Below are 288,358 nucleotides of genomic sequence, written 5' to 3'. Positions count from 1 at the left end.
AGCCCAACGTTAAATGCTGTATGTGTGTTATTTCATTCGAACCTCACAACAACCCTGAGACTGAGACAATCCAGCACAAGTTTACCCTCCAGTGAAATTATGGCCAAATGATGATCAAGTTCGGACAAATAAAAGCCTCTCTGTTGTGAAGAGGAGTTGGACACTGTCATGAAAACAAATGCTATCCCTCAAATCTAAGCTCACCAGGCTCCGAAGAATATGGCTTTGTTCTCATGAGAAGGGGGAGTCAGAGTTCAGAATTCAAAGAGAATTAACTGCCCATAAGTTGGTAATGTGAGAAGGTAAACGAATTATGGAAACAGCCCAAGCACCCATCGACTGATGAATGGATAAAGAAGTTGTGATATATATATATATACAGTGAAGTATTATTCAACCAAAAGAATTAAATCTTGCCATTTGTAATGACATGGATGGAACTAGAAAGTATTATGCTAAGCGAAAGAGGTCAACCAGAGAAAAACAAATACCATATGATTTCACTCAAGTAGAATTTAAGAAACAAAACAAATGAGCAAAGGGAGAGGCAAAACAAGAAACAGACTCTTAACTTTAGAGAACAATCTGATGGTTACCAGAGAGGAGGGGGTGGGGGATGGGTGAAATAAGTGACGGGGATTAAGGAATGTACTTGTGATGAGCTCCAGGTGATACATTAAAGTGTTGATTCACTCTATTGTACACCTGAAACTAGTATAACACCGTATGTTAACTGGAATTCGAATAAAAACTTTAAAAAATGATTAAATAAATAGATAAATAGCAGCATAGGAAGGAGACTTTGGTTCTAGATGCAGATTTGCTGTATATTAAGTTCCTTGTGTGACCCTCAAACAAGTCACTTGACCTCTCCGGACCTGAGATTCTTCCCTTGTAACAGATAATGAGTTTTGTCATACATAAGGAATGGGTCTTAAATCAGTGGTTCTAACTCCTCATTATACATTAGAATCACCTGGGGAGAATTGTTTGGGGTTGTTGTTGTTGTTGTTGTTGTTTAATAGGATGTCCAGGCCCCTACCCAGGCCACTTAAATCAGAGTCTCTGGAGAATGGGTCCCAGGCATAGATGTTTTTAAAAATTCCCCCATGTGATTTTAATGTGCAGCCAAGTTAAAAACCCAACAAATTAGATGATTTTTAAAAGTTCTTCCAGATTTAAGATTCAAAGTACCAGACACTTGAAACAACAAGATGAAGAAGAAGTGGATATCCCATTGTGTGAACTGAAAGGGGTCAGTGAATATAGTGTGGTACAAATAAAAGTTATGGCTGCCTGGTGATTGGCGGCAACTATTTGGAAGGCTGAGCCCAATGTGGTGAAAAGATATATGAATCTGGACAAAGACAATGGGGTTGCCAATAAACCTAGACATCAGCCTCCCGGGAAATTTGCTGAATTTATTAATAAATATTTATTGAGCACTATAGGCCAATCACTGTTAGACTCTGTAGTTGAAACACAGGTAAACTGGACATGGATAGCTAGATATGAGCATAACAGAGACCCCAGCAGTGGAGACACGAATCACTTCTCTGTAGGCATCAGGAATTGCTCGTGGAGGAGGTGGTATTTGAATCGAACCTGAAGAATGGGTGGAAGCACATGCAACTCAGGGTGGGGGTGGGAAGCTCTTTGGAGGTGGGAGGACAAGGGTAAACAATGCTTCACCCCTCACACTCAGCAAAACTGAACTCCATGCTTCTCCACACACAGCTCTTTCACCTCTCCATACTTTTAACCAAGGTATTCTGCCTGCCACTGCTACCGCTCCTCTTTTCACCTGGATAAGTCCTGTCCATTCTAAACAGCCAGCCGAGGGTAACTTCCTCTAGGACACCATCCCTGAGGCGCTAGTTCTGGCTCCCAATACTTCCCGGCGCTTGCCTCCACCATGACGCTCACACACAACAGCCCTGGTCACTCTGCGAGCTCTTCAAAGGAAGGAGTGTCCTATATATTCACTCATGGTCTGGTTTCCATTGTCTATCACATGTCCCGGCTCATATAGTCTCCAGTAAGTGTTTCTTTAGTGGAACAGAGAAAACAGTCTTTTTAAAAAGATAGATTGTATCATTCTTTAGCCAAAAATTTTGTAATGGTTTCTTGTTTACTTTAAATAAAATCCAGACTCCTCACTGGGATCTATCAAGTTCTAGATGATTTGGCCCCTAAATATTTTTCTAACCTTTAATCATTTTCCACCCTTTTTCACTACGTACCTTACACGAGACTTGACAGTCTTGAGCCACATGTAAATTAACTGCCTGCCAGGACCAAACTTACCTCTTCTCAAAAGGAAAAGGATAAAATACAGATAATCATACTGTGGCATCCAGCATACAATCAAGACTTTCTAGTTACGTGAAAAAGCATGAAAATGTGACCCAAATCCAAGAGAGAAATCGGCCAATGGGAACAGATACAGAAATGAAAGGAATGGTGGGATTAGCTGAAAGGGTTTAAAATAGCCATTAGAGGAGATCAAATAACATACTAAAAAAAAGTCTCAGTTAATCTTAGAGAATGCAGGAAAGGAGGGACAAGGGAACAAAGAACATATAGCCCAAATAGAAAACAAAAAGCAAGATGGTAGACTCAAACCCAGTTAAAGGTAAATAAATTAAACACTCCAAATAAAGGGCAGAGATTGTCTGACTGGATAAAAATAAAATTGAAAAATCATCACGTGACAAATGAGAAATGTTCAGTTTGACAAATTCATCAGGTGTAAAAAGTTAAGTAATGGGTGATATGACTGGGAAGTCTGACTGAAGCCAAATTATGTTGGGTCACAGATGTCAAATCTTATACTTTAAGCACTTACGACTTCTGTGTGCAAATAAATAGTCCACCCTGTAAAGTGGAATGACCTTCTGGAAGAACAAGCATAAAGGTGACTTATTTTCCAGAATGTTCTACTTCATAAGAGAACCAAAGCTTTCTCCCATCTGAATCTTCTTACCTTCCTCATGAGGAAACAGGGTGGCCATGGTTATGCATTTCAGCTGCTCAAGCCACCAATGCATAAAGAAGCCAGGCGATAAACAAAACGTCAACCTTTAAGCTACATACTATGATCTTTCTTTTAAAAATGTAAATGCACTTGGACACTGAAGAAAGTAATAAGTCTAATCTTCTCTTGTCATTAAATCAATAAAGAAATTAAAGAAAACATTACTCAGAACTGTGGTTCTTAGAAGATACCTTTTTTTTTTTATTATTGTCATTATTGTTATTTCATTTTTCAGTGGCCACCGAGTATAAAAGTTCCTGGAGTTAAAGGCATAGCAAGATATAGAAAAGATATTGCTTTTGCCTGAGTTTCAGGAAGCTGATATCAATCTTTTATTTCATAAACGTCAGGCTGGTTATTGCTTTAAACGCAGGCTTTGGTGCATTAAAAGTGGCCGTGACAGGAATACAAATAAGAGAATTCCCAAGGATACTAAGCAGGGGCCAGGGGAAGGACTGGCTTCCCTCCCACGCCTGGAGAATGAAATTCAGGAAAGGTCAGACCAACAGCCAGACTTTGGAGATAAATCTGAGCTCAATGGACTCAGTGAATAACTCAGAGGTACTGTGTTTGCTCTTGTTTTTTCTCAACCAGAGGAGAAAGGACAAAGGATTTGACTGAGACTCAGAAGGAGGTCTGGCTGTGGGGAGGTGGAAAAGGCCCAGACCTGCATCAGAAGATCTGGAATTTACCCCCCCGCCCCAACTTGACCCCCCAAGTAGCGCCCCCTGAGGGCCCTCAGATCTGTACGATAACAGCATTTCCAAGCAGGCTTGCTCTAAAAGTCCTTTCTGGCTTGAAATTTTAAGGACCTAGTACATACCTACATGGAGGAATCGTTGACATTTGGAAAATACTCTTCAAAACACCAGTTGTCTCGATGCTAATCACAACTTCAAGAGGAATGAAGAGTATAGTTGAGTAAATGGAGCTTTAGCGAAACTGAAGGCCGAGCAATTTTAGCTCAACAACTGATAGCTCTGGTCCTAGGTTGCAGGTCGGCTGGCTTCAGACCACGTGTTCTCAATCTTATCCCACACTGCCTTTCAACAAAGAGAATAGAATGCTTATTTAAAGGGAACATTCAGAGGTGCCTGGGTGGCTCAGGTCATGATCCCAGGGTCCTGGGATCAGCCCACTTCGGGGTCCCTGCTCAGTGCGGAGTCTGCTTCTTCCTCTTTCTCCTCCCCCCATTCGTGCTCTCTCTTTCTCTCCCAAATAAATAATGTTAATAAATAAAGGGAACATTCAAGCAAAATGGGGAAATGGTGCTTTTGAGTTCTGTAGGAAGTATTTGGATCTGGGATCAAACTGTAAAATGGGTTGGGGCCAGCCATCAGGTCAGGATTAAGAATGGAGTTTGCCTGCGTTGGGGTACATACTCTGAAGGATTGAAAACAGGTCCTCAAACAAACCGTTGTACACAGATGCCATTAATGTCCGGGGATAATAAGTCTTTAGGCAGGACATCTGGTTCATTTCGCCATTGGCAAAACACTTAACTTCCAAAGTCCCAAGTCATCTGCCTGCTCCCTTCAGGTACCTCATGCGCCGGTCAACCGAAGGGCAATGGCACCTGCCCTGCATTCTCCCGACACCGTACCCTTGCTCACACTATTTCCTTGGTCCGTAGTTGGATTCTCTGCCTTCATCTAAACATATCTCCACAACTCTGAGAAGCATCCCGATTCTTCCAGATGCAAGGGCTTCTCTCTCTTTCTCCTCTGCATACTTTACCTCTTCCCTATATTATAATTATTCCTGACCTGTCTTAGCTCCCCTTTTAAACGGTACATCCCTTTAGGCTAGAGGAATTGTCGCAGGACATACATTTAAGGATTCAAACCAATCTTATCTTGATCTTTAAGGTGCCAAGAGCCACTAATTGTCATCTCAATTTGGATATTAAACAGCCCAAACATAGTTAGTGTTCAATAATATCTGTTGAATGTTATTTCTTTACTTATTCATTTTATTTTCAAGCCACTTCCACATTAAAGCTCTCTTTAAAATTTATTTACTAGTTTATTTTAAAACTGGCATTTGGAGTAATGTCATCTAATACCAAAACAAACTTACAAAACAGCTATGGGCTTCTGTGAGTATGTTTTTTAAGATTTTATTTGTTTATTTGTCAGAGAGAGAGAGCACAAGCAGGGGGAGCAGTAGGCAGAGGGAGGAACAGGCTCCCCACTGACCAGGACCCTGGGATCAGGACCTCAGCCGAAGGCAGACGCTTAACCCACGGAGCCACCCAGGCGTCCCTTCTATGAACATTTTTAGGGAATTTTCTTCTAGAACAAATGGAGGTGCTAAAGACCAAGACTCAAGATCTCTTTCCCATCGCTGATATCATCAGGAGAAACTTAGCCTTGCAGAATTCTCCTTGTGACCTGCTTCTAAAGCTCCCAGATGAGAACATATTGAACTGAAAGGAAATACTTTCATTTCGTTGCTTTAAACCGTTCTTCGCTTGACTACTAAAACACATACCTAATCATGGCACATATTTAAAGCCATGAAATATTTACAGTGCCCTGCCTCAGGCAAATGATACAGTGTATACTCATTCCACAGTTCAGTAAATTCTGGATACAAAGACGCAAGCTGGTGCTCTCAAGTGATCGTGTCAGCGCAAACAAACTTCCCTTAAAAAACAGTTCTTCATCTCCAGAATTTGATTTTCATTCTGAAAGATGGTATTCTCTAGATATGTCTCCGATGACATAAATAAATCCAGGCTATAGCTCTTTCCTACAGCCATCAAAGTACATTCTGCCTTGCGACTGAATCATTTCTGAACAGGTGAGGCTCTTCCTGCTGCTCCTAACAGGGTAGAGCTACCCCATAAAAGGCTACGTCTAAGTACGGATTTGCTAAATGAAATAGAAATTCTCCGTTGACTTTCCCACAGTTTGGAACAACTCCCCACCAGTGTTTTGATGTCTCTCGGGAAGTGCTGGCTACCTCAGGGAGTTGGTCATCCTGGAAAACCACACACCAGGCGATAGACATGAATCGAAGCGTGGCGCACCAGGAGCCTTTCTTTGTCAGAGCCTGAGAAACTGTTTTACTAACCTCTATACTTTACCCATCTGCCTCTTTAAATCATATCGTCTCTGCAACTTTCCCTTCTCCGGTGATCCACCACCATTATGTTTTGGGCTTTTTTTTCCCCTCTCTCACTTTGTACAAATAGTCACTAACATCAGTCCATGGGTGTTCAGTAGTTATTTGTTGACTGAATGGAAAATTATTTGTGAAACTGTTACCACGTGTGAGGTACTGTGCTAGGGGCCTAGAGACTAAACTGTGAGAACAAACAGGGCCTCTTACACTGGGGACCTCACAGTCTGGTGGGGAAGACAGACCATCAGTCAAATCATGACAAAATAAATGTTGGTTTACAGGTGCAATAAGTGCTCCTTGAGGCAGCAGGTGCAGTGGTAAGAGGGTGTGTGGGTCGGGGGTGCTCTGAGCTGGTCAGGAAGGTCAGGGAGCACTTCCCTGAGACAACGAAGCCCTAACTGAGATCTGACTTGTGAGTGGGAGCTGACCGGTGGAGACAGAGGAGGTGAGCATTCCAGGCAGAGCTAGTGGCATGTGCAAAGGCCTGTGGGAAGGAGTCTGGAAGTTATCAGGGGCTGAAAGTCAGGTTGTAGGGCTGGAGCAAAGGGAGTCAGAAAGAGAGCGGAGACAGAAGCCTAGGGAGGGAGGACTAGGTCGAGTCACGCAGGCCCTTAGCTCCACATTCCGGGGTCCTTATTCTAAGAGCCTCAGAAGTCATTGGAAGATTTTGAGCAGAAGCTTGACATAATTGGATTCGGGTTTCAAAACCAGTGTGAAGAGCACAGATAAAAAAGGAGGAGGGGGCAGCAGAACTGCCCAGTGAGGGGAGAGATACAGTAACCAGAAGGCTAGAATTAACAATATGTTTTCATGATTGAGCTTTTACTGTATCCCACTCTCAGTGCTAAATTAACCATCTATCCCTAGAGGAATAATCTATTTGAAATCATCTCCAAGTAGATCCTTGCCAACCCAACCTCCTGCACTAACTTCCCGGCCTTCAGAGGCACTAATGGAAATGACGAGAGAAAGAGCATCCCTCTGGAGCCAGATCTTTGAAAGTCTGGTGCACCTGCTGGTGGTCATGAACCCACTGGGTTTCCGCATGAGAAGAGCTCAGAGGCCACCTGGTGTGCAGTTTCCTGGGCCACTGGGAGGCATAATGTCATTGTGCAGCCAGCTCCAAACTGCACTCCTGGCCCGATGACCATTACTGAGCAAGGACTGCAGTCACATGCCACCTCACTCTTGCAGGAACTCTGAGCATGTGACTTTAAGTCATAGGTCCATCACATTAGTTTTGTATATGAACCAATGGCCCTACTTGCTTTCCCTCTAGGGTGTTTTAGTGACAGTGATTCCTCACTAAGCCTTGAATTTTAGTACATAATAGGGGACTGTCTGATAAGCGAGGAAGCTTTTTAAATGAGAACCCTATCAACTTGTGTGCTTAATCATCTTTGGGTGTATTACAGGACTAACTTTGGGACTACTATTTATTTAGGAAGATTCCCTAAATATCAAAGACATTCTACCTAACAATCTGAACCTTCATCCTCAATTCTATCTTCCTAATGAAACTGAATAGGCTGGTCCTGGGGAGGGGGTCTCACTGTCAAATCTGCTATGTTCACAAATCCAAGCACAACTCTGCAGGGGTCCCCTTTTGGTTGAAATTCCACAAATTCCACCAATCATCAGGGTCCATATTTCTAACAATACCCCTTCTTTTGAGCTTTTCCTGATTACTGCCCCTCCAGGGGCCATGATAGCTTTCTTCTCTAAATCTTCCAAAGCTTTTAGAACACAGTTTGTCTTTTAGACCCATGCCCCCGCATACGCGCTCCCTAGGTGGTAAGTTGTTTGAAGGCAGGAGCTTCAACAATGAGCGTCTACTGCAAGCTGAAGTTTTCAGGGGGTGGTCTATGTGTTGAGCTGAACTTGAACTGACACGTAGATGGTCCCTGAGAGCCCCAAACTTAATCCCAGTCCTCCCAAGGCTGTCTCAACAACATAGGAAAATACATTTCTTGTGTTTGAGCTGCTAGTTCCATCAGCGAGGCTAGGTTTTCTTATTGCCAAGATAATAATAAAGATGAATCCAAGGCTACAAAATGAGAGAATTGCAATCCCAAGTGTGTAAATGTGTGAACATCACTGAAGAGAGCAACGGGTGCATGTATGCTACTGTATACAGGGGACTTATTTATGTAAGCAGCTCTTTGCTTTCCTTACAGAACCGTATACGCCGAGGAATTGGGGCCACTCTCATCTTCGTACTCACAGAACCCAGAAGTATGCCTGGTTGCTAGTAGAAGCCCCACACATAATCGTGGAACATGATTCTGATATGCCCTGCCATCATGATCAAACTATGTTATAACAATGTTATCCTTCCCAGATGTATTTCCACGTTAAAAAGGTACCAGCAGAAAATACAGCTTAACCTGCATCTTTAATAAAGTTGGCTGTTGCTTTTTTGAACCCCAGCTATAGGACAGCCCACCCACCTCTCAGAAGGTATTCTGTTTTCCCAGCTCTATTTTGAGTTTGCCAAGACCAGGACTGGGTCTTGTGTGCATTCCTCAGTCACCTGGCACAGAAGGGAGCACACAGAAGGAATATAGTAAAGATCTGGTATTTCTGACCAATATTATGGGCACAATCTCAAAAGCTGATACGAGAGAGCAACAGTGTCTTGCCTCCGCCAATCCCAGCCATGGGAGACAATTAAAATGATCAATGAAGCAAAAGCGGAGATGAAGTGAAATCTTTGACATATGCTCATTTTATATGTGTATGAAAGTCGTGGCTTTATTTTTTTTTAATGTATCCCTTAACACTTTCTAGAAGTATAGGAGGATACTTACTTAAATAAGGTGGGTCAAGTGTTTTTAATTAACCCCAGACACATCTTGCTTTGGGAGGTGACTAAGTTCACTGACTGCGGTGTGCCCGGCCCCTGCAGAAGCCAGCTGGGGACAGACATTCCTCCAAGAAGGTGAAGAGCCTGACGCTCTGGAATTGCGTCCTGAGCTGGACTGAGCGCGTGTGAACTTCCGGGCACTTGGGCTCGCTGGGTCATTAGCCCCTGCTGTCCCATCAGCATGAGAAAACTGAAGCTCAGATGACTCCCAAGGTCACTCAGTCTCCCATTAGGAGATCCAGGATTTAAACCCCAGTAAGTCACTCAGCTACCACAGCCTGGGGTCTCGGTCACCGACCATGCAGTAGCCAGAAGAGGAAACAGAGACTCAGAGCTCCCGCAACTGGGACAGGAATTGTCCCTCAACCAACGACACAATAGACACCGCTGCCCCCTGCCCCAGGCCCCCATCCACCGCTAGTCAATCCTCATGCCTCCCTGCCTTCAGGTCTCTGTGCAAACTCCTCGCTCCTCCTCAGAGCCTCCCCCGTCACACACGAGGCCAAGTCCTTCCTGCCCTGCAGCCTTGGAGAACTTGCCAGCTCTCTGGGGCACTGCCTTCACCTTCTCCATTGTGCGTGAAGTGCTGCTCTGAGAATGATCCTAGGTCATCTCACACGTGTGCGAACACACACACACACACACACACACACACTCCTTCCCCCAGCTCGGCTTCATGATCCCTCACAGCAGAGACGGAGACTCGGCTGGTTTTCTTTGCGCCCCCCTCGGAGCCCACACACAGGCCCCGCACAGAGCGACATTCAGTAGCTCCCATCCTGGACATGCTGAGGGGGACCGCGTGGCTACGGGCAGCTGGCAGGAGACAAGCAGACACAGGAACGGTGGCGGGGAACCAGTTGTGAACACATGATGTCCCGACAAAATGCAGAGTAGAAAATGGAGCAGCGACTGGAGAGGTTCAGACAAAGTTCTAGAGAATCCTTCCAATTTGGGATATCGGAAAAATCAGGACAGGCTAGGAGAAGGTGAAGTTTCTCCTGGGCTTTGAAGAATGGTAGAATGGGTATGTGGGAGGGGATGCATGTTCTAAATGGAAGAAAGCCCTGAGTGAGTAACCACGGGGTGGAAACAAGGGAGAAAGGACAAATCCATTCGGTGCATCATCTGAAGGATGGAGCAGGGGAATGAGGGTGGTTAGGTGGGTGGGGTCCAGAAGGGGGGAGTCTGAACCCCAGGACTGGGATCTGAGATCTAGTCTGTGGACAACGGGGAGTCATAGGAGCTTTTAGAGCAGAGGAGTGGTGCAATCAGAAATGCGCTTTGGAAAACATTCAGCAACTATTTCCACGGGAAATGTACTGGAAAGGGAAGAGACTTGTAGCAGGGATGCTGGTCCGAATAGGCCAGAACAAGATGAACCAAGTGAACAAAATGAAACACCGGGGGGTGGGGGTCAGCAGAGGGGAAAGAGAGGGTCATGAGGGCCCCACGAGGCAGAACAAACGAGATGCCACACAGAGGGTGTCAGAGAGGACAGACGCCTGGGAAGCTGGGAACAGTGACATTTACGGGATGTTCATTAGCTACCGAGAACCGTGCTGAACACTGATGCAGACCTTAGCCCTCGGGACCCTCACACCCACCTGTGGAGTGGGCATCCCCACTTGACAGGCGTGGTCCCCTGAGCAAGCGCCAGAGGAAGTGCCTAGAAAGTGCTGGAGAGCAAGGCGGAGACTATGGGGAGTCCGGGGTGACGGGGAGGAGGTTCCCAGAAGGGAGCACTACTCACTGAGCACGCGCTCTGCACCTGGAGCCACGCCAAGCTCTTTTTTAAACTACGTGTTTTATTTTAATTCCAGTATAGTTAACGTACAGTGGCCTGTTAGGTTCGGGTGTACAGCATAGCGATTCAACAGTTCTACACGTTACTCAGTGCTCGTCCCGCGAACTGTCCTCTTAATCCCCATCACCTCCTTCTCCCATCCCCCCACTGTCCTCCCCTCTCGTAACCTTCCCTGTGTTCTCTCTGGGCAAGAGTCTGCTTCTTGGTTTGTCTTTCTCTTTGTCTCCCCTTTGTGAATTTGTCGTCTCTTATATTGCACAAATGAGTGAGGTCGTACGGTATCTGTCCTTCTCTGACTGATTTCACTTCGCGCTGTACTCTTTAGCCCCAGCCATGTCATTGCAAATGGCAAGATCTCATTTCTTTCTTGGCTGAATAATACGCCATTGCGTGTGTGTATTATACACACACCACATCTTCCTTATCCATTTATCAACTGCTGGACACTTGGGCTACTTCCATAATTTGGCTGGTTTTGTTCTTTTGTTGATACATTTTGTCCCTGTTTAGCAAATTCAGCCTCTAAATTCTATTGTCTTGAAATCTGGCTGGGGCCGGAAATCTCCAAATGTGGGCCCTGCTGCTGTGAGTGAGCCAGGCTCCTGGGCCGTGTGATTCACCGGGCAGAGCTTCTTCAAGACTCTGAGCTTCCTGGTTAGAGCCCCTCCGGCGGCTGAGTGTGGAGAAGTCCACAGATGCCCACTGGTGCCTGAGAAGCCGCAGAACTGAGATTCCTGACTTTTCTCGAGAGGAGAATGGAGAGAGAGGCGAGGTGTGTAGCCCACACGAGCTGTGTCTACGCAAGGATAATCAACAACAGTGACAACTTCTCTCTAAGACCATAGGTTAGAGGTTTAGTCAGGCAGCACACAAGTCTGGGCCCGAGGAGACGGTGTGTAACCCACGTACAGGACAGGAGCAGAGAACAGAGCAGGACCACATGAAGTCACGGCTGAGTGTCCCCGCCTTGGGGCCCCGTGGAGTTCAGGAAAGAGGAGGCTGGGCCATGGGCTGTGTCCTTGGAGGCCCTCAGAGCTGAAGCAGGACCTCGAAGAGCCTGCAGGGCCTCATGGCAGGCACCCAGTTAATTACAACAACAACAACAAAACTTGCCACACTAGCTGGCAGAGGGGTAAGAAAATGCTGCGCTGCAGCAAACACCACCAGCTGTGATGGAGTTCGAGTGCAACACCTTCCATCCAGCAAGAGCACGCAATGAAGAAACCCTTAAAGAAATTCAGGCTCACTCACTGCCCTGAAGGGAGCCATGAAGGCAACAGGATAACCATGGAAGAAAGAAAAAACGGGAATCCCCGTGTGCCCAGTTCCTAAGGAGATTATGGAGCCTGTGATGGGATCTTCCATCAAGATCTACTCAAGGGGAGGGGCCTTCATGGGAAAACAGCTCTGCCGTCCCCACCGGTGCCCAGTTACACACACAGCTGAATCTCCTTCAGAACAATCCATTACAAGGCAATCCACCTCAGACCAAACCCATGTGAGGCTATGCTTCACATCACTAGCCTGCAAAAGGATGCACGAGAGCTCCTTTTTATAGGTAGCATCCTGGTCCATCTGACATAGGATTCCTTACAAACGTAACTTTTTTAAAAACCTTACATACTGCGGGAAGTACAATATGTATCTGTGGCTCTTTATCGTTGGTGCTTTTGCCACTGGGTCAACAGGGGGCAGTTTTATTTTGTTGTTGGCTATCCAGCCTTCAACACCCACCATTCCATTCCTGGTAGCCCCTCCACCTCCTGTTTGGGAGAATTCCCCAACTTTCAAGGCCTTAGCAGAAGCTAAGTCCAGCCCCTGTCACCTCACACCATCTCCCCTACTAGCGGAAGTCAAGGGGCCGCGTTGTTTCTCCACTGCCCCCTGAGGCAGGCCAGCAACCCAGGCTTCACAGGGCAGGTTCCTGGGACCCTGAGCCTTGGCCACGGGGTGCTAAGTCAGAGAGAATGTTTGAAGGGCAGATTCAGCACAGGGCTGCACCCTTTTGACACCAACTATTCCTAACGCCCAACACCAGTGCCACCAACCACCCTCCATAAATCTCTTCACTTTCCACTTTTTCCCCTCAATATGGAGAGTCCATTTCTGATTCTTACAAATGAGAATGCAGCTGGTACAGTTTCTACCACATGTATAGCGTGGCCATATGTCCGCGCGATAAGCTCGACCTCCAAAACATCACAGATTCTTCGATAGTGGAGACACGTTCTATTCTCTCTTCCCATAGATGCTCAGTGAGAGGGTTGGGCGACACTAGCTGATACTAACGAAAGAGAAAGGGATTCGATGACCTCACAAGTCAAGGCACCAAAACTTAGTACGAAGTTCTCTGAAAAGAGGCCAAATATCCACCTTAAGTCTCCCGGAGTGGATTTGGTTTTAAATAATACAATAAGTGAGCAAGTGCAAGAATATAAGTAACCCCACTTCCCAGCTGCCTCAGGAGACATTATGTCTTAGGTATTTAATTTTAAAGTCACACTGAACATTATGTTTTAGTTAATGAACCTTGCTTCATAAGGCAATGAAAGCATTTCTGCCAATTAGCGTCAGGTCTACCTTCTACTCACGTCCTCCAACTCTGCACTTGCATACGGGGGTGGGGGCACAGAAGGCAAGGACTCCCTTTCACTTCATGCTCATGGGTGTTTTCACCCACTGGTACCTCACGTTTGGTCACCTCTCTGCCGAAGGACAGCTGGGACATCTACATCTGCATCTGTCGATGCTACCCCTTGGCCCATGATCATGGCACATATAATTCCCTTCATAGCAGAATCAGCAAGAGTGCTCCCCCAGGTCCCCACGACCTCCCATCACATCCAGCATGTGCAAGGAGTGCGTCCAGCTCTGCAAACATTGGCTGCCTATGTGGGATCAGTATGAGGGTTGGGGTGAGGGCAATATAGCGTCTCAGAGGGCAGCAGTGTCCAGAGTCAGACGGCCAGGTGAGGTTCCTGGCTCCATCACGCACTAGTGGTGCAATCTCGAACAAGTCACTATTTCATTTCCCCTTCAGCTTCTTTACAGACAAAATTGGACTCTTAGTAGTACCCACCCTATAGGGTTTGGGGGAGGATTATAGGAAGGAAGAAATGTGTGGTACTTAGAAGAGGACCCACACTTAGGAAGTACTCAGAAAAATAAGTTTTTTCTATGGCTCTACCTCCAACATATGTACTTTGTAGAGATTTTTCTGCCAGTCTTTACAGCAAACTGACAGACCCAAATGTTCCCAATCATTTTGTCAGGGTTTGGTTTGGTTTGGTTTTGCAAGCAATGTACCTTCGTAAGGTACATTGTTCTTTGAACCATGTTCTTCGAACCAGGAACCCAGGATGGTGATGGGCTGCATTGTCATCCAGGCGCCCTCACCTCACTGCAACCAAGTCCAGTGCTATAGAAGTTAGTAAGCAATGCGGCTCCTGATGCCCTTGAGAGAGAAGGATCACCCACAGCAGGGAGTGGCCTGGCAGGATCAGGGATCAGAGCCTACACATCTCTGGGGCAGGCAGCAATGCCAAAACGGCAGCAGAGCAGTGGTGCTAGAGACAGATGAGAGGCAGTGTTCCAAGCTCTGCATTCTGCAGAGTCCAGCAAAAGGGGAGTGTCCCCAGGTATGAAGGAACATGGGGTTCCACCAATCAAGCTGGAACATTCCAGGTCCCAGGAATGCAAAGACAGAGAAGGGGAAGAATGGTAACTAGCACTGATTGAACATATTTTGTGGAAGATTGTACAGGCAGTGTTACTAGCCACTCCCATCCCTGTAGGAAAGGAAGAAACTGGTTCAGAGAAGCCAGGGAACCAAGCCAAGGTCATACAGTGGGTGAGTGGTAGATATACTCTATCCACCAGGTTAGTACTTCTGCCCTTGTGAAGTCAAGGAGCCACCAGAAAGCTGAGCCGGAAAAAGCTGGACCTCCAGCAGGGAGGATCATTCAGAAGCCCAGGCCCTGTTCTAGAAGTGGGCACAGGGGAGAAACCCAACTGGCAGAAGAAAGCACTCCAAATCAACTCAGCATTCAGCTGGGCAGACGACGGGTGTGGTCCTGAGTCTGAGAGGGGCCGGGCCTGAAGGTGGGAGCTAAAGGACCTCATTTTTAGACTGAAGAGATGGGGATAAGAGAGGAGAAGCCGGACACCATGACACTGGTGGCAAGTTTCAAGGTATTGGCTATGATCATGGAATAAAAGAAATCTACTGGCTCACCTGCGGTCGCAACAAAGGATTCTGATCTTGTTGGTGCTGAGCTCCAAACCACTAAACTAACCAGACTTCCTGAGTCCTGTGGTTACAAAGTATAGAACACAACACGTGGAGAGGGCAGAAAAAGTTTCTAGGGTCCGAGTGAACATAACCCCAATGCCTTTGCTTAGATAGGAAACAGCACTGTAGACAGGAACCCATAGCTGTATATTTCCTGCTGCAGATAATGAAATCCACATGGAGTTTCCTTGTTCAAGACAAAACAGGATAAAGTTAGGGGAAAGCCACAAAGGGTGGCAAAGTAAGAGTCCCAGAGGGGGAGGGAAAGGAGGTGAGATTGTTGATGGTGATGATAAAAAGGCTGCAGCCACTGGGGAAGACAGTTTGGCAGTTTCCTACAAAACCAAACATACTCTCACTATACAAACCAGCAACTGTGCTCCTTAATATTTACCCAAAGGAGTTGAAAACATGTCCACACAAAAACCTGCACATGAATGTTTAATTCATAATCGCAGCCTTATTCATGTTTGTCAAAACGTGGAAGCATCCAAGGTGTCCTTCAGAAGGTGAATGCATACACGGTGGGAGCTCCCGACAATGGAATATTATTCAGCACTAAAAAGAAATGAAAAGACAAGGACTAACCTTAAATGCATATGGCTAAGTGAAAAAGCCAATCTGAAAAGGCTACATACTGTGTGATTCCGACTCTAGGACATTCTAGGGAAGGCAAAACCATGGAGACAGTGAAAGATCCGTGCTGGCCGGGGATCCGGGAGCACAAAGGCTTCTTGGGCAGTGAAAAATTCCGGATGACACCATAATGATGAATACATGTTCTTACACATTGACCCAAACCCACAGAACGCACAATGCCAAGAGCAAAACAGAATATAAACCATGGATTTTAGCAATTGTAATGCATCAATGTAGGTTCATCAATTATAACAAATGCACCACTCCGGGGGGTTGGGGGGGTTAAGAATGGGGGAGGTTGCTTCTCTTAAAAACACTATGTCTTTTTTAAAAGGCCGGAGAGCAAAGCTGTGGTGACTTCTAGCGCGCAGCATGGAAAGCCGGCTTGGCACAGGCCGGCAGAGCTCCGCTACTTTAGCTGGATGGACGCAAACAAGCCGGAGTCTGAGGCAGCACTGGGGGGGCGGGGGGTGTAGAAACCTCCTGCCTGCCCCACCTACACTATAAACCCCCCTGTGCTGTAGTCACACTTGGACATGTGTCTCCGTTAAAGCGCACGCTCCGTGAGGGGCCCCACAGGACGCATCTTTCTGCGCCCATCGCACCCAGCGGAGGGTTCCATCAGAGCTGGCATTTCGGTCCATCTCTGTTAAGTGAACTCTACCGACATTCCTGCCTACAGATGTGGGCTGGGTACAATGGTTTCTGAGAGGACACTGAGTGGCAGCCGCGTGAGCCCATGACGATCCTTCTGGGGTCTTTCCTAGTATCTAGAATTCCATGCACTTCCTCGGCGGCTGGCCACGTCTGCTCTCGCTGAAGCACCACACTGCCATCTGCTGGCAGGACGCACGGAAGCGCCTCGGATGCCCCTGTGCCCACGCGGCAGAGGCTAGCTCCGGGCTTGCTCCGAAGTCCTGGGGCTTGACTCCCGGGGTAATGCCCTCCTAACCCCTGGGATGCGACCCTCTCAACTGTGGAAGCTCCAGGATCTCTCCCTTCTGGCTTTCCAAGCATCTCCTTGGGCGATTCATCCTTTTCTTCAAAAACATTTCTCTTGGGGCACCTGGGTGGCTCAGTTAAGCATCTGACTCTTGATTTCAGCTCAGGTCATGATCTCAGGGTCATGGGATCGAGCCCCACACCGGTTCCCTGCAGAGCACAGAGTCTGCTTGAGAGTCTCTCTCTCCCTTCTCCTACCCCTCTCTCTAAAATAAATAGATAAATAAAATCTTTAAAGAAAGAAATTAAAAACCAAAACACTTCTCTTGTTCAGAAATGTGTCCTCCTCCATCCCCCTGAGCTTATTGCAGACTCTTCTGACCCGGGGAGGAAGGAAAGAGAGGATGAGGAGCCTCTTCCAAGAGGCTTGACCACAGCCGCAGATCCCCAAGCAGGCTTGGTCAGGGTTTCCGTAATGAGGTTTGTTTCACATTCTTAACAACTCAGACCTGGGGATGCATCTTCAAGTCATAACGTCTCTGTGTGGTAACCTTCTCTGATACCTTCTGGGGAGATCGAGAGAAAGCACCAGCATCAACATCTCCCTTTAAATAGAGAACTGCACATTGTGTGAATTATATCTCAATAAGCTGCAATTTCAAAAAAAAGTCCCTCAGGCGGGGTTGGAAGCCATGGGCGTCCAGGCTGAGCTTACATTCGGGGACATGCTCTATAGCAGCTTCCTCATTCAGTCCTCACAACCAAAGGACAGGGAGAGGCCACCACTAATCTCCCTTTGCAGAAAGGGACACTGGGGCTCAGAGAAGTCATGCTCTTGCCCAAGGACTCACAGCAAGCACAGGGAACCATCTGCTTTGGAACCAGGTTCCTAGTCACTACAACACTCTGCCTTTCACATGTTACTCCTATAATGAAAAAATAAAATACAAATTCCCTGAGAAAGAAAAAAACTTTCCCTCTTATTAAAAAAATTATGATAGATGGGCACCTGGGTGGCTCAGTCAGTTAAGCATCTGCCTTTGGCTCAAGTCATGATCCTGGGGTCCTGGGATCGAGTCCCGCATCCAGCTCCCTGCTCAGCGGGGAGACTGCTTCTCCCTCTCCCTTGCCCCACGCCCCACTCATGCTCTCTCTCTCAAATAAATAAATAAATAAATAAATAAATAAATAAATAAATAATCTTTTAAAAAATTTAAGATAGAAAAAAACAAGACATCTTCCAATAGATGAACATATAAACAAACTGGCATATCTACATGATGGAATATTATTCAGTGATAAAAAGAAATAAGCTATCAGGCCATGAAAAGACACGGATAAATCTATATATTGCTAAGTTAGAGAAGTCATTCTGAAAGAATCTACATACTGTATGATTCCAAATGTATGACCTTCTAGAAAAGGCAACACTATAGGGAGAGTGAACAGATCAGTGGGTGCCAGCAGCATGGGGAAGAGGTGGGAAGTTCGAATAGGGGAAGCCCAGGGGACGTTTTGAGGGTGGTGAAACTATTCTGTATGACACTGTCGGCGTGGATGCATAACGCTGTGCTTGCACCAAGACTCAATGAACCGGACAGCACGAAGAGTGGATCTTAATGCATGCACATTGGAAAAATCATTTAAGAGGTTGCGAGAATCCCAGGATGGAACGCAGACTGTGACAAGATACTCTAACTGTATGCAAATGTGTGAAACAAGCTCCCCGAAGGGAGAGGAAGGAGGGAGCTGACTCGTCACTTTGGAAATGAGTGCTGTCTGCAAAACCAAAGCACAAGGAGCTGCACATAAACACTGTACTCGAGTTGAATTTTTCCCACAGTGGCACAGGCTCCCAACCCTAATACTGCCACACACGGACATCAGAATTCAACAATTCGGCAAATGGACGGGGATGGTGGGAGCCCGGGTTCTCACTGGTGGAGTGGGAGGTTCCAGATTGGCAGGGGGAGGTGATCGTGATCAGAGCTGGAAACATCAGTAAAACTCCATCTAGCTGAATACAGACACAGATGGTTACACGTAGAAATTGGCAGGTCGATAGATAAATAGATAGATAGATAGATAGATAGATAGATAGATAGATAGATAGATAGATGAGATGGGTTAGTGTACATACATACATTTCCTTGCACTCGGCTGAGACAGCCTACAAACAATGACAGTCCAGTAGCAAAGAACCCATCTACAGCCCAGATGGTAATTTTAAATCCCTTTCTCCAATAAAAGTCTCCTTGGAGAAACGGCTGATTCTAGAACCGAGGCGAGAAATATACAAGATGAGCCTGGGTCTTCTTGGAGTGCGAAAAAATAAGAACATGCTTATAACACACACACACACACACACACACACGTGCACACACACACGCACACGCACAATTATGGAAGTGTATCAAAAACACAAAGGAACCAACTGAAAGAGTTCCCTGCGGCCAAAGCTGGAACAATTTGAGCAACAAAATAAGTGGTATTAATTAGAAGCCAAAGCACAAGTCAATTTGGATATGAAATGATTGAAAAAATAAATGAATGTGAGAAAAGGGACAAATCTTCTATGCAGAATTCCGAATAACCGATGCAGAGAGTCCACCCTCAAGGAAAGTGAGCACAGCTTCGTGGGCTACACGTAGTGACTTCCCTCCAAAGAGCAGTGTATGGACATGGGAGGTTACGAGAGTAACTACAGTGGAGAAACCTGACAAACACGACCTCAGCCAGACGACCGAGATCAACAACGTTCTAAGTCTGTGCCCTTGACATGATGCAATAAAAATGACCCTTCATCTCTGTGGTTTTCCTCCCCAAAACCCACAACCACAGGCTAGTCATGAGAAAAATCCCAACAGAGGGACATTCTACAGTACTGTTCAAAACTGTCAAGGTCACCCAAAACAAAGAAAGTCCAAGAAACACAGCTAAGAAGAGCCTCAGGAGACATGATAACAAAATGGAAGGTGATACCCTGAATGGGATTCTGGAAGAGAAAAAGGACGTTAGGTTAAAACTAAGGAAATCTGAGGAAACTATCGTCATAGTTACTAATAATACATCAACATCAGTCCATTAATTGTGACAAATGTACCATAATACATAAGATGTTAATAACAGGGGAGCCAGGGGCAGGATGTAAAACTCCCTATACTATCATCACCGTAAATCTAAAATAATTCTCAACAATAAAGTTTATTTTGTTATATAATGATATGAGAAAATTAGAGAAGGAAGAAATGGGAAAGAAGCAGAGAATTCAAAACCAGCACCTCACCTTCTGCTTAAAAATATAGGTGTCCCAGCTAATTGAGTACTTACTACTTCACCTGTCTAGCAGCAGCGTGTTTTGTGCACAATTTTTCACGTAACCCCCACACATGTGCTAACATTAAATATCATATCATCCCCATTTACAGACGGTGATGAGATCAGAGAAGATACGTCATCTGCCCCCCACCAGTGATTAAGAGGTGGGACCGAGTTCAATTCACTCCTGTGGTTCACTCTGCTGCAAACATGTCTGGCATGTCTTCACCACTCTATCAATCAGCATTCATCGAGTACCTAGTGTGTGCCCAGTCCTGGCCACAGCTGCTGTTGGACCCCAGTGAGCCGCAAGTCTAGCTGGGGAGATGGGAAAAGCTTGGTTTTATGAGGAAATATCTACTACGGTCTGTGAAGAAAGTGCAACAGAAACTTAGAGCAGATACTCTGAGGAAGGGAAGGACTTAGGACAGGAGGGGGGTCCCCTGCAGGGGGGCTCCGTACCTGCTGGCAGGTCAGGCGTTGGGGCAGCGCTCGCCTTGGTGGAGAAAGCCCCGACTGGAGAGCCAGGAGCCCCGGAATCGGTGCCACACCGGTGGAGGCCTTCAATCTGACCTGGTTCCTCCTACGGTCCCTTCCACCTCTTTAAAAATAATACTAAAATAATAAAAATGAAAAGATGTTTAGAGTCCACACGAACAATTAGAAAGAGACCCTCAGCCATGCGACCCGGTGTGTCTTTTGCAGCATGTTTCAGAGACAGTGGCTGGGTGCACGTGAGCCACGGGTGTCTGAGGGCTGCTGGGCGCGGTCGCAGGGCCTCAGTGCCCCTCCTGGAGCTGACAGTCCAAGGAGGAGACACAACTGCTGCCCAAGAACCAAAGTCAGGTCCCATGTGTTTGGTTCAACCCGCACATGTTTTTGTTTTTTGTTTTATGGGGAACTGGTTGTGGATGTTTAAAAACTGGGACATGGGGCACCTGGGTGGATCAGTCGGTTAGGTGTTGGCCTTCAACTCAGGTCATGACCCCAGGGTCCTGGGATCGAGCCCCCTCTCGGGCTCCCTGCTCAGCGGGGAGCCTGCTTCTCCCTCTGCCTGCTGCTCCCCCTGCTCGTGCTCTCCATCTGTCTGTCAAATAAATAAATAAAATCTTTAAAAATAAATAAAATTAAAAAAATTAAAACTGGGACATGTCTCTCTCTCACACACACACACAGAGTTTTAGCTCCTCTTTAAAATCACATTAAAAATTAATAAAATAAACATAAAAATAAAACCACATTTTAACATGTCTCCTGTGAGCCCTCCTCATTGCAGGGCATGTGAGCTGCAGGCACCTCCTGCCTCCTTCACACCAGACACAAAAAACACACAAGATAAAAATGTGGGGCTCAATGAATTATAACGAACACCCTGGCAACCATAAGCCCATGTTCCTTCTGACCAAAAATGTTGCTGTGAACAATCCTGGATGGCAATCCCACATTTTTCCTACTGTTGTTACTGGATCATCTGATAGAATACTGAAGGATTTATTCTTTTTCTTTAAAGTAGGATAATTTTATTACAATATGTCCTGTTGGTCATTCTGAATCTACTTATTCAGTTTTGGGGTGTTCTCCTGCAATGTGTAATTTCAAACTTCTGGGGTTTTTTTTAATCTTGGGAATGTTTTCTAAAGTGATAGTTTCTAATTTTTGTCCTATTTCCTTGCTTTACTTTTCTTCTTTGGGGAAATCTACTGCATAAATGTTAAAATTTTTTGCTTATCTTTTACAATTGTCATTTTCTCTTAAATCCTTCTTATTCATTTTGGTTTTATTTTTTATTGTCCTCTTATTCATCTTCTATTAATCTTCATTGTTGCATTTATTCACTCCTGTGTTCCTTCTGGTTTTTCCTTCATATTTGAAATGATTGCTTTTTCTAATTCTTTCCTGAGTTCTCAATTTCCCGTCTTTTCTGGCTTACGTGGTTCTTGCGTGTTATTTTTAATCTATAGATACGTTGTGGAAACATTATCGTTTTCATTGTTTTATGGGCATGTCTGGACGATGGGATTTCACTGTGGGCAGGTCATTCTACACAATTTTTAAGTCTGCAATAGCACTTTACCTCAATCTTTTTTTCTGTTGCCCATTTTTAGGTGCAATTAATTCTTCTGAACTTCTGGAAGAGAGACCTGAACTAGTGTCGTTTTATTCGGGGCTCTAGAGCCCCCTTTGCTGTTGACTTTGTGATGTGTTAAAAATTACAGTTCTTACTTTCTGCAAAGTCCTGGCTCTGTTCCCTCCGACTGGAGGGAAAGAGGAGTCTTTCCTTTGTCTCTCCTGCACCAGCCCTGCTTCCTTTGGGATCCTATCCCCAGCAGTTTCTCCTCACTGTGGAACTTTGTCCTAGGCATTCCTGGGACATTAACGGCTCCAGCCCCAGGGGGCTTACCGCAAATCCCTCCTGCTCACCTACCGGAGTGTGCAAACCACCCCCCAGTTCCAGTGGCTGCTCTCAAATTGGCTCATTGAGATTTCAACTTCCTGATGGTTATTTGGGGGTTCTTGGGTCCACCAGACCTTCTTCGGCTTCCTCCTGCACAGACGCTGACGACATGCCCGTATTAAGGGTTTGTGGGGATACTTGTCACCTATAGCCGGTGTAGATCTCCTCCATGAGCTTTGGTTTGGCTATCCCAGCAAAACTCCATTTTTATGGCGTGATTTGGGGAGATCCAAAAACGATAACACAACTGCCATCACCTTGCCAAAATCTGCATTTTTGTTTTTTTTTTTTTTTTTGTTTTTTTTTTTTTAAAGATTTTTATTTTTATTTATTTGACAGAGATAGAGACAGCCAGCGAGAGAGGGAACACAAGCAGGGGGAGTGGGAGAGGAAGAAGCAGGCTCCTAGCAGAGGAGCCTGATGTGGGGCTCGATCCCATAACGCCGGGATCACGCCCTGAGCCGAAGGCAGACGCTTAACCGCTGTGCCACCCAGGCGCCCCTGCATTTTTGTTTTTTTTTTTTTTTTTGTTTTTTTTTTTTTAAAGATTTTTATTTTTATTTATTTGACAGAGATAGAGACAGCCAGCGAGAGAGGGAACACAAGCAGGGGGAGTGGGAGAGGAAGAAGCAGGCTCCTAGCAGAGGAGCCTGATGTGGGGCTCGATCCCATAACGCCGGGATCACGCCCTGAGCCGAAGGCAGACGCTTAACCGCTGTGCCACCCAGGCGCCCCTGCATTTTTGTTTCTAAACATGGACGCTGTGTATTTAATCCTGACTCCGTACTCCAAACACTTTCACACCTAGCAACCACAGTATGGGCTCCAACTGCCAAGCCCCCACCTCCCCTCTCCCAGCCTTCCCCCTGCCCCCCTGCATCTCCCCTCGGAGCCAAAAGCACTCAAGCTATTGCATGAAACATGTCACAAAGTGCTTGTTGAGTCTTCACGTCCTTGCGGGCACAAATCCCCCAGCTGTAGGGAAACAAGAGGGCAAAACCTCCGCCACGGCTCCCAGGTACAACCTCGCCTCCTTACACAATTGCCCACTCCTATCTCAGTGCTGGCAGCCGATGTCAGGACGGGCCCTCAGGCGGGACCAGCAGTGAGGGCTGGGTGGCGGGCAGGCCCCTCGCACTGTACAGGACACAGATGATTTATTTTACCAGAGGGAAGTCAGCCCCCGATGGGGTGTCCACAGCCTAGGCCCCACATCTGTACCCTCTTGTACATTAAACTTCACCAGGGGATAAACTGAGCAAGAAAAAGAAAATCAGCTTCCCTGGAGTTATTCCATAAATCTAGCATACTGCCTGTTTTTATATCCAACCTTTTTTTTTTAATCATTTATTTAAAAGTAGAGTCTTTTGATTCTCGTGTATGTCATTCCCTCCCTCCGAGCACTTGTACACTGCAGTTTTATTCCGGTTCTCCATCTTTCTGGGATCAGCTTGCCTAGTTTTGATTCTTGGACTTCATGCCAAGACATGCAGACCCAGGCAGGAAGCTGCAGGCCCCCGGCACCGGGAACCTTTGCTTCTTGGCCTTGAGCCCATTAAATCAGACTTTGCTCTAAGGCTGCCTTGGGAAGTGACAGGCTTAACAGCCTGATGAACAAACAGTGGGGTTGCTGTCACACTTGACTTACGGTCTGCTTGCACTCCAAATCAACTGTAATCCACAGCTCCCGTTTCCTGAGAGAGGAAAACCTTCGGGGGTGCAGAGATGATGGTCTGAGTCCTAAAGGGGAGGTCTTCTGACATTTAGAGGGATGATGGAGGAGAAACACGATTAATACATCCTATCATTTAAGGAGAAACTTCTTTTTAAGAACAATCCTATGGGACATAGAATAGGAGCAAGTGTGAAACAAACACATTAAAAAACCGATCTTTGGTGGATCAAAATACATCCTGTTATTCAGTCCACATCACAAATACAACCTGAGAACTAGCCGTGCATCTCGCTTCCTCCCACGCAGCAAGTTGGAACCAACGATCCTTGAGAGAAAAGAAGAGAGAAGGGACAACGGAAATGTTGGCAAGTGTTTGAAGGCACTCTGTCAATTTAAGCTCATCCTATCAGTGAAACTTTCCCTGCTGACACCCTGGTTCTGAATGGTAAAAATAGATTCGCTCACTTCATTTTCTGCTTCCCCAGCCGCACAGTAATGGGCATAGCCAGCCATGCTTTGGTGGACGGCCGAAGTATGCTTATATTTATTCATCTTTCAAAGCCATCCAAATCCAAGATATGGTTTAAGATTTAATGAGACTAGTTTAAAAAAGAACTAGCCATACAACGAAATATCAAAAATAGTCAAATCTATGTGCACCAATATAGAAAAATAATTTGGACATACTGCCAAGTTAGAAAGCATACTGGGTAATATGTATAGCATGACCCAATGTGTATGCATATGACATACGCGTGTGTGTGCACACATACTCCTTCTCTTTTATGATTAAGGAGGTTGCTTAATTACAACATTTTTCAGATATTAAAACCATAAATCCAAAAATGGAAAATACTCACATATTTAAAAAATTTCCCTCAGTTTCAGAGAACTTAGATTTTCTGAGTTTTGAATTGATAAGCTCAGCTTGGCAGTAGAGAAGAGGAAGACATACTTATGGAAGTTACTGGTTAATCCATCAAACCAAACACAACGTGAATTTTCTAACAGATTAAAACTAGATTTAGGCTGTATGTACACACCACTCTCAATTCAGTCAAACAGGTTTCCATGTCTAATGTTCAGTGTTAAATTCAGACCGGAAACAGTTAGCTCTAATTTTTTTTCACCTTTTTTAATTGAAATGTAATTGACATACAATGTTATATTGGTTTCCGCATACATGTTCACTTATACACATATACTCATTCTACGTGTTACTGAACACTTAACACAAAGAAAGAAATTGGAGAAAATACATAGCAGATTAGTGGCCGTATCTCCAGGTTATGTCTTAGGGTGGGTTCCTTAAAAAGCAGGCCCTAAGACAAGGATTTATATGTAATTGGTTGTTGGGGGGATGGCCCCAGGAAATACCAGTGGGAAAAAGCTTAAAGTGAAACACAGAAGGAAAGGAAGAAAGTAAAGGGTGTGTTCTTGAACAAGTTACCATGGTAGGCAGAAGGGCTCCATCCCTCTAGGCAACCGCATGAGACAGCGTAGACCACACCTCAGACATCCCAGCCAAGGGTTGAAGAAGTCTGTTCACCCATGCCCAACCACAATGGTCTGAGGTCACAGGGACATCAGCTCTGCAGCCCTTTGGGCTCGCCCCACGTGTACAAGTCGCAGGTACTTGCCACAGAACGCTGTGTACGAGTGAGGAGACATAAGGGCTGTGATGCTATTGGGAAGGGGGTGGGGGGGGACCCCACAACGTGTAACACAGGGTGGACCATGGAAGACTCACTTTCAACATTATACTCACCAAATATTAGGTTTTCCAGAGAAAAGAAAAAAGCTTTTCAGTTAAGCCAGACAATACATGGGGAAGCCAGGGATCTCCCCTCAAAGGGGAACTTCTATCTAGAAAATGTCTCCCCCAAAGGCCACCAGCCCAGGAGATGAACTCGCCTAACACGCAGGGTGGACAGTGCTGAGAGGAAAGACACAGCTGAGACAAAGCACATTCTGACATTTTATTCACTGATCATAAATACAGTCTCATGAATCAAGGTGATCAAAATAATGTACTAGCACCTGGAACTTGACCATCAGAGAGCAAACACTCAGTGTTCCACCATTACTGGCCAGAGAGCTCACTGCGGCTGCTCAGGGCGTCTCCCCTGATCGAGTGTTCAGCTTTGCAGGGACCCTCCTTCTGGTGCAGCGATTTTATTCTTGGCTCGTTCTCAACAATTAAAAAAATCATAAAAGATTGAGTGTTTGCAAGAAAATATCAAAGAGGATAAGAAGATTTTCAGCTCTTCTTAGAATCTCAAAGTAAAAAGGGAAAGTAAGGAAGGAGAGGAGAGGAGACAGATGTCAGGGATCTGCCAGGTTTCTTCCCTTCCCCAGAGCATTTTACAAAAACAAAAACCAGGGAGGCATTAATGCTGCTTGGAGATGGGTTGCGTCTCCCTGATGAGCCACTCGAGAGCTTCCTGGCGGCCCTGCTTCTGCAATTCCTTCCCGATCACTTCCCTGCAGGTCAGGTGGTAATTGTTGAGCCAGTCACACTAGAAGATGGAGAAAGACAAAGGCAGTATTCACACCTCTCCCAAAGGCCCCTGTGTGTGGAGATCACAAGTTGAGGGCAGACATACACAAAACCTTTTCCCCTGCTCAGGGACGAGTGACTTCCTTACGCTTTATTTCCCTAGAAATTGATGGGACAAGGCCATACTGCTTAGGGTAAAATGCTTCCAGAACAGTCTACCGCATGTGGACTGGCAATGACTATGAAGGAGCTGTAAATACCTGAACAACAAGTCATGGCTTCGGGCTTCCCTGAGGGCAGAGTAAACTGTAACCACGTATTCTTCCCAACAGGACCCCAAAGCCATACCCACACGACACTGTGAGAGGGATGGGGCAGGGGGTCTGGCAGGTCCTACACCCACCTATGTGGCCTCCTTCCCTTGCACCTCAACCATCTTGGGGCTGCAGTGGAGGAGAGGGGGGCTGAAAACTAGATGGCTGGTAAGACTCCTGCTAAGAGACACACCTGAAGGTGTCCCACCAATACACCGAGTTTCCTACCCATATCCACTGACAACGCTGAATAAACTAGATCAGCCGAGCCCCCGTGGGTCTTGTGAGTGTGGCTGTCTAGACTTCTGGTAACCAAGGACTGTGGGTGCTGTAGAGTGGGGAGGGAGCTTAACTTTCACTCAATGGGATGTGCCCACCGCCCCAAGAGATTTCTTAAAAAAGGTAAGAAGGAAGGAGATCTGACAGGACTTCTGCCTGGGTCGGGGCAGATCCACAGGGCCTGACGGTGAAAGTTCTGCAGCCATTAAAGGGGAACTCTTCCCCTTGGGGCGGGGTGGGTGTGAAGGCCAGAGTGAAGTTCTACCCAGAGGACGACCACCCATTCTCTTCACTGGCCATGAAGTGGGCCCAACCCAACTCTCAGCTGCAGCAAAGCTGGCAAGATGGACACCGCCATTCGGGCTGCTGTTGCAATAAGCCACACGCCATCTGGGAAGGCAGTGGTGTTACAAAAGCATGGGCATCGGGGACTACAGTCTAGATCAAGTACCAAGGACGAGCTCAGGGGTTGAGATGGGCAGACAGATGCAGTGGTGTTGCCAACGGGCTTTGACCCAGCAGGGCTCCACTCCCCACCGGTAAGAGACTACTAGCCCCTGCTGGCAGCTGGGGAACGGGATGGGGAATCAAAAGCAAGCAAACTGCTGTGGTTCAGGCAGGGCTATGAGACAGCCTGCAGTCCAAAGCAGTCAAGCCTGGAGCCAAAGTGAAACTCCCAAGACCCTTTCAGTTGTACACACGGCCTCAGTGGGGCCTGACCAACATCCTTAAGGCCCTGAAAGTCTGCAGCTGCCCATGTTCGTGACCAAAGTCCTCAGCTGCCATCTGGTGATAAATGATGGGAATGCAAACCCAACCCAAAAAGTCCCTAAAGTAACGGAAAACACTCTCTTCAGGAGACGGTAAAGGGCATGACCAAGGATTTTAAAAGCCAAGTGGACAGAATCTGGTTGTGGGGTATTACTGTGCCTTCAGACAGAATGAAGCCCCAGACTGATTAAGTGGTATACGGAGAGAGATTTTTTTTTTTTGCTAAAAGAGACAACAAATGTACTCTGCTTGGTATGTTAAATACTTCCACTGTTATTTGTAGGAACTTGTTTATGACCTAAGGGTAAGAAGATATTACGTGCCCTATAAAAACTAATTGGCAGAAAGAACAGTTCAGTGATTTGGCTATGCAAGGTATAGTAATGAACCACTGAGTACAACAGAGCCCACTGGTCTATGTTCAATGTTAACCTAAGTCAAGTTAACAAAATTTCTCCCTCAAGGAAGAATGGCCTCACTCAACCTTCCTCATGCGCGACTTCTGTGGATAAAGTAGAATGTCACTGGGAGGAATGCTTCCTGATGAGTACACTTTATGTGGACAGCAAGGACTGCGTGACCTAGAGTTACATGGTAGCAAGCCACGGCCTTGGGCTTCCGAGACCAAAGTGACTTCATACTGGAGAGTCCCTTGCTAAGACCCTGGAAGCTGTACCCAAGGCCATAAGAGACACTGGCTCCTACGGTGCACGAAGGATTCAAGCAGGTGGCTTCCATGCCCACTCATGTGTTCTTGTCCCCCTTTCCTAAGCCATGGACCACTGGAGGGACTCTTCCTGCCAGACACACACCTGACACTGTGCTAACAGGTTGTTTCCTGTCCTGCACCATCGACAAACTGAATAAACCCGCATCAGCTGACCTCATTCGGGTGCTGTGAGTGGGGATATCTGGCTGGTCAAGGACACCAATGGTTAAGCAGAGGTGCCCACACTCAGCAGGAAGCAGATGAGCGTGTTCTGTCACCCCTCTGTGAGCGGCGTCAGGCAGAAGAGGATTCTGGCTGGGAGAATCCCATTCCACAGCCCCACAGAAGGAGCCTCCTCGAGCCTCAGGGCACTTTTCTCTAGTGCCAAGCATGAGGCCCAGGTGCACACCACGGAGGATGCCTAACGAGGCACTTCACCGTCCCCGGGGTGAGGCCAGTGGCTGCTCTGGGTAACAAAAACTTACTCCTACAGTAACCTGCCATGCTTGTCCTGCCTTTGGCTCCCATCAATCATTTGCTGTTTGCAGGGACTTCTGACCACCTGCCTTGCTCTGAAACTTGTGTCCTTCTGGCTGTGTCTTCGTGGCTGGGGAAATGTTTGGCCCGTCCAGGGCTGGCTGTTCCCGCCCTGTTTCTGACCCTGTCTCTGCTCTGATTTTGATCACTGCCTGATCCCTCAAGCCTTACTCCAGGTCCCAGGGCCTGCCACCTCACCTAGCCTTGTGGGCCTGGGGACCACAGGACTTGAAGGGGTTGCAAGACCTGTATCCCTCTGAGCTGCAGCATGAGCACCTTGTGCTCCTAGCTTTGTGAAGAGCTTCACAGCCCGGAGTGACCAGAAGTGTAGGCACCACCTCTCTCCTTGTCTGTCTGAAAACTGGGCTTATGATAATACAGTTTGCTTTTCATTCCCTTAATGTTTCATTCAACATGAGAAAACAATCTGGTACATGCAATGGCCAACAGGCCCTACCACCCATCTGGCTTTTCAAAGGGAAGACACATGGCCCATGGTTTGCGAAACATTCCTCAGCGCAGCTATGGCTCGCGCCCTCAAGGAAAGCAACAGCGAACTAGTCCCACTCATGAAACCTTACAGCCCCACAATGGTGCAGGAACGACTATCTCTATGTGGAGAGCCAACAAATACAGGAAAAGCAACTACAGTCCTCAGGAGACCTAGGATTTTCAGACTCAGGTGGCACAGATCTCTAAATTAGAAAGTGAGAACAGATGAGAGAACGTAAGGTCGCCCTCCACCCCCATTCCCACTCTGTCTCCTCCAAGCCACCCTCATTACCTCTTTGTCTGTAAGAGAGTCCACATCTATCATTTTGGTCTGTATCGGAACCAAAGTTAAAGGTTCAAAGGTCAGGCTTCCCCGGTTATTGAAGTTATACTGTTGGAAAAGGAAGAAAACAGAAGCTTTTACTCCTCTCTACCAGAGTGAACCACCATGAGATCATTCCCACCAGACATGACCACCCCCCAGGGCCAGGTGTGACTGGGAACCGAGAAGGGGTTTGCTGGTCGGTATCTTCAGGAGGCCCAGGAGGCACGATGAACCCAGTTGATGCCATCGTCCTAGAGCTGCTCCGCTGTGCCAACAGCCGCCATCGGGAAAAGCCAAGGGGCTCTCGGCAGCAGATCCCCAGGCTAACATCCCCCGTGATGGAGAAGGAGGAGGGACATAGCATGACAGGGTGTGGATGAGGGGCATCACGCGTTTTGGTTCTCAAGACTCTACCGGAGTGGAAGTTCCCAACATCACTTTTATTTAACAGTTAACCATGTGTCCTGCCTCGACCAGCCAGTCCCATCCGGTGACAGACATTAGGTCTGTCCATTCCACATAGTACGGAATGGCCAGGCACCTGAGGGCATGCTGGGTCTCTGTTCCTGGCAAGGCCTCTGGAGACGAGGTGAGAGGCCACTCTCAAGGATGGTGACTTCGATGTGGAAGCAGACAGCAGATCCCTACAGCCTTAGGAAGCCACTTCCCTCCAAATGTTCGATTTCCACCATCACCCACAGAAGAGGAGCAAACGGGTCTTGAAAAGCCGAGCACCTACAGCCCTGCTACCTCTTGATAACAGCGATGGGGAGAAGGTGAAGCGCCTGTCTTCTGGATGGCAACAGACCTCTCTAACCGCCAGCCTGTGGGGCCTGACCCAGGGTGTAACTGAGGGCTCCTCAGCTTTACCCGATAAAAATCATCTGACGTATTTGTTGAAAATACAGTTTTCAGACCCTGCCCCGGGTCTGGGAGGGGCCTTTAAACAAGCACCTCCCCCACCCCAGCACCTGCCCCCAGTAGAGGAAGCATCAAGACAAGGAGCTGCCTCTAGTAAACTCAGAGCTCCAAATCCCATCAGGCAGGGGCCTGCCTGGGGCCCAGGAATTCCAGTTCCGGGTCCCAGTTCATTAAGGATTTTCTTTCTGGGGCGTCTGGGTGGTTCAGTCGTTAAGCGTCTGCCTCCAGCTCAGGGCGTGATCCCAGAGTCCTGGGATCGAGCCCCACATCAGGCTCCTCCACTATGAGCCTGCTTCTTCCTCTCCCACTTCCCCCGCCTGTGTTCCCTCTCTCGCTGGCTGTCTCTCTCTCTGTTAAATAAATAAATAAAATCTTTAACAAAAAAAAGGATTTTCTTTCTGGCTTCTGCAGAGAAGAGTGATTTCTAGGAGACTCCCTGATATCAGGGGAAGGAAGCTCCATTTTGGCTCCAGAACGGCACACTCTTGGCTCCAAAGACAAACATCTTCATCTTCCTTCATTAAGAAATAAGGAAAATTTAAAAATAAATAAATACACAATTACTTACCTTGGTCTTCACAGGAACCACCAGGACAACATTTTCAATGCGAATTCCAAAAGCCCCATCTTCATAATACCCTGGCTCTGAAAGAAATCAAACCCAGAAATAAGAAGCAGCCTGTGATGAACACGGACACACAGGGAAGTGCTCCCTCCTGGGATGACAGACGAGAAGCAGGTCAACAGCCCACTCAGTCCAAGGGGAAAGAGCCCAGAGATGCCCCCTCCTCCCACACCGCCACTTCCAACAGGTACTCAAGGAACAGACAGAAAGGTTCTAAAGTCCCTGAAAACTGCGCCAGGGTCAGGGGTACAATAACAGAGGGTCCACCAAGTCAGTCACAGGGCATATTCCTAAGACATAACGATGCAGGCATTAAAATATATGCACACAGATCTGGTAACAACATGGGAAAAGGAAGTACATTAAGTAAGAAAGCTGAATACAAACAATACATCCAGTATAATCTGAATGATTAGGGAAAAAGATATAAACGTAGATAAAAGACCAAAAGCTAATACATCAAAATATGAAGCAATGTTTCCCCTGGGTGGTTGGACGCTGTCCCACAGCCTCACCTTTTCTAAATTGAACACGTATCACTTTTATAATCATAAAAAGTTGTTGTTCTTATTTAATTCAAGGTGACAAGAGGGGGGAATTATATCCAATTTACTTTAAGATAATCAGAAGATAAGAAACAACAGAGAGCCCCCCAACAGGCCCGAAGACCCACGCACCCCGAATGTGAGGGACACTCACCATCAGTGACAATCATGCCTGCCTCCAAGGGCTCATCAGAGAAGGTTTTATAACTGATGCCACAAGGACCCTCGTGAACATTCAGGAAAGACCCAACACCGTGTCCTGTTCCGTGCAGGTAATCCAGGCCAGAATCCCATAAAGCTGAGCGGGCGAACGAGTCAAGAAGGTGTCCTGAAAGACACATAAAGAACCACTTGATGATATTTGTCCAGTGCTTTTCAATTTGCAAGCACTTTAGAGATTAGATTTATTATGTTTCGCTCCAGAAAGTGAAACAGCAACCAGCATGTAAAAGTTACTGGAGGGTTCTGATTTCAACCCAGCACAAGAAAGAACGAACAATCAGAGATCCCAAGACAGCCAGTCCCCAGCCGGCCAGAGCTCAGTCTGAAGCTGGAGGATTGTCTGTCCTGGAGGCCAGTAAAGGGGCCGGACGCCTGCAGCAGCGAAGGGTGTGCACGATGCGGATGTTGCCTTCCCAGCTCTGGGACCCTGCGGTTTCAGAATTTCAAAGATGAGACTCTAACCAGACTGCGAGGAAACAGATGCCCAGGGAGATGATCTCAGACCCCATCTAAGCAGATTCAAGGCCCAGGTCTTGTCAACGCCTCGTCCAATGCCCCATCCATCAGTTCTCAAGCAGACTGGTATATATCCGAAGTCAGGTTCCCAGTAAAAAAAATCCCGACACGGATCCCAAAAGGAGGCACTGGCCCAACACAGCAGGACAGACAGGAGGCTGCATCAACCAACTTCCACTTGGGCCCGGAGGCCTTCGTGTCCTGGCCGCCCTCTCCTGGAAGCCACCTGCCTGCATCATCTGACACCTTCGGTGGTCAGCAGAGAGGTACACGGCTGACGTCAAGCCCAAACCAAAGCTTGGCTCCCTGGGAGGCCCGCTGAGCTCAGTGAGTGGGTCTAAGAGATTCACTCCATGCAGCACTTGCCCTGGCTGGGCCTGAAGGGGCCAGGGCGGACATGAAACAAAAGACATGTTCTTCCACTCAAATTGAGACACATTTGGCGCCTGAACAAGAAGAAGCCTGCCATATGACAGAAGGAACCACCTACCTTTGGTTCCAGTCGGGAAAACGGCTGCACTCACAGCTATGTGGCCCTTGAGGACATATGTGAAGCATTCCTGCCAAAGAAAACCCAGGGGCACGTTGCAGAATGAGGACAGATGCTTCAGTCCCGGAGTTTTACGGCAGCTCAGAAAACCTCGCTTCTGAAGGTTTTTAGCAATACCACAGAAAAAATCAGAATAAAAAGAAAAAACTCTGGTGGAAAAAAAAAGGTTGGCCACAGGACCAATTTTCTAGAAAATCTTAAAATTAAATTTAGTTAAAAGAGAACTGTCAGAGAGATGACCCCACCATTCCTTCCCTTGTAATGAACATTCTGACACACTCTTATCTGAACCTGAGAAAGACGAGCAAACGTCATAAAACTACTGATGACGCTAGCTAACATCTACCGAGCTACTCCTCTGTGCCGGGCATGGAACTAAGCACTGAACACTTAATCCCACACTTGATGCTGGAGATGCTGCTGTCGTCCTCACTTGACAGAGAGATAAACTAGCCTGCTCGGTGGTGTCGTTCATAAGTGGCAGCATCTGGCCTTGAAGTCAGGCAGTCATGCATCAACATCTGCGCCCCTTTCCAATGTTAACTCGGGGGCGACCCCTACTGCCGTGATAAGAAAAGTGTTGCTTGGAAGGTTAGTGGCTTGCTGATGCGGTGCAGAGCCAAGACTAAACCCACGCTCTTCGATCTGGTCTGGAGCTCTCTATCCAGCACAAGAAGAGACACGCCAAAGGTATATGGAGCCGAGGTCAGATTCTTCTAAGGTGCTCGTGCCTTCGAACAGATGAGGCACAGGCCTAAAACTACGAAATCTGCTCTGCTGCACTGTGTAAAACTCTCTTCCTTGGACAAACTTCCTGCAGGAGCTTGCAGAAAAAGAGATTCACTCAGAGACTCAACCAATAGTTGAGTCACTACACAGTCACTATGCTGGGTAATGACTGATCCAGGAACTTGCAAGGGTTGTGGAACCTTTAGAACCAGCCTTGGAGGCAGGTACTCTTATCCCCATTTTTATGGTTGTGTCTAAGTGCTTTACTCCAGGTCACAGAGCGAGCAAACAGCAGAGAAGACCTGAAGTCCAGCCTCTAGGCTCCCACCTCACCATCTCCTCCTCTCCGTGCCAGACAGACCAGAAACTGAGCAGTGTATACCATTTTAGAGGCTTCCTGAGCTAAGCCTATAAATGGAAATGCTGAACTTGAAAAAAGAAGGGGGGATGGCTTTCAGAATCAAATCTAGACACCGTTTGTAAAAGGTATATATTTCACTACCCCACTCCCATCCCCAAAGAGATTTCCTGATTCAAGAGAATACTGACACTGTTTAAACTTGAATCTGAGTTGCTGTGACCTTAGCAGACAGAATGCTTTTAAAATTCCTCCAGTTATTAATTAAATGGACTTCATAAAGCAGATAAGCCTGACTCCACAGTAATGAGCTGTTGTACTATCCCACATATAAATTTTCCTTCATTATACAATTCCTTTCATAAGAGCAATGCTGTTCTTAAGAAAGCAGAGAGGGCTTTCCAGTTTTCTGCCCCACCTTACCTTCTCATAGGCCGTAGGGGTCCCAAAATGCATGGTCCGTGTCACATCTGTCGTCCCATCCCTTTCCAAAAGAAAGGACTAATTAGTTTTCACTCAAAATAAGCTTTGGCTCAGGGGCACCTAGGTGGCACAGTCAGTTAGGCATCTGACTCTTGGTTTTGAATTAGGTCATGATCTCAGGGTCGTGAGAACAAGCCCCATGTCGGGCTCAGTGCTCAGCACGGAATCTGCTTGAGATTCTCTCTCCCTCTCCCTCTGGCCCTCCTGCTCGTGCTCGAAAATAAATAAATAAATCTTTTTCTAAATAAATAAATAAATACATACATACATGAGACAAAGTATGAAAGAACAATGGCCTGAGGTAGTTAAGAGTGGACAGGCCCTGACATACACTCTCTTGGTCTACAATGTGAGGACTGTTTCATGGGCAACACTATCATAGGGTTATAAATGAGAGAGGGGAGGACAAAGGAAATAGGAGCAAGTAGGAGCCTGCTTCTATCAAAAAAGGACCAACCTCCAATTCCTCCCATCAGAACAGCAAAGGACTGGACCCTACAATTACCCAAAGACATCTCTTAGAATGCACTAATCCATACCCCTGACATAAAAAGGGCAGCTTCTGGAATCCTGCTAAAATTTAGACGTGAAACAAAACTGGCACCAATACCCAACTCAACACCCTGAACTCTAAGCTGTTATTATGAACACCAACCCACATGTCCCAAGGCTAGGCTGTGGTTTCCACCTATGTGGCGGAACCCACTTAATAACCAGGCTCTCCACGGGCGCCTGGGTGGCTCAGTCAGTGAGGCATCCAACTCTTAGCTTTGGCTCAGGTCATGATCTCAGGGTCATCGGGTAGAGCCCTGCGTCAGGCTCTCAAGCGTGGAGTCTGCTTGAGATTCTTTCCCCCTCCCTCTCCCTCTGTCCTTCCCCCTGCTCTCTATCTCTCCCTAAAATAAAATAAAGTCTTTAAATAATAAAAAAAATAAGCAGTCTCTCCATCAGCCACAGTCCTAACTGTAGTGGGAATGGAACATTAAAACTGCTCGTGCTCTTAATGCAGACCACACCTCTTCCAGCTCCTTCTCATGGGTTCCACATCGAGACCCAGCCAAATCTTGGGTTCTCCTCTGAGAAACTTTCTAGAGGATGAATATGAAAGCAGCGAGACATGAAGATGGAAATTCAGAAATTCAAGGGCAACCCTAGTTTCTCGTTTACTCATTTAAAATTACTCCCCCACTTCCCAAAGCCATGAGGCCGCTGCAGGCCCAGAGAGCTAGCAGGCAGTTTATGAGCTAGGGCAGAAGTCTTTCCAGTGGTTTTGAAAGCTTGCTTTCAGTTATTTATTTAGTATTTAACAACTTCCGGCCAAGAACTAAACATTTCTATCAAACAGTCTTTTGTGGGAAGAGTCACCACCAGACAACTTCAAGCAGGGGTGAAAAAAAGGACAAGACATGAGAACGATTCCATTAGGGACTGGCGCAGAGTGAAATTCCCAGAGTGAGATTCAGCTGGAGCCTGGCTTGCCCCCTATTCAACTTTTTTGACCCAACACCATCCAGTTCTACGGCGGCCCTAGTTCACTTACTTGTACTGGGCTCCCGAGTCAATCAGGTACACCTCATCTAGCGACAACGTCCTATTCGTCTCAGGGACCGGCCTAAGAAAGTTAATGAAAAATTAATTATTCCACAAATGTACTTGCCGAATCTGCGAGGAGACATCTAAGAGTTCTTCATACTATTCTTGCAACTTATATAGGTCTGAAATTATGTCAAATTTAAAAGTTACCCACTAAATTAATTATTCCAAATAATTAATCTTCTAGAACTACTCAAAGACCCAAGTCAACCTATCTCTCCAACTGGATAAAGGGCTCAAGAGAAGGAAGAATAACATATTTCTTCACATCTATATCCCATCTGTGTCTGAAACAAAACAGGTTCATGAAAGAGTTGTAAAATTTACAAAAATAATAATCATTAGATGCAAGAGGACAAAGCTAGAGTCCTGAGAACTGGGAATACAAGCAGCCAGGAGTCACTTGTCTCTGGTTGTGGGGGTCCCAGGACCCGGCCTCAGCGACCATGTCAGGGGCCTCCCCATGTGCTTCCCAGACCACCAGACAGACAGGAGGTAAATGTCTCAATTTGGGAGAAAAATTAAAGGGATTTTTATTAGGAAAAGGAGTGAATCACAATGTTCTTATGCCATAGCACTTTTTTTAAATGAACATGAAGTATTTTTAAAAAGTGATCTGATTTCCCCATGCCATTTCCAGACAGTACAAATGCACTGGGAAATGCTAGAAAGAGTAAAGGCATTCCAAGTCTCTACCCTACAGCTCAGAGAGGGACTCCTTCATTTCCAGGCACCACCCCCTCTCTTTGGCACTAAGGGCATCAGTGGTCACTCCAGCCAAATGACTGGAACCAGCTCCAGGCCCTCTTCTCAACAGGCTTCCAACAGCCCACAGCAAAAAAAATGCCAAAGTAGAAGCAGACTTCTCCCTCCTTGATCTGAAATTTTTTAATGTATTAATTACATGCAAAATTCTAGGATAGTATCCAGCCAAAAAAGTCACCACCTGAATTAAACATAAGACAAAAACTGAAGTCCTTTTTATATTTTAATTTTGGAACAGAAGCATTAATAGGAGAGAACTGCACAATCACATCTGTGACTGTCTCCCACACACGGCTTCAAAATGTGCCCCAAGACTAAACGCTCTAAAAGCAATTATTAAAATTGGGGGGGAGGGAGGATATCTGCCTCGGTACAGCACAGTGAGAGACACCAAGTATTCCTCCACTAATTGTGTACATCATAGACACGGAGCAAAGAACTCAAAATGCCCAACACAAGGCAAAACCATTCGACTGCGCAAATCTGAAGCTGGAGCCCAATGACCAAGTCAAGTTCCGTTTCCCACCGAGTCCACAGGCAGATCAGTCCTAAACTTATCAGTGCCCCTTCTACCTCACAGCACAGGGAATGCTCCGCTCTGTGAGTCCGCAGGCGCTTGGAGGTCATCTGCTGAAACTCCTCACAGGTTAGGCGCCCAGCTTCAAGCCCGCAAGGAGGGAAGAAAGGGTGCTAATTACCTCCCTCACCACAACGGGATGCTCGTCGAGTGCTAAGCTTCTCAGTATGGAGGCGATGGCGCTCACAAGATGTTTTGGACTCATGCATCAAGAAGGCTGCCATTATCAGGAAAGACAAACACTAAAGTAATCTGACCACCATGATCAAGAGCTATGAATACAGCTTCTGTTGCCTCAGAAAAGAAAGAGGGGGACAACCCATCTGACTACCTCACAGAGAAGGTCAACGCCATACACCTGAGCCTAAGAGGAGGCTCCCAAAAGGCAGAGACTTGGAGATGCAGAGGAAATGAGAGAAAACAAGTCCTCATTTCCCATCTAAGAACAGTCTCAAAAGACACATGGAGGTGGGCACTGGGGCCTCTGGTAAAATAATGGCTCTCCCCTGCTCAGGCTCCTGTGCAGAAGCAGCAGCAAAGCCAGGCAGCGTGCTCCTCCGCATGCCTTACGCGTAGTGAATGATGGCGCCATTGGGTCCCGTACTGGAAATCGTTGGGAAGCTCAGGTCCACAAAGTCAGCCTGTTGCCTAGAACAGAAAGACACAGAAAGCAGGGCGGCTTAAAGGATTTGATTGTGCCAAGAATCAGGGCCCTCTCAGCCTCATCTAACTCGCCAAAGAAACGACCACAAGCTTCAGGGCCCCCCCCACACATGGATCCTCACCTGCGAAATTCCTCGGCTTTGTCAGCAGCTGAGATCTCTGACACACCACCTTTGGGCACCTGCAAAGGAGTTGCTTCTAAATCATCTAGGGTCAAAAATTCCTGGGCTTCATACAAGTTAAAGGGGATGCATTAAATGCTGATTTTTTCCTCACTTCCCACGTCCCAACTGTCCCACCTACAGGACACAGCTGATGTCTCATCTTTAACACGGAGGGACTATACAAAGACTCTCATCAAAGCTATCTAAGGTAGAAGGACTTCTATCCTTTCAATTTTTCACTCAACTATTTCTCTCAGTGTTATATCCTAAAACCTCCCCCAAACTTAATCCATCTAAGTTTAAAAATTCAAAAGCATCGCCTGCTAGGATATCATCCTAAGAAAGTCATCCTAAATAAATAAAAAAGACAAATGCAAAGATATTATTACAAGGTGATTGATAATAGCAAAAAAAAAATTAAAAAATGATCTAAACACTTGAAAATAAGAGGAATGGAAAATCGGTGTAGCCACTAAATGCAACCTCTCTACTTGGATCCATTTTTTCTGTTTTTGGGGTTTTTTTAATGCGAGTAGAGCTGACACGACACAGTGAGTCAGCATCTCTCTGTTACGCTGTGCTCACCCCAAGTGTAGCTACCATCTGTCACCACACAACGCTTTTACAATTTGGATCCTTTTTTAAAGGCCTCAAAGCACGTGGAGAAGGCTCACACTATGGTACTAAGTGAATAAAATAAAATACAAAATCACTTCTATACATTAAGAGACATGTAAAAATGATTTACACAGAAGAACAACAGCCAGAGGGAATAAACTAGTTACATAGGTGGGAGTAAGGGTGATATCCTTTTTCCAATTTAAGCTATTTTTAAAGAGTTGTTTATATAATATTTAAGGGAACATGAGATTGTTTAATAACAGCACAAAGAAATCCCCTGCTGTCAACCATTAAGGAATGAAAAGGCAAGAAACTAATGGCCAGAGTCAATTTACTGTCAAAAGTGTTACATCTTAAACTGAAGTCCAAAATGTACACAAAGATCTTTTTCTCTTAATACAATCAGTTTGCTGATAATTATTGTTATGAGCCATTTTTCCTTATAATGAAATTCCACTTAATTACAAGACAAGACCTTGATCCAAAAAGGATCCTCTCACTTAAGGAAATTCTTCATCTGTGTTACTATTTTCTATAATCAAAAAATTTTAAATACACACCAGATTTCCCGAAAGAACTACCAAGAGAGAGTCCTAAAATTAGATCAAGACCTTGGACCTCATGGTCACCAGAGCACGGAGGGGGCCACAGTTAGAATCACATGTTGAGTTTCTGAATAATCGACATCCACGTGTTAAACAAAGACTAAGAACCAACCTCTTTCTCCAGCCAGTTAAAGAGTTCACAGAGGGCAACAGCATCTTTAATCTGTGCAAACAACAGAGACATTTTTTAAAAGTTATTACTGAAAATCAGCTGGGTGGATTCAGAGCCCAGCCCCAACGCGGGACTGAGAAGGCTGGACCCACAGGGCATAACCACCAGCAATCGGGGCTTTCCACGCAGGCGCGTCCTGTAAACACGTCTGCGGCAATACCCACCAGCAGGGAGAGGGCTCCTCAGCTGCTCCGCAGCTCTGGCACAACCGGGAAAGGGCCCCCGGAGAGCAGGGGCTAATCCCTCACCAGGTTCACTCCCGCCCTCCAGAGGCAGGAAAGGCAAGCCACTGGCAAAAGCCATCTGTGGGCCTTGTATCTTTCTAGACCCACCGCTGCCCTTGGAACATACTCTGGGCCATTTAAGAAGCATCACCATCATCATCATCACTTCCTTTTGTGCTATACGCTATACCTTGTAAAGATCGAGCCCACTGAGTATTTTATTTCATTCTCTCCTTAACGCCAGAAGCTCAAAGAATTTCTGACCTTGTGCCAGGCTCAAAGCCACCCAGCAGGTGAGGGACTGGGCCTTCAGACCACCACACACCCCCTCCTCTGCACAGGCTGCTTTACTCACGTGAGCTCGCCTCATGCCTTCTGATTCGGCAGAATTCTTCACAGCTTTGGCGATGCAGATGGGGGTGTAAGGCATACAGCATCGATGATCCTAAGGGCAAAAGCAGCAGTATGGGAAGTCGAGCCTGGCTCCACGCACCCAAGACCAAGGCAATCACCTCTTCAGCCGGCACATCACACTTCAGACAAATCACCTGAAGAGCTCCCCCTCAGGACCCACCTAGCTGTGCCTGGGGATCGAAGGCCTGCCCCTTGTGGCTGATGACTCTGAGCATGATGAAAGGGGCTTGAGCTCTTCCAAAACGATAAAGTACATCAAACAGGGTATTTCTCTTCTATCCCCTGCATCCTCAGCTCTTTGACACTGCTGGCTGCTGGCCATCAGGAAGATACTGCTTTTCAAGCCTCCATGGTCATGGTCAGAGTTCCCTAATGATCAAAGCTTGACCGAATAACTCCTTTCTTGCTGCACAAAGGAGGCCTTTCCCATTGTCTGAGGACACACATGACTGATGAGAGAGGGCTCCCACTCCTTCCTCTGTCTTACTCAGGAATCACACATCACCTGCTCTTCATGGTCTGATCATAAAGGGCTAGGGAAGACCCTTTCTGATTTAAGAACAAGTTAGAACCCAGCCCTGAGTTACAGGAGGGGGATTCAGGACCACCATGTACTTGCACAGAGCCTGCTGAAAGATGTTTGTTCTCTCCATTCTCCTAGTCCCTCGTTCTCACATGCATATCCCTCATGAAACAGAGAACGCAGGCATGACCCCCTAACTTAGCTCAAGGAAGCAAATCTCAGAGTAACTGAGGGTCACACAGTGTGAGAGTGGCAGGGTGCACTGGCAAGGCAGGTCTAGTGGACCAGGCCTAGGCTCTTCCCAAGATGGAGAAGAGAGAATACCCCTGGGCTTGGATATCCCCTTGGCAGCCAGAGGCCCAGGGCAGGACAGTCGAAAAGGCTATATCCACGGTGGCTTGGATTCCAGTCCTGCCCTGAGCCCTAGTTAAAATGAGGAGACAGCTGTGCACTGCTTAGCACCATCCAGCAGGGGCTCAGTAAAGGGCAAGGCTATCACTATCATTTGACCTCCGACAGGTCCCCAACTTCCCAAGCCCCTGTGGGCCTCCAGTCTCCTCAGCTGTAAAATTAGGTGGGAAGGGGGCGCACACCGTGCTTTCCAGACTTCAGGCCTCCTCATACCACCTACATAGCTCTTACCCTGGCTGCCTGCCCTCTAGACCTTTATTTACTTAATACTTTTCTTTAGACCATCTTTAAATCAATTTAGTTTGTTAAACCCTGTCTTAAGAAATAATTGTTATAACCTCGAGGTCTCAAATGCTAAAAATGTTTTTTCTAGTATATACTAAATTGCTTTTAAAACAGATTAACATTTAAATAAACCTAAGTTTTAACATACACTGCCTAAAATCATCTCTCATGCCACACTCCAGAAAACACAGAGGACTCCATGAATTCTAAGGGCCCTCAGACTCTCAATACAACTCCAGTTCAAAGGGCTCTTCCAGGGACAGGGCACCTAACAGCCAGTCCCAGAGATCTTCCAGAACAACCTCTGTTTCGAAGACAAAGCTGCAGGATGCCGGAACTGGGAAGGGGCTGGCAGCTGGAATGTGGTCGGCCTTGAATGGGCCTCAGTGGGGCTACCAACCTTGGGGATGGCCTCGCTCACGGCATAGCTGGCCTTGTCGCTGACCCACACCTTCTCCCTTGGGGAGAGATTGGCACACAGAGCCTTGAGCTCGCTCAGGATGGACTTGTAGGGAAGCACCTGGATTCTGTATTCAGCTTCCAGACCCAAGTCAAAAAGCAGGTGCTCCTTCACACTGGGGGCATCTATGCGGTCACCATCAATGAAGAGCCTGCAGGGGGGCGAGAGGTGAAGTGACAGAGAAAGGAGGGCATGTGAGCAAGGGGGGGAACACGGACCCACAAGTATACAACGGGCTCCATCTTCTAGCAATCAAAACCAAGCAGCTTCTCCTTCTTCCCCATTCCTTTCCCAAATCCTGCTCTCCAAGTTGTGACCCTTTCCCTGTGTATGTTATCACCATTCACCTCATTCCCCCAGCCAGGACCTGGGCACTGCCCCTGATGTCCTTCCTTCCCTCCACTGAGATCTCTGGACCTACAGTCTGTATCACCATCAAATCTGTCCAGCTTTGCCTCTAGCTCTGCCCAGTCACCAGCCAGGTTCAGGCTGCACCGTCTCTCCACTGGATTAGTGCCACAGCCTCCCAGCTGATCTCCCTGCATCCAGTCCTGCCCTAGCCATCCCAGTTTCACAGCCACAGTATTTTTTATGATTTGCAAACCTGATCATGTGGTTCCTTGCAAAAAATCCATTCAATAGCTCCCCCGTGTCCTCAGAATAAAGGTCTGAGCTCCTGGACTTGGCTCACAGGCCTTCCTTTATGTGGTCCCTGCTCACCTTCCGGCCTCACACTCCACGTTCCAACCACACTGAACCACTCCAGGTCCTCAGCAGGCATGGTGCTCTCTGCTGCCCAGAGCTACTGCCAATTCTCTTCCCTCTGCTTAGATCACCATTCCTTTGGCTCCCCATTCCCCTAGCCAACTCACATGTGCCCTTGATCTCTGCTTCAATATTACTCGTCAGTCTCCTCTGACCCTCCAGTGTAGGCCAGGCCCCTCTGATAACACCCGTACCCATCCCACTGACAAGTTAGAGCCCACTTACATGCCTGAATCCCCTGAAGAGACACTCATCTCCCCAACTCTAGCCCAGGACCCAGCCTGTCTCATTCGTCCTAGCACCCAACAGAGATCCTATCAACTTAATAAACGTTATCAGAATAAAGAGTGACAGCCAAATAGAAAAGCAACCACAGGAAGGCCACAAGCAATTCTTTAACAGCTAGGCAATTGGACAAAGCACAACTGAGGGGCTTTTCCTGTGTCATTTCTGACCTTCCAAATGCCTGGGTTTATTTGAATTGTAGACCCAGGACTGTGTAACAGAGCCTATAAATCCCTTTGCACTGGCTGCTACAAAACAGAATCAAATGTGCGGCCTGACCAAGACCTTGTGGCAGAAATTTTGTGAACTAACCTCATTCTGGTTTTGTTCTGATGTCCGTGCGTACTTATTTTTTTTTTATCTCCTAGTACGAGAGATATTCTCACAGATTTCAAGTCATTTGGGAGATTGAGAGAAAGGCAGGATGTAAAAAATACCTCGTGTTTAGGAAGACCAGAAGGGCAAGGCAGAGGAGGCAGGACAGGGGAAAAGCAGCACATCGGCAGGACCTCAGGCAGTGATGGGGTTGACCAGCAAGAGGGACGGGGCAGCTGAGGAGCTGTGAGGAAGGGAGGCCCTTCCGGTGTGGGGCAAACACTCACATGATCGTCTCCAATCCTATGATTGCATAGGAGAAAAACACCGGATTGTGCTCCACATCGGACCCTCGGAGATTGAACAGCCCTTAAAAAAAAAAAAAAAAGACCCTGTCACCTGCCTGACTTGAGATTTTAACAGATAGATTATAGGGGGAGGGAAGCACTTTGGCTTCCGTGGTAGGCTTCCGTGGAAAGATTTGGTGGCATCTCTCAGAAAAGCAGGAAACCTGACTTCCTGCTTCCACCTTTGAGCTGCAGTTGCTCATGTCCGCCAAATGATGGCACCAGAACTGTTTCTTATGCTGCCACATCACTGTCCCGGGAACAGAATGGAAGTTAGTAAAAAAACTTGAGAATCATCCTCCAAACAAAGAGTTGAAATGGTCCGCCTGGTGGTGACCTGCCAGGCCTGGCCCTGCTGCAGGGAAAACCTTTGGCACTCCCAAGTGAGGGAAAACAGCCAAGCGCTCTCTCCCTGCTGAAGCAAAGGACTAGGGTAGAAAAACTGAGACCCACCCACGATGAGGGAGCGCAAACAAGGCCCTCTGGCTGAGTCAAGGAGCCCCGTGGAGGCGGAGCTCCCCAACACAGGAACAAAAGCAATGAGTCAGCAGGGCTCAGGCCCATGAATGAAACCCAAATCCGAGCCCACCCAAGGGTAGGCTGTGGTACCAAATCGGAGTGGAGGAACTGCCTACAGCCAGTGTCAAGGGGGGTTTGGGGAGGTCTTTGTATGTTTAAGAAACTCCACAGGCCAGCAGAGAGCATAGCTACCTATGGTCCCATAGCTTCCAGCTGCCTGATGCTTGCTCTCCTGAAGAACACAGTATAAAGACGACCGTGGTGAGAAAAGCACTGCCTCTATTTTAGAATAATGGTTTCTCACAGTAAATCAATGAAGCAACATTTTTTACTTGTCGGACTAGCACTTTTTAAAAACGGCACTAGCTGGGGCTGGTGAGGGTGTAGCAGGACAGGCATATTCATATCCACCGTACACATTTCTGGCAGGTAAATGGCCAAGATGGGTCCAAAGCCCTACCATGCACATACCCTCTAACCCGTAATACCACCCCTAAAAGCCAACCACAAATAGAAGAAAATCATCGGAAACCAAAACACAGATTTTGATGCACTAAGATTTTGATGGTAGCATCATAATAAAATCATGATAAAAATCAAAAATAACCCAAAGGTCATCCTTAGGGGAATGGCTAAGTAAATTATGGTATAACCATATGATAGGATATTTGTTTTTACTTAAATTATGATTATATATGCTTAGAGTATACAGATACATTGGAAAAATCAAGCTATAATATTTATATATGCACAGAATATTAACTAACAGTGACTATCTCTGGGTAACAAAATTATGGGTGATTTTTTTTTCTTCTTTTTATTTCCTCTACATTTTCTAGGTTTTCCACAATAGGAATGTGTTTTCTTAAAAATCAAAGGGAGAAATTAACTTTATATACGTTATTTGCTCTAATGTCAAGGTTGTTAATTAATTAAGGATATCAATCACTGATACATGACACACATGTCAAGCATCACTGGTATCTGACAAAGTTTTGGGGCTGGGGTTGGAAAGATAGGACACTGTGTAGTAGGGTCTCTTTCTCTAGTGAGAAAATAAAAAGAGAAGGTAGTGCTTCTTCTCAGTTACCCTGGGTCAAATCCAATCAGAAAACAGAAGACAGAACAGGAAGGTTCAACCAGATTCCTTCGGGTTCTAGGGGATGACACGGTACTGAACAATTACATAAGGGTTACATAAAGATTCACAAACTGCTACTGTATCAAAAAGGTTGGTGAAGAATTTTCAGCTCCTGAATTTTCTGAGGTAGAAGTATTTCTAGAACATTCTCACTGTGAAGAACTTAGGGAACTAGAGGAAAAGTGTAGAGAAAAAAATAATCTCCTATGATGCCACTTCTTCAGCTAGAGAGACACGTGAATGTTGACAGACACAAAATGTTGAGAAGAAATGTCCTTCCTCAGAGGTCACAGTCCTGAAGAAACTGGCCAGAGGTGGACATTACCACTGATTCAACATCAGCCCCTGGCTATACTACTACTCTGGGCAAAACCACATTCCTCTCCGCATTCTCTATAATTCTTTCTCCATCCTATTTGGTCTATCATGTACCCATTTGGTGACATAGTCTTTTGTTTACTCCCTGGCCACTCAGAAAGCTGACTGGCCTGAACACACAGATTCCCAGAGGACCAAGGGAGAGACTGGGTGCCACGCCCACACAGTAAAGCCAGAGCTCTTACATGCAATCTCATCCAGGGCAGTGACCACAAACCACACGACGTTCCTCTCAGCCATTTTCAACCGAAGGTCTGCAACCTTGTCCTTCCAGGAGATGCCTGCAAGAAACAAACGTGCTTTCGATCTGGCTCCAGGGACCCACAGGAGCCAAGTGAAAGAACCCATCCCAAACATTGTTAGCCAGCACCACATCTTAGAGGGAGCATGTTAACTTGAGCAAACAGGAGCCCTGGATTCAAGCCTCTGTCCAAGCCTGTTGGCTTTCAAGAGCCCTGACTGCCTCACCCACAAAATTAATGCATCCGTTAGTCTAACAAATGTCTGTGAAGTCTCGAGACTTCCCAGGCACAGATATCTGCCAGGCACTGTGCTGGTCACTGCAGTTCCAGCTCTGAACGATACCCAGCCCCTGCCCGCACGGGGCTTACAATCTAGAAGGGAAGACAGACAATTAATCCAGCAACACTGGAACATACTGCCTGGCAGAGAAAACTCAGCCAGTCTAAGAGGCCAGGGGAATATCACCCACCACTTTACGTTCTTGGAGCCCAGAGACGCGTGTCTTGGTGCCAAGACCTAGGAACTCCCTGCCATCTGACTCACTGTGACTACTGCTTCCAAATCACACTTGCCCTGTCACAGCCAGGGTCTCCCTGCGGCTCTCCAGATGAAACTGTAGCCCGAGAGAAGTTCACCCCATCACCACCACAAACACCACCCTCACCTGCCATGAAAAGGCACTTACAACTCAGGTTACAACCCCCTGGGAATAGAGTAACCGTCTGCCATACTCACCCAGCACCTGGCACAGTGTCCTAGGCACTCATGTTTGCTAAACAAAAGTCTTAGCCCCAACATTTGCTCTCCCCTCTCCTATAAGCAATAGGTCCAAGCCTCTGATTCAGTTAAAAAAAAAATTCAAACCATGCTCATGGAAAATGTTTAGCTGACCCTGGGCCACTCACTGGACCTGTCCCCCTCAGTCTGCACCGCGCTCCGGTGAGGGCGTCACAGGGAAAGCAAGCTGGGCACTGCCCCCACAACCAACACCGCTTTGAAGATCAGCGCGGGAATGCTGTTTAAAACTTGGCAAGAGTCTGGGCTGTAATGCTTTCTTCCCAGGACCCCTCTGGGCAATTTGCCTACATTCCAGACATCCCCCATCCACCTCTCCTCTTCTGTTTCTACCACACAGCTCCCTCTCCTGGCCCCACCTCCCTGGCCTGTCTCTGCATCCCTCGCTGTTCCTTCCATAAATCCTCACTTTCAGCTCCCACTAACAGTTCACATTGCTCGCTCGTCACCGACCACTATCACACAGGCCAAAGAAACCCACCCACACCCAAAGCCTCTAAAGCAGAAGGTACCAGATACAGGGTTGGGCGGGGGAGAGGGTTTACGAAGGTAAACCTACAAATGCAGGCAGAAGAAAAGGAAATGGAACCTAGAAACCCCCGGGCCCTGTTTCCATATCAGACATGTTAGAGAAGCAGTTACCAACAGTGTGGTAAAAAAGCCATCCGAGCAGAGGCCAAAGGTCTGCCCAGAAGAGCGTGGCAAGAATAAATTATGCAAAATAAGTGGCGAGTAGGTGGCCACTGTGGAGACAAATAGAGCTGCTCCTTTCATCAAATGCCACACTGTGCCAGCCTGGGGCAAGATCCTGCCATCCACTCAAGCTCAACTCTGGTACAGAGGACTGGGACGGGGAGAAGGGTGACAGGTGGAGGGGACGATGGCTGGGGGCCCTGTTGGGCGCAGCAGGGTTCTGACCTGTGTAATCCAGGCCTAGTGTGAGGAGGGGCTTGCACGGGCGCTCAGGACGGTCTGTCCAGATTTTGTCCACAAGGTTCTCCTTGACAGAGATGAGGTGGTGGCCTGCACTTCTCAGAACCTTGGCCATCTTCTTCCAGTAATCTGGGGAGAAACACACGTGGCCCAGCCATGCATGAACCGAATGCCGCTTCAGCTGAGGCAGGCAGCAGTGCCTTCTGAGAGGCGATCCTCCCGTGGCCTAGCACTGGGGGTGTACGATAAGTAACTGTAAAAAAGTTATCTTCACCACCAACAGCCTTCCCCTGCCTCTCTGCCAGGCCTCTTTCCTTCACCTTGACCTTTATCGTGACATCAAGTCATGCTGAGCCCCCAAATGATCCAAGTCCCACAAGGAAACAAAGAGTATGGAGAATCATCGAGAATCCACTTCCTCACCCACGCTGGAAGGACTCCAGCTCACTCACCTGTGGGAATGATCAGTGGGTCCACACCAACCCTGGATCCTTCAGGAAGTACACTCACCAGCCAATCCTCCTGAGTTGGTGTGTCCTTCAGGCCTACAGAGGGAAGAACATGTAAGAAACAATTCCCAATGGACCCAAGCTCACAGTCCTACCCAGAAGGATGCAATTCACCAACATGATGATAACAGGGTCTTATGAAGCACCTTCTATAAGGTGGATTGGCAGCACTTGGAAAAATCTGAATTTTCCTTAATCCTGGAAGGCTGTAAGAAGGGTAAGATGGCGTATTTAAAAGCATATGATGGGGCACCTGGGTGGCACAGCTGGTTGTGTCTGACTCTTGGGTTCAGGTCAGGTCATGATCTCAGGGTTGTGGGCTCGAGCCCCACATGGGGCTCTGTGCTCAGCACAGAGTCTGCTTGAGATTCTCTCTCCCTCTCCAACTGCCCCTCCCACTCGTGCTCTCCCTCTCTCTTTCTAAAATAAATTAATTAAAAAAAAAAAAAACACATAGGGGTAAGAAGACAAAAAAAAAGAAAAGGCAAGATTTTCATTCGACTCCTGGTAAAAACGGCTTCCTGAGCATCACTGAAACCACAGCACAGGAGTCGTTGCGAAGAACATCTTCTCCACTTTGGTCACTTTACCACCACTGCACACGTGATGAGCACTTGGGTGGCGACTGGTGAAGGCGGGGAGCGGGGGACCTCGCTCAAACATCTCACACCAAGTAAGGGAAACATGCCACGGCGCTCTCCCCGCACTGGAAGGCAGGGTGGCAGACAGGAGGCTCCCACCCCTGAACCAGGCCTGACTGGAGGGCTGAACACCAGTCTCAGCAGCAAAGAAATCTTTCCAAAGATGACAAGAGGGCCACAAAGGTTCCGTCACCATCGTCTTTACGATGGCTCCCTGGCTTCCCAATTCCCAAGAGCAAAAAGCCCTTCCCATTTCCAAGCCACTAGTCACAGGGCACCAAATAAGCTTCAAGAAAGGAACTGAAGTTATTTCTGATATTCCAGTTTTTCTTCCATTTAAGCCAATACCTTCTACGTTTGGATGTATGTTTCTTAACTGATCCGATTTTTACTAAAAAGTTAATGTCTTGGTGAAATAGATCTATATTTGGAGTGAAAGTTCATATATTCTAAAACAGTACTTATCTTTACTGTTTTCCCTACTGACTGCTGATAACCACATAACCACAGACGGGAAGTTCAAAGGTTTATAAAGAAATGAGCTCATGAATCTCAATTCCAAAAAACTGCCTAAAAGCTGGCACTGAGTTGTTATTTTGCTATTTGATTCTTTGCTATTTTTTTCCTAACCGCTAAAGCCACTTACTAACGAAGTTTCTTTTAATGCTCCTAGTATGACTTTTATAGGATGAAGTCATGCTATTTCCTAGCAGACAGATATCTGGCAAAATCCTACGGATGAATCACTCCCCAACCAAACCCACCAGAACTTCCCTTCACCGGAGAAATGCCTGAGGAAAGGGGGGCTTAGGGAAGACACAGTGAAGTAGAGGGGGACTTGGAAGGAAGGAGGACTCATCCCCTGGGGCCACTACATACCTACGTGAAAGAACAGCCAGACAGAATTCGCTCCTCTGACACTCTGACCCCCAGTGTTGACAGCTGGAGATGTGGGCCCCAAAGAGAGATATCCATACCCCAGGGGTACACTGAATGATCCACTGGGGTGCAAGAAGAAAGTATTAAGATGTCTACTTGTATTTATTTTTTTCTAAAAAATAAAGAAATGTATCTTTGCTCACATTTGAAATGCAGATGGACACCAGTACATATGTATAAACATATAAACAAGTATACATATAAGTTGAGGGCACGTGCGCCATTAACAGAGGCACGCAATCAAAAAGTTTAAAGGCCACGAGCCTGTCCATTTATAACAAACGTCTGCCTCTGTGTGTGCGTGTGCATGTATAAGTGAGAGAAAGAGGGCTTTCTTGTGCCACGAACAGGATTGTGTCCCCCAAAAATTCATTTGTTGAAATTATAAGGGTAGAGTTCTAATCTGATAGGATTGGTGGCCCTTTAAGAAGAAAAAGAGAGATCTATCTCTCTGCCAGGTAAGGACACAGTGAGAAGGCGGCCGTCTGTAAATCAGGAGGAGGGCTGTCACCAGAACCTGACCAGGCTGGCACCCTGATCTCAGACTTCCAGCCTTCAGAACTGAGCAAATAAATTTCTGTTGTTTAAGTCTCCTAGTCCACGGTATTTTGTTATGGCAGTCCAAGCAGACCAACACACCCTTGACCTCATCAAAGGGTTAAGATCCAGAAACCCTGAGGAACTCTAGCGTCGCTTCCCAAAGCTGGCCAACTAAAGTTGGGCTGGCCATGCCTCTACACACCCATCTTCATGAGCGTCCAGTTGCTGTCCATCTGTTTGGCCGCCTGGAGAAAGTAGCGTCCATCAGTCCACATAGCCGCATGCTCCTCTGTAATGATGGCCGTGCCTGGAGCAGGGGAACGAAAGAAAGAGAAAGGTTTCTGAAACCACACAGAAGCTGCACGCAGCGGCAGCAGGCAGGCAAGCACCATGAGAAGCACCGGCTCCTGTGCAGCCCAGCCTCCCACCACCACTCACTCTAGTGGGACAGATAGGCCTTTGACTCCAGGAAAAACTCTAGGCAAGAGAAGACGATGCCATTGAGAACCAGCAGTGGGTCAAGCTCTGAAGGAAGCAGTCCTCAGGCAGCCCAGGCTGACCGGTCCCAGCACGGTACCCCATCTGCCCAGCACGAGTCAAGGCCAACAGCAGGGGGCTATGCACCTATGGTCAAAACGGCCTCATAGTCAACAAGACAGAGGTGGAAAGGATTCCAGCACAGTGATCACAGCGGTCTACTCCACCAAATACCCCAAGGGAACTGCTTCACCCTTCCTGAGAGAAACCAACTGGACTCTAAGTACAGTGACTCACTAGCCACCAGCAGGGAGTTGACGCCTCCCACCCCAACCTGCCCTCGGTTCCTACAGGCCTGGCAGACTGGGGCTTTCGGCAGAGGTGCCACCCAAAAGCAATCCTGAGGTGCGAACCAACACAAGCACTTATATGAAAGGAAGCAGTTCCTGCCGAGTCTAGCTAGCTTCACAGATGGGAGTCTGAAGGGGGGGGGGGTCACCCTAAAACTCAACAGCACAACAGTTTTGGAAACGTTCGGGCAGGGCACCAGTACAGCTCAACATTAACCTTTGTTATTCAAACTGAAAGTGAAATTACTGAACCCCAAAGCCACTTAGAGAACTACACAGGATCTGCAAGCTAAGGCAGAGGTTCTGGGGTGCTGTTAGTGCCCATTTCTTATTGAGAGTGCTAGTTACACAGGTATTTTCAGTTTCACTGATACAATTTTCTTTTTTCTTTTCTTTCTTTTCTTTTCTTTTTAAAGATTTTATTTATTTACTTGACAGAGACAGCAAAAGAGGGAACACAAACAGGGGGAGTGTGAGAGAGAGAAGCAGGCTTCCCGCCGAGCAGGGAGCCCAATGCAGGGCTCAATCCCGGACCCTGGGATCATGACCTGAGCCGAAGGCAGACGCTTAATGGCTGAGCCACCCAGGCACCCCAATCACTGATACAATTTTCTGTTATGTATGCTATATTCAATGAAAAGTTCAAAATATTTTTAAATAAAAATGTTTTAAAACTTTACTAGCAAAAAATAAAAATTGAAATAAAATAAGTGAAACTTTAATAGCCAAAGCATCGAGAAAAGGGCCACTAAAAGGTGAACTTGGAGAGCTGGGGGATGCTGGGAGTTCACACCTTTCTGCAGAGGCTCAAGGGGAAGCGTCTGGTATACATTTTCTTTCTGGTTCTATCATAGGCTGAAACTTGGCCTGGTTATTTTTGGGAAGCAAACAAAAGTACAGAAGGAACAGAGAGAAAATTTAGCAACTCACCCGCAGAGCCATCAAATCCAGAGACGAAGGCCCGCCGACAGTCACACGGAGCAATGTACTCACTCTGGAAAACAAAAAGGATGATGAAGTGGACCTCGACCGGTCACGTGCTGACCGCGCTCCACGTGCTCCGCTGTGTGCGAAGCCCAGCAGGGACACAGAAGCTGGTGAAGCCTTGGCACCTTCGAGGAACAGACAGCCTAGCAGAAAAGTCAAGCTGAACATAAAAAAAAATTAGTACACGCTGCAGAAGACCCTAATTAATTATGGGCTAAAGCAGCTATGCCTGCTAGCCTCTATTTCTTCTGCAGAACAAAGCAAATTAAGACAAAACATAATAAACTGCTCTTTCCTCACTGAGATCTTAGTCAAAAAAACAAACCAACAGCCATCCCCCTTCCTTGCCACTGACATTTAGGCATCTGTTATTTTTCTGAAAAGAAAGGCTGAATTTCTGTTTTAGGTGCCAATAATTCTGGGATCTCTTTAGGCATGAGCTTGTTTTCGAACTTCCTGTGTGTGTTCCCCTCCAAGGCAGCGTCATCAATCGCTCCCATGCAGACCCTGTCCCTTCCTATTAGGAAATAAATGGAAACACTCCCTCCAATCCAGGAGACTTCAGAAAAAGAAAACATCACGTCCCAAACCAGGTCTTTGCCATCTCCTTGCCTCTAAATGGAAGGGGTTGGAGACTGAAGAACACAGGAGGTCCTCATTCCCATGCAGAGGGTACACAGCCATGGGGTGCCACTTCCACGAACAGCCAGTGAAACACAGAGAGTGAAGTAACCTCCCCAAAGTCACACAAGTAGCAGGGGCAAGCTTTGAACTTGGGCTCTGAAGCACTCTGCCATGCTGCTCCCATATGACACATTATCTCTCATCCTCATAACGACCCTCCAGGATAAGACTACTGGCAAATGAGAAAACTGAAGGGTGAGACAGAGTCTTTAAGCAACCTGCCCACTCCCAGGTCAGCAGCAGGGCCAGGATGTGGTAGGCTGGAAACAAGACCTGCTGCTCCTTCTACTGTTGGCAGGTTTCTCCCGAACTAAAGGGCCCAGCAGGGTTAAGAATGCTGAGGATGGAGAATGGGGCTGCTGGATCAGGGCATTTTTAGGTCAACACGAAGTAAGGGTGAGAGGGCATCCACGTCTCACTCCTGTCCTTCCACCAAGGCAGCTGCAGCCACAGCCTTAAAGCAGCCACGGGACCACTACCCACAGAGATGCCAGAAGGGCCAGCGAGGGAACCACGACACAGCTCCAGGTCACACCTGCCCTCCAGCAGGCCCCGCTATGTGGTCTGCAACAAGTCACAGCGCATCTCACAGGCTCCGTTCCTCATTTCTAAAACAGGTCCCCTCAGACCGCTGACAGCAACAGCAGGCACATGTTTTATCCCCAACACATAGAGGAACACTTGATCTTAGCAGTAAGAACAAGAAGAGATGGCCGCCAGCGGCATTTATGAACTGTAGAATTCTTATTTGATTATAACCCAGTAATCACTGGGTGCAGGACTAAAGAAAAAGGCGGCAAAAATGGAGGGCAGAGGAGAGTTCCCACCCTTCTCCAGGAACTGTTGTGAGGAAGAGTAAGTTAATGTTTGAAACAACTCACCGGAAAGCTGAGAGTGCTGCATATATGCAATAGAACAGGTAGTATTCGTTTCCTCCTGAATGATGCAAAAGCAGCCGAGAGGCTGGGGAAACTAAGTCAACAAAAATAACTCTCATGCTAAAACTCACAGTACACAATGGGGAAGACACAGGGGACACTCCTGATGGACACGGAGGTTCCCCTGCTCGGGGTTCACCCACCTGTGATGCACAGTGAGGATGCCAGCAAAGGGCTGGCAGGGAAGGTATTGCTTATCTCGGCCCAGCTAGACTCTTCCATGCAGGGACACAGCTCTCCAGGAGAGGAGGCACAGGGCCTCTCAAAGGAGCTGCTATCAGCAAAGGCAAAAGGCAGGTTTCTCCAGAGGGAGGTGGAATTAACAGCAGGTGAACATGTTTGGTTTGGGATCAAGACAAGGTCTGGGCAAGAATGTCTAGACATGACCTAAGTAGTCAACATGCCAGGAAGCCGTCACTGACCGAAGCTGTCACCTCCACAGCAACGGGCTAGGCAGAGTCCAGACAAGCACTGGGCCTAGGCCTGCTACTCTTCCCCCAGCTGTGAAGCTAGCAAAACCCAAGAACATTTTCCCCAGAGAACAGAAAAAAGTCTCAAATAATCCAAAGCCTTAGCATGCTGGGAAAAAGAAACAAGGAAGCAGAGCTATTGGCTTTTTCTACAAAACCACCATTTCTCTCCATCTCTAAGACCAGCACTCAGTCCAGGCCTCCATCATCTCCACCCAGACCAGGGACCCAACAATCCACTGTTCGCACACACTCACAGTGAGCTTTCTCAAATGCCTATATACGCCATTTTAGCATCCTGTCAAAACCCACCAATAGCTTCCCATCAGACTTAGGATAAAATCCAAACCTCAGCCCAGTCCCAAAGGCACAGCCTGCCTAGGCCCTGCTGTCCTCTAAGAGCTTTCCTCCACTCTCCCAGCCACTCGAGACATTCAAGCCACACCACCTGCTTTCTGCTCTTTGTACTTCCTAAGCTGGTTCCTGCTTCAGGGCCTTTGCACATGCTCTTTCTTGTGCCTATCAAAGGCACTCTCTGATCGTGGTATGACTAGTTCCTTCTCGTAACTACATTTCAGATCAGACATCACCTCTGCAGAGGGGCTTGCCTGGACTACCCAAAGTGGCCACCTGGCCGTTACCTCTCTGTATAGCATTTTCTAGATGCTTCTCTTCTTTCTCACATTATAATCGTATTATCCTGCCCCAAAATATAAGTTCCACGAGACTGGGGTATTTGTTTTTTTGTCCCTGTCCCTGGTACTATCACAGCATAGGTAACACATATTGGTCCTCAACCAATATTATCTGCTGAATAAACAAACAAGTAGAAGGCAAGATGAACATTTTTCCCTCTACCTAATTAAAACCTGAGCCATCTCTGAAGATGCAGGAAGGGCTACAACCCAAGGAATGCAGGTGGCCTCTAGAAACTGGAAAAGGCAAGGAAATAGATTCTCCCCTGGAGCCTCAAGAAAAAAACATGGCCCTACTGACCCACTGTAGACTCCAGAGCTCCGGAGCTCTAAGAGAATAGATGTGTGTTACTGTAAGCCACTGAGTTTGCAGTAATTTGTTACAGCAGCAGTAGGAAACTAATACATTATTCATACCGGAAGGATTGTAACTGTGGTTTCAAACTCAAATGTCTTAGGGTACAGGCAAGTAAACTAAACAAGTAAAGCAGGATAAGGAAGTGACTTTTCCAGAGAACAGCTCTTCTCATAAAATGCCAGCCACATGTTCCCACCCCTCAGTATTTCAGAAGCTAAATATATATGCATTCATGAGAGATCACCTAACTTTTAAGCATTGGCATCTAATTCAATCAACATTAATAATACACAGCCAAATAAAGCACATCTACAAATAAGAAAAAAAAAAAACAAAAAAAAGCCTTAGCCACCTCTCAACACCCAGCTCTAACATGCCCTCTTCCACAAAGCTTTCTGACCCACTCCACTCCGAGAACTCCCACGCATCAGAATTTTTCAGGACCATGCCCTGCCTTAGGTGATGATAACAAAACCCCCTACTCTTGCCAACAACTATATTCCCATCTAGGACTTCATTTCCCAGGTCCCCATGCATCTAGGTGGGGTCACATGACTAGTTCTCACCAATGGAATGTGGGGCCGAGGTGATGTCTGGGTCAGGACAGTTAAAAAGCGTGTGGCCTCTCCATACTCCTCCCCCCTTCCACCAGCTGGAGTAATGGCATCAGAGGATGGAAAGAGCCTGGATATCTGAATCACTCTGCTCTTAGTATCACCCACTAACCAAAAACACCCACTCCAGACCACTACATAAACAAGAGACAAGTACCAGGCCACTGAAACCGTAAGATGTGTTACCACAGCTAGCAATACTCTAATTAATACAGTGGATAAAATCACTCTATGATAAAAATCACTACTCCACCCTACGAGAGAGTCTGTTTAAGAAATACAAAACAGGAAGCCGACTCCAGGAAGAATGGGAGTAGGACAGAGGTTAGGAAAATCTGATTCAAGTCTTCCAGAAGAAGGAACCATAAAAATAGCCAAAAACTCAAGTTGGCAGTCGCCTCTGACAGAACATGACCCTTTGGTTAAACTACGCCCAAGAGCAGAATATGAAGCCTTAAAGATGGGGAGGATAAAGAATCTGGATTTCTAAAAGGCAGTGCTGGCACAGCTCTGGCCCCAACCAATGATTCTCCTGGTTTAGAGCCAGTGGCACCAACAAATCTCAATGTTTGACTTAGATGGTACATGAAAGCATCCAGATTACCAGAAAGAATGGACAATTCCTCACTGTGAAAGTCCCCCTGGGCCCAAATTCATGATTACCACAAGCCTTGCTCTGGGTTTACAAAGAACGAACCCTTAGAGTTGCAGAGGACAGCGAGAAGCAGACTCCCGGAGTGCCTGGTCCTTGCGCAATTATGCATTTGGGGTGCATTTTCTCTCTAGCACGGAACAGTGTGTGGGTGTGTGTATTTGTGTTTTGGAAAGTACACAAAGGACAGAATTCAAGATTCCCCTTCATTCTCCAACACCCTCCCTTCCCCACCCGTAGGAGAAATTCCATCAACCCTGAATCTAGTCTGAAACGAAACAATTAGGAACAAGAGCCACAGAGAACAGCAGCCTCTCTATTACTGAGAAGGCTGCTGCGGCAGGTCACACACAAAGCCAACCCTTGCTCCTTGTCCTCACAGTCCTGGCAAGGGCCCAGAGTCCCACTTAGCCATCACCCCAACTACACCCCACCTCGCCAAAGGAACTGAAACAAGGAACTCAGGACTTCTCATTTGTTTCTCTGGATGGCATCACGAACCCTCCCAGGTTCCAACCTTCCCAAGCCCCTCTGCCATCTGCCTGTAAAGTCCACACTCAATCTGTGTTCTACCGCTTCTCCTCCAAATCCTTCCCCTCTTCTCTGCTCCTAAGGCCAGCATCAAGTCCAAGCCCTCCATACCCGGACTCCCAAGATGCTGCAATGGTCTCCCAATGCCTTCTCAGTTCCCAGTACGTCCCTTCTCCAATTCACACTAACCATTACTCCTTTGATTGATCACGTCACCCTCTTGTTCAAAAGTCCTCAGTGGGTCCCGTAACTATCTGAAAAAAAACTAAATTCCTGACTCTCAGCTTCCTCATCCAGGGAGAAGCCATCCAATTCTAATATGCTGGGATCATGAGCAGGGGATGAAGAGCTGGGGAGAGCCTGGAATATCCCCTGTGCTTCAGTCAGTCTCACTGCCGTGCCCCCAGTTTAACAAAGAACTGCTCTGGGCATATTCAGCCCAAATCAGGGTATCAGACTAGAAACAGCTTTATAATGACACACACAGACCAAAAAAAAACAAAAAAACACAACTCACAAACAGCACCCAGAATCACGAATATCAAAACAAACTTGGCTTATCTTGGCTACAAGGACATCCCCTACCAGTAAACATATAGATTGTATCCTAACTCCAGGCAGAAGAATACAAACTGAAATCCCAACCCACCCTTAACCAGAAACTTTGAACTTCAATTCAAATAACATTCACGGTCCAGCCTTTCCTACACCGAGGCCTCCCCTGGAGGTGAAGGCTCCCCCATGAAGTAGAACCATAAGGAGTCTTCGACTGGGACTCTGCAACAGGCTGTGTGACCCTCTCGGAGGAGAGACCCAATTTCACACGACACTGTGCTAGGGGACTGGGATGGTGAATTTTCTGTCACCTTGACTGGGTTAAGGCATCCCCAGATAGCTAGCTGGTAAAACAGTATTTCTGGCTATTTCTGTGAGGTGGTTTCTGGAAGAGACAACATCTGAATCAGCAGACTAAAGATGGCCCAATGTGTTCAGCATCCCATCCACTGAAGGTCTGAATGGAACAAAAGTAGAGAGGAAAGTCAAATCTGCTCTCTCATTTGAGCTGAGACATCTGTCTTCTTCTGCCCTCAGAAATCAGCATTCCTGGTTCTCAGGCCTTTAACTCAGACAGGGACACATGCCATTGGTGCTGTCTGCAGGCTGGAGAGCCAGGAACACTGGTGGTATAGTTCTAGTTCAAACCCGAAGGTCTGAGAACCAGGGGAGCTAATGTAGGAGCCCATCCCTCAGGATAAGTCTCTCTCTACGTAGATATCTCTATATATTCTATTGGTTCGGTCTCTCTGGAGAACCCGGACCGAGGCAGGGACTTAGAGAAGACCCCACACCAATTGCTATATAATGTGCTCCCACCACAGGATCCACCATCCTGCTCAATATTGAGATAAAACAGCTGCAATCAAATCAGTCCAGGACAACCATCTGGTGCTTGAAAGGCAGAAAATGAAAACCACTGGTACATCAGCACAGAATCCACATGACATGAAGCCCAAGCTCAAAGGCTAAAGCCTGGCCCTGGCAGGAGGCAGGGGGGAAAAGAAGGATTTCCTCAGGGACAAGGCTAGAGGCGGTCCTTCTAAAATGCTGGGGTGCCTGTTACCCAGACCTCCCATCGTGCCTCAGCCCAGGCTGTGCTGGCCAACCTACGTATTCATCTAGTCCTCAACCACGATGAGACTCCAGTGCCTGCGAAGGTGGGCAATCTTGTCCGTCTATCCCAGAGAACAGAGGTGAGTGGAAGAATTGTTACCACCCCCACCCTAAACCGTACCCACCTCCCCCCACCTCCCCACCGCCTACTCAAATCTAACAGTAATGTACCCCGCCACCATGGCTTCCTCACAGGCCACAACCCCCGCTCCAGCCAGATGTGCTACTTCTCCGATACTCCTATCTCACATTCTCTCGCCTCCCCTTCACCCACTTTTACATGCAGAACCCTCGTCTTCAGCGGCTTCTCCTCTCCACACAAGGATCTGCCTTTCCTCTCACCTCCTCGAGGATCAAGTTCTGACCCATTATAGCATGAAAAGTACTGTTGTGGATCAACAGACCATACTGCTGTGGATCAACAGACCAAGGAACTCCACGGAACACTGAGTCTCTGAGCCTACCCCTGAGATGACCGTGGGAATTCCATGGACATTTAAGTCTAGAAAATGCTAAATACTTCATTCTCTCCTTAGAGTTGCACAGTGCACATTTCCATATTAAAGGCCCTGAGAAGTCCTGCAGTTAAGAACTGTTCAAAAGGGCAAAGGACTTGAATAGACATTTCTCCGAAAGAGACATACAGACGGCCAAGAAGCATATAAAAAGATGCTCAATATCACTAATCATCGTGAAAATGGAAATCAAAACCACAATGAGGTATTACTTCATATCTGTTAGCATTCCACTATTGAAAAAAAAAAAAAGAAAAGAAGTGTTGGCAAGTATGTAGAGAAACTGGAACCCTTGTGCACGGCTGTGAGAATGTAAAATGGTACAGCCACCACAGAAAGCAGTATGGAGGTTCCTCAAAAAATTAAAAATAGAATTACTGGAGTGCCTGGTTGGCTCAGTCCATACAGCATGCAACTCTTGATCTTGGGATCCTGAGTTGAGCCCCACGGGGGTAGAGTTTACTTAAAAAAAAAAAAAAAATTACTGTATGATTCAGCAATTCCACTTCTGGGTATATATCTAAAAGAATTGAGAACAGGATCCTGACGAGACATTTATACACCCATATTCACTGCAGCATTATTTATAAGAGCCAAGAGCTGGAAGCAACCTAAGTATTCATCAATAGATGAACGGATTTTTTAAAATGTGGTGTATAAAAAAAAAATGTATACACATACAATGGATTATCATTCAGCCTTTAAAGAGGAAATTCTGTCATAAGCTACACCATGGACAAACCTTGAAGACATTATACTAAGTGAAATAAGCCAGTCACAAAAAGATAATGCTGTATGATTCCACTTATATGAGGTAGATAAAGCGGTCAAACAGAAAGTAGAGTGGTGATTAGTGGGAGGCAAGGGTGGGGGTTGTTCAGTGGGTACAGAGTTTCGGTTCTATAAGATGAAAGACTTCTAGGGGCGCCTGGGTGGCACAGGGGTTAGGCGTCTGCCTTCGGCTCAGGGCGTGATCCCGGTGTTATGGGATCGAGCCCCACATCGAGCCCCACATCGGGCTCCTCCACTATGAGCCTGCTTCTTCCTCTCCCACTCCCCCTGCTTGTGTTCCCTCTCTCGCTGGCTGTCTCTATCTCTGTCGAATAAATAAATAAAATCTTTAAAAAAAAATAAAAAATAAAAATAAAAAAAAAAAAAGATGAAAGACTTCTAGAGATCTATTATACAACAATGTGCACCCGTTAACACTACTGTACTGTATACTTAGAAACAGTTGAGATGTGGACGCCTGGGTGGCTCAGTCAGTTAAGCATCTACCTTCAGGTCAGGTCATGATCCCAGAGTCCTTGGACTGAGCCCCATGTTGGGTTTCCTGCTCAGTGGGGAGTCTGCTTCTCCCTCTCTCTCTGCCCTTCCCCCAGAAGCCCCCCCCCCCCGACCTGGGCTCACTCTCTCTCACTCGCTCTCTCAAATAAATAAATAAAATCTTTAAAAAAAATAGTTGAGATTATAAATTTAATGTTACACTTGTTTACCATAATAATAAAAAGAAGCTGCTCCGTTTATTTCACTCTTTTCTTGACCACTGAATACTCCTTTTGCAGAACACCTTATGAGACACAACAGGAATACTGTAGAATGCTGTTTGCAGAATACTGTTCTAAACATCCAAGTATACTGAACTTTATGCTGTTGCCTCAAATTATCTAACCCCTTTGGTTATTCATTTCAGCCCTTCATTTGCTCCTAAGGCCAGGAAATCTTGTTTCCAGGCAGGGGTCCAATCTTCCTGCTATCCCTGGTTAACACTATTGTCACAACCATGGGGTTTGACACCTTTGGGGAGGGGCAGAAAAGGGGCTAGTTAAAGTGGACACCTTTTGGCAACTTTGCTCAATTTACAGTAATTTCTTACATGCTGCCCCTCCATCACGGTAGACCCTCATCAGTCATGTCTGCACCACATGCCATCCCACATATGCACAGACAGACAGACACACACACGCACACACACACCAGGACCAAGGGTAAACCCCAAGCTACTACGCTATTCAAGTTCTCACCCAGGACTCTGGATTTGGGCTTACGGTTCTAGCTCAATCTGGTATCTTGAAAGTAAAAGATCAAGAGATATAAATGTGGGAACTGTTGGATGACCTCCTATTTACCGTCTACCTTGTTGCCTAAAAAAGGGAGAAACTGATCTATGGCGAGAGCTGAAACCCTTCCCATCCCAGTTGTTCTGGGCCAGCTGCATTCCTGCCCTCAGTTTCCATGAGATACCCCATCTGAGGCCCTGACATTCCACAAGTCCAGAGACCACCATTCACAAGCTGGAGTTCTGCCAAAGCAGTGGCCCTGCCCCTAAACCCTTAGAAAGCCTTTTTATTGTTCAAAGGATCTCAAGGCAGTTTCTATTACCTGCAACTAAAGGATCCTACCGCACCAGCTGTATTTCCCCCTATTGCTTATGCCCTCCTTGGGTTTCTGCCAGGGGAATTTGCCATAGTGTTTTTGAAAAGTACTCCAACCTTCCCTGCTTCTCTGCCTTTGCTCCTACTAACCTTCCCACCTAGAATTCTTTCCACTTCCTCCATTTATCCAACTCTACCCATTCTTTAACATCCAGTTCAAATGCCTCCCCTGCTCGTGAAGACTTCCGTCATCTTCTCTCTCACCTTCCCTCTCACCCTCAAACTTCCACAGTGCTTTGTCGGGATTTTCTTGATGGCACGTCCACACTCCACCTCGTTATACAGACATGTCTTTACGCCATTACTCAACTGTATGCTTCTTGAGAACAGGACCATTCTCATGTTCGTGTCCTACACCACACCTGGGGCAGTGCCTTGCACATAAGCAAAGGCTATAAAACATATATGTACAGACAACTCTATGGAAGAGCTCTATGGAAGTTGTCTCATCCCTCTATCAAACCATAAGCATAGTGAGGGCAGGAACTCAATCTTCAATTCGTCTTTGGAACCCTGCAGTCCCATGGCCATGGTATAGATATTCAAACACTTGCTGACTCAATGACCTGCAAGAGTAGATACTAGAATCCTTTCACCCTTCTGCCCCATCACATGCAGTCTCTACCTCTCCAAACCCGAGTCCCTCCATATTTAGGTCACTAGTGTTCTCACAGGTAAAAGGCACGTACCGAGTTGCTTCCATCAAAGGTAATGGTTGTGGGGGGGAGGGGAAGGAGAGGAAAGGTGGTATTCAGAATTACCCCTAAAATCTGCTGGTGTAGATCCATGACAACTTTCTGGCTGTTCCTCCAGCCACATCAAGAGGGATGGGACCATCTGGGTGGGGAGAAGGGAGGACAGACAATTCTTGTAAGGACAGGGTGTGGCAGAAGAGATGGGTAAAATGTGTCAGCAACACAAAGGCCCAGACCTCTGTTCCTTCATCTGTCCACTAATGCTTCCACAAGGTATTGAAAGCTGGCTATATTCACCGGAAATAAGGAAGCCAGGGCCAAATCAACAAGCATTCGGTGAGACCCTATTAGACACAGGTCCCTGTGCCAACCCCTGGAGGACATGCTTAGTTGTGGACTGACAACTAGAATCCTACAAACACACTGGGGATGGGAGAAAAGAATGAAAACAGAGGAGAGGCTGATGAGATCCATCACCAGCCCATCTCCACTCAGTACCTGGTGGGCATCTCCCGACGGGATGATGTAGGCCTGGATCGGTTCTGTCACATACTCCGTGTTCCTCATGGCTTGTCTCAGCTGCCGAAGCAGCTCTGAGGTGACCTTTGGAGCCATTCCGCCGTCTGCAACAACAGGAGAGTTAGTTCCAAAACCAGCCTGCCCCATGCGACTCAATGACTAGTTCAAAGGGAGCCCTAGAGACGCACGTGCCAGCTGACCTAACCCGGCCGCATCCTCAAACTGACCACCCCACCACCAGACCAAAACCAAGGGTCCCAGAAGCTTGACAGTTCACAGTTCTCATGTACAACTTCCAAATAGCCATTTGTGGCAAGAAAGGTTGCGCTACTAACGCTCACTTCCAAACTGGTCAGTTACTTCTTTCACTTCCAGAACTATATTCTAAAGAGATAAATAAATGCACAAAGATACCTGTTTATATTTGTTTATAGTAAAAAAAAAAAAATGGGGGAAAATACTATAATACATACAATAGTACACTACAAAATCATTAAAAGTTATACAAACCAAAAAAAAAAAATTACATAGACCTTTATTTAACTTGCAAAGACACCAATTACTGGTGGGTAATTAAAAACAGATAACAAGGGGCGCCCGGGTGGCTCAGTCGGTTAAGTGTCTGCCTTGGGCTCAGGTCATGATCCCAGGGTCAAGGGATCGAGCCCCACATCAGGCTCCCTGCTCAGTGGTGAATCTTATCTAGTCATATATCTATAGGTGTCATATAGTATGATTTATCAGAACTGCTCACTGATATCAATATTTTTTTGAGAAAAGGTTTTTTTGAAGAACTAACTAAAGTGATTTAAAAGTCAGCTTGCATCATCTGTGCCTTTATCACATAGAAATAGTCTGTACTCACTCAGAGACAATGCTCTTTTTGAGTACATAGAAATTAGTAAAAGTTTAAAATTTTCTAGTAAGACTACATTTAACATTTTTTTTTAATGATTTTTCTATTTCTGTTTCTATTTTGTATTTTCTTGAGCTGGTGACTCCCTCCCCCAAAAAATCCAGCTTTACTGGGATAGACTCCTAGGGACCCCTTTAGGGCTCAGTTTGAAAACCCTGGATCTACTCTGCTCCCACCATATTATATTATATTATTTTATTTTATTTTATTTTATTTTATTTTATTTTATTTTATTATTTTTTATTTTATTTTAAGATTTTATTTATTTGACAGAGAGACAGCCAGCAAGAGAGGGAACACAAGCAGGGGGAGTGGGAGAGGAAGAAGCAGGCTCCCAGCAGAGAAGCCTGATGTGGGGCTCGATCCCAGAACGCCAGGATCACTCCCTGAACCTAAGGCAGCCGCTTAACGACTGCGCCACCCAGGCGCGCCACTCCCGCCATATTTTAGAGCAGTGAACAGAGACCACTGAGGCTCCAATCTGCTTCTCCTTGAGGTCACACACCCAGCTGATAGTAGGTATTCACTAGAGCACATGACTATTTCTAGCTATAGTCCCGGGTATATAACAAAACAACTTCACAAAAAGCCAATTATAAAACAGTGACCATACATATTTTCCTATATCCCATTTAGTGGCACATAACTATACTGTTAGAATTCTGGTAGAATAGTGAGTTTTTCCAGCTCATTTTTTAAATAGATTTTATTTTTTTAAAAGAGTTATAGACTCACAGCAAAATTGAGCAGAAAATACAGAGTCCCCATATACGTCCCTTCTCCCACCATACACACAGCCTCTCCCACAATTAAGACCCCCCACCAATGGAGCTAGAGAGCATTATGCTAAGCGAAATAAGTCAGTCAGAGAAAGACAAATACCATATGATTTCATTCATATGGGGAATTTAAGAAACAAAACAAACGAACATGGGTGGGGTGGGGAAGGAGAGGAAAACCAAGAAACGACTCCTAACTATAGAGAACTAATGGTTACCAGAGGGGAAGTGGGCAGAGGGATGAGGGAGGGGGATTAAGGAGAGCACTTGTGATGAGCACCCGACACTGTAAGAAAGTGTTGAATCACTAAATTGTACACTTGCAACTAATACCACATTATATGTTAACTAACTGGAATTTAAATAAAAACTTGAAAAAAAATAAAATAAATTTTTTTTAAAAAGATCCCTTGCCAGGGCGCCCGGGTGGCTCAGTCGTTAAGCATCTGCCTTCGACTCAGGTCAAGATCCCAGGGTCCTGGGATCGAGCCCCACATCGGGCTCCCTGCTCAGCGGGAAGCCTGCTTCTCCGGCTCACACTCCCCCTGCTTGTGTTCCCTCTCTTGCTGTCTCTCTCTGTCAAATAAATAAATAAAATCTCTCTTAAAAAATTTTAAAAAAAGATCTCTTGCCAGAGTGGTATATTTGTTATTACTGATGAAGATACACTGACACGTTATTATCCCCCTAAACCCACAGTTCATATTAGGATTCGCTCCTGGTGTGGTACATTCCATAGGTTTTGACAAACGCATAACGTCACGTATCCAGTGTTACAGTATGACACAAATAGCTTAATAGTTTTCATTGCCCTAAAAATCCTCTCTGCTCAATCTCTTTATCCCTCCTCTCACTGCCCCCCAATCCCTGAAAATGACTACTCTTTTTACTGTCTTCATAGTTTTGCCTTTTCCAAAAAGTCAAACAACTGGAATCACATAATACATAGCCTTTTCAGACTGGCTTCTTTCACAAAGCAGTATGTATTTAAGGTTCTCCTGTGTCTTTTCATGGCTGGGTAGCTCATTTCTTTTTGGTGATGAATAACAGTCCGTTGTCTGGATGTACCACAGTCAATTCATATTCATTTCCTGAAGGTCACCTTGGTTACTTCCAAGTTTTGGCCATTATGTATGAAGCTGCCATAAACATCCATGTACAGGTTTTTGTGTGGACATAAGTTTTCAACGCCTTTGGGTAAATGCCAAGGGGCCTGCCCACTGGATCGTAAGGTAAGAATATATTTAGTTTTGTAAGAAACTGCCAACTGTCTTCCAAAGTGGCTGCACCATACTGCACTCCTGCCATTAATGAATGAAAGCTCCTATTGCTCCACTTCCTCACCAGCATCTGGTGTTGCCAGGGTTTCAGATTTTGCCAACTCATTTTTTAAACAAATAAAAAATATTTTACTTAACCAAAAACATCCTAACAAACAATGCTGTACATAATGAAGAGTTATACTAGGGCCATTAAACTACCAGTTACCTTCAAGGATTGACACCTTGACTCACTGTAGCTTGAACTCTGCTAGGTATGGGTCTTTTTAAGTTTCTTTTTCTTCAACATTTTCATCTGCTTCTTCTCCATCATCACCAGCAACTGGGGCTACAGAAGTCTCAGTCATGATGGTAACCTCCCATAGATTTCCCTATGAGGTACCATACTTATCTTGGGACTCACTGAAAAAGTGCCCCATTCTTAATTTGCAAGGGAAGCTTCAACCACCAGCCTCAGAACTCCATCTCAGAGTCTCCAAAGGCCAGAAGTACTTAAAGACAGAGTCACTGGAAATGGTCCTAGTCACAATGCAAACATGCCCATGTTCCCTGCATTATAGCTGCTTCTGAATACTTTACAGGGGAGCATCCTTTCCTTTTGTCTAATCTACTGAACCTGTAATTTCTCATCTACCTAAGAAAGGGAGATCACGATTCCCTGATCCAACCTAAGTTTATATGTCAACACCTCCAACTGGGTTTAAAATAAAGCCCACTGTGACCTTGCAAGCCTGCCAGCATCTGAAACTTTATTATGACATTTTTCAGGGGTTTCGAACCATATTTCTAAGCAAGTTAACATTAAAAAGAGTCAAGCCAAAATGCAGACATCTTTTGGAGCGGTATTTCAACCTTGGCTGCAAAACAGACCTACCTGGGGGACTTCTAATTTAATTAGTCTGGAGTACAGCCTGGGCATCTGGAATCTTAAAAAGCAAATACACGATAGAAGCCAATGTATTTTCTGTCAAGATCATTAATTTTCTTATAGAATTCGGCTTCTACATGGGCACATTCTGACTTAAGGATTTCGATGGCACTGACCGGGTGTTCATAGCAATGACTATAGTATGTATCAACATTATCAGTCACGGACTTCATCAATAAAGTCAACAGAACCAATGGCAAGCACAAAATCCTCAATTACAAACTGAAAACCATCAAAGGCGAAATGGAACTGGTCAAAGGCATCCTCTGGCTCCTGGGCACCAGAACCTGCCTCGTCACCGCCACATTCTGGCCTTCATCACCAACTCCTGCCTCATCGTCACTTTCTTCCTCTTGACTGGACTTACTCCACTACAGTGGCATTTCACACTTCCCTAAACAATGCCACCTGCCATCACCACTGCCCCTGCTCCCTTCTCCTCCTCCTCCACGCCCTTCGCATTTGGTTGGCGTCCTGGGTCAGATGCAGCCACTTCTTTGTCACCATATCAGACCCAAAGAAAGAACTCCCAATAACACAACCCACAGTTAGGACATGGTAAGCGGCAGCCACAGCAAAGGTGAGGAAGACAGTGATGGGCAGCAGCCAAAGCGATGGGCTGTGGCCATGGAAGTAGCTTCCACTGAGGTGGTGACAATGCACAAAGGTGACTGGGGCAGCTGTAGCCACAGGCACAAGAGGCCGTGAAAGTGACTGAAGGGGTGAGCAGCTAGCTGAGGAGGGGACAAAGCTGGTACAAGTACAAGAAGCAGCCAAGACAGAGATGAGAGTCTTACGCAGACCAAACAGGTTACTATGTACAAAGCACTCAGGGGGCGCCTGGGTGGCTCAGTCGTTAAGCGTCTGCCTTCGGCTCAGGGCATGATCCCAGAGTCCTGGGACTGAGCCCCACATCAGGCTCCCTGCTCCACTAGGAGCCTGCTTCTTCCTCTCCCACTCCCCCTGCTTGTGTTCCCGCTCTTGCTGGTTGTCTCTTTCTCGGTCAAATAAATAAATAAAATCTTAAAAAAAAAAAGCCCTCAGAAGCAGTGCCTGGCACGTAGTACATGTTATGTGTGTGCAATTCACAGAGTTAGATACACAATTAACTAACCCTGAAAGCCAAGTGATAAACAGTGCAACAGGTATATATGTTGCTTCTCCTTAAGACAGGGACATGTCATCCACATTCCTGAATCCCAGGATCTAGCCCACCACCTAACACTTACATATGCTCACTCAAAGATGGCTGAGGGAATGCCCCAACTTCATGTCATGATCTTTTCAGACTCAATAGAATCAACAGTAATGAATCCTCAGCGAAAGAAGAGAGCTAGGATATCAGACCACGCCGTATTACAGCACCTGCTCATTCCACATTCCATTACTTTCAGAAATTTAGAAGCAGCCAAGAGTTAATCAGGGTGTGCAGGGAAGTAGGAAGCCAAGAGCAACAAGCCTAGTCCATGATGTAACATTAGCCCATACGCTGCCAGGTATTTTTAAATCATGCTTTAAAGAGAATGACTCATTTCAAAGTCTCTTGCATATGTGGGCCCGCTTTTAGAAGTAAGTTCCGAAACCTTCAGCATTTATCATAAACAAAACTTTCCACTGCTTAGAAGTACATGAAAAGCACACCGTATTTACCTCACTGGGTGGGTAGGAGAATTCAACTTGAAACAACACGTGTGAAAGCACCATGCACAGCACCTGGTACATTATAAAAGCTCAAGAAATATTATTTGAACCTGGATCTGCAGCACCAGCTGGGTTTCCTACACGCCTTGTTATAAGAATAGAAGGGGCTAGTTTACTCCAATTTCAGCATCTTAACACACGCATAGATGCCAGGCTGCTCCTCCAGCATCAACAGCTTCAGAGGCAGTGGTCTGCTTCTCTCACTGCTGAGCGAGGACCAAGGGCTTTACATACATTCATGGTTAATTCTCAACATAACCCTCCCAAGGGAGGTTTCAGTATTCCCATTTTACAGATAAAGGAACAAGAGTTAAATACTCGCCCTAGTCAACTGGATTATCAGGCACCAGGACCTAATATCTATCCAACTCCCAAGTCTATGCTCTATTATACCATATCATCTAGAGGACGTGAGAGAGGCTCTCTTAAAGTATTCTAAGACCGAGGGAATCAAAACAAGTGGATTCCAATTTCCAGTTGGGATCTGCAACCTCAGACAACTGATGTCCCCTGAACCTCTATTTCTTCATACAAACTAAAGAGAAGTTCTCTTTAAACCGTACATTTGATAATTCTATTACTGTTTCCCTTTCCTTACTTTGTTTTCCCCTTCCTTCTTCCTTCTTGCTCTCCTCCCTCCTAATATGGCCCAAAATATGTTGGATATATTTATCTATATTTTTAAAGAAACGGGGCCTCGCTGCATGCAATTACAGCATTGCTCTGCCAAAGAGAGACCAGTCGTGGTTTATGAACTTCAGGTAATCAATTTTTGCAGTCGACTAAAAGGAAATGCTCTGGTTCTCCTGGGTGGCCCACAGAAAAGCACTAGCTTTCAAGGGATAGAAATATAGTAATACACCACTTTTCAGAATTCAGGTTTCTGGCAACCCAACAACACAACTAACCAGTTCTGGCAAGAGAGCATGGTTCCAGAAATTTTTCCCAAAAAGACTTTCCTGAATGCATAATTTATACAGCAGAGTAATAGACTATAAACTTTTGTTTCAAAATCTTATGACAAAAATTGAAAGCCAATCTCTAAGGTAGTCAATAAAAGTTTACATTGGAGATGGGGAAAACCAGAATTGGGCTTTTGGGACAGGGGGGTGAGAAGGAGGAGAGAGAGACTCTTAAGCCTGGAGTCTGACGCAGGGCTCAATCTCACAAGCCTGAGATCATGACTTGAGCCAAAATCAAGAGTGGGAAACTCAACCAACTGAGCCGCCCAGGCACCCCTAGACCCTAGAATAGGGCATCTTCTATAATAACCTATCTCCTCCTCTACTACCACCGCCCAATCCCCAGAAATAGGAAATGTAAACATTATAATTCTCTAACTTACTACCTTAAAAAAGTGGTAAATATATAAATAGTAACCAACTACCTAGAACCCAAAGAACAAAATGGTTTTTAATTTCCAGATATATGTCCCCTTCGTCCCAGCCATGAACAATTATTCATCCTTTACCTTCTCTTCTCTCCCAACTTAGGGTTAGGGTACAGGGACCTAAAATTCTTTTGAGACATTCCATCTAATTAATAAGCAAAATATTACCTGTTTCCACACCTGCGTCTCCTGACTGTGTCACCTCGTTAGGCTCAATTATTCTTAAATTTTTCAGCTGAAAATCCTGGTGATTCGCCCTTAAGAAGAGAAAGAACAGGATATTGCAGACTTTGACCATAGGAAACGTGGCAAGGCTTAGTTAGAGAGGATATCTACTTGACTTAGCAATTTTCCTTCGTGACTCAGAAGGACTCTCACCCCAGTATCATAATGAAATAAGTAAAAGTTTCAGATAAAACAAACTTAAAGCTGAAACAGCACCATGGTAGGCAAACATTCTCAGATCTAACCTCTAATTCTTGAATTCTCTTCAGCTATGTCTAATCTCCTGTCTAACTAGTCTAAAAAGATTTTATTTGCAATGACTTTATTTTTCATATGTATAAATTCTTTTTGGTTCTTTTTAAATTTGCCTGCTCTTTCTTCATGACATCCCATAGAAACTATGGTTTCTATTCCTTCTCTTAGCTTTAATTATTTGGGGCCCTTATTTTAGAATTCATTTCAGACTCTCCATTAGGTGGTCTTGGGATAGTAATTTTCAAGTTTGCTGGGTCTGCTGGCTCCCCCTCAGTAAGTTATTCCTTATATGTTTTGTAATCTTTTATTAAGAGCTTATCTTCAGTAGACACTACTTTATGTATGAAAATTAGACATGTCCTGCATTATACAGGCACTACTGTCACTGCTGTTTGCTTATAAGACTAATTTCCACTTTACTTTCTTAGATAGGAGATTTACCCACAAGTCTCCTATCCCCATACAGTGATAGTCTGATGCCCTGAACCCCAGGTGTGAAGACCTATAGATTCTGATAACCTCCCCAGGCTCAGCTTACCAGCTACCATTCAAGCTTTAAGTTCCCCTACATTTCTGGCATGCGAGGATTTCTCTCTTTCAAGTCCATTCGGTCAACAAATACTCATTGAGACTCTTCTATAATCCAGGTCATACTGTAGACACAACAGTGAACAAAATAGACAACATCTCTGATCTCAGGAGGTTTACAAGGGTGTGGGGTAGGGGCTGGAGGATGCTGAAAAGAGGATGATCCAGGAAGAGCAGCAACAGATACAAAACAAGAATATGGTCTGTCGGGAAGTATATGTTCTATTAAGAAAAGTAAAGCAGGGCAAGAGGAAGAGTGTCAGAGAGGTAAGGTGAAAGGTGATTTTATATGGGGTTGCTAGGCAAAGTATCTTTGATAACAGATGATATTTTAGCAGAGTCCTAAAAAAAAAAGTGAGGGATCAAGCCATGTGAATGTCTAAGAAAAGAATGTTCTAGAAAAGGGGAATTGTAAGTGCAAAGGCCCTAAGGCATCATCAGAGAAAGCCTGGTATACATCAGAGAAAGCCAGGAGGCCAGTGTGGTTGCGTGTGCTGGCAGGTAGGGCGGTACATGATTAGGAGACAAGATCAGAGAGGCAACAAGGAGCCTGTTACAGGTTATACAAAGGGCTTGGATTTTATTCAATTATGAACTTAAAAGTAATTCTGTTATAATTTTACCACATTTTTATGTGTTAGTAGAGGGAGAAGAGCCTGCAATTAGCTCAGTCTACTACACACAGAACCAGAAGACCAGACATTTTCACCAATCACTCCAGGCCTGTTCTCTGATGGACAATTTAATTTTGTTGGACAGAATGGGATGTTCTTTATTGAGGGAATCATACATTTTTTCATTAAAAAGTAAGACATATCAATATTTCTTATAAATATAAGTGCAAATATCTTCAAGAAAATACTAGCAAAACTGAATCCAGTAACATCAAAAAGGATCACACACCATCACCAAATGGGATTTATCCCAAGAATGCAAGACTGGTTCAACATACAAAAATTAATGTAAGACACAATTATCAACAGAATAAAGAATAAAAACTACATGATCACCTCAACAGACAGAGAAAAAGCATTTTGACAAAATCCAACACCTCTTCATGATAAAAGTACTCCATAAACCAGAAGAAGAGAGATTCCCCAACCTGATCAAGAATACTACAAAAATCCCCAGCTAACATCATCTTTAATGTTAAAAGGCTGAGTGTTTTCCCCCTAAGATCAAAAACGAGACAGAGATGTCCAATCTTGCTACTTCAGTCAACATCGTACTGGAGGTTCTATCCAGGGCTATTAGGCAAAAATTGAAATAGAAAGCATCTAGATTAGAAAAGAAGTGAAATTATCTCTACTTGCAAAGGGCATTATCTTCAAAATAGAAAATCCTAAAGAATCTACACAAAAAAAATTAGAACAAACAAGCTCAACAAGGCCGCAGGATACAAAATCAATATACAATAATAAATTGTTTTCCTATATACTTAAAATTAACAATCCAAAAATGAAATTAAGAAAAGTTCATTTATAATAGCATCAAAAGAATAAGTACCTAGGAATAAATTTAACAAAATAGATGCAAAACTTATACTCAGAAAACTACAAAACATTGTTGAAAGAAATTAAAGGAACCTAAATAAATGGAAAGACATTCCATGCTCATGGATTGGAAGACTCAATATTGTTAAAATGGCAATACTCCCCAAAATAATCTAGAGGCAATCCCTATCAAATTTCAACTCGCTTGTATATGCAAAAATTGACAAGCAGATCCTAAAATTCATATGAAAATGCAATCCAGAACAGCCAAATCAATCTTGAAAAGGAACAAAGTTGGAGGATTCATCCTTCCCGATGTCAAAACTAATAAAACTACAGTAATCAAGATAGTGTTGATAGTAGCATGAGGACAGACTTATAGATCAATGAAACAGAATTAGTTCAGAAATAAACTCTCACATCTATTGTCAATTTTGGACAATGGTGCCAAAATTACTCAATGGAGAAAAAAATAAATAGCCTCTTCAACAAATAATGCTGGGACAACTGGATATCCACATGCAAAAGAATGAAGTTGAACCTTTACCCTCAGACCATATATAAAAATTAACTCAAATGGATCGTAAACATAAATGTTTTCTTAGAAGAATAGACATAAATCTGCCTGATCTTGGAATGGGCAATGATTTCCTAGATATGACATCAGAAGCATAAGCAACCAAAGAAAAGAGATACACTGGACTTCACTGAAGACTTCTGTACTTCAAAGGATACCACCAAAGTGAAAAGACAACCAATAAAATGAGAGAAAATATTTGCAACTCATATCTGATAAGAGTCGAACACCCAGAGTATATAAAGAACTATTACAACTCAACAATAAAAAGACCACCCAGTTTTAAAATGGTCAAGGGCATCTGAATAGACATTTCTGAATAGACATTTCTTCAAAGAAGATATACGAATGGCCAATGAGCACATGAAAGGATTTTCAACATCTTTATCCACTAGGGAAATGCAAATCAAAACCAAAATGAGATATAATTTCACATCCACTAGGAAAGTTATAAAAAAAAAAAACAGACAATAACAAGTATGGGTAAGGATGTGGAAAAACTGGAACCGTCAAACATTGCTGGTGGGAACATAAAGTGACGTAGTGACTTTGGAAAACAGTCCACTGTTCCTCAAAACGTTAAATAAAGAATTATCCTATCCAATTCCACTAGGTATGGGAAATTGAAAACATTAAATCCACATAAAAACTTGTATACAAATGTTCATAGCATATTCATAATATCCAAAAAGCAGAAACAACCCAAATGCCCATCTACTGATGAACAGATAAATAAGTGGTCTATCCATACAATGGAATATTATGTCAATAAAAAGGAATCAAATAATGAGAACATGCTACAACATAGTAAACTTGGAAAACACTTTATGCTAAGTGAAAAAAGCCAGTCACAGAGAACCATATATTGTATGAATCTACATGCAATGTCCAGAAGAGGCAAATCCATAGACAGAAAGTAACTGGCCATTGCCCTGAGCTACAGCGAAGCTGGGGGAAATGAGGCGTGCCTGCTAACGTGTACAGGGTTTCTTTTGGCAGGGGGATAAAGATGTTTTAAAATCGATGGTGATGATTGTACAACTCTTGCGAGTATTCTATAAGCCACTGAAATGTATGTTTTAAAAAGATGAATTATGTGGTACATGAATTAAATCTCAATAAAGGTGTTATAACATTTTACAAAGTAAGAAACCTCTTTTTTTTTGGACAGAGATCCATGTAACATAGTCACCTGATTTCCCTTGACTTCATATACCTGTTGACAAGATGGTGAGCCAAGGAAGTCGGTTTGTGTACATTTGGAGTTGACTGGTCCCAGTGAAGTGACTAATTAGGACACAGGCAAGAGAGCTGGAGGGAAATTATTCAGAAGTAGCTCTATTCATTCTCTTTACAAGAGAACAAAGATAACTTGCCACAGGCCACATACCTCCGCTGCAAAGCGGAAACAAGAAATCAAGTCAAGAAATCAAGTCTGACCCTGATGCTCATGGGGGAATTTGAATTCAAGCTCTCTCCCTTAGCATCACTACCTCTACCTTCCTGTCAGGATCAAAGGGGCCATGAAGCAGCTCAACATTACAGTTGTTCTGCTCCTGTCCTACCCTGGTCACTGCAGAATCCAAGATCCAGCCACCCTTCACTTACGTGAACAGACACATTCTCAGGCTCAGTTGAAGCAGGGCTACCATTTAAATGTTAGAGCTACAATGTACCTCAGGGACCATCCAACTCAGCTCCCTCCTCTAGACAAACAGAAACAGAGATCAAACAACTTGCTGGAAGCCTCACAGCTGGTTGGTGACAGAGGTAGCCTAGAACTACAGTCCAGGCCTCCCAACTGCCAGCACAGTGCTTCTCTCCTTCCCAGGACTTCTTCAGCCTACACCTTCTCAACATCACCATGTGCCATGTGCCATGGGCCATGTGCCAGGAGGTGGGTAAGGGGAAAGAAGCAGAGAACTCCCTGTTCAATCTGTGCATAAGATGGGAAGGGTACATCTTCTCTCTCTTTCTAAAGAAATCCAGGGCTGTTGCTTATCATCCCCCACACCCTGGTCCATGATGAAAATCATACACATCTATCACTCAGGATGGGGCAAAACAAGGACCAAGTTGCTCAATCACACCTCAGGAGTTCAGATAAAGGTAGACTGAAACAAGTTTTAGGGTGCAGTAGTGGGAAATGTGGTCTTTTCCCACCCCAAATCCATCCCTCCCTCTTTTGGTCAAAGCACAATGGTTTCCATCCGAAACTGTCCCGTCTCCATTTTCAGTCCACGAACTTGGGATGAATCTCATCCCCTCACCCACCAAGTTCTGGGCCCCAGGCCTGGATAATCTATCCCTGTGGCCACAACTGATTCAGGAATAAACATAAGGTCAAGTCAGCCCACTGGAAATCAGATCTGGGATTTGTGCTCCATTAGGAAAGAGGGCTCTATTTCTGCTGGGGTTGCCAGCACAGAATGGTCATACCTCCCAGAAGGAAAGTCTGCCTCAGAACGAAGTCAATACTTAAGAAATCAGAGCCAAGAGATGCAAAAAAGAGGCCAAGTCTGATGCCAGTGTTGGTCTCCTGGACTCAGCTGCACTAGAAGCCAGATCAACCCCTTTTTACCTAAGTCAATTTTACCTGAACTACAAGAACTTGTTTACACTGAAGAGCACTTAAATTCTGCCACTAGGGGAAGGGCCTGGGGCAAATGGCCTTTCTCAGCCCTCTGTTGCCTTTTGTGTGCAGTAAGGAAGCTCTGCCAGCTGACACCGAAAGACCCTTCTGCCCCCAAAATATTGTGATTCTATAAATCTAATCTCGGTCCTCAAAGCTATTTATGTGCCTAGGACCTAATTCATCACTAGCCACTTGCCTAACCCCATTGCCAGCACTTAACATAGGTGCAACTCCTACCACACCAGGTTTGCCACACCTCCCCACATCCTTCCACAGGATAGGTCTGGTTCTCCACTCATCCCCAACGTGACAAAGCAAGGCCAAGGCCAGGTCAAGGTCAGCTTGGGGTCTGTCCACTCACAATCAGAAGTACAAGCCATGGTCTGTGTTCAGCAAGTGAGCCTGACCATGCTGCCAAATTTATTCATTTAAATCTCAACCAGGCTGAGGATGGCTGATCCCTGATCCCGTGTGGATCGCCAGGGATTTTGGTTTCCAGTCTTTGTGATCTCCGAACATTTCTGTCTCCCACTTTGTTAGCTGCTGTAATAAGTATACCCTAGTTGTGGGGGGAGTATAGGCTGAAATGTGTTTGAGACCAGGAGATTATCCTTCCCACCTCCCTGTCCCCAGGGAGAGCCCAGGGCAGGTTACTGGTGGGATCTTTCTAGAGATTATGCCAAAGTATTCCCTTACCCAACCTCTGAAACCATGTGGGTGGGGATGGGCCCGCGCTTGCCTATCTTCCTGGCAATGGTAGATCAATAAGGCGAATTGCTGGTGCATTGTCAGGGTTATAATCTCAAAATTACACTCCACGGGAAAAGGGGCGACGGCAGGGGCTCACCCACTTCTCCGGCCACCCGGAGGCGCCTGGAGGGGCCAACTTCCTGCAACAGCGGGGGCCTTCCTGCCAGGCCAGGGGGAGAGGTGAAACACGGCCACCGCCCCTCGCGCTGAACGCCGAAGCTCCGCAGGCACACACGTCCGGGGGCCGAGATCCGACTGCCAGAGGGTGCCCGCCGCCCTCCTGAAACGAACCGGAACTTGCCCGGCTGCATGGCCCCCTCCCCTTGCTCCCACTCGGGGGGCTCCCGCAAGCCGGCGCCCTCTCCAGACTGTGATGGGCCGCCTGCCGCTTCTCCCCTTCTCGTTCCTGTCCTCCGGGGTGCAACATGCGCGTCCGGGCCCCGGGGATCGCGCACTGCCCAGACGCCGGCTCCCCGGCAGAGTCCCTCACCTTACTCGCGGTGCCTTTCTGGAGGCTGCCATTCGGCGGTGACGTGCCCCGGCCCACGTCAGGGGAGCGCAGACCAGCTGATCACCCTGGGAAGAGCAGGAAGGAGCGAGGGCTGCGCGCACGCTGCTGGCGCGCGAGGCGAGCGGCCACGCCCCTTTCTGTGGCGTGCGCTCTCGCCGCGGCCCCGCCCACCCGCAGGCCCCGCCCACCAGCCTGGAGCTCCCCCAGTCCCGTCTGGGACGCGGGAAGCTGGAGGCGGGTCTACGTTTCCACCCCAACAGGCTTTGCCTCTTTCTCTGCAGCCAGTTAAGGGGTGGAGGCCATGCCGCGGCGCATCATTTCTGTTTATTTTTCTCACTGTTCCCCAAAGAGAAAAAAGAGGGGCTTTGCCGGCTGAAAGGGCTGTGACGCGAAGAGCTGCCCTCCAGGGAGGTTCCGGCCTTTAGCAGCGCAGAGAGGAGAGAGACGAGCCAGTTCTGATAGTACTTCAGCAGGGCCTCACTTCCTGAGGCTTCAGAGATGTCCCCCAAAATCACTTCCCCAGGCAACGTCAAAACCCAGCTGGCCACTCCACTTGGAGAGCTAACAAGCCCTTCAAACTTAACATGTCTGAACCGCGCTCCTGGCCCAAAGCATCAAAACAAAACAAAAAACTGTGCTCCACCAGTCTTGGCCATCTCAGTCAGTGGCTACTCCATTCTTTCGGGATGCTCAGGCCAAAATCTTGGAGTCATACCTGCCCTCTTCGTTCAAACACCACATCCACTCGGTCAGAAAATGGTGTTGACCTGTTTTTAAAATGAATCCCTAATCCGTCCCCTGTCACCACAGCCACCTGTCCCTGCTCTGGTCTGGCGCACTTGTGTGATTGATTTCACTGGCCTCCCTACTGCCACCGGCACCTGCACATTCTAGCCTAAACATTGAAGCCAGGTCAATCCTTTGAAGTCTGAGGTCATGTTGCTACTCTGCTTAGCACTTTCTGATGGTTCCTCATGTCACTCAAGCCAAAAGCTCTAGTTGATCTGCCCCTAACCTCACTTCCTTCTATTCTCACCTTGCTCACTGTACTCCAGCTAAACTAGCCTCCTTGCTACCCTTGAGAAAACTAGGCACACTGGTGCCCCAGGGCCTTTGGACTTGCTCTTCTCCCAAATATTAGGGCTCTCTTCCTCACCTTTCTCTCACCTTGCCTTTGAGTCTTTGCTTACATATATCACCTTCTCTCTTTCAAAAAAAAAAAAGAAAAGATTCTATTTATGTATTTGAGAGAGAGAGAGAGAACGAGCAGGGAGAGGGGCAGAGGGAGAAGCAGACTCTCAGCTGAGTGGGGAGCCTGTTGCCAGGCTTGATTCCAAGACCCTGAGATTATGACCTTAGCTGAAGGCAGATGCTTAACCAACTGTGCCCCCATGCACCTTATATACCACCTTCTCAAAGAAACCTTCTCTGACCACCCTACTTAAAATGCAACCCCACTAACCACTCCTAATCCCCCTTACCCTACTGTATTTTTTTCCATAATGCATATCACCTTTTACTATGATAAAAATTTAATTGTGTGTATTGTATTCTATCACCTCTTATACACACATACACACACACATACACACACACACACACACACACAAAATAACCATCAGTGCAGGGATTGTGTCTGTGTTGTTTAATGATGAACTATTCCTGCCACGTAGTAGGTTCTCATTACATATTTTCTGTGTGCACGAATGCCCCTAGAATGTGCAGTCCTCAAGGGTAAGTGTCCCTGGCGCTTCGAACAGCACCTCTCACAGAGTCAGCACCTAGGAAATACTTACTAAGTGAAAGTAACCAGTAAAAGTGAAAGTTTTTAAAGGTGATCTACACTTCTTGCTTTGACCTTGGCGAAGGCCTTAATACACCTTATCAAATAGGTCCTGCAGCTTGTAAGAACTTGAAGTTCTGGTTGTTATTCAATAAGCATTTAGACAAGCTGAATTAGGCCCTGTAGAAAAAGTCTGAAAGAACTAAAAGATGTGGCGCCTTGGAAAGCAGCAGACGGCTGTTCCATATCCCCAAATTTATAGAGCCAAAAAGAGAGAGATTGTAAATAAAATGACTGGTTCCAGCCCACATCTGATAGATGGTGGGAAAGATCAAGCTGTAAGAGAAAGAAGGAAATGTCAGAGAGACAGATAAGTGGGACGTAAAAGAAACAGGTGTTTCGTAATCATACTGCCTAGGAGGAGCGTGCTCAGAATTTACAGCATCTGGCTTTAGCAGAAAAAGAGAATACTTTGTGTTCCCTGGACTGGATTTGAATTCCGGTTTGCTGTCTAACAAGGCACCCCTCCCCCCTCTTTTTTTTTTTTTTAAGATTTTATTTATTTATTTGACAGAGAGAGAGACAGCCAGCAAGAGAGGGAACACAAGCAGGGGGAGTGGGAGAGGAAGAAGCAGCCTCCCAGTTAGCAGCATCGAGCCCGATGTGGGGCTCGATCTCAGGACCCCGGGATCATGCCCTGAGCCAAAGGCAGACTCTCAAGGACTGAGCCACCCAGGCGCCCCACCCCTCCCCCCTCTTAAGCTTCTTTTGGGACAAACTCAAAGAGAAGTTGTTGAGCCAAATTATCACAAAAAGTGAGAACACGGGGGTTATGTCAGGCTCTTCTGAGTCTTGGGTCCTCACATGTCTAAAGAGGTGGAACAGTCACTAACATTTACTGAGCACTATGTGCCGAGCCCACAACAACCCAATGAGTAGGGGGCCGTTATCCTCATTTTACTGAGGTTTGCAGAGGTTAAGTCACTTGCCCAAAGTCCCCAAGCTAGGCAGTGGTGCGGCGCCGTGGGGTACATCCACGCAGCAGAATGGATTCCTAGCCCTCGAACCCTTAAACACAAAGGGACCCTAAAGGTCACCTCATCCAACCTGCTAGTCCACACACCGGAAGGAGAGAAGTAGCCAGACTCATCATTCAAACTCAGACTGCATGGGCCTTACATGTAGCCAGAAGCATGAAGTGTGTAAAAACACATTGCAGGTTGAATTGTGCCCCCCACATACACAATTCATATTTTGAAGCCCCAACCCCCAGTACCTCAAAATGTGATCGGCAGTATTTGAAAATAGAACAATTGCAGGTATAATTATTAAGATGAGGTCATACCGAAGTCCTGGACCCCTAATCCAATATGACTGGTATCCTTAGAAAAAGGGGAAACTCGGACGCAGACACAACACCATGTGACGATGCAGGCAGACTTCAGGGTGATGCATCTATAAGCCAAAGATTGCCAGCAAACCAGCGGAAGCTGAGAGAGAGGCACGGAACAGGTTCTCCTTCACGATCCTCAGAAGGGACCAACTCCACCTTGATTGGACTTCCAGCCTCCAGAACTGTGAGAAAATAAATTTCTGTTTAAGCCATCCAGTTTGTGGTACTTTGTGACAAAAGCCCCAGGAAACAATACAAAATGAGTTCTAAATGTTCAAGTGTATGAATTGTGGGACTGATTTTGGCCACATAATACTCACCCATTCTCCTTCCAGTAACCATCCTTCTATTTCCTTCAGAAGACCCATCCTTTTCCTCCTTTCCTCACCCCTTCATTCTCAATCTCTGTTATTCCGGTGAAATACTTGGATTCCAGGGGTCTTTTTATCACCTGGGCATAAGCTGCAGTGAAGACACAGAGATTGCTATGGGGCTAGGGCAACTCAGTTTTCATGGTGAGTGCTGGAACAGAACTGTTCTCCTCTGCCAGGCAAACACCTGCATGCCTGTTCTCTGAAACCGCTTGCTCTACATGCGACATGTGAGTAGCACCAAAGCAGCAGAAGGCAGAGCTAAGCAGAGGAAGAGAAGCAGAAACGTCATAACGTTCTTTGAGCCCTGAATCCTGCCATGCCTGAAACCAAATCTCCCGGTGCACTTTTCAAGTGTCAGCCAAAAAATTTCCCTTTGTGTTTAAGTCAGTTTGACATGGGTTTTTTGCCACTTGCAATTGAAAGATTCCTCCCTGAATCATTTAAGTAAGTTACATTCCATCCGAATAACAACTCAATGTTATGCATGAAGTAGATAGAATTTTATTAATATTGGTAATTAATCATGAACTAAGAAATGGAAAAAGTCGATTACAAAACAATGTAATATCCATTTTTATAATTATATGTATACATGTATAGCTACTAATATAGATACATTTTTTCAAATAAGAGAAGAATGATCCACAACATACTAACAATGCTTATCTTGAAGTGGCAGAATTAGGGTGATCTTAATTTTGCTCTGCTTCTTTATTTGGAGATTGGTTTTGTCACTTTTTAAAAACTCAAAATACTACCCATTTCTCTGACTCTTTCTCCTTTAAAGACAGAATGAAAGACCTGTTTCATTCTCCAGATCTGAGCACCACAAGCAGAGTAGCTCTCCGATATTCAACTTAATAACTGGTTGATGGCCTGACCATTGATGGGGGAAAGGGAGCAACATCCGTTTTGATAAACCCCCAGATGAAAGGATTGAAAAAATAAAAATTCTTGTTGGCTATCAAACAAAATCACAATTTCAGAGGAGGGTTTTAACCTTTTCAAACATTTCAATTTGTTCTAATAAAATTGATAGCTATAGAACCAGTGATGAGCAAGGCTCTCATAAATTGTTACAATATGGCCTTATTTTTTGTAAAGTTAACCAAAAGATAGGCTTGTGGTTACACCCTAGAAAGGAATGGAAGAAGAAAAGCCAACTTTTGGGATTGTAGAGTCTGCCAAAACAATGTACTGTAAATTAAGGGTGGGAGAATGCATTTGGCTCAGCTCACAATCTACTCACCCTTTGTATTCATTGAAAACTGAACTCAGACCTTTTGATATCTGAGTTCTATTTACTCTTGGCAAAGTTCAGTTCTTTGGTTCAAATGAAAAAAAAAAATTTTTTTTAACTTAAAGAGACCCAAAGAATTTCTTGGACATCAAATGGTTCTTGCACAAACAACACAATGATGAGCTAAGTGTAAATGAATCGGGAATATACAGAGTAAGTGACTGAAACATGCAGACCTCCCCGTGATATAAGAATAGAGGCTCAGGGAAGCATAATGTCTGTCTCTTCCTTTAAGGAGGATTCCTTTTTACCATATTTTATCCTTTTCTCAAGAAGTCTTTGAGGTGCCTTTGGAAAATGTGGGAAAAGGATGAGAGTATATCCAGCTGTTCCTGATGTTGACTTTTCACAATCCCTTCCTGGCTCTGCCTCGAAATCTGGGCTTTGGATAGAAACAGCATGGCCTAGAGGTAAAGGTCAAGAGACAAGTTGTGGCTCTGCCACTAAATAGGCATGTGACTTTAGAACTGGCAGGTCATCCTCTTCTCTGGTTTCCTAGGAATTTGGGTTTGACCAACCCGGTCCAGACCTGCTATGCAGTTGATCAAGTTCTAATCAAAAGACTTCAAGTTGGCAGCCTGGCAGATGTTCTGCATGGCTTTCACTATAGTCATTTTTCATAACAGTTTTATTGGGATATAATTCACTCTCCATACAATTTACCCATTTAAAGTATGTAAATCAATGGCTTTTAGTATATTCAATTTTAGAACATTTTCATCACCCTTGGCATTTATTTCCCATTTCCCTTGGCATTTACTTCCCATTTCCCTCCATCCTTTCTACTCTAGGCAACCACTAATCTACTTTCTATAGATTTGCCTTTTCTGGACATGCCATATAAATGTGATCTTACAGTATATGGTCTTTTGTAACTGGCCTCTTTCATTGAGCGTAATGTTTTCAAGGTTTATCCATGTTGTAGTATGTGCTTGATTCCTTTTTACTGCCAAATAATATCCCATGTAATATTTATCCATTCAACAGTTGACGGACATTTGTGTTGTTTCCGCTTTTGGATATTGTGAATAATGCTGCTATGAACATTCAGGCACAAGTTTTTGTGTGGACATGCTTTCATTTCTCTTGAGTAGATATGTAGGCCTAGAAATGATGAGTCATATGGTCACTCTATGTTTCATCTTTCGAGGAAATGCTAAATTGTTCTCCAAAGTGGCTCCACCATTGCATGTGCCCACCGGCAACTATGAGGGTTCCAATTTCTCCACATCCTAATCAAACTTGCTGTTATCTTTCTTTTTTATTTTAGTCATCCATTATAGTAGATACAAAATGGTATCTTGTGGTTTTGATTTGCATTTCCTGATAGCTAATGATGTTGAGCTTTTTTTCATGTGCTTATTGGCCATTTGCATATCTCCGCTGGAGAAATAGCTATTTAGATCCTTTGCCCATTTTAAAATTGGGTTGTTTTTTCAGTATTGAGTTGTAAGCATTCCTTATATATTCTAAATACAAGTCCCTCATCAGATATATGATTTGCAAATATTTTCTACCATTTCGTGGGTTGTTGCATTTTTAAATTCTAGTTAGATAGCAACATTTAAAAAAGGAAGGGTTTGCTATTTAAAAATCCCTATCTTCAGCTTCTTTTGAAAAACCAGAAGATTGGTTTGGCAACACTGGCCCTTCCTTCTCTGCAACACAAGCAGCATGAACAGAGCAGGGCTTCTCCCTCAAGATGGGACAGTAGGCTGTCCCATTTGACCATGTAGGCTCTTCTGTTACCTGCCAGACCCCTATGGACATCCCAGTTTGTGACTTCTAGAGAAGTGTGGCCTGGATTTCAACTCCACTGAAATTGTCCTTGCAGTTGAGTTAAATCAACAACATCTTGCCGGGATGTTTCACCTCTGGCACTTAAACACGGAATGCCCCAAACTTAGCACCAACCAAGTCCTTCACTCTTCCTGTTTAGTGATTTGGAGTTTGCAAGGTATGGGGCAACTCACTAGGGCTTGGCAAGGTCTGCAGAATTTCGGCAGCCCTGTTGGTACTTATGTCATGAGTGTCCCTTGCCATAATGCATCCTCATTATTAACTCAAACAAGCCAAACTCAAACAAATGGAATTGAAAAACAGAGGAGCTGTCTGCCTGAGCTTCAAAACACTGCATAAAAATATCAGGAAAACAATTTCAGGCTTAGGACCATAGCCAAGAGTAAAAATCACAATTTCTGATTGTTAAACATCCCTTCCTCTAACCACAATTTGCCTGCTAAAAGCAGCTCCTTCTCAGAATAAAATGAAGAGCTCTAAAAATATATATTAGTAACTTAACCTAGTCTATAACATTCTTTTCTTCTGTTTCTTATGAACCTTTGTTTAAATTTCTATTCATATGTCCCTTCATTTAAATCTTTTTATCCTTACTATTCTTTTTCTAAACAGCTTCATTGATATATAATTCACATACCGTATATTTCACTCATTTAAAGTACACAAGTAAGTGGTTTTTAGCATATTCAAAGAGTTGTGCAACCATCACCACAATCTAATTCAAAACATTTCATCCTCCCTAAAAAAAAAACCCATATTTTTTAGTATCATTCCTCATTTCCCCCATTCTCCCCAGCCTTACAAAATCACTAATTTGTTTTCTGTCTCTATAGGGTTGCCTCTTCTGAGCATTCCATATAAATGAAATTATATAATACGTCACCTTTTGTGTCCAGTTTCTTTCATTTAGCATAATGTTTTCAAGGTTCATCTGTGTTGTAGCCTGTATCAGTGTCTCAGTCCTTTTTATGGCAGAACAGTATTCCATTGTATGGATAGGCCACATTTTATTTATCCATTAAAATGAATATTTGGGATATATAAGGAATTCATACGATCAATGGCAAAAAGAAATAATCCAATTTATAAATGCTCAAAGGACCTGAATAAATATTTTTCCAAAGAAACCATACAAATGGCCAACAAGTTTATGAAAAGGTGCTCAACATCACTAACCATCAGGGAAATGCAAATCAGAACCACAATGAGATATCACCCCACACCTGTTAGAATGGCTATTACAAAAAGACAAGAAATAACAAGTGTTGGGGAGAATGTAGAGAGAAGGAAACCCTTCTGCATTGTTGATGGGAATATAAAATGATACAGTTATGGAAAATAGTATGGAGATTCTTCAAAACATCAAAATAGAACTACCATATGATTCAGCAATCCCACTTCTGGGCATATATCCAAAAATCACCATCTTGATAAGATATCTGCACTCCCACATTCATTGCAGCATTATTCACCATAGCCAAGACATGGAAACAACCTAAGGGTCCATCAACAGATGATGGAAAAAGAAAGTGTAATAATATATACACAAAGGAATATTATTCTGCGTTAAAAAAAGAAAGAAATCCTCCATTTGAGAAAACATGGATGAACCTGGAGGACATTATGCTAAGTGAAATAAGCCAGACACAAAAAGACAATTATTGCATGATCTCACTCACATGTGAATTCTAAAAAAAAAAAAAAAAATTTGCACTCATAGTAACAGAGTAGAATGGTGGTTACCAGAGGCTAGTTGGGGATTGAGAGTAAGGGGGAAAGAGGTAATATTGATCAAAGGATACAAACTTTTAGTTATAAGATGAATAAGTTCTGGAGACCTGATACACAACTTGGTGAATATAGCTAATAATAATGTATTATATATTTGAAATTTGCTGAGGATTTCCACATTCTGGTCTGTCCTTACTATTCTTTATCAGTCTATTTGTCCTTCCTCCATCAGCTCTCTCCATATTTCAAATGAAATTCTTAATGACTTTTACCACTGGGAAGAGTGAGGTTGCACTTCATATTAGAGTGACCCCTTACTTAGCCTCTCCTTTTAGGGAAACCGGCAGGAAAAATTACACCTCGGAGTTCCCTATACTCTAGTAGATCAGATCTGCTTCCCTAGGGCGTCATAAGCCTGAGTCTCTAAGCACCTAGTCTAGATATTTTAGGTACAAACAAAAAAAGAAGCACTAATTCAATCACTTACATTAAAGCCGTAGATTTATGGAAGAATCCCTTCACCAATGCCTTCATTTGATAAATGAGGATGTTCAAACCAAGAGACTCATGTAAGCAAGGCTACATGGCCAGGTTACTGCAGAAGACTGGTCTTCTGCTTCCCCTCTATTCCCCTTTTTCTTCAGCCCCATCTCTCAGTCAGCTGTGCAAACCCAGCGTAGCAAACCCTGGGTAGTTATAATTTCAAGAGCAAAGGCTACATCCATACACACACGAAGCAAAATGAAGAACTAGGTGATTCCCTGGATAATTTCTACCTCAAAACTCACGCAAGTGAAAACCACCATCAAAGGTTGTGAATTGGGTACCCAAGGGCTAAGTCTATCCCATAGATATGTTTAGGTCATCCCACATGGTATTTTTAAATTTTTTAAAAATAGTTGCCAACACATAAAAATGAAGGGATTTCACCTCACCATACACACACACACACACACACACACACACACACACACAAAATCTATTAAGATTGGGCTTGTGGTTTTTGCTAAAGTTTTGCAACCAAACATGGTGGAGTTGAGCAATGGTGCCCAGTGCCCAGCCAGCGGCCTCATGCATCATGCTATCTGCCTTGTTCCTGAAAGTACTGAGTTGGGGACACTTAATCCAGGTAATTGAGACATCTGTAAAGTGTTAGTGTGTTTGCTGTCCGCAGGAGGGTTCTGGGCAGTTTCACCATAAACATCTTTGCTGCAAGCATTTTTGCCACATTAACTAATTGGCCATAAGGCAATTTTGCTATACAAGATAAAATCACGAAAAATTAAAGAGGGACAGTCATTTAAAAGAACATAATGAAACATGAAAAATGAATGACAAAATTTAAAAAGCTGCTACAAAATGCAAAATATTTGAATATATTCAAAACATATAGCATAGATTCATGGCAATACTGCACAAATAACTGATTTTATTTTCTGGATTGTACCTATGCACTTGTCTTCCAAGTCTTTTGTTTATAATATTTTATATATATTTGTTCTTATTAATTTGTCTTTTCATTCAGCATCGTACTTTTTCATTTCCACCAAAATTTCCTCCTTCATTAAAAGAGGGAGCCATTTCGAAATACCAGGATGGATATTTGTTACCGAGCTTTGTATTGCATTGTGAAAGACTTCTCTTTTTTTTTTTTTTAAAGATTTTATTTATGTTTTTGGGAGAGAGTGTGCCAGCATACAAGCTGGAGGGGGGAGGGGGCAGAGGGAGAGGGAGATGCAGACCGCTGATCCCAGGACCCTGGGATCATGACCTGAGCCAAAGGCAGATGCTTAACCAGCTGAGCCACCCAGGGCCCCTTGTGAAAGCCTTACATACTGGTATTTGCTGTTGGCATATTATCACACGTCTGTTGATAAGATGTTCTAAAGTTCTACGGGAAATGTGGGTTCAAAAGTGCACCACTGTATAGACCATTATGAGGGCTAAGATTTATATAATAAAAAAATGGGAGTGCTGCATCAGTAGAGAAATAAAACCAAACTGTCAACCAATTTTTTTTCTTTTATGACACAAATGCCTTATGGCCAATTACTTATGCAGCGAAAACATTTATGGCAAAGGTGTCTATGCCCAAGATGCTTACAGTGACAATACCAGACATGCTGCATGAATGCTCTCAATCTACATGGCTCTGGTTAATAGAAAGACAAACACCAGACAGACAGATACCGGTCGGCACCTGAGATCTTTGCAGGCGTGGAGGGCTTATCAGGGGAGCAGATGATCAAAAGAGGAGCACCAGAGTGCTGAGAGAGTAGAGTGAGGAGGAGGCCGTGGGGCCTCCGCAGGACCTCCTTTTGGCCAAAGTTCGCATAATAAGCAGCAGATGCTGTAAGACGTACACAGATTTTAAAGAGAAATCACGACAGTGCTGCCTCAGAGCACAAGTCCCCACAGGAGAAAGGCTGGGAACAGCATGTGGTCTTGTGAGCTGGGGCCTTCTCCTCCTCGGGTGCAAGGAGCTGGGCCTCCCTTGCTTCCAGAAAGTGCCATCTAGTTTGCTCTGCCGCTCAGCGCATCGATTCTTGTAATCAATTGCTCATTGCTGATTGGGAAAAAGAATCGGTGACCCTAAAGGCTGTCTGAAGACTAAACAAAAGAACACATCAGAAGCACTTTGCACTGTATCTGGAGCCCAGAAAGAACACAGTAAATGTTAGCTCTGTTATTCCTGGTGAACTCCCACAGTGCATTTTAAAAATCTGATATCTATACATCTTCATAAAATCATGACTGTCAAAACTGGAGTCCTTGGAGACCTTCTAGTTCACTGAACTTATGAGAAAAGCGGATTCCTTCTCCAGAAGAGAGGTGGTGGCTCTGAGCAGTGTGTGGCCCTATCAGTCTGGGGTTTTGTCAATGCTCTGATTGTGTAAAGCAAGGCACACCTGCAGATAGGAGGCGAGCTTGGCCCAAGGGGTAAGCCTTACTGTTATGCCGAAGAGTCACCTTTCTGGGCAGTTTCGGCTCACTACTTAATAGTCAGAAATTAAGAGGCCCCTGGCGAGGCTCAGAGACAAATGAGCTCGGAACACATGGGGGAGGGCATGATTTACATCCTCTCCCTCCTCAATGGAGTCGCCTGAGTGTGTGAGGAGTGGGATGGACGGCTCTCAGGTTGGAGTTCAGCACAGCTGTAAAAACAGCCCATCCCCATGGCTTCCCCCGAGCTCTCTGACACAAAGGAGCGGTGGAATGGCTTAAGGAAGTAAGAGCCAAGCAGGAACTGCTCTTAAGTGGAGAGAGAGTAAAACAAAAAGTTTCTGTTGTATGACCTCATCACCAAGCAGGTCTTTCTTCCTTTCTTTGGAATTAGGAAGAACTGGAATCATGTGGGTGTTAAGTAATAAAATTTTTAAAAAAAAGTTATAGATTAAAAAGCTCTAAAGATTTTGTTGTCTGTCATAATCACCAGTTCTCAGGGCCTAACAACCACAGACAGGCTTTAAAGATCTAAAAACTTGAAGCTGCTGGGCTGGGCAAGAGCCGTCCCCCCCCCTTACCTCATCAATGCCCCTCTCTCTGGGCTCCAGCCCCACCTTCCAGTTCCTCCAAGGGAAACTTCCTTTGTGCCTCAGGACCTTTGCACAGTGTAAATGCCCAAGCAGCCACATATTCCCTGAAAGAACAACAGTGTTTGGAGTGAGGAGGCTGGGACTGGCATGGAGCTTAAAGAGAAGGGGATCCAACTGATCTCTCAGAGAAGCAGCAAGCCGAACTGGAAGGAGAATGAGCCCTGGCTCTTAGAAGACCTGGCTCTGCTGATGCTGGAATGTATGACCTCAGAAACCAATGCCCCACTGGGCCACAATTCAAGGAGCTGAACTCTTATAATGTATGCACTTCCCTGTAAGCATATTACACTTCAATGAACAGTTCACTTAAAAATACTTTTAGAAGAAAATACAGGAGACTACCTTGGGGTAAGGAAAGATCTTGGGGTAAGGAAATTTTTCTTAAATAAGACATAAAGAACACAAATCATTAAAGAAAAAATTGATTAATCAATCATATTAAAAATTTTTTTAATTAAGAGAGAAGAAGAAATAATAACTGCAGTGAACCTGCAAACAGCTTCGGTATGATAAGGAATAACATCAGGACTAGGTAACATTTATTTTGCCATGAACTATGCCATGCCCTTTGCAAACATCACCCACTGAACCTTTATAATGACCCGGTGGTCAGCACTGTGATCATCCCTTAGTCCTCTCCCCCTGGGGGTTGCCCCAAAATGCCAGGTTCATTCCAACCTCCGAACACAGTTTAATAGCTTCTCCTACCTGGAAGTCCCTTCTGCTTCTCTTCAGTCTAGTTCTGCTATCCTTCCAGGCCCACCCAGAGCCATGCCCATTCTCTGAAGTCAACATCTATCACTCTAGGCCAGCACTGCCCAATAGAACTTTCTGCAAAATAAAAATATTAATTTTCCACTGTCCAATATGGTGGCCACTAGCCACATGTAGCTACAGAGTACCTACTACGGTGAGGATGACTGAGAAACTAAGTTTTTCATTGCATTCCATCTTGATTAATTTACACTTAAATAGCCACATGTGGCTAGTGGCCATCATATTAGATAGCACAGCTCTGGACTATAGTGACTTCCTGTATTGCCTTGACTTAATTCCCTCTCCAAGAACTAAATACAAAGTTGGTTAGTTCTCTAAAGGTTTTATTTCCATAAGTCTAACCTTTGGGGCTGGACCGTTAGCATAGAGAGGGAGTTAAGAGAGGAAAAAGCTACTTTTGTGGCCCTACTATTGGTACACAGTGCGGAGCACAGCGCAGGCTGGTATCCTGCTAAAATCAGTTGTCACTCCGAACACGGAGAGGGAAAATGCAAAGCCAAGGGCGCTTGGAACCCAAAGTAGCTGATGCTCCACGACGAGGGGTGGTGCGGGGTGGGGTGAGATTCCGGGAAGAAGCTAATAGCTCCCCTGTTAGAGAAGCCAGCACATAGAGATAAAGACAGCTTTCGCTCTAGCCAAGTACCGAGCCTCCTCTGAGGCCTCCTGCATTTCCTGGAACCCTCATACTGCACCTCAGAAGTGGCTCACACTTTCAGTAATCGCCTGGGTCTGAGGCTGAGGGCAGAGATGGTTCCATTGCAGCAGGCGGGAGGGAGCCCCAGCGCTCCCCAGGTGCTAGCTACAGGCACGAACTGTGCAGCAATCCTGGAAAGCTGTGAACTCTCGCTTCTTCTCCAAGCCTCAGGAACACCCTCACTGAGATTTGCTCCCTGAAGTGCTGACTGAACGGCAAGGGTTGGAAGAAGAGGGGGGCCAGGGACACCTTGATATGGGCCCAGTCACCGCAACTTGGCCTTAGGCTCTGCCCACCAGTCCAGGGTGTTTTCCGTGAGGACAACATGAGGAAGGGCACTCTCAGAAAAGGAGAAGGGGCTCTGAGTCCACTGAGACGGGAAGATGGAGGACATAAAGGGACTAAGGCCAGCTGCAGAATGTTCATCAGATCCCCCCAAGGCACAGGCACTCCTGCAGATCAAACGGGATGCTGAAGCAGACATAGGTTAAGTTGCAAGATGAAGATAGGAGTGAAAGTGAGAGGATTTGGGGAGCCTGGATGTTGTGGCAAGTAGTCTACACATTAGGCAGTCTGGGAGGTCCTTGAGTAGAGTTTAAAGGGTCCCCAATACCTTCCTTTAGGGGAAGGGGGGAGGTGGAAAGGAGTGGGGATACCCTCTATCCCCCAGGATGCCCGGACTGTCACTGGAAGACGTCTCTGGGCTGGCCGAGCAAAAGGAAGAGCAGGAAGGTACCTGGGTACCTGGGTGTGTTACAGATGGGCACCCTGGGGTGCTCAGTGTCCCTACCTCATCTGGGAGGAGGAAGTATTTGGGGTCTGTAGGCTGTAGTCTGCCATCTGTAGCAAACTCCACCCCCATCTCCCACACTTGCCCTACCTGTCCTGAGAGAAAGGCATCAACAGATGAAAGGCCCACCTCTCTAAGCCCCTATGAGGAAAAAGATCCCCTTCTCCCTCTTCCCTGAACTCTGTCCTCTCTCCCTTGACCTTCACAGACGGGCTCTGCACGGTGGGGTCTCCTGTCACTGCCACCACTGCCTCACTTCTCCTCTCTCCTCGCTGACTCACCTCCACCTACCGCATCCCTGCACAGGGACCACCAATGGCCTCCCAGCTGCCAAACTGAACAGACACTGCTGAGGCCTGATCTAACTTGGCCTCTGAGACAACGCCTTGCTCCTTCAGGAACTGCTCTTCCTCTAGGCCTTCTGGATACAGTGTTCTCTCAATTTCTCCAGCCTCCTGGGTCCCCCTTCCTTTTCCCATTGTTGTAGGTGTCAGGGGTCCTTCTCACTCACCCTGCACTCCTGGGCACTGGCCCTGTACTGCCCCTGGGAGCCCGCCCTGAACCTGCTTACCTCCACTGTCATGCCTTTAACTCCCATACCTATATCACCAGCAAAATCTGGTTTTCTGAGAACTGCATCCTTATTCCTAACTTTCTGCTCAACAGCTTTGCCCAAATATTCTGCAGGCATTTGAAACTCAGTAAGTCCAAAACTAAAATTATATGCTCTGTCCTTAAGTTTGATTTTCATGTATTGACAGATATTCAATACCATTCTGTTCACTAATAAAAAGCCAGAGCCTAATGAGATGCATTTTTGTACTTACTTCCCTTCCTTCCAGTGACAATACATGGATTTCCATTCAGGCAAGACCCCTGCCCAACCCATCCTACCTCCAGCCCAGGTGTGTCTGGGGAAGATGGTGCCAGGGCTGGTCCTTGTTTACCAGTGTATGCCATCCTCTTGGCCCCAAATTTTGGTTTAGGAATAGGTAGTACATGCCCCAGTTCGAGCTAGTGACATATGAGGAGATATTCTCTGGGGGGAAAAAACGATACCTCACCCTTATAAACTTGAACAGTTGTTTTTATCCTAACGGATGTAAATAAGGAAGCATGAACCTCTCAGAACATTCTGGAAGCCATCCTGTGATCATAAGTCAGCCAGTCTTGTGGTGAAGTAGAAAGCCTGGAAGTCCAAGGAGAAAGAGAAGAAGCTGGGTCTTTGGTAAACTTCAGGATCAAGCCCCACCTGAAGGCCACCTTACCGCTGGGCTTGTCAAAAAAAAAAATCTTTTTAATTTTAAGACTACTGGACCTGGATTTTCTGTTACTTGCAACCAAAAGCACCCTAAGTGATACAACTAGTAATAAGCCCACAATGACTATTTGTTGAATTGAACTGACTCCTAAAAATGCATTATGTGTTGACCTCCCAGCAATATAATGCCTTGATCCAGTTAAACTACACACATCTCGTTAAGAAAGCAAGTCAGTGGCAGATACTGTTCATTTTAGAGATCTCCAGAAATAGTAGGCTTTACGAAGTGCCTCCTGTCTTACCATGGAAATAACTAGCCATGCTGTTAACACTTGAGCCTGGTTTTCTCTCTCTATTTCAATTTCCTTGTCTCTAAATCCAGGTACCAAAACTTGCACTTCCTTCCACTGCCCCCAGGTCATGAAAAAGTTGAGAAATCAGAGGTATTAAATTTTGTAAGGTGTTCTGTGTTTGTTTGTTTGTTTTCACAGAAAGAAGTACAGATGCTATCTATAGAAAGTATGCCTTAGTAATCTCCTCTTCACCTTTGGAGGGGCCATTTGTTTCTTGGAAACTTGTCAGGAGACCCCTTAGTTTGGCTCCTTACGTTAAGAAAACCTCTGATGAGGTATCAAAATCACAAACAACTCATTAGGCCCAAAATAAACTTATCAAGCTATAAGAAAATCTGGAAAAGGAGATGGATGAACTAGATAGAGGTTTTCAATCACACTTTTCTAACATACTGGTAAATCACACCCCGTTTGTAATGTGAGTTGTAAGTAATTTCTTACTAATAACTGTCTAAGTACCATGTTTACTATAATGAACATCTGTTAGTTTCGCCCACCCAGCCTCCGTTCTCCTGGTTTCTGGTAACAGCCCCTCAATTTTCCTTTGGGGAATACCACACACCCACTGTTAGACTATGTGGTTCAGATAAAGCTGGCCCTAACTCCATCCTCCACCTTCCATGGTCAAGAGAAAATACAGTCCCAGCCAATCAGCACATCCCATTGACCCAAACCCAGGGGCTGATTCAGGGAGAGCAGGCACTGCTTTCCAAGTCATTCCAATGAGTTTTGATTCTAGGATTTATGCTGAAACTATTGGGAAAATAAACTCTCTTTTCACAGACGGTGCTAAGCTTTGCGAACGCAAGCCTAAGGCTTGCCAGCAGCCATTTATCACTCATGAAGAGATTCTGTCTAAAAATGTCAATACAAAGAAAAGCAGAACCTGGAGATGGATAGTCTAAGTCTTGATAAAACCATTTGAGCCCCTGGATCCAGCCATGACTGAAGCTTCTGCCCCTGGCCATTCTTTATTACAGAAGTCCACAAATTTTATCTGTTGCTAAAGTCGGTTTGGGTCAAGGTTTTTTATGTACAAGAATCCTGGGTTTGTATTTTGGGAAAATAAATTGAACGAAAATAAATTGAATGAAATCAAGGTTACCCTCATAATAACATCTCTCTTGCTTACCTTCTGATATTGTCTTGAGTGATAAAGAGAGGAGCCAACACCAGCAATGGCATTCAACCTACAGTTTAGGTGCCTCTTGAAGTGCGAGACCAAAAATCCGAGCCTGCCAAAGTAGCGTGCCCTGTTCCTGACCACGATTCATCTGAGGGTCTTCACAAGACAAAGGCTGAAAACCTCTTTACTGTGTCGTTGCTTAAGGTTCCTTCCAGATTGTATAAAGGACTTTTATCATCACAGCACATTGCTGCCTATAGCTCTTTGGATTTCCCAAAGCCCCTTTCTGCTCAACACACAGGCCCATTTGCACTTTACACGCCCAACAGAAGTTATGATGCCACTTGACGGACGAAGAAACTGAACCTGAGAAAGATGCAGGGACCTGCCCAGCCCCAGAGCAGGAGGAACCCAGTTTTGCTCATTCTAACCAGCAACCTTTCCTCCTCCTGTGAGGGCAAAATGAGATCATAAATAGGAAAGCACTTTGGAAAGAAGGAAACTCTATCGATGCCAGATGTATTACTGTAAAGCCAAACCTAAGTACAGAATGACCTTGTTATCACCCCTGGAGTGGGGATGCTTACAGACTGGGCCTGCTTAATCTCCTGGTCCCCTGGGGAGAGCATCTGCAGCTTTCTCCAGCGGCGAAGTCTTGTATGTTCCTGACATCACTTTCTCCAGAGGGGACCCATCAGGAAGGAAAGAGTGACATCTCCTTCACTCCTTGAAAACATCACTTTTCCCCCCTCCCCCAGTTGTGCCCAACTCAAGCCAATCCAAACGTCAGAGGGTAATAGTGTAGATGTCAGGATTCAAAATTTATAGACAGTGTGGACATGTGTGATGGTTTGTTTGGGGAAATGGATTCGTCATGTGCAAGATACATGGCATCAGATAAAACATCCTGACAATATTACACACTTGGGGATGGGGCAGCACAAGCATATTATTTTGAAAGCACACTGTTATGACATTTAAAAAATTCCAGAGTGAGTGCTGAGCAGATCTAGAGGCTGATGCGATGCGGGAACACACAGCTGTGCAGGACAAGGAAGAATGAGCCGTTTTGCATCACAAAGTGCATTTTCCAGTTTCTTCTCTCTCAAATCACAGAGTTCAGAGCATTTTAAGCAAATCTGATTGGGGTCTATTTAAAAGTGTGTAATGGAAAAGTGATAATAAAGACTCGTTTTTGAAATGTTGAAAATACGAATACTCCAAAATTAAGAATTTGTTCAAAATTGCAAAATTTTGAACTCTGCTTATTCTCTCACCAGCTGGCCAACATAAAAGGCCGCCATCCTTTGTCAGGAGGAGCCTTGGATCATGAGGTTTGTTTGTTTTTTACTTACAAGAGGTCTTACAAAGTGCAGCTCTCATATAAGAAACTTCCCTGTACTGAGATGCACTAAATGTTTTAGAGGGCTTGTTATGTGTAGGCTTTCACACATCTGTGATTTTAAACTTCACAACAGCCTAAGAAGTAGGTAATACCACCGTCATTTTCCAGAGGAGAAAATAGAAGCTTAAAGGAATCGAGTAACTTGCCCAAGGTTACGTGGGCTGGAGGGTGCAGAGCCAGAAGCCATAGGCAGGGCTTCTTTTTTTTTTTTTTTTTTAAGTTTTTATTTATTTATTTGACAGAGATAGAGACAACCAGCATGAGACGGAACACAAGCAAGGGGAGCGGGAGAGGAAGAAGCAGGCTCCCAGCGGAGGAGCCTGATGTGGGGCTCGATCCCGGAACGCCGGGATCACACCCTGAGCCAAAGGCAGATGCTTAACAACTGAGCCACCCAGGCGCCCCCCATAAGCAGCGCTTCTAACCCCTCAGACACAAGCACCTCAACCCAAAAGGGATGAAGGACATTCGTGCATACATCCATCGACCTCCAGGCAGGTACAGGCACTGAGCTGGACACTGAGACCCACAGAGGGGCAGGAAGATTCCAGAACCAAGATCTCAGATAGGCAGACAGTGGCACAAGATACAGGGTCCACAGTTTCAGGCTGGTCCCAGCAGACTTCAGTATCTGGAAATTTGCATGATAGTAAGACACAGGAGGTAGGGCTGGGGGTGTTTCTCCTACCAACTGACTCACTTTCTCTGAGTTCAAAGCCCTGAGACAGAATATCTGTTTAGATCACTTAATCATTATTAGTTCCCTTGTGCAAAACTTCCATACCAGGCTACCTTATAGCCTGCAGGCCAGCCAGTGGACTAGCTGCCTTTAGGGCAAGTTTTCACCACTGTTCTAATCAGCTATGACTTTGGGGGTGGGTGGGAGGGGGTTGGGGTCTTATGACACAGAACCACCTATCTATGCTTAAGGAAGAGCTTAAGACCATTTCTTCTGCAAGGAACTGTCATTCATCCAACCTTCCCTTCCTGGAATGCTGGGGAGTCTAACCGGCTGGACTTCCCAGGGCTGGGCCTGAGCATGGAGCCAAGAGGAAGCCTGAGACCTGAATGAATGGGGAGCAAGAACCAGATACAAAACCAAGGGTCAGCTAAGAAGATCAGGCAGGAAAAGCTGGGGAGGCAAGGCCCAGGGAGACCCTCTGAGATAAATGTCTTCAGGGCCCGCACCAAACCTGTGGGCCAGCAGGTAGGAGGGAGTGTCACTGTCTGGTTTGGACTTTGATTTGGCTTTTGATCCTTTTGCAATACAATCCACACTTTATATACTGATCCCATATACAAATAGATAACTCAAACGTAACTTCACAAAACAATGTTTACCTTTGCTAGATGGCTTGCCTGCTGTTATTTTCTTATCTCTTTTATCTCATTTTTATGTTTCTAAAAAATGTGACTCACTCAATTCATTTCACAGCTCATTAATAGGTCATAGCTCACTGTTTGAAAACATTGGCTTGGCTATATTTATATGCATCCTTTGGCTATTTATTCTTTTCTATCATTGGCCCTTGGCAATGCCAATGTCAAAATCTTTCAGTAAATGCCATGTCCTTTTTTTTTCTTATTTATTTGACAGAGGGAGACACACACAGAGAGAGAGAGAGAGTACAAGCAGGGGGAGCAGCAGAGGGAGAGGGAGAAGCAGTGTCCCCGCTGAACAGGGAGCCCAATGCGGAGCTCAATCCCAGGACCCCAAGAACATGACCTGAGCTGAAGGCAGAGGCTTAACCAACTAAGCCACCCAGGAACCCCAGTAAATGCCATGTTCTAAGATGTATATCCTTCCCATACAACCCCTTCTCTGAGAACTGTTTCCAGCTTCCCCCAGGGAGTCTCCCCCAAAGGAATGAATCTTTAGATCTATGTGTCTACAGCATGATGTTTCCATTCTGGCCATGTCTCATTGGACAGGATTGGACAACTGATCCAAAATGGACAACAGTTTCTCCCAGGAATTTGAAACTGGACCACTGAGACGATAATTAGTTAGATGAGACAGGGCTGTAACATATAGTTGTATAGGTTGTGGACTACGCAATGTTAGGGGCTGTCAATCACATGGAGCGTAGTGTGAAAGGTCCCCCCTTGAGTTGCTTAGTGTAGACCGTGTATACAACTCTACATGACAACCCACCTGGATCTGGAAGTTAGTTAATTCCAGGGATAAAGTGGCCATATTCTATCATTTCCACGTAAAACAAAGTGAAAAACATTTTTATATTATCAGCTAGAACCAGGATTCATTNNNNGGAAAGAATTATATCTGTATGGGAAAGTACCTTGATAAGCTACTTATGGAATCTTTCAAAAACAAACACAAGTTGGTGCTGAGACATCAGGAGAGGAGGGAAGCCACACTGCTGGAGAGAAAGAGAAATATTTCTTGTATTTCTCCTCAAATCAAGAAAGAGTTGAACAATGCTATATTAGGAGGCAGCTGGTAGGCCACTGCCTGGAATGCCAATCTATAAGCAGCAGTGAAACCTCGCATAAAAATGCCACTGGAAACATGAAGAAAATGGAAAATTTGAAGTTACCAACACTTCCTTCAGAAATAGGAGGGTAAGTTTGTAACAGGTATTTTGTTTAGCCACATGGGTCACCATGGGCATGGCTGCACAACAGCAGATAGTTGGTTTTAAAACAACTTCCTAGGAGGGTGGGTCAAGCTAAACACAATTCTCTTATTTTACTAAGTGAGCCGTGCATGTTTGGGGCTGGAGCGGAATTGCTCAGGAGGACAGCAGAGGCCAAGTGTGAGCTCATCCTTCGCTTTCCCCCCTACACTCCACACAGGATGTTACCTCCCTTCCAAATATCGGTTTGAGAAGACATCTCATTATTAGTATTTCCAGAGTGACAGATTGTTGATCTGTCCATAGTATCTAAGAGCTTTTGTCTGGTTCCGGGTATAAGAGGAAGGAGAAAGAGGGAGAGAGAAGAGTGGAAACTAAGGAGAGCTCAGAGGAGGTGAAGTGAAGCGGTGCGTGACTTGAGAATGGCAACACCTACAGTTTCATTTAAGGGTCACACCACCAGAGTTGTAAGCTCTTCCTCCATTTCTTGCTTTCCAGTTCCTCTGTACAAACTTTTTTGCTTGTAAATAATTTGTGTGAGGGGTGTGTATGTGCATGTGAGTCAGAAAAGTGTCTGAGTGTCTAATCACTGTGGAACAGAACAGAGACCGTATGAACTGAAGAACTCGAGAAGGAAAGGAATCCATAAGATCCACTGGGAATTCAGAGACACTGTGGGAAAGGCTTGGTATACCCATAGGACAAGGAATTGAGAGTTCTTCGAGTTTTACCTAGAACTCAAGGAAAAAGGAGATTCCAGTTAACATCTGGGTTACATACAGTAGAGCAATGAAAGCCAGCCTCCAGAGAGAGAGAAGGGGTTAAGCAGACACACGGAGAGACCATTTTGCTTCTTGTATTAATTAAGTAGGCTAAGCTGTGGTAACAAGTACAAAACCTTATAATTGCTCAAAGACAATAGTTTATTTTTCACTTACTCAATAGTTTGAAGACAGCTCTTTTCCATGTGATGATTCAGAAACTCAGACTCCTTCCAACTTGTGACCATACTATCCCTTAGGGTCCAGGACCTCATCATTATCTGTGTCCAGCCAACAGAAGGGAGATGAAGCAAGGAGGGGATATACAAACTTCTTGACCTGGAAATGGCCTCTATCACTTCCACTCACGTTCTGTTGGCTAGAACTCACTCGTAGAGACACATCTAGCTGCATGTGTGACCTGGGAATTGTGGTCTAGCTGTGCATTCAGGAAGAAAAGGAAATGGACTTTTAGTAAGGAGCTGTCAATTTATCACAGTCCGCCCTTCCAGCCACAGCTGTCCATTTGCACCCTTCTTCTCACAAAGAGAGCCTACACCCATGCAATCCTCAAGGAAGACAACCCAGAGCTCCATTCAGTCACTACAACCACTTCAAAGTCTGGGACTCTTGAGAACACAGTATCTTCTCAATCAGGCCTACATGTGGCTCCTCTTGGTCCCACAATTCACTAACTAAAAGACCAGTTATCCACTCCACTCACTCACATCCGCTATGTCATGGGGGAACAGGGACTTGATAACTGCAGTAACACTCTCATTCAGAAAAAGGAAGAATGGGGGCGCCTGGGTGGCACAGCGGTTAAGCGTCTGCCTTCGGCTCAGGGCGTGATCCCGGCGTTATGGGATCGAGCCCCACATCAGGCTCCTCCGCTATGAGCCTGCTTCTTCCTCTCCCACTCCCCCTGCTTGTGTTCCCTCTCTCGCTGGCTGTCTCTTTCTCTGTCGAATGAATAAATAAATAAAATCTTTAAAAAAAAAAAAGAAAAGAAAAGAAAAAGGAAGAATGGGAAAGAGTCCTTGTTTAACAGCGTGATAGGATCCTGCTAGGTGGGCAGCACGAAGACCCTCCGCCTGGTAAGAAGGGTAAGTGTCTTGCTTACTCTTTTATTTTGCTGTCTGGGAGGATTTCATTGTCTGTTTTTCTCTAGGACCCCTTACTCCATCCTCCTGGACATCCTTCCTTGTCCATTATCCTTTTTGGCCACTTCTGATGTATTCTCCTTGAAGACGGTACAGCCTTCAATAGCCCACTTTCTTCTCATGCAAATTTGCGAACAAAGGGTAAGCTTGACCCAATAAAGATGATTTCATCCCAGCTTGTGACTTCTTTAGTAATACGATTCCCTCCAAAACTTTTGTAAGTGTCTCACTTATTTGCTTCCATTGAATTCCAAGTGCCAGTAACCACACCCAGAATTTTTTCCTGGACATAGTTCTGAAGCCTAAATTATTTTTTTCCTCTTCTCCATAGCTTTCTCTCAACAGCAGCTACCTTGAGGCCATCTGAACAATAGACTTGAGTGGAAAGGCTACACCTTTAATCTGATTTTTGCTGCAGGGGCTGAGCTGCTATATTTAACTAAGAATTCTTAATGGGTTTTTGTCCTCTCCAAGTCTAGGGTTTACTTTTTTATTTCTTCTAGCCTTATTTCTTTCTGTTTGGGATCCAGAATCAATAGGCTTTTCCAGATTTGGGGGCTGTCTCCATTCCTTTCATTTCTGCTTATAAACTGGTCAGTTATTGCCAGGGACCATATTTTTCCAGCAGTGTCACTGGTTAAAAGCAGCAAGGAGTTCAACTCGAACACACACTAACATTCTGTCTCTTTCGAATGGCTTCCCCTAGAGCTACAGGCTCATCTTGGTTCGGCCTTCCAAATGACTGGGGGCAACAGTTTTAACAAGTACTTTGCCACTGCAAAACATGGGTCACCATTTTTGCAGCTTACTCTATTTTCTTGTCTCTCATAGCACAACTATTCAGGGCTCATGTTTTGGGTGTTTCTTACGTTAGCACTCCCTCTCTAACACTAATTTCTGTAATACCTAAGGTAGGTAAACTGCCGTTAAAAATAGACTCAAAATGTATAATGACTTGAGCAAAATAGAAATTTATTTCCGCTCTCCTAACAGTCTGAGGCAATTGTTCCTGGTTGTTGGGTGACTCCCCTGCATAGCAATTCAGGAATCAGATTCCTTTGTCCTGAGGCTCCGTGCCCCGCCCCCACCCACTCACCCAGAACTTCCTCATCATATGCAACCAGTCTCAGGAGGTAAAGGGACTGTGAGGAGGCATACCTGCTTATCGAAGGTTTGACCCAGAAATGCTCCACACAACTTCCACCTGTGTTCTCTTGGCTAGAACTCAGTCATGTGACCATATCCAATGACAGGGAAGCTGGGAGATTAGTTCCTGGCTGAGCAGCCATTTTCCATTTCTCCCCTAAACCACGTCTCCACACTGCGTACTTTCCTCAATGTGGCCTCTTCTCTTCCTCTAGTTGTGGAGTTTGTTCTGTTAGTCCTCAGGTCAATTTCTTGGGTATTCAGAATGATTTGATAGGTAGCTAGTTGTGTTCCAGGGACGAGACAAGCCTAGGGTCCTCCTACTATGCCACCATCTTAGCCCCCATCCTGAGCAGCCATTTTGCAATAACAACTGTATAGTTCCAGGGATCCACAAGCTATAGCTGTCAAGCCAAATCCAGCCCATTGCCTGTTTTTTAAATAAAGTTTTATTGGAACATAGATGCGCTCATTTATTTACATATTACTTATGGCTGCTTCCACACTCAAACAGTAGTACTGAGTGTCTGCAACTGAAACTATATGGCCCGCAAACCCTAAAGTAGTTCGTATTTGGCACCTTTACAGAAAAAGTTTGCTGACCCCGGCTTTTTAAGGCGGAGGCTGGAACTATTGCAGCCATCTTGCCACCACAAGGGGGAGTCTGGAAGTGCTGGTCCCCACCACATGACTGCTGAAAATAAGCCAATCAAACAGAAGGCAGCGCCTAGAGATGGAGAGAAACCAAGTCCTGTTGACCTAATTTGAGCCATGAAGCCAGCCACTCCTGAAGCCAACCCAGCCTTGGGCTTTTTAGTTTTTTGATCTGATACATTTCCTTTTTCCCTTAAACCAATTTGAATGAGTTTCTGTCTCAACAGAAAGGGACCTAACTGATAACCTCTCCTACCCTAGCAATGGCAGGGAGTGGGCTAGAAAGCGATACTTATCTTATACTTAAGAATAGTACTAAAACTTCAGTCTGACTTAGCCCACCAATAGGTCACACTTGAACTGTGGACGAGAGCTACTGAGGCATGACCAACATGTGACACTTCCCCAGTGTAACCCTGCAAAGCTATTGAGTCACCGATCACTGGGAGCTTCCTTTGAATGTTTCATGTCTCTGTCTGAACAGATCGAATTTCTCGAAGCAGGTGAATGTGAAAGGCAAGGGTTCAACAAGGCAGCTGCTTAATCTTCCCTTAGCCCTAGGAGACCTTGGATAAAACCTGGCCAAGAAACAAAGCAGAGATTTTTTTTCAGTCCGGCCTGTCCTGGAAAGGCCCTATGTCATCTACACAATGAAACATAATAAGCAGTCTCTCTTCCAGGACGAGCCCTCAGAGTTCTCTGCAGGTGCATTGGCAGAACATGGAGGGGTTGGCAAAGGGCAGGTGGCTTTGTTCCCCCTGCTGCCTCCTCCTTAGAAGTTGCTCATTACAGAGCGAGACGGCGGTGTTATATAACACAAACTCAGCCTAATTCTGCTAGAGTACAAGGAAGAGCAAAATATCTCATTGTCCTCAGTACATAGCAGACAGACCATATATAGGACTCTTTAGACCTTGACAGACGAGCAGTGCATTGAAGTCATAATATGCCCTGGACTTCCTGTGAGGTGCCCCCTGATGAAGGCAAACCCTTGTTATGGGATAAGAACCTTCTACACTAGGTTAGCAAAGCCTGTATTTCTAATAATTTTTGGCTTTGGCCAAGCAACTTCCCTCCAAGGATCTCCAAGAGCCTTGCAAACATTTGCTACAAAATAACTTTACACACACACATACACACCTACAACCATACTTACTCTTTAGAATCTCCCTTGTGAATAAGTGAAAAATAATGATACACACTCCCTTTTAATTAACAAACACCTACTCCTATAACCATATATTGCCTGTGACACAAATAAGAAATATATCACCCAGGAGATGGAAATGGGTCTGGACGCTTTTTAGCCCTTTGTGAAAGTATGGGAACACTGTGTAAACAATGTGGTTTCTGAGCGGAAGTACACAGGGCAAGAATTTTTACTCCACTGAAGCACAAAAAGCCAGAAGCCCAGGAGGCCGTGAGTGTGTGGACAGTCCTGCGTACACCTAGCTGAGCTCAGTCAGATGTGCCCAGGCCCCTCCTCGGAGTCAATTGACGAGGACTCACGATTGGCGGCCGATCAGAGGAAGTTTGACTCAGGGAAATAAACAGTGTGTAGGCCAAAACGAAAGTTTAAATCCTGGTCAGCTAGGAGAGAAACATAGGTTGAATCTAGAGATGTCGAGGTGAGGGGCGAGGCTAGTTCATGTGTCGAAAAATAAGACGGAACCTGAGAAGGTCAGGTAGGGAGGTCAAGCGCAAGGTGAGTCGGGGCAAATGGTCCAGCAAAGAATATGAATATAATGAGAGAGGGAGAGAAGAAAGAGAGATTTATTTTCAGAAACTGGCTCATGCAATTGTGGGGGCTGACAACACTGAGATCTGTAGAGAAAGCCAGCAGGCTAGAAATTCTAGCAAGAGCTGCTGTTGCAGCTTGAGTGCAGAACACACAGGGCAGGCCAACAGGATCTCAACGCAGGAGGCGACATTCCTGTTAGTCTTGAGGTAGAATTCCTCCCTCTCCAGGAAACCTCCGTCTTTGCCTTTGAGACCTTCAAATGATTAAATGAGGTCCACCCACATTATGGAGAGTAACCTGCTTTATTTGAAGTCAACTGATCGTGTTAATCATGTCTACAAAGTGCTTCCTGGCAACATCTAGACTAGTGTTTGACCGAACACCTGGGCACCATAGCTTAGCCAGCTGACACATAAAATTAACCATCGCGTGGTGTTTAATGACACCAAACAGAACCAGATGCTTACTAAGTTCCTTCCATCACAGAGATTTAAGGCTAGGAGAAACTCTATAGAGTTTTTAAAACAAAAACAAAAACAAACACAAAAACAAACAAACAAAAAACCAGACAGTGGTGAAGAGTGACCCTTGGGTCATCCAAAAGAGAAACACAGACTTAGGTCTCCTAAACCCCAGTCCAGCGCTTTTTCTCGAACTCTGGAGCTAGGCATCCTGGGCCCCAGTGCCAACACCCACACAGTTTCTTTTTTGATCAAACTTCGTGGGGTGTAAAAACAGACATATGCCTTTAAATGAGAGCCAGCTAGATCACATTCTAATCATCCAAATATCTATTTCTTCAATAACTTCAGGAGGAAGTTAGGGATAGCAAAGGCTAAGGACAACAACAAAATGCAAGAGTTTCCAAGAGTCTGGAAAACATATGTGGACTTGGAGCCTTGCCTTTATGGATTTTAATTCTAAGTCAACCTCATCTAAGCAGCAACTACTCTGGGAATTCTCGTTTGCACCTATGTTCATCTATTTGCAAAAATGAGTTTCATCAACATGGGCCTGCTTGTCAAGATGGGGTTGTTTACGTTTCCCATCTTTTAGGGCTAAAATGGTGAAATCAGCTTGTTTCTGACTTTTTGTGAATGAAATAGCAGTGCTTGCTGTGTGGAACCATCTGGCTCGTGCACAGCACGAATTGTTTGCATCAAACCCTGCCTGGCATCCCTCTGAGGTCAGAATCCTCCTATGGCCGCGGTGCCTCCAGGAAGTGCTTAGAGCCACGAAAAATTTGGCAAAAATAACCCACAAGAGCATCATGATGCAAAAACCCTTTCCACAGCGGAACAGTTACCAGACAAGCCGGGCACTTTTCTGTGGGAACCAGGGTGTGCTTGAAGAAATCACTCAGAGACCAAGGCAGAGAGAAATGATCTGCTACCATTCTCCCAATTTGGCTTGATTTTATTTCTCTAAAATCACAGTTTGCAATGTGTGGGTGTTACCATGCTGGGTTTTTTCCCCTAGCAGAAATAACAACCATGAAAACCTCCACACTGCACTGGAGCATGTGTTTGTCAATTCGAGGGGTATCTATTGAAGAAAGCTAATAGCTGATTCAGTGCTTACTATGAGCCAAGGAATGTTCTGAGCATGTTACATTAACCCACTCGTTGAATCCTCACAACTACCTGGTGAGGTAGATACCATCAGTACTCTCATTTTTTTAACTGTAAAAATGAAACAGAGAGAGGTTAAGTTAGAAGACTAAATTCCCAAAATAAGGGTCATAGTCAATCAGTTCTAAAGCAAATTTTTGTCACATGTTAGCACCATTGAAATTAGGACATGCCCTACAGTTGCTGGCATATTAGCATTGTGTTCTCATTTAATTGGCAGCTTTTTCTTCTTTCTTGGTGATGCTTAAAGCAATGATGTGTCTTATAGTCAATAACATCTTAAATTTGATGAGATACGGAGCGTGGGAGAGCCAAGGCAAAACCCAGGCAGTTTGGTTCTGGAGTCCAGGTTCTCAGGCCATGCGGCGAGAAGCAAAGGGGAAGAACAGGCTTTGATTTCAACCAGGAGTTCAGGAAGTGCCGTGAATAGGATTTCCAAGAAGACCACACCATTTACATAGTTCTTAAATTGGTCATTAAAAAACAAAACTTTACTTAGTTGGTTTTGAAATGGAAAAAAAGCCAACGCAGCCTAAGCCAGTTTCTTGGTCTTTTTATTTTTTCCTTAATCCTCAATGCTTTTTGATAAACAAAAAGCTCATACTGGTTCCCTCCCCTGGACACCCCCAGGAATTCTGATATGCTGAACTTACCGTCACCCCACTCAGAGTGAGAATCTTTGGCCTGAAGAATATCCAAAGATTCTCTTGTTCTGTGTACAATTATGCACGGGATTCGACCCGCCTTGGTCGTCCCCTATCTTCTTGAGCATAATAATATTCACACAGCACTAAACTTAGACTTTTTAAAAAGAGTGAGGGTGAATCAAAGGGTGAAGAGGGAGTGAGGGTGTGTGTGTGTGTGTGTGTGTGTGTGTGTGTGTGTGTTGTTTTTTTTCTTTGTTTTATATTTTGGGTTGGTAGGAAGGAAATCACTATCTAAAAAAAGAAAGAAAATCTGTCATTTAAACCAATTTATTATTCCCAGTTTTTCTATCAACAAAACATTGATTTTTGTTGTCCAGGAAACTAGAGCGAGTTTCAGCAGAATTAATTACCTCATTCCAGACCAAGGGGTCACTAGGAACTCTCTTTTCAACTCTGTTTTCATAGGAAACAAAGGCCCTTCCTTGTAGCTCACCTGAGTCTCTCTCCAGTCTGAAACCTGAGCCTCTCCTCATTCCTGGGATTTCGCACTTCCTGCTGCAAACCATATGTTAGGTTATAACGGAAAACCCTACAGTTACAGTTGGGGAGGATGGGGGAGAAACGATGAGGTCACAAATCCCTGTAGGAGGCAATCACAGCTCTACCCCTAAGCTGCTAGAAAAACATGTTCCAATAAATTAGCTTGTTTTCATAGCCCTTCAACGTCAACATTTGGCTCCTAATGGTTGGAAGTGTCTCTCCCTCTACTCTGTGTCGTAAGTGGACTCTTTCTAGACATCTGCAAAAGCTCGTGGCTAACCCGCCCTGACCTGTAATCTGCCTGGATTTTGTTCCCTGCACCTGGAAAGTTATTTTAATTAGATGCATTTTTATCCTTCTCTTTTCTTTAGTGGAGACACTGCATACAGAGGGCCTGGGGGGGGGGAGGTGGGGCCTCCAGAGTTACTAACTCAGACTGAGGCCTCTTAGGGGGCTTGGGTGGTGCTGAGGACCCACCTGGGATTCCAGCAAAAGATGCCTGAAGTATCCGGGTGAGAGCACCAGGGGACAATTTTCCCTCCCCAGGGCACAAGGATGGGAATGAAGGCACACTGACGTGCACCACTGCGGGAAGGAAGACCCCAGCACCCAGGAGTACTCCAGGTGCCAATCTGAGCCAAAAGAAAGTCATCGCCCAGGATGAAAACGCCGCCATTTTCCCTTAAGTGGAGGACAACAGGCATGTGTCTTTAAACATGACTGGCAGAGAACTGACTCAGGTCAGAATGGTGGAGGAGAAAGAAACAGGATTCGAAATCTAGCAGACCCACCTTGAATCCCGGCTCTGCCACTTGCTAGCTGGGTGATCCGCAGTGGATTACCTGAGCTCTCTGAACCTCTGTTTCCTCCTCTGTAGAATGAAGCTTACAACATAAAGTAGGACTCTCGTGAGACTTAAATTATGTATTTACAGCGCCTGACACAAAAAGGCACGGAGTCGATGCTCTGCCGCCGTGCAACGCATCATCCCGATGTTCATGACTTACTGTCTCTGCATGAGGGGATTAGGGCCACACCTCTGCTTAGCAGGGAGCATCTCTCCAAGACAGCAATTACAGTCCGATTATTCCTCCCCAACTAAGCTCTGACTTATCCCATTCTTCAACACATCTCAGCCACTTTTCTCTAGGGTCTAGTGGGCCTCAGATGTTAGATCTGGGCTTATTCCACTCCCCCTAACAAGAGACCAGGCATGTGGACATCTCTGGCCTTGTAGGAACTCTATGCTATTTGGACCAAGTGGATTAATGTGGCAAACAATTCGCTGTCTTGCGTGCTTTCAAAAACAACTTGAAGGTGTATCCTTCCTTTCTTCCAGTTGTTTTCTTGAATTTATTTTTACAATAAGCACATTCTGGAAGCCACGGGGTCTATGGCTGCTTCCATTAATCCTTTCAATGGCCTAGATGACTTTAAAATCCCCCTTCTGCCTGATTTGAGAACACTGTCTCCTCCATGAAGCCCTCTCTGGCTGCCCAGCACCCGCAGCGCCCTCCCTTTCCAGAACTCCTGCGCACTGCTAATCAGCACCAGATGCCTTAGCAGGGAGCGCTCCTCTTGCTCCATAGCGCTGTGGTCATTGCTCCTGATTGCTCTGAAGTCCCTTGGTGAGGGTTGCCAGATAAAATATAGGCTGCCCAGTTAAACTTGAATTTCAGAGAAGCAACAAATACCTTCTCAGTATAAGTATGTCCCAAGTATTACGTCCATACTTTTGTCTGCTACATCTGGCGACAGTAAGGCCAGCCTGCATGCTTCTGCACCTACAACAGCTCTTAGCATGGAAGTGAGACTGTTCCAGGCCACGTGGTAAATAATTGTTGGTAATAACAACAACGAGAATAACGGCTGACGTTGATCAAGCATCGAGCACCTCCATTTGCCAGATACTGTGCTAAATCCATAGACAAGGTCAAGGAGAGGACAGGTATGCGTACATTTATACACAACACAAGGTGGAATATGATTGTTTTTTAAAGGCAATGTAGCTTAAAGATTGAGGGGAGGTCCTCTAAGCCATCTAACCTAGCTCTGTCATGTACTGTCCCCGTGACACTGGGTGCTTACCTAATCTTTCCTTATTCTCCCCATTCATAAAATGATGTCTTTCCTCCTGTAACTGTTTTCTTGACATAATACATTGGAGGTAAATGAGATAATATATTAAGGACAAAACACAGCACCCATCATGCAGTGAGGGAAGTTTTCAGGAACTGTTAAAGACATCTTGGTAGTAGAGATGGTGTCACTCTTGAAGTTTGGAGAGGGATGCACTTTGGCCTGAGTGGTCAATAGAGTCTTCCAGAACTGGTAAATTTGTCAAGTCGGGGGCAATTCCAAGAGAGGAGGAAAGTTGAAGACAGTTTGAGGAAATGGGCGAGGAGACTTATTTGCCAGAAATCAGCAAATGAGCTGCTTCAGTTTGCATGGGATTAATTAAAAACTTTCTTTACCATCAAAAATACTCTGTTAATCTAAATAAATTTTAAGTCCTCATAGCTAAAAAATTTGCTGTCTTGACTTACAGCAATTTACAGATCTAGGGACACAAGTTTAATATTTGGTGATTGGATGAATTTTTTTAAAAGGGAACCACCACATACTATTCTAACTTGATTTCTTAGCTTATCAAACTGAGATAACCAAGGCATTGAGATATTTATTGACTATGATTCTATCAGTTGACAACAAAAAGAGTTGTATTTTGTTGGTAATGAACCTTGAGAATCCAGAAATTCCTTTTGCCCCTTCTTTCCTACAGGAAGACTAGGGTACAGACCCATGGGCCTAGCACTTGGGACCTTTTGCAGGATCTGGGCTTCCGCTGGGGTTTCTGCTCAGAGCTGGGGCTGTGGGAATGAAACCAGAGAGGGTGCCAGATGGCAGGGTGTGGGAAGTCTCGGGCTGGAAAGAGATGGCCAAGATAAACAAGCGACTGGAGGTCTGAGAAATGAATGGATAAACATCCAGACCAAAGTCAACAGTGCTGGAGAATCCAACCCGGTCTCCACAGCCGGGGAGGTTTTGACACATGAGTTCAATCTCAAGTCCTTGAAAGAACTTTTGTGCATGTGATTCTGAAGCATCCCTGCCTTGGGGCACTGGGTGTGGGGAGATCACGCAGTTCCTGTAGCAATGCAGGAATTGTTCGATTTTCATCAGTCTGATGAATTCGTAAGATTGCTGAGTTGTCAGCGCATGACTGGACACTGTTTGATATTAAGGAGATAACGTTCATTTTTATAGTCTGACATTAGCGTGTTTATGTTTTTAAAAGAATCTTCGTCTTTTAAAACTACATACTAAACATTTATAGACGAAATGATAGGATGTGGATTTGCTTCAAAGTAATCCAGGGTTGGAAGGTGGGGATTAGCCATAAATTGATAATTATTTAAACTTCGAGAGCATTATATTATTTTTCTCTACTTTTATATACGATCCGTGAAATTTCCCATAATACAAAGATTTAAATAAAAGCTATCGAGACATACTTATTTCGTATCATAAAAAGAATCCAAACTAGGATCTAACAGAATATATGTCTGGGTTTTGTTCTTTTTTTTTTTTTTTAACATGAAGGACATTGGTTTTGGGTCTACATGGAACAAAATGAAATGGCACACAGCAAAATTAAGCCATTCTGAGCTATGAAATAAATAACTTACATATCTGAATATTTTGCTGCGGAATGCCTACACTCTCCTGCAGACTCACGGGGAACGTGTATATTGTACTATTGGTATTCTCACTTTCCTGGATAACTGGATTGCATTGACCTAATTTTAGGAAGCAGTAAGTTCAAGGGGTAGAATTTGTAGTGTGGATCTGGGAGATGCTCACACTAACAGTTACCACTTGGTTGGCTGGTGGCCCGTTTGCAGTTCAACAGGGTCTTCACAGACAGGCAAAAAGAGGAAACAACTACTTGAAAGTAAGGAGTCTAACACACTGACCAAAAAATCCCCGCTGGAATTCTTCTCTGACTCAACTCATTTCCTCCCAGTCTTCTGGTACGATGGGGTTTTTTTGTTGTTGTTGTTTATTTGGTTTCTCTTTTCAATCCCCAATAAATCTGAATTATAGTAACTCTGTGATGTATGCTATGGGTGGGGGGAGAAAAAAGAAAAGTATTTAGAAGCCTTGTTTAAACAGGATTAGCTGATTCATCTTTGAAAAGAACACACGACCATTTCCTGACCAGCAAAAGACCCCAAATCCTGTGTGACCAGGGTTAGTATTCATGCAACCCAAATGCCTCAAGCTTGTTTGCTGCCGTTGGGGGCTACAGAGAAATGCCCTGCTGTTTCTCTCAAGTATGGTTGCAGTCACGGACTAGATAATCTTACTTAGCTTGCAAACGTTAAAAAGCCAGCACATGTCCTGTCATATTGTTTTTAATGCAGTGAAGAGTCAGATGATCCCGCACAGCTTGCTCAGCGCGGGAAGGCCGTGTGCAGGCCTGGCTGCTCTGCTCAACGAGTCCAAATCAATTATGCTCTAATCAGGACTGTTTCCGGAACTGGTCAGATGGTGGTTCAGAGCAAAAAAGCAAAATGGCTATTTCTCTCCAGATCCTGTTTGCATCAGCGACTCCATCTCAGACACATCCTGTTTGACCTCTGGCGTAGCCGGGGAGGGCCATTGTCCCGTTTGACTTTTGACTGTCACTGAGCTGAAGGCCTCCGCTCTAAAAATATTCTAGGAAAAGCTTGAACAAGTATTAAAACTCAGTCATCATCCTCCGTCCGTAAGGATACACATTCTGGGCTATTTTCTTACATACTGGTTCCTGGTGCCTCAGAATCCCCAGGATGCATGTTTAAAATGCAGATTCCCAGCTCTACCGTAAGGCACGGTCTCTAGGAAGGTGCTAGTCTTACAATCCACACAGGTGATTCCGAAGAGCAGGCAAGTTCAGAAACTTGCATCAGGGGCACCCGGGTGGCTCGGTCAGTTAAGTGTCTGCCAGGGTCCTGGGATCGAGTCCTGAGTCAGGCTCTCTGTTCAGTGGGGAGCTTGTTTCTCCCTCTCCTTCTGCCTGCTGCTCTGCCTGCTGCTCTGCCTGCTTGTGCTGTGTGTGTGTGTGTGTGTGTGTGTGTGTGTGTGTCAAATAAGTAAATAAATAAAATCTTTAAAAAAAAAAAAAAGGAACTTGCATCAGGATGTGAGCTACTCAAATCCATACCTGTCCGACTCCCTATTTATGCTCTAATGCTGCAAAAATTGTCTTGAAATTCGGGCACCTACAAGGGGCCTCTAAAAGAAATGGAGGAAGTCACATCCATACGTTCCCAGGGAGTGGTCAGTGAGAATGGGAGGGTCAGCCCAAAGGCTACTGTTTTCACCAAAGCATGTCCAAAGGAGGAAAACAAGGGTAAGATTACATTTATTCAAATTGCTTTGTAATTATGTTGGCCATATCTTTTGAGAGATGTTAAAATATCTGCCTCACTCTTCTTGGGCTGCTGTAAGAAAATACCACAGACCGACTGGCTTATCTACAACAGAGATTTACCGTGCACGGCTCTGAAGGCTGAAAGTCCAAACTCAAGGTGTCAGCATGGTAGGCTTCCACTTCCTGATCCATAGCCAGTGTCTTCCTGCTGTTTCCTCACATGGTGGAAGAAGCTAGAAATATCAAGGGAGTCTCTTTTATAAAGCAATAATCCCATTCCTGAGGGTTCCAACCTCAGGAACAACTCCCAAAGGCCCCACCTCCTCATACCATCACCTTTGGGGATTAGGATTCCAAGACATGAATGGAGTCTGGGGGACATAAACAATATATTTTCTTTTAGGGAATTATTTTCCATTTCTTTATTTATTTTTGGAATAATGAATACACAATGTCCTTGCACAAAATTCAAAATGTATGTATTGACTACACGGAACATTTCCCTTCTACCCCAGAATTCTGGTTCCCAAACCCAGAAGCGGCCACTGTTACAGGTTTCTTGTATCTTCAAGAAATGTTGTATGCAGGTACAAGCAGATACATTTATAGAAATTCATTTTGGGGGCTCCTGGGGGGCTCAGTCGGTTAAACATCTGCCTTTGGCTCAAGTCATGATCCCAGGGTCCTGGGATCAAGTCCCACATCGGGCTCCCTGCTCGTCAGGGAGTCTGCTTCTCCCTCTCCCTCTCTGCCTGCAGCTCCCCCTGCTTGTGCTCGATCTGTCTCTGACAAATAAACCAATAATATCTAAAGAAATGGAAATTCATTTTTGATACAGCAGGTAACAGCCTGCATCTTGCCTTTTTACTTAACATATTACAGAGATACTTCCATGTCAGTATATTTGGGGATTTTTTTCTTTTTATTAAATGATAGTAATGGTAATTGTAATCGAGCATTTTATTTTATTTTAATTTTTTAAAATATTTTATTTATTTATTTGACAGAGAGAAAGACAGCCAGCAAGAGAGGGAACACAGGCAGGGGGAGTGGGAGAGGAAGAAGCAGACACTTAGCGGAGGAGTCTGATGTGGGGCTCGATCCCAGGACTCTGGGATCACGCCCTGAGCTGAAGGCAGATGCTTAACAACTGAGCCACCTAGGTGCCCTGTAATTGAGCATTTTAAAAATGCCCTGAGGACTCCATACACACACACACACACACACACACGCACACACACTTAGCCTCATACTGAAGCCCAAAAATATTTTAAAATTTTTTCTAGCTGTGAAATCTGAAAACTGAAGCTGGCATAATAAAAATTTAAAAAATAATACAAATAATTGCAGTATTATATAACATTTTATAATAAAAGATTTATGTAATAATGATTTACTAAACTATTTAATAAAAAGAAGAATAACAAACATTCCAGAATCAAATTGTTCTGGGCTAAAGTCCTACTTCTGTCCTTCTCCAGCTCGAAGAACTTGGGTAAGTTACTAACGTCTCTGAGCCAGTTTCCTCATTTGGCAAAACCGAGGGTGGGATGGGAAGTAAAACCCCCCTCCCGAAGATGTGAGGATTAAATAAATAATGAGTGGAAAGCACCAGGAGCCTCAAACCCGGGGAGATTACTGGTGCATGGGGCACAGCCCTAAAGCTGGCAACAGACACACGCTGCAGAGAGACTACGTGAGGAAGGCCTACATGTGTGCAATGACTTGGGCAGTTGGGAAATCGGTGAAGACTCAGGCAGAGCTCAGCAGAGTATTACCAGCAGAAACCACAGCTGACAGGAGGGGAGCGGTAGCTGCTACGAGACCGATGGTGAGTACATGCATCGTTGTTGAAGTTGGGCACTGTGTGGTCCAGTCTCACAGCAAGCAACGTCTTGGCCAAAGAAATACTGTCTGGCAACCATAAAGAAAATTCAGCCTTCTGGTCCTTTATCTGCATTTTCTGAATACCTGGAAGGAACAGTGTAGAGTGATATTTCTTTTCTTTTCTTTTTTGTTTCCCCATCCAAATCCTACCTGTAAATGGGAAGAAATGGAGAATGGGTCCCTTCCGTATGCAAGTCCACTGGGAAAAGACAAAAAGTTGAATAAGTGCTATTAAAAGAAATGAGTTTTAACAAGTGGCCATACAGTCTTGAAAAGTGAGATATTGTAAAAGATTCTTTTTAAACAATGATGACAGAAGTGGTGCCTCATGTTCTGTTTCTCATTTTTTGTTTGGTTAGGTTTTTACGGAAAATTTCAAACATATATGAAGTTGAAAGACAGCATAATGAGCCTATGATCGTCTTCAACAACTATCAACTCATGGCCAATTTCCCCGCATGTTCCTGCACCTCCCCTCAATATTATTTGAAGCAAATACTATGCACCATGTCATTTCATCTCTAAGTAGTTCAGCGTGTAATCCCTGAACATCATCAAATAGCGGGTAAGGGTTCAAGTCACCAATGGTCTCATGGATGCCATCTTTTCTTTTAACGGACTCTTTGAGTCGGGATCCAAATAAGATGCATACATTGCAATAGGTTTTTCTGAAAAATCAATAGGCTCTCCCTTCATTTCTTTTTTTCCCCTTTGCAATTTATTTATTGAAGAAACGTCTTTCCTTCAGAGTTTCCTTCCGTCTGGATTTTGCTGATTGCCTCCCTGTGGCATCGTGGCACATGTTCCTCTCACTCCTTCCTAACTCTTGTATTTCCTAAAACTTGGAAATTACATCTGAGAGCTTGGTCAGACCCAGGTTTGACTTTCTGTGTGTGGGTGCATGTCAAGACTATTTCACGGTGTTGCTTCCGTCAAGAGGAACTTAATGGCTACTTTTCTCTTTTTTGTGCTGTTAGCAGTTACTAGTGTTCAACACCAGGTCTCTCAGTGTGTTCAATTTTCCTGTCTCTTTGTTCACCGTCATCCAATGAACTGTTGCTTCTGGGAAAGGTCAAGTCACAGGTCAAGGTCTCCAAGCTTTGGATTACTAAGAAATTTCAGAAATCCATCACCCCAAAGTTATGCTTTTTCAGAAATTTTTTCCAGTTTGTTGAGCTATAATTGACCCATAACAGTGTATCCGTTTACCGTACACAACATAATTATTTGATGTATATCTATATTGCAAAATGACCAACACAATAAGTTTACTTAACATCTCTCACCTCACATAGTTACAATTTTTTTTTCTCATGATGAGAACTTTAAAGTTTTCCTCTCTTACCAACTTTCAAATATACAGTACAGTATTGTTAATTATAATCACCAAGTTGAATATTACATTCCCAGAATTTATTTATCTTATAACTGGAAGTCAATACCTTTTGACCACATTAGCCCGTTTCCCCCACGCCCCACCCCCTCTACCTGTGGCAACCACCTATCTGTTCTCTGTATCTATGAGTTCAGTTTCTTTAGGTCCCACATATAAGTGAGATCATACCATACTTGTCTTTCTCTGTCTGATTTACCTCACTTAACATAATGCCATAGAGGTCCATCCATGGTCTCACAAATGGCAGGATTTCCTTCTTTTTTGTGGCTGAATAATATTCCATTGTGTATGTATTTGTGTGTGTGTGTGTGTGTGTGTGTGTGTGTGCATATATATATATATATACTACCTTATTTTTATCCATTCATTCATTGATGGACACTTAGTTGTTTCCATGTCTGGGCTATTGTAAACAATATTGCTATGGGCAGGAGCGTGCAGATATCTTTTCTCGACAGTGATTTCATTTCCTTCAGATATACATCCGGAAGAGGGATTGCTGGATCATACAGCAGTGGTGTTTTGTTTTCTTTTGTTTTCAAGGATCTTCCTTACTGTTTTCCATACTGGCACACATCCTTCCAGCAGTGCGCATGGTTTCCCTTTCCTCCATGTCCTCATCAACACTTGTTGTCTCTTATTTTTTTGGTGACAGCCACTCTAACAGGTGTGAGGTGATAGCTTATTCTGGTTTGATTTGCATTTCCCGAATGATGAGTGATGTTCATGGGCATCTTTCCACGTACCTGTTGACTATTTGCATGTCTTCTTCAGAAGAATGTCTATTTAGTTCCTCAGCCCATTTTTAATTGGATTTTTTGTTTTCTGCTATTGAGTTGTATGAGTTCTTTTTATATTTCGTATATTATCCCCTTATCAGATATATGATTTGCAAATTCTTTTCTGTTTTTTGGTGCAAAAAAAGGTGATTTTATTAAAACACGGGGACAGGATCCACGGGCAGAAAGAGTTGCTGCTGATTTGCAAATATTTTCTCCCTTTAGATAGGTTGTCTTTTCATTTTATTAAGCACCTTTGCTGTGAAAAAAACCTTTTAGTTGCTTTTGCTGCCTTTGCTTTTGGTGTCAAATCCAAAAAAATCACTGCCAAGACCAATGTCAAGGAGCTTACCCTCTGTGTTTTCTTCTAGAAGTTTTATGGTTTCAGGTCTTACGTTCAAGTCTTTAACCCATTTAAGATGGTCCTTTATCTGCATTTTTCTTTTCTTCTTTTTTTAAAAAAGACTTTATTTATTTATTTGACAGAGAGAGAGAGACAGCGCAAGAGGGAACACAAGCAGGGGGAGTGGGAGAGGAAGAAAGAGGCACCCAGCAGAGCAGGGAGCCCGATGTAGGGCTCAAACCCAGGACTCTGGGATCACGCCCTGGGCTGAAGGTAGACGCTTAACGACTGAGCCACCCAGTCGCCCCATCTGCATTTTTTCTGAACACCAAGAAGGGAAAAATAGTGTAGGGTGATATTTCTTTAAGCCCCACTTCTCTCTTATGAACTTCACCCTGTTCCTGTGTTTCTTCTACTGAAATGGCTCCCACCCTGCAATCTCCTCAAAACCTTTCTTATTGGTTAATGTACCTCTTCTTCCTCTTCCCCTTCCCTTCTGATTCTGTATCAAGAAAGCCCAAAGAACTATTCATCTGGCAATGACAATATTCTTCTTAAAGGACAGAATGATTCACAAAAACACAATCTTATTTGAGTGTCAAGAGGGGGAATGGGTGGAAACTCTGCTGTGTCATCATTTTTGTCCCTTCTCAGACGAATGAAAGATCAACCAGGCCAAACTCCAGCTGGGATGCTGAGAGCCCTGAAATGTGCCAAGGGGTGTACCTGAGCAAAAGTGTGAGGTGCTGTGAGAAGAACGTGCCCGTGCCAAAGCGCACATGGCATTTCACATGAATTAGTTGATCACCAGCACCTTGCTGAACCAGCCAGAGGGATATGTGGGGACAGAGACTATGCTGAGGCCTCTCCAGTAACTGTGTTAAGGGAGCCGGTTATTCTCTCTGCACATAAAGCCGGCATTCTTCACCCTAAACCGTATATGCCTTGGTATGCTACCTTTTTCCATTTCTAAGTAAGCCATCCATGGCCAAAGCCAGACTGGGAAGTACTGGGCAAGAGGCCCACCATCCCAAAGTGAGCACATGATGGGCAAAAGAAGACAGGAGCAAGGGGAAAGGGCCAGTTGCTTAGCTCTGAAAACATTCCTAGCTCCTTGGAATAAAGGCCTCTCCCAGCCTCTCCTCCCTACTCCCACCTGCAAGAAAATTAGAGCCCAATTTAACAAGGGAGAGAGGTGGAGGACTTGACCATGTGTTAAACTTGGTTACTTTCAAAATGATACTCTGGTTTACTTAAAGGTGCCGTACACAATAACTCAATTGTCACGTTTCATCAACTCAAATGAAAGATGAATGTCAATGCAAATAAGTGATAACTTTCTTTTACATGGAGAAACTCAAGCTAGGAGAGGCAGAACTGGAGTTGCGGGGACGCGCAGGCTTTGGGATTAGACAAACCCTGTTACATCCTGACTCCATCAGTCCATCAGTTTTTATCTGTGTGTCTTTCAGAAGTTGCTCGGTCACTCTGTGAACCACGTTTCCCTTATCTGTAAATGAGAATAACTAACCAGGCCTACTTTATAACATTGTTGTGAGAACATGGGGAGGGCACTTGGCATTGTGCCAATAGAACACGGGGTTCAATAAATACTTTTCTATTGTTGCTACTAGGAGTTCTTGGAGAATTGGACTCCAATCTTCATGCACAAGATTTGTTTAATAAACTTTCCATTTTTGGAATAATTTAACATTTGTGGAAAGGTTGCAAAGATAGTCCAGAGAGTTCCCAAATACTCTTCGCCCAGATTGTTTTTGATGTCGACATCTAATACTATCGTGGTACATTTACCAAAACTAAGAAGCCCACACTGGCACATCCATATTACTATAAACTATTACTATTACCATTACTATTACTATAAAACTTGACACTTTCCAGATGTCCCAATTTCCTATTCCGGGATATAATCAAGGATGTCAATTGCATCAACACTCAACATTGTTAATCAATCAGTGACTCCATTGTCAAAACTTAAATGTGCCTTTTTAGAATCCTTGAGAGGTCTTGAAAATCATTTATTCCCTTAAGTAGTTTTTTTACAAACTTTTCGACTTATTAATTGGTGTAGTAAATCCTTTTGCATGGTCGGTGAAAAAGTCAAATGCAGGTTAGCATCTGCCAGAATTATCACATTATTCGCTCTGTTCAGACTCGAAATTCCTAAGATTTTACCGTGCACATACTCATGGGCCGCAAAGAGATACTGTATTCGGCCCTCAGTAGGTGGTCAAAAAGTGTGTGTTGCTAAGCTAAATGTAAAAGGCGATTCAGATCTTCTGACAATTGCTCTGCTTACGGGCACAGTTAAGTGTATGTTGCCCTGGGCTGGGTCTTATTTTGAGTGATGTCTTGGAGTTTGGCTTTGCCTTTGCCTAAAGAACCTGTTTGTACAAGACTATGGAGAATCTGAGCAAATAAGACTCACTCTTTGGCAAACTACGAATTTTTCTACTACCTTTCACTCAGCAACAATTGTCCCTTGGGGGGATCAATCGTGATGTTGAAATAAATCTGTTTTACTTTTATCTCTGAGGAAAAAATACCCATGTGTGTGAATTCAATTTCTGGCAGGTTAGCTGTGGTAGTTGCTGTTTTTTATAAGCACTATTAACCCGGGATGATGAGAATCACCAGGGTGGCTCTGACAACGAGAAAGACAGAAATAAGGACGTCCAGCCAGCCGTGAGTTTCACGGCGCGATCAGGTAGGTCTGCTGCAGCCACACTGGGACCTCACAGGTAAGTTATTACAAGACAGTTGTGGCAAGGGCATGTCTTCCTTCACCAGTGTTGACAAATGTTGTCCTGCATCCAAGCCAGTCAGTCATTCTTGTATTCAATTTAAAATACCTATCGAGTGACAACTACAGCGGAAAGTATGCCCTGTGAAGCATCCACTTACTTGAGGGCTTGTTAGAAAAGCAGAATTTCAGGACTCACCCCAGTCTGAATCAGAATCTGCATTTTAACAAGCACTGCACCAGATGACAGCGGTAAGAGCCAGATTCCTGTCAGGGGACAAATGATATATATTTATTGAAGGGACTATTGATAAAATTCCAGTCAGTCACAGGATACCAATAAGGAATGGTGAGGCCCACTGGCCTTAGTGCTAGCAGAAACCCATTACCATCCCAGCAAGAGCTGCTCAGTAGAACCGACGGTCTTTGGGAGCAGAGAATGTGTCTCTGGTGGGGCCAACAGAAAATATCCATCACTCCATGAAACACGGCCTCTGTTCTCAATGACTTTGGTCTCTAGAAGACCTTATGTACCTGTGGGTTGATGGTGATGAAAGCCTCCATTGTTCCAACTTAAACAAAAACTACCTTTCCAAAGTGACCTTGAATGTGATAGTCTAGGATTCTCTTAGATCATTCCTTAACAACCTTAACCATATTTCTGAGTAATTTTTATGTGAAAGGCACTCACCTAGATACTGAGAAGGAGATAGAAGTGTCAGATACGGTCCCTGCCTTCAAGAAGTTTGCCATTTTAGGTTTAGCATTGATTAAGGTTTCTTACATAAAACTGAAAAAAGGCTCAAACAATCAACCAGAACCCAGCTGAAGCAGGATATGAAGCTGAGACTCTGGAACCAGACTGCTAGGTGCAAACCTCAGGTCTGACATGTGCTCGCTGTGGAGCTGTGGATACGCTGCCTAACTTCTCTCTGTCTCCTTTTCTTCCTCTGTAAAGTTGAGATGATAAAATCAGTTGCCTGCCTCAATGGGCTATGGTGGTGGCGGTCAGGATTAAATGAGTTAGTGTGCGGAAAGTATTTCAGGGGTTCCTAGCACATCATCAACCCTCCATGTGTTAGTTATTGGAAGCCAAGAAATAACATGTCCTCAGTGGCAGAGAATCTAAAAAAGCAGAGCATCAAGTCCATGACATAAAGCTGCCCCTCTAAATTCATGCATTTTTTATTTGTTTGATTGATTTTTAAAGATCTATTTATTTATTTTTAGAGAGAGCGAGAGAATGCACGAGCACCAGCAGGGGGAGGGACAGAGGGGAGGGAGAGAGAGAATCTCGAGTGGATTCTGCACTGAGCACAGATCCCAACGCAGGGCTCAGTCCCACGACCCTGAGATCATGACCTGAGCCGTGACCAAGAGTCAGACACTCAACCAACTGGGCCACCCAGGTGCCCCTAAATTTACGCATTTGAATAAGTCAATTAAAGAATAAAAATAATAAGTTAATAATCATAGAGTTGGCACAAGGATAAGGAAGTATTGAAACAGTTAAGTTTGAGAAACCCCGACCCTCAGTTATTTCTAGCCCCCAGACCCATGCAATGCCTCATCTAAGTGTTCTTACAGGGTTAAGAGACTTTCTGAAGGGACAGGTTCCCACAAAGTCTTCTGGGTTAAAGGAAAATGAAATGTAAGCATAAAAGTAGGATGGCTTTTAAGAAATTGAAGTTAGTAGGGTGTCTGGGTGGCTCAGTCGGTTAAGCATCTGCCTTTGCCTCGGGTCATGATCCCAGGGTCCTGGGATCGAGCCCCACATTGGGCTCCCTGTTCCGTGGGAAGTCTGCTTCTCCCTCTGACCATCCCCCACCTCGTGCTCTCTCTCTCAAATAAGTAAATAAAATCTTAAAAAAAAAAAAAAAGAAATTGAAGTTAGCTACGTATTTGAAACTAACTAAAGGAGTTGTGAATACACGTGGGGGTGCAACTACTCCGGGTATCAAGTGCGTCGCACGTAGCCGTGCCAATGAAAGTCACGTACATACATCTGAGGGCAGAAGTCAGCTCTTGAGATTTCATTGAGTTACCTCTTTGTCAGGATTTCCAAAATTGTGGGCTTCTTTTGTTAGAGCCAGCATCGTTTTTTTTTCTTTGCATTTTGATGAACTTTTGACCTAAATTGTATTTCCAATCTCCAGTCATTTAGTGGAAGGCCATTAGCTACTGGTTAAATACATACATGCACGTACACACACACACACACACACACACACACACACACACTACATTTTCAGACCAATTGAATTACAGAAGGAGCCAATCTGAAAAGTTATTGAATTAAAACCCTAGAAGGGAGAGATGGGTTTTATTGTTAGCGGTTGGCATGACAACTCGATATGCTAGAGAGTAATATGTGCTGAGTTCATGTCTTGGAGACTCTGACAAGTTCAAGGCAGGGCCTTTGCCTCTGAATCTTGTTGCCAAGGTAATGCAGCGTAAGGCCAGAGTCCACTGAAATGAATACCTCTGACAGCTCATGCCAGCAGGAGCTATCTGATTAAAAGGGATCTTTAAAAAAAAAAAAAAAAGAAAGAAACAGTATTTTAACAAGAGCAGGAGGAGAATGCAAAGGCGGGATATTGAAATATGGACAAGAGAAAATCTGAAAGGAAAGCAGTCAGTGGGTGCCAAGAAGTAACTCAATAAAGGGGTCTGTTTTATTAGCAAGGGGTTGGTGATGTGTGAAGGTCTGCAGGCAGGGATTCCAGCCCGCCGGGCCATTTTGTTAGAGAAATGATACTGCCCCAGTTTGGTTCCCTGGCTCAAATTCAGCAGAATGATTTCACTTGATTGGTGGCCGCCCCCCTTCCGACTGCAGATTTTAATTTGACAGATTTCCTTCTCTGATAATACATTAAAGAAAATGGTTTCTGAGGGGCTTTATAGGTCACACATATGCCTCAAAATGAAAAGGGAATCCACAAAAACCTCAGCCCAGAGTAGAGGCCACCAAATGCCACTGCCTTCAGACACCAGAAGAAAGAATCCTTAAGTTCATGATCGTATTTCCAATAGGGATTTGACCCAGACTCCAAGTAAGCTGACTCTCTTTTACACTTCCAGGGATTTAATGGGGATAATTAGTAAGTGTGGACATGTGGGTAAGAGGGTAAAAGGCAGATTCAATGGAAGTCAGAACCCCAGGTCAGCAGCTTTAATTTAGTTCCTATGAATTCAGATCAGAGTATGATTTCATAAACAAATGAGGGAATGAAAATTTACTATCCTCATCCCGCCCTATCAGGTAGCGTCGACAGTGTGATCTGTAACGGAGAGAATATTGGCCTTAGAGTTACCAAAATCCAGCTCCTGCCTCTGCAAATGATTTGCTGCGTGGTCTCGGCACGGTATGTAACACGCTCTGCGTCTGTTCCTGAAGCTATAAAGCAAACTGCGTTATCCCAGCCTCTTCCTGTAAGAATAGTTCTCCACCTGGAATGGATAGCCAAATCACAGAGAAGGCTTTTTTTTTTTTTTTTTTTTTTTTGGAATTCAGATTCCCTGCTCCAACTTCTGCTGAGTCAAAATTTAGACCTTTCAAGAGTCTACACGTGATTCTGATTTGTATCTCTGTTCAAGAATCACCAAAGATTATATATAACTTGGAAAGATGAATAAGCTAACATGTGGGAGTTGTCTTAAGCTCCTTAATCAATCAAAAAGGAAGGGTGCTGCTAAGTTCAGCTTTTTTTTTCCCCCGCTTACATTTTTAATATTTAAAACAGGGCAAAGAGATTAGGACTGTAGGAAAGTTGGCATACGTAAGAGAGTTCACATTTCTCTTCACCGTTTGAGGTATTTGGAGATGTCTAAGCTTTAAAAGAAAAGCTCTTTGAAGTAACCCTTTTTGTTCATGGTTTCCATTCCATACCCCCCCCCATCTTTATTGATCTGGAGAATGATAATTGAGGTTTATCTAATGCTTACTGGCACGATTCTGAGTGTTTTGTTAAGTGTTAACTCATTTGATCTTGCCCCCTCTTATACACACTCTGGAGAGATGAAGTAACCTGAGGCCATTGGTGACAAAGGGTGGAGGTGGGCTTTGAACCCAGGAACCTCACTCCAGAGCCCCACTCCTAGTCACTGTGTTGAAACCATTTGTGGGTCAAACATTTCTATGAATAAATTGTTCGGCCTATATATGGGAGTTTTTCTAGGTCTGGGTCATCACTTCCTAAAATGTGGTCCTTAGACTTCCTATGTCTGGATCACCCGAGGTGCTTATTAAAAATTCAGTTTCCAGGGATCAATCCCAAACCTATTGCATTAGAATCTCAGGTATGAATAGATGGCTGGGAACTGGCATTTAGAAAGTATACTCCTTAGGTGATTTTTTTTTCAACTTCATTGAGGTATGATTGGCAAATAAAAATTGTATGTATTTCGGTTGTACAACATGATTTTTTAAAGGTGTATAACACAATTTAATATATACATATATGTTGTGAAATGATTACTGCAATCAAATTAACACATCCATCATTTCGTACAGGTAACCTTTTACGTGTATGGGTGTGGTGAGAACACTTAAGATGTACTCTCTTAGCAAGTGGGGTGACGAGGCCCAGTAGAATGTAAGAACCACTGGCCTGGGATTAACATTCATAGGTCACCATTGTTGAGGATGAGGGTTGGTAGAACATTTGGGAGCCATCGAACCAAAACTGTTTTCCAGAATTAGACACTGGGCACTGCCTGGGGTGGTTCAGGGATAGTTTGTGGCTGTTGGATAGTTTGCACAAGACACAACTTCTGCCCAGAAACAACTGGTTGTTGTCTGTCGTGGAGGGAAGCCAGCAAGCTGACAATACAAATTTGCCTTCAGAGCCCAGGTCTCATTTCCCCTCAAGGGGTTCCTACTTATTGGTAGCAGGGCTAGCACTGGCCTATAACTTTGATGTTTTCCTTCGTAGTATCCAAGTGCCAGGAAGTCTCCGTGTCACTCACTGCACACGCCATCGCGGGCACAATGGCAGAGTCAGGGAGCAGACCGTGTGGAATGCAGTCTGGCCCCATTGGACTTTGAATTGAGCTGGAACTTGCAGACTCCCACAAGAGATCACTGTGGTGTCTTTTTCAGATGGGCAAAGAAAAGGAGGCCAAGAGGTAAACCCAGAAGGGCTGGAGATTTGTACTTTGGAAATAGTCCACAGTGATTTTTTCTAAAAATTAAAGATTTTTATGTGAGGCTTCTTGGGGTATAATGTACACACAGTAAATTCAGGTGGGTGTTTTGTTTTGTTTTGTTTTGTTTTTAGTGTATGGTTCAATGAGTTTTGGAAGCTATACCCAACATCATACCACCGATGCCAGTTCCGTGAATTTGACTGATGTATACAGTCAGGTAACCAACATCAAAAAAGACAGGACGCTATCAATTCCCCCAAAAAGTTCCTTTGTACCCCTTTGCAGCCAACCCCACCCACTTTCCCCCATTCTTTGGCTACCACTAACCTTATATGTATCCAAATTCTAGAATGTCATGTTAATGAAATCTTATCATATGCAGCCTTTTGTTGGTGCAAATGTCAATAATTCTTTCCTATTTATTACTGAGTAGTATCCCATTGTATGAGTTACCACAACGTATTCATTGATTCACCAGATGATGGGCATTTGGCGTATTTTCACTTTGTGGTAGGAATTGAGATTGAAATGAGCACACATTAAGCAAGCACACAGGTAAGTAGACTCAGGAAAGTGAAATGGTTTGTGCCTTCAGCCTCTGATAAAAAATCACCATCACACTGGAAATTCCAGCTAACACCTGAAGAAGGAGCTTCATCGGTGGCTCTGGAGACCAATGGGAAGGAAGAGAATGCATTAAGTGGTGTTGGTAGAGTGATTAGAAGAGCATTTGATGTCCTTTGAGAGCCCTAAAATGATACTACCATGCTGAGACACATGAGGGCGCTCTAACCAGCTAGCATTAGCAAACCCTTTTCATTCTAACAAAGGTTGTTTGTTTTTTAATTTATTGGAATGCTTTGTTGAAAACCCTGGTGAATTCTCACTCCCACCCTTGGTCTCATTGGCCACTCTTGGATGATAGAAAAGAATTTGGCATCCAGTGAATCTGTCTTTGACTAATCCTCAGGGGTTTATTGTACCCAAGCACGCTTTTATGGGGAGGCTCTCGTCAGCTTCCCTACTTAAAGTTACATGGAAAGGCTTCCAAAGGAACTCAAGACCAGAATACCTCATAAATCACAAAGAGAACTGAGATTGTCCCTAAAGTTCCTTTTTAATTTTATTGTTATTTTCAGGCCTTCCCAGAATTTAGCACACGAGTGTTAAAAAATAATTGCTGGGCAACATTTTAGAAAGACTTGTGAGTCACTCCTTTCACATGGATCAACAATTTAGCTGGTTGAAAGTTGTTCATTCTAGTCAAAGGAAGCACTGTGATCCATATAGAGGAATGCTATCTTTACAGCAAAGCAGCAGGGAGACAGGACAGGGTTACTGGTTTTGGTTTTCTGAGAGGCTGTTCAAAACCAAAACCAAAAAAAAAAAAAAAGGTCCTGGATACATTTAAAATTTTTTGAAAATCAATGACTCATTTGTTACAGAAGAGCTAAGTCCAAAATAAAAGACACTTCATATAAACTGCATTAGAGAGCTCTGATGGGACTCTAAATGAATTTCATGCTGTGGGTGCATGATTTTCTTCCAAGTTCTGGGGAGTCTTAAGGATCTCTCTCTTAGGCATAGGGGTTGATCCCGTCATTTGCAAGGATGTTTCTGCAAGGACTTCGTACAATTAACAGGATAAAATGCTTATTTGAAGAAAGAAGTCTTTTACTCAGTCAAAACTCCTGAATATAAAATATGATTGTTTCAAGCAGAAAATTATCTTTGGCTCTTATGTCCAAGTTACATAATAGCATGGCCTTAAAATTAAGAAGACAGGGAAGAGATGATTCTAAGGACAGAGTGTGGTCCTGGCCTGGATTCATGGATGCTTGGCACCAATCAGGAGAACCATCCTGGGGTGCTCTCTCTCCCCATTTGAGTAGAATCCTGAATCACAAGACCTGGGCCTACACACGGTCCCACTGTAGACTTTCTCAATCACCCCCTTCAAAAGGCAATCTCTTGTTCTATCTTTTCCTTATCTCTTGGATCCAAAGCTCACTGGCTATGTGGTTAAAAATTTGGACCAATGAGTCATAGGTAGCTATGTGACCTTAAATAAGTTAACTTTACCTCTCTAAACCTCAGTTTCCCCCACTATAAAGTGGAAATTGTAAAAGTCTTTATTTCGGGTCTCCGTAACAGTACCCACCAGAAGTTGCTGAGAAGATTAAATAAGATAATGCATATAAAGTCATATAACCCAGTGTCTGATACATAGTAAGCCCTCAAGAGATTGACATTATTATTATTAGCATTATTATCATCATCAACATTATTAGTAGTATTTCTGGTTTGCTCCTCTCAACTGTCATCTGAGCTCCCTATCCTGCTAAACCACTTTCAGACTCCAGTGGGAAGAATCTTCCTAGTCAACCAAGCCCTTAACCTCTCCTGTCCCTGCATCTGCCCCAAGGATTGTCCTCCCCTCCTTCCAGGGCTCACAAACCAAACCTAGCCAATGCTAATAGTCTAGTGCTATCACACATCAGAATTGTACTAAGAATGCCAGGAGCATCCAAGGGCCATCAGTCTAGCTACAGCCATCAATTTGGGATGGATCTACCTTAAAAGTGAAACGTATTCCTTTCTATCATAAATCCCTACACTATTTATCCATCCAGATGAGAAACGTCACTTCAAGAGCATATGCTGTCCGTTAACAATCCTCTTCCTATAAACGAGATGCAGAAACAACACAACGTGAGTGGACAGGGGGTCTTTTTAAGGAGAGGAAATACTGTTTTATACCGTTCCACTTACATCCCCTGCATGCAATAGAGTCAAGGCCCAAGCTGACAACGGTAGCTCCAAGTTTTGCAAGAGAAGTGGAAGAAGAAAAGGAAATCCAAAGAGACCGTGATCCCAGTTTAACAAAACTGCCTCTGGTGATAAAGTTCTGCAAAAGATGAATGAGGAGAAGCAAAATGCCTCAAAATAGATCTGCTCACATTTCCTTTTTAAGAATGGGAGGGGGAGGTTCCTCCAGACAAGTCAGAATAGCTTACAGTCGAGTTGTATTTTCAACAAGTTTTCTTGATTAGCTCACGTAGTGTTTAGGCGTGTAGATTCTGGATCTGTCCGGCGGGGGGTTCTGCCTCTGTCTCTTAAACCGCGTAAGCCTCGGTTTCCCCTAGGTAAAACAGTGATAACTATATCGTGCATTTCATAGCATTCTCATTGGAATTAAATACAATTATCCACTTGTACCACCAAGCGCAGTGCCTGGAAATGAGAAAAGGGGTGGGAGAGGAAGGAGAAGAGACGGTCAGAGCGTGACCAGGTCCAGACTCATGATGAGACTCTGTGAGGCCAAGAGTGTGATTAATTCAACCACATGCACCTGAGGTTCAAGGACAGCAAGAAGGTGAAGGAGCTTTAGCCTATGGACTGTGATGATGTGTTTTCCCGTCCAGCATCTTTTGGTCTATTTCCTCATATCCCCCTGTGTCTGATGAGGTGGGTTTGCTGGATAGCCCAGTTCCAGATAAAAGGAGTAGCAAACAAAAAGAAGCTGAGGCACTTACACCTGTGCACGGAAATAAACCCACAAACTAAAGGGACTTCTGAGGCTCTTGAGGTCAACGCTCTGAGGTTGGAGAGGTTAAGTGGCCTGCTGAAAGTAATGCAGCTAAGGAGACACCAGGACTAGAATCTGAAGGTGTCGAAAGCTACCTCCCAAGTACGTCGGACTGCAAGAGGACTGGAGATGATAATAGTACCGCTACCTTATTTTCTATGTTATGTCCAATGAAAAATGAAAGAGAAGATTCTAGGCAGGCACCTTTTGAAGTTCAATTCACAATAGGCCTTACACTTTAAATGGGTCACTCTGTATCACCATGGTGATTCTTCCAAGTTCTCCTGGAATCGTCAGCTGTTTCCTAATGAGGGCACTCCCCAGAACTTGCAACTCCACCAAACAGATAACCATTTCCCAGTAGAAAATACTTAGCTCCTTATCATGCAGCTTGGTCAGCAATTACTTTTCCTTCTCCACTTCCTAGGGAAACGATCTAGCATGCACCTACATTTGCTTTAGATGGCATAGAGTTCTTTCAAAAATCTCTTGATTCTACTGATGGCAACTCTGCTTTCCTGGGCTTTGTGTGATTTATATGCTGGAAACAGCTACCTTCTTGCCTTCTATCTTCCTAACTGAGCACTAAGTATATCACAGCTAAAAAGCTTCCTAACGGTATGGCCCCTCCTCAAAAATATTTAAAAAAGAATTACATATGGTTCAGCAATCCCAATTCTGGGTATCCATCCAAAAGAATTGAAATCAAGGTCTCAAAGAGATATTTGTATACCCATGTTCATGGTAGCATTACTTACAGTAACCAAAAGCTGGAAGCAACCCAAGTGTCTATCAGCAGATGAATGAATAAACAAAATGTGATACATATAATAAAATATTATTCAGCCTTTAGAAGGAAGAAAATTCTGACAGATGCTACAACATGGATGAATCTTGACGACATTATGCTAAGTAAAATAAACCAGGCATAAACAGACAAATACAGTATGATTCCACTTATATGAGGTATCTAGAGTAGTCAAATCCATAGAGATGGAAAGTAGAATGGTGGTTGCCAAGGGATGGGAGGAGGAAACAATGGGGAGCTGTTTAATGAGTACAGAGTTTCAGTTTTGCAAAATGAAAAAGCTCTGGAGATTGATTGTAAGTAATGTGAATATACTTAACACCATTGAACGGTGAACTTCTCAATGGTTGTGTTGGTAAATGTTATGTTATATGTATTTTATCACAGTTAAAAAGTTTTCAAATAAAAATAAAATGAGAGTGAGAAAGAGAGAGACGAGGAGTGTCTAAGTCCTATATACTTATTACAAGCAGATGTATAGTTATTTTAACCATCACTGGTCTCATTTTACTTCTCAGGCATAATTGTGAAGGTTCACTGCTTAGGATTCTCTCCCTCTCCCTCTGACCCTCCTTTCCTCCCCCACGCTCGCACACGTGCACGCTCTTGCTCTCCCTCAAATAAATAACTAAAATCTTTAAAAATTTGCTTTCACACAATTCATAAAGGAAAGAAAGTGAAAGAAAAGACACCTTCCCCTTCACCCTCGCCTGGGCAGACCTCATCACCTCTGCCTAGGTAGTCTCTCTTCAAGTTGGGTATGTAGTCCTCCAGAATTTTTGGTGCCTATACACGCATGCATATATGATTTATGCATTTGTTTTTAAAAAATAAGATATAATCAAATAACACATGCTGTCCTTCAACTTGCTTTTCTTCAATTAGCAATATATCCTAAACAGCTTTCCATATTAGTATATATAGGTATGCTTCGTTCTGTATGTTCCTTAAGCTATCTAACCAATTCTCTAATAAAGGATGTTTAGATTATGTCCAGTTTAGTGTGGTTTTAATTAGCACTGAAAAGAACATTCTTGTGTTTGTATCTTTGAGCACTTATTTGAGTGTATCTACAGGATTAATGATCCTGCACCCAGTTTTACAATGGGGCAGTGGGGTGTCCCCACACCACCAAGCAATTCTCAATACCAGCTGGGTGTCCTATAATTCAACTCAATTTTTTTTTTGAGAGAGAGAAAGAGTTGGGGGGGAGACAAAGAGCAGGGGGAAGGCAGAGGGAGAGGGAGAGAGACTCTTAAGCAGGCTCCATGCCTGAAGCTGAGCCCAACTCAGAGCTTGATCTCACAACCCTGAGATCATGACCTGAGCTGAAATGAAGAGCTGGGCACTTAACTGACTGAGCCACCCAAGCGTCTCTCCACTCAATTCTGACACTATTCTGACACATCCACCTGGAGATAGCATCAGATTCCACAAGTTAAGGGCTCAGTCCTGCAAGACGGCCCTCTACTTCAGACCACTGTAATTCCAGATGCTTCTGACCTGTACTTTTACACTACTGCTACAGATTACAAGTTCCAACAACTCTCTCCTTGGGTTTCATTAATTTGCTAGAGCAGCTCACAGAACTCAGAGACACATTTACTCACTAGATTACCAGTTTATTACAATAAGATATAACTCAGGGACAGCCAGATGGAAGAGAAGCAAAGGGCAAGGCATGAGGAAAGGACACAGAGCTTCCATGCGCTCTGATACTGCCCTCACCCCAAATCTCTATATTTTCATCAATCCAGAAGCTCTTGGAACCCCATCCTTTTGGGTTTTTATGGAGGCTTCATTACATCGGCACGATTGCTTAAATCATTGACAATTGGTGATTGAACTCCATCTTCAGAGGCCAGAGGGTGTGACTGAAGGTTACAACCCTGTAATCATATGATTGGTTCTGCTGCAACCAGCACCCATCCTTAGGTGTGGTCCAAAACCCATCTCATTAATATAACAAAGGACACCTTTATCTCTCCGATCATTTAAGAAATTCCCAGAGTTTTAGAAGCTACACGCCAGAAACAAGTTGAAGACCAAATATGTATTTCTTATAAGTCACCATATCTCAAGGATAAGTTCCTAGAAGTAAAATTACTCAGTCAAAGGGTGTATGCACTTTACATTTCCATAGATATTTTCCATGGACCTTACTATCGGACAAAGCTGGGGTTGAATCTGGGCTCTGTCACTTACTGGCTATGTTACTTCAAACAAGTTATTCATTCTCAACCTCAATTTCCTTGGCTATGAAATGGATATAATTTAAAGTCTATGTCAGAGTTGTTTGTGGATGAAACATACTCAGTTGATAATGGTTAGCAGTTAGCTCACATATACTCATCTCTTTCTCTCTCCTTTATTGTCTCCCTCCTAACTCTTCCTTGGATTTTTTTCAAAGCTCACATTTCATTTCATGTCAACAAATATTTATAGAGGTCTAATATATGCAAGGTTTGACAAATGCTGAGGGAACTCTAATTTTTTTTAAAGACACAATCCTTTTTGGAGCTTAAGGTATTATACAGGAGAAAAACATCTCTCAGGTCTTAGTATATGGCAAGCCCTTACTCAATATTGTTGGAATGAATGAGTAATGGAAGGAAGGAATGTTGTTGAATAACACCACCCAGTCTGGAAAAGAGCTCAGGAGAGGTGCTAGCATCCACAGAGTGGAACGTGGAATCAGGAGTGTTGGAATTGAGGCTTCTCAAAATTTTCTTCTGAATTCCACCTAATGGCAAGGGAGACATTGGGGCTGAAGGCCAAAGCATTTGGCTAGAAACTCATATGGAGCCTTGTATTTTATCTTGAAACTTCCCCTAAAATTTGTATTCTACTCCATTACATGTTGTTTGCTTCCATATAAACAGCATCCTTCTCCTTGACCCTAGGGTAAAGTGAACACTCCAGCAAGATGTACCGTATTTATCAGGTGACTCGAGTTCTTCCTGACATGCTGTCAAAGGTGTGCATACCTGAGTTTGAGAAGCCTGAGATTAATACGGATGCTGAATGAGCCCTCACTTCATGCTTCACCAACTGTCTCCCCGTCCGTCTGCCCTGCACACCCATCTCACACGGCCAGCAGCCCATCTCCCCCACTGTCTGCTAAAACTCTCTTCCTCCCTGTTGTCTCTTCGATCCTGATTTTGTTTTCCTAACTAATCTAAATGTTATGTTGAAACTCCACGACTCAAAAAATATTAAAGAAAAATGACTCAACTGCAAAACTCCTCCAGTAACCATTTGAGGTCATTCAAGTTTCGTGGGACACCCTTCATTTATCCCCATTGTGTTGGCTTTTGGTCTGTCTCATTCCCGTCATCTATGACAATAGACTCTTAGAGGGATGCAGCTTGTTTCATTTAAATCTTGACAAGCACCCAAACTAATGCCGTGGTCAATTAATGTTGCTCTGGTGCTGAGCACTCAGTTATGTGCTCTCCTCTGTGCTTGAAGGACACTGTAAATGGAACATATGTTTTGAATTGCTTCTCCAGAGCTCAGGGTGACTCTCATCTTTCTGCCTCTTCTCCACTCCCACTGCCCGGGCTTTGGGTCAGGCCCTCATCATTTCGCACTTAGATTATTGCTCTAGTTCCCTGTGTGAAATTTCTTATCTTCCACTTTACCATCCTCAAAGCTGCTGGAGTCATTTTTCTAACAGAGGTCAGCCCACACCATTCCCCTGCTTAAAACTTAGGTGGCAATGATCTACAACTACGTGCAATGACATTATGTTTCACTTACCAACATGAGTGAAAGCACCAGACACAAAGCAGTACACACCTGAAATAAAGCCGAGACCCTGCACACCCAACCTGTGGTGTGTTACACATCACGGTAGTGGCCAACAGGTACGTGAAAAGGTGTTCAACATCACATCAGTGAGGAAATGCAAATCAAAACCACAATGGCATGTCACCTCACCCCTGTTAGGATGGTTATTACTAGAAAAAATAAAATAAAATAAAAAGGGTTGGTGAGAACGTAGAAAAAAGGGAACCCTGATACACTGTAGATGGGCATGTCAATTGGTGTCACTGCTACGGGCAGCAGGGAGGCAGTTCCTCAAAAAATTAAAAATAGAATTACTGTATGATCCAGCAATCCTGCCTCTAGGACTTACCCAAAGGAATTGAAATCAGGATCTCGAAGAGTACCTGCATGCCCATATTAACCGTAGCATTATTCTCAATTGCCAAGCTATGGAAACAACCTAAGTGCCTATTGACAGATGAATGAATAAAGAAAATGTAGTATACATTACAATGGAATATTATTCAGCCTTAAAAAAAGAAGAAAATGCTGCTATTTGCAACAACATGGATGGACCTGGAGAGCGTTATGCTAAACAAAATAAGCCAGACACAGAAAGACAAATGCTGTATAATCTCACTTACATTTGGAAACTGAAAGAGGCAAACTCAGAGGCAGAGAGTAGAATGTGGTTGCCTGGAGAAAGGTGGGGTGGGGAGATGATAGTCAAAAAGTACAAAGTTTCAGTTCTGAAAGATAAATTAGGTTCTGGAGATCCACCACATAGTGTAATTCCTACAGCTAGCAATACTGTATCGAAAACTTAAAACTTACTGACGGTATATCTTATGTTAAATTTTCTTAGCACCCAAAGAAAGATAATTATAATAAAGGGTGGGGGGGGGTAACTCGGGGAAGTGTTGGATATGTTTATGGCCTTGATGGAGATGATGGGTACGTGGTACAGACATATCCCCAAACTCACCGAGTTGTATACATTAAATATAGACAGCTTTTTACCTGTCAATCAGACCTCAATAAAGTGGTTAAAAGAAAAAAAGAAGTCAGGATAGCAGTTATACTTGGCAGGGGTGGGGAGCGGGAGTGATTGGTAGGGATGGTTAAAGGGGCTTCTGGGATGGCGTTAATGTCCCATTTCTTGATCTGGGTGCTAATAAAACAGATGTGTTCAGTTTGTGAAAACCTATCAAGCTGTACACTTCTGTTCTGCGGACTCTTCTGTATGTCTACTCCTTCAGTAAGAAGTAAAAACAAACAGTATTGGTTGCTTCCCTTTAGCACAACTCACAGGGTTCCACCTGTCTCCCATTTGTCCCCCTTCCCTGCCACCTCCAATCATCTTGCCCAGCATTCTGCCACACCAGATGACTCCATGTTCTCCAAACACAGCATGCTTCCTATTGCTCCCTGATGCTGCTCCTTTGACAGGAAGTCCTTCAGTTGAAGGTTGGCTTACCCTTTGTTTCTTGGTTCAAATATCCCCTCCTCCATGAGATCTCTTCCTGACCAACCTCAGCAAAATTAATGGTTCCTTTCTCTGTGCTTACACAGTACTTCGTCATTCCTTTCCTGCAGCTGCAGTGACTCTACTTTCAATATTTAAAAAAAAGGATTCTTGTTCTGAGGAGTATGAATTATACTTACGGGGTCACTAGGGTAGACTGCTGGGCTCAGGAATGGTCTGGAACATCCAGGCTGTGTATAACACATTGTATTACAGTAATTTCTCTGGATCTGTGTCTCCATCTAGACTAAAGGTTCTTAATCTTTTTTGTGCCATACACCCCTTTGGCAGACTGGTAAAGCTTATGGGCCCTTTTTAAAAGTAAACTTTTATTGAAGTACAATAACTTGAAGTCCACAAATTATAGATGGATAGCTCCATGGATTTGTATAAAGTGAACACATTCATATTGCTAATATCTGGATCAATAGATAACCCAAAAGCCCCACCCCCCCACACCCCTCCCAGCCACCACCCCACAAAATGGTAAACACTACCTTGATTTCTAACTTCAGAGATGAGCTAACCTGTTTTGAAACTTTATCTAAATTGAATCATACAGCATGTTCCCTTTTGGGTCTGATTTCTTCTCTTCAATCTTAGTCTGTGTGATTCCTCCACGTTGCTGAATGTAGCAATTGTGTATTCATTCTCATTGCCGGGTGGTATTTCATCGCATGAATATACCACGGCTGATTTATCCGTTCTTCTAGTGATGAACGTGTAGTTTGTTTGCGGTTTTATGTTGTGATGAATAGTGCAGTTATGAACATCCTCATATATGAAAAACGTATATTACGTACTCTGGAACGCTGTTTTTAAATGCATAAAGCAAGATACATAGGAGTATAAAATAATTAAACTAATATATAGCTTTCAAAATATAAAACAAAATTTGTGATATAGTTGTATTTGTGCCTTTTATTAACACAATTCCCAGATTTGGCAGTGGGTCTAGTAACTATGATAATTTTGAAATAATGATGCGCATGGATGAAATTTAAAATTTCTGCAAAACTACAACATTCTATGAAAATGTCCATGATTTCTATTGGTGACAAAGTCACAGACAGTGTGACTACCTCTGTGATTCTTTGCATAAGCTCATAACTGAAGGAATGTTAAATTTCAGTTAGAGGTTAATAAAAAATAGGGATGTGATTTTTTTTTTCCTCATCCAACTTCAGGAAGTCCCTGAATTGACCTCTGACCTAGACTTAACCCCCTGAAAAGCAAGGATCATATCCAGACTATATTAAAAATTCAGAACCTGACACAAAACTTGGCACACAGTAAGTGCACAATAATGGGTTTTTTGAATGACAAATTCAGAAATGACAATAGCAAACTTGGGTTGAGCGTATAATATGTGCCAAGTCCTGGGCTAGGTTCTTTAAATGTTCTTCTAAAAATCCCTACAACAATCTTTTGACTACAGGCCCCATTTTGCAGATGAGGAATAGAGGCTTGGCAGGGTTATATAAATTGCCAAAATTTTACAACCACTAAATGTTAGGCCAGGAATTCAAACTCAAGTATTTCTTTTTCTTTTCTTTTTTTTTTTAAGATTTTATTTATTTATTTATTTATTTATTTATTTGACAGAGAGAGAGACACAGCGAGAGAGGGAACACAAGCAGGGGGAGTGGGAGAGGAAGAAGCAAGCTTCCCAGTGGAGCAGGGAGCCCGATGCGGGGCTCCCTCCCAGAACCCTGGGATCATGCTCTGAGCCGAAAGCAGACACTTAACAACTGAGCCACCCAGGCGCCCCTCAAACTCAAGTATTTCTAATTCCAAACCCCCCAGCTGATTGCTAACTTTTATGTCTTACTGCAGACAAATGAATGAAGAGACAAATGAGTAACTAAACAAGAATTAAACAGGATGGTTTTTCAATGCTGAGATTCCTTTTATCCAAAGGAAAGAGATTAACTTTAACCATTTCCCTGGAAAAGGTATTCTCTGAGGGAGGGCTCCTGAAATTAAGGGCAGGTAGCGAAGTGCTTAAAGAGATGTTTCTGAATTCAGCTATTCTCATTTCATTGTTTTTTAAAATTATACAAGTAATATTTATACACGTAAAAGCATTCATATATATAAGCATTTAAAGTAAAAACATCCCTCACCCTCTTAATCCTACTCCTCAGAAGTAACTATTAACAGCTGCCTACATAGATTTCCAAAATTTCTTCTGAAACCTAGATCATGCATTTATATCTACATGTGTGCACAGATACACACACACTTATCTACACACATATATGTGAGTGTGGCATTCATTACTCTTTACCTGTTGTTCTACAACCTACTTTTTTCCGGAATAATGTATCATGGACATCATGTCCGTTTAGTATATCCAAGATCAGCATCATGTTTTATTAATGCTGCATCGTATTCCATTTTATGGGTCTGTTATAATTGTTTCTACTATTCTGTTGAAAGATTTATATTATTGTTTCTTTCGTCTGTAATTGGAAAACACATAGCAGTGTGTAACTATCTTGTTTCAACGCTCATACAGGGATTTCTGTAGAGTAGCTTCTTTTAAGTGGATTTGCTTGGTTAAAGAGTCACATATTTTTATTTTTTCTAGTTATGGCCAAATTCAAGAGGAGACACTTTGAAACTTTCATTCCTAAGGAGACTTTCTATAAGGTTTTAACTGACTGTGAGATCTGCAGCACTGTACTCTCTCACTCTTAGACTCACAGAGTTCCTTTCACTCCAGTGAAGTTAACACTCTCTCCTCCCAGTGCGCATTCTAGCTCCTGCCCAAACTTTCCTTTATTTTAGAAGCGAATGACATTTTTTTGCAGGAAAATTCAGAAGGCCCTCGTGCTTCAGAGTAAGGATTAAACTCCACCTCTACTGCAAATTTTTTTCCTAATTGGTCAATATACATTCAGGTACAAGTTCATAAAGTCCATGTTCAAGGTTCCCTCTCCTTTTCTAGTTGTATAAGCGAAAGAATATGTGAATTTACTGGGAAGGGAAATGCAGGGAAATACATCGGAAGTGATTATTTATTTAGGACTGGAAGCAGGGGAAAAGTTAAGAAGATTTCAGAACAAACCATTGGAAGAAGGACCTGAAATCATGCCATAAACACCTCAAGCCTCAATAAATATTGATTTTATTATATTCTAAGAAAAAGAATCCTCCCAGTCTTTTTATTAAGTACTCTTTTTTTTTAAAGATTTTTTAATTTATTTATTTGACAGAGAGAGAGACAGCCAGCGAGAGAGGGAACACAGGCAAGGGGAGTGGGAGAGGAAGAAGCAGGCTCCCAGGGGAGCAAGGAACCCGACGCGGGGCTTGATCCCAGGACCCTGGGATCACGCCCTGAGCTGAAGGCAGACTGAGCCACCCAGGCACCCCTTTATTAAGTACTCTTGATATGAAGGCATTTTATATAAATTATTCCTAATTCCATCAACAAACTCACAGAGGAGGTTGCCATTTTTCCATCAGACGAATAAGGAAACTGAGCTTCACAGAACAGATAGAATTTGGTTAAGATTCTATAGCTAGTTAAGCACTTGACAGGGGGGGCCAGACTCATGTTCACCTGATTCTCTTTCCACTGTCCTGTATCATTCTGTTGCCATCAAAGTCACCAACTCAGAACTTCAGAGGAAAGAACCAAGACCAAATGAGTCAAAGTCCTGAGACGCAGAATTTAGCTCAGCGTGAGAGGGATAAGGAGATAATGAGTGCCCTTTCCTGAGAGTGTTGGGCAATTGGTTTTCTGTCAGGAATATTACAGACAAACTTCCTGCAATGGATCAGAGGCTGCTAGATCAAGTAACCTCCAAGTCCCCTTCCAAGTCTACAAATATATAATTTGACTCTCACAGCCATTTTACAGATTGGGAAACAGAAGTTCAGAATCATTAAGTAACTTGCTCAAGTTCATAGCTAACTAACGCAGAACTCAGGAGTCATGGTGACTCTTCTGCGGACCTTTCTACAGAACACACCTACATCCGAGATTGCAGACTTTCTAGTGTTTTGAATCCCTTTAGTAATTGTTTGTGACTTTGGCTAACCAAGGTTCCACCTTGATTTCCTAGAACGACAGATGATTGGGGCAGGGAGAGGGATGCCTCTATTTTCTCCTGCCGTCTCTTCTTCGCTCCTAACCCGCCCCCCAACCTTCTCTTCTAAGAATAAAGGCACAAAGGGCAGAAGCTCTTGGTGTACCCCACATTCTTTTTTTTTTTTTTTAACACCTTGGACTTCTAATGCAGCAAAAAAGTATTAATGCTGTATATAAAGAAAGTAAGGGCATGAAGAAAGGGGCCTGGCACACTCTTAGAAATCGGAAAAGCCAAGTTCATCCACAGGTACATCCTGTAGGAACTCAGGCAATCTTTTAAAGAGCAGGCAAGGTTGGATCAATTCTATGTCCCATTCCATGGAAAAGGAAAGGAAAATAAAAAACTAAGAAAAGTCTTCAAGAAACTACCACCTTCTAGGCTGAACATGCTGTGCCATGGCCAGAGTGAAGGGAGACTAACTCCGAAAATCCACACTGGTGTTGAAGAGCCTCTGAATGTTTGAGAAGCGTGTTCCATGTATGCGCCACTGTCGCTGCTGCCGTGTTGCTCCCATGTGGGGCCAGGTCCTACACTGGTCTCTTAATTACCTCCCTGGCGAAGAAGTAAGAACCACCTCTCAGAGAAAGGACTCACTTTTCTGAGAGAGATTGCCACTCATTCCCTCCTCTCAAATCCACTGTAAGAAAGTATAAACCCTTCAGGGGAGTTTGAGAAGCGAAGGCCTTGCACATGCATTTGAAGACAAAACGAGATCCTTCCATTCTTACTGCTTTACTTAATGTAAAATCCAGGTGAAGACATTTCTGTCAAGGTGGCTGGAAAGGCTCACCATTTAGTTAACAATTAACATCCAAGCAATTAGGCTGCTGGAAAGCCTATTTGTTTCGATTACCTAGTTCAAATTTAACTTTAAACGTTCAAAGTGAGGGTTAAAAGGAACTCGAGGGCAGGTAGAAGGAAAGGCCAGGTGCTGTTTGACTCATTGGCCAACCAACGTTGGAAGGGGGTGAGACAAGTCCTGAAGGGTGGTTGAGAGTTCAGATTCTGGAGCCATTTTATTCTCCACGCTCAAAACCCAAACCCGCCATTTGCCAATTCTTTGATCTTGGGCAAAAGACTTAATTTCTCACTGCTTCGTTTCCCTTGTTTCTAAACAGGGATAATAGGATAATACCTCATGGGGTTGTTGCAAAGATTAAATGAGATATCTACATTATAAAGCACATGGAATAGTACTTGGAAAATAATAAGTGCTCAGCAAATCTCAATAATACTATTTTGTGTTTTAATGATAAGAATGGTGATCCCCCACCCCCCACCCCCCACCACAAATTTGAAAGGAAAACAATTGGTCATGCAGACTCTATTAGATTTATACCCAGATTTTGTTGTTATTTCTGGTTTTTACAAGTAGCAACCACTATTAAAAATAAAAAATTAACTAGATTGGTTTTTACATTTGAGCTCCATTTACACTGCACATAATCTTCAAGTGATGAGATTTCATTTTTATTAGTGCTGTTAAACTATTACATGCTCCTTATCTCACCCTGGGTGTGGCTCCCACTCAGAGCCCCAGAGCTTGGTTTGGCATCCTCTCTGTTGTGGCTTGATTTCAGTAATCACTACCAATAAGGTTGAGAGAAACTTGCGTTGTTCAAAGACTGTTGCTTGTAAGACATGAGTTAAGTCATTAATTTCTTAGAGTCTTAAAGAGTTATAGGTCTCTTTTTTCAAATGGGGGGAGGGGAGAGGTCAACCAATGACGAGGATTTAACCCAAATGATTAAAAGGACAGGATGTTCTTTTTCCCCTAGGGGCCACTGAAGGAAATGAGAACTAAATTTAATATTATGAGTTCTCATGTTCATAAATTGATGTCTTAGGCTTATGTGGCCTAGTAATTATGCCCTGCTTTGGAAAGGCTTACTCTGAAAGTTTAGTCTGAAGATAGAAATTCGGGGGTGGGGAAGACTAAGCAGAAACTATGAAATAAAAAGGTTTGAGAGTTTCCAGCAAGGTATTTGTCTCATGATTAAACTCAGGGCAAATTCTGAGGCGAGACTGAGGTGTCACGTCCCAGCCACCCTTCTCCTTCCTCCCTCAGTGGTAGAACTGATGTCAAGGCATGGAGCCCTTTTACCTGCCTCTGCCTGCTGAAGGGTGTTATTCAGGCTATCAGACATTTACACTTTAGTGAAAACTTAGGTCAAAGTGTTACTGCTCCCCAGGAGGATTTGTGTTCAAAGCCTTAATTATAGGTTGCAGGGTTGTTAATTGCTGTGTCATAGATTATATTGCGAGCAGCTGAAACCACTGTAAGCAAACACAGAACTATATTGGAAGAATAAGGTTCACAGCTTGTAGAACTGAAGGAGAAGCTGAACAATCAGGTTTTGGAAAGGATAGGAGCCAAGTCACTTCTGTGAGATCTTTGCAGCAGTATCTAATCACATTCTCTTCAGGGACCTCCCTCAGATGAACTCTGATCCTTTTTTTTCCTTAGATAGAGAGTGAGACTGAGAGAGAAAAGGGGGAGGAGGAGGAGGAGAGGGAGAGAGAGAATCTTTTTTTTTGGAAGATCTTATTTATTTATTTGTCAGAAAGAGCACAAGCAGGAGGAGTAGCAGGCAGAGGGAGAAACAGGCTCTCCACTGAGCAAGGAGCTCAATGTGGGACTCAATCCTAAGATCCTGGGATCATGACCTGAGCTGAAGGCAGACGCTTAACCAACTGAGCCACCCAGGCATCCCAGGGAGAAAGAATCTTAAGCAGGCCTCACACTCAGTGCAGAGCCCAACACAGGGCTCGATCTCACGACCCTGAGATCTTGACCTGAGCTGAAATCAAGAGCTGGACACTTAACTGACTGAGCCACCAGGCACCTTGAACTCTGATCTTAAGTCTCTGTGTCACTCTATTCAATATTCAAATGTTAGGGAGAGAACATCTGGTTGCTCCAGCTTGGAGCCCACACCTTGCCCAGAGTGAGGGCAGGGCCCAAGACTATAGCAACGGGGTGAAAAAAGGTTCCTCAAAGGAATACTGAAGGACTCTTACTGAAAATGAAAATAGACACTGTGCAAACAGGAACATGCATTTACTATAATCACCAGGTAAAGGAGTTTCACTCACCTGTAAATAGGTGTGGGGCACAGACATGTGGGAGGTATGATCCGAGGAGGATTGGCTCAGCACTTAAGGAGCTGTCCTTCTTCACATGAAGGACCCTCCTAAGAAACCTCTTCCTGGTCTCCAGTGATAGCATACAAGTCAAATGAGATGGAAGGGACCTCAGGAATCTTTCAATGGTTTTCTCTCAAAAGCTTTTAAATCAACACCCTATGATTTGACTGTATTTAAGAATACCATTAACTTCTATGAAGCCATACTTTGTAGTCTTTTGGGATGGTGCTGAAATGTGGTTTCTAAGGTAAATATATGAATGAACACTAGTATATCGAAATCAGTAGTTTCAACTGTAGACCACTGGCCATCTACAGTGCTGGCTAAATATGCAGTTTGCTGACTACAACCTATTAAAGTAGAGTCATGGTGGGGAGGTGTTAGGATGGAGGCTGATTCTGAACTTTTAATAAGTTTGCGCAGGTGGCTTTGACGTACACTTAAGAACCGCTGAACCAGATTCAACAAATGCCACTATTTATTGAGCATATACTCTGTGCCAAACAGCATTCTAGAATCTAGGCATACAACGAGGAACACGATTAACAAGGTTCTTGCTCTTTTGAAGGTTCTTTTGGGGAGGAAATTAAGAATGAACAAATACCCCCCCCAAATTAACTAACAAGATAGAGTAGAATAAGGATTCTAAAGGAAAGAAAGAGGGTAATCTCAAGCTTAACACGACCAAACAGAAGTGTTCATTTTTACCTATCACGCTATTTCTTCTCAAGTCTCTTCTGTCTCAGATAATGGTGCCCTCATCCACCCAGATGCTCAGACCAAAGGCCTGGAGATCATTCTGGATTGATGCCTCTCTTTCCCTACTTCCCCTTACCTCCCACGTGCATTCTATCGGCAAGTCACGTCAGCTCTGCCTCCAGATCTCCGAGTCCACTCGCTTCTCATCTCCACAGCCACTGCAACAACAAGACCCCATTTCCTCTTGTGTGGATGACTTTAATGGCTTCCTAACTGGCATCGCTGTCTGATCACATCTTTCCAGAGTCTTTCCTCCACACAGCAGCCACAGTGAAATTTCAAAAATGTATCCCTCTTTTATTTAAAACTACCCAAAAGTCAACTCTGACCCTCATCTACCAGACCTGCACAATCTGGTCCCCATCCAGCTCTCTGGTCAAATCTGGGGCCCCTCTGTCCCTTGTTCACAGTGCCCAACCACCATGCCCTTATCTCAGCCCCTCAGACACACCAAGCTTGTGCCACCCTCATGACCTTTGAACCTGCTTTTCTCTCCAGCTGACAACTTCAGATCATTCTGGTCTTGGCCCAAATGTAACCTCCTCAAAGAGGCCTTCTTCAGCATTCTACCAGCCCCCCACTTCCACCTTAGTCATTTTCTTTTTCTTCCTTTCTTTCTCTCTCTCTCTTTCTTTCTTTCTTCTTTCTTTCTTTCTTTCTATTTTTTTTCTTTCTTTTTCTTTCTTTCTTTCTTTTTTTTTTTTTTTTTGGAAAGAGAGAGCATGTGTGCATGGGGGGAAGCAGAGAGAGAGGGAGAGAATCTTAAGCAGATTCCACACCCAGTGTGAAGCCCTACTCAGGGCTCGATCTCACGACCCTGAGATCATGACTTGAGTTGAAATCAGGAGTCCAATGCTTAACTGACTGAGTCACCCAGGTGGCCCATTTTCAATAGTCTGTTTTATTTTCTTCTTAGCCCTTAGCATCTGAAAATACCCTTATTTATCAGTTAGCATCTGTGTTTTGTCAGTACAATAAAAGTTCATGAGTGCAAGGAAATCTGTCTGTTTTATTCCCTGTGCTATCCCTAGCACCCAAAAGAGTGGTTACCACATACTAGGAGTTCAGTAAATACTGTGGTCTCGATGAATGAAAATAAGTGAGTGAATTAATGGAAAGTAACTCAAGGTGGGGCTACTTAAATAGGCTGTCAGTAAACAAAGGCTGAGTTTTCAGGATTATGGGTTTGGGAAGGACAAAATTCTAACTTTGCCTTACACAAACTCTTCATTCCAGACAAACAGGTTTCCTTGCTGTTGTACCAACACACCTCATACTTTCCTGTCTCTATTTAGTGGAGAGACCTAGGTCATGCATTCACCATGAGCATGGCCTTGAGCAAAGTGTAGGGGGGTCTGACCCAGAAAACTCACATACACGCATCTGCTCCTGCCACCTCCATCATCAAAGGCTCTGCTCTTCCACCTTTCCCTGTCACAGTCCTGCTCTTCTTCCTACTCTGAGATCCTCCCTGCTTTCTCCAGCAGGAACTGGCCTCTCTCTTCCCTGACTTCTTTTGGACTCTTTGTATATACTACTTACCCTGAATCTGGTATACTTAACCAAATGGGTGCCTTGGTCAAGTTATTCAAGCTCTCTGAGCCTTAGTTCCTTCATTTGAAAAATAGGATTAATAATCCTGATTGAGCAAGATGGATAAAATGATTAAATATAACATATATAAAATGCCAGCACAGTGCTTGGCATGTAATCACTCTCTAAATGATAGTGATAACTATGATTATTTCTTCCTATTGATAATAAAACTATAGTAATTATGTCTTAATAATTATTAAAATGAAAAGTAATGTTATCGACGATACACAGATGTTTATTGATTATTCACCATTTGCTAGGAGCTTCACATTTATTATCTCCTATGTGATGATTTTGCAATCTAGTTGCTTCATACATTTGTATTTTATTTCCCAATTTGATGTTTTGGGCATAGGCTATGTCTTAAGGTTTGGGTTTTGTTGTTGTTTTTTTTTTTTAATCCTCCCAGTGCCAGACTAGTGCACGGTTCATAGCAAGTGCTCAAGAACTATTTGTTGCAAATGATATGATGATCTGTAGCTCTGAAATTTAGTGACTTGCATTATGTCAGAATATAAGCTGATCTGAAAAATCAGACTGATTTGGCTTGCAGTTTAAAACTTGAGTTTATATATATCAGCTGCTATAATAGCGTGCTGGTGAAAACTACCTTCCATTCATTCAATAAATACTTTGAACACCTACTATGTACCATACTCTGTTACAGGCAAAGGCTTCTAAAATAGGGAAATGATGACATTTGTTTGTCTGTATTTCTGGCATGTTTATAAAGCCCATTTTTGCAGTTGCTTTTTCCTTCCAAGAAACTGGCTCATAAGCTTTATCTAAGCACTTAGAGAATATACAAAACATACAGTTTAATGAATAGTTGGACCCTGGAGTCAGAAAGCCTCAGTTTGAATTGCAGTTCTACTGATGCTTTGCTCTGAGATCCTGGGCAAGTTCCTTATCCTCTTTAAGCCTCAGTTCCTTCATCTGTAAAATGAAAATAATAGTATCTAATCTTAGGGATTATTGTAGGCATGAGATGAAATAATGCCTATGAAGCATTTGGTACTGACATAAGAACACGACATATTAGCTATCATTAAACAACTAGTTCATATTTCTCTACCAAGCATACTAAGGATACTGGACAAGAAGAACACACCTTTAAACTCATTTTTGAACAAGGAAAGAGGAAATGAACATATACATAAGTTCCATTATATGTCCAGTATTAGAGTAGAAGCTCTCCATATGTTATTTAATCCTCACAATAGCATGGTGAAACTTATTATCTTACAGATGAGGATGCTAGGACTCAGAAAGGTTAGTATTTTAACCAAGTTATGCCACAGAAAATGGTGGAGCCAGGGTTAGCCCTCCTCTGAATGCCTCTCACATAATGAAAAAGGACCCATCTGCATTTCATTCATTGTGACCCAGATTCTACATACATTGCATTGTTCCTATAGGATAGCAGCGCCCAAATTTTGGTACATTAGAGTCACTTGGGCTGCTTTAAAAAACCCTCAATCCAAGGCTCACCCTAAACGATTCTACTTCAAGGATAGGACCCAAGAATCAGTGTTTTAGGAAATACCCCCAGGTATTTCTGTTGCAAGTGGTTACTGATCACATTCTAGAAATAGTGCCATCAGGATTAAAACAGGTTTTAAAATCAGGTAATTAAGATGTATATATTAAAGATTAACAGCTGAAATCTTAAGGCCTATGACCATGTGATGAAATGTAAAGATAAACTGATATATTTCAGGTTTTGCACACCAAGTGCATACTTTGTATTCATGTTACAGTTTCTCTTCACAGAAACTGATTTTGTATGTCCTACCTATAAGTGGGCTTCTCATTCAGAGTATCTTATTTGCAGTAGCTGTTTATTGGCAGTTATTTATTCAGCTATGGTGATTTGAAAAGTCTCACCAAATGGAAAATGAATAAATGAGGATAAATACCTTTTTTTTAAAAAAAGGAGGAGACCACTGAGGGTGATATTTCATTAATGTTACAGAAATTTATCAGGCCTGGTTAGTTAAACAGTTGTATAAGGATCTGTCAGGTATTTAGTTGAAATAATTCCTTTAAAATAAACCATATAGGTCACATAGTACTAATAAAATATGTTGATGAATCTTTGCGTATTGTCCTGATTACGTCTCCTCAGGGAATGAAGAACTCATTAGCATGAGTTTCATGTCAGTCCTTGCTACTCTGTTCCCCAAGTACTTTCCAGGCAGGCGTGGCATAAAAGGGGATCAGGATGTATACAGCATGGCCAAGTTTCAAATGAATGGCTCATCTAGCCCCAGCGATTAAGTACATGACATTACATAGCAAGAAAAATCTGTTGTGCTTCACTGAATTTATTTTCTGTTTGAGAACTTTTTCAAAAAGGTAAATTTTGGCAAAGGGGTGGGGAAAGCTCTCTATATAAATTCTTAGCCCTTCATATTCAACTGCAGACGCATATTCCCCAGTCCAGGACAAAAGCCTCAAAGCTGAGAAGTTGTTAAATTGGAAGCAGCAGGGTGCATGTGAGCATGTGTGAACACACACACACACACACACACACACACACACACAGAGGCATACGGAGAGATAAACCTGTTTGCTTTCTGAAACAATAAGTAGTAAAACAGGTTGTTTGGGGTAAAGTCCCTTGAACTAGATAATTGCTTTTAAATACATCTGCCTATAATAATACCTTATATTTACATAGTCCTTTGAAAACTTCAAAGCATTTTTCCACTTATTATTTCATTTGAACTTCACAACCGCCCTATGAAGGAGATACAGCAGGTCTTATAATCCACCACCGCCATCACCTAAAAGATGGCTAAACTGAGGCACAAGCATGTCAAGAAACTTGTTTGAGGTCACATAACCAGTCGGTGTCACAACTAGAACTAGAGCACTGGAATTTTGAAACTTAAGCCTGTGTTTTCTTGGCAGAAAGTGTCTTGGCTACTGCTTGATCTACCCAGAGTTCATGTGGAGATTTGTGGCTACAATTTAATTGGAGAATACAAATCAGGCATGCCTAAGGAGCTCTACAGAAAGAAGATTGTTTCTCTTAGATCATGACTGTGTTAGAAAAGGGAGGTAGAGAATAGAGTCAGTTGTTTTAGACAATGCAAACTGCAAACAAACAAAAACACTTTGTAATGAGTTTCTGGATATTTGGGGGGCTATTCATTCATTAATTCTGTGTATTCATTTTTTAAAGTATCTATTAAGTGCCTTTATATAAGAGACTGTACTCAGCACTTTTAGGGAGATACAAGGAATTGCATTTAATTGGGAAGAGGATGAATTATGCAGATAATTGCCATTTTATTAACTGTCTATTACCACCGGGTAAATGAAATGCCTTCCTTATAGAAGAGCAAGATAAACAAAAACAGATGAAGAAACTGGGCAACTAATTTCCTTCAATTCTCTCCCTGTAGGAAGCATTCTTTTTTTTTAATTAAGGTGATAAATTATCCTGCCAGATACACAAAACACCAAGTTTGCTATGTCATCTAATGCAACACAGACTTTAACTGTAATGCCCCCTTGAAACTGGGGAGAGTGGGTTTAGGTCAGTGCAAGGTTCTTTACCACGAACAGCAGATCAGGATTGAAGGGAAAATGTTACTATCTAGCACAAAAAGTAACTTCCAGAAAGCACCTCTGAAGGCCAGAATTAAGTCTATAATACTTTACCCTGACTGGCTCTTAAACGTTTCCTCTTGGCAGGCATACTTATGGATGTAGACAAAAGGGAACAGAGGCACCAACGGGTCCAAAGAAACAACCAACAGAGTTGAAGTCCCTGTCATTTGGGTGGAAGATAAGCAAGAGTTTGCCGCTGAGTGTTGTTTCCTTGGAAGTCACTTTCAACACATACACACACACACACACGCGCGCGCACTCTTTCCTGGACAAATTTCTTCACTTTCCAGTGTAAACTCAAAGGCAAAATTTGTGCTAATATTTGCACACATCGTAAGTACTTGTTTGATATTCTTTATACTACATGTACACAAATAGTGTCACTGAGTGAAACTACCGTTTTTTGTTGTGACAGGTCCTGCTCAGCCCCCAGCGTGGGTATGTGAAACCGTGTGTATGTTCATATGTGTTATTTGTCTTGTGTGTGTGTCTGTGTGTGTGTGTGTGTGTGTGTGCGTGCGTGAAGAATGGAGAGTAAAACCCAGCTCTGTCCTTAACTCTGCCCCCATTTTGCTTCTCTGGGTTTCCATTCTTTCCATTTATAAAATTACAGCATTGGAGTCAGTGAGCTCTAAACTCTATTCCAACTCTACCATCCAGCGATGCTCAGTTTTTAAATGCTTTCATTATTATCAAACATTATGTACTCCAATCAGTTGATACCCTTAGCAATATAGTAGGGCCCTGCTTCAGGAAAACTGGTCAAAGTTAGGTACAATATCTTAAGTCAGATAAAATTAAGTTTATTCATTTTACAAAAATGATTATTTGATCTGCAAAATAATTCCCCAAATGGCAGTAAATAACAAACTCTGGTTATACGTTTAAAACAAAGATTTATTTTTGGGGCACCTGGGTGGCGCAGTTGTTAAGCGTCTGCCTTCGGCTCACAGCGTGATCCCCACTCTGGGATCAAGCCCCACATCAGGCTTCTCTGCTGGGAGCTTGCTTCTTCCTCTCCCACTCCCCCTGCTTGTGTTCCCTGTCTCGCTGGCTGTCTCTCTCTGTTAAATAAATAAAATCTTTAAAAAAAATAAATAAATAAAATAAGATCTATTTTTAATCCAGGTTTTCATGAAAAGTAATTTAGAATGAGACATGCTTGCATTAAATAACAAAAATATAAGCATATAAATGTCATAAAATCATAGTATTTTGGAATGCTAAAGGAAAATTTCAATCCAACATCATCATTTTACAAAACAGGGAACTAAAGACCAAATAAGTTTACACGTTAGCTCAAGATCACACCTGTAGTTAACAAAGGCCCTGCAAAGAAAATCGATTGCAAAATATTTCCTGTATTTTCCTCTATTCATATTTTGAGACTACACCTCTACATTTACCTATGAAGAAAATAATCACAGCTATTCACTGCTTAAGTCAAGGAGTATTAATTATTGAATAAAATTTAAAGTTATAATGTAAACTATCAAGTTCCTCCTGTATGGATACATTATATTTTAGTAGTCTATATAGTAGATTCACATGCATTTAAAGTAAGTTAATCTACTTATGAGTTTCTTGTTGATTTTTTGAATTGCCACTGAAATAGAATAGTGCTCTGCTATTATTGTAGAATTATTTTAGATATTTTTTCAGTTTTTCTATAAAACTGTGATTTTTTTTTTTTAAAAGATTTTATTTATTTATTTGACAGAGACAGCCAGTGAGAGAGGGAACACAGCAGGGGGAGTAGGAGAGGAAGAAGCAGGCTCCCAGCGGAGGAGCCTGATGTGGGACTCGATCCCAGAACGCTGGGATCACGCCCTGAGCCGAAGGCAGACGCTCAACGACTGAGCCACCCAGGCGCCCAAAACTGTGATTTTTATAACATGAATACACACTGAAAATAATATATTTTCTAATACCAACATTCACTGAAATTCCAGGTATGCTTATAGTTAGAAGGCTTGACTTCATTGCTCCCAGTCACATGAATGAGTTTTATTTTATTACTTTTTTCGAATTCTTGTATTAAATGCTAATAACCCCCTTTTATTTGCTTATCAGTTTAGTGCATTAAATATTAGCACAAAATACTAACTGGTTTCCAGGCACACCGCTTTATTTTTGCCAGGGACCCCAATCTTTGACGTTAGCAGGGCTCTTTAAAACTAGTGTGCTTCCAGCATTTCATTGATTCACACTAAATCAGTCCCTAGATCATCCAGTTAATTTTAACCTTGACCTCCCACAGCTGTACTGCTTTACTCAGTCCCAAAAAGTCCCTGCTTCTGCTTCTTATGAAGCAATAGTAGAGTGGAGAAACAAAGCCCATTCCTTTAAGAAAGATTCCGCCTCCTTTTTTTTTTTTTTTTTTTTTTTATAAGCCAGCGCCTAATGGTAACTGGGGAGTCTCTCCTAAGTCACACACTTTACTACTCAGCATTGGGAGAAGCTGCTGCGGCTGCTGTGGCTGCCGCCGCCGCTGCCGCCGCCGCCGCCGCCGCCGCCGCGGGTCTGAGGCTGCAGTGGGTTCCTGTGCAGCACTGCAGAATCCACACCTACAGAAGACACACACGTCTACTACCCTGGACACAAGAAAGCCTTGCATCTCCCGCGGGTAAGCCGATCTTTTATACATTTTGTCCAGAAACTGTGGGAAAGGGAATGATCACGGAAAAATTGCTCATCAGACATGCTTAAAATGGATTATGTTAATTTGTCTTCGGGGGGGGGGTTGTTTAGATCTGTGACGGGCAAATGCTCTATATAGTGGAGACTATTGTCTGATAAGTGCTCTTAACATACTTTTTTTTTTTGCTATTCACAAAAAGGCTAACCTTGATGCATGCAAAAGCTTTTCATTTTTTGCTTTATAAATGCAAAAAAAAAAAAAATCCAGCCACTCCCAATAGCTCTCTCAAATACTGCAGATATTTTTAAACACCAAATAAAATGACAGGCTGAGCATTTTCTAAATATTTTCTCCCCAAAGCCAGGAAGCCTTCCCCTAGATCCTTTAGGGGTATTTAAAAATCATGAGGCATGGTTAGATTTTGAGCAGATGGGAGATGGTGGTAGACTGAAATTTCTATAGCCTTAGTCCAGGGGAGAGAGAAAATGAGGATAAATGAATCACAGTTTGTGCCAACACAAGATTCATTTTCCACACTTCATATGTGGGAAGAGGAAACTACATTTTAATTAGCACATTTTTAGGGAAGAGGGAGGGGATGAAGATGAGGGGGATGGCATGAAGTATTTGAGGGGGAAGAGTCTGCAGAGGAGGAAGGAAATGAAGTGGACTGTCGCCAGTACCTTGGGAACGAAGGGAGATAAGGGTGGGGAATGAAGTTTGTTCTGTTTGGTAGGGTGGGGTTGACTCAAGGGACCATGAATAACCAGAATGGCGCTTGGAGGGGTGTGCTTTCGAGTGGATTCGTGCCCGTGGAAGACACGTGTGCGGGAGGGATGTGCAAATCGTGGGGTGGCAGAGAAAGGTGTGCATAACTGGGAGGTCTGTTTCGAGAACAGGTTGGGGTGAGAAACGTCTGGGCGACGGGGGCGTGGGGGCCCAGTGTCACCTGTGGATGGATCCACATCCCTGCTATTGCATGTTGCAAAGTTTACCCCAAGCTGGCGCTGCCGCCCTCGACTTTTCCCCTCTAAGAAGCCAGCTCTCATAAGGTCGCAAGGCCAGGGGCCAAAGTAGGGGTGAAGACCCTCCACCGGTCTCAGTGGAGCAGGATTGAGAGAATCCCTGCCCTGCCCCTCTGTGGAGGTGAGTGGGCGGAGGAAGCGCCCAATAGGCAAGTATGCCGAGAGGAAAATCTAGGCCCCTCCTATGGGGGGCGTGCGGAGATCGAACCTTAGCCGCTGCCTCCCCCCGAAGACCCAGCGGCCAGAGTAGGCGGCAAAGGTTGACTGAAAGCTGCGGCTCAGCCTCGGGACGGGGAGGGCTCGCTCAGGTTAGGGCGGGCGACATTTCCGAGGCGTCCTCCCCCTCCTCCTGGTAGTCGGGTTTCCGTCGGGGTTATTTCCCCCTCCGACCCTCAGGGGACGCCACGGATCGTAACTGCAGAGCCGGAGGAGGACGCTGAAGAGGTGCCAGGCAGCCGCCTAGCGCCAGGCCCTCTCAAAGGCCCGGCCGGCCGGTAGGTCCTTGCGGCCGCGGCTACACAGATGTGGTGCTAGCGGGCGGAGAGGGGGCCGCAGCTTGTGGAGCCAAGGCTCGCGAGGGGCGCAAGGGGCCGCGAGAGGTGGGGCCTTGAAGAGGCGGGGCCCAGAACGTCCTGTGATTCCGAAGGGCGGGGCCAGGACGCTCGGGGGGCCCAAAGGGCGGGACCAGGGGCGTTCGGGGTCTGCGAGGGGCGGGCCCCTAGGGGGCGGAGCCAGAGGCGCTTGGGGGCCTAGGGGCGGGGATGGGGGCGGGGCCAGAGGACGCTCCGGGGGCGCTCGGCCAGTCCCGCCAGAGCGCGAGCGGCCCGCTGGTAACGGTCGCCAGGGCGAGGGGCGGGAGGGGAAGGAAGGGGGTTTAAATTATTTTCTTTAAAAACAGTGAGCGAGAGCTAGAGGCATCTCGACCCAGGTGTCGCCGCTTCCTGCTACAGAGGGCTCGGCGCCCAGGTCCCTCCCTCCTCACGCCCCCTCCCCTTCTGTCCTCCCCGGTGGAGCCGTGGGGTGCTTAAGAGGCGGCCGTGGCGGATCGAGCAGCCGCTGCAGCTCCGGCGGCCGCGGAGAAGGAGGAAGGGAAGCACAAAGCCCGCTGCGCGAGGCGAGCTGCGAGGTAATCCTGAGGGGAGAGAAGGCGCCGTCGTTGAGCCCCTCCTCCCAGCGGGGATGACTGGCGCCCGCGCGGGCTAGGCGGCGGGACCCTTCCAGGGGGTCGCGCGGGGGTGGGGAGCGCGGAGACTTGCGGGGCCGAGGGGACTTCCTATTGGCTGTCCCTGCGGCCTCAGGTGAACCTCTCTCTGTCCAGGGGGCCGGAATGGGAGCCTTGGGCTAGTCCGAGGGGAGTGGACCTGCGGGGGAGGGCCTCTGGGCGCCGCCGGGTGGGCCCGACTCTTGGGCGTCCTCTGGTTTCCCTCGAGAGGGTAGGGAGTTCTCAAAATCGAGGGCTAGTTGAAGCGTTGGAGACCTGGGGACCTTAAACTCTGAAGGTGTGCCCCCGGGGTTGCCGCGCTTGGAAAAGGTGGAGGAAAGGGAAGGGATGTTGGTTTGTTTTGTTTTCCTCGTTTAAAAAACTTACGTGACTAGTTGAAAGTGTTCAACCACCTTTCTCCCGTAATCCGCGTCCCCATCCTCCCAGCACGCACACACAGCCCTGCACACGCTTACACGTTAAGGTTGTGCTTCCTGCCTGGGGTGACAAGCAGAGTTGGCAGCGGGTCCACTTTGCTGGTGTTTGGGGCACATCCAGCCTCTTTGGAGGTATGCTATTTTAGCTGAGGCAAGACCACAGAGACAGGTAGAATAAGCTAGGCCTCTATTAAATTGGCAAGAATGGCCTCAGGTGAACTTTTTTGTTGCAGAGATTTAATTGCAAGTAGGTGCCCGCTTAAAATAGGAGCGTAGTAAAACCACTAATTTCTTTGGCACGTGTGCTGTTGCAATTGACCACTATAGTGGTAAGGAGAGAAAGGGAATTTAACTCAACCAGAAGATTTTGAGTTGGGATTATATGCAAGTGTAGTGAAGGTGCTGATAAGATTCTGGGGGTTGGAACCAGCTACATAAACGTGTGTGCATGTTTATGTTAAATTATACAGTATTTCAGATTTAGCAGTATGAAATGGTTGCTTTTCTTGGAATGAAGTGCCTGTACATCATGCTTAGTATATCCTAATTTGGGCTTCAGAAGACTTCCAAAGAGAGTGTTGTTAAAGAGAATAAGAGTACAGGGTAACCCGTAGTTAAATTAAAATACTTGACTATTAAAAAATTTGTGTAATTAAGGTATGGTACAAACTCATTTATAGCATTACTTTTGGAGCATATGTGTAAAGCTTTTTTGTATTCAAATCTTGAATGCATTGTAATTGCCCTCTAACTCGTTTTCCTTTGCTTAAATTGAGCAGATTAATTGTGCAGAGGGAGGGCCAGAAAAAAAATGGCCACTTTTGCTACATTTAACTCATCATCTTTTTAAAGAGTTCGCTCTTTTTTTTCTTCCCAAAGAGTTCGCTTTTTTTTTTTTTAAGATTTTATTTATTTGAGAGAAAGCAAGTGAGAGAGAGCATGAGCGCGGGCGGGGGGGGGGGCGCAGGAGAAGGAGCAGCAGACTCTCCATTGAGCCTGAGAGCCTGATGTGGGGCTAGATCCCAGAACCCTGGGATCATGACCTAAACCGAAGGCGGACGCTTAACGGACTAAGCCACCCAGGCACCCCATCCATAGAGTTCACTCTTAAAATTGACCTCAGGTGCTGGTGTGTTGGTGATAGTTGTTTTTAAAGAAAAAAAAAGTGGCCTATCAATTTTGAATGTTAAATATAATGTATCTCAATTTAAATGTAAAATAAGAGATAATTGGTTATGGGGCATTCAATATGTTATAGCTTTTTACATATATGATAACAGGAGGTTTGTTGGTAAACATCTGACGTGACAGGTGATCATAAGACACCTGGGAAATACTTATTTGCATGATCGAAGGGTTGTATTTTCAAAATTTGTTTTATATTCTAAAAATGAAAAATTGTACACTTTTCTATTTCTAACCCCTTTTTTCAATAATGCTATGCTGGGAAGAGTGTGCACGCCCCTCGGTGATGTTTAAAGTGTGGATTTGGTCTTTGTAAAACCAAAATGTCTTGAGACTAAGAGGACGTAGCATCAGCTTCACCTCCTACACACAATCCTAAAATCTAGACTCAAGGTGAGACTCAACTTCTGCAGTTGTGAGGCTTCCTGAAGTAGGTGTATCATGTCTGTTTTTGTTACACCTAAGCCTATACAGGTTGTTAGCTGTTTAATCTGTTGTGTGGCAAAGCAGTTGGTTAGCAGTACTGAGCAGCACTTATACATGTCATCAGGGTATAAGAAGCATTTCTGTTTGAGGGAAGAAATCCTATAAAAGCATAGAAACCCAAATCTGAACAAATTCAATTTGTAGAGTGTTGGGGAATGATAATATCAGAACCTTAACTGAGTTGTTTTATGTAAAGTGTTTACATTATAGTCTGTCACTCAGTAAGTGCTTTGTGTTTATCATCATCGGTATATAAATTGAGCCTTTTCAGAGGGTAGTTATATCACACTACATACCAGGTGAAGACTAAGCAAATATTTGTAACAACCAATATTTATTTCCTCTACCTCTGTGCCAGACAGGGTTTTTATGATTTAATTGACTTATTCCTCACGGCAACTCAGTGACTAAACAGAGACCTAGGTTTTTGCCGAGGGAGTAAAGGCACTAAGTGCCACAGGCTGGATCTGAATCCAGAGTCTGACTCTAGAGTGAGCCCATGTAAACTAGTGGGCCGCGCTATTATACTTGAAGAAGTAGTTACAAATCAGTGAAAGTCTTTGGGAGTATTCCCGGGACTGCAGGTATGCCTTTGTCTTGTTTAGCCACACCCTCCTGTATTAATACCACCAACAGGTTGTTTAAATATGAATGGTGGTGATTCATCTGCATTAACTGGAATCACCTTTTGACTTTGGACGAGGATTCTCTTTTGATTCATAAGTTTAGCTGGGATACTATATTTGGGCCAGAGTATGTTATCTTTTTAATTACTGAAGATATTAGTCTTTTTTTTTTTTTTTTTAAAGCTTGCCAGATGTGTTGGAACACCATCAGGCCCAGCAGGCACTAGTTTCCCTTGGAGAGATTCTGGTTCTGCACTAAATCTGTAGGGCTGATCTTCTGATTATGAACATCGTATCAACCTAAGATGGATTTTAACTTAAATTTGTCCTAAATTCCACCTGAGTTGCCTCCTAAAATTAGCCTTAAGATATAACTGTGACTTCTACTTTGTCACTCACATTCCTCATGAAATTGTATGTTGCTGCTTCACCAGTGTAGTTGATAGGTCAGGCAAATAAATTATAACCTAAATTAGGAGATGGTTTAAGTAATGTTTAGAATTACTGTAGGGAACTGAATTGTCCTTTTGTTGACAGTTAATGGAATATAATGTTAGGAAAAAATGTTTAAAAGCAAGCATATGTTGAATTAAGAAAGCCCGAGCTGTATTGAAGACACAGGTTATTAATCTGTTTTTCACATAAATACTAAATTTTTTGGCTAGAATTAATATTCAGCTGTTTCCAAATGCTTTGTAAATGCTAAATTTGTAGAGTTTGAATGGAAAAAAATTTTAAATGTCTAATCAGAGTGCTATTCTTTCTTTTAAATATGGACACCTTATTTAAAATTAAGGAGTCATACACTGTGTTAGGTCATTGAGGTTCAAAATGAGTGCCCTGATACTTTTATGTCTTTCGTGTTAGTGGTTTATCATTTGAACTTGGGGTCCATTCCAGTGTATTTTATAGATGAGATTGTTATGGGTTCTGCAACTGACTAAGCTCTCTTGGCCAAGAGCCAAGACAATCTCAAATTTTTACTGTAATGGGTGTATATATACAGAATCCTTTTTATCATACAGGTTAGAAGTCTTTCTTGACTGCAGCTTGAAAGAAAACGTGTGTTAACTCTTACGCATCCCTTATATATTATAACTAGATGAATTTAATTATTTTTTCCTTCTATCAGTAACTAGTTATGGACACACACGTATTTAACCATCCTACTTGGGAGATACTCTTCCTTTCATGTCAAGTTAAAAATTATTTGCTTGGCATTCATGCAATAAATAATTTGAGTATCAACAGTATGCGTTGAACAATTTTAACTGAAAATTAATTGTGTTTATTAAAAATAAGTGTTGCAATAAAAGTTTGTGGGCTCTTTATTTCATGTGCATTTTAATGTTGATCTTTTATATCTGGACAGATTTCAAAATGCAGTTCAAAATTAAGTTAATTGCACAGTTGAACACGTATTTGAATGTTAAGATGGTACCGTTTAACTTACGGTGGAGCCTTAGATGATAGTACAAATAATGAGAATCAGAGTCTCTTATTTCCTTCAACTAATTTTTGTTAGATATCTTTGAAAAGCTGCATTAATAATCTCTTTCAGTTTTCTAGGATATTACTTACTACACTGAGGGAGCAATTTAATGAGGAGTATCCTAGAAACCTTAAAGATTGAATGTGGCTTTCAGTGTTATCTAGTATAACCCAAAAAGTAGTACCATAATCACCAAAGGTATGAAATGAATGAAACCCATCTTTGATATTAAAAGGGTTATTGTTCTTATAAATTACCTTCTTAGGAAGATAGTATAGACTGGTTTCTAACTATGCCAAAGCTGAATTGTTATTGTATAGGCTTTGATGTACAGTTACATCTTTATAATGAGTTTAGATCTAAGTTGTACTTTAACGTGATGTCAGACTGATCTGCACTGCCGCCACATACCTTATATTTACTTGTTTTTAAAAGTTGGCGGTAAAGCTTAATTGGAAATGGTAAGACCTCCCTGGTGTAAGATGAACTTTGAAATCTCTTTGTTTCAAATTGTCCAAAACTGGGCCTAAGGATATTGGTGTATAGGCAGTACATTAACTAGCATTTAAGATTGCTACCTTCTCAAACAAGACTACAGTTTGAACCTGTGGTGATGAAACTCACTTTTTCTGCAGCAGACATATATGCTTTCTATAGGATAAAAATTGGTCACCTAGCCAGCCAGGGGTTAAACACTTTTTGGAAGCTTAAGGGCAAATGACATAATGTTTTTAAAACCAGTGTCTCAAGAAGTACATTGTATATATTAATAAAACTTTTAATGCTCCAAGGTGCATTAAGGCAAATAAACATTAAGGCAAGCAATTGATTAAGCAAGATGGAAATCTAACTCCAGGTGACATAGGGAAATTGTCACTTTATTCTTTTTGCTACCTATCACACTCCTTTAAATTTATTCCTGTAATTTTTTACTCCACCATCCCCTTACCTCTTTGGAAGAGGAAAGGACCACAGGTATGAGTTCAGGAGACTGTTTAATTCCTCTCCGAGGCTGTTTTTGGTCGCCTGCTAGGGGAGCTGGAATTCGAACAATGTAGAAAGCAATCAGGTTGGAGAAGTGCTGAGTTTTTCAGTATCTTGGAACTTGGTGTATGCCTTTAATTTGTCCATCAGCGATGTTTCTGTGACGTTCTTCCACAATGGCTCAGTTATCCTGTACAAGGACAGCATTTCCTTTTTCCTTTTTCCATATAGTGTTCTCATCCTGTCATCTTTTGATCTGCTGGAATGACTAAATGCCATACCAAAAAAAAAAAATTGGATTTACTCTGTATCCTCATGGAGAAGTTAATTAGGCTTCCTTGGTATGTCTGAAGATGTGTATTTTGGGGTCAGGTCCTTCCCAGAGACTCTTTAAGAACTCTCTGTTTTTAATCCTTCAGAAATTAGAGCCAGCAACTGTTAGCTGGGTGTCATTTCTAATCTCATTTGTCTTATTAGTACATGAAAAGATTCTATAAGGGCAGCCTTTCTTAATGTCTGAGGAAGAGGTTGGGGAATGGTGATGGTCACAGCTTAAGTGGAGTTGTGAATGGGCTTAAGTGCGTAGGACGGCGCAGATAGTGGAAAGGGGAAAGAGATTGGCAGTGTAGTTGATATGTTTGTCTCATTCCTTGTCCCCACTCCCAATTTTTTTTTTTTTTTTAAGCTTTAAAACTGTGTTCTTTCCACCTTGCCATCCTCCTATGACTTTTATTGCCAGGACTGAGTTTTATCTCTTCTAGAGAGATGTGGAATATTCAAGGTGATTCCTATCTGATTGCTGAAAAGTTTGGCTTTTAACTGGAAAGTTTACTGAAAGGAATTTCCTTCCATCGCTGTCCACAACTGTTTTTTAGATTTCAGAAAAAGATCTCTGAAACAGAAGTGTGAGAAACCTTACTGATCGTGTAGTATTTGGGAGCCATTATGCATTAAAATTAAAATACGTATTAATGAACCAGAAATCCATATTGTTTAAGCAGTTTTTTGCTAAACTAAATCTACAGTAATTTTGTGTTAGGATGTTTCTTTTTAAGTGGGTATCAAAAACTATTTTTAACCAAAAGTTGAAAGTAATATGAAAGAAATACATCTTTTGTCTTACTGAATGTTGATGATGACAAAAAAATCATAGTTCTCTAAACTATTATCATTAAATACTCTGATGAAATACTAGATAGACAATGGTTTGGTCACAAGCCACAAAGACTTTCACCTCTAGAGCAGAATGTAATAGGAAAGGAACATTTTATACCTGAATAAGAACAGTGTATCTGCTTGACATAGGGAAGGCTCTGAAAAGCTGATTACTTGGTAATCTCTCAAGTTAGGTGATTTTATAGCGTGTTTGATGTTTTTATAATCTGAATTTCTCTGGGCTCTTTAAAAGTGTCTGGTTGGACCATCAGCTTTTGATGAATGTATTTCTGGAGGAATTGTGACTATCAGTTAAAGTGCTTTGAAGAGAGAAACCCTGTTTTGTATCCCACCGGCCTGTCACAGAACATGCTTCTTGGAGCTTGTTTAATTTGGGCTCAAAGGGAAGAGTGCCATCTACTGAATGGCCAGCATCAAGTTGAGCAGCCCCACGTTTTTCTTACAGAACTCTCAGCTGGCTACTGGAGAAACCAGACTCCACTCCACTGAAGAATTTGACAGGGTTTTAGTACCAAGTAGAATTGTTGCTTGCTGAATTTTAATTATACTTTCCAGCAGGAAGCCTAAACACATGATGAAGAACTAATTCACCACTTGTTGGATTGCATGGGAAAGGAGAAACTTCAAGAAGTTGTTGAGACTTCATATTAAATAATCTAGCAATGGTGAAATCATTATCAAAAGTGGTAAAGAAAATTATTTTAATGAGGCATGTTTCATTAGTGGTTCCAGTTATTGATGGCTTCTGCAGACAACCATGACGTTGTTTAAAATTTGGTCCTAAAATAAACAAATCATTTGTTTGGAGTTAAGGGTTTTAAGAGTATTTGAATATTTTGATTTTTTTCTCTTGTCCTTTTACTTTGTCTCCCTTTCTAAGGCAGTGATTCCTGCTTCAGTGATTTCACTGTTTCAAAGTGGGTTTTGTTGTTGTTTTGCTTTACTCAAGTGACCTCATGTTTCATTTTGTCAGGTTTTTCCTAACTTCTGGAGACTGCTGATGGTAGTAGTCATGGTAGAACCGGAGGTCACAGAACCAGATGTAGGTCAGTGGAGGTTCAGGATACCTGGAATAGGCCTGTCGAAGCCAGACAAGAAGGAACTTTGACAATATGAATTGAAAGGAAGCTTTGAAATTATGATAATCTTTTCTGTCATATATCAGGTATAATTAATCAGTAACCATTTTTCTCAGCTCTTGAAACCTGCCAAGGATCCTATTAAGCACTTTACATAAATTATGTGGAATTTAGTTAAGTAGCTTGCCCAAGATCATACAGTTGGTAAGTGGCAGAGCCAAGGTTTGAGCCCAAGGCTAACTCCTTAAAATGGGGTGCTATACTGCTCATTTAGCCTCATTCTTGTTGGTGAATGCACAAAAGACTTGAACCAAGATTAGAATAGTGTTTATTCCTCTGCTGGAAAATACTGGTAGTTTTTTGTTTGTTTTAAAAAAGATTTTATTTATTTGAGAGGGAGAGGGAGAGGGAAAGAGAGTGAGCAAGCCAGCACCAGCAGGGGAAGGGAGAGGGAGAAGCAGACTTCCCACTGAGCAGGGAGCCCGGATGCAGGGCTCAGTCCCAGGACCCCTGGATCATGACTTGAGCTGAAGGCAGACGCTTAACTGCTTAACTGACTGAGCCACCCAGGCACCCCCTGTTTGTTTGTTTTTTAAAAAGGTGATGAAATGGGTAAATAGTATTGAAATTTCAGGAGAATCAGGAAGTATATATGAGATAGACCTTCATATATTTGCTGTTTGGTTTTATCTAAAATATTCATTTCTTTGTTCCTCTTGCTATGCTATTAATTTAAAACCACAAGAAAGTTTATAATTGAAACAGCAAATTGTTTCATGTTGCTTAAAATATGCTACTTCATGGGAGAAGGGGTTGAGTTACAGAAGGATTTTATGCTGGGATTCCAAAGGGGTTGCAGTTGGGGGGGATAGAGAGATAGGTTAGTTGCCTTTCTCTATTTTGCTTCTAAATATTTTTAGGTAGTAGTACTTTTTAATATGGCAGTAATATCCCATATCCAATGCACAATAAAATTAAACCATGTGCCAATCTGAGGTCTTGGGGGAACTTCAATTTGTGCACACGAAGTATGCTCTGAGGACCAAAGGAGTACCATACCTCTCATATATGTACTAATAGTTTTGAATGCATGTATAAATATCTCTCAATTGAGATATTTAATACCTACTATTTGAGAGAGATTTCGGCTTTTAAAACCTATTTTGACCTTAAAAGATATCTTTATTACTTTAACAGATTGGAAATCATTGTTTTAGTATAACCAAAATCTTCTAAAATTGCAGTTCAGTGATGGTGTGGTGTGTATTCTAAACCCAATCACTCTATAAGGACCTCTGACTCTTCCCTTTCATATGTAAGAGGATTATGTTTTGCCTTCCAGAAAACCCCTATAGGAATATCAATTACATAACTCCTTGGATTCTGACTCTACATTCCAGTCAAACGTAGAAAAAGCAACAACTAAGATGACAACACAAAAGATGTTACTTGCCAGTGTGTGATGCTGAATGGCAGGTACAGATAACAAAGGCTATAGGTCATCTCAAGAAAGGAGCCCCACAGATGGAGTGGTCAGAAAAAATCTCAAGCAAAGAGGACAAGGGTGGGCCTTGAAAGGCAGGATAGGATATCAGTAGGTGCAGGCTATGGAAAGAGTTTTTGGCAAGACATTACTGTCCATGAAAATAATTTTTTTAAATCTGTAGCATGATGGGAGATAGTTTATAATTCTGGTTCACAGTCTCTTATCACTGTAAGGCCCTTGAAGGCTACAATATACTCTTATTAGTAATAGTGCCAAGGACACATCTCCCTAGAAGGTATATTAGAATATTGCAGGGATGGGAGGGAGAGGGTGGTGGTGAAGGGCATGTAGATTTTTTTTTTTCTTTAAGTAGGCTCCATGTCTAGCGTGGAGCCCAGCGTGGGCCCATACTCACACCGTGAGATCAAGACTGGAACTGAAACCAAGAGTTGGTTGCTCAACCGGCTGAGCCAACCAGGCATCCCGGTCATGTAGATTTTAATAACACTCCTTATGAACCTGACATGAAAATGACTGGTTCATAGAAACATCCTAATACTGTTACTTTGAAGTAATGCTTAGGAAAGTTTGGTACTTGGAAGAAGACTTTAGAAATTCTCATCATTCCCAACACTCAACAAGAAAAGCCTCCTTTTGGGAAGAGGTGTGCCTTTTTTAAAAATCTGAATTTGTCCATCATTTACTTGGCCAATACCAGAGTATAATTCTGTTGATGGCTCTGTTATATCTTTTAAATCTAGTGTATGGATAGATAGACTTGTTGATATTATGAAATATCATTTGTACATAATTTTTGTTAATGTCTGGTTTTGGATTTTGGAGGATTTGTTCCAAGTGTCTGAATTCTTAGATTTTTTTTTTTTAAGATTTTATTTATTTATTTGACAGAGAGAGAGAGAGACAGCGAGAGAGGGAACACAAGCAGGGGGAGTGGGAGAGGGAGAAGCAGGCTTCTCGCTGAGTAGGGAGCCCGATACAGCTTGATCCCAGGACCCTGGGATCATGACCTGAGCCTAAGGCAGATGCTTAATGACTGAGCCACCCAGGCGCCCCTGAATTCTCTTAGATTTTGTAATGCTTATCACTTACTTTTTGAAAAATACTTAGTGTAACTATTCAAGATACTTTGAGCAAGTCACGTTATTTCTTTCTTACTTTAGTTTTCTAATATATAAATTATATAGGGGTTGGGATAGATTATCTTAAGATCCATTTCAGTTTAAAGATTCTGTGATTTTAACTTCCAAGGAAGGTAAACTCCCCAGTTAGTGGTTTTACTTGGAAGGTGGCCAAGAAACCTATGATTATACTGTGTTAGGATATTGAGAGTGGGTCTAATAGAAAGCCAAGACCATGAAAGTCCTTGGCTCTACGTATATGTGGCAATTGAGAAAAGGACATCACTCCAGGACCCCAAGTTTATTTTAGTTCTTCAGAAACTCAGGGCCCTTGGCAATGGACAATGGATAGATCCTTTTTAAGAACAATGAAATAAATAAGGATCGCAATTTTTCCTAAAGCAAACTGTGGAAACATAATGGCATATTTTTCGAAAAACAGTGGTTTTCCATTCCCGTTCCATCTTTACTATATTTAGTATATTAGTTCCTTATAAATATTTCTGACTTCTGTTTAGCTCTTCTTTTCTGAGCAACTTTGTTTCCTTTTATTTGTTCATTCATTTAGCAAATATTTATTGAATGCTTATTATGTGCCAGCCCATGTTCAAAGTTATGGGAATTCAGTAAGCGAAGCAGAAGAACTGTCCTGTCCCAACGGCGTTTATATTCTTAGAGGTAAATAGAAACAAAGTGTGTTTTGTATTGGTGTAAATGCTCTGGAGAGATACAGAGCTGGAAATGAAAATGCAGTATTTGGGTGAATGGCAAGTTTAAATACAGTGGCTAGGTGAAGCCCTCAATGAGAAGGTGGCATGTCAGTAAAGATTTGAAGAAGGTAAGAATGTATGTGATACAAGGGGAAGATCGAGGCAGGCAGGCAGAGGGAAAAAGCCCTGAGGCTCAAGAGTATCTGGCATGAATGAAACAGAATGAGGGATGGGTGTTGGGAGGCCATTGGATGACTTTGAAGAGGTCAGACATGATCTGACATAGCCTTTCAAAGGATTATTTTGGCTGTGTTTTGACACTAGGCTATAGTGGTGCAGTAATCTTGGTGAGAGATGATGTATCTGGTAGAGGTGGTGAGATGTGATTAGATTCTGGATATATTTGGATGATATAGACAACAGGATTTGCCAGCTGGGATGTGTGGTGTAAGTGAGTCAAACTTGAGACGAAGGTTTGGTGTCTAGGCAAAAGTTTGCAGGAGGAACACTTTTGGGGAGCAGAGGGAATAGGAGTTCAGTTCGAAACCTATTAAGTTTGAAATGTCTATTAGACATCCACTTGGAGATACTGAGTAGGAGGTTGCTGTGAATGGAAATACAGTTACTGCCCACTATATAAACTTGATAGTTGTCACTTTTTTCCTCTTTCACTTTTAAATATTTGCATATTTAATCCCTTTGACTAGAATGAATTTTGCTGTAGTAAGGGCTTCATGTCTTGCTATACATCCTAGTGCTTTGAAGGGTTTTAATCTCTCGTGTAAAACCTTGAATTTACTTTTAACTTCTAAAGACACTTGGTCCCAAAGGAATTCTTTTTCTCTAGGCATAGCACAATTTGCTTTTAATCAAAATGTGAAACTGTTGTTACTGCCTTTTGATATGTGTTTTTGAATGTACAATAGAACAGTTTGGCTGTTCCTCAAAAAGTTAATACTGTTTAATGGTTAAAAATAGTAATGACCCAGTAATTCTCCTAGGTATATACTCGGGAGAAGTGAAAACATACTGTTCACACAAAACACTTGTACGCTAATGTTCATAGCAGCATTATTCGTAATAACGTAAAAGTGGAAACAGCCTAAAGGTCTATCAAGTGATTGATGGATAAATGTGGTATATCCATGCAGTGGGATTAATTCAGTCATAGAAAGGAATGAGATACTGATATATTCTACAACATCGATGAACCTTGAAAACATTATGTTAAATGAAAGAAACCAAACATGAAAGGTCACATATCGTTTGGTTCCATTTATGTGAAATGCACAGAATAGGCATATCCAGAAAGCAGATTAGTGGTTGCCAGGGCCTGAGGGGTAGGGGAAATAGGGAGTGACTGCTTAATGGGTACTGGGTTTCTCTGTGGGATGATGAAAAAATTCTAGAACTAAATAGGGTTGATGGTTACACAACATTGTGAATACACTAAAAACCACAGAATTGTACTGTTGAAAGAATGGATTTTAAGGTATGTGAATTCTTAATTTTAAAAAAGATACCAGGAAAAAAAGTATATGTGTGTACACGTGCACAAGAATAACTAAAACAACTTATGTGGACCTTATTTCTAAAATGGAACTGCTTTCCCAGTCGAAAGTTGATAAAGCAAGGCTTACCACACTAAACTTGGTTTGGCTTGGTTTGCTTAGAGAGGCAGAGTTAAGATACTTAAGATTGTTCAGGTAGAAATCAGGAAGCAGTTGTGATCCTATCCTTGGCAAGTCATAGGTGAGTTTAATTTCTTTTTAAATACCCAATTTCATGGAGATGGCCTAGATAATGCAAAAGAAAGCTCTAAGATGATCATCTCTGTGAGTCTTAGGGAACAGAACTAGTTTTTAAATAAGTTTATTAGGTCTTAAGTCAATAAAGATGGCTTTTTTTCTCCGTACCTATAATTTTAAAATATGGAGAACTCATTTCCCAATAATTTTTTTTATAGCCAACCGAAGATGATATCTACCTTCTTAAAAACATTATTACTATCAAAGAGTTGCCTGCTGAGGACGTAGTTGAAAGGATTATCTTTTAACTTTCGCCCCACTTACTAGTGTTATTTTTTTTATTAAGATATAGATCACATACCATAAAATTTACCCCTAATTTTATTACAAAGAAGTATATGTATTTATATATTCCTTATTAGAATGAAAGCTTCTAGAGAACAGAGGTCCATATTACTTGGATGGTTTAACATGTTTTCAGCATTTTAAGGGAACACATGAACCAGACAAGAAGGATAGGGCAGGGAGATAGGCACTTATGTAGCTGATTCCAACACTAGCTTGAGAACTATGCTAAGGCAGCAATTTAAAGGAAGTGCAGGGGGCAAAGAGAAGGGAAACGTTTATCCCACTGAGAGAAACATTTCATGAAGGAGGTTGACATTTGAATTGAATTTTAGAGGATCTCCAATGTTGGAGGAGAGTGAATTACAGACCAAGATGATAGAAAGGCATGTAGGTCTACAGGATAAATGTGGTGAGAGAGGAAACAGGAGAGTAAGGTTGAGAGCACTAGGTCATGAAGGCCTTGGGTACTATTTTAAGAAATTTAGATATTATTCTGGGGCACTTATTTTAGCTGTTGAGCGGCATAATCAGATGTGTCTGAGATTGGTGGTGTGAAGAATGTTGTCATGGAGAAAATGCTGGCAAAGAGACAAGTTAGGCATTTAGAGATAAGCAAATGAAGTAAGGCAGTGGCTTTGAGATTAGAAGGGGAGGAATGGGTCATTTTGGAGGCAAAAATATGTGCAACTTGCTGAATAATGCAAAGGTTGAAGGAACATTCCATCACCATTGATAGAATTTAAATGCATTTTACTCCATTTCCAATTCTCTGATTTATGACAGAGGGGAGATGCACCTATACAACTAGAAAGGAGGCAGATTGTTGGAGGTATCTTTTCCTTACCGTACATAAGAGACTTTAGAAATGTGACTATTTCTTAATTTTCCTTAATTTTTACAGCTTGTCAGTTATTACCCAATTGTTCAGTCTTTGGATTTGTTTTCATTTGTGTCTTTGGAAATGGTTGAATAGTCCTCATTTTGGTGTAATATTCTTTGTTTCCAAATGAAACTCCCTCCCTGTGCTGTGTTTTATATCTTAAACTTTGGTGTAGTGGAGTAATAAAGATTTGAAGGTATAGGACATTTCAGTGTCAAGTATTGCATGCTGTCATTACAGGACATTGTGCCATCTTGAGGTTTCCCCTTATGTTTAGTGGTTTATCTTGGAACTTCAAAGTAAACCTATACTAAGTACTTATAAGAAACAATTAGAAATGTCAAGAAGCACATTCAAAATATGTATATTTTTGGGGTAAAGTTAGTAGAGAATCCAATCCAGTAAGTTTTTGCATATTTGCATAGTGAAACAAGTAACCTAAGATTTGTCTCCTCTAATGTTTCCTATTTATTAAAAGGCATGATTGACTATTTTTGTTTGCGGGGTTGTAGCTCCCTTTGATAAGATATGTAACAGAGACGATATTATAGTAGGGCATAGTTATTTTATAAATGGAAGAAAATACAAGATTTGACAGAACTAACTTCTCAAATATTACAAGATAAAACTTTCATGCTTAAGATTTTTAAGCATTAAAATAGCTTATTCAAAAGCAATTCTTAAAAATAATTCATTGACATAAAATACTATGAAAAGTTTGACAGAAGAGTAAAAAGCCCTCACTGATTTATTTAAAAGCAAGAATTTATTAACTTGATTTCTAAGGTAAACTTATTGTGAGGCCTGTTTTTATAAAATTATTTTCATTTTTAGATATTTGAAATTAATTTTTGAATAAGAAACTTAAGGATATAGAACAAAATCCAAAAGGCACAAAGAGTATACAGTGAGAAGAAAGTTGTCACTCCACCCCCAAACCACTCGGGTCTCCTGTATATTCTTCCAGAGACATTTTTCATTGTTTATTTTTAAATTCCTGAGTCAAGACTTTGCCTGCCTACACCTGGTAGATGAATTGCTGCATAAGAAATAGAGCCTTATGCTCACAACAGCCTGGAGAAGTAGCTAGCCCTGTTCTCCTAGGTGTTGTTTCCAAATCCATTCTCTATTTTATTTTTTCCCTCAAGAGTGTCCTTTTCTAACTTCCTGTCCACTTACAGCAGAGGTATGAAGAGTGGGAGGTGGAAATTGTAATCATCTATCACTCCTGTCTCATCCTAGGCAATGACAGATAACTCTATGAAAGCATACATGCTAACAACGCAAATTCTGTTTGAGAAGTGTTCCCATTGAAAAGCATCCTCTAAGAGGGATGGCAAAGAAGGGGTCAGGAATGTGCATCTGGAATTTACCATCATTGTGCATCTGCCCCATTAGGCCAGCTGTAACTGTACCTCTTCTAAAACTTTTTATTTTTGGTACTTGGCATTATTTTGTTGACTCTTGCCTTTGGCCACCCACTAAGTCATAAGATTTTCTCCTAAGCTTTGGGATTGCCTGACTCTAAACTTACGGTTGCTAGACTTGGTTTCTTTTCTTGTTTTGAATGGTATTTAATAGAATGTCATTCCTATGCAAATACTATAAATAATAGTCTTATATCTGGGGGGGATTCTTTTTAAAATTTCCAATATATTTATTTTGTACCAATCATCTTTTATTGGGTGTTAATTCTCAATTAGGATATGAAAAGGCTTCAGCAATGATCCAGTTCCTCAAGAAGGGGTGCCAGGCCACCCACCACACACTCTTCAGTGGTATTCACTTAGCCACTGTTTGAATTCTCGTAAGAAAGATAGAACAGCACATAAGCTGCCACCATAGAAAGCTCAGCAGTGCTCCCTTTCTTCACATTGACATACTTGTAATATTGGTAGTAACCTCTCTGAAATTCTCCAAGCAAGTGCCTTTAGGGACAAACTCCTGCATCAGTATCCAGCTTCCCAGCTTCCCTATTTTAACATCCATGAGTTTCCTCTTCATTGGTACAACTGATACCATCTTGGAGTCTTGGGTATCTGCTGTCTTCCAATATTTTTTATTGTGGTAAATACAACATAAAATTTACCATCTTAGTCATTTTTAAAGGTGTAGTTTGGTGGTAATATTGTATAACCACCACCACCTTCCATCTCTAGAACTCTTCATCTTGCAGCATTGAAACTCTGTAGCCGTTAAACAATAATTCCCCACCCCCCTCCTGTATTCTTAGATCAAAAAAATTGTTTTAAGATCAAGGTTTCAGGTGATATAAAATCTATTATTTTTATACCTAATCAAGATTGTAATTTGAAACTCTATACAGATATGTATCATGCAGCAGAGGTTATGATTGGCATTCAAGCCCCTGGAGCTGAGACAAGGGTTACAGAACCTATAGCCTTTAATTCATTTATTAAAGATTTATTTATTTGAGAGAGAGTGCGTGTGAGAGAGTGTGGGGGCGGTGCGCAGAGGGAGAGAAAGAATCCCAAGGAGATGGGGCTCAATCCCAGGATCCCAAGACCCTAAGATCAGACCTGAGCGGGAAGCTTAATCAGCTGAGCCACCAGGCACCCCTGATTCATATTTTAAAGTGAAGAGCTGTAGCCTCATTATACCCCTCAGCTGTGCAAATTCTGTGTTGGTGGGTTGGAGATGGAGTTTGATAATTATGGGAGAGGTGGAGATCTGCAGAGTGGTGCTAGCTGACCTCTGCCTTCATGACCCAATAAAAAGGAAGTTTCCCCACAAATAGAAGTAGGAGCTCCCCAGGTTTGCAAGTCTCTTTGGATGCTGAAATTCTGCCTTTGTGCAAATCATTTAGACTTTCCATTAGTGATTGGAAGTGGGAATTCTCTGTGAATTTTAAAGTTTGGAGAGGCATTTGGAGTAAAGTGGGGGATGAAATCTAGATGCATAGAATTTTGAAAACCCCTACCTTATTTTATGGATGAAGGACCTGGTCTGGTTGAACGAAGTGGCACGTTCAAGATAATGTTACTTGTGGCTGATCTGGACTCAAAACTGTGTTTGTGACTCTCAGTCCAGTGCCTTTTCTGCTTTATGACTTCACCAGCAATCTTAACCCATTCATGCAATTCTGGGATAAGGGAGTTCACCAGAATTTCACTGGATCTTCCCTAGAGCAGAGTTTAGACAGGATGAGAGATCTCACTATCTTTGTGATTTGAAGCTGCATTCAAGAAATAGTTGGTACCTGTTTGTTTTTTAAATCTTTCATTGAATTAGGAAAAATTTTTTGAAGTTTAAAAAAAATTCCAGAATGTGTCATGCACTTTCTTGTTATTTTCACAAAAAGGTATGCTGATCTTCTGTATATTGTTCCAGTTTTAGTATGCTTACCACTGAAGCCAGTCATATACATGGTAAATGTTTCTGACATGTTTAGGAACATTATATTGAAAATTCAAACAATGTATTTAGCTGCCTTGACTTTTTTTTTTCTTTTGGAAAAGAACATATTTAAATGAGAAACAGTTCCATACTCCAAAGAAAAGGGAAAGTTTTAGATCATTTGTTTGAGTAAAATAGATTATAGGATTTCTGGCCCCAATTTTCCATTATTTTCTACTAAGTGGGCCATTACATAAGGCACAGTGTTTTGTTTGAGGCAAATTATGCTCAGAGACTAAGATGATCTGCCAATATCTTAACATAGGTTCACTGCAGGAATTATAATTTATAATATTTCACAAGCCAGTAGCATACAGGATAATGTCTCTTAATTAGCCAATAAAGAAATAACCTACTCCAAAACCAATGATAGATCAATTACACTATTCCAGGCAAAGGGGAGACAAAAGATACAGAGTCCAAATTTAGTTGAGGTGTACCTTTCTTTTTTTTTTTTTTTTTTTTTTAAGATTTTATTTATTTATTGGACAGAGAGAGACACAGCAAGAGAAGGAACACCAGCAGGGGGAGTGGGAGAGGGAGAAGCAGGCTTCCCACTGAGCAGGGAGCCCGATGCGGGGCTCTATCCCAGGACCCTGGGATCATGACCTGAGCCGAAGGCAGATGCTTAACAACTGAGCCACCCAGGCGCACCTGAGGTGTACCTTTCTATGAGTTGGTTCTTGGTACAGTCAGTCCTTCCAACAAAAACTTGGGTATCAGCTGCTGGCTTAGTTCCTCACTTCTGGGGCATGTGGCTAGTGGATGATGGCACCAGTATTGGCAGCAAAGTGGGTTGCTCTGAAGGTTATTACTCCATGGACCATTACACGATTTACTCCACTAGCTATAAGGAGTAACCTTGCCAAGGCAGGGACAGGTATCCCTTCTCTTCCTGAGACTGCTGCATGGGTTTAACACCACTGTTGACCAAATAGTAGCCTGGCCACAGCAGAAGCAAGTGTCTCGAGATCTTCAGAGAGCTATTTAGATCAGCAAGAGTAGCCTTGCCCACACAAAACGTTCTTGGTAAGTCCTCACAAATTCTTGGTATTTAGGGGCGCCTGGGTGGCACAGCGGTTAAGCGTCTGCCTTCGGCTCAGGGCGTAATCCCAGCGTTCCGGGATCGAGCCCCACATCAGGCTCCTCTGCTATGAGCCTGCTTCTTCCTCTCCCACTCCCCCTGCTTGTGTTCCCTCTCTCGCTGGTTGTCTCTATCTCTGTTGAATAAATAAATAAAATCTTTAAAAAAAAAATTCTTGGTATTTAAAGTTTAAGTGTCCATTACGTCATAGCTGTTCTTGCATATGATCTTATGCATGAGTCCCCAGCAGCACCCCGTCAACAGTTGAGCTAGGAAGTGCTTATCAACAGCAGATGTCGATGACAACATCCCAGTGCAGATTCCTTAATATAAACAGATTCACCCTTCGATCAAAACAACTTCACTTAAGTCCTAAACAAATGTATTTGAAGTCCTAGCAAACCAATATACAACACAGTGAAGGAAGAAATCTGTCATATTGGAAGTGTTAGTGTTTCAATCTAATTTTGTGATAAACTCATTTATCAAGATTTTTAGTGTTTAAGAATGCATTTTATCAATGTTGCATCATACCAAGGACTTTGAATGGAATTTATCAGATTTGTTTTGATTTTTTTTCCATGTTTTGCTATAACATTTGATTTCACAACAGTTTTAGAAGGTAATTTGCAAGATAGCCTTTTTTTTTTTTCAAAATAAGGCCTTTAATAGTAGATCCTTCTGAGGAACTAAAAGGATTCATTATTATGGCTGGGGTCTAAATAAAATATAATTGCTTCTGATTTTACTGTGAGTGTATAAGATTTCTTTCGATCTATTTTTAAATCAATTTTAATAGGAATAGGTACAAAGTCAAGGTACTTATTGGAGAACTTTGAATTCAGCGTTTTAGTAAGTTGATTTTAAACTGTTTGGGTACTAGCTGTGTTTCATGGTGACAAAATTTGTGGGATTTTGTTTGTTTTTAGATTCCACTTACTAGTGGAAACCTAATAGTTTTGTCTTTCTCAGTGTGACTTATTTCAGTTAACGTAATACCCTCTGGGTCCATCCGTGTTGTCTCAGATAGTAAATGGTGGCAATTATTTGTATTTAAAACCTTGTAAATCAGTTTTTATAAAAACCATATAATATTTAAGTTAATGATTGATTTTTTTTAAGTTTCTTTTTTTTTTTTTTTTAAAGATTTTATTTATTTATTTGACAGAGAGACAGCCAGCGAGAGAGGGAACACAAGCAGGGGGAGTGGGAGAGGGAGAAACAGGCTCCCAGAGGAGAAGCCTGATGTGGGGCTCGATCCCAGGACCTTGGGATCACGCCCTGAGCCGAAGGCAGACGCTTAACGACTGAGCCACCCAGGCGCCCCTTTTTTTAAGTTTCTATTGGTACTTTTTCCTGAGATTTTGGTCAATAGAAAATAAAACATTGATTGATAGAACTTCGATTACCTGAAATTCCTTGGGTCCTCTAGTGAAAGAAGACCAAGTAAGAATACAAATGGATTTCAGGGATGTATTGGAAGCAGAAACTTCTAGGTGGGTCCTAAAGTCAGTATACATTGACTTCTAGATCTTCTGTGGTCTAGTATACTTAGAATCAATATTTGAAATAAAGGCCCTAGTAATATCTTGTCCAATTCTTGAGCAATAAAGATACATATGTTCATGAAAGTATATGAAATCAAAAGTTGGAAAGACAGCTTTTAAGATTTTGGAGAGTGTGTATGGGGGAGAAGGCTACATTTCTTTGGCTTTTTACTGTAAGAATTAACATTTATTTGCTATTTCTGATCAGAATAATTACGTGAGTTTTCTCAGTGTTTTTCTTTTGATAGCTCACTATCTTTTCTTTTAAGAGGTTTAATTGTAAGGGTTCAGACCTTCTGTTCAGGGATGGTGTTTGTACAGGTGGATGCCTTGTGTACAAACTATCTGCGTAGTCTGATTTGAAGTCTTCTTAGAAGGCCTTAGAATACTGCTGTCCTCTCCCCCCCAAATACATATATAATTTTAAAATTTCAAGTAGCCATGTTATTAAAAAAGGAATAAAATGAAATTTTTGAAATATATTTTCTTCATACTTTATTAAAATTTTATTTTATTCAATGTATTTAAAATATTGTCTTTCAATGTGTAATCAATATAAAAAGGTAGTGAAATATTTTGCTCTTTTTTATACATTTTGTGTGTATTTTACACCGTGGCACATCTCAGTTCGGACTAGCCACATTGCAGGTACTCAGTAATTACATGTAACTGGTGGCTACCAAAGTGGATAAGAACACAGCACTAGAATATCTTTCTTTTGTCCTACATTAATGTTGAGGTTTCTTCCAGTAGAAGTCTATTTGGGGGACTATAGCCATCTCTATGTATACTCTTCTATAATTTAATGGAAAATAGAACACTTCTGAGATTAAAAAAAAAAAGAATCATTCTTAGTCCTCAGCTTTAGCCATTTTTCCCCTTTATAATGTGATAACCAAAAACTAGTACTGCTGAAGAAATGCAAATATTATTGTATGAGAACTTTAGAGGGCAGGTTCAGTTGGCTGAGCTTACGTGAGGCAAGCTGGAATAGAAAGGGAAGAGTTAGTGCTGGGTAGTACAAATAAGATAGATCTGACTTAAAATCTTGCTGGCCTTGAGCAAGTTACTTCTCTGAACCTTCTTTATTCATATGTAGAATTGGGACAAAAATACACATCTCTTAGGTTGCTTTTGAGAACTAAGTAAGATGACATGTAAAATATTTCATGTGTAGTCTGGTACATATAAGGTGCTTAGTAAATTTGTTTTGAGTAAATGATTGTTGTTTACTTACATCCACCACTCCCAAATCCCTGTTTGTGAGAAAAGGAAGAGGAAGGAGGCATGCCTAAATTGAATGTTGGTAATATATTGAACTTCGCCAGTTTACTAAATTGACTACAGTTCAGTGTTTGTCCAAAACAAACTAGTTTCTAAGCTTTGTGGTTAATTGAGATTTTAATTCACGACCCTTATCTGAAAGTTTCAGAAAGTAATGATGTGTGAAATAGTTCATCCTCTGCATGTTTAAATACTAAGAAATGAATTTTGCCATTTATTTCCACATACTTATCCTATTGATCAGTTAATATAGCATCTGTACATGTTTCTAAATTTCAGCTATTTAAGAGAAAAATCTCAATTATTAAAGATGCTTCTTTTTATCTTTTCCTGGATATGATACAAATGCTAGCGCAGGGGTTATTGCAATTTTCTAATTTAAGTGATTTTTGCGTCTACTTTGAAAGACGTCTACAAATAGCTTAGTGATGATTGTAAATTTTTGTAGTATCTGAAACTAAGGAAGACTTTTCTAAGTGGAAGAAAACTGCCACTCAGTGACTAAGCTTTATATTATAATGCAAGTGACCAATTGTTCTTGTTCAGGCATTAACATCAGTTCATATTTTCGGATAGAATTGGGGGCTTTTTATAATACCAGCTGTATGGTGAGTGCTGAGTCTATTTAGGAGGAGCAGTTTTTAAGTCATACATTTGTGATTTGATCTGCCTTTTGAGAAGTTTACTCTGTTTGAAAATTTGAAACATCACTGAAATGTGGGAAAGCATGGAGAGTTCTAAATAGATGATTAGATTAGATATGAGCTCTTCAAAGCTTTATACTCACCCAATGTGTAGGCCACATCTGTGGTAATGTTCTTGGAAATCGGTCACATTTGAAAATCCAGTTCTTTGCCAACAGCATCTGGTTGCACTTTACATTACATACTTTGAAAGAACTTTTTGAATTGCAAAAAAGCAAACCATATGACACAGACTTTTCTTACCTGATTGAAAGTTGTTTACAGTTACGGTTGAACTTTAAACAAACTTAATTGAAGGCATAATTGTCCAAATGCATGAATTATCACAGTACCTCAGGAATAAAGGATTATTTATCAGCTTTTAAAAATTGTTCAAACTTTTACATTATTCTGATGACCCCTTACAGAGGTCTTATTTACTTCAAGTTCTTTTAGGTTTGTGGAATTTTAAAGGTGCTGACCTGATTGGAATATACTCTGCTAATGGGCAATCAAGAAATGGTGTTGATTGATGTGATTGGCATTCCTCTACCAATGTCTTACAGCTCCCGACAGCCGTTACTAGTTATATACTGTGTATATGTTTGTCATAGCTGTGTAGCTTTTGATACACAGGTATCTTACAGTAATCTAGAGTTTGACAACCTAGAAAGGATTTGTGAGGTGGTTTTAAGTGGCATGGGTCTGAGCCAACCTGTGATCTACGCAAAACATGTCTTTGGTTTCCTTAAGATTCCCTTCATGGCACCCCCCTTTTCGTTTTCCTTCTTCCTGACTTCCCAGGTGGCTAACTTGTGTCACATAATCCCTTCTGAAATGTCAGCTGATGTTTACATTTTAAAAATGAGGTGTTTTTTTTTTTTTAAAGATTTTATTTATTTGACACAGAGAGAGAGCAAGCACAAGCAGGGGGAGCAGCAGCGGAAGAGGAAGAAGCAGGCTCTCCACTGAGCAGGGTGCCCTATGTGGGGCTTGATCCCAGGACCCTGAGATCATGACTTGAGACAAAGGCAGACACTTAACTGACTGAGCCACCCAGACGCCCTCTAAAAATGAGATCCTCTAACAAGGCTTTTAGGGTCCCTAGTAGAATAGTAGAGCAACAAGTATTAGGGCAGATTCTTTGGACAGGGCCCCGGCTTGATGCAAGGATTGTAGAGGCCCACTGTTGAGTACGGGACCTAGTAGCTACATGTGGCTATTGACCATTTGAAATGTAGCCGGACTTAACTGAGATGTTAAGTGTAAAATATATACTTTATTTCTAAAATTTACTACAAGGAAAAAGAATGTAAAATAAGTCAGCTTTTAATATTTATGTTGAAATGATATTTTGACATATTAGGTTAAATGAAGTATATTAAAATTAATTTCACCTGTTTTTTTTAATGTGGCTACTAGAAGATTTAAAAACAGCTGTGGCTTACATTATGTTTCTACTGGAAAATACTGTTAAAAAGGTAAGAATTTGGGGCGCCTGGGTGGCGCAGTCGTTAAGCATCTGCCTTCGGCTCAGGGCGTGATCCCAGCGTTCTGGGATCGAGCCTCACATCGGGCTCCTCCGGTAGGAGCCTGCTTCTTCCTCTCCCACTCCCCCTGCTTGTGTTCCCTCTCTTGCTGGCGGTCTCTCTATGTCAAATAAATAAATAAAATCTTAAAAAAAAAGATAAGAGAATTTATGTTATATTCTTACTGTTAGGAGCTTATTAGAAGTTCAGGGAAATGCTCCCTCAGAAAGCCTTAGCTATAGGTATTTCAGCTGACTTGGCTGAGCCACTTTGTATTACAGTAGTCGTTTGAGAACTATTGCCTCCAAGCAGCCACTACCTCTCCTTCTCTAACTCCCAGTCTATGAGATACATTTTTTTTAAGTTACTCTGCCTACTACCTCCCGTGATTACTAACTCCTGACTAGCTGCTTCTTGAAGGTAGGTGATTTAAAAACAATTTTTTAATTGCTATGGTTTATTGGGTACCTGCCATATACTAGATACTGGGTACTTTACATAAAATCTTGAAACCTCACATCAGTTTTTCGAGATTGATACTATAAAATGAAGAAAGAGATTCAGATACACTTTGACTTTGCCCTAGATCAGCTAGCAGGTAGCAGAATCAAGATTCCAACCCACGTCTGTCTGATTCTAGAGCCATTGTTCTTTCTGCTATATTACGCTCTCATTGTGTTTTCCATTACTTTGTGTGTCCTTTAGCATGAAGCAGAATACTGTACATAAAGGAGTCTCTTGCCAATGGTGTTAGCTGATCCTTTTTTCTTGATGAGCAAGTTGAGTGCCCCCCATTCTGCAGGCCTCCCTTTTCCCCTGCTAGTACCTACATGCAAACATGAATGAAGAGACTTCGGCTTAGTGACAGCCTGTTGAGCAGGATCAGTAATGTAAAAGCCTCATGTGAAAGAACATCTCTCCCATCTTGAAAATCAGCAAAGAATGTTTCAGAGGGCTTCAAGAAGAGATACAGAAGAGTCTACTTCTCTAAATGCCAGGAATATCAAATCTGAGACTTCAAAGACCGACCATATAAGGAAAGGGCTTTTTATAGACAAAGAGGGTTGAAGTAAAATAATGGGATAGAATAAGCGTATTGAGCTGGATAAGTCTTAAATAATCCTAGGTCATCTCTTAATGGCTATGTCCTTGACATTGTTGCATTTAGAATGAGAGCATGGGGAAATAGTCCATGTGTTGGCATGCTAGTCTGTAAGTTGGAGTAGATATAATCAGAATTTGTGAGTGCTCTGGATGGCTGGATTCTACATTTACACGCTGCTGCTTTCATTCAGGCTCGAGCAAGTGTTAGTGACTTTGGGAGGATAAGGAGAGCAAAGGAAGAACAAAGAGGTTCAAGGAGTAAAACTAGACAAGGTGGGCTGTAGGGAGGTTTGGGAGAAGTTCAGATTCAAAGCCTTTTTATACACACGCGCGCGCGCACACACACACACACACACACATATTTATAATACTAAAAGCTATGTAAGTTGTAAAATACTGTTTCCGGAAAGAAACTGTGATATAGTAGGAAGAAAATAAAATTTTAACTAGGTAGTTAAATCTTCCCTGCTCTACCATTACCATAACTGGGTAACCTTAGTGAAATTACAGAATAGAAGATAATCATTGTCGTTCTACCTCTCTGGCTTTTCTTCATGATATAATAAGATCATGATGAATTTGAAAACCTTTACTGTGTGCTCATATGCTCTATACATGTTGTTACTGTTTTTATACTGTTATTTACTTCATCTGAAGTATTGCTCACCTGAAACTTCTTTCAGAGGAAAAAATATGTACCCCCATGTGATTAAGGGAAGTTAGAGTTAAATGGCCAATTTAAATAAGGCTAATTTGGCACTCATCCCTAGGCTTTATCAAAGGGACAGTGGCAGCCTTGTGGGTGAAGGGAGTGTGGACCTAATTGCTTATTTAATCATCCCTTTAACCCCTTTTAAAACTAGACCTTTGTAGGTTGATTATATAATGCGTGACCGTGCAAGCACACACGGTGTTTCTCTAAAATGAAAAGCCCTATTGAATGACTATTTTTTAAAAAAGATTTTGGTATATTCATAGTAATAAACCTGGTTTGCATTTCTTTGAGGCTCACGGTCTTCAACTTCCGACCAAGTTAGTAAAAGGTTGCTATAACTACCAGATGGCAGTCTTTCCTAATCCAGTGTTGGATGCCAGCAAACTAATACAGAATAAATGTAAGCAGAATTCAGGCACAGAATTTGAAGTATTATTTAAACTGCTCAGCTAGCAAATTTAGCATAAAGAGAGTAAGTTGAATATATTCATGTTACCATACAATTGCTCCGTTCTCAGGGCAATTCTAGAATGCATCTTTAATTTATGTTCTATGTAAAATGCTGGGTACAGGGATATTTTGCCAAATGCCAGTTTGAAATTTACTTGGGATCCATCCAGCTGGCAGATCAGTTGTACTAATCAGATGAGCCTGTTTCTGGGGAATTCATAGCAGCAGCAGTGTTCTTAAAGTATAGTTAAAAATAAGTTAATTTTTCTATTTAAAATTTGCATGTGCTACGTTAGAATGTATATAGTACAAACATTGTAACATGTAGTGCAAATACTTCATACATTTTGTAAATAATAAAGAGCAGTGACAGTAACTTCATTGTATTATGCTTATTTTTCATTTCTATTTTGAAAAGTTCTTGGGTTCATAACTTGCTTCCCTCTTAATCTCTGTGAACAAGAAAGATCCTGAAGTGCAGATGAATTAAGCCTAATATCTTTAGGCAAGTTTCTGTAGAGTATGAGCTCAAAACCAATACTCTGTTTAAGGTGAGCAGGTAGATAGGCTGAATCAAAGACCACTTGGCACAAATGACAAGGAATTCAAGCATCATAGGAGATTAGATCTGAAGAGCTAATATGGATCTTTTTTTAACCTTAAAATTAACCCATATAAGTGTTACACATTTCATTTTCATATTAGAAGCCTCATGCCCCAGAGTAACATTTCTCACACTGTGTTCTGTAGTTCTAAGAGATTACCCAGGAGAAATAGTTTCAAATATGTTTGGAAAACTACTTTCTTTACTCTTTCTCTTAAAGATTCATAATGCACATTAGCATAGCAAAGACTGAGAAATATTTCCAGGTACTGAGTTTACATTTAAAAAAAAAAACCAAAAAACCTCAGTGTATTTCAAATTAAATGTCCCATAGACCAGGGAAATCAGTCACTCTAATAACATGTAATTAATATCCTGTGGAACTCTTGTTTCTTAGAATATACTTGGGGGGAAACAAAGCCTTTAAGTAATGTGTTAGCAGATTTCAGAATTTTTGTGATTACTCTTTTTTTTTTTTAACAACAATAACAAAAATATCACAATTACATTTTATTTGACAATTACAGATATCTTGGGTTGGGGGATATAATGCTTGTGTTTATAAGTTTCATTTTAAAGCCAGTGTTATAAGGCAGTTTTACATAGAAATGTTCATTTCCATAGGATATGTCTTTAAATTGATATTGATATTATCTTTTTGGGGTGCATTTTGATGCTTTTTGTGAATGTAACTTTCCTTATTAAAAATTTACATTGACTTTTGATAGGCCAGATAATTTCTCTAACAAGCTATTTTCTAATTTATATATTTTTTTCAAGAGTAAAATAAAATGTAATTGTTTTAAGTTCAGCTATTTGGTAAAGAGATGTTTTAGTAGCAATAGGCTGTTTTCATTTGAACTGAAAGGAAAACCAAAGATTTCAATAACTCAAGATAACTGCCATGTAATAAACTCTGTGAAATAAGGTTTTAAGACTATCAATATCAACTAAGACAGTGGCACTCTAAGGATAAACAAATTACTTATCTGTACCAAAGCCTACTATTTATATTCTCTAACTTGAATATACGTCAAGGATCTTAAGCATTTCTTTGCTTTCCATGAATTCCTTAAACATGATCTGTGCGCATGCTTTTTTTCTCTCTTAATGTTACAGCTAAATGTGGTTCTTGAATCATCGCTAGGTTGGAAAATTAGAAAGTTGTGTCATATTGTGAGTAATAGAAAATACTAAATATATTCACTCTTCTAACTGTGAGCCAGTGCATAAATTCAGTTAAACTAAAAAAGTTTAGCCAGCCATGTTTCAGGTTTTGGGACATGTAATGTATAAATGTAGTCTCCTACCAGAAAAAGTTCTCTTACCATTAACTGCCAAACCAAACCATGAGATAATATTTTATTTTCAGTTGTATTTGGAAGACCGCGTGTCTGTTAGCTTTGGCTTGCCATTTGCTGAATAACTAAAAATGGCATGTTTAATGGTAAGTAGTATTTATGACTAGACCATCAAACCCCAAATGGATTTAAAGGAGGGATTCTTTTATACCAAAATATAAAATAAACATTTTTTTTTCTTGTGTGTGATGTTGGTATGAGATCCTTACACTTACTCTCTTGTGGAACAAAAGGTAATTATCTCACCGATAGGGTTTCCTTTCTTCAATGAGTCCGTCCACTCAGTGCTCCCTTGATGCTAATAACTCTTCTTTGTTGATACTCCCATTCCATCTCATCCCCAGCCCCACCCTATCAGCATCCCAGGTTTTAAAGGAGTTACAGGTAATAGGGAGTAGACTCATCTGAACAATATTTATTCTAAAAGATACTACTTGGTGAGGAAGTCTAAAGATTAGAGTGATAATTCTCCACAAGAAAGGAACTGTTCTGCAACAGGAATGGGATCAGAAGCTTTAAAGCTCAGTGAGACCAGCTGACTAAACAGGAACTGCACTTGTGCTGTCTCAGCTCCCTGCAGTGAGACTGGTGCTCTTGCCGCCAATCCTAGCACCATCCATTTAGGCTACTGGTTCTCTGACTTTAGCGTGCCCCAGGAAGTACCTGGAGGGCTTGTTAAACCATTGATGGCTGGGCTGAACCCTACACTTTCTAAAGCGGTAGGTCTGGAGAAAGGCCCAATAATTTGCATTTCTAAGAAGTTTCCAAGGTGCTGCTGCTGCTACTGTTGGTGTGAGACTAATTTTGAGTACCACTGGTTTGTTTTGTTTTGTTTTGTTTTAGACTAGGAAAATTTTTTAATCTTCTTTTTCCTTCTGTCCATTTCCTCCCTCATGCTACCACTGTCGCCATCAAAACCTGCCATCTTCTGTTATGGACTGTCCCAGAAGCCCTCTTTTCTTACTAGCTTTTCCTACATGATGTAAAACTTTTGCCAAGACTGAGAGGTGATTAATGGGCCAGTTTACCTGAAACATGACTGAACAAATTGCACTGGCAGGATTACACAGCACATATACAGTTTAACCAATTAATATATATATACCAATTAATATACGTATACTTGCACAGTAATTTTTTAAATGGTTATCCATAATTAGTAGTTAACCACAAATTTAAGTACTCATTATTTCATTGTAGTATAAAGCAGATAGTTTTATAGCAAAGATTATATCATGGAGACATTTAAAATACCATGTTAAAGAATTTGGACTTTATTCTTCAGTAATGGGGTGCCACTGAAGGATGTATAGGAAGTGGAATGATGTGGTCAGATTTGTTTAAAAAAATCTCATTTTGGCAGCAGTATTGAAAGTCGATGGAGGGGTGAAGGGTTGAAGGCAAAAAGGATCGTTATGGTACCCTGAGAGAGAACAGGTGCCTAAAATAAACCAGTAGTCCTAGGGATGGAGAGGAAGAGACTTCTACTTTTGGATGGAGATGAGAAATAGCAAAATCAGAAGGAATTGGTTACTATCTGGATGTGGGAGGTAAAAGTCTGCTTAAAAAAACTCCTAGGTTTTTGGCATCGAGAAAGAAAACTGAGATTGAAGATCTCTTCCCTCTCCCTCCCCCTTGAAGAATGTGTGGGTAATATGAGTTTGGTTTTTTAACATGTAAAGGTTGAGAAACTTGCATAGCAGTAGGAGATATAAAGTGAGCAGCTGGACATACATATCTGGAACTACAAGCAAGAAGTTTGACAGGACTGGAAATACAGATTTGTGAATTAGGAGAAATGATAGTTGAAGTTGTGGGAGGCAAATGAGGTTGTCCAAGGTGAATGTACATAGTGAGAGAAGTATTCCAAGGATGGAACTTTGTTGAATACCAAGGAATAAATTTTTTTTTTTATAGCCACTCTCCAGACTAAGAGAATACCAGTGTAGGCATTTGTTCTAATCCCAGCACTGTTTAAGATTACACTGATGGAAGTTCTAGGACTCCTCTGTGACCGAATTAATCTCTGAGCCTAAATTTGTTCATCTATAAAATGAGGGGGTGGTTCAGATCAGCGATTCTCAACCTTTTTTTTTCTGCTGGATTACAAGTAACATAGGGAATTCACATGCACAACACATTTCCGTGGCTGTGCTCTGAATTACGGGCTCTTTCTCTCTCTGTCATACAAGAAATGCAAGTGAATGACAGTTATGTTAATATAAACGTAACTTCGGGAGTGTTCCATTATATATTTCCAAAAAAAGCAAATATTTCACAAACTTGGGTAATCACAAAATTAGTTACTCGTGATAGATACCTCACAGCTGAGAGGCATGTACCAATGAAACTAAACTTAAAACCCCCAATCTAGTTAGATTGCTTCCTAAACTTTTGGAGTCACAGGACACTTTGAGAATATGATGAAAGCTATGGACTCCCCCAAAATACACAGATAATGTTTCGTTTTTAATTTGGGACCCCCCAAATTTTTCTGAAGTTTATCCATGGAATCTCTTGGGATTCAAGGACCTTCTGTTAAATTTCTTATCTAAAAAAGTCTCCTTGAAGATTTTTGACTTCATGTGTTGCAAAAGGAGGCCTCATTCTTTGGAAATGTACTTTGTGAGTAGGTAATTGTAGGTAAGGAATTCCATAGTAGTTTATAAATAGTGTTGTCTTTTTAAAGGCTTTATTGTCATGTCAGAGCTTGCCATAATTAGAAAATAGCTTCCTATTCTGTGGACAAGCACATTAACATTAAGAAAAATACGATGATTCAAAACACAACTGTATTAAATAAGTTATTTTAAACTAACATTCTATATTGTTGGGAGGGAAGCAGTGAGGGCAGTGGTGGTAAGGCAGCCAGAAGGTGACAAAGAGCACAGGCATTCAGGAGGTTTGACTAGTGCAGAAGTGTTTTTGTTCATGGCAGTGTGTTTGTGAAAGTGTCTTGCCCAAGTGACTTGGAAGTGTTTATCGAAGTATGTGTTAGGTAGCTGAGAAATATCCTATAAATCTTTTTACAAAAAAACCTCATGTTTTAAAAAGAGAAAATACAATTCATTTCAATTAAAATACTGTTTCTTAAATCAGGAAATATTCTGGAATAACATGGAGTGTGGATTTTAGTTTAGAATTAGCACACTAATATGATAATAATAATCTTATAACTGAGTTTGCCTTGGTGCTTTTTGCCATCAATTTTTTTCACTTCTTAGACTCAGGAGCCAAATCTAATTCTCATGATAATTACAAGTAAGTACTACTTCAACAATTTCCGTCATCCAATTATTTCATAAGAAAGGTTCCACTAATGATGAAATAATTTGATTTTGTTCTTTGTCTGAAATTATACTTATGCTAGATATTTTAAATTGATGTTAATCTAAACTAGTTATTAAAATTTTGAGAAAAAAGAATACATATTTTACTTCAGAATTTGAATAGGTCACCTTTTATTTTTCATGAATTGTCATGTATTTTAGCTTTTTGGCAAATTGCATGCACTGGGCCAGTAATGATTAATCTTGGTTCAGTGGTCAAGAATGTTGATTTAAAAAGCTTATTTCCAGTCTGTGGAATAGCCTAGGGGAAGACATAGTAATTTTGTTTGCGTTTGAATTGTGTGCTGGAGACCTTAGTCTGTGTGGTTGTTGGCTCAGTCCACTTTTCAGTTGAATTGCTTGCTCTTTACAGGTGGATTTCTCTTCTGCTCTTCTTCCTTTTTTCTCTTGTAGTACTTGTAACTTTACTTGAGGTAGTCTTAGCCTTTAAATCCAGATGAGTTGTTTTTTTTTTTTTTCCTGAAATAATTTTAAGCATTGAAAATAGAATGAATGTATCATCAAACTTAATTTGATATTTTAAAATCATGTAATAGGAACTTTTCAAATGTGCACATGTATTTTTGAGAAAATTAATATTTATTTTTAACTATATGTGAGTTAGTTTTTAGAGAAAGTTGTAGCATTATCATGTAAAGGAACTGATTCCCCCCTTCAGTTTTTTCCAGTAACCCTACTTAGTTTTTAAGTATAGCTAGTCTTTTTCTTAGGACTTTACTCTGTAAGTTGCATTTGAATGTTTCTAGGTATTTCACCCATTTGCTGTTACTCCACTTTTATGGTTAAAATTACCCAGTCTACTTTTTTATTTTTATGTTGCAACCAAGGATGACTAGCTCAGGAAGAACGACATGGTAAAAAAAAAAAAAAAAAAAAAAAAAAAAAAAAAAACCTTTCTTTGAGGGGGTAGAAAATATCATCTTTGGAACCATAGGTTTTCACTAAATAAGTTTTCTCAAGAGTAGATTGGGAAATTTTAAGAGCCACATTAATCCCTTGAAACTATGATGCTATTTTCAGATTATTATATAGGCGTTCTAAATTTTTCATTCAGTAAATATTTTAATTCTTGCTGGTACTAAACAGAGAGGATACAAAGATAAATCAGAAATCGTCTCAAGGAATGTTGCGTCACTTGGGGAAGATCTGCTATGTACTTAAATAACTGCAGTATAAAGTACAGAGTGGTAAGGTACAGATCAGGGGCTGTGGTAGCTCAGAGGAAGGACTGATTATTTTTGGTTTGGGAAGAATGAGAGAATTAGGGAAGATATTCTTATGAGTCTGGTATGATGAAATTTGTTAAACAGTAGAAAAAGGAAACTTCTGGTTATATAAATTAATTTTATAGTTTGTGTATATCCTATGGGAAACCTTATGGGAGAATTTATGATTTTGTATTATTGTATCTTCTGGCCTATTAAACCATTGGCTCCTTCACAGTAAGAGTCGTGTATTTTCTATTTGTTTTTATAGAACTTCATACTTGATTGATGTATTTTGCATGTATTTTTATATTTTTTATATTTATATATTTTGCATGTATTATTGCATGGTATTTGAGAGAATGAACCAGCAAGGAACCCAGAAATTTCCACACTGAATCAGACAAGTATTTCATGTAGTTTTGTGTTATCGTCTAACAAAGATGCTGCCCTCTGTAACATGAACTTCGAAACATTAAAAATATTCACAGAACATCCCTAGTTGGTAAGTAATACTAATGAAATTTTTATTTCAGGGGTAGTTAGTAATGTCATGGAGAGGGGAACAAATACACTCCTTCACAATAAAATTGTAAACTACAGAAGTAATAATACATCAGAACAGTGAGCACTGAAGTCTTGAGTTTTTTTTCCATGAAATTAAAAAAGAAAAATGACCTCTTTAATTAAAAATGGAAAATGATTGTGATTTATACTTTGGAAGTAGATAATCTTACTTATCAAATGCTGTTTCTAAAAATGCTGTACTTACAGTACTCATTGTGTGTGGGGGGGGCGTGTGTGTGGCATAGTCATGCCTTAAAGTAGTTTGCTGTGTGCATTTGCCAAGGATTGGATTTTGCCTGCAGTCTTACCAATGGAAGCTTACTGTAAAGCACTCTCTGGCCTGAGGGAGAGCACAAGGAGATAGCAGATTGCTTTCCTTGAGAATTTTTTCCAGCTGGAGTTTGAAATACATCGCTGATGCTGATGTTTCCACCAGGACTTTGTTCCTAATGGTGAAAGTATAGATTGTTTTAGGGTCCTTTGTTGCTACTTAGCATTTTTGAGCTATTATATCAAGAGCCTGTATAAATTGTGTCTACTTAGAGACGAGGGATCAAAAGCTTTGAAGAACATGAACTCCTATCTAAAGTGCAGTTTTTAATGTATTGGTTAATTGGAAAGCAGTATGGGATTCAAATCCAGTGGTTACTTGGTGATATATATCTTAAGGGTCATGATGTGCCAGAATAATAAGGATAGCTAGTTCACAGTAGCAGACTGGGTTGTTCATTATTCTTTAGTATTTACCTTTCGGGCAGTATTAAGAGTCTTCCTATTTATTGATAGATCATTTATCTGTTTAAAAATCACATAAATAACTTATAATCTAAAAAGGACATTTACCAAATTAACACACTTTTTTCAACCTTGTAAGTAATATTGGGCTTAGACAGCTTTGTGTATTACAGTTTTAGGACTTGGATTCTATTACATGACCTTGTGCAGGTCACTTGGCTAACTTAGCCTCAAGTTGGTCATCTATAAATGCACACCGTAACAGAATTACTGCATACAGTTGTCATGTCAGATGAATTCTGGTGGTTCTTAAGCAGGGAGATACATTAGCATCAGATTCTAGCATTTTACAAGTCTATGTATATGGGTCCCATTCCATTCTAAATCAGAATATCTGTGCGTAGAGGCCTAGATAGTTTTTATGTGGGATCCATGGTTAAGAACCATTTTACAAATGAAAATTTGTACAAACCCTATCTTATAATATTTATTCTTCTTTGACTCTTAAATTTGTATTTTGGGGCCAATGGAGAGAAACTCTTATTATGCTACTTATTGTTGATCTTTGGGAAAATCAGAAAAGACAACCTAGGAAAAAGACTCCATTGCAGAGCAAAAAGTTAGTGAGATAGCCTTTTAGAACAAGAAATGAAAAAACAATTTAAATTCCAGTGATTTCTCACTGAAAAAGTTAGTTTTGTGTGATCTCCAAAGACCATCTTGGGAGTATCTTGGGGTGGTAAGGTAAAAATAAGTATGTTTTAAAATTATATTCAGCTAATGAGAACCACCACCCCATTTGAAACAAACATTTTACAAAAATAGTTACCTAAGTATGATATTTACAAACTTATTAAAATGATATGAAATATGTTGTCTCATGTCATATTTTATTGCTTTCAAAAATATCTCTGGATGATATGGAATATGAGTCCTCTCATATATTAGCAGGAGTGTAGGTTGGTACATACACTTTGGAAAGCACTTTGGCACTATCAAAATTAATAGTGTCCCAGAAATTAACCCTCACGTGTATGGTTGACTTTTGACAAGGGTACCAATACCATTTTATAAGGAAAGGACAATCTTTTTCAACAAATGGTACTCAGAAAACTGGATCTCCTCAAGCAGAAGAATGGAGTAAACCCTTATACCATATGGTAGTCCCGACACCCACCCCTTACTCACTTTTGCTTTCCGGGGTTTTAGTTACGGTCAACCATAGTCCAGAAGCAAATGATCCTCCTGGCATATGGTCAGGAGGTCAGCAGTAGCCTAACACTATGCCTCATTGCCTGTGTCATTCACCTAATTTCTTTACATCACATAGGCATTTTATCATCTCACATCATCACAAGAAGAGTAAATAAAATAGAAGACTAGTACAATAAGATATTTTTGAAAGAGAGAGACCACATTCATGTAACTTTTATTACAGTATATTGTATTTTATTAGTAAATTGTTACTGTGCCTAATTTATAAATTAAACTTTATCATAGGTATGTATGTATAGGAAAAAACATGTACATATAGGGTTCAGTACTATCTGCAGTTTCGGGCATCCACTATCCCCCACAGATAAATGGAGACTACAAATGTATAAAAAATAACTGAAAATGAACCAGAGACCTAAACTAGGAGCTAAAACCCAACACTCTTCAAAGAAGACATAGGGGGAGATCTTCATGACATTGGATTTGGTGGTGATTTCTTGGATAGACACCAAAAGCACAGACAACAGAAGAAAAAAATAGTTACATTGGACTTTATAAAAATTAACTTTTGTACATTACAAAATACTATCAAGAGTGAAATATTTGTAGGATGGGAGAAAATATTTGCTAATTATATATCTGATAAATAATCAATATCCAGAATATATGAAGAACTACAACTCAACCCAATTAAAAAATGGGTAGAAATGGGACTCAAATAGACTCCAAAGAATGTACACACACAGCCAATAAACATATGAAAAGATGCTCAGCATCCCTAACCATTAGGAAAATGCAAATTGAAGCCATGAGATACCACTGCAAGCCCATTAAGATGGCTGTTATCAAAAAAAGGTAAATAACAGTTGTTGAAGATGTGGAAAAATTGGAAATTGCTGGTGAGAATGTAAAATGGTAGAGCTCCTGTCAAAAACAGTTTGTCAGTTCCGCAGAAACTTAAACATAAAATTACCGTATGATCCAGCAATTCCATTTCTAGGCATATACCCTAAAAAGAATCGAAAGCAGGGATTCAAACAGAAACTTATAACCTAATATTCATAGCAGCATTACTTACAATGGCCAAGGGATGGAAGCAACTCAGTGTCCATTGACAGATAAATGGGTAAACAAATCTGATACATACATACATACAATGGAATATAAATCAGCCTTTAAAAGGAATGAAATCCTGATATATGCTACAACCTGGATAAACTTTGAAAACAATATATTAAGAGAAGCCAGATACAGAAGGATACTGTACATATATCCAAAATAGATAGGCAAATTCACAGTGACAAAGTGTAATAGAAACTACTAGGGACTGGGGCGAGCAGGAAATAGGAGTTATTAATGTGTATAGTTTCTGTTTAGGAGGATGAAAGGGTTTGAAAGTGGGTAGTAGTGATGGTTGCACATGGTTGTGGATTCAACATTGTGAATGTATGTAATGCCGTTGAATTATAGAGTTAAATGGTTGAAATGATAAATTTTATGTATATCTTATCACAATTAAAAAACTATTTCGTGGGGCACCTGGGCGGCTCAGTCAGTTAAGCGTCTGCCTTCAGCTCAGATCATCATCTCTGGGTTCCTGGGATTAAGCCCCGCATTGGGCTCCCCGCTCAGTGGGGTATCTGCTTCTCCCTCTCCCTCAATTCTCCCCTTGCTTGTGCTCTCTCTGTCTCTCTCTTTCTCAAATGAATAAATAAAATCTTAAAAAAAAAAAAAACTATTTCATATAATCTTTGACCTAACAATCCCACTTCTGGGGATTTCTCAGAGATAGACTAACAAATATGCAGAGAAGTACATTCAAAGATAATCGTTGCGGCATTATGAAAGAAAAAAGTATGTAAAATATGCATGCCTATTATGGGGGAATATAAAACATGATGTCCATAAAATGGATTACTGTGCAACCATTTAAAAATTAGGTAGATCTATACATTCTGAAATAGAATGGACTCTGAGATATGCTATAAAGTGGAACAAAGCAAGATGTAGAGAGCATACATTCTATAATTTTTATAAAAATGGGTAAGAGGAGATATATGGAAAGAATCACAAGAAAGTGACAAAAGTAGTTTATTCTAGAAAGAGGTTCAAGGTTGGAAGAAGACTAACGTCATCGTATAGACTTTGTACAATTTGACTTTGTGCCTTAAGATGTTTCACATGTGCAATATTATTTATAAATCAACCAAAAAAAGTCTAAAGTCCACCAACAATGTGTTTTTATAGAGAGATTTTTTTTTTTATAACCTTTATCAGCCTGGATAATGAGTAAGAGCTAAGGCCACCTCCCTCTTAAAACTTGAACGAATCACTGCTCATAGAATAATCTGCTTCATTCTAATGGTCTGTGATACCAAATGTATAGGGTAAAACATTAGCTTCCTGAGGCAGGTTAAAGTGCAGGCTCCTTTGCATAAGTATACCATGGCTATTTTGACAAATAGCTTGTATTAAAAACAAATGAATAGTTATCTTTTTTAGCTTAAAAAGCATTTCAGATGTTATATGTATATTTGATAATAAAGTAAGTTATTCAAATGCAAGGGACTTATTAGTTAGAATCCTCCAGAGGAACAACCAATAGGATTACTTGTCTATTGAAAGAGATTTATTGTGAGGAATTGGTTCATGTGATTATGGAGGCTGAATAGTCGCATATCTGCAAGCTAGAGACCCAGGAAATCTGGTGGTATAATTCAGTCTAAGTCTGAAATCTTGAGAACCAGGAGAGCCAATGGTATAAATCCCAGACCTAGGGCAGGAGATGAGATGAAATGTTCCAGCTCAAGGAGGCAGAAAAAAGTGAATTCCTTCTTCCTCTGCCATTTGTTCTGTGCAGGCCTTCAAAAGATTACATGATGCTTATCCGCACTGGAGAGGGCAGTCTACTTAATCCACCAACTCAAGTGCTAATCTCATCCAGAGACATTTTACAGACACACCCAGAAGTAACGTTTAATCTGGGCAATCTGTGGCCAGTCAAGTTGACAAATGAAATTAACAGAGGCACTGGGGCCCTTTCAGAGGCAGCATTACTGGAGAAATTGAAGTAGAAAAGAGGGATTTCCTTAGCGCTTAAAGAAACCATTTTTCAAATATAGCACAGCAACAACCGTATCGTAAGGATGTGTAGCATATTCTGTTAACAAATAATGAGAGTAATATTCTGAGGTGGGCAAAATACCCAGTTTAGAAAGTGAAAAAAGGACATGGGAATAATTGCAAGCACAATAGGAAAGGTAGAGCTTGTACTTTTGCTAGTGAGCAACTATACTTTCCCAGTGGTACAGTGAATACAGTCCAGATGGCTGAGAGCACAAGATCATAGCAGAAGGGGGAAAAATAAACTCAACAATTTACCTTACCATAGGGATCGTTCTACATTTTTGCATTTATTTCAGTGGTGATAAAAAGGATGCTTTTAGATTTACTTTAAAGTAGGTGAATATAAATACTGCCAATTTCTGCTTGAGTTTAATGTGATTATTTCTTTTGTAGAAAATAATTGCACATAATATAGCTTTTCACTTTCTAATGAGCGTTTCTCAATATATCATCAACTGTCAATGTGGATTCTTTAAGGTCACTGTTGGGTGTTTAGATATATTTTATGTTTGTATTTTTAGTAATACTCTATTAACTCTAGTACATATTGTACCCAGACTGTTCTTTTTCTGTATATAAACTTAAAAGTAGTATAGTTTATCTCACAGAATGTACTTCAATTATTTATCTATTTTTATAGCTTAATTTCTTGTTGTTATTGTTTATAACCTAAAAAAAAACCCCACTCAGTAACTGGAACTGAAAAACCAAACCAAAACAAACAAAAACCACTTAGTAATTAAATTAGCAGTCTAATCTTGCTGTGAAGTTAATAGAACCACTGATTCCTTTTCCTTAAGCATTAATGTTTTCACTGAGTATAGAAATAAGAATGGGTGATATTCCCCTGGAACAGAAGTTGTAAATGAGGATTAATTCTAATTTACACACTGGTAAGGAGACTGTTAATAAGTTCAAACTTCATTGAAGGCAATTTGTCAATATTTATCAGAGACTAAATGTGCTTACCCTTTGACCCATCAATTACGTTTCCAGGAATTTACCTTACATTTTACTTCCAAAAAATGTGCATTTGGATATGGCCACATCCTATGTATAAGGATAGCCATCATTGAAGAGTTGGTTTTAAAAAATACTGAGGGGCGCCTGGGTGGCTCAGTCGTTAAGCATCTGCCATCGGCCCAGGACATGATCCCAGGGTCCTGGGATCGACCCCCACATCGGGCTCCCTGCTCTGCTGGGAGCCTGCTTCTTCCTCTCCCACTCCCCCTGCTTGTGTTCCCTCTCTCGCTGGCTGTCTCTCTCTGTCAAATAAATAGAGTCTTTAAAAAAAAATAAAAATAAAAAAACTGAAAATGGGGGATGACTGATTATACACTGTAGCCATTGAAGAATGACCTGATTCTGTGTGTGCGTACTTAGGATAAAATGTCCACTTATAATTGTTAATTTAAAAACCAAAGTGTAGAACAGAATATGTAATGCAAAGAGTTGTCTTTTTTTTTTTTTTTAAGATTTATTTATTTGACAAGAGAGCTTGCGCACAAGCAGGGGGAGTGGCAGGCAGAGGGAGAGGAAGAAGGGGAGGGAGAAGCAGACTCCCCACTGAGGAGGGGGAGCCTCAGATCATGACCTGAGCTGAAGGCAGATGCTTAACCAACTGAGCCACCCAGGTGCCCCAACAAGGAGTTATTTTTTTAAGTGTGAACAAGAATGTTTTTGTTTATATATGCAGAGAAAATGTATGAAAGAATACCTGGTAAACTGAGTAAAATTTACTTCTGGAGAGTGGTATGTAAATATGAGTGTATTATTTTTATAATTATCAGAAATCAAGAGTGTAGCATCAAGATTAAGAGCTGTTAACTCTTAGTCACAAAATATTTTAGTACTGCCAGATAATGATAGTATTAGTGTGTAGTAGATGGAGCACTGGGTTTAGAGTTAGAAGTAATAGAGCTAATAATAGAATAGGACTAGCTCAAGACCTTGGAAGGAAGCTAATCTCTTAGGGGCTAGTTGTTTTTTTTTTTTTTTAAGATTTTATTTATTTATTTGAGAGAGAGCACAGAAGGAGAGGGAGAAGCAGATTCCCTGCTGAGGAGCTCTATCCCAGGACCCTGAGATCATGACCTGAGTTAAAGGCAGATGCTTAACTGACTGAGCCACCCAGGCACCCCCCACAATATTCTTGTTTTTAAATCCACATAAAGTATTTAGCATCTAGTGAGTGCCCAATGATATTAACTGTTGTTATAGTGCTGCTGAAATCTTCCTTAATTAACATAAACTGGAAAAAATACCAGAAGGACAAGAAACAAGAAAAAACTGTGGTGATAAAACATCCAAGGAGATGTATTCACAGTATTTGACTGAACTGCTGAACTTCTTGCCCAGTTGTTCTGAATTATTTTGGTATGGTGTGGATATAGAAAATAGTGGTAAATCATTCTTTTCATAGACCACTTAACTGCTTATCACAATTAACCTTAATTTCAGAAATACTACATGTGTTACTTCTTGAACATTAATTTAAATATATATATATTGGGCTAAGTGCTGAATACAGTGTTGTGTGTTTGGCAGAGTCATCAGAAATCTGGGTTGCCCCAAGTGTCCATTGACAGATGAATGGCTAAGCAAAACGCGGTATATACATACAGTGGAATATTCATCAGCCTTAAAAAGGAAGGGAATTCTAACATACACTACAACATAAATGAAACTTGGGAACATGCTCAATGAAATAAGCCAGTCACAAAAAAACAAATACTATAATGATTCCACTTATACGATGTACTTCAAGTAATCAAAACTGTAGAGACAGGAAGTAGAATGGTGGTTGCCAGAGACTGGGGCAGGGAAAATTGAGAAGTTGCTGTATAATAGGTATAGAGTTTCAGTTTTACAAGATGAAAAGAGCTGTGGAGATGGATGGTAGTAATGGTTGCACAGCATTATGAATGTGTTTAATACAGTGAACTGTACACATAAATTTGGTCAGGATGGTAAATTTTATGTTACATGTATTTTATCACAATAGAACAAAACTGAAAAGGGGGATTGCCAGATTTCACAATATAAGTTACTGAAGGGATAATACTAAGCTCCAGAGTCTTTATAAATATTTACTGTATTAAGAACTTACAGTTTTTCTGTGATTTTTCGTATTATGTCTAAGGAGAGCCCAAATTAAGAAAACCAAGAAGCTGAAAGTTTAAGTGACTAAAGTATGGCAGCTCATCTGCTTAAGAATAGAGAGGCAGATGTCAAAACACTTGGATTCCAGCAGCCATCAAAAAAACAAAAAAAGAAATCTTGCCGTTTGCAACAACATGGGTGGATCTAGAGGGTATTATGCTAAGCAAAATAAGTCATTCAGAGAAGGGTAATATATGCTCTCACTGATCTGCGGAATTCAAGAAACAAGGCAAAGGATCATAGGGGAAGAGAGGAACAAATGAAACAAGAGGAAACCAGAGAGGGAGATAAACCATAAGGGACTCTTAATCTTAGGAAACAAACTGAGGGTTGCTGGAGGGGAGGGGCTGGGGGGCTGGGGGTGGCTGGGTGATGGACACTGCGGAGGGTATGTGTTGGCTGTTGTGAAAGACTGATGAATCACAAACCTGTACCCCTGAAACAATACATTATATGTTAATTAAAAAAAAAACACACTTGGATTCCAGTCCTCATTCTGCCATTTACTAACACTGTGTCTTTGATGGATTTTAGTCTATATAATGGAGGTATAATTTTACAGAGTTGTTTTGAGCATAAAATGAAATAATAGAAAAGTGTATTGTAACCTAGAAGGCGCTATATACCTAGAAGGAGCTATGTAATCGTTTTCTAATCTTGACTCTTTGCGTGGTATGTTTCATTAGATGCCAATTTTCTTAATGGAATGAGACTGTAATGGTAAAATGGAACACTTATTGTAAATCCATGCTAATCACTATGAAAGCTTTGGGCCTAACTGAACATGCAGACTACTATAATCCCTGTGGTAGCATATATGAGCTTATGACCTGAAGACTATTAAATTGCAAACAGATTTTTATAAGTACGTAAAGACATTAATCTAAAATCACATCACAGTTCCAGGTGTTCTTAGTGAGATCACTAGCTGTGTAACTGTCACCTTCCCCCAGTTTCAATGTTTAAGGTTGGAAGGGAAGCCTTAATCCTTGAGCTGACAAAATTCAAGAAGGGTTCTAATGAACCTCAAATGTATGTAATATGTAGTTCCATGAATAAGTTGCATATCAGAGTTACTTCCATTTTGCATATGTAAACTTTTGTTCCTTGATTAAATGTTGTTTTCTAAACAATTGGTTCTTTGATGATCAGTTTAATACATATAAATCTAATAAATATAAATTATATATTATAAATATAATATTTATAAAAAGCAGAAAAGTGTAAGTGAGAACCAGCAAGGATTTAAAAATTAGTTTTTACCTCCTTTTATATCAGGAATGAAAATTATTTTGAAGACGACAGCCCAGCTTAAGTTGAGGGTTTTTTTTCCCCCATCACAAGCAACAGTAGACATAATTTTTAGAAGTAGAAGAATACTTTAACTTATGTTTGGGGAAGAAATGAAATTTTTTTGCAAAGTAATTCTGGGACTTGGAATAGAACATGAGACATGAACTTCATAGTTTATAGAGTATTAATTTGCTTTAATCAAGAGTTAATAGGAGGAAATGGAAAGTGGACAAAATGGATTTTTTGTCTAGTCAACACTGAATCGATTCACAAAAGTATTGAATGTGAAACCACTGGCATGAATTTAAAATCTAAGGTCTTTATCCCCAACTTCTACCAAGTGAAACTTGATGAAGTTACTTGAAGTCTGCCTTCCTCAGAAGTACCCTCACCATGCATCTAGAGCAAATGGAGAATCCTTTCTTTTGATTGGTGTTCAGCCTTCAAAGGGACTATTGGACAGTGGCTATCCTAGTGGGAAGATGGAATTATAAGCAGATTACTTTTGATTCTTTTTAGACCCACATCTTTATTAGAAGGTTGTTTGGATTCCTGTAGTCAGTGGTATAAGGAAACACTAGGTTATTAACAGTTTCCAATGATTTCCTCAAGAGTTCCTTTGGTTGTAAAATCTTTTGATGTCTTTGTTGATAAGAGGTGGGTGAGGTTAGTGACAGTTGACACAGATTCTTAAGAAATCTGTGATACTCCTATTCTTCCCTCACACCCCCACTTCTCCCCTTCCCGACCCCATTGCATTTACACTTTTTAAATTGGAATTATGTGATGACAGACTTTTCTCTGTATTGAATATATACATTGTTGCTATGTATCAAATATAATTGCCAGTAATTTTCCCTAATAGTTGCTCTGGAAAATTCTCCTTCCTTTGAAAAGATGCAGGAAAGCATTTTTACTTAACCAAGAGGTGTTTTTGTTTTTCACCACTAAATCTTTTATTGTTGTATTCATGGATTAGAGACAGATGTCTTAAACTTGGAAGGTAGTCTTTGTAACATCTGTTGAACTGTATACATAAACATTACATGTTAAAAGACATTAAATGTATTGTTTGTTAAGAAACAATACACTATAATGAATGGTTCTACCTTCTTAGAAATGGGGATTTTGTATTTTCTGTTTGTGTATGATATTACTTCTACATTGTTTTTTAATCATGGACTAATACTTTTACCAAGTATATTCTTGGGACCTACTGATGGGACATGCTTTAAGAATTTAGAATATTCATGTAGAAGAGAAAAGCGGTATACAAAAAACTCAGTATGGTGGATATTACAACACATGGTATAAATATTGAGAAATACTTGTGATTCATCTGTAAGATGAAAACAATCAGGAAGGGAGAGATCCGTGACATACCTGTGCTGGTCCAGAATGTGAATTCTTTAGAATTTTGTACATAAACCTTTAATTTTTGATGATACATTTAAATGCAGGGAATGCCCTTTTGTGGGGGGGGGGGGAATTGAGCTCCATTTTGCTTTTACTGGTTGATTTAAATTGCTTTTTAAATAAATATATAGAAATATGGAATTTAAAGGGACTATATTTTGTTCTATAAAGGACTTTAATTTTTGTTAGTTTTTTGGCTTATGTCCCTTAATTCCACAACATCATTAATAATACTTACCTTTGAGTTAGGGCATTTCCTAATGCCTGCCTGTATTCTTCCCATTGAGAACCAAAACATCTTGATTTGGGATTATTTGATTCTTCCCAAACATATACTTGAGTAATGGTGCCTAACACATTCTTGCTTATTTCAACCCTAGTGTGACTTTTTGACCCTAGGATTTAAAAAGTAATACAATAAGCAGAATATTTTAAACAATTTATGCTATGATTATTAGATTATGGAAGTACCGCTATATGCTTTATATGTGTCCACATATCTCAGGACAACTATTCTGTCCCCACTTTGTGTAGCCTAGATACCCAAGCTGGAAGCAGAAACGGCATGCTTGATAGCCTCCTCTGCAGAGACTATATTTTGACTAAGGTGAGGAATGGGGAAGGTGCCATTGTGGATAGCAAGTACATCTCACCTCCCCACAGAGTAAACTGTCTTGTACCCGCAGTGAACCTTCTGACTTGGTTGGTATGATAGGGAGAAGATAGAGGAATCTATTTCTAGAGATTCTGTATTTTTATTCTCCATTCCTTCAAAGGCCCAAAGTTGAGAACCAATGCTCTAGTTCATTAGTACTCTGATAGACTGTTCTTGGAGTCATCTAGAAAACTTGGAAATACTGGTATCTGCGTCTTACCCCCAAGATCCTGATTTAAATTGTATGGGGTGCAACCTGGGCATTGGAATTTTTTTTAAAGCTCCTCGTGTGATTCTGATTTGCAGTAAAAACTGTAAAGTTTGAAATCCACTGCCCTAGTCAGTAAAGTGAGAGTAGGCAAAGGGATTTTTAAAGCCTCTCCTTCACTATGGTGAATGATGTAAGCTCCTTGAGGTCAGGAAACTTGTTCTCCACTGTGTGCCTAACATGAACCGGTGTCTAGCACTTAGTAGACACTGCAAGGATAGTTTTTGTAGAATGAAGGAGTGTGCTTAAGAATCAGTATATTTTAAAGAATGAACCATTCAAGCATTAATCCTTTGAAATAATCTGAATTATATGAACTAGTGATAAATTAGTGATGAAACAGATTAAATTCTTTTTGCGTGCATGTAGAAGAAAAGCTGAAACTAGGTATTTATTAAAATAGTGGTAAGAATCCCTCCATGAATATGAAGTGCAAATATGTGTTTATGATTCCCCTTAAGTGTATTTGCACTGAGATAACCCCTGGGACAAGGTGAGTATCCCATTGAGGTTAACTTCGACCATGAAACATTTCCTTGATTTAGTTATTTTATCCTTAATCTCTTGAAAAAGATTTTTTCTGCTTGTTGTCTGCATGTGTTTTGCTTTTCCTGTGTGTGTGTGTGTGTGTGTGTGTGTGTGTGTGTAAATGCAGTACTGTCTCCTTCCTCCAGGAAACACCTTTTTGCTGTATGATACAGTTTTGTCATTTCCACTTTTATGTGAACTAAGAAGTCCTCCTTTTCCTGTGAAAAGGAAATTTCCCAGCTGTTCATAAATTGCAGAGCCTGCTGTGGGAGAGGGGAAGATCTCAGAAAGAGTTCCTTCTCTCTATTCCATGTGTTCTTTTAGTGCTTTTTCTGTACAGCTTCTCTTTTCATTTCTAATATATGCCATCTAATTGACAAGACAGTGACTTTCTGGTGACTTCCCAAGATGGTTTGAGAGTTAGCTCTGTTATTGTATAGTCAGACCCATGGTGATAGTACTTGGTGAGAACTGTGGCAACACTGCTTTGCTCTCCTCCAATTGACTGAAAAGGTAAGCTGGGAAAATTGAAAGATTGAAAGGGGTTTTGAAAGTGATTTTAGAGTGTTTTCTTTGTTAAAATGCTCACCACTTCCTCTCTTCTGTAAACACACCCATTTGAGCATATCACAGTTTCCTTTGTTTTGAGCCTCTTATGTGTATGTAGAACTACCATTTTGAATATGATCTCCTGTTGATTTAATGGGAGTACCTCTAATAAACATCTAAGTGTCCAGCTAACTGACTTAGAGTGGAGCTGTAGGAAGGATCTGCCATGCTATTAAATTTTTTTGGTCTCAGATATACTGCTGCTTTTGCTCATGCGGCTTCTAGTGCCTTGAACATTCTCTTGCTAGTTCTTTCTTGGCTTTTATCTTTTTAAATTATAATTGATAAATCACATTAGCTCCATTATGAAATTCTTCCTCTCCACCTCTGTTGCCTTGGGCCTGGATAAGGTGCCTGATGTTTATGAGTTTACATAGTATCCTGCAAAGGATAGAACAGGAATTTCTGGGTTTTTTAAGTTGTATTTTAGTACCATAGAAACAGCTTTCAGAAATGGGAAACTAAGGATCATACATAGAAATATGAACTTCTTAAGAGCCAAGGCAGGTTTTGTCATTTTTGTTACAACCTGTTTCTTCAGACGAGTATAGCCAACACAGGTTTTTTATTTGGGGACATCATGATTAAAGGTTATTCTGTGGACTCTCAAAATACTTGTCATCCATAGGATTACTGACACTTCATCAAGGCTGTTTGAATGGGTGTATTACACAGACCTGGTCAAAGGGTGAGTATGTGCTAGAAATGAGAAGTGAAGGGAATAGAATTGAGGCTTGGGAACATTTATGTTTTTTTTAGATTGCTACTTCCTGTTCAGCTAAGGAGAGTCCTGTAATTTTACTTTTAGTTAAGGAGATAGTCTGTAAGCTTGACAGATCACAGCTGTATCCTGTACTTTGTGTGAAAATGCATTTGCTTTCTCTCCTGTTCTTTTAATTTTTCTAATTTCTTAATATATTAAAGTTTATTCCAGTGTTTCATGGAGGAAGAGGTTGGATATGTGCCCAGATAAGAATGTGAACAATGGTTAAATACTAGGTTATAGTCAGAGTGAATTAAATATGGGTATGTGTGCCGCAAAAACTGAATGACAAGAGAAACCCCCTCTGAATCAATTTTTAAAAGAAGGTCCCAAGAGCATTTGAAAGTTTTAGACTAGTGCTATAATTGAAGTAGTTTTATTTTTTTAAATAAACCACACAATTCCTTTACAAAGAATTAAATACTTGCTCTGTATTCTAACCATCCCACTATTTTATTCTCAGAAGTTTTACAACAACCTCAGGATGTTATTTTTTTCATCTGACCATCCTAAACATCTTTAATTGCCACTGACATGATATTACCCAGGGCTCCATCCTTCCTTGAAATTTTATACTCTAATGTTTAAGTTTAGTACACTAGTAGGTTATGTATATTAGCACAACTTCATATTTGACATCGGTCAGATAGGTTTGAAATGTTTTTTGCCATCTCAGTTGAGGTGCAATGTTTCATTGATGATACAGAGGAATAACAACATGTTCCATAGGAGAGAGGATTCCAATTTGAGCATTCTCTCCTAAGCAGCAACTTTAAGTTTGTTGGAGTGGAAAAAGTGTGGCCTGAAGTCAGGAGAGAAGTGCTTTGTATGACCTTAGGTAGTGACCTCAGGCACCTCAGAATTCTCACAAGTGCAAAGAGAGACTAGATGACCTTTAAGGTCTTTTCAGCTGTTTTTGCTATTCATGGAGCCTGAGCTCTGCTAGCACAAAATGCAGTTGTGTCTCTCCTATTAGTGTCTGTTACTCTCAGAGACTCAGTGTATAATATGAAAGATAAAAAGATGAAGCCAAGGGCACCTGGGTGGCTCAGTCGATTGGGTGTCCGACTCTTGGTTTCAGCTTAGGTCATGATCTCAGGCTCCTGAGATTCAGCCCCAAGTTGGGCTCTGTGCTCAGCACAGAGTCTGCTTGAGATTTCCCCCACTCGCACAGTCTCTCTCTAAAATTAATAAATAAATCTTAAAAAAAAAAAAAAAAGATGAAGCCATAGTGTTCCAGATGGTGGGGATCATCAAGCAAAGCCATATACTACAGCCAAGGTACACGCAGGTAACGTTGATGGCTTCCTGACAGTGTAGATAGTGGACAGGGGTTTATGGGTTGACTTATTCAGTGACATTCACTTTTATTGGTGTAGTACAGTCTAGAAAAGGATTGTATTTTTTTTCTCTTACTGCTGGTTGGTCTTGGAGAAGTCTAAGTGAGGGGACTGACTAGAGTCAAGCCTTTGTACCTTTGGGAACTTAAAATGAGAGCATCTTCGAAGAAGTACTCTTGTAAGGAAGAAAACAAATTGGTACTGTATTTCACAGAGTCTGTCTACAGGGCATATAAAAACAAATGCATAGATGGAATACAAGTGCTTGTAAAGGAAAAATATCCATTTGCTTGAAGACCTTCCATAGCAAATAGACTGGCTAATGAAGGATTAAATGTTTGCTTTTTCTTTTGTGTTAACCGTGTTTATCTAGGTAGTAAAGTCATCTGTTTAAATTTATAGTCTGCAATACTTTGTTTCAACAAACTCATCTTAAAATGTTAGCATTGTATGAAATCTTTGACATCCAATTCAATCCTCTCATTTGTAGTTGAGGAAACTGAGGCCCAGAAAGACTGAATAACTTGGCCAAAATCATGCTGTGAATTGTTAGAATCAGAGTTAGAACTGGAACTAGAACCCAGTTCAGCTTGCTCTTAGGTTTTTTATTATTGAGAATACATTATTCTTTATATATTTGAAAGTATGACATGTACCACAAAAATTTTCAAAATAATAAGCAGTTTTAGTAAGTTAGTGAATGAGACTAAATCTTCCACTTTTTTTCTGGGAATCGTCCCACCTTTGTTCTTCAGTAACGTCAGAAAGTAGCATTCTGCCAACAGATAGATTTTCATGTCACATTCTCTATCAGATTCTTGGACAATGAGATAAAACAGTGTTAAGCAAAAGTAAGATAACATAAATGTAATGTTTCTATGCAATAAGAATCCAGAAAATTCTCTTATGATAGGGTAAGAATGTATAACACTGAAATTGATTTTATTTATCTATCTATTTATTTGAGAGCGAGGGAGAGAGAGCACAAGCAGAGGGAGTGGGAGAAGCAGGCTCCCCTCTGAGCAGGGAGCCCAACGTGGGGTTCAATTCCAGGACCCTGAGACCACCACCTGAGTCAAAGGCAGATAGATGCCCAACCGACTGAGCCGCCCAGGTGTGCCATGTGTTGGTTTTAAATAGGAATTTCAGAATCTTAACCCAGCGGAGAACATGCGATGGGGGCGGGGGGGGGAAGAATTCCTGATTGTTTGTTGTACGTTAATAATTACAGTTTTTTGCTTTTATTTTACATAATGACTTAGCTTTGAACAGTGTCTTAATTTTTTAATGACTATGAGGCCTAATTTATATTTAAATGTATTGAGAATGTTTCTACTCACTGAAAAATGGTAGCGCATTCTGAAGATGGGAGAAGCTGTTGAATAGGTCAGACAATGGAAAGTGTTAATACTTAACATTGCTGTTGACCAGTGTTTGAACGTTGTGATCATTTCAGCTGCACTGCACATTTCAGTCTGTTCACTCTATTGTTAATGTGAAGAAGTGGAGTAGGTAGTGTACTGATTTGAGACCTAAATTCTGTCTTGAGAGTCTCTCAATTTATTCCTCCATACTGAATAGTTAAAATTATATGGATTACTTAATTTGTTCTTGTTTTTATAGGAAATATACAATTCAACATGTGTGAGAGAGCTTGGATTACTTCTTAAAGAGTTTAGATTTGGAAAATGCTTTGGTTTTGTGAGAAAGAGGATGTAAGTTTTTCCATAGAGCTAAACTAGCCAACAGAAAAGATGGCATCAAGTTAAAAGCTCTTGCTACAGAAGAAAAGGGAAACTTTTCTTGTAGACTATCTTAATTTTTTTTAGGTAAACCACTAAATATAAGTTTAATAGACCTATGGAAAAGTACACAATAATAAGACAGAGCTTGACAGGTGTGTTCAAATAAACACACTGTGTATTATCACCTAGATCAAGACATGGACACCAGAACACCCTGATGTGCCTGCCTTCTTGGGCATTATCTCCTCCTGGCAAGGTACCCATAATCTTGGCACCTCATAGGTTAGTGTTGCCTGCTTCTGAGTTTTATATAAATTGAATCATTCAATATCTGCTCTTTTTATCTGGCTTCTTTTGCTCAACATTTTTGTCTGAAATTCATCCATGTTGTTGCATCGTAATAATAGTTTATCTCATTGTGTGTATTCCTTGTTGTGAATGTACAATAATCTGTCCTTTTTGTGGTTGGTCATTCAGATAGTTTCTAATTTGGGGCTATTAAAAATAATTCTGGTGGTGCCTGGGTGGCTCAGTCCAGTGAATGTCTGCCTTCTGCTCAGGCTGAGGTCATGATCTCAGAGTCCTGGGATCGAGCCCCAAGCCCCATGTCCCAGGGCTCCCTGCTCAGTGGGAAGGCTGCTTCTCCTTCTCCCTCTGCCCCTCCCCCTGACTCATACTCGTGCTCGCTATCTCTCTTTCTAAAATAAATAAATAAAAACATTTAAAAAAAATAATTTTGCCATAAATATTTTGTGTATGTTTTTAGTGTTCATGTATATGTATATATAAACTTAGTGTTCATATAGTTATGTATATGTGTGTGCACATGCATATATATGTGTGTGTGTATATATATATACACATACGTATATACATATACATATATGCTTCTGTTGAGTGTATTTCTCGGAGAGGTGTAGCTAGATTATAGGGCATATGTGTGTCCGGCTTTTGTACATAATGCCAAAGAATTTTCCAAAATACTTGTACTAATTGACATAAGGATTTGTACTATTTAAGAGTTCCAGATGCTCCACATCCTTGCCAGTACTTGGTATTAACAATTTTTTATTTTTGTTTTTGTTTTAACCAAACTAATAGGTAGATAGCATATCTACTTGTGGTTTTAATTTGTATTTCCCTGATGACTAATGGCGACAGGCATTTTGTTCATTTATTGGTCATTTGGACATTCTCTTTTGGGAAGTACCTGTTTAGATCTTTTACTAATAAGCAGATTAGTTTGTCTTTTTTTTTTTTTTAGTGATTTTTAAAATATACTCTGGATAATCTTTTATCAGGTTAAAGTTTTATCAGTCTAAAGTCCATAGTTCTTTCTCCCATTCTGAACAATACAAGGATCTTAAAACACTTTAACTCTCATTCTCCATTTCCATCTTAATGTGATATTATTGATCAAGATTTTAGTTCCACTTTTTTAACCATCTACATTTGTTATTGCTGTTATTTTATATGGTAGTTTAAAAATTATTCACTTGTTGGGGCGCCTGGGTGGCACAGCGGTTAAGCGTCTGCCTTCGGCTCAGGGCGTGATCCCGGCGTTATGGGATGGAGCCCCACATCAGGCTCCTCCGCTATGAGCCTGCTTCTTCCTCTCCCACTCCCCTGCTGTGTTCCCTCTCTCGCTGGCTGTCTCTATCTCTGTCAACTAAATAAAATCTTAAAAAAAAAATTATTCACTTGTTATTCACTTGTTTGCCATTTTCTTTCCTCTTCCATCTCCATTCTTCTAGTTTTAATTTTTCTGAAAGTCATCCTTTAAAAGTTCCTTTAATGAGTTCATAGAACTCTTTAGTGAGACAGTGTTTTATTTTACTTACTCTTGATAGTACCATTTGATTTATAATTCTAGGCTGACGGTTATCTTCTCTCAGCACTATTATTTCTATGTCTTATGACTTTTTTTCTTTTGAAGTCTATTGCAAATGTAATTAACAGTCCTTTATAGGTGATTTGTCTCTGAAGTTTCTAGCCATGATTTCCTCAAATACCACCTCTCCCCTATTCTGTTTCCTCTTTAGAAACTCCGGTATGTTGGACCTCTTTGCTCTCTCTGTTTCTTAGCCTCTCTTTTATACATTCCATTTCTTTGTCTTTCTGCCATTCTGGCTAGTTTTTTCAAATTTAGATTCCAGTTTATTCTTTCTACGTGGGTCTAGTCTATTCTGTTTAATCCATTCACTAAGTTTTTTCAGTTATTCTATAGTTTTTCAGCTCTGTTGGTCTTCCTTTATAACATCTTGTTTCTCATGCTTCCGATTCGATCTTTAAGGATTTTGAACATTATAAAAAAAAAACTTATAAACTTATAAAAAAACCCATAAAATATGTTCTGTGTCTTAGTATTCTGTTGTCTGCGGTTCTTAGGGGGAGGTATCAAATTCTACTCTCTGTTGTTTCCGCTGACTTTTGTTTAATGTGGTTTGTTACTCATGTGCTTTGTAATTCTGAATTTTTAACTTGGCAGAATTTTATCTGTGGAAATCCTTAGGCAGTCTGTTTTGAGAGCACCTTTCTCCAGACAGAGTTTATCTTGCCTTTTTGTGGGGTGTCAGGGGTGCTACCAACCTAAAGCCACTTTATGTTATTCTCTTGGCTTAATATTTTTTGGACCATGTTGGGGGGGCGGTGTATTTTTTTTTTTTTTTCAAGTACCAAATTCTTGAAAGAGTAGACCTGTTGTTACAGATTCTCAGGGAGACTTTTTCTTTTCCCACTCAGCATTCTGGAAAAGACAGATTAAGGTGTTGTGGGTTTTGGTCTCTGTGTGTGTGCTTTTTAATTCCTTCTGTTGGTGGATAGATTTTTTTGGTTTACCTTTTAACTGAGGGGATTACCCTTTAGAATTCTGGATTTATGTGTATGCGTATGGTGGGGGACTATAACAACTCCCTACCTTATAGAAAGAACTCTCCACCCCTGTAACTTATGACTTGAGGAAAACCTGCTTTCTAATTTAGCAATTTTTTCTTCACAACATTGAGCTCATCATCTTCAGAAGACCAAGCACTTTTTTTTTACTTCTGATCTTATTCATCCTAATAAATCGACTAGGACTATGATTAGGATTCCTTCATAAGTTTTAAGCACTTCTTATTTGTTTATATTGTTTTGTGATATGATTAAATTGTCTAGTTATTTTGGAAATTACTGAAATAAAAGTGTTTCCATGAGTATTTCCTAGTAATGGTATGATCTCTATAACGGCTTTATATTGAGAAAGATTTGCATGTTTAGATTCCTCTTTTGAGCCCTAGCTACAAATCTTTGTTTTTAAACCAGTGATCCAAAACGCTAAAGCTGTGGCTGGTTCCTCTGTTCTGACTATACTAAAAACATTGGTCTAGATGAGCTGATTGCTTACTGGTTTATCAGGTACATCTTGACTTTTGTGTCATAGCAAAGGCAAACGCTTGTTGAATGCACAATGTCCTTTTTTCCAATTCCTGTAGGAAGGTATTAATTAACGCTTACAGGAATGAACAGATTTGATTAATGTAGTAAATCATCTGTAAAAAGCTTGAAATAGATCTTTTTTTTTTTTTTTTTTAGCTTTCATTTCTGGGGGTGTAGCAAAGGTAATAAGTGTTCAGACTTGAAATTGAAGAAAGTAATTTGCTTCTGGCAGAAGGCCTTTCCAAAATCCTTTCTGTAGTTTCCAGGCACATGATTGAAAAATATAGTAGTAAATGTGTATTATCTTATTGCTTCCAGTTTTTTTTTGAACTTAAAAGTAACTCCAGAGGTACTAGTTTGGGCCTTCTTTCTTCCCTCTCCCTCCTTTTTATTTAAAACACCGTATCATTTATTATATTGGGCCAGCAGGAATCAGTTTAAAGGGGTTGAGAGCTGTTTTAGATTAATGACTTGGCAACTTGGAAATAGCCCACAGGAGTCACAGTCCTGCTTATCTTGGAGTGAGTTTTAAAAACTCAGCCATTAAGAATTGTTTCCATAAGCTGCCAAATTGAAAGTTGGAGTGAAGAAAAACCTTACACTGATTCCCATACCCCAACGTTCTTGTCAGTGTGCTTTATGGGGCTCTTGTTGCTTGAAGGACGGCATAGTCCACAGGATAAAAAGCTTTGTCATGACAATCAATAAATAATGCAGCTCTGGGTTTACATAGACTTTATATTGCTTTTCCTCAAAGTTCTCAATTTTTCATTTTCATATATTATAAGGTATTCTTTTTTGTTTAATATTTTTTCAAGTGATAGCCATTTATTACATCCGAACTTTCTGTATTGGAAAAAGACTCCTTTTTCTTTTTCCCGTTCGTAGGATTGCACAGCAGCCTTTCAGTTAAACAAAATCAAAATTGTTCACTTGTTCACAGTGTTCCACCCCCTTGAAATACGCCACATAGCTCCCTGTGGGTGTGCCCGGCCTCCTGCTGCTGCCACAGTTACTTGATCCTCCTTATCTCTTGTCACTCTTGGCCGCTTTAGGATGTCTCTTCATCTGCTTTCTTAGCTCTTCCTTCGCCCTCTTCCACCCAGTTTTTGTACTGCTCTAGTCACCTCCCTTCTCAAAGGCTCAGGAGCAGTTCTCATGAGGTTTGTTGTTGTTTTTTTCCTTTTCTCTAATTATTCTGAGAAAATTATTTATACACTGTCCAAAGGTGTGTGTTTCACTGAGGAATTCCTACTCCATGATCAAACTTCTCAGTCTGAACATTTTGTAACAGGTTTTGTTGTTTTGTTTTGTTTTTTTCTTTGTCAGAGCTTAGGGATCGTAGGTGTGAATTCACGAATATAAAGTGCACATGACTCTTGCATCCCAGTATAATATGTTAAACGCAGGGGAGATTACTATCTAAAAGAACCTGGCAAAGAATCTTTAAAGAATTCACATAATATATATAATCCTACCTTAATTTCTCTGTTTTGGATATTTTTCAGTTAGGTTGTCGTAGAGTGTGTGCTATAAATAATGATCTTCATATTATTCTTCATAAAAATTGAAGATTTGTTATTTATGTGTACTTTCATGTGGAAACCTATCTTAAGCGTTAACCTTATGACATTTTCATGTCGTTAGTAACCTGATCAAAATGGGTGATCTGTTCTCAACAATTTAATGTAGCATCCTTTTTACTTTTGTCAGATTAGCCCACAAAAGTAACCTTTCTCATATGTATCAACATCTTTCTGAGCCTTGAACTTGAAAATTTGGGCAACTTACAAACACAGTGCTTGTGATTAGTTGTGTTTTTCTTTTTTCTTCCCAGCCCCTCCCATTAAATCTATTGTCCTTGTACTTGATACCTTTAAGGTTTTGAGCCCATAGAGTATGGTGTACCTGTTCCAGGTTGACCATGTCTTTATATACTGACTTTGGTATTAACCTAGAACAGTCTTATTCCTCCTGCCATGAGGATGTGGTAGCAGATCACAGTTTGACTGGCTTCAAGATAATTGGTCTTAATTATTTCTAAGTCATTGGTTAGTGTAGCGTAAGAACAAACATTGTTCCAAGAAAGGATATATAAATGGCTTTTGAGGTTCTTTTCTTAGCACGCAAGTCAGAAGATTAGGGTGAAAGCAAAAGCTCATAACACAAAACTGTATGGTTTGCTAGTAGATTGTAGGGTTCCTGTAGTTTAAATTATACAAACCACTGTAAATTGTTAACTAGTGACAATTTTTATTTCCCTTTTGTATTAGTTGCCATTTGTGATACTTTTAAAGTAAAGCCATGTGTTGGGGTACCTGGGTGGCTCAGTCTGTTAAGCTTCCAAACCCTCGATTTCACCTTAGGTCATGATCCCAGGGTCATGAGATTGAGCTGTGTGTTGGGTTCCATGTTAGGTGGGGACCCTACTTAAGATTCTCTCTCCGTCTCCCTCTGACCCTCCTACTCTCTTTCTCTGTCTCTAAAAATAAATAAATAAATAAATAAATAAATAAATAAATAAATAAATTTAAGAAATAAAGCCACATGTTAAAATACAAGTTTATTAAGAAGCATGTTGTCTTTTCATATCTTTCTGCCAGAGTTGTACATCATCCCCCCGCCAAACCTTTTAAGACCAAGCTCAAGTGTAACTTCCTAGGAACCTTTCAAATTGGCTCTTTTCTCTGAGTCCATAATATGTCTGTTATAACGCGATAACACAGTGGGCTAATACAATTGACAAGAAGCTGTCTCTCCCTTCTTCTTCCCCCCAACTCACTAAGTTGCTAGTGTTTTAGGATCAGGTATAATGTCTCATTCATTTCTTGCACTCTCCACACCATATTCTGTCCTCAACTGTAGCACGTGATAGGTGTTGAATGAATTATTAAAAGAATAAATGAATTTAACCAGAAGTAGAAGGATTTATTGATGATTGACTTCCAACTTCGAATTTAAAGGTAAATTTTTAAAATCTAAAATCAGAGTAGATTAAAATCAATGCAGCTATAGATTTGGCACAGAACAAGTTGATATTCTTCAACTATAGTAATACTTGGGGGCAGAAAGTACGCACTAAACTGAAGTGTTCCTAAAATGCTAGGAAGAGATGTGTTTATAGGACAGCTTTGTTTTTGTGTTTTCTTTTTTTTTTCTAAGATTTTATTTATTTATTCGAGAGCAGGAGAGAGAGCACAAGCAGGTGGAGGGGCAGAGGGAGAGGGAGAAGTCGACTCCATGCCAAGCAAGGAGCCCAGCTCAGGGCTCAATCCTAGGAACCCGAGATCATGACCTGAGCCGAAGGCAGACGCCCAACTGACTGAGCCACCCACATGCCCCTTGTTTTTGTTTTAATTAAACCTCCTATCATACTACCAGTTTGCCTAAGAAAATACAAAGGTGGCAAATCTACCAACTATCCACAGATACTTTCATTGAGGGCAGATGGAACTGGAGGGGTTGAAGAATGGGAATGAAAAAGAGGAGAACATTTCTAAACCTGTCTCGTGCCCTGTTTTATGATAGTATTTGGGGGATTTGGAACATTTTGTTTTAGAGGATAGGATGTGTTCACGTAATGAATAGGAAGCATGTGTTACAGAGCTTGATCTGAGAGAAGATCGTTAATCCTTTAAGTCATGTGATTTGTCAGCTTGGCCACCTACCTATCTTACAGCAGTGTTTGAAGCTGAGTACTTGAAGAAATTTTTTTTTGGATGAGAATACTTTAATTTCCAAAGATTAAAAAAGAAGGCTTTTTAAAAATTGGGTAAATTATTTGAAATGTGAAACATTTTTTCAACTAAAGAGATTTTTTTCTCATTTTTTTCTTTTTCTTTAGAAAAAGCAGCAATTAAAAAATGCCTACATTGGTCCCCCACACCCTTGGATGGAGGAAATCAAAGCAACAGTAATATTTTTAACAGGAAATTGCAGAGGCACCTGGGTTGCTCAGTTGGTTAAGCGTTCAACTCTTGATTTTGGCTTAGGTTGTGATCTTAGGGTCGTGAAACTGAGCCCTGCATCAGGCTCTGCACTCAGTGCAGAGGCGGCTTGAGAGTCTCTCTGTCCCTCTGCCCCTCCCTCTTCTCATGTGTGCTTGCTCTCACTCTCTCTCTCTCAATTAATTAATTAAATCTTAAAAACGAAATTGCATGTGTCATGAATGTCTGTGTCATACGGCCATAGTACATTTACATTTACTTGTTTTCTGTTCCATTTTTTTGGACTTTTCCCTAAAGCAGAAATTATTTGTGAATGAAGGGCTTTTTTTTTTTTTTTTAAGATTTTATTTATTTATTAGAGAGAGCGTGAGCAGTGTGAGAGACAGAGGGGAAGAGAGAGGGAGAAACAGACTCTGCTGAGCAGGGAGCCCAATGTGGGGCTCAATCCCAGGACCCTGGAATCATGACCCAAGCCGAAGGCGATGCTTAACTAACTGAGCTACCCCAGGCGCCCCTGTGAAGAAAGGTTTTTTAATAGCACATAAATATTTACTCTTCACTTTTTAATGTTTTTTTTATCCCATGTAGTCTTTGTCTTCCTCTAAAAGGTGGTTAATAAAATGCATTGTTTTGGGAAGTATTATGCCATGAGAGAGTCAAAGCCACATACTGTTTTTCCACTTCAAGTCTGGCAACTTCCAGGTACAATATAAGCGCACTAGTTTGGTTAATTTTTGTTTTAAATGGGGATCATGTCCAGTCTTGACCTAATGATTTACTGAATTTCTCCGTCAGCTTTATTAGGCTTAACTTGCCGATCATTGTAGGTTATGTTGTATACATTTTTTTAATCCAGCAAAAACCTTGTTTTGAACATTAACCATATTTCACTTACTCCCAACCTTGCCTTTTTTGTAACTGCTTCATCTTTAAATCCTGGATTACCATTTTTAACAAATAACCATCTATCAGATATTAAATAGGCAAAGGTTATTATTCATTTACCATCCATAATATTTTTTGAACTTGCCCTATGCTAGGTCCTGAGGGGCCCTGCCCACCAGTTGCTCACAGCACATCTGAGAGAGCTATACCAGCAAACAGAAAATTGTGAGTCAATGTAATGAGTGCTGTGTTGGAGGTAAGCCAGAGGGCCGTGGCACTTGAGGCTTTGAACTTCAACGTGGAGGCTTTCCTTCACAAATCCATCTTTGCAAGGGAAGCAAAACCAGGGTTTTCCTAAATGGGAAATTACGGAATATAGCCAGATGCCTGCAGGCAAGAGTTGAATTTCACCAACTTGGCAAGGCTCTCATTATCTCCTGAAGCATGAACACCATGGTTGGCATTTTTATCAAGGAGTTATCCATGTTGTATTTATGACTTCTGAGAACAGTTGGTTTTGCGGGGGAAAGCCATAAGAGTAAGAGCTATGATTTAACACTGCTATGGTTCTAGGGCCATCTCTGACTTAGGTTTGTAACTCCAGGATGGCAGACTGTTCCATGGAAGTTGAGTCCTACATAGAACTCACGCTCCTCTTAATTGTCTCAGCTTTTTTTGTTTTTGTTTTTGTTTTTCTTGGCCAGGCCTTTTCCCTCCCCTTGAGTTTTGCTCTCTTAGCTGAATCTCTTGTGCTGTTTGGTTTCCCTCCTCTGTCTTGGTTCTCTTAAACCCAGAGCCTCCCCACACTCTGTAAAATTGGTCTATTACGAAAATCACTTGTAATGAAAAATCACTTCTCTACTTTATCTCCGTTGCCACGAGTTGTGTGACCTTATATGCTTAACCTCTTGGAGTCTCTGTATTCTCATATCTAAAAGGAGCCTAGTAGTACTGCCCCGTGGAGTTGTGGGTGGTACACAGGGTAGGTATTTACAGCACATAGCAGTTGGAATTACTCCAGTGGCACTTTAACTGCTTAACAGCAGTTACTTCTCCAAGAACACAAGAGTTTGCACACAGTTGACTTTTAATCTCTTTAATTTCATGCCCTGTGATCATCTCCCTGCCCCCCACTTTTCTAGCACTTTGCTTTCCTTTTTGGTGAGTGTTTAGACTTAGTGTTTTTTTGCTACTTTGATCATAAGTGAGTACCCATTATCCAGCCATATCCATTCAGCAGCACTTAAGGACAGTTTCCTTGTGCTAGGCATTGGAATACAAAGACGCTCCCATTTAAGTAAAGGAAACTAATGGAAGCAGCCATCTGGTGTGAGTTCTATAATGCTGTTATTTAAAGCATAATGGAAACACAGGATGAAGAAGCTTTCATTTTGTTCTGAGTAGATTAGGAAAGTAGGTTAGATTTTAACTGGGCCTTGAATTCTCACTTGGTGGTTAAAAAGATCACGCTAGGCAAAGGGAGCTCTCTATAAAAGGCTTGTAGAGATAGACGTATATATGGTGTAAGTAGTCACTACAGAGTCAAAGGTCTATGCTTCCCTCCCCCTACTACTCCAGTTCTGTCTTAGCAGGAAGGCAAAGAAAAAACAAGTAACTTTTTTTTTTCCAGACGTAAAAAGTGACTTGCCTCTGTAGTGAATAAAGAGTTCTGCTTTATTTGCTATTTTTTCTTTGTGTATGTGAAATGAGAGCAAACATAGGGGTAGCACAAAAGCTTTGAAGCAATATGTGAATGGGCATAGGCTTGAACTGTCCCCAGAGCTGTTGATTTTGCTTCCACTTCCCGTGTTTCCTTCTTTTGATCGCTTACTACATGCCAGGCACTTTACAAAAGTTCTCTCTTTTAAGCCGTACAATTTTGATGAATTAAGATTTCCCTTGCTTTACATAGGACAAAACTAAGACTCAAAGGAGTTTAAAAAAACCAAGAAACTTTAAGATGTATAGCCTGTAAGTGGCAGAGCTCTTCCTCTGAGCCAGCATTCTCTCCCAAGCTTCTGTTCTCTTCATTCTAAAGCCAAGTGTAGAGCTGCTGCCTAAGAACCTTAGACTAGGCCCAAGCAATAAATTACCAGCTGGCTGACTGGTACAGGCAGCCAAAATTTTGAAGTTCTGTTTCCTTCACCTAAGAAGTGGGGTAATTGGAGCAAATGAGTCTACACTTCCTTTTAACTTTATAATTTCTTCTTAGGCTCCTTCCATCTGTTTCATTCATGTGCAACCAAGTTATGTGACGTAGTGGGGAATGTTCTAACACATAGGTTGCAAAGGCATGACTATTCAGAGTTGTTTAAAATCAACTCTTTTTTTTTTTTTTTTAAGATTTATTTTAGAAAGAGCATGAGGGGGGAGGGGCAGAGAGAGAGGGAGTGAGAATCTCAGGCAGGCTCCCTGCTGATCACTGATCATGGAGCCTATTGCAACGGCTTAATACCATGACCTGAGCTGAAATCAGGAGTTGGATGCTTAATCGACTGAGCCACCCAGGCACCCCTAAAATCACTTTAAAATCAAAATAATGATTGCTCTGAGGAAATGGAAGAGGGGGTTGTCTGGGGAGAGGCTTGAGGGAACTTTCTGACATGAAGGTAATGTTCTGTATTTTGAGAGGAGTTTGTACAAGTATACATTTACATTCTGCATTTCATTGTATATTAGTTTTATATCAAAAGAAAAAAACCCATAAGCAAATATTGAACTCTGGGTAATGATAATGCATGCTGGTATTGGGGGGTGTATATGGATATCTGTCACTTCAGAATGCACTAAAAATAACGATGAGGTATGTGATTAAGTATAGTACAATGTCAATGGTAAAATCTAGACAGGGCTTGTATAGTGCTTACTATAAAATTCTTTCAAATTTGCTGTAAATTTAAAAACCTAAATAAAATAACATATTAATATTAAAATATTATAATTGTCAGGGTGGGGAAATCACTTTTAAAATGAATCAACAATTTCATATCAAGAGTCACCTCCTCGGATGGGGTGCCTGGGTGGCACAGCGGTTAAGCGTCTGCCTTCGGCTCAGGGCGTGATCCCGGCGTTATGGGATCGAACGCCACATCAGGCTCCTCCGCTATGAGCCTGCTTCTTCCTCTCCCACTCCCCTGCTTGTGTTCCCTCTCTCGCTGGCTGTCTCTATCTCTGTCAAATAAATAAATAAAATCTCAAGAGTCACCTCCTTGGGGCACCTGGGTAGCACAGCCGTTAAGCGTCTGCCTTTGGCTCAGGGCGTTCTGGGATCGAGCCCCACATCAGGCTCCTCCGCTAGGAGTCTGCTTCTTCCTCTCCCATTCCCTCTGCTTGTGTTCCTTCTCTCACTGGCTGTCTCTCTCTTTGTCAAATAAATAAATAAATAAAATCTTAAAAAAAAAAAAAAGTCACCTCCTCACTTGAGTCTTTTTTTAACAACACCCCAGGCTCTAGTTGAGCTACCATGAATTTAACCTGATTTAAACAGCTCAGAGAGACCTTTCCTTTCCTTAGACAGTCCTGCAAATGGGGAGGTTCCTTCCTATAGACATTTCAAGTTAGTCTGAATGTCCCACAGAGGTGAAGCTTGCCAAGCAAAGCTCATCTCTGTGGCTGAGTCACTAATAGTTATACCATATTTCTAGAATTTAATGTCACCATCAGCCAAAGATTAAACTTTTTTCTCCCTCCCTCTCCCACACTAGAAATATCCTTGATCTGGTGATGTTTGTTAAGGGAAAAGCCCTTTTTTTGGTTTTGTGCTTTATCTTCAGTCAACCACAAGTTTGAGAAGCCTTGTGTTTCTTTATTCTCTAACAAATGACTGTTCGTGCTTTCCCAGCACTTTAGTTGGAGACAGCTTCTCATTGTGCTGGTTTGAGTTCTGACACTTGAAAGCATCTTCATCCTGAAGCTTATGGATTGTCCCTCTCGTATTTGAAGCAAAGAGCTTATCTTCTCTTCATTGGTTAAGCCCCAGCCCCTGGTGGTGCCCCAAATGAATGTCTCATCCAAGTTGTGTTTGACAATGTATGGGTGTGAAGAGTACATGAACTCTTGTGCAGCAGAAGTAGAGGGGAGAGCCCATAGAACAATGAGTTCAATCATGCGGATACTTAATTTCATATAAAAGACCAATGAGATAGCTAAAAATGTTTTGAATAATTTTCTTTTAGAAATGTCATCTTTTTTGGGGCACCTGCGTGGCTCAGTTGTTAACCGTCTACCTTCGGCTCAGGGCGTGATCCTGGCGTTCTGGGATCGAGCCCCACATCAGGCTCCTCTGCTGGGAGCCTGCTTCTTCCTCTCCCACTCCCCCTGCTTCTCTCTCTCATTGGCTGTCTCTCTCACTGGCTGTCTCTGTGTCAAAAAAATAAAAATCTTTAAAAAAAAAAATCATCTTTTTTTTCTGACTTTCATAACTGTTACAAGTCACTTTATGTACTGAAAGCACACATTATTTTACAATATTGTGTGTTTGAAAATATAACAAAATGGCATTTAAATGAAACAAATATTTGATATAAAATTGGAGGGCAGGGCAGAGGGAGGGAGATCAGGACAATTTTGAGTTGTGCAGGAGCCCATATAAGTGTTAAGCCTCTGGCATTCAGTAGACAGTGTTTTTATTTAAAATCCACAAAACTGGTACAGAGAGGGAAGGAGAAATTTAATTGCTTGAGAGTTACCCTAGAAGATTGGATCGGTAAATTTACATGAATCCCTGAAACAGGCAGGTGTATGTGAGTGTCAAATAATGCGTGAACTAACGAGGAGAAACTTGCTTTTCTGTATCACTGTGGTGAAAGCAGTGGTCCCAACAACTTTCACGTTTATGAGGACTTTTTTTTAAAGGGACTGACTACACATTGGGCAAGCAACTGTGTAGTCCAGAAAGTATTGGCTGGATTTAACATACTGGGGGCACGTGGATTCCTAAAAATGTCACACCTTGTCTATGCCAATAAATCAGTGTCCATTCTTGATACTAAATCTGATGTCATTGGCAGATTTTCCCCTTTATTGGAAGGATAATAGTCAGAAGGGAGATTATTTTTTCATGTATTTTGCTCTCTGATTGGGGTGTTTCTATGATTTCTTTTTTTATTTTTTAGCTACGAAATAGTACTGGCAAGTCCCACGAAAACTAGATCTGGATTTCATTTTGTCTTTTCAACTCTGTGTGATCTTGTGCACATTCCTGACATGTTACAAACAGCTTGTGTCTCTGAATGTGCAGTATCAGTTTTCAGTGGTGAAAGCCCCAAAAGGAAACAGACTGATTCTTCCATGCACAAACAGCTGGGCAGTTGTGGATGGAATTAATTGCTGATATATATTGGCTGTGTTTTTCTTCTCTTGTCATTTCCTTTGCAGCTGTGAAAGTGAAGTTTGACTTGAAAACAGACATTTCCAGCAGTGCAAATCCAAAAAGTATCAAAATGGGATTCTTCAAATATATCTGACTGCTACCTTTGAGTTCAGTTTAGGGGTGAGATAGAGAAAAGCAAGGGATGGCAGGCGATTCGTAATTATATGTATGGTTGAAAAATAAAGCAGGCACGTGAACTATGAGAAGTATTTTTGAATGGGTTAATTTATTTTATGGTAAAAGCAGCCTCAAAATCCAGCAAAAGGCTAGATCAGTCAGCAAGCACCCCCTTCCTAGGATCCTGAAAGAAGGTGTTATAGGCCACCTCTGAAAATAATGGGTAGGGGACGGGGGAGGAAAATATCACAGTGTTCAGTACTGCAGACTGATTTATTGTTCCAGTGTGAGGAAGTAGCAGTTGGCGCAGAGGGTAATGTGACAACATGTATCATTAAAAATAATATTTTCCTGGTCTTTTCCAAAAGCCTTTTCTTTGTTCTAAATTCAGTGTAAATGATTATATAGCTTATTTTTTACATGCGTGGATATTTTACTGAAAAAAACTATTTTTTTATTCCACGAGTTATAGGAGTTCAGTTAAAAGTAACTGTTGGTTGTGTGTCTGAATGTTCATATACAGGAAGTAGTATTGATTAAAATCACTTTGAACAATAACCAGATGTTTGGTAACAATTTCAATAACTGATAAATTATTTTAGACACTAAGTTTTTTAGTCAGTATGTATACATTTTACAGAATACCTTATTTGGAAATAAATCAGAAAAAAATTAAAAATCAAAACTATGAAACTATTTGAAAAAACAGGTGACTATAAAATTTTTAAAAGTCTAATATGCATATTAGTGATTTCCATCAAAATAATTCTCCCTTTAATGTATTTTAAAATTCTACCAAAATGAGTTTATAAATCAAATCCTTTTTTTTTTTAAGGCAACTCTTGCTAGTTAGTTGATAAGAAATGCTTTTATTGTTTCTGCATTACCAGGAGAACTAGAGCATTGATAGAGGAGGGTGGGTGATGCTTATGTTCATGATTGGGTCCCATATTTGGCTAAATAGGCCAAAAGTAAAGTTCTAGAGTGAGCGATGTTGCCAACACCTTGAGATATGCAGAAGTTGCTGTTGCTAAACTTAGAAGTTGGCATCGTTGGACTTCCTTTATAGTAGTCCACTTCCACCTCACATTCTGTTGGGTGAGCTGCGTGATCTACCTCGGATTTTATCTTTTCTTTCTTCACAAAAAAGAAATGAGCCCATATTTTATTTCACAGCAGGAAAGCAGGTCTACAAACATGAACCGCCCTCCTCTCCTCTGTTTGAGGAGGATTAACCAGTTAGTTTTGACTCTGAGGCCCTGAAAAATGTTGTGGCAGTATTAACGTGCAGTTTGCTGTCACTGAAGTCTGCTTTGGGTGTGTTGTTTCCCCCAGAGTGGGCTCCACCCTTGCTCTAACCGCACCGAGTATGGATATCTCACTGTTTAAAACAAAGTTCATTTTTAGGGCAGCATTGCATCAGAATTGCCACACAAAAACCAGCTTAAGAAATGTACAGCAGCTTCAAATTTTTTTTGTAAGTAATGGATTGTCTATTGTAAAACTGATAACGCACAATTTAGGGGGAAGCGTAGATAAGATAGATGGCTAGTTTGTGCTAGCTGCTAGTAATGTGCAGTATTCTTCTTGGGAAGGAGCCTGCAGGTTTATCATTCAACTCAATTTTTTCCTGTTAGTTCACTTGTTTGCTTTTTTTTTGGTTCCTTAAACAATTTACTGAACTGTTGTTTTTAATTGTTTGGGGGATGACCATGACTGTTTAAACTAAGGAAAATACTGGTGGTTTCCCAAATGTGCTAATTACTTAACATAAAAATGCTTGAAGTAGTGTTTTGCACTGAATTTATTGGACCCATTAACAGCATAATCTGGCAATACTGTATTTCGAGACATCGTGGCATGAACTTTGTGTGTAAGAGTGGGTTCATTGAATTAAAAAAAGGCAGCATCTAAGGAGCCTTTATTTCTGTTATAATGATGCTTTGTCCTGTTGCTGTTGGGTATTTGTCAGAAGAGTTGGGGAAGGCTGCAGCCCAAAGTTCTGTTCCATGCCTTGTCTGTGCCTCTGTTCTTTCTAGAGTTTGTGACGCGAGTGGTAAGTTAAACTATAGGAGAATTGCGTTATTCAATGAGGTCCACATTCAGCAGTTTTTTTCTTTGCAAATGGATCTGACTTGTTTTCCCCTCACATGTTGGGGTTTCATTTGTAGCTGTGTTTTAAATGCCGGTGAAGTGTTTAATTATGCACTGACCAGAGTAGGCATATTGAGAGAGAGGTTGTGCTCTGTGATCTCTTCTGTACTGACTGTTGTCTTCCTCTCGTGCATGCTCATCGTGTACCCTTGTGGGGTAGACACACCCATTCAGTACAAGCAAGTTAAACCACTTGCTTCAGTTGAAATCCAAACTGAGTGTTGAAAATGGCAGATTTTCATAAAGCTTGCAGCAGGGACGTTGTGTCATCCTTTTTGGACTTAGACTTGTGAGCATTTCCTTGCTTTAGCTTCGTCTTTAAAACTTGGTAGTAATTGTGTTTAGCCATTTTCTTTTTTTTTTAAGATTTTATTTATTTATTCGATAGAGATAGAGACAGAGACAGCCAGCAAGAGAGGGAACACAAGCAGGGGGAGTGGGAGAGGAAGAAGCAGGCTCATAGCAGAAGAGCCTGATGTGGGGCTCAATCCCAGATCACTGGGATCACGCCCTGAGCCGAAGGCAGACGCTTAACCGCCGTGCCACCCAGGCGCCCCATGTGTTTAGCCATTTTCTAACATCACAAGGTTAAGAATGAAGTAGAAGCTTAGTATCAGATAAAAGCGCTAGCCTGGGAATCAAAAGGCTATTACGTTGGACACTGGTTTCCTCGCTTGTAAACTTGGGAATTTGGGTTAGCTCTCTACGATCTTTTCCAGCTGAGAATACCCTAATTCTCTTTGTGAAGACACATGCCTATTCCAAAAATGCTAAAGGGGATGTATTGGAATTGAGGGCAAAAATGTTTAGATGTTAACCCAGAATCATTCTTATAAATGACATGAAAACTAAAGCTTTACTTTGAATAAACTGTGTCTATCAGAAATTTTAGAAATTTACTCTTTGATTCTACTCTGAGCAGTAGAATATGCTAATCATCACCTCAACAAGAAAATAAATTTTCAAGTTGTGTTTTGCATTCTTACCCAGTACACAAACCACATACACACCACTTAATTTCTGAAATAAGCTTCCCTTACAGCACAGAAAACACTCTATTTTTTGTTCTTTTTTCATTTTTAAAATGTTGGTTTCAGTCTACTGAGCTAGATGATCTCTATTGTCCCTTTAAACTCTAGGAGAATACACTTAATCTTAGATGTTTTTATAGTTGCTCCAGAGCAAAGCTTGCCAACCACTTTGTTGTTAAATATTGAAATCGGGAAATTTTCTAAATCGATTTTATTTGGAACTTTTGTACAATGTCAGTAGTTAATATCTCTAGTAATATTCTTATTTTAAAAAAATATTATTAAAAAATCTGGGGCACCTGGTTGGCTCAGTTAAGCGTCTGATTCTTGATTTCAGCTCAGGTCTTGATCCCAGGGTTGTGAGATCGAGCCCCATGTCAGGCTCACGTGCTGGGCATGGAGCCTGCTAAAAAATCTCTCTTTCCCTCTCCCTCTGCCACCCCTCTCTAAAAATAAATAAATAAATAAAATAATAATAATCTTATTTTTCTCTTGTAATAATTATGTAATATAAAGTGGAGTGAATTTTTTTTCACCAAGCTCTATATAGCTGCCCTTAAATTCCCTCCTGTTTATCCCAGTATGCAAGGCATATGACAGAATGTCTCTTTGCAACCCTAACGCCTGAGCCCTACTCCCTAAGGGGAAGTTTCTTCTCTATTTTTCCAAAAAATTTCTATGAGTGCACATCTTTTCTTTTTTTAAAGCAAATTAAATTATGCTATGCACACCATTATGTATCTACCTCATTCTTTCTAATGGCTGTATAGTACTTCGGTGTATGGATGGATGTACTATGATTTATTAATTCATCCTTTGACATCTGGATTATTTCCAAATTCTTCCCTTTCTCCCCTCTCAGATATACTTAATGAGTCCTCTCTCCTACCTCCATTTTGGGGGCAGAACCCAGGTGCTGAAAGGGGTAATAGTGTTGTGCAGAAATAGAGAAATCCCTCATCAATTTCTCCTCCTCTAGCTAGAACACCAAGGATAGGCTCCACTGTCCCAGCCATTCATGAGTAAGAACTGCCCTGGAAGTCATTTTTCAGCAGATTCATGAAATAACATTGGGTTCAAAGTCTGGTAACTTGAGTGTAAGATTGTGGGCAGGTCAGTTAACCTCCTTGATCCTCAGTTTTGCCACCTATAAAATGAGAGGTTAAAATAGATGAGCTTTAATGCCCTTTACACTGTAGTATTTACCTATATTTTTGTTGAAGATTTGAGCTATATAACCCAATTTATATTAAGTTTCTGTTATTTAAATTGAAAACATCTTTTGTGTATTTTGTGTAATGTGTAATTTATTTGACCTACCATTTGGGCTAAGCTATTTTAAAGTATAAGACTGTAAAAAAGAGAAGTTGAATGTTATATTTTATATAAACTCTCCTTTTCTAAAAAGTCAATTTCAGAAGTATGAAACCCATTCCAGAGAAAAGCAGATCCTTTTATCAAGCTTGAATACTTGAGGAGAAGATTCTGAGTGAGGTGATGTTTGTTTTTAAAATGGATCCTTGTAATTTTTAATGAATCCAGCCATTCAAGGCTAATCCTCAGGGCTTTGAAACTTGGTATCAGCCCCCTTGTTTAAATTGTTTTCACATTCTAGTCCTCTAATCCATCTCCTTGTTTCATTGAATGCTAAAATTGCTATTGCTTGACATAGCTGAAGTTGTCTGATTTGGTGCTGAGGAAGCAGCTTAGAGGTGAACTCTACACTATTATCCTGCCAGCAAAGTTATCAAGTTACACAGCAAAGTTATAAAGTAACAGAAGCAGAAATTTTTGCTGCATCACAAATAAGATGTTTAGGATTGCCTGTTTCACAATTTTATTCTTGCAATTCTGTCAAATGACAGCTGTCCTGAGAGCAGAATGGTAAAGAACTTCATTGTTTGATTTGTGTAATAACAACAAAAAAATAAAAAGATATTTTCTCAGCCTGGAGGGGGGGAGGTCTGTGTGTTCATATGCTGATTTAGCCTAGCTTCCTGGCAGAAACCTTGATATACCTTGAATAAGTATGCTTCTCTAAAACCTGAGATGTTATTTATTAATCGAAGCAATGCTGCATAATTACTACCAGTATTCTGTGTTAATTTTCATATCAGTTGTTTGACCTGTGGTTCAGTTTAGCAAAATGTATTGAGGACCATCTGGGAACCAAGCACTTCATTAAGCAGTGGAAGTACCTAAATGACAGAGAGTCTCACTGGAATCTATTAAAATGACAACTCTTATTTCTTCCATTGTTAGAATTTTCTAATATTTACTGGTAAGTGGAATTGGGCAGAGAAAGTTCTTCAAATTTTGAGTCTGTGAAAATAGATAAAAAGATGTATTTTAAGTATTTAAAAAGGTTTAATGTCTTGTTAGGACAGTGTCAGTTACTGTGGAGGCACACTCTTCTGGGTATGGATCTGCTAGTGACATCAGTTTCTCACTAATGAGATTCTAAACAAAATAAAGTTATGGTTGGACTAACTGAGGCTTAATTTTTGCCTACTTACATGTATCTGACATATAAAAACCTGTTACAGTTATTGTACCGGCATATATTATGACTTAATCTATTGCTTGCATGACACTAACCTTTGAAAATGGTCACACTATGTCTTGATGACACATCCTGATAATCTTCTTTGTCAAGTTACTCCATCCATTGTGACATTTACGACTAAGGAAATTCTCTACAGTTAGAAATATACAGGATACTGCTGTCTACAGGATGTTGAACAGCTTTGTCTAAAATATTTGCAGTCATTTTAGAAAAACAATCCTATGATAGCAAAATCAGTCCAATAGATTATAATTTGAGCTGAAGCAGAAAGCCATTTTAGTGTGTGTGTGTGTGTGTAAAAGAGACAGAGAAGAAAAAGTCGAATCATTACTCTGCTCCATTATGCAATCCTAGAAGGGACTGCTGTTTCTTCTTTGGAGCCCAGCTTTTGGCTGGGGTCCTATGACACACAGTGGGAATTCACTTCCTATCAGGAAACGCTGTTTTTCAATGTATTATCTTGTTGAGACAACCACAGTGAACAATAGGCTATTAATGTATTAGAACAACAAGTGTCATAACTAAGCCAATATTTGCTTTGTTTTGAGTGTTACCCTAAAAAAAAAAAAAAAAAAAAAAAACTTTGGCCAGGCTTCAGAATACATTTGACCATCAGTAACTGCTGGGCATAAAAGTCACAACAGTTAAAAAGAACAAAGAAGAAAAAAATATGTGAATAACGGTGATGAACTTTTCGCAGGTTTACTCACTTCCTGTGCAGAGAGACAAGAATAAATTAAATGGTTTCAAATACATCTTTCAGGTATGAAAAATGTCCACTTAAAGGCCTGTTTCGAGTTCTGGAAGCTACACCAAGAAGCTAGTACAAAGGAAAAAGCCTCAAACTCAGGGTCTTTTAGGAAATATCAGATGCTCTTATGAGATATATCACATTCAATTTTGGATATTTGTGTTTAAAATAATTTTATAGTACTTCTTATTTGAGGGCTGTCTACTTTTTCAAAGCTGTTTCTTTCATGATGATTAGGAAGAAGAAAACTCCATTCAGGGGATGGTACGTTAATATCAAGTCACCACTATAATTAAGTGATAAGAATATAGTAATGCTTCAGAGCTGGAAGGTAAACCTAGAGTCATGTGGTCAAACCATCACCTCATTTTATACATGAAGCAAATCAGAACTTACCTTTCATTTCAGTCTTCCTTTACTATCTTAACCCCAAATTCTGTTTAACAGCCATTCTCAACAACTCTTGGATATTTTTTATTTATCTTTCATTTGGCAGTTGTCATAAACTCATTTTTACTGTTCGTTACCTTTCCATGTAGTCGTGTCTTAGTTCTGCTATGATTAAACTGAAGAGTCCTTAAGGGCAGGACCTAGACCTGTGTCTCTTATTTCTTTAGAGACTTTACCTACCAGCTGAATTAGTGTTTGCTGATTGATAGGATCAGTACGGTTGTTTTTTTTTTTTTAATTATTATTTTAAAATGACATTTTTGTACCACAACTTGTACCTAGTCTCAAAACCCAGGAGTAAGTATAGATTTTTTTAAGTTGTTCTTTTTATACCTTCACTCTTTTTTTGTGATTACTTTTCAGTCAGCTTAAGACATTTATTTTATATGCAGTTGAAATTCATTACCTCAACAGTCTTGGGTACCTGGCCATTCTGAACAAACCATGATTAGCCCAGTTTTCAAGGGTTGCTCTAAATACTCTGCCCTAGTTTATTCTAAGACAAGTAGAGAATGGGATATTATGATTCAGTAGCCCTACTTACCTCACTTAGTTTAATAAACCCTTATTGCATAACTGTAAGTGGACAGTGAAGAAAGGAAAAAGATGTTGACCCAATTACTGGGGCAGACAGACCTACTTTACAAATAATTTAAAGGCAACACAGACTATGAAAAAGTGCTTTGGGAGCAATACTGGTGGGGGGAGAGGCTAATTCTTGTGGAGGAGATTGGGGAAGCCATTATGGAAGGAGTTGGCTTTTGAATAAGACCTCGAAGTATGGATTAAGATTTGGAGGGATGGAGATGAGAGGGAAAACAGTTCAAGTACATGAGAAATAAGGTGAGCAAAGCAGGGAAATGGCTTTTGTTTGAGAGGGTCATCATTTTCCTCTAAGTCTATGAGGGATACACTTGGAGGTCTTTTCCATCCTATTTTCGGAGCCTGAATTTTAGAAACCCCCAGGCTGATTCCTAAGTGTTTTTAAAGGTGGGACTTCAAGGTGCTTTTTTTTTTTTTCCTTGAGGGAGGGACTAAGAAAATTGTGTTTTTGAAAATTATGTATTAGGTATCTTCGTGCTTCTCAGTCGTAACCATGAACCCCAAAGGTTGTAGTGTCCATACTACCTTTTAGATGTTCAACACTTTCTGACACTTTGCAACTCTGTAGAACTCTTCCTTGACAATAGAGATCAAACGTAGAAACAAAATATTTAACAAACTCTGTGGAGAGCTACTTAAGTCACTAAGCTCCATGAAGATTGCTTTTTATTTGACAATAAAGTACTTGATGTAGGCTTTAAGTCCAGCTAAATAGGCACTATAGAACTAAGCTGTGAGTCTAGTCTTTGTGAGCCTCACAAAAACAAGAATCCTACTCCAAGCCTGAATTTAAAATATAGCAAGCAATTTAAGTGGACCCCTCAGGCATGTGTGAGTGGGTACTAAAAGCTGAGTCATAAAGTTTATTCTCTCTAGTGAATTACCATTAAAGCTAGAAAGAGCAGCATTCTCGTTATTTTAAAAAGTGGTTAAATGGTTCTAAATTCTTATGAAAATACACCAAAAAAAATCTGGTTTTGTATATTATTAACCCTGGATGCATACCTGCAAACTACTTAAAATCAAGAAATTGGAGCTTGAGACATTAGGTGACTTTTCTTTTTCATGAAAGTTAACATGTAACGTGTAGTAGCTTCTGAAATTAGTTTATTGCCAAAATCTTTAGAAGAGTTTTTTTTTAATGCAGTTTCTATTTTAAATCTTTTCTTACATTGACAGATCATATGATCTACTTTCTGTGTATCATATGCTACTCTAGGTAATGTGAAAAGTCTCAAAATAAATTGATGGACACATTGAGAAGTCACATTCTTTTTGGGACCTGTTTCTTCATATGGAGAATTGAAGGGGGTAGGATTAGATGTAATAATATCTTAAAGGTGTTAGAGCTTAATAGGACATAAGTTCTAAAGATGCTATTCTTACTTTGGTTCTAATTAAGTAATATTAGGGAAGGGCAGTATATATTTCTTGGGACAATTGTTATTTGGGTTTATAAATGTTTTGTCTCTCTGTTGCCCTTACAGAGGTATTCTTCATCCTTAAAAATATGCACTTCTGATGTCTTTGTTAAACTTTTCTCCATAAATTAAATGATGAATTAGTTTAATGCCTTCTTTTTTTCGCTGATTTTGACATTAGACTTTTTAGGTCTTCTTTCAAAGTTCCTTTTTATTAAGACTTTAGGTTCCAGCTGTGGTTTAGAGACTTAAATTGTTGTCTCCATCATCTCCATTCTCCTCATTGTCTCCATGCAAGAAAAGAATCTCAATCTCTTTACCCTTATATGAATTGTCATAAAAAATCAAAATGTATGCATACATTTTCAAGGTTCTTATTCATATAGACTAAGCCTACTTTTCAAGGCTAGATCTTACTTTATACTTGGTCAGAGCCTAGCCCTCTTTAAATGACGATAAATGACCAACACAGTTCTCGATGAAATAATGGAACATATATAATCTAGTTATTAAGTTCCAAAGAACTCACCCACCACTACCACCTCTTCCTAAAGCTTACAATTGTAGTTCTAGTTTGTATTACACTTGGTGGAAGATTAAATTTGGTGAATGCCCAGGAAATTTTGCTCGTTTATTATTGACTTAATAATCCCTAAGTGTCAGACCCTGTACCACATGTTTTCATATTCAAGTAAACTTCATTGTAAGAAAAATCTAATCTCTGAAAATACGTATTTTGCCAAAGAGTTCACAATTAGAGGTAGGGACTTAGATGGTGTTCACTTAGGTGGTTCACTTAGAGGTGGGGCTGGGGTAGGGGATGAGTTGAAAACGTTTACCAAAGGATCTTAACAGGTATAAATTTGAAATGACTCAAAATTTAACAGCCTCATTGGAGATTAGGGAGAGTAATGGGATGGTGGAAGGTAGAGCTACAGTAAAGCACAGTGGTTAAGAGCAGAGGTTCCGGAGCCAGTCTCCTTGAATGTGTATCTCAGCTAACACGTACTCCTGTGTGGCCTTGGATAAGCAACTTCTCTGTGCTATTTCTTTGTCTGTAAAACGACTATGGTGATAGCACCTATCTTTCTAGAGTTATTATGGGGATTAAAAGAGTTAAAACATGCTATATTCTTAAAACCGTGTTAGACAACAGATGGTCAGGCAATGTTGACTACTGGCCCTTAGCCCTCTCTTCACATAAACACGTTTTTATCAAAAAATGTGTTTTTAAAAAGTCTAATGTAATTTCTTTAGTGAAGATACACACAAGCTAAATTACTAAGAAGGATGGTGTGAGGAATGGAGTTGCAGTGACTGAAACATGCCTGACAAGAATTCGGAATCTCGACAGATCCTTGAGGACTAGGCAGAACCCCAGCAACAGGCTTGCAGACTGTCAGAGGGAGGCTCAGCAGTAAGTGGCAAACCCTGACACATGGGCAGAGCATCGGGACAGGGTGTTTTGGTGATTGGGAGAAGGCTAGATGGGGAATCAATACCAGGGAACACTGCCTGGCATCAGAAATCCCCTATAAGCCGAGGTCCGAGCTGTCAGGTGACCTCAGGGAACTAAGGGTCTAAGACTCACACCTGACGTATCAGGTTCAGTTATAGACTTTCAATTCTGAAAGTATTTGGAGTTACCTGACAGAGAAACAAGAAAGGGATTTCGGCTGCTTTATAGTGACTGGAGGGGCTGAGCAACCCAACAGAGTTTGATCGTTAAGAATTCGGTAAAAGAATTGCTCAAGTGAAAGTCAGGCAACAGAGTAGAAACAGCAGCAAAACTAACTTGATGTTGAGCTGCTTAACTAGTTTCTTATGGTTTTTCATAATCCTAGGGATCCAGGGCCTATGGCATGACGTTGAAGCTGCAGGTTAGGGTTCAGTGGTCCCTGGTGTGGGGAGATGGGCAGAAATACTGCATGTAAGTACGCACGGCAAGAACCAGCTAATCTGAGCACTTGGCTTTTTACATCCATTCTTGGTTAAATGAGAACATATTCCATCAGACCATAATATTTTATAGTTTGATAATTGCTTTAACACCCTTTCAGCTATGAAAGTGGTAGAGCCCACTGCATCTTTTATTTGTGGGTAGCATTCATTGTGAATCTCATGGAGTTTTACAAAGAAATTTCTGTTCAGCTTATGATGTGACAAGAACATTTGTTATCCTCTTGACTTCAGGTTTTCTTGGCAACATTGTTTCTCAGTCTAAAATTGTAATTTGCAAAAGTCATGGCACTGTGGAATATATTTACCTTGCATTGCCCTTACTTATATCAATGATGTCTGTTATTTCCAAAGAGCCAACTTTGATTCTGCAAAGGTGTGCTATCTGTCCACATTGTTATCTACATTATTATGATGGTAAAATGCCTCCTAAAAAAATCAGTATTATCAGGATGGAAATTCCATTGGAACAGTGTGTGTATTTGTTTCCTAGAACTACCATAAAAAAGTGCCACAAAACAAGTGGCTGGAAACAACAGAAATGTATTCTCTTATAGTTCTTGAGGCCAGAAGTCCAAAAATCAAGGTGTCAGCAAGGTTGGTTTCTTCTGGGGGCTCTGAGGGAAAACCTGCTTTATGCCTCTCCTGGCTTCAGGTGCCAGCAGTCCTTGGCGTTCCCTGGCTTGTGGCAGCATCAGTTTTATCTCTGCTTCCATCATCACGTAGCCTTTTCCCCGTGTGTCTGCTGTCTGTGTCCACATCTCTCTCACTTTTATAAAGACACTAGTCATTGGGTTCAGGGCCTGCCCTAATCCAGTATGACTTCATCTAAACTTGATTACAAATTAAGGCCCTATTTTCAAATGAGGTCACGTTCTGAAGTAGGGACATGAATTTGGGGGGGACACTATTCAACCCAGTACAGTATGTAAAATTGAACTCTAGATTCATTTGAAAAAGCTAGTTTCACAAAAATAGTTTTACAAAAGCAGATTTCTGAGGTTGATGAACATTTCTTTTCATGGACTGCTCTTATAACAACGATCACATTTCTAAAATGGCGTGTTCCGACCAAGTATTTTTCAAAATGATTTTCAAGTGCTGTTACCTGTGCTTAATAAATTTCATTTTCATGGCTCACTGTTAGACTTTCCATAGAAAGAAAACAGATGGGGTTGTGATGATCTTGAAATCCTCCTTACTAGCCAAAATCGGGAGGTGGGGACTCCTTCAAATCAGACTTCCTTGCAGTGACCATGTATTGAGTTACCTACAGCTTTTGGATTGGCTTTTGCAGCTGTATTTTATATGTTATAACCATAAAAACCAAAATTCTTTAGCTGGAATACCTGAAATAGTAGATCAGAATGAACTCTTAGGACTTACTCATACCCTGTGTTCTTTAACTATTTATATATTTTTTCCTTCAATGTTTACAATAAAGAGCTTTGCCGTGTGTGTGTGTGTGTGTGTGTGTGTGTGTGTACGTACGTGTGTACACACACACACGCGCGCCCCTCCAAGCCCCCTCTTGTTTCTCACAGGTCACAGTGACCCCATTAGGAATGAACCATTAGAAGTATTGTCCACAGTAACAAATCCGTTTTCTAGACTAGACTTCTGGGTGATTGTTTAATTTTGCAAACTCAACTCATTTTTAATAATGAGCTTTGTAGGATTGTTTGCATTTCTTCAGAGTGAGGAACTAGAATTTCTTGAGTTCAGAAGCCTTGAGAAATAAGTAGACGTAAGATTGGAATTTGGGGGAGTTAAGTCTTCCATATTACTTATATTCTGATATTCATTTTGGAAAGTTTCCTGAGGTTTCTAGATAGGTGTATAGTATTCGGTAAGAGTGAATTTGACCTCAAACATTGTTCTCAAGAAAATGTCAAAAGCAAGGGCTTTCAATTTTTCAAGCTCAGTGCTGCACATATAAATAGACTTTAGTTCATGAAGTATGTGAGAGTTGGTGTTTCATAAAAACGAAAAGAAAAACTTTTTGCCCAGAAGGACTACCATATAGTAAAGAACCAAAGATTGAAGGTTATCTCCAGAAATTGAGAGCAATGAATCTTTTTTTAAAAAATCACAATCTCTACTGATTCCACTTTTTAAAACCTCTCATTTATCATGAGCTGTCAAGTTCTGGAGAGTTTCCTGGATCTCAGTTTTAAAAATTTCCCTGATACCAGGGGACTCAATAACAGAAACTAAATGTCTAAGAGGCACGTTCAAGTAATCAATCCACTAGTCTCTGTCAGCTTTCTCGTAGGAGAAGAAAAAAATCCTCCTTTTATTTTTTCCCAATCATTTCCAAAAGCTCCATGTTGAAGACAAACGATGACTGAGGGAATATATACAGAACATTCATCAAATTTTGTAGAAAAGAGGGTAAAGGCACCAAGGCCATCTTTTTTTGGATTCTGCAAGATACTTCAGGGATTGCCTCTCTGTGGTTGATTGTTTTACTTACCGTTTTATAAGGCTATTTATTTATTTATTTAAAAACGAGTTTCATATTTGTTTTTCCAAATGATTCATGTTGGGAATAATTTGAGCTAAATCTAGATAATGATTGTTTGGACTTCAAGAAAGCACACTTCATCTGAACTTTTTATACATATTTTCAAGTTTGTAACTCTGCCCCTTGTGTGGCCATTGTATTTTGTAAATTTGATCTATTTATAATGAAAGGTTTCTTTTCAAGTTACCAGTAAATGTTACTTACACTCCTGCCAATGTCTAAGCAAGTAACTGCCCTTCTCCCCAATCCCTCCTCTTCAAATACGGGAGTCCAGCACACTGTTCCTTGCAACAGGTAATGTTGATCAATGAAATATTCTTCATCAAGTATTGGTACTTTAGTGAGAAAGAGGTTTTGTTCATCCTATGCTTTGTCCAGCAGTTGAATGAATACTTTTAGTCTTTGGCTCACCCTGCTGAACTTTGACCTAGCAAGCAGCTGTTCAGAATTTTTGTACTTATTGCTCTGCAGTTAGATGTAATCATAATAATACATTATTTAAAATGTAACTATATTCCATTTGTACAAGCACAGGATGTATTTTCCATGTTTGCTGAAATAATTTATCTTAATTAGCAGTGTATTATTTTTCTTTTTTTTTTTTTTTTAAAGATTTTTATTTATTTATTTGACAGAGAGATAAAGCACAAGCAGGGGGAGCAGCAGGCAGAGGGAGAGGGAGAAGCAGGCTCCCTACTGAATAAGGAGCCTGATGCAGGGCTTGATCACAGGACTCTGGGATCATGACCTGAGCCTAAGGCAGACGCTTACCTGACTGAGCCACCCAGGTGCCCCTATTTTTCTTTATAAAACAAAGTTTGAAACCAAAACATTCTCATAAGTATGCCCTCCAAATGACTATTTTCTTTTATCTGTTTTTGTTTTTAATGAATACTGAGCCAACTATCAGATTCCATTAAGCACAGGACATTAGCAACATGATGGGGTGGTGTTACAATTACCAGTGTATTTTATTATCATTTGTTGTTTTTTTCCTTGACTTTAAGTTTCAATTTTAAGACTAAGGCTCAGATTAATAGTATCTTTTACTAATAAACTGTAGATTCGTTGTTTCCTGACTTTTATATAGAAGTTTAGGATTTATAGTTTTATTTTAAAGATATACTCAACAGAAGTCATTTGAAAAGATTCTGGCACTAGGCCAGAGAGAATTAAGTTTCTACTTTTATACCAGTTTGATAGCTGTGCAAGACTTTTTAATCTCACTACTTTCAGATCACTTACCATTTCTATTTTGGTGGTAAATATTGTGATCCTGTAATGTACTCCTAGGCACCACAATAAAGAAAGGCTGTGATCAAGGTTGTGATGGCTGTATATACTTCTAGAAAATGACAGTCTTTGAGCCATTCCATCTTTTTTGGTCAACTCTTTCATACCTGTTAAGATCTATAACCATGAATAATTCCACATTTGGTGAAGAACATTGGGTAATCTGAGGCAAATTATTAAACCTCAGTTTTCTTATCCATGAAGTGGAAAACTACCAACATAATCTTTTTCTGAAGGTTAATTTGTTTCATTATATAGTCAAAGGCCTTCAACTCTTTCAAAATGATGCTTTAGGGGTAAGAGCGTAAACTTGAACAAAATTTATCGTTATCCAGGGCACAACCAGTGTCATTTTGATAACCTCTAACTAAGACATAGTAATCATCTGGGGTTAGCAGAACTTCCAAAGTACTGATCATTGCCCGTTTAGCAGTTCTTCAGATGGATTTGAGCTGGTTTAAGGGCCTTTACTCTGCATTTCATTCCTTTTTGTTTGGAACTCAAAATTGTGTTGAATGTTCCAAGATATTTGATGATGCCATTCGTCTTTGCCTGTCTCATGAAGTTTCTTGACCAGCCCAGCTCCTAATACTCCTTGTCTTTATGCATCTTTATATCTGGCTTCCTAAGTACTGATGGAAAAGACCTAGTATATAGGGTAAAAAATTATGAGGAAGCAATATTGTGTCATGGAAAGAGCCCTGGACTAAGAGAACCTAGATCACTCCGATGATGCTTGGTATATGGTCTTGGGCTCGTCTTTTCCATTAGTTATCTAATCTGGAAAATAAGAGATTTGGACCAGATAGTCTCTTAATTTTTGCTTCAAAGAATTAAGTGAAAGGCACTTCCTTGACTTAGTGGTAATATGTTAGTGGATACTTCTTAATCTTTAAAAGTCTAGTTACTTAACTGGTTTCCTTGTGTATTTAGGTGAAGCAGATTACCACTGAAAAGCCTAATTTGTATATCTATTTTTCTGTGCATGCTAGAGGGACAGTCATACATTAAGTCTGTTTACATGTGCTAAAATTTGTAGCCCTTCTTTATAGCTTATTCCTCACAGCCAGTGATATTTATAAAATTCCTGCATAAAATGTATGTGATAGGCCTGGTTTTTTTCCATGTGTTTCATTGGAAGAGTAAATTTTGACCATGGGGCAATCTGTGAATGACATGATGATACTAATACATGTCATTATTATGATTTTATAGTAATATCTGATACTTGAATCTGGTAGCTTTAGAAAAATCACTCAACACCTCTGAGTGTAGTTTCCTCGGATCTGTAAAATGTGATCCTTGAATCTAGTCTGAAATATTCCAACAGACTCTCAATAGAATCAATAGCCATTATAACAATAAGACCCTAGTGCTTGTGGGATAATTAAATCTTCTTCCATCGGGGCACTTAGAAAGTGTTATCTGTATTACTTGGTGCTACTCAATGCCCGTTGTTTGGGTTTTTTGTGGTTTTTTTTCTTTTCCTTTTTTCTTCACTTTTCTCTACGCCTAGTTCCATTTTTCCAGGTCTGTTGATTTCCATGTCAGTTGTATATAAAACCTTGGCTAGCAGTTGACAGTAGTTCATGCCTTTTAGAATTTAAAGCTTTTTTTTTTCTTTTTTAAAAGATTTTATTTCTTTGTCAGAGAGAGAACACAAACAGGGGGAGTAGCAGAGGGAGAGAGAGAAGCAGGCCCCCCACTAAGCAGGGAGCCTGATGCAGAGCTCAATCCCAGGACCCTGGGGTCATGACCTGAGGCAAAGGCAGATGCTTAACTGACTGAGCCACCCAGGCGTCCCTATGCCTTTTAGAATTTAAAATGAATAAAACCTCACTGGTCAATCTAAGGCTGTGGCTTGTTACAGTTTGTGCACGGTCCAGATTGTATTCACAATTTTACAGTAAATTTCATTAAGAAAAACTCTAACTCAATAAACCAGCATTTGTTGTTGTTGCTTTTGTTGTTTTAAACAAATACGCTGCTTTGAAGTTCTTGGCATATCTTTGATTTTTGTTTTAAATGTGGAACAATAGGCTTGGTACTTGAAAGTACAATCATCTTTTTGCTTATGTTCTAGAAGAAGCTGTTAAAACTGCCAAGAATTAAGTTTGGAAAGACTTTCTTTAATAACTTTTCATAAGATTGTTTTTACCATTCCCAGCCTAGAACTAATACAAACCAGATTGATTTGGGAGGAGTTGTGATATAGTAAAATAATTCAGTTCATCTACCACTTATGGACTCCCCTGCCTGTGGAGACTACAAACATAAGCAAAGAGATCTGGAAAAATGAACTAGAAATAGATAAGACTCGAGAAAAAATGAAAAACAAATGGACATTGAGTAATACAGATGGCACTAACTGCCCAAACGAGGAAAATGTAATTATCCCCCAAATCACTAGGTTCTAACTGCTATAGCCTGCCATGAACATTTTTTAAAAAAATCTCAAGGAAGCATATCCAGTTCCCTTCTATCTCTAGCATATATATTCATTCCCTCCTCGCCCATGTCCTGTACAAACACACCTCTTTTCCTTTCTGTTTCCCATCTGACCATAACTTAAAGTTTCTTGAATAGTGTTTTTTCAAACTGTGGGTCACAACCCATTAGTAGATCAAGAATCTATATGACTAGTATTTTTTTAATGAAAAAAAATTAAAATAGAAATATCAGAATGTACTACATAGTAAGGGAAAGTACCATGAACTTATTTCAGTTATATATCTCATGTATTTGTATGTGATTACACTATAAAATGTATTTCTTATTGTGGATTGCCATTTTTAAAGAGTTTGAAAACCATCATTCCAGAGTATTTCATCTGTTTGTGCCTTGAACCTAAATTTCTTCAAACATACATGTTAAGTGGTTATTTCATAAATATTTGGATAAGATTTTTAAACTAGAATTTTTGTTTATGCCTGATACCTTGTTTCTAATCTTCATGGCCAGAGGGAAACCCATAGTGTTGACAGTAAGTTTTATAACTTTACTTTGTAAAAAATCTGTTTCCTGTATCATTTTCAATTCAAAGAATCCTCTTAGAAGATGAATGTTTTTCCTCCCAGTGAAGTTCATACTGGTTTGCCCTGGTTTATATTGCTTTGAAGTACTAGAAAGCATGACTGTATATATGTAGCATTAAAAATAGGATTGGATGATTAAAACCACAATGAGATGTCACTTTACACCTGTCAAAATGGCTAAAATCAAACACGCAAGAAATAAGCATTGACAAGGATGTGGAGAAAAAGGAACCTGCGTGCACTGTTGGTGGGAATGCAAACTGGTACAGCCTCTGTGCAAAACAGTATGGAGGTTCCTCAAAAAAATTAAAAATAGAATTACCATATGATCCAGTAATTCCGTGATTGGGTATTTACTCAAAGAAAACAAACGCACTAATTCAGAAAGCTGTATGCACCCATATGTTTATGGCAGCATTATTTACAATAGGCAGAATATGGAAGCAATCCAAGTAAGTGTCCATCAATATAGATGAATGGGTAAAGAAGATATATGTGTATGTGCATATACATGTGCATGCACGCAGAGCCCCCCCCCCACATGGAATATTACTCAGCCATAAAAAATGAAATCTTGTCATTTGCAGCAGCATGGATGGACCTAAAGGGTATAAAGCAAAGTGAAATAAGTCAGTCAGGAAAAGACGAATACCATATATTTCCACTCATATGTGGAATTTAAGAAACAAAGACAAAAAAAATTTCTTAAATATAGAGAACAAACTAATAGCAGAGAGGAGAGGGGAGGGGGCTTGAAATAGATAAAGGGGATTAAGAGTACACTTATCTTGATGAGCACTGAGAAATGTGTAGAATTGTTGAATCATATTGTATACCTGAAATTAATATAACTTTGCATTATATTTGAATTAAAAAATAGGGTCAGTTAATTTTAAAGAGAAGGAGCCCTGGAACCGAGTTGTTTCCATATCCTCTAGAAGCAGAAATATATATGCTTAGTTTAGTTGTTCAGGATTAAGAAAAACTCTATTCCCTTAAAATAAAAAATCTACCACTTTATTCCCTTAAAATAACCCTCCTTGGGAAGCAGTATAGTGAAGAGGCATGACTCCCTTCCAAATCCTGGCAAATCTGGTACTTTTTGTTTGCTTGTTTGTTTGGAAAGGTTTTACCAGTCTCAAAAATAAAAAATAATCAGTGCTACTGAGTAGCTGGAATTGGCATTTGAAAAGAAAGTACTAGCTTACCTCTGGGTCTGGGTTGTGATTAAGACCACCGGCTTTAGAGAGCTACAGGCGAGATTTAAATCCTTGGTCCACCACTTGCTAGCTCTTTGGCCTGAGACAAGTTACTTCTCAATAATTTATTTCCTCATTTGTAAAGAGATAACCTACCTCCTGGGATTCAGAGAAGTAAGTAAACTAGTGTATATAAAGTTCAGTGGCTGGCATATTCTTGCCTTCTTTGTTAAAGATTAATTGACCATATAATTGTGGGTTTATTTCTGAGCTTTCTATTCTCTTCCATTGATGTGTCTGTTTTTGTTGCTATTACCATACTGTTTTTTTTACTACAGTTTTGTAGTATAACTTGAAGTCTGGAATTGTGATACCTCCACTTTTTTCTTTTTCAGCATTGCTTTGGCTATTCGAGGTCTTTCATGGTTCTGTATAATTTTAAGATTGTTTGTTCTAGTTCTGTGAGAAACGCTGTTGGTGTTTTGATAGGGATTGCGTTAAATCTAGGTAGCATGGGCATTTTAACAATATTCTTCCAATCTGTGAGCATGGAATGTCTTTCCATTTCTTTGTGTTGTCTTAAATTTCTTTCATCAGTGTTTTATAGTTTTGGGGGGTCTTTCTCCTCTTTCATTAAGTTTATTCCTAGGCATTTTATTTTTGGTGCAGTTGTAAATGGGATTGTTTTTTTAATTTTCTGCTGTTTTATTATTAGTATATAGAAATGCAACAGATTTCTGTACATTGATTTTGTGTCCTGTGAGCTTACCTTACTGAATTCATTTATCAGTTCTGGTAGTTTTTTGGTGGAGTCTTTAGGATTTTCTTTATATGGCATCATGTCATCTAATGCAAGAATTTTTAATATCTTATAGTTAGTTTGCTTGGTCTAAGTTGCACCAAGGCAGCTATAGAGATGAATTCTATCAGAGAACACAATTATTAGAGACAAATACAGTAATCTCACTGGTTGTTACTGTGTTTTAAAGATGAGATCAGGTATCTCTGGTTTTTATCAGAGATTCAGATACCTAAGAAGAGGCCTTTACCTTATTCCTCCTGAATCCGTCTAGAAAAGTGTGATTATCATGATAATTAAGTGAATCAGCTGTTCACTTGGTTTCTGAATAGCTTTTTACTGTTTCTTACTTGAATTTGAAGCACTATCTTCTTCCAATAGTCTGGCAACCTTAGTAATTCTTAGATTTCCTCTAGGAAGTTGAATCATTGGAAGAACTTAAAGGAAAACTTTTAAACTTAAAAAACTGTTTCTCTCAAACGTTAGTAAATTACATTCGCTATAAAATGTAGTGGTCATTAAATATGGCCAAAGTTTGGTCCAATATAAGAAAGCATGAGTAAGAGAGAAAAGAGCAGCTCTAGTGACAGTACTCACTAATTGTGGGAATTTTGCCATTTTAGATGTGATGTTTTGCTTTTGGAGATTTTGATTGTTGTTCCTTCTAAAGATGCAGTTAGTAGTTGATGACATTATTATAATTGAATTGAAGAGTTTTCATTACCTCTGAAAATACCAATTTCCAATTTAGCATTTTAATATAAGAGATTTTTACCTTAATAAAAAATTGTTCTAGTATTTTTTGAGAAGCTACTTTCTAAAGAAAGTTGCCACTGGTACTCTCTGGGCAAAAAAAAAAAAAAAGAAAAGAAAAAGCTCTGCTTGACCTCCGTAAAATCAAATTTAATAATGAACTTATCATGAATGTCCTTTGTGTTTATTAATGCAGATAACAAGGAGAGTCACCGACTTGAAGCATGAGTTCAGATGCCAGCCAAGGCGTGGTCACTACTCCTCCTCCTCCCAGCATGCCTCACAAAGAGAGGTATTTTGACCGCATCAATGAAAATGACCCAGAATACATTAGGGAGAGAAACATGTCTCCTGATCTACGACAAGACTTCAATATGATGGAGCAGAGGAAACGAGTTACTCAGATCCTGCAAAGTCCTGTGAGTTGAAATAATTAGAAGGCTGTAATTTTTCTTCTCTCTGGAAACCTTGATACAGTGAGGTAGGAAGTATCTTAAAGTATGCTCACATTAGAAGGGGGGGTGAAGGAAGAGTGACTCCTAGTTGCCCCCCATCTTTCATAGGTAAAATGAACACCTGATGTATATATTTAATTTGCAAAGCTTTAATAACAAACTAGTATTGTCTTGGTGGTGTAAATTTTCTTTGCGTGATTTCTGAGTGTAATAAAAGGAGGACAAAAGATCCAGCTGAGCTAGGATACCCAATTCAGAGTGAGTATCTTTGTAGAAAAGAAAGGCATGACTGAATTGTTGCAAACCAAGAAATGAGTTAGGTACATCCCATGCGCATATCTTCTTCTTTCTTTGTGTACCTTGACACTCAGAGCATCATAGGAAGACTTAAGGTTTTTGAGGTGGTCTGTGATTTGGCAGCCTAATGTTACATACACCTAATGCAGTCACACATATATGCATACATACCAAACTAAGTTAAAAGTGGATTATAAACTTAAGCTGAAAGTTCTGTCTGCACAGTAATATCCAGACTTTGTAAATCATATTTAAGTGATTTGTTAGTTTTCTTACAAACCCTTAGTGGAATTGCAGAGATCGTTTATCAGTGATGGAAAATGAGAGAACAGCTTGATTTAAGATGCAATATGAATTAATAACTTTATGTGTAATGAAGAACGTGGACCCCTTAAGGTAGAGTTCAGCAAACATAGACACATGATGCCCATGTTGGGGTTGTCTTAGGTTTTCAACTTCAGTACTAAAATAAGCACCGAGGCATAGAACTGCCTAAGGTGGCCCTGGCAAATCATTTTTGTTGTGCCCTTGTGAATTTAATCACAGAGGTTGAGCCCAAAGCCGAAGTGGAATTCCACTCTGAGTAATTCAGCTCTACCAGTGACCTAGATAAAAGCAAGTACAAGTTATAAAACCAATACAAGCTTTGAGGAATTTAAGTATAGCTTAACTTTAAACCTATCCTTTAAATAAGCCCATAAAGAAATCCTTTCCCAATGGAAAGGAGATTAACCAGAGGATTCATCATGAGGGAGTAAATGTTCAGTGCCTTCTTTTATGCAAACCTAAACTTTGTGTGTTTATAAATACTTGAAGGCCACATTAATTATTTGGATCAAAATAGATACATTTCCTCTTATAAAGAAACACACCCCACTTTTAAGAACTAACTTATTAGCCAAATGATTACAGTAGCATATAGTATAAAGTAACAGAGAATGACTTGAAGTTCAGATTTCGTTCAAAGTTGTTAAATATTGAGATTTCTTTTAGAAGTGTTCCAAAAAGGACCAATTTTAATTATAAAGTTTAAAAGGAAAAAGTACTAAGCATCATTTCTATGCCAGGGCTTTTATTTTAATTTCCCCCTTTAAGTAAAGACAGCATAACTTTGAGTAGATGTTCCAATTTTTTTATACCTATGTGTTTCCATTTGTACATTGCCTAGAAGTATCAGTTTCACTTATGCCTTAGGGAACTTAATGAAATTATGGGAAAAGCCAGATATATACCGATTGTCATTTCCATATTCACATAGCAAGAGTGGTAATTTGCAGCCGAAATAGGAACAAAGAAGATTTAAAAGAATTGTGGGTTGATCATTTTTTCCCTAAATCTTTGCTAGTGAACTTAAAATCTCATTTGTGAAAGACTTAGAAAAGTATATAAATTTTGCCTTCTGTGTTTTGGGACAACAGTTATCAAATTTCTTTTAATACAGCAAACTTTTCACCAAAGGAAATAACCCATGGTGACCTGTATTAGTATCTATTGCTAAATAACAAATTACCTTAAAACTTAACAACTTAAAACAACAAGCATTTATTATCTCATCATTTCTGTGGGTCAGGAATTCAGGAGCAGCTTAGCTGAGTGGTTCTGGCTCAAGGTCTTGCACAAAGTTATAGTCAAGACATCATCCAGGGCTGTTATCATCTGAAGGCTTGACTGGCCTAGAGGTTTCCACTCTTGAGATGGATCATTCACATGGGTATTGGCAAAAGGCCACAGTTCCTGGCCACATGGACCTTTACCTGAGGCAGTTTGAGTGTTCTCCTCCAGAGCATGTATCTGAGAGAGAACCAGGAGGAGTCTGCCATGCATTTCATGACTTAATCTCAGACATTAAACACCATCACTTACCATATTTAGAGTGGGAAGTGAGTCACTAAGTTCAGCTCATACACAAAGAGAGAGGAATTAAGATCCACCTTTTGATGGGAGGATTGTCCACTCTCTGATCACAATTGAGTTTAAAAGCACTGAATTCTGCCACAATTTATTTACCTTCCTTCCACATGTAAAATACACCTTCTCTCCTAACACCCCTACAGAAGTCTCATCTCGTTACACTATTTTGCTGAATCCAGAATCTTACTGTCTAAATCTGGTCCAGCTGCAGATGATGCTCCTCAGGTATGATTCCTTAAGTACAGCTCCTTTAGTACAATTCCTCTCAATCTGTACACCTGAGAACTAAGAGACAGGTTATCTGCCCCCACACACAGCCAGTGGGGGGGAAAGCAAAGTTAACTGGTATACACATTCCTGTTCAAAAAGGGGGGAAATTAGAGGTACAAAGGGATAAATGGTCCATGGCAATTGTGAAATCCACCTGGGCAATGTTTGGAAGTTCCTTTGATGAAAACCCACTCCTTCTACTTTCTAGGGGGTGACTCTCTCTAGCTAGTGGCTTTGCCCTCTGGGCTTTTCATTCTACCCCCTGAATCATCTTTCCTTTTCTTTGAATGGCAGCCTGTTTGTTTTTTTCTCAGTCTTCTTCCTACTTATAGAGGTTTAAGGTTCAAAGACCTCTTTTCCTTTGGAACCATCTTTGTTCTTTTATGCCCAAGCATGTGGTGTTTCTGCAGATATAATTCTCTTAAAATCTATGTGGGTCTCCTATGAATATTGGGGTTCACACTGTTAGACAAAACCCATAACCAATAAAGATAAAAATCAACTCAGAAAACTATAGAATAGTCATGAAAGAAATGGAGGAAGACACAAAAAGATGGATAAACGTTCCATGCTCATGGGTTGGAAGAACAAGTATTGTTAAAATGTCTGTGCTACCTAGAACAATCTGCACATTCAATGCAATCTCTATCAAAATACCATCAACTTTATTCACAGAACTGGAACAAATCATCCTAAAATTTGTATGGAACCAGAAAAGACCCCAAATAGCCAGAGGAATGTTGAAAAAGAAAACCAAAGCTGGTAGCATCACAATTCCAGACCTCAAGCCCTATTACATAGCTGTAATCATCATGATGGTATGGTACTGGCACAAAAACAGACACAAAGATCAAAGAAACAGAATAGAGAATCCAGAAATGAACCCTCAACTCTCTGGTCAACTAAACTTCGACAAAGCAGTAAAGAATATCCAATGGAAAAAAGACCGTCTCTTCAACAAATGGTGTTGGGAAAATTGGACATCCACATGCAGAAGAATGAAACTGGACCATTTCTTTATACCATACACAAAAATAGGCTCAAAATGGTTGAAAGACCTCAATGTGAGACAGGAATCCATCAAAATCCTTGAGGAGAACACAGGCGGTGACCTCTTTGACCTCGGCCACAGCAACTTCATGCTAGACACGTCTCCAAAGGCAAAAATGAACTATTGGGACTTCAGTAAGATAAAAAGCTTCTGCACAGCACAGGAAACAGTTAACAAAACCAGAAAACAACTGACAGAATGGGAGAAGATATTTGCAAATGACATATCAGATAAATGGTTAGTATCCGGCATCTATAAAGAACTTGTCAAACTCAACACCCAAAGAACAAATAACCCAGTCAAGAAATGGGCAGATGACGTGAACAAACATTTCTGCAAAGAAGACATCCAAATGGCCAACAGACACGTGAAAAAAGTGCCTACCATCACTCAGCATCAGGGAAATACAAATCAAAACCACAAAGAGATACCACCTCACACCAGTCAGAATGGCTAAAATTAACAAGTCAGGAAATGACAGATGTTGGCGAGGATGCGGAGAAAGGGGAACCCTCCTACACCGTTGGTAGGAATGCAAGCCGGTGCAGCCACTCTGGAAAACAGTCTGGAGGTTCCTCAGAGAGTTGAAAATAGACCTACCCTACGACCCAGCAATTGCACTGCTGGGTATTTACCCCAAAGATACAAATGTAGTAATCCATAGGGACACTTGCACCCCAACATTTAGAGCAGCAGTGTCCACCATAGCCAAACTATGGAAAGAGCCCAGATATCCACTGACAGATGAATGGATAAAGAAGATGTGGTATATATCTATGATGGAATATTACGCAGCCATAAAAAAGAAATCTTTCCATTTGTAATGACGTGGATGGAACTAGAGGGTATTTATTATGCTGAGTGAAATAAGTCAATCAGAGAAAGGCCATTATCATATGATCTCACTGATAATGTGGATTTAAGAAACAAGGCCCAGGATCATAGGGGAAGAGAGGAAAAAATGAAACAAGAAGAAACCAGAGAGGGAGACAAACCATAAGAGACTCTTAATCTTAAGAGACAAACTGAAGGTTGCTGGAGGGGAGGGGGGTAAGGGGATAGGGTAACTGGGTGATGGACATTGGGGAGGGTATGTGTTGTAATGAGCACTGGGTATTATATAAAATGGGTAAATCACAGACCTGTACCCCTGAAACAAATAATACATTATATGTTAATTTAAAAAAATAAAAATCAAAGCTATTACTAATTCTTGTTTGTAAGAAACAAATTTGTAACCCTTCTATTTAAAATGTTGAGTTTATTTGAGAAGAAAGGGAAAGAGAGAAACTAATAAAAGCAAAGTATAATACTTTTTTTATTAAGCCCCCTATTAACACCTATTATGGGCACCTGTTATGTTTCAAATCCTATTTAATTCTCAGAACAACTCAATCAAAAAAGTATTAATATCTCTAGTTTACAGATGAATAAACTGAAACTTAGAGATGTTAGATAACTTGCTGAAGTTTTTAGAAGTTTAATTAAATGGTGGGCTCTTAGTGTAAACTCCAAAACTCACGCTCTTTACCAGTAGGCTATCCCACTTAAAGCTAAAGCATTCAATAACAATAAAAAAACTCTACCCACATATTATTACTTTATTCATCTTCAAATTCTGTTGCTCAGGTTAATTCAACCCAACACAAGAAGAGTTTTCAATCATAAGACATTTTGGTGTCTGTACTTGGATGACAAACACAGTACCTTATTGCCTTCAGCTAAGAAAATAAGAGAAAAGAATGTCTCATCCTGACTCCCAAGTATTACTTCTTTTTAGGAATTTCACAATCTTTTGTCAAAATCTAAACTAGGTTCAGCTAGAGATCTTGTTAATGCACAAAGGAGAATCTACAGGTTTTCTTTGACCGATATACTCCTCATATACATGTCTGTGGAGACCCTAGATTATCATTAACCCCCTTATCTCAGAATGAAGTGTCCAGGGCAAACTGTTGAAACTAAATGATGTTTCACCAACGTTAAAAAGCATGTAAGTTGAAAAACTAACAGGACATTGTGCATAGTAGATATTTAGTAAAATTCCACATACATACATGGATGGATGGCTATATGAATAGCTGAGTGGACTTTGAGTCATTAAACACTTGAATGTTGTCCACCAACCTCCTTCTGAACTTGACAACCTAATATGGAAGACATTTGGTGGGTTTCAGAAAAAGAATCAGTGTTCTTAAACCTTACCACTGTGGGAAGCAGTTGAGACTGGTTGATGGAAGTGTGCAATGTTACTCTGAAAGTTAGAACAGCAGGAGTGTATAGGTGGCGATAGCTCAGGCACATGACACATTAACATTTCTTGGTAACAGGGCAATGTGTAATGCTACAAGTTTACTTCAAAGATAGGAGAAACTTCAAAGCCATATGCATTTTAGAGTATCACTGTAAGTAAGGCCTAAAATGTTGACAGGGCACCATGAGGCGCCTGGGTGGCTCAGTCGGTTAAAGCGTCCGAATTCTCAATTTCAGCTCAGGGCATGATCTCAGGGTTATGAGATTGAGCCCCGCATCGGGCTTCGTGCTGGTTATGGAGCCTACTTAAGATTCTCTCTCCCTCTCCATCTGTCCTTCCCTCACTCTTTAATTAAGTTAACAGGGCGCCTTAATTAGATTAGTTGATCAAAACCACCATGATTTATTTGGTCGCTTTGGAAGTTTAAGATACGAGAATTCTTTATTAATTTTGCTTGCATTTTTATTATATACCAGCTTCAAGAAAAGATATTATTCTAACCTTTAGCTTCATATTAATTAAGATTTAAGCAGAGGACAAAGACCATCCAAAGAAAATTTGGTTTGTTTTTTCTCCTTTCAACAGGACCAGTGGTAATCTATTTCCAAATGAATACATTTCTTAATGGAGAAATTCTAAGTAAGTTTGTTATGCTCCTAGTCCCGCTTTGGGAGAGATCTAATAACATAATTGCGGGGTGTCTTGGGAGCAGCAAGTCTGTAATCTTTTTTTCTATTTGCTCCAATTTTTCTCTCTCATAATTATTATGAGGTAGAACATCCAGACATGAATATTTAAAATCTATTTCTGGTATTTATCAGTATTCTGTTACTTGAAGTCCATAAGTTAAACATTACTTATAAATCAGTCCATATGATTTTCTTTTTTCTTTCTTTCTTTTTTTTTTTTTTTAGCCTCAACTGAAATAATTACATCAGGGCAGTTTCTTTTATCAACTTGGTCCTCTTTTCTGTGATTTTTTTTTTCTCTTTTCTGTGATTTAAAAAAACCTTTCATCCAATACCTCTTTCTCCTAAAAGCTCTGATCCTAAATACAGAGGCTAAGATCTGATACTTCAAGATAATTCTACCTTTGGTTTATAGTATACATGAATATGTTTGTACTCAAAGTATACTCCGACCTAGGTGAATTTCAAGTCTCCAGATCTTTCATGTATTTATAATCATGTTTGTTTTTATCCATACTTTATGAATTCAGAGTTTATAGGATCGCTCTCCCAGCATTGACAGATGATGTATAAAATTAAAAGGTATGAGATTCAGATAAGGCTTTTAAGGCACCCTTTTTTAACTTTCATTTTTCATCAAGTGATTTTTTTTTTTTTTTTTTTACCATACATACTTTTTTGAACATGTGTTTAATGAGAGAGCTGTCCAAACTATAATGCTCTGGGGACAAACCAAGTTTTCAAGTAGGATTTTGTTTGAGTTGAAGAATTGAGCGACTTTTCAAAAATTTATAACATTCAGTGAAGATTCATTTCTTATTAAAAAAAAAAGATGTGTTTCTCCCGTTAGATGATGGACAGACCTAATTACACGGGAAGAATTTCTCATTCAAGTAACAGACTTTTAAGGTGGGTTTCTAGAGCTTCAGATTCCAGTGCTAAAAACCTTTGAAATGGATTTTGCTATCATTAACTCAATCAAGATTGAGATCAGGCTCTTTACTTTCTTTCCTTAAAGTCTAGGAAAGGAAAAAGAAAAACTCAGGACGCCTGGGTGGCTTAGTCAGTTAAGCATCTGCCTTCAGCTCAGGTCATGATCCCAGCGTCCTGGGATAGAGCCCCACATTGGGCTTCTTGCTCAGTGGGGGGTCTGCTTCGCCCTCTCCCTCTGCCCCTCCCCCTGCTCGTTCTCTCTCTCTCTGTCTCCCTCTCTCAAATAAATAAAATCTTTCAAAGAAAAGCAAAGGAAAGAAAAAAGAAAAACTCTAATCTACTGTTTTATTAATTGAGCATTGGACTAGACACTCAGGGAGACTCTAGAAATGTGAAAGTCACAGTCCCAACCATCCAATATCATGGTGTAGTAGAGTAGAAAAAGTAAATCATAATCATATGACAGGTACCCTAAGTGTAGTAAAGGCAAATATTAAAAGAATTTAGAGCAGGGTGGGAAGAGAAGAAATTGGAGATCCCATCTAATTGGTCGATTAAAGGAGATACTTCAAGAAGAAGGTGGCGTTTAAGATGAGTGTTAAAGGTTGAGAACTGATTAGGTAGAGGAACAGAGGAAGCCAGCGTTTCCCTTTGATGAAATCGAATGAGCAGGGGTGTAGAAAATTAGAGGTTGTGTATGAGAGACTATGGACTATGAGAAACAAACTGAGGGCTACAGAGGGGAGGGGGGTGGGGGAATGGGATAGACCGGTGATGGGTAGTAAGGAGGGCACATATTGCATGGTGCACTGGGTGTTATACACAACTAATGAATCATCGAGCCTTACATCGAAAACCGGGGATGTACTGTATGGTGACTAACATAATATAATAAAAAATCATTATTAAAAAAAAAAAAGAAAATTAGAGATTGTGATCAGAGAGTGCTGAACAAACCTCATAGGCTAAAGCACAGCATAAGGTAATAACAGTAGATAGAGCCAAAATGTTACATGACAGATTATAGAGATCCTGGAGTAACAGACTATCTTGACCTGTTAGGAGTCAGCCCATTTGCTCATCACTTCCAGTTTTAATCTCTTTATTTGAATGTTTTTATAGGTACATATATGCACATGGTGCTTGGTTTGGATCTGGGTTCACCACCACATACTAGCTATATAACATAGGAAACTCAGTTAACTTGAGCTTCAGTTTCCATGTTGGTAAAATAAACCTTGTGGGGTTGTTGTGACAATTAAATGAAATAACATAAAAGCAAGTCGTGTAGTGACTAGCACATAGCAGACAAGTATTGTGAAAATTGTATGCATAAGTTATATACAGCATTGCTGATTTAAAGCATTTTATGGCAACAACTTGGAAGATTATATAATCATAACTCCTTAGACTATATTTCGGTTTTCCTGAAGGTCTCAAAGAATCTATCATCCTGATGGCAGTCTGGCTTATTCGCGTTCATCTATTCAGGCATTCAAGGTGTAAAAACTCCCACAACCTCCTCTTCTCTGCTCTGTTTCAGAGAGTTGGAAGACATGGTTTATGCCGTGGTTTTATATATATGTTGTTTGATCTTTTAACCTGATTCCTCTAGTGGACACTCTAGGAATCCTTGGTTTAATCATGTGACCTTGCTGCTCTGTGTGTAAGTTAGTCTTAGATTCTGCTTTGATGGGAGAAGTCCTAGTTATAAGAGGGCAAGTGTTTTGGTACTTGAGGATCCTCCATCTGCTGCTATATAAATTTTTTGCTCCATCATTACAACATAATGCTCTAATCTAACCTAAGAAGTTTACTCTGTATTTCTGATCACATCGTGCCTGCTGCCTTATTAGTTGTATTTGGTTTCAGTGATTCAGCCCATCTCCTGTAAAATTAGGGAAAGATACTGTGGGCTAAGAATTCCAGATTTCAGCCTTTACTCCATTTACTTATTAGCTGTGCAGCCTTGAGCAAATCATTGCTTATCTCAGGACTTTGTTGTGAGATTCGAATGAACCAACTACAAAGGATTAGTATATTAACATTGGATTTTAGTAGGAATATGATTAACTGTCATCATAAAGATAAGTATGTTTTTATTTTAATACAATATTTTAAAGCTTAATATGTTTATAGATAAATTTTTTAAACCAGCTGAAATAATTTTTTTTATCATTAGTTTTTATACTGTCTTATGACTTAGGTAATTATCTGAATAATATTTCAAAAATATTTGAAACATTGAAAATGAGATATAAATGTTCATGACAAAAAATATTAAATCTTTTGTTATAGAAGAGTTCTTATGTGTTGAAGCACTTTCAACTGTATAAAAAGGCTGAGGAAATTTCATTTATTTTGAAAATCATTTTCCTATACTGTATAGAAGCTATTCACTAGCCTTAGAGGGAAAATTCATATTTTTCTCTTAATTGATTTTAGAAGTCTTATACATCTCCCTGTGACACCGTGGAACATCCCAAAGCTTTAGGATAGTGCCCACTGTATTGTGGGATGTATGAAAGTGGAAAAAGCATTTTCATTAATGAAAATAGCATTGACCTCAGTTTTTGCCTTGAACATTTACTGCCTTGGACAAATTTTTCAACCTTTCTTATTTAGCTTTCTCATTTCACCCAGCAGAAATGTCTCATCAGTTAATAAATAGTTGTGATTCTCTTGAAAAACTGGTTGGTTTTTAATCTTAAAGCCATTGTATATCTGCATAGTGAGCAGATTATCTTAATTCATGTTGGTGGCTAGAGAGTTTAAATAAGATTTGGCCCATCTCTAGCAAATGCCTACAGTTAAATAGCATGTACTTTGTATCTTAACCTCCTCCCTGGCTCTGACTAACCCCCTTATGATTATTTTTTCCTTAGCTTAATTTTTCTAACATATTTATTTTTGTATCATTTTAATCTATGGAATCTGTCTTAAATTCTTCCTAGAACAATGTGAGGTGGGGCATTCAGTGAAATGGTGCCCATTTCTCAGAGCTGTTGCAATGTAATCATGAGTGATACACATTGTAGGTATCATTATTATTATTTTACTGAATAAAAGAATATTGGTTATAGCTGCTTTCAGCTGAAGAAAGTTAAACAGAATTTGGTTTTGTAGGGAAGATACGGTTTCAGAAGAGTAGACTGGCCCATTGCCAGGTGTCCAGGAGTTTTCTATAGTTTATATAAAGATAAATGAGTATATCTGTAAGATTCTTTTCCTTTCAGCCTTAAATATGGTAAAATACTCATGTTACTCATCTGTATGAAGGTGTCCATCTGTCTTATATACAGCTCACAACCATTTTATGTTCACTAAGTCTTAGAAATGTGTTAATGGAGTCTTCTGATCAGTGTAATGTGTCTTTGTAGAGGTTATTTTATAGGATAGTTTCTCTGGTTTAAATCATATATTTAAATGAACTAGATACAGTCAATGGAATTAGATGTTTAGAATTTGTATAATTGTGCAGATGATTTACATTTAACAAGCCTCAAATTTATAAGAGAAAAACCATGTTTAACTGGTTTAAACTGCTCCATGAACTCAGAATTCAAATATGGTCACTAGTATTTTTTCTTAAAGATTTATTTATTTATTTTAGGGAGAGGGAGAGACAGAGCACGAGTGGGAGGGGCAGAGGGAGAGGGAGAGAGAATCTCAAGCAGACTCTGTGCTGAGCTCAGAGCCTGACGTGAAGCTTGATTTCACAACCCCGAGATCACGACCTGCGCCGAAACCAAGAGTCAGATGCCTAACTGCACCATCCAGGCACCCCTGGTCACTACTAGTACTTTTTAAATTAATCACTCAAACATCCACCTGCTGTATTAGTAGAAAGTACAGCATCTTCTTGGAATTTCTACTCCCATTTAAGTTGTCCCAAGAACGTCAGTGGCTTACATAGTCCAAAAGGGTTCATCAGTGAATTCTGTATCCAAGATGTGGCGTGTACATATGTCTGCATGTGCATATGTGAGTCATGCTAAAGAGTATGCAGTCCATGGCCACTGGACCTCCCTGGTGTTGAAAACTAGTCTTACCCTGTCCAATAGAAGATGCAGGTTCATTGTTGATCCAGAAGCCTGTACAGGCCACCATGGTGCATTAGGGAAGGATGACCTCCTCCTTCTTGTGCTAAGCTCAGTTAAGGGGCTCCATGGTGCCCCATGGTTGAGCTCCCAAGATTACAGCTGTTAGCACTCAGCTCTTTCAGTTCACATCACAGATGCCTCTCAACTATTGTTCTAAAAGCAACACAGGCATTGAGTCAGGACTGGTCTTAATATCTACAGCCTCATAGCCTCAAATCCAATTTCTCCTTTCCGCCATGGGCCTCCTGTGCCTTTTTTTTTTTTTTTTAAAGAAGTCCTTTCTGAAAACCTCTGAGTTACTCAGCCATCCTCTAAGCAAGGCTGCATCTAAGCAGGGACTCCAGGAGATCGTATTCCCAGCCTTACAAGAAAGGCTACTGTTTGTGACTCAAAGGAAAGTCACCCTTCTGATGAAGGTCATTCCAGTGATCTCCAAGGGGTTAGTATGTACTCCTCTTGGAGGTGGTGTTTCCAAAGCAGTTTTCTGCCTTCTCCCTTTTAGGTGAAGTGGGAAAAAATTGAACTTAATTTTTGGCAGGCATTCTGCTTCACATGTAACAAAGAGCAAGGTTTAGAGAATTTATATTGCAAGAGCTTTCATGTTTAAAATGAATGAAAAAAGGCTTGAGCAAGAGAACATATAATGAATTTAATAAAATAAGTATTGGTTGGGTGTTATGGAAATTAAAAATGAGCTATTTCAAGTCATGTGAAGGATTGAGAGAGGTTTTGGATGATGAATCATATTAGCAACTCAAGGGTTAGTAGAATAGAGACTTTCTCTTAATGTTCAGAATTTTTATTTATATAAACAGTGTTTCTCACCCATGTGCATATGCCCCCCAAAGAAAAGATACAGCAGAATTCCAGAACAGGAACATATAGTACCCAAAGTTGGGGGGAAAATGTCCTTTCTTTAGCACAGTGTTGCAGAGGGGGAGTAATCAGTTCTCAACTCTTATCAGCTTGCTTTCAGTGTTTGTAGAGCTAGAGAATTGCCATGGAAATCATAAAATGGAAGCCGTGATATACTTAGTATGTCTTAGTGAAGACTTCTGCTGTGAGGCAGTCTGTAGTCAGAGCCTTGGCCCATTCAAATGGGGACTCTAGCCTAACCTAGATAATGAGGCTGCTGGACAAGGAATGGCTCTCTTTTTCCATCAGTCTATACTTGGTACTCTAGTTGCATATTGTTAACAGAGTTGTTTCATCTGTCTATTGTAGATGTTATAGTAGCTCATTTTCTTTGAGATTAAGAATTCCTAATGATTTTTTCCTCCCCTGAAAGCACGCTTCTTGTTGCTTCTTCCAGTGTTTTATTATTTTGTGTTTTATATTTGTTTTAAAGTAGTGTAGATGAAAGCTTATTTAAAAGAGGGATGGGAAAAAGATTGACTATAGAGAAAGTTATGTTTGGATCGTTCTGCTTCAAGTGAGGTGTATGTGCTCAGTGGTTATTTTTGTGTGTTTCAGGCCTTTCGGGAAGACCTGGAATGCCTTATTCAAGAACAGATGAAGAAAGGCCACAACCCAACTGGATTGCTGGCATTACAGCAGATTGCAGATTACATCATGGCCAATTCTTTCTCAGGCTTTACTTCACCTCCCCTCAGTATGTCAGTTTTGGAAAGTTTTTTTTTTTTTTAATTTTTATTTTAATTCAATTAACATATAATGTATTATTGGTTTCAGAGGTAGGGGTCAGTGATTCATCGGTCTTATGTAATACCCAGTGCTCAAGGGCCCTCCTTGATGTCCATCACCCAGTTACCCCATCCCTCCCATCCCCCTCCACTCCAGCAACCCTCAGTTTGTTTCCTAAGATGAAGGGTCTCTTATGGTTTTTGTCCCTCTCTGGTTTCGTCTTGTTTCGTTTTTTTCTCTTTTCCCCTATGATCCTCTGCCTTGTTTCTTAAATTCCACATATCAGCAAGATTGTATGATAATTGTCTTTCTCAGATTGGCTTATTTCGCTCAGCATAACACCCTCTAGTTCCATCCACGTCGTTGCAGATAGTTTTGGAAAGTTTAAAAAATTATAATTTTATCTGTACTTTGAACACTGTACATCTCTGGCAGCATATTCTGTGTTTATAACATCTAATACTTAGAGTAACATAGTGTTAAAATCTCTTACCTTTTCTTATCAACCAGGCATTTACTAGATTTTGTAAGATTATAAAATAGTTATAAGACAAGGGCCTTGTCCTGAATAAATGTGTAATTTTAGTTGAGACATTCCATGAATGCAAAAATGATTAAAACTGCAAGATAACTATAGAAGAAAAAATTACAAAGCAGTTCATAAGAAATTGTCTAATGACCTTTTAAAAGGCATCATGCTATGAATTCAGAGTTGGGATTGATTATTGGCTGAAGTAGACTGGAAAAACTTTATGGAAAAAGAGGCCTGAACTAACCAGGCTTTAGAGGATAGAGTAGTTAGAATTTGGTATAAAAGAGGAGTGAAAACATTTTATTCATTTAATAATAGCTCTTTGGTAAGAGCACCAGTTTGGTGAGCTGAACACTGTAAGCACTTTATATCTCAGCAAGATACGTACAGAACTCACTGCAATGCCAGAACAGATACGGAGTGCCAGAAGGTACTCTCAGGGACTGCTTCATGTCAGAGTCAAAGGATTGTCTTTTTCTTTTCTTTCATTTTCCTTCTCTTCCTTCATTTCTTCCTTTCTTTGTTTTTTTTTTTTTTTGGTTAAAGATATATAAGTAGGAGTCAATGAATTCAAGTACTTTCCAAATAGAGGAATGGCATAAAAAGAGACATGATGATGGAAACATGCTGAGGTTAGGGTGTGTTTATAGAATGCACAGTGGACCAGCATGTTGGCACGTACGCGTTGGTTAAAAAAAACTTTTTGAGAGTCCCAGTGTGATGTGTAAGTGCTTGAACTACAATAGGAGTGTGGGTACAAAAAGGAAGAGATCAATGAGCAAGGCATCGCCAAGGAAGACTAGAGAAGAGTTAGCGACAGGTTTGATGTGGTATTGTGGGGATGGATGGGAGAAGAACTATGAGTTCCAAAATCACTCTTCTAGCTTGGGAGAAACACTCTATCAGAAGAAACAGAGAAATTCGAAGGTTGAGCTAGTTTGTTTTGCTCTTTCTGTAATATTGAGTATCCATTATGTTCCAAGCACCCTGTTAGAGATAGGGAATACAGTGATAAACAAGACGGGCAAAGTTTCCTGTGCTTGTGGAGACAGAAAATACACTAAATAAATAAAATGGTCAGATAATAGAAGTGCTAGGCAAATAATAGTTGGCGATTTGATAGGAGGAACTAGGTAACTACTTTAGATTGGATGATGAGAGAGAATCTCTCTGAGAAGGTGACATTTAAGCTGAAATCTGAATTGTAATAAGGAGCAAACCGTACCAAGATTGAGAGAAAACATTCCAGGTAGAAGGAATAAGTACAAGTGTCAGGTGGACATGAGAATGAATTTGGTGGTCTTTTCAAGGAACAAAAATTAAAGATTATGTCTGGAAAGCATGGTTTTGGGGGGACAAGTAGAACAAAGTGAGTCAGAAACGTAGGCAGAGGCTGAATTATGCAGGGTTTCCCAGCCAGAGTTGGAAGTTTGGATTCTATTCTAACTTTGAAAAGCCATTTTAAGCAGGAGGGTGATGTAGAAAGACCTCTGTAGTTTCTGTGTGAAGAAGTAACTGGGAAATTTCGTGGTATTATTAGACAAAAATAGGAATGTCCAGAGTTGGGGATCTTTTTGGCTTGGAAAATGGAGGAAGTTCAACTTTAGGCATGCCAAAGTTGCCAAGAGCTGCCAAGTCATGGCAGCAGTTGGAAATACAGTCCTAGAGCTTAAGGGAGTGGCTTGGCAGATGGACATAGAGAAGTGTTACTCAAAGTTGTGTATGTTGACTAATCATTCAGGAGGGTATAAGCAGAAAAGAAAAGAGTCTAAAGAGAAAATTTCAAAAATTGGAAGAGGAGGACTGGTCAGGGAAGACCAAAATAGTAAGAGGAGCTATACCGTGAGTGTCCTAGATTCCATAGCAGGAAAGGGAGCTGAGCTGCCAAGGTTGCTGGCTGGAATATGCAGAGGCATGGCAGCAGGAATTTATGTGCCGTGGGTCAGAGGTCAGGGAATAGAAATCAGCCAGTTTGGCTGGAAAGTTTATGTTGTGTTGTGGAAAGTAGAAGTTAAAGTTGGCAGGAAAGTGGGAGATCAATTCACGGCTTCCTCTGAAATTTTGTTAGAAATAATACTGTTTTTTACGGCTTACATATTGAAACTATTTCTTTGAATTAGTTCAGAACATTTCACAATGAGAAGACCTCACATTAGAGTGTTGACTTGGGACTTCTGTTTAAATGTTCTGATAGCCCTGAACTCAGATTCTCACAGGTTAGCAGCTGATTGCGGAGTGGTAGCTGCCCCTTCAGCCCAGGCTTGTGATCTCGCTAGTAGCCTATAGGCCCAGTTTAAGCACTTACATGAATTTCCAGGCCTCTTGTAGGCCTTCATGTTGGGCTTTTGCAAAACTTTGAGCAGGGGAGTAGTGAGGCAAAAGGTAACTTTATGTGGAATGGATTTACAAAGAGAGGGGTACAGGCAAGGACGAAAATGAGAAGGCTTATTGCAAGCATTGCATGTGAGGCGAGGCCTGAACTCAAGGATGGAAAATGAGGAAACTTGTAAGGAAAAGGATGGTGGAACATGGTGATGAATTACATGTGGGGGCCCAGAGAAGGTTACTTCCGGTGGGAGCCTGTGGGAATTATAGTACCAGCAGTATCAGAAGACTGAGGAGGAATGAGAAGGTAAGAAAAAGTGGGGAGAGAAAAATCACTTTTAGACCTTTTGAATTTGTATGTTGTTGTGTTGCAGGCTATTAGAAGCAGCAGGCTGAAGGGTGGGCAGGAGGCCCTGGTCACAGATAAAGATCAGGGTGTCTTCTGCATGGAAGAGACAACTGGAAATTCAAGAGTCTGTAGTGTTTTCCTGGGAAAAAGTAAAATGAGAAGGGAGCACAGTGGAGAACTGAGCTTTGGGAAGGAGCCACAGGTGGGAGAAGGAAAGAGTACTTGTTGAAGGAGAAAGAAGCAGCAGGTGAAAGGGGAATGAGAGGTCCAGGTGGTGTCACACAGGCTTGCACAAGAATTCCAGGGAAGAGGTGGTAAATGGTGTCAAGGAGAACGAAGGCTGAGAAGAAGTGGAACTTGGTCACAGTTGAAGTTAGCAGTTGGGTCACTAAAGCCCAAGACTGGGTTCTGTTGCTTAGTGACGGCTGAAGGCAGACTGCAGTTTGAATGTATTCTTCTCCATCTTAAATAAATTTTTAAAAAATAAATGTCAAAAGGGCTATTAGAAAAGTAGCTTTCTGCTGAGATCTTTTCATCATAAAATTAGCCATAACCTCAGTATTAATAACACGTTCGCCATTAGGATCATGTGACCATGTCCCCCCATTGGCTTGAGCCTGACTCCCTACCAAGTCCCCTCCCTCACAAGTTCAGTACTAGACGAAATAGCAAAGATTGCTGATGCTCATTTTAACTCTCCGTGTACTTCTGAGAAAGAAGATAAGCTAAGGAAACATTGTGTGGGCTGAGAAGTTTCACATCGTTATTTACCAGGCTAGAACAGTCCCAGACTCAGGCTGCTTCCAGGTACCGCATTACTTGACGTGAATCTCTCTCCACAACTTTTCCTTTTAGGTCTCGGCATGGTCACACCTATCAATGACCTTCCTGGGGCAGATACATCGTCATACGTGAAGGGAGAGAAACTTACGCGCTGTAAGCTTGCCAGCCTGTACAGACTCGTGGACTTGTTTGGATGGGCACAGCTGGCAAATACATATATCTCCGTGAGTTCTTTGGCTTTTGATTCCTTTTCTAAAAAGTCCCAACTAAAAGGCAGCTGTACTCTTCTCACCTTTACTCATAAGTCCAGTCAGACTTCATTCTCTGAACCTAGCATGCTGGGTCACAGCCAACTCCTGATTTAAACCTTATCTCCAAGGGAGAGGCTGCAGTTAACCTAGCTTTCTTCTCCATTTTCCGTCTCTGGTGTCCCTCTACTTCAAACCAGCTGTAGAACCTATCCAAGAAGAAATTCTTCTGGCAGAATTTTCTCTCTCCATATTAATTATATTTGAGCATGAGTCTCACTAAAAAGCACTTGGAGCAGGAAAAATAAGAGGGGGTCAGGGCAGTTTCCTCCCTGGGCTTTATTTTTTAAGTATATTTTTTCCATTATCATCTGTTTTCATGTTGTCACCCTTGAAAGCCAGACAATATTTGGAAGCTAAAAAATAGGAAACTTTTGTGGTGGAAGTGGACCAGGTGCAGTCTTACAGCTCTGCTTGCCCCCCAGCCACTCCTTAGTTTCCCCTTCCATCTCCACCTCAACTCCTGTCTGGGAGGAGACTCTGTTCTCTTTCCTTTGCTCCTTTCCCCTTAATTTCCATGTTGTAAATTGAGAGTAAAGTCTTTACCCCATTCAGTTAATATTTTCTCATGAATGTAGCTGACCCCAAGCAAGCTTAGAACTCCCAGGATAACACTTCAGGTAAGTTCAGTAGATGAGAAACTAATGTCAGAAATTTTTAGCACCTGCTTGAGTGTTGAGGGAAGAAAACTTTTCAAGGAAAGTTTCCTGTTGCACACCTTTAATTTCTGCTGCTTTGCTTCCTGTCATCCCCTCCCCACCCCGATCTCTTACAGTTATTCACTGTAAATATATCCAGTTGTATTTACACTGCAAAATATGAACACCTCACAGTAATTCCCAATTTTTTTTTTCTTTCTCCCAGGTGAGAATAAGTAAGGAGCAAGACCACATAATAATAATTCCTAGAGGCCTGTCTTTTTCTGAAGCCACAGCCTCCAATTTGGTATAATTTTCATTCCTATGTTACTTTTTCTGTCCTTCTTTGTGCTTTTCTGACAGCTGTTAGTTTTTAGTACAGGACCGAATAAGAGAAGGTATGGACGGGAAAACATTTGCTAATGAACAGGAAAGAGTTTGGAAGGTTATGTTGGTTTTTAAGAAAAGCTTTAGGGGTCAAGAAAAACAAGGTAGTTGAAGAGACTAATAAAGAAGTTGGTCTTATCAGTGAGCCCATCCATGCTTTGAAGGGGATCTTTTGAATTTTTTTCCCACCCTGTACACTCTGGAATTTTTTAAAAACCCACACCCAAAGTCTATGTGTATTTTATAGACAGATTTCAGCAAAGTTCAGTTGGTGTGAGCAGAGGGGCTCACCGTGTAGCATTTTATTTTTCCGTGATGGTGCTCATAGCCCGTGTCACTGGCTTCTAGAATGGTAGGAACTACATTGGTTCTGGGTGCTGTAGTGTTAACAAATGGAAATTTTCCAGCCAGTTTAGTAAACGCCAGACCTTGTCCAGCCTTCAGTGAAGAGTTTTAAGTTATTTGGCTTTTTAGAAACTACTTCTTACTAAATTCTAAGTTTTGTTGCAGACTGCCTGTTTTTTGTAAATAAAGTTTAATGGGAACAAAACCACACTCATTTTTTTTGCAGTCCTTTATGGCTCTACATAAAGTGGCAGAGTTGAATAGTTGCATCAGAGGCCCACAAAGTCTAAAATATTTACTGTTTGGTCCTTGACAAACAAGTTTGCCGCTGGCTTAGCTGGTGGACCCCAGGCAGACTTTGATACATGTCTTCGATACACTGATACCAATTAAATATGTCTCTCTGATTTTTTCCAGGTGAAAGTCAATATAATAGGAGAAGTGGTTGATCAGGGAAGTACTAATTTGAAAATTGACCACACAGGCTTCAGTCCCCATGCTGCAATCTATTCTACACGTCCTGACGTTAAGTGTGTGATACACATCCATACTCTTGCAACAGCAGCTGTAAGTCACTGAAGGCTAAAGCCAGCAATGGCTCCGGGAAGCATACTATTTTCATGGTTCTTCTTACGTGATGCTTTACTACTTGCACGCTTTCACACCCCATCATTCAGAATCGTATTCAAAATATTAACCCTCTGAGTAGCCGGAAAGCAAAAGTTCCTTTGGACCAAATGCTGACATTGTAGGAAACAAGTGGAGAGATAGCTTTGGCGTTTTTAACTAATCAGCTAATAATTGAGTACTGAGTTCTTTGGAGCAAAGTTTCTTTCGTAATATTTGGCACAACATTTAAATTGACTTGTATCCCTGAAATCTTTTTTTTTTTTTTTTTTTTGCCTGGAAGAAGTGAAGAACTGAAGTGGGAGATGGTCTGGAATGGTGAACACAGTGAATAGGCCAGTGCTTCCTGAGCTGACTAAAGAATCAGGTTCCTAGGAGAGTGTAATTAGTAACTAAATGTGTCCTCTTGACATGGGCCCAATCAAATAGGTATCCTCCATGAAGTGCGGAATCCTTCCAATTTCTCAAGAGTCCCTCATCCTGGGAGATATCGCCTATTATGACTATCAAGGGTCACTTGACGAACAGGAGGAGAGAATTCAACTGCAGAAAGTTCTGGGGCCAAGTTGTAAGGTATGTCAGTAGAGTTTCTATCAAAGGAGCTATTTTTGTTGCTGTTGCTGAAAACAGTGCGAGCTATGCCAGTTATTTAAAGTGATTGCTTTGGGATTCTATTTTAGGTGCTGGTACTCAGAAATCATGGTGTGGTAGCCCTTGGAGAAACAGTTGAGGAGGCTTTTCATTATATATTTAATGTGCAGATAGCCTGTGAGATTCAGGTAGGAAAAATTATCCTCCCCCACACACACATTTTTTTTTTCATTATTGCTTTGTAATTTGCTTGTTGAGATGGGTTTTGTGTTTACGTATTTTCAAAGTCCTGTTGTCTTTTTGTTTTGTCTTTTAAGAGAAGTTCTGTTTTACGTGAATAAAAAGGGTCAGCTCCGTTATCTCTTGACTGGAAAATAGGAGGGGGAAAATGTCACATATAGATGCACACACACAAATCTGAGTGCCTCATAAACATCATTTTCCCCATAATCCTGCTTTTTAAGAGAGTGTAATTGTACATATCTGTTTTTACCCTGAAGTGGTGTGGTGCTAATTGAGAAGCAGAGGCAATTGTCAATCCTCGAAGATCAGATGTACTGTAGCCACTTTTATGAACAGTGTAAGAGCAGGGCCAGAAGCCTTATGAGCTCGTGCAGTTTCTAACAACTGCACAGCCTCAGATTTATTATAATGGGTTGGATAGTTATTAGCCACTTTTTTCCTCAGAGAAGCTCAATGTATTTTTTACAGACCTAATTTCCATCTTCAAGAAGATTCTTTTGAAGCAAATGGTAATAATCTTAATTTATTGGAAGGGCCACAAAAAAGGGGAAGAAACTTTTCTGTCAGTTTTAATGTCTTAACTTTTTTTTTCTTTTTTGCTTTAGCAGTACCTCCTCCTCTTCTCAAATGAGCTATAAAAAGCTTAAGATAATGAGCTGACTTCTTCTGCCTAAATATCCTTAAATTCACAGTACAGTGTCTATATTCCTTTAAAATTATAACTTCAGCAAAAAAAAAAAAAAAAAAAAAGGATGACCATGGGAAAACTGCAAGATAACTTTAAAATTTGGCAAGAGAATTCAGTTTCTTGAAATATGTTAAAAGGAATGGCTCTAAATGTGTTTTCCATCAGGGAGGGTCAGAATCCTGGAAAGTATCTTTTTCAGATAGATGGAAAAGATACTTCAGCTGCCAATTTTCACAAGTATATTGCCTTATTTTTGTTGTTTAGTAGCCTGAACAAGTGTTATAGGTATTTGCTGAATTAAAATTATACCTTTTTAAAGGTAAAATACTCATTATAATCTTTACAGTCTTGTGCCTCTCTGTTTTGCCATTGATTACAGGTGCAGGCATTAGCAGGGGCAGGTGGAGTGGACAATCTGCTTGTGCTGGATCCTCAGAAGTATAAAGCTTTCACCTATACTGTAGCAGCTTCTGGAGGAGGAGGAGTGAATATGGGTTCCCATCAAAAATGGAAGGTTGGCGAGATTGAGTTTGAAGGGCTGATGAGGACTCTGGATAATTTGGTAGGTGAAAAATTGTACATAAATTTGGATTCTGTGTCTTCAGATTCAAGAGCAAATGCCTCCATCTCCCTTTGGACTCTCTGGGACCCTCCTTACGCCTCTGGGAGCTGAGTTTGACCCTAGGGAGACATTCCAGTGTAATTTTGCCACATTTTTAAGAATCAAACGGTGAAACATGCAAATGTCATCTTGAGATTTTACCCTCTTCCGCTAAGGGTCAGAAGATAGATTGCCTTCATACCCAGGAACAAAGACGTAAATGAACACTGAGATTTGGCTTCCAGAAAACTAGAAAATAGCTAGGAAAATGTTTCTGGTCAGCAGTTTTGAAATTACCTTTGTCAGGAACAGTTGTGTGAGTAGAAATTGCATTGTCAGCTAGAATCTGTTTTAACCAGATCTTGAAATTTGCTTAATATCAACTCTAGTGTTATGTGGAGGTTATGTGGGGTTTGAAAGATATTTTCCCCTTTGTTTTGCAACAGAGGAGTCTTTTTGATCATTTGTTTAAAGAATTAGTCCAAATGCTGTGTTTGGTACGTGTTTGATTGCTTCAAATTGGTTTTTTTCTTCCTTAGGGGTATAGAACAGGCTATGCTTACAGGCATCCTCTCATTCGAGAGAAGCCCAGGCACAAGAGTGATGTGGAAATCCCAGCAACTGTGACTGCTTTTTCCTTTGAGGATGACACAGTGCCACTCTCTCCTCTCAAGTACATGGCACAGAGACAGCAGCGTGAAAAAACAAGATGGCTGAACTCCCCAAACACTTACATGAAAGTGAATGTGCCTGAGGAGTCTCGGAATGGTGAAACCAGTCCCAGGACCAAAATCACAGTATGTCACTATTTATGTGGTTTGCCTTTACTAAATATTTTGCCTAGTTACTCATGAATTGAATGTTCTATGTTAAAAATACTGGGAAAGCAGAATATAATAATAATAACGTGTCATTTATCGGGTATAACTTTGTATAAGATACTTGTTTTATGGGCCATAAGTCAATTCTCATTTAATTCTCTTAATATGAAGAGGATGCTGTTTTTCTCCCCCATTTTATAGATGTGAAAACTGAGGCACAGAGGGTTTAACTAATCATTTGTGAGTAGGAAAGTCAGGATTTGAATGCATACAAAAATGACTCTGGAGCCCTCTTCTTAATCCACTATTTGATACTGCTTTGCAGTTTTATATTATGCCAGTGAATCAGAGCTATAAAAGTTATGGAAGCATAATGGTGCCAAAGTTTCATGAATTACTGCACATAGTTATCCTTAGGCAAGATCTTGTAGAGAGAGAAATGGGTTGTCTTATCTTTTTCAACATTTTGCTTCAGATTGGTTTAGTTTTAGAGTGCTTATCACCAAATATCCTCTAAATACTCAAAATTGTTCATCCCGTCATATAAATCAGTGGCATTCAATATGGAAGTGCCTAGGCATCAAAGTGTTTCTCCCTAGTCTATAAGATTTCTTATCTCCTGGGCGCCTGGGTGGCTCAGTCGGTTAAGCGTCTGCCTTCAGCTCAGGTCATGATCCCAGGGTTCTGGGATTGAGCCCCGCATCGGGCTCCCTGCTCATCAGGGAGTCTGCTTCTCCCTCTGACCCTGCTCGTGCTCGCTCTCTCTCTTTCTTGCTCACTTTCTATCAAATAAATAAATAAAATTTTTAAAAAAGATATCTTATCTCCTAGAAAAAGAACGTAATTAAACTCCTTAGTTTGCCAGAATTAATTTTATTGACAGAGACTGATGGGCAACCGTTATTAATCTTGATGAATATTAGCTTTTTAGGGATACAATACAGGGTGAAGAAGAATTCTGTAAGGCTCTTCCACCCCTGTCGTTCTGTTATATTATGGATCACTACCAGATTACCCTCTTTGTAACATGCTGGTCAGAGGGTTGGCCCTTTCTGGCAGCCAAAAATAAAAAATGAAGTCTGGAAAACTAAGTCTTAAGGGATTCCTTGAGTGCTTTGGTGACTTAGCCGTCATCAGTTGAAGAAACTTCAATGCAGGTGCCATCTCTGAATGTGAGTTAATACAAGATCAAGCTCTGTATCTGTGCTTGGAATGTTTTGAGCATCATGTTTGAAAATGCCAAAAGGAAAATTTAAGTACTCCTATAAATGAGTATTCATGTAAAGAGTAATCACATTTTTTTAAGTAGTGCTGATCATGAGCCTTTTTCTGACTAGTGTGAGATATACAGTAATTGACCACTAAATGCTGCTTAGTAAAATTCTTTAAAATATTGGCAGTATATGCTCCCTCTCCTTGAGTCAATAAAGTTACCAAGAACCTACCCTTTTTTCCTTAACACAAAGCTTCGTTCTATAAAATTTTTTATTTTTTAGTGGATGAAAGCAGAGGACTCTTCTAAAGTTAGTAGTGGGACACCTATCAAAATTGAAGATCCAAATCAGTTTGTTCCTTTAAACACAAACCCGAATGAGGTACTAGAAAAGAGAAATAAGGTAAGATGTGGTCTTCTGTGGCCAGGGGAGGCATTTTTTATACCGTTTTATGTTCAAATCACTAGTAATAAAATCTGATTAATACCAAGCTTCGGGGTTTGAATAAAGAAGAATTTGAAACTCAGTATAATTTTAGCTTGTATTGAATACCTCCAGCTCTGTGTTAGTCACTGGTGAGCAGACTACACAGGGAAGAAATATTTGACGTATTGCTGCTGTATTAGTGAAAGTGATCCCTGGCATTAGTGGAAATGTAATGCTCTAACCACGTAAGACAATAGGAAATCACACATTGAGAAGAGTGGAGGAGACGAATGTGAGTTGTTGGGATGGTCAGAGAGGGCTTTGTGGAGACAGGAGCGACATAGGCTCTGGGTGGCCAAATAGCAAGCCTGTGGGAAAAGAGAGAGTAAAGGTCATCTGTATAGTTGCCCCCAAGAACTTGTTATTGTATTTCAATTCAGATTCGAGAACAAAACCGATATGACTTGAAAACAGCAGGACCGCAATCTCAATTGCTTGCTGGAATCGTTGTGGATAAACCTCCTTCTGTAAGTCCAAGAAGCAGTACAATCTTTGGTTTTGATCTACCACATGAATTTCTTTGCTTTTTATATATGAATATTTATTTTTACTAAAGTTAATATAAGCACAAGTTAAAAGGTCAAATAATTGCAAGACTTAAAATACCACCTTCAACTCCCAGTTTCCAGCGGTAAGGACTTTCTTCTCGCATTTACCTCCACGTTTCTAAAGAGCTTCTTTGTTCTGCTTTTTCTTGGCCTATTAATTTTAGATCTCAGTTGAGTTCATCGAATCTGTGTCGTCAACTGTAAGAAGTACCGTTGTTTTGTATATCACTAAAAGAGAAAAAACCCTCACAATTATAATTGTAGGAAGCCATCCATCATTAGATGATTCCTGATTTCAGAGATGAGAAAATGTGGGGGGAAGATTATATTACAGATTTCTTGTTAAATCAGCTTTCAGTGTTTACATTGTTCAGTGTTTACTGCTGAGCCATGTAGTATCCCATGATTACAGATCGTTTCTTACACGACTCTCTGACCCCTGGAGTTAATAAGTGCCTCCTTTTCTCATTGGCTTAGTATTTTAGGTACATTGGCTTAGTTCTTCCCAAACTTTTCAGAGGAATTTTAAAGCCCTTCTTACTGTTTTCCAAAGGGTCACAGGTAACAGGTGATCTCTCATTACTGTCATTGCCGTCCAGATGTGGACTGGGTGCTCTTCAGGCCAGCTGCACAGTCTCATCCTGAGGATTCCTCTGATTCTTGACTGTGTAGTGTCCCGTTCCCTACATCGTGTTTTCCAGTTTCTGGATTTATTCCTTTATCATTGAGCATGTCCTCTTACTCCCTTTCTGAGAAGGGATACACGGGAGGTAACAGCTTGAAATCCTGTGTCCTACCCTCACATGTTCATAGACATAGAATTCTAGTTCAGAATAATTTACCTTAAAAATATGGAAAACATCACTCTGTTGTCACCTAACTGCATGTTACTGTTGAGGAGTAGGAGAGGAGCACCATGATTCGTGGGACTTTGTGTAGGGCCCTTTTTTTATTCTTTTAGACCTCTTCAACATCCCTGCTGTTCTGAAGTTTTACGATGATGTGCTCTGTAGTAGATTTCTTTTAGTCTTTGTTCTTGGCATTCATTAACCCTTTTCAATCTGCAAAGTCCTATCCTTCAGTTCTGGGAATTTTTAAAATGTATTTCTTCAGTAGTTTTTTTCCCTCCAATCTCTTTTTCTATCAAGATTTGCCGTTAGTTGAACCTCTGTGAGCCTCTGATTTTTCTCTTTCCCATTTTCCATACCTTTGTCTTTTTTTCCTGCTTTCTGGGAGATTGGCTTGGCTTTATTTCTTATCCTTCTGTTTAATTTTCTGTTTTGATATATTTTTAAAAATTTTTAAGACTTCTTATTCCCTGAATGTTTCTTTTTTAGATACCATCCTACTCTTTCATGGATACAGCATTTTCTCTTATTGCTCTAAGGGAATCAATTTTAAATTTTCTTCAGCTACCTTTATTTTCCCGGTTTCTTCTGAGTTCTCTTTTTTTTCTTCCCTGGTTTCTCCCTTCCGTGTTGGAAGCGTTCCTCGGGTGTCTAGTAATACACGGTAGTCTGTTGATATTTAAGAATGGGCCTCAGAAAGCCGGTCAGATGCTCTGGGTGCGTGCAGGGCTTCAGAACTGGTGAGCTTCGCTGTAGGGTCATTGGTTGTTTCTCGGGGGAATCCCCAAATGTTAGTATCTGTAGTTCTTTTATCTGAGGCCATTTATCTGGAGAATTCTTCAGTCTCCTACCGTTCTCCCACCATCATTCTGGGAGCCCTCAGCTGTGTTTTGTTCCCCCCAACCCAGTTCTGAAGAATAACCTCTGACCTGTCCATGTTTTTCTCTGCAAGACCATGCAATTTGAAGATGACGATCAGGCCCCGCCCGCCCCTCCCAACCCCTTCAGTCATCTCACAGAGGGAGAGCTTGAAGAGTATAAGAAGACAGTCGAACGTAAACAGCAAGGCCTGGAAGGTTGGTTCATTTTCAGATTAAGCCTGATAACCATTTTACTAAGAGCAGAACACCTTGAGTTGAATGGCAGAAGGCAGTCAGTGTTTCGTTGGTGTTTTTTCTAATGTTCCTTCTGCAATCGATTGTTCTGTTATCTCTCCCAGACCTTACTGAGTGTGGGTGGAGCTAAAATGCAAAGAGCCACCGTAGTCCATGCATGTTAACATGTAGAGGAAACAGTTTTCCTCGGAAAGCAATCTGATGGCTAGCAAAAAGTCTTCCATAGTAAAGTGAAATCCACAGATAAGAAAAGAATTATCAGCTAAAATAAATACAGATATAGTAATAGATTTAAACATTACAGCATGTATTATGTGTCTATAATATTTCGTAAAATCTCTTGTTTTGGGGTGTCACAAGGTGCCAATATCTTTGGCAAACTGCCAAAGTTTTGATGTGGCTTTCTTTAAGCACGTAGGCACTCTCATGAGGTTGAGTTTTTCTGACTTCAGAACCCTAAGTAAGGATTATATTTAAAAGTTGTTCATGAAACCCCAGCTAATTAAATACTAGCCCCTTTCTTCTCAAAAATAAATTCTTTATAGCAGGGGTTCTCAATCTTGGGTCTTTGGATAAGCTCCAGGCAGTCCATGAGCCATCTGAAAAATATGTGCTTAATTTTGCACAATATACATTTGGGGAAATGGGGCACTCAGGGTAAGGGACAGAAGTCTGTGACCCCAAAAAAGGGTAAAAGCATCTGCTTTAGAGCATCTACAACATACAGTTGAAATTTTGCCCAAAGCAGAACAGAACCAATAGATAAAGAATTTTTGTCCACGTTAGGTATCGTGTGGAAAGAATTGACAACTGGATCAGCAAGGGAACGATTTTTATCAGTGTGTTAGTTGGTGCCTTTGTCACAAGAGGGAGTCATCCTGACTCATTAATGTGATTATACCAAATATTCTAAGTGGTATTACTGAATTTATTTATTCTAACCTAAGATTGGAAAGTTTCTGTTTTTCTATTTTGTAAAATGTCCCTCTTTAATCTCTGATTTTTTGAAAGCCTAAAGATGCCAGGTAATAAATACTGCACTCTAGAATCGTCACCTTTTATATATATATATATATATATTTTTTTTTTAAATAAGTAGTTTCTTCCACGTTCATTATGGCCTTCTGAATTAGCTCACTTATTTTTTTTTAAATAAGTAGTTTCTTCCACGTTCATTATGGCCTTCTGAATTAGCTCACTAATATTGCTCTGACAGGAATCACTAATTGGATATTGTTCAAAAATTCAGTGAGGCTTTCTGCCTCATGAATGTAGCATCATTGGTGAGACTTCATCATTCTTTTCACCTGGCTGCTCAATATATTTTGGTTTTCTAACGCCCTAGCAAAAGCTAAATGCATACATATTATTTGCCTGCGCTGTGCGTAGCCATGCTTCCTTACTAAGCATGTATGTAAACTTATTATTAGCAGCCAGAAATGTTAACACATTAACCTCCTCTTAATGCATAATTCTTGCTATATGGGATAGCTGTTAGCACGCTCAGCTCATTGCTGAGGAGTTTATCCTATGTCCGCAGGGGTTGGATGTATGCGCTAACCTCCCTGAGGTCTTAGGCTTCTTTGGTTTGCATGGCTTTTAACCAAACTCTCATCCAGCAGATGCTGAGCAGGAATTCCTCTCAGATGACGCTTCATCTGTTTCACAAATTCAGTCTCAAACTCAGTCACCGCAAAATATCCCTGAAAAATTAGAAGGTATTCACTGTAACTTCCCATAGCATTCACTGCGTTAGTCTTAAGAGTCTGTCTTCTGTCATTTGTTTTCATGTGAAGAAAGCAAACACCTGATTGCAATAAGCTTGCCATGGATTTTACTTAAAGCTCCCAGTAATTTTATATATATATATATATATGTAAATATATATATATATTTTTTTTTTATTAAATGGTGTGCTACTTTTGTTCAGAGTTTATATTGATTTACCTTAATCTGGATTTTGGCAACTGGTAGTTCTTAAGAATTTGTGAAATTAAAGTGGTTTGTCCTACATCTTCCAATCAGAAGCATGAAATCTTTTTCAGTTTTGATTGCCAAATGACCCCAAAATTAAAGAAAAACACATGTTGTCTTCCTCATTTATACGGACTTGATTTTACAGTGAAACTGTCAAATCATCAAACCAGACTTATCTATCCTTCATCCCCTGGTCTAATAACTTTGTCCCCTTCCCCTTTATACATGTGAGAAAATTAGCTTCATGCTAATAGATCCATAGTCTATTAACATAATGATTTATCTTTATTGAAATTAAAGTAATGCCTTGGTACATTGCCGAAACATTTCAGTTTTGTGAAATAAAGCAAAGGTGTTAACTATATAAAATAACCCAAAAAAAACCCTCCCCTTTTGTAGAAAACCATGAGCTATTTTCCAAGAGCTTCATCTCCATGGAAGTGCCTATCATGGTAGTGAATGGCAAGGATGATATGCACGATGTTGAAGATGAGCTTGCTAAGCAAGTGAGTAGGTTATCGACAAGCACGACCATAGAGAACATCGAGATTACCATTAAGTCTCCAGAAAAAATTGAAGAAGTCCTGTCACCTGAAGGCTCACCTTCAAAATCACCATCCAAGAAAAAGAAGAAATTCCGTACTCCTTCTTTTCTGAAAAAGAACAAAAAAAAGGAGAAAGTTGAAGCCTAACTAAAGTCTTTTTATAATTATTATTATTACAGTGTGACATTGCACATTTAAATAGCACATTTAAGTTGATCATTAATATGCAGTGGTAGATAAGATTGGGGGTATGTAGCAAACTGGACTTTAAGAACTGGAAAGAGATTTTACTAAAAGAAAAACATTATGAAAAAAATTTCAAATTCATCTCTCATTTTATATGTCCAAAAAAGGTTTTAAATTTTTAAACACTTGCTAGTTTTAGTTAGCTCTGCCCTCATAAAGTATTACTATAATTCACCACAAACAGATAACTGAATTACTTCAAGCCTTCTTCATAATATCTGTTGGAAACAAATTACCAGTGAACAAACAAGAGAATTTTTATTTCTCAACGCCTGCTTCACTGGGTAATCAGATTATAATTTTTTACCACGATTATTGACTGTACCTTTTGGGTTCCCATTGTTTCAGTGGGCATTAACAGAATGCTTTAAAAGCTTCTAAGAATCTATAGCATTAGTATACACTGGCACATAATTTTTAAAAAAAAAAAGTTTAAGAAAACATTCATTTGGAATTTTATTCATAGTATAAAATTTCCTCACCTGAAGTAACTTTCTTTGCCAAAAAAAAAAAAAATCATTTTAGTAGACTATAATTTTTGAAAACTTCCTTTTTTATTAGTTTAGAAAGCCCCTTATTTTTCAACAAAGGGGATTTTGTATACATAACATGGGTTATTTAGTTTAACTCTGGCAAAAACGATTTTTGTATGTTGAGATGTTTGTATACCATTCAATATAAAAGCATCATAAGCATATTAGCCAATCATGTAACAGTAGAGCTATATTTGAGGCTGCTTGGTACTAAGTATACTTAAATATAATTCAAGAATCCAGGGACTTGGTATCAAAAGGGGATTAGAGCATTTCAAGGTATAACTAGATTCATATTTGAACCTTATCATGTATTTTTCTCCTAGTATTGCTAACAAATGAAGAAGCTCTCATACGGTAACCAAATGAAAAGGAAGAGAGAAAGTGAAAAATGAAGGGAACAAAAGTGGTGTCATGCAAAGAATTCTAGTTTGATAAAGACTCATAGTCACGATAGGATTTGAAGCATAGTTTATTTGAAACATGTCCCAAATTGCTAAAATTTTGCTTTGCCAAAATCATCGTATTTCTTGGTTGATATTTGAGTTTTAAAAGGGTCAGTTCTTTTTAATTTCTTTATCTTTAGAAGGAAGCACTAGAAGAAATCAGTGGGTCTGATCCCCCAGTGAGAAAACCTACCACTTCTTGATTTTTACAAAATTTTCTTACCTTGTTTCAGTTAACTTTCTAATGTAAATACAAATTTAAACCTAGACTTAATATAGTTTTTCCCCCCTTCACCCAAGTGATGCACGAATCAATGTAAAATCAATGATCCGAAATGATCAGTGGATAAAAATAATCCAAAGTGTTTCTGGAGGGTGAGTTGACATGTAAAAAATCACATTGATTACAGTGTGTTTTGGGGCTGGTTCTGTTTGACTGTATGTGTATGATGATGCAAAGTTGAAACAGAGCCTGGAAATTTCATTCTAGATCTCACTAACTACTGGAATCAGTGTTTTAATCTCTTAGTGGAAACTTTCAGTTGCTTAATTCTGTATCTGAGGATTTTTTATGTTCTACATCATTTATGTTGTATTACAACGTATGTAGAAACAGTAACCTGTGAACTATGCTTCTCCATAACTTTTTAAATATATATATATCTTAAATGAATGCAATGTGCATAAATATTTTTTAAACGCAACAGTGAACTATTTGCACCTTTTGCTAATGCCTCTATTTACTTGCTTTGGCATAAAGAATGAGCCAATGAGCCTCTGTGTCCTGTGGAAAATGTATAAATGTTATCTGATATTGCTCTTAGATGTAATGCTAATTAATGTTAAATCACAAATAAACAGTATTTTAAATAGATGGATTTGATATCATGAACTTTGAATTCAGGGGTGGTTGCTTAGCCTGAATTACCTTGTGGAATGTTTTTTTGTTTGTTTGTTTGTTGTGTTGTGTTGTGTTTCGTTTTTACTGCAGTGAGATTTTGAGTAGGACTGTTGGTTCTGAATAACTGATGTCCTGGTAAATTTATTTTCAAATTAGTTGAAAACTCACTATATAAAAACCCTTCTTGTTTAAGCTCATATTAGAAGAAATGTTCCCAAGTGACCTATTTTCTGTCTTGATAGTGTATGGTGACATTAACTATATCTTCAGGATCTCAAGATCTTGGAAGGATTTAGAATTCTGATTCTCAGTCTCAGTTCTACTGTTCAGATCTATGGATGTAGAATAGAAAATGTTGCAGAATATGTGCTGAGTTTAGTATATACTTACCCTTGTATGTCTTCATGTGACAGCGTGACAATAAAAAGAATAGGAAATAGGTTACGATTCCAGCACATTAACATTCAAAATAAATCTGTTCCCTTCCGAATCTTGATGATTTATAGATACATCACATATATATTGCTTATCATGGTGTGAATGTGATTTTATTCTGGTTTTTTTCTCCTTAGCATAATTTATCCTATAAGATTTTCAAACTCAATCCTTCGTAGGAATGACTTCTTGTGATTTTTTTTCCACTTTGTCCTAAAAATAGAGTGCAGGAGGGGAAATCATGTTAATTGAGGGTTCTGGTTAATTGAAGTTTTTACTATAATTACCCATTATAAAAATGAAGGGTTTGGGCAGAGAAGAATAGATTCATAGTCTTGGGCATATTTAATTATTACCTTGACTTGTAAATAACCCTGTGGTGAAAAATTGCTGCTTTAGAAAGATACTCATTTCAAGATTCCCTTCCATAAAGCAACAAAGACCATTAACTTTAGTTACGTTTGAGAGTCAATATGGCATGAAAGGTGTGCTGCCTGGGCCATTTCCTCTAGTGTTCAGTATTTTCATTCAGGGAATGAAGAGAACCGAATGGATCCAGTTGTGACAGCATTGGTTTCTCTTAACATTAGCTTTAGGTTTTTTTTTTTTTTTTTTTGACATAGGCAAAAAACACATAAAGGCAAGCTGGTTATTTTTTAAACTCAAGGGTGATCCATATATACACGTCCAAATTGCCATCTTGACCAAACGAAGATTTTTAAAAGCATAATCTTCTTTTTGGCCACTAGAGGGTGTAAGAGACCTAACAATCCTCTATGTGCACTTAACTTCCCTGTTAGTTGGTAGGCACCATGTTTGTTGTGATATACCCAGAACTTAGAAGACATTTCCTTTGTTGCTTATCAGTCTCTTCACTAGACTTTTCTCAACTTTGTTGTCCCATTTCACGAAGACAGACACCACCAGCAAGGACTCTAATGCCTGTGGTGGAGAACACATTGAAACAATATTTGAAGTGAGGTCTCAGGAAGAAACCATGGTAGAAAATGACTCCTTGTGCCTGTGAGTGGCAACATAATGCCTTCTTCAAAAATTGGCATGTTTTGACTGGAGAGATTAATCGATAATATCTCTTGTTTTTTAATGCCTTCTGTTATCAAAAATTATGCTAAGTGCTTTTCATGTATTACCTCATTTGGTCTTCCCAACATCCCAACAAAATAGATATTATCCCCATTTTGTAGATAATGAGACTAAGGCTTACAGAAAATGAAAAGGGGGTACTAGCATTTCACCCATCAAAATTCAGATGTCTAAAAGTACTAGTGACACCTGTGTGCCAGGCCCAGTGTGGTTCCAGTGTACGTTCTTGTGAGGTTTTTTTAAGGCAGTTTCCTTAGTTTGGATTATAAGTCCAACCATGCTGGATTCACGTTTTGATATAAGATGGGATATAGATTTAGGATAAAACATTAACTTTTGATTTGGAAGACTTTTCTTTTTCTCAACAAGTCACCCCAAGAATGAAGAAGTTGATGGATACCTACGAAGTAGGAGTGACTTGTGGTGATACTGTCCTTTCATATAAGGAGCAGGCCTTGAATCTTCACCATGACACCTGGAAGACAAGGTATCTCTATACCTTTGCTTAAGATACAGAAAAGATTTTGGTAAAAGCCCTTTATCTTTTCCTTGTTTTTCCTTTTTGATTTTCAGTGTTGGGGACAAGAAGAGATATTCCAAGGAAAGTGTTATTTTAAAAACCTGAAAAGACTGTTCAATTAGAGAAGTAGTTTTACTTTTTTTAATTAAACCTTGACATTTTATTTTTTAAATTTTATTTTCTAAGTAAGCCCGAGGCCCAGTGTGGTGCTTGAACTCCCAACCCTGAAATCAAGAGTCTTATGCTCTACCCACTGAGCCAGCTAGGTGCCCCTAGCTATACAAGTAGTTTTAAATATCGGAAGTATACTTTTATTTACTTACAACTTGATTTAAATAAATAGACTTGGAGATGATCTTTCTTGGAGAAAAATCTAGCATACATGCTGGAGATCAGAACAAGGATAAGCCTTTTGGGGAACTTTTGTTAGAAAAAAATAACTTGCAAATTCAGTAGTTTTCAAAGGGATTTCATTTTTAAGAGATGACCATTAGAGGGCAATCCTGGGTCTAAATTTAGGTTTAATTAATTGTGAGAGCTTTTCAAAATATCTTTGAGCTTCCATTTAGGACTTTATTCTGATTATGCATTGCTAGATGTAATTTATGGTTGAGGAAAGTTTAAAGATACCATATTACTTCATTTATTCCTTCAGCATTATTTTCTTGTTCTGACTTAAGAAGGATCAGTCCTTCAGAGAAGCTGTGCTTGCCTAACACCAGGCAACTCAGAGGCAGCGAAGCCAGGAGGGCTTCAGGTCTGCATCTCCTGCTTTTCTACTGTGCCATGGTCTCCCCTGGAAGCTCATCAGGTCGTAACCTAGGAACAAATACACGGTTTTCTAAAGTTCCCGGCAAATTAATGTTTAATATGTTGTTACAGAAATCGCTAAGAGAAACCTATTGCAGGATTGAGCCTGTATATTATGTTATCAGTAATTGTTTTTCTAAAGTGTCAAGTCTATAGAGAGTTTTGTGCATTCTCTCAAATTAATCAAGATGCTGCTTTTATTACTGCGACCTGTAATATTTTAAATGTCATTTATACCTTAAATGACAAACTGGTACCTTTTGATATTCCTTCCATAGCAAAAAAGTCATATGTTTTATCTAGCAGAAAGATAGATGGGTATATATCCAGTCCATAATTTTTTCACAGCCCTATATAATTTCTGGTTAGGTAAGTCTTGATACCGAAGCAATGGTGAGTGTTTCTAATTAAGCTACCTTTTGTTTTATTCCTACACAGACTGCTTTAGGTTTTGTCATTCTCCGAGGCCAGCTTTGATCTTGCGTACAATAGTGTAAAAAAAAAAAAAGAAAATCCCTTATTTTCAGTCCCAGGTAACTCCCATCACTAGACAAAATACTAGTTCCTTGCTAAATTCCATACCTTAAAATCAATAACATTGATTTTATTAATCTAATTTGGTAAAAGGTGAAAGAGGAACCAGGATAGTATTACTAATCTAATTTGGATGTGCACTGATAAATATTAAGTTTCTAAGAAATCATTCCAAAACTTTTTAGCTGCGCTTTTAAAATGACAGAATACATAGGGCAAAATCTTATCTACGGTCTTGTGTCCTATAGACAAGACTTTGTCCTCATTGTTTGTCTACTTGCAGGAGGCTGCCCCTCAAAGAGCCAGTAAATATATGAGCCCTATGGAAAGACCAGTCTGGACTATTATTTAATTGGACTTCTTAGACAAAACAGTATCCTCTCAGGTTGATATTTAGACTGGAAATTTTAAGAAAAACTTGGATTTCCCACAGCAGTATTATTCTAACAGATTGGTTGGAAGTGAGTAAAGGGTCTATGATTATAAAATGATTATAAAATGCAGGAGTTAAGAGGTAGAGTTTTGTGGATTTCCCACTGGTACTCTTCTGGGTTAAAAAAAAAAAAATGTTGGTAGTGACTGTCCCAGCCCAGACCTAGAGCTGTAGTGCTGCTCGACCCTCTTCAATGATTTGCCAGTCTAGTGTCTGTCCTTAACATAAGAGCATTTTCGAATTGGTTTTTCCAAAAGCAACAGCTTCTGAAGATTCTCACTGAGCAGGAGCTGTGGGGGAAGTCGTTGTTGCATTCTAGAACTCACCCTTTCCTGTTGAGTAATGCTCTAGGGGCTGGATTTCAGTGGTGGCTGGCTTGGTAGACTTAGACTTCAGAACAGGTGACCCACTCAGTTTTAGGAGAAGCAGGTAGATACGGCCAACTTGTTGGTAGGCACAGACATATTCTTGATGGGTGTTTACTAGGCTCACAAGTTAAGGTTAAAGATTACTTCCTACCTGATTTCTATTTTAAAAATGTCGACTTCAATTATTTCGACTTAAGTAAAGGTAATCTGGGGCTATTCAGACAACCAAAAATGTTTTCCAAATATTAGCTACCAATCCACGGGGNGGGGGGGGGGAGAGGCTCCCACTGCATCATGTTAAGCCTTTTAAAATACATTGTGGTAATTGAGACTTTTCATTTTTAAAATATCTGTTAAATCGTTTTCTGTCTTAAAACCATGTATGTGAAATGATCTTGTATAAGTGTGGTCTCCTGTCTCCATTTTGACCTTTAGGTTAATATTGAGCAAGAGTACGTGCACATACCCTTGCTAAAGTCAAGCTGAGCATGGCTCAATTAACTGCAGAGGAACAGGGCGGACTGGGTGGGGCAAGCTCTGGAATTCTACCCACTCACTGAGCAAAGTCAGGCATGGGGAGAACAGCTTGCGCTGAAGCAGCTAGTAGGAAGCCCAGCCCAGCAGGTGAAACATGGAATCTGGAGGACATGGCAATCAACCAAAAGCACAATGTGGTAAAGTGGTCTCCATCAGGGAAGTGTACGTCCCAGTCAGGTATCCGGAGCAGGAAAGCAGGGACTGCAAGTCTCCTAGCCTGGGTAGGAGCCCCAGCCACAGGCTTCGAGAGCAGCGCTTCCTCTGCTTCCTGTGGGGTAATGGCAAGATCAAGGCGGGATCTCAGGCCTAAGGGGCCTGGGGATAGTTCCTCAGGACAGGAACTCAGACGTAAGGAGAATGACAGATGGGGATCCTGTTATCAGACTTGAAGTACATGACACCACTCAGAATTCCAGAAGCAAGGCAGTGCTGTAGCCAAGCCACAGGTCACGACTGGCCTACAGACAGGCGTAGCTTAATGTGGAGTTGCCTCATCAGGACTAGTCCTGGAGGCCACAGCCAGGTGAGGGGGTCCAGGGGCTCCAGCCGTGGAGGGGAGAGGAGTGCTATAGAGCCAGGAAGGGGCCTGACCTGACTCTCACCGTGGAAGCAGCCCTCTGTGACAGCAGCCTCGGCATGTAAGAGCGCTGCAGGGCAGCAGGAATGGGCTGTTACTGTCTCCCACCGGAACCTGCCTGGGAGGACTAGCAACGATCAGTGAGCAGGGGCCGAGTGCTACCGACACACTAGCTGTGAAGACAGCCAGATGTTCCTTGTGAACTCATTTGCCCTATCTGAAAGTACAGTTCACCACAGGATAATGAGCTCCAGTGATGACTCTGGCCTCCCTCCTGAGAGTCACTAGAAGATGGGTTGAAGAGAATGAGTGGTCTGTGTTTCTTCCCCCGACTGGACTAAATGAGGCTGTACGTTTAGACGAGCAAAACAGCTTTGATTCTACAAGGTACATCCTCCATAACCCTCTGGTTGTGGTAATTACCTTTTGCCACTGAGTCGGAAGGCCTCTCTGATTCGTCTTGCCACACTTGCCCAAATAATGACCTCTCCGTGGCCTCCTCCGGCCTGCTACTAGAGAGAGAATGGCTTCCCGGGCCCTTACTTGTAGAAGCCCAGATCTGTCATCAGCATTGGCTTGAATCACCCGGTCCTCAGAGCCAGCAGTTGTCCACAGAGTACTCCCTGGCAAGCAGACCCTCTTCACACCCCTCTCCCTGTCCTACACGCCTGGCCAGAGGGCTCGCACCTCTCGGAGGCTTTCCTAGCTCCCCAGGCACCCTGTACCACCTGGTCCCACCGACAATGTTTCTCACATGATGTTCTTCCTTTGCCAAACTCCAGTAGCGCTTCCGAATCCTACCTCTCTCAGCCTGTCTTAAATTAACAGTATTGATCACGTATCCATCTCCCCTAAAAGCTTGTGAGCTCCGGAGTGCAGAGACTATACATTGCTCACCCGTTTGTCCTCCACCACGTTTGACCAAAGTCGAATCTGCATTTTCGTTGCTCATGATAGACAGTACTGTTCGTGTTGATTACATGGTGAATAATAGGTACGTAGCAAAAAAGGTGTTCTCCTATATCTTCAATAGTGAAAGTCAGGGAGTAGCTTGGGATACAAATCCTAGTTGGAGTTTCTAGTCTGATCTATAAGGCAAATAATTACTACAGTTTAGGCATTGGGTAAGCATTGTATTGCATGTTTAAATTACATTATCTCATTTAATCCCCAATCCTGCACTGCAGGGCTAACTCCACTGAGGGGGACCAAGGTTTAGAAAGAAGCCAGGTAACTTATCCTACATTCGCACCTAGTAAGTGGTAGATCTGAGATTCAGACTCAAGTCTGTTTCTTACTGTCCTGACAGGTTATTCACCAAAAGCAGCCTGCTTATCAGCTGGTAGGAACATCGAGTGTTAGAGGTTGACGCAATGTTGGACAAGCCTTCCCCACCCTGTCTCTTCCATGGTAAAGTGGCTTCTAGGTGAGGTAGAGTTTTACCCCAGGGCAGAGTGCCTGGGTAGCCCCGCTGGTGTTCGCTAATCCAGGGTGGGGAGGGGCTTCCTGTGCAAGGATACAGTGAGGTTTTGGTTAGGAATCCAAGGACAAATTGGGGGATCTACAGAGCATATTGGTCTAGCCTTAGCAAACCCTACTACAGGTATGCTTTTAAATGAACAGTGATCTAGCCACTACATCCTGATCTCCAGTGTGGCTTTTCAATTCTGTGTTGTCCATTGGCTCTTAAGCAATTATTTATTTAACTGAAGGCTGCTGTCATTGATAGACGTCATTGGCACATAACTCTATGGGTTAAATGTAATACCTAGAATTTACCGAACACCAAGTGCTATACATGGATTCATTAATTTAATTCCACAAACCCCTGAGGTAGATGGTATTACCCTGTTTCACAGATAAGAAACTACAGTTTAAAGCAGTTGCCCAAGGTCACATAATTAGTAAGTGGCAAAACTGGGGTTCCAAACCTGCGTAATCAGGCTTAAGAGGTTATACTTCTACTGTCTTTATTTCCGAAAGATAACTGCTATCTTATCTTCTTAATTTACATGAATCTCTAGAGACAGCAGACATCAATTAAGTAAACTTACATTGTACTGGGTTCTCGTTTTCTTTCTCAAGTCATTTTGCATATGACATGTTACATATCTTATTGAACAATTATGCTAATACCCTAAAATTTCCACTTCTGACATTGTAGCATTTTTTTCTTTGTCCAACAGTAAAGCATTACAGTTTAAAATTACGAGTTTATGCCCTGGGGTCTTAGAGACCTTTGTTTCCTACCGCTTCACTTTTTTATAAAATGGGTATAATATAATTGCACTAACCTTTTTGGGTGGTCATAAAAATTAAGATTATAATATACACAAAACTTAGCCCAGTGTCTGTAAGCCCTGAATTAATGTTGGTATTGTTATAGTGTTATCACTTGTTTGGTCTCCTCTACCTGCTGGAAGAGAATGCATATTAGGGAAAAGATAAAGGAGTAAACTACATCTGGTTTACCCCTTCCACTGTTACCCATTTGAATGTTGTCATTCATGGGACGCCTGGGTGGCTCAGTCGGTTAAGCTTCTGCCTTCGGCTCAGGTCATGATCCCAGGGTCCTAGGATCGAGCCCCACGTTGGGCTCCCTACTCAGCGGGGAGCCTGCTTCCCCTTCTCCCTCTGCAGCTTCCCCTGCTTGTGCTCTCTCTCTCAAATAAATAAAATCTTTAAAAAAAAAAAAAAAAAGGTGGTCATTCCTGTTCTTTCCAGAATTCTTTGTACAACTGTGACCAGATGTCTCGTCTTTGAAAAAGAAGTTCAGAAGATGAGAAGGAATGAGTAGATAACCCTGTATAACTTGCCCTTTTCCAGTAAGAAATCTCCCTGGAAGATGTGGTTTGTGCCCTGGAAAGTGCTTGATGAGGAAATTACTATGTCAGTTGCTCCCAGGCAAGGAGCAGCAACTTCCTTCGAGATCGGTGGGGATTCCTGGACCGAGGGCAGCTTCATGGAGAATCCCATAGGACTCGGCCAATCACTGTAATTCTAAGTCGTGTTCAGGGGAACAACCAAGTTTGGAGCTCTGGCTGGCAAGGTTGACCTTTCCTAGCTCTCTGTGCTCCTTGGGAGCTGAGTGCCATCACATAAGGAGTTGGCCATCTCGGGCTTTGTGGCCCCAACAGTCTCACATTGGCGGTCTGAGAACGCCCTTTATGACCGCGCTTCAGGGGTGCTTCACGAGCTCAGCTGCTCATCTCACAGATGCTCCGGTGACAGAGGCTAGTCTGCGCTGTTCTCACGGCAGCCTGGAGAAGACCCAGAGAAGGCAGGTTCACCCCAGTCCTGCACTGGGCAGAGCATTATCGAGAAAATAAATCTGCCTCTTAAGAAAAACCTGAATATACTTAGAGTAGAATGGTAGCGATAAGGGAGAGGGAATGGGAGTATGTAAAAGTAAATGGGAGGAAAGCCCCAAAATGTGAAATTCTTCCCACGGTTTACAAAAATTACACATATTACCCATGTCCTATTCCTAAGGGAAAGACAGGAAAGAGTACACGCAAACAGCATGCATGGAACACCAGTGACTTCTTGATGGTGGGATTACAAGTGCTTTTTATTTTCTTGACTTTTTTACATTTCTGAAGTTTGACTAATAAAATATCAAAAGCTCAGAAAATCAAAAATTAGAATAATTAAGGGAAATGTTATCTTTAAATCCTATATCAATATTGAATAGTAAAAGGCACAGTACAGAACCACGCCTTTCGCATGCTCCCGTTTGTGTAATAAAGGGAGCAAACAATATATACTATTTGTGTGAATATAAAATATCTCTGGGAAATTAAACCAGAAATCAGTCACAGAGGGTTGACCATGGGAAAGGAAACTAGCCTGTGGGGGACAGGGGTGGGATGGAGACTTTTCCTATAAACCACATTATACTTCATTTTTTATCTAGTACCTATGTAAAAAGTTTACAAAATACAGTGTGCATTTTTCCCTACTTTTGTGATGCCAAGAGTTTCTGGAAACCGTCAGAAAGTGCATCATCGTAAGTGAACTGTGTGTTCGCCATTTCAAACCCGCTCGGTATGATCTGCAGTAGGTCGAGTGTCTGCAAGACACGGAGCTACCGTTCGCCACGCAGCGGTGCTATTTAAGATCCCACGTGTCCCATGTACGTCATTATGCAAAGCCAAAAGAAAGAAGATAGTTTTACTGTGACCCATGAAGTTCCCGTTTTTACCTTGGCTTGAAAGAAGCCTTAAAACTCTTGTCTTTAATCAGATTTTCTAATTGAAAGAAACAGACTCTTCCCCACACCCACCCCGTTTATTGCTTCACTCCAGCCGTCAAATCTTGTTCCGCTAGCTCTCCATGTTGTTACAGCTTTGCCTTTACCTAGATGCAGTTTCAGAGCTTTTTTGGAATTCAGTAGATACATATTAATATATTGCTGTGTGGCAAGTCACTCTAAAATGCAGAGGCTTCACACAACAATATGCATTTATTATATCTCATAGTTCCTTTGGGTCAGAAATTCAGGAGCATTCTGGCTTGGGGGTCTTTCAAGAGTTTGCAATGAAGATGTCAGCCAGAACTGCAATCATAGGAGGGCTTGACTGGGACTGGAGGATGGTTGGTGGGACTTGCTGTTGGGGGGACACCTTCCATCTTCCCCACCAGGCCTTCCCTACATGGGCTGCTTGAGTGTCCTCAATGACAGGATGGCCCAAAGAGCAGACAATCCAGGCGAGCACAAGGCGGAAACCACCGTGCCTTTTATGACCTGGCCTCAGACGTCACCTTCACTTCAGCCATGTCCTCATGCAAAAAGCAAGTCACGAGGTCCAGCCAGTCTTCAAGGGGAGGGATATTCGTTTCCACCTTCTGAATAGGGGAATGTCAAAGAACTTGTAGTCATATTTAAAAACCACCACAGGGCATCAGAATTAGTCAGAATTAGTCAACTAATATCAAATCACTCAAACGAGAAGGTAAAGACAATGAGAAATGAAGGACAGGGGGTTTTAGGAGGAGGGAACACCTACTGAGCACCTACCATCCGATGTTCTGTACTGAACCCACATTATTGTGCTTAATTAAAAAAAAAAAAGTATTCTCAGTTTTACAGGTGAGGAAAGTGAGACTCTAAGAAGACAACTTGTCCAAGGTCACACAGTGACATCCGTGTCAGCCTGAGGTCACAGCTGTGCCATCACCCTACCTCAGTGGGAAATGGAAAGCATTCTTGCTTACTTGCTGCCTGGACTCATCTAAGCCATGACCATTTTGCCACCAGGGAAAAATATGATTAATACTTGCAGTTGAATGAATTCTGATGGAGCTGTTTAACTCGTTTCTAAAGCCACTGGAATCAAACAGGTGTTCATTCTCCTTCCTAAGCCCCTCCCCTGCCTTCTGCCATTGCCAGGATTTGCCCAGTCCAGGTAGGTCCATGCCTCTGCTCCCCCCTGACTTGGAAAAACAACCCACTTCTCTTCCCATTGCAGCTGGCTGTGACATGGAGGCCAGTGAGGTCAACAGAGTAGGGTGACCCTGAGCACAGGGTTGTGTGAGGACAAAGCCCCTCCCTCTTACGGGGACTGAGCCAAGTCTGATAGGGTGGAGATTCGACAGCCCATCTGCCCTGGAGCCATGCTGGACTGCAGGGCCCTGATAAGGCCAGGGAACCACCCGCCCAAATTAGCGTCCTCTTCCAAATATAGACTTCTCCCAACACCGCCCTCCTGGCCACATGGGTACTTTCCTCCAAAGGTAGCTGGTGGTCTTTGTCACCATGAGATGGGATCCAATCCAGGGCAGGACCAGCTCTCTTAGCCACGGGCTGTGGAGGAAACACTGTGAATTCTTACTTCCTCTGCCCCCACTTCCCTTCTCAGCACTGGCCACTCCATTCCTCTTAGGACACAAACTTTTCTGGTGGATTCTCTAGCCAACACTGTCCTCTCTTTTAGAACTTATGCCTGGAGAATCCCTGGAACTCTGCTCCACTGGTACTCTCAGCAATTAAGACACATTTGCTCATGCAGAGAATTTTCCTTGGGTTGGAAGTTTGAGGAACCGGTGCTATTGTCAGAGCCAGAGCTGGAGGAAGTAGGCCAAATGGGCAGTCACCAGGAGCCCAGTCTATACGGACACTAAAAACCGTCCTGATAAAGGTGAAAAGAATGCAGAACATCGATTTACCAGAATTCCTCTTAGGAAGTAGCTTTTACCCGTTAGGGATTAGCAGAGCACGATGACGAGCTATTTCGAGGTGAGGGAAGGCATTGAGACCTACTCCTGTATCACTGTGTTGCCAGAGGGGAAGATCTGGTTGACATCAGGGCTTCTTTTTCTGGGTGTGGTCTGTGCATTCAAAGACCTTTACTGCTCCCACCTCTCCCCACTCGGTCCTCCACCCTTCTGTCTGTGCTCAGCCTCCTCTTTAAGAAAAGGAGTAACAAATATTGAGAGGTTATCAGCCGGAGCCACCACCAGGCTGTTAGCTCGCACAGGACCCGGGGCTTGTCTGCCCTGGTGGGACCGGGGTGTGCATGGGGCAGGCTGCCCTCCGAGCACGGCCTCTGGGGTGGATCAGCTCTGCCGCTCGCTGGGACGGAGGGAGACCCTGGGAGGGACTGGACCCATAAGCCAGCTGCTTGCTGTCCACCTTCCTCTCAGATCTCCTTTTGGCTTACTGGTCTGCAGTTGGGACTGAGTTTCCCCTTTCCTCGTAGCTGGGGCTGATCCCTCACTTGAAAGTCCCCGGGACATCCAACATTGAACAAAGCAGGGTGAACTCACAGTTCCACCAGGAGGGCAGCCATGAGCCAGGGCCAGTCATATTCCGTGCAGGTGAGTGAAACTCCTGCATAGTGGCCTACAGCCTTGACCAACGGCGATGTTGCCCTGGGAGAGGGCAGCCTAGACATAGAAAGTACAGGAATGATAAACTCCAGTAGTAGGCACAGTGGCCCTGCCATGTCTAAGGCAATGAGCTGGGTGCTTTACCTGGAAAATGGAATTTCCAATGATGTCCCCCACCCAGGGGCTGCGGGGATAGGCTCCGACATTACTCACCCTGTCTTAGGAGTGAGGAACCTCAGGCCCATAATGGCCAAACTACTTGCCCAAGGTGGTGATCAGTAAGTGGGGATATGGATTCAAAGGCTGGTATCTCTGAGCCACTGAGTCTCCCCTGGGAGAAGTTTCTTCAGTGCTTGGGACCCCCAGTTCTTGCCTCTCCTATGCCTCTGCCTATTCCAGCCCCCTCCAAGGATGAAGCTGGGCCCTCTCACCCTGAGAAGCTGTCGGGCACTCAAGTGATCCATGCTGTGAGACAGGCTTTTCCAGAACACATCTGAGGCCCAAAACCAGGTGGCATGCATCCCTCCAGAAGGCAGAGCCCAGTTTGGTGAGAGGACAGAAGGCTGTGCTCAGGGCCCACGGACTCTACTCCAGGACGAGGCAATGAGGAGAGGCAGACACTGAGTGGCCGGGAAGAGAGCACGCATGGAGCCAGAGGCTCTCCCACAGACCCACCGAGAGACCTTGGGCAAGTGTCTTCTCTGAGCTCCGTTCTCTCAGCCGTAAAGTGAGGATGAGCACATTTGCCTCGTAGAGGTGGTGCTGGGGATGAAACAAGTGCGAGTCAAGTGCGTGGCCCTGAGCTGGCCCACTCCAGGCATCCAGACATTGTCACTGAAGCACACGTGAGGCCCCTCCTGGCGCCTCCCTGGCCCCACCCCCACTGCCCTCTGCTCCTGTCTTCTTCCTCTTCTTCCACCTTTTCTCTCCCTCTTCCTCCTTCATGGTTGGAGGCCTCAGAGTGGTCAGAGAGATGAGACCAAGTGTCCAGAGACACTCAGGGAGGGGTCGCTGGCCACACCTTGTGGTGGCCTAGAACAACCCTCAATGAAAAAGGTTGACTGAGCCAGGCCAGAGTCAATCAGGGAACATGTGTCCCATGACAGCCACACCCGTGCCTCTGACCTGCCCACCCACCCCCTCACTCACAGGTACCCGCTGGCCACCATCCCTCCTCACCCGGGACTTCCACCCCAGGCATTCCAACTATGGTCTGTGAGGAACAGCTGACTGCAAAGACACCATGGCCACGGTCACTTTCAGCTAAAGGGGAGATTGCAGACTGCCTTTCTCCTTCCCCACCCCCCATTTTTCCAACCCAGAGGAAAGAGAGGCATGGGGAGGGAGCCCAGGGATCTCCACGCTTGGCTGGCTGGCTTTCTGTGCGCAGGGGATTGAGGCCGCCTAATTGGCAGATAGTAAACATGGATAAAGACTCTAGGGCAGAGAAGAGAGGGTAGTTGGGCTGAGACAGTCCGGGCCCTGGGGACAACGGGGGAGGTTTGAGGGTCTTGGGAGAAGACCAGATGGCTCCCTGCCATGTCCCCATCTGGGCCTCTGCTAACTTTAAACTGAGTGAGCAGGGCTTCGTGGACAAAGGCTGATGGGCACAGAAAGGGAGCCATGGGGAGTGCGTGGGGGAAAGTGGAAGCAGGGGGTTCCCCCTCCGTGTGAGGCCTAGCAGCTTAGGACTCCCGTCTCGGTGCCCCCTCCCCCATTCTCCTCTGTGGGGGGACCTTGTGCCATCTCCACACGGCTCCTCAGCTCACCTGCTCCCATGTGGGTCTCCCAGGCAGGCCTGGATCACTTCCCCACGCTGTGAGTGTGGATTTTTCCAGCAAGGGGTTGGAGTCTCTTAGCCCTGCCAGGGGGAATGCTCAGGGAAAGGCCTGAGGCTGCTTGGGAGATTCAGCCTCAGCGACTAGCCCAGTGACACCTCCCTTCCCCAGCATGGCCCCGAATCCAGAGGATCTAGGCTTCTGGCCAAGGATGGGGTTCTGAATGAGGGAAGAGGTGGGGAGCTGCCTGTTCTCTGCCTGGGCCCATGGGCCAGCCTCACTCCAAACAGGGCTGGCTGGGTCATGGTCTCCATTCAACACACTTCTGTTTCCAAGGTTTCGCGTGGTGCCCATCCGCCCTGAGGAAGAGAGGGGATCAGAGACAGTCCAGCTCCTGTTGGGCAAATTCTCTTGTTTCACTGTGTGCCTTGTTCCTCAGAGAGGCCTTGCCGCCCTCAGCCTAACTGACCCACCTGAGCTCCAGGCTACCTGCCAAGCCAGCCTCCCCACTGAGAGAGGACTAGCCCTCCCCTGGCCACTCTCCCTCTCTCCCCCCTCCCTCCCAGGCTTGGCTGCAGAGCTAGGAAAGCAGGCAGACCCGGGGGCAAATGTTATCCCTCTGTGAGGACTTTGGGCAAATCTCTTAACTTCCTTTGAGCCTCAGTTTGAGAACCTAGAACTGGAAAAGCGGGCACCTCCTTGCAGAGTTGTGAGAATTCAAAAAGATGAGATCTCTAGGGCAGCCTGCCATCACAGAGGCCACATAGCCGTCACATCCCACTGAGGCCACCTCCTGAATCTCTCTCCCTGTGGGCCCCTCTCACGATGCCTGTCCTCACGGCTCCAGCCTCAACTCCTCACTTTTCATTCAGGTTCATTTGTTGTTTTTTTTTTAAGTTTTATTTATTTATTTGACAGAGATAGAGACAGCCAGCGAGAGAGGGAACACAAGCAGGGGGAGTGGGAGAGGAAGAAGCAGGCTCATAGCAGAGGAGCCTGATGTGGGGCTCGATCCCATAACGCCGGGATCACGCCCTGAGCCGAAGGCAGACGCTTAACCGCTGTGCCACCCAGGCACCCCCATCCAGGTTCATTTTAACAGGCCCCTTGCTGGGCTGGCTGCTCCTGGCCCAGCCTCTCAGTCCAGCCTCACCCTGCTGAAAAGGGAGCCCTTTAAACACACCGTGGTCCTGTCCCTCCTAGCCTGGAGTCTGTGACTTCAAGGAACGATGGAACTTCCTTCCCGCACAAGGAGCCCCTAGGAGGGTCTGGCCCGTGGGCTCCTGGCTTTATTTCCATGCTCCACCCTCTCCCCTCACTCTGGCCACGTGCTTTCACACCCGTGTCCTGGCACGTGCTACTTCCTCAAAGGGCATGTCCTTCTCCAGCTCATCGGAGAGCCAACCCTTCATCCTTCTCACAGGGAAGGAGAAGAGGCCCCGCTGTGTGCCCGGCACTGTGCCATGCGGTTTCCTTGCCTTACGTCAGGAGGCAGGTACTGTTCTCAGCCCTGCTTTGTGGGAGATGAAACCAAAGTCTTAAGGGGTTGATGGCGTCCCCAAAGCCACACTCTGCTGTTATAACCGTCTCCCAGCCCAAACGCTTCCTCCTCCATAAAGCCTTCCCTTGCTCCAAGTACAAAGGCTGGATCTGGCTTGGTGTTTGAGGGAATGGATTGTAGAGATGAGCTTCAGAAAAGCAAAAACTTTCTGTTTGGGGAAAGCACATGATCCATCCAGCAAACATGGACTCAGCAGTTCCAATATTCAAGGGACAGGTCTGGGGTTAAAGTCCAATTGGTGAACAAAAGTAAATGATGGCCAGGATGGAGAAATTGGAGGACCCCTACTTCGCTCATGGGACGTAAAATGGTACAACCACTTTGGAACAGTTCGGCAGTTCTTCAGAGACGTTAAACATCAAGTTACCCTATGATGCGGCAATTCCGCTCCGAGGCTCAGACCCAAAAGAACTGCAAACGTGTGTTCACATAAAAACTTACACAGAGATGTTCACACCAGTATTATTCATAACAGCCAAAAAGTGGAAACAACACAAGTGTCCATCAACTGATGAACGTATAAACAAAATGTGGTATTATCCACACAACGGCCCATCATCCAGCAGCACAGAAGTACTGATACACGACGTTACAAGTGAAAGAAGCCACACACCTTACGATTCCACTTATATGAAATGTCAAGAGTTTAAAAAAGTAAAGTCCATAATGAATGGAGATTAGGTTTCTAGGAACTAGGGAGTGTGATGACTGTTCATGGCTCTGGGCTTTCTTTTGGGAGTGTTGAGAATTTTCTAAAATTGGACAGTGAGGATGATAGCAGAGCTCTAAATACACTAAAAACCCTGGAATAGTCACCTTAAAAGGATGAATTTTATGGTATGTGAATTATTTCTTAATAAAGCTGTCTTTTAAGAAAGAACTCGATACAACCTAAAGGCCCGGCAACAGGAGACTGACAGAGAAAACCATGATACAGCTGTCACAGGACTCTCCGCAGTGACTTCCAATGACACACGATGTCGAAATGAAAATATCTTAAGATTATTGAGCAGGTGTATAAGGAGGTACGGAACTCTAAGTAGAATAGGGTCCACTCTAAGTGAATGTGGTGTGTGCAGTGCTTGTGTCTGCCCAGGAAAATGGAAAGATCGCTAGAGTGTTACAAGTCCCACTGGGCATCGTGGGTACATTTTATCCTTTTTTTGGGAGGGGAGAGGAGAGCTCTCTGAATTTTCTATTTCCAAATGGCAAACATATATTAGTTGTGTAATTTCTAAAAAGAATGATTCAGTGGTCATCCATTCCCCTCTGAGGGCTCACAATCTAGCAAGGGAAGACGGGTGATTATAGCTGCAAAGGGAGGCTGAGAGATTGGGTGAAGGTGAAATGAAGTCTCACTGAGGGGCTCGAGTTTGAAATTATGGCTGAAAGAAACTTTTGAGGGGTAAATCAGAAAAATGGGCAATGACCCTTGGTTTTCCAAGGGACAGATGGAGAGAGGCCAGGGGCACTTCTCATAAACTGTCCCCAAAGATCCTGTGTCCTGTGACTCTGTCCTCCACCCATTCTCGCTGAGTAAGTCCAGATAGCAATTATGCCTTCCAGAGCCCCACAACCACTGGTGGGTTTGACAACCATTTGTCAAACCCCAAAACCAAGATTCGTCTAGGTTGACCCTGGCAGTGTTCGGTAGGCTCTGGACCAGAGTTCCCTGGGGCTGCCACACCGCTGGGTGGAAGGGGAATCCCCACCCTCCCAGCGAAGTGGGTGAAGAAAGGCAGGACATCGCCCCTCAGTACACGCTGTTTCCCACCTGCCATCTTCTCTTGGTCTTTTTTAAACGCTATTTCCTCTCAAGCTGGGGGAGTGCCCACGGGCTGTACACAGAAGTCAGACGCTGTGAAGTAAAACAAACTTCAAGATCAACAGGAAGCAGAGATCAACCACGAGGGGAACGACTTGGGGGGGGACATGTGTTGGGTTTGGTCTTATTTTTAGTGGTCTTGGTGGTGATGGTGGTGGGGAATTGAGGCCAGAAGCAGGAAGCTGGGTTTCCCAGACTCAGCTTTTGATGGTTTCCGGGTCCGCTTGGGCCTGCAAAGAAGGGACCCGGCTCTGTGATGAACCAGCCCTTTTAAGTTGCTTTTGTCTTTGAGGGGCTGTTAATATGTTCTTGTGAAACCGCTGCTCCTGTGAGGGGTCCCTCAATGCACGAGCCAACCAGAGCAGGTTAACCAGAGTCTGGGCATCGCCCTAAAATCATGGCATTGGGAACGAGCCCCAACGCACACACACAGGATGGTCACGCATAGCGTGGGGTAGGTGGCTTTTGTCAGATTCTCAAAGGGACCCACAATCCACCTCAAGAATCACGACTAGGAGGAAAAGAGCACTGGACTGGGAGTCAAAAATGAATTTGGAGTTGCCTTGCGACATAGGTGCTGTGTGATTTTAGGCAAGTTATTTGCTGCCTCTGGGCCTTGGTTTTCTCATCTGGAAATAATGTCTAAATGAGCTATCGCAGCTGGAAACATCTCCTCCTGATTCTTCGGTGCCAAGGAATATTTGCTGTATGCGAGTCTCTCTGGACAGGGTGGGGGGCCATCTGGGGCAAATGAGGCAGGCATGCAGGCGGCAGGGAGTAATTGGGGCAGCTAGAGGGCCAGAAAGAGTGCTAAGGCACTGCCACAAAGAACCGCTTCTGTTTCCTCTTTTGGTCCCCCTCCTGCCTTCCCCCACCGACATTTTACCCAGAACCACGCCATGCGCCCCGCCCACTCAGCATCTTGCTCCTTCCTTGTGGGCCTGTCTGGCTCCCCCCTGTATTAATGTGTGTCCTGACCCTCCGGAATGCTGTGAGTACGTCGCGGGTAGCGAAATGGCCCGGGAGGAAAACAGGCGGAGTGGAGCCAGACAGACCTCGCTGGAAGCCTGGCTCTACGGAGTTGTGAGAGCTTGGTGACTCCATCCCTCCGAGCCTCGGTGTTGTCATCTGCAAAGGAGGAGTCACTGAGAGTGCCTGCCTCATCGGATCTTATTTCGAAGCTGAAAGGAGGTGCTGCATGTACAGAGCTGGACCGAGCTGAGCTCTCGTTGAGTCTCGGCTATTGTCTTCTTTGGGGATGCAGCGCTGAGCGGGCCTCGGCTCCGAAATTCCGCCCGGTCTCACTCCCACCCTTTCCACGCGCTCTGCATTTCTAAAGGGCACTCCGACAGCTGGCTTGTGGCAAATGCGAGCCCTTTCTAGAGTTCTGGGTTCCAAATATGGCCACCCGGCAGAATCACCTGGGGAAATAACCCCAAGCTCACGTCTTACTACACCAAACTCTGGGAATGGGGCCTGGGAATCTGCACTTTCAAAACAGTCTGCAGGTGAGAGGCCTGGGTGGCTCAGTCGGTGAAGCGTCAGACTCTTGATTTCGGTTGAGGTCATGATCTCAGGATCTTGGACTCCACAGTCTGCAGGGAGCCTGCTGGAGATTCTTCTCTCTGCCCCTCTCCCTCTGCCCCTCCCCTCACTGGCACATGTGCTCTCTCTCTCTCTAAAAATAAATAGATCTTTAAAAATAAAAATAAAAAATAAAACATAGCAGATGACTTGGATACCACCAGGAAATCACTGTTGAGAGGAAAACAGCCTTCTCTTCTCTCTTTCTTTAAAGACTTTATTTATTTATTTGAGAGAGAGAGAGTGAGAGAGAGCACAAGCAGGGGGAGGGGCAGAGGGAGAAACTGGGCTCCCTGCTCCGCCTATTTGTAGGCTGATGGGATGCGAGGCTCATCCCCGGACCCCCAGGATCATGACCTGAGCCGAAGACAGATGCTTAACCGACTGAGCCCCACAGCCTTCTCTTCTATTAAAGCTCCTGGTTAGTAAGCTTCGTGTCATTTGTCCATTATTCAGATCTCATCATTGACAATGACAACATGTGTTTATTTTTTCATTCATTCAAAAAATGGTCATTGAATGCCTCCTGCGTAGAATAGTAGTTAAGAGTTTAGGCTCTGGGCCACTTCACACCCCTTGGGATGATTGTAAACAAAAAGACAGTACCGGATGTTGGTGAGGATGTGGAGAAACTGGACCCCTGTGCCCTGCTGGCGGGAATGGAACACGGCGCAGCCACCGTGGAAAACAGTGTGATGGGTACTCCAGAAGTTAAACACAGAGCTACCTATGACCCAGCAAAGCCACTCCTAGGTACAGCCCCGAGACGAAGGGAAGCCCGAGCAGTCTGCCGCGATGGAAGCAGGCTACTGGGCGCCAGAGCGCTGGGGGAAGGCAGGGACGGGGAGCAACTGCTGGCGGATATGGGGCTTCCTTACAGGGTGATAAAAACGTTCTAGAATTAGATAATGGTGAGTGATGCACAACCTTTTGAATATACTGTAAACCACTGAATTTACCTTTTAAACGGGTGAATTTTATCTCCATTTTTTAATGGAAAAATACGCATGTGGCTCAAATTTTTAAGGTCTATTTTTTAATAGACTTTATTTTTTAGAGCAGTTTTAGGTTCACAGCAAAACCTAATGGAAGGGACAGCCTTCCCCACAGAGTCGCGGCCACCAGCCTCGCACAGCCTCGCCGCTACCGACAGCCCGCACCGGAGTGCGGCGTTCATCAGGCTTGAGACCCCACACGGACGAGTCATTATGACGGCCTGGAGTCCCTAGTTCATTTCAGGGTTTGTACGTTCTGCTGGTTGGGACCAATGGACAATGACAGGTATCCACCATCACAGTGTCATCCAGCGTGATTTCACTGCTTTAAAAATCCTCTGTGCTCTGCCCTTTCATCCCCTCCTTCCCGCCGGCCCCCCAGCGACCGCTCTTTTCACTGTCACCGTCGTTTCGCCTTCTCCGGAACGTCAGATAGTTGCAATCCTGCAAAACGGAGCCTTTTCAAATTAGCTTCTTCCACTTTCTAATACGCATTTAAGTTTCTTTCCTGTCTTTTCATGGCTTGCTAGGTCTTGCTTTTCAGGGCTGAGTGTTATTCCATTGCCCAGATGACCACGGTTTATGAATCCATTCACCGACTAAAGAACATCTTGGTTGCTTCCAGGCTTTGGCAATTATGAAAGAAGCTCCTCGGTGAACACCCATGTGAGGGTTTTTTTATGAGCATAG

General features: G+C 41.6%; 2 protein-coding genes and 1 long non-coding RNA gene across 16 annotated transcripts; 2 read left to right on the top strand and 1 right to left on the bottom strand.

The window, feature by feature from the left end:
- Positions 1-26,124: 26,124 nt before the first annotated feature.
- On the bottom strand, positions 26,125-77,582 carry XPNPEP1 (X-prolyl aminopeptidase 1). Of its 3 annotated transcripts, none has more exons than XM_008684275.2 (21): positions 77,461-77,582; positions 70,616-70,704; positions 63,433-63,557; positions 52,620-52,683; positions 51,065-51,169; positions 48,686-48,778; positions 48,219-48,362; positions 46,448-46,543; positions 44,165-44,246; positions 42,453-42,663; positions 40,775-40,864; positions 40,136-40,186; positions 38,756-38,814; positions 38,541-38,618; positions 36,576-36,647; positions 34,976-35,036; positions 33,406-33,475; positions 32,332-32,505; positions 31,576-31,652; positions 30,054-30,152; positions 26,125-26,678 (listed from the first exon to the last, which is right to left on the bottom strand). In XM_008684275.2, exons 1-21 carry the CDS (start codon positions 77,490-77,492, stop codon positions 26,550-26,552), a joined length of 2,001 nt encoding a protein of 666 aa, XP_008682497.2. In that variant the 5' UTR covers positions 77,493-77,582; the 3' UTR covers positions 26,125-26,549. The 3 variants fall into 3 exon arrangements, with proteins under 3 accessions (XP_008682497.2, XP_008682502.2, XP_040480199.1); XM_008684280.2 differs by having other exon boundaries at positions 42,573-42,663; XM_040624265.1 differs by lacking the exon at positions 70,616-70,704 and having other exon boundaries at positions 77,461-77,481.
- Positions 77,583-119,165: 41,583 nt separating this feature from the next.
- LOC103656883 lies at positions 119,166-124,831 on the top strand. Of its 2 annotated transcripts, XR_566728.2 has the most exons (4): positions 119,166-119,296; positions 122,595-122,697; positions 124,267-124,459; positions 124,612-124,831. It is a non-coding gene; the product is annotated as an uncharacterized LOC103656883 (long non-coding RNA). The 2 variants fall into 2 exon arrangements; XR_005833303.1 differs by lacking the exon at positions 119,166-119,296 and having other exon boundaries at positions 121,649-122,697.
- Positions 124,832-149,883: 25,052 nt separating this feature from the next.
- ADD3 (adducin 3) lies at positions 149,884-277,259 on the top strand. 11 transcript variants are annotated; one of them, XM_040624563.1, is made up of 16 exons: positions 151,390-151,556; positions 151,961-152,188; positions 236,269-236,491; positions 249,509-249,647; positions 253,741-253,892; positions 254,841-254,921; positions 255,764-255,913; positions 256,403-256,546; positions 256,654-256,752; positions 257,875-258,057; positions 258,636-258,893; positions 260,414-260,533; positions 260,998-261,084; positions 262,966-263,089; positions 269,685-269,802; positions 270,516-272,227. In XM_040624563.1, the coding sequence occupies exons 3-16, from the start codon at positions 236,297-236,299 to the stop codon at positions 270,799-270,801; spliced, it is 2,136 nt and encodes a 711-aa protein (XP_040480497.1). In that variant the 5' UTR covers positions 151,390-151,556; positions 151,961-152,188; positions 236,269-236,296; the 3' UTR covers positions 270,802-272,227. The 11 variants fall into 11 exon arrangements, with proteins under 11 accessions (XP_008682527.1, XP_040480498.1, XP_040480497.1 ...); XM_008684305.2 differs by lacking the exons at positions 151,390-151,556; positions 151,961-152,188 and adding an exon at positions 149,884-150,022; XM_040624564.1 differs by lacking the exon at positions 151,961-152,188 and having other exon boundaries at positions 151,389-151,556.
- The last annotated feature ends 11,099 nt before the right edge of the window (positions 277,260-288,358 follow it).

Source organism: Ursus maritimus, unplaced genomic scaffold, assembly GCF_017311325.1.
Source record: "Ursus maritimus isolate PB19 unplaced genomic scaffold, ASM1731132v1 scaffold_7, whole genome shotgun sequence".
Lineage (NCBI taxonomy): Eukaryota > Metazoa > Chordata > Mammalia > Carnivora > Ursidae > Ursus > Ursus maritimus.
Note: the sequence above shows the minus strand (reverse complement) of the source record. Positions and strands in the feature narration are given on the sequence as shown.

What these genes read in the sequence shown, in the direction of transcription:
- XPNPEP1 (XM_008684275.2), bottom strand. Translation starts at nt 77,492, where the DNA reads ATGGCAGCCTCCAGAAAGGCACCGCGAGTAAG. An exon ending in TTTCCCGACTGGAACCAAAG is followed by an intron (nt 32,506 to 33,405) that starts GTAGGTGGTTCC and finishes TGTGTCTTTCAG; the next exon opens with GACACCTTCTTGACTCGTTC. An exon ending in AGGCATGATTGTCACTGATG is followed by an intron (nt 31,653 to 32,331) that starts GTGAGTGTCCCT and finishes GATTTCTTTCAG; the next exon opens with AGCCAGGGTATTATGAAGAT.
- ADD3 (XM_008684305.2), top strand. Translation starts at nt 236,297, where the DNA reads ATGAGTTCAGATGCCAGCCAAGGCGTGGTCACTACTCCTCCTCCTCCC. An exon ending in ATACTCTTGCAACAGCAGCT is followed by an intron (nt 255,914 to 256,402) that starts GTAAGTCACTGA and finishes CCAATCAAATAG; the next exon opens with GTATCCTCCATGAAGTGCGG. An exon ending in TACTAGAAAAGAGAAATAAG is followed by an intron (nt 260,534 to 260,997) that starts GTAAGATGTGGT and finishes ATTTCAATTCAG; the next exon opens with ATTCGAGAACAAAACCGATA.